At 39.9% G+C, this 288358-nt stretch overlaps 1 protein-coding gene and 1 pseudogene across 2 annotated transcripts; one reads left to right on the top strand and one right to left on the bottom strand.

Annotated features, from left to right (window-relative positions):
• Positions 1 to 55498: 55498 nt before the first annotated feature.
• LOC121399739 lies at positions 55499 to 179227 on the bottom strand (annotated as a pseudogene).
• A 28200-nt stretch (positions 179228 to 207427) lies between these two features.
• LOC121400059 lies at positions 207428 to 283363 on the top strand. 2 transcript variants are annotated; one of them, XM_041582687.1, is made up of 6 exons: positions 207428 to 207684; positions 260183 to 260343; positions 264114 to 264255; positions 271857 to 271908; positions 274278 to 274404; positions 276821 to 283363. In XM_041582687.1, the coding sequence occupies exons 1-6, from the start codon at positions 207563 to 207565 to the stop codon at positions 281404 to 281406; spliced, it is 5190 nt and encodes a 1729-aa protein (XP_041438621.1). In that variant the 5' UTR covers positions 207428 to 207562; the 3' UTR covers positions 281407 to 283363. The 2 variants fall into 2 exon arrangements, with proteins under 2 accessions (XP_041438621.1, XP_041438622.1); XM_041582688.1 differs by lacking the exon at positions 207428 to 207684 and adding an exon at positions 257400 to 257627.
• Positions 283364 to 288358: the final 4995 nt, after the last annotated feature.

The following is a 288358-nucleotide window of genomic DNA, read 5'->3' as shown; positions in this document are numbered from 1 at the left end:
TTTTTAAAAATGATTTCCTTTTTCTCTGTAATAATAAAACAGTAGCTTGTACTTGATCCCAACTAAGATATAATTAATCCTTATTGGCAGCAAAACCAGCCTATTGGGTTTATTTCATGTTTACGTGATTTTCTAGTAGACTTAACCCCATATGTAATAAAAGGCACTACTTTTGCCCAGGAGCAGCCACCCATAGATGTTTGCTTTCAAACAGGAGACCAGTAAATGCTACCTACTGATTGGTTGCTACAGGCTACTGCTTCTGGAAAAACTTAGTGCCTTTTATTAATCCCCATAATGTATGAGATCCAAATTATGGAAAGATCCCTTATTTGGAAAAAAACCCAGGTCCAGAGCATATATATATATATATATATATATATATAATATATATATATATATATATATATATATATATATATATAATCCAATAAATGAAAGCACTCACAGCTCTTTCCAATAATTCAATGTGAAAAAAGTTTATTCCACACTCACATCTACGCATTTCAACCCGCACGGGGTCGTCTTCAGGATACTTTTTCACGTTGAAATATTTGAAAGAGTGCTTTCATTTATTGGTTTGTACTATTTTTGGTTAGCACCCAGTCGTGATATTTGGAATGGAGAGTGTCGTTGGAACTGTATTTATATATATATAATGTAGGGATGTGAAAATCTTAGACACCCTTACACTTTACAGACAGGCACATCCCTAGTAATATGGACACCTCAGTGGGTCCTTATGGGGACCTTGTGCTTCTGTAACCCCTGCAGTTCACACAGTGTACACCAGATGGCACTGTGCCAGAGTATAAAAGGTTTAGGAACCATGTGCTCTGGGTCCATTGCTTTAGCCCAACCAAGCAGGCTGGAAGGAAATGGGTAGTGTAGACCCTAGGCGCCTTGGCCCTAGTAATTAAACAGCTATACTCGTTTATAGATCGCTCTAGGAGTGATAGAGAGGTTATTTAGTTGAGCAGCTCAAGGCTCCGCCAGGAGATTAGAGGGATTAAGATCCCAGTGTATTACTGACCCAGAGTAAGGAACCAAGTGTTGAGATAGGGATGTCAGGAGTTCCCCTAGTCTGCCACTGGAAGATATCCTGAAAACTGGGCAATACCCATCACATGCTGTCAACTTACTCTCTGCTGTATATTCCCTAGCCTGTGGGGATTCAGCCTATACGTGCTGTGAGTATATGCTTCCTTTATGCTGCTGTGTATATTCTATGCTCCATTGTGGATCAATGTGCTAAATGATCTATGTGCTATTGTTCAATAAACACAGTTCTTTGTTCAACCGTTAAAGAACTACTGGGGCCCATCATTGTGCTATCGCACCTGGTTACAGTTATACTACACCCTTGCCTCCACCCCGCTGCGAGGGCTTACCCCTGAGAAAGAGAGCTCATCTGTGGTCTTAGCCCATCAAGGAAAGTAGCTAAAACTGCCCTAGCACAAGTCAGTTTACTATAGCGCTACAATATATATATATATATATATATATATATATATATATATCCTTACCATCCTTCTCTTGTGTCTTTTAAAGTACCTGGGGAACTATTTATCAAGCTGTGTATAATGATTTACACGCAAAAAGTGGTGTAAAAAAATAACAAAAAATTAACCAAGGTGCCTTCTCCTTAGTCAAGATTTAACACTATCCATCGACATCTCTGAAATTAGCAGGCACCCACTGGAGAGGTCCGGGCCCACCGGGTTGCCTTATCGGGGGCCTGGGGCGGGTGAGTGCAGGCCCCTTATAAGGCAGCCCTGTGGGCCCGGACCCCTCCGGTTTGACAGTGGGTGCCTGCTAATTCTCCCCGCCAACTTCAGGGCCCCACTTCAGCAGCTGCCCGCAAACCGCCTCCACCCCAACCAAAGCGTACCTGCGATTTTCTTCGGTGGGGGGGGTTGTCAGGCAGATGGGAGCGGACTTGTGCTGGTAGGGGCCGTGATGGCCGGAGCCTACCGGGTTTTTCCCGGTGTCCCGACGATCCAGTCCGGCCCTGCAGGCATCCATTGCCAAGTTAAAAGTGGGGATATTTCTTAATAGATTAAACGGATGGGACAGATTCAGGGAAAGAAAAAATTTGACGGAAAATGAGAAAGAAGCCAGCTCTGTTGAGGAGAAGGGTGAAGACTTCTTAATAGTACAAAAATATAAATAACTGCCTTTAATTTTTATTAGCACCTGTCTCTGATGACACTACCTTATGGGCCTGTTGGCTGATGGCAGTCAAATGACAATTCAGAAGGCATTGTCCCCTGCTGTACATAACAGACAATTACAGTAGTCCTGAGGCTGTTTGCTATACTATACTATATAAATATGGCCATAACCATTTCATTATTTCAAACAAAACAGACAAAATCCGAGTTTGTGCATTTTTTTTCTTGGTCCACATTTTTCTTTTCACAAACTTGGATTTTGATAAATCTGCCCCTTAATGCAGAATATTTCATTGATTGTATTTAGAAAGTTTCTTATTTCAGTATGATGAATGTTATATCCCCTTTAAAGCTATGACCATGAAGCAAGCAAAATGTTGTATAAAAGTCAATTGGAATGTTCTCTAATGTTCTCAGTTTATTAAAACATTTGCGACTTTCAGCCTCATTGAAAATGAATATCCACATTTTTCTTTTCGCGAACTCGGATTTTTAATCTGCCCCTTAATGTGGGTTGAAAAAAGAACAAAATCCATGAAGTCCCACCCCTCCAAAGCAGCCCGATTGCACAAATATTTACATATGTCTACAGACCTAACTATACACTATATATATATAATATATATATATATATATATATATCTCCTTGATAAAGGCCCCTACAAGGGCCGAAACGTTGGATACATGAGTGATGTTACAATAAACTATTTAATGGGGGGGGGGAAATATATATATATATATATATATATATATATATATATATATATATATAAGCTATATTTAAACCAATACCAATACTATCTAACTGTAAATGACAATAACATCACCCAGCAGTGCATTCCACAACCTCACTGTCCTTATTGTGAAGAACCACCTGCGTTGCTTCAAATTAAATTTCTTTTCCTCTAGTCTGAAGGGGAGGCCTCTGGTACTTTGATCTTTTCTATGGGAAAAAAGATCCCCCCCCCATTTGTCTATAATGTCCTCTAATGTACTTGTACAGAGTAATAATGTCTCCTCACAAGCAACTTTTCTCAAGAGAAAACAACCCCAACCTTGATAACATTTCCTCATCAGATCATTTACATCCTTCTTAAGGACTGGAGTCCAAAACTGCAATGCATACTCCAGGTGAGGCCTTACCAGGGACCTATAAAGAGGCATTATTCCGTCCTTCCTATAAAGCAACTCCATTGAGATTCAATATATAGAAAATGCATCTCCTTAGTATGCAAGCAAGGAACAGAAAGGATTACATTCTAGCTGGGCATTTGCATCTCCCACAGAACTGTTAAACGACCCATCACTTTGCAGAGAATTCCAGATAATGGACCATCGATTATCTGTACATGCTTATCTATTGAGTGATTAAACACACAAGACTCGCATGAGAAGAGCAAGGCCAGATTTTCCCATTCAATTCATGCAATTTATTTTCCTTTTCCCACTGATCAGCTTTCTGGCCAGGTTTTGTAATTTTAGTCAGTCTGAAAGTCTCGAATGGATACTTATTCATTGGATATTAAGTGGCTCCACGCAGAGCAATATATAAACAGAGACGCAGAAGCCAGGGGCCGAATTCCCCACATGCTCATCATAATGCTAGCTGGCAATTACTTTAAGTAATCTATTCCGCTCAATCCACCTCTACTGCTTAAGGTCACAGCAGAGCTTCCAATGCAATAAAAAGATCCGGATTCACTCCGTGGAATTTTCACTAAAAAGAAAGGCTCTTACACCCAATGGTAATTGGAGCAGCACCATCATAATTTGCTTTGTTAAACAAAGCCCCAAGGCTAACGGCACATTGTGGTACCTTAAGTTCTGCTGTTTTTCCTGATTAAAGGAGAAGCGGCATAATAGGGAGAAGGGAGTCATTGTGACCTACGTAAATAAAGGTATGGGATCTGTTATCAGGAAATCCATTATCCAGAAAGCTTTGAATAACAAGAAGGCCATCTCCCATAGACTCCATTTTAATCAAATAATCCAATTTTTTAAAAATTATTTTCCTTTTTCTCTGTAATAAAAAAAAAAACAGTAGCTTGTACTTGATCCCAACTAAGATATGATTAAACCTTATTAGAAGCAAAACCAGCCTATTGGGTTTAATTAATGTTTGCATGTTTTTTTAGTAGATTTAAAGTAGGGAGATCCAAATTATGGAAAAAAACCCTGGTCCCAAGATTTTTGAATAACTGGCCCCATACCTTGTATAACCATAGGATCTTCATAATCAATCCCATATATACAATAAAAAGATAATTCCTTACCTTGTACATGAACATTGCATTTATTCAGGTAAGCAGGATATTCCATATGCAATGACACAATGGAATAACACACAACACCCCTAAAGTGGTTCAAACTTGGGTGCTTTGCAGTCCTCCTTCATCCATCCTAGCTCACCCTAAGTGCTGTCATTATTTATATACCCGTCATCAAAGAAGGATGGGACAGGCAGGCAAGAGCATATAAAAAAGCCATGGGTAGGTGGCCACTGGAGACATGTAAACATTGCGGGCAGGGTGGGCCATAGGCACAATTTGGCCGAGCCACCAGCTAAACATGTGCTCTTCTGGCTTTTACCCAAACCTGTACAGTGCGTGGGTAAACCCCCAGGTTTCTGCCCAGGTGACCCATCACAAGGGGCAGGGCAGTTGGGTAAGATGCAGCAGCCAAAACTACAAACTAATCTAACAGGCAGGTGAATTGGCTCCTGCTAAAACTGATTATAGTGTGTGAATGTGATCGGGATTTAAGAATATAAAAAAATAAAAAAGTAATACAGGTAGGGGACCCATTATCCATAAAGCTGGGGACCTGGGGTTTTCTTGATAAAGGACCTTTCCATATATTGTCTGCTAAAAGAATAATTTAAACATTAAAGGGGTTTAGTATGATGTAGAGAGTGATATTCTGAGATGATTTGCATTGGGTTTTCATTTTTTATTATTTGTGGTTGTCGAGTTATTTAGCTTTTTATTCAGCAGCTCTCCAGTTTGCAATATCAGCAATCTGGTTGCTAGAGTCCAAATTACCCTACCAACCCATACACTGAATTAAACAAGAGACTGGAATATGAATAGGAGAGGCCTAAATAGAAAGACAAATAATAAAAAGCAGCAATATCATTAGGGGGCCGATTCATTAACTTCGAGTGAAGGATTCGAAGTAAAAAAACGTCGAATTTCGAAGTGTTTTTTGGGCTACTTCGACCATCGAATGGGCTAGTTCGACCTTCGACTACGACTACGACTTCGAATCGAAGGATTCAAAGTAAAAATCGTTCAACTATTCGACCATTCGATAGTCGAAGTACTGTCTCTTTAAAAAAAACTTCGACCCCCTAGTTCGGCAGATAAAAGCTACCGAAGTCAATGTTAGCCTATGGGGAAGGTCCCCATAGGCTTGCCTAAGTTTTTTTGATCGAAGGATATTCCTTCGATCGTTGGATTCAAATCCTTCGAATCGTTCGATTCGAAGGATTTAATCATTCGATCGAAGGAATAATCCTTCGATCGTACGATCGCAGAATTTGCGCTAAATCCTTCGACTTCGATATTCGAAGTCGAAGGATTTCAATTCCTAGTCGAATATTGAGGGTTAATTAACCCTCGATATTCGACCCTTGATGAATCGGCCCCTAAATGTGTAGCCTTACACAGCATTTGTTTTTAGACAAATTTAAAAGCCGAAAAATTTAAAAGCCGGAAAATTTAAAAGCCGGAAAGAGTCAAAAGAAGAAGGCAAATAATTAAAAAAAACTTTAAAAAAAGTTGCTTAGAATTAGCCATTCTATAATATACACAGGGGCTGATTCACTATGGGTCGAATATCGAGGGTTAATTAACCCTCGATATTCGACTAGGAATTGAAATCCTTCGACTTCAAATATCGAAGTCGAAGGATTTAGCGCAAATGCTACGATCGTACGATCGAAGGATTATTCCTTCGAATCGAACGATTCGAAGGATTTAAATCCAACGATCGAAGGAATATCCTTCGATCAAAAAAACTTAGGCAAGCCTATGGGGACCTTCCCCATAGGCTAACATTGACTTCGGTAGCTTTTAGCTGCCAAAGTAGGGAAACAAAGTTTTTTTTAAAGAGACAGTACTTCGACTATCGAATGGTCGAATAGTCGAACGATTTTTAGTTCGAATCCTTCGATTCATAGTCGTAGTCGAAGGTCGAAGTAGCCCATTCGATGGTCGAAGTAGCCCAAAAAATACTTCGAAATTCTAAGTTTTTTTACTTCGAATCCTTCACTCGAATTTAGTGAATCGGCCCCTAAATGTTAACCTAAAGGTGAACTACCCCTTTAAATAAAACCAATACAACTGGTTGGCTTCCAATAAGGATTCATTATATCTTAGAATCAAGGACAAGCTGTTCTATTACTACAGGTATGGAACCTTTTATCCTGGGGATCTTTCCGTAATTTGGGTCTTCATACTTTAAGTCTACTCGAAAATCATGCAAACATTAAATAAACCCAATAGGCTGGTTTTGCTTCCAATAAAGATTAATTATATCTTAGTTGGGATCAAGTTTAAGCTACTGTTAATACTGCTATTATTACAGAGAGTATAAGGAAATCATTTTTAAAAATGTGGATTATTCGATCATAATGGAGTCTATGGGAGAAGGCTTTTCCATAATTCTTTATAATGGGTTTCCCGATAATAATAGTTTTAAATGAATATATGCAAATCAACAGATAGGAAATGTTCTATGCACTCACACTGTAGCCCATTTACCAATAAAAGATGTCTTATAAATAAATGATGGTCTATTTTTAATCGCTGGAATAAGCGGGTGAGGTTTTAGGGTTAACAGCGGGAGCTGTGGCTGTAGAGAGGAGCAGCTGCGCGGCATTTAGGGAAACTTAGCCGTTGTCTATATCTTCATTTCCGAAGCTGTTAAAATGAAAACATTTTCTGCCTAAATTCTATTATGTTGGAGGTGACTGATCTTTTCTTCCAACTCTGAACTCTAATTCAGACACACGGGGTTTTAATTAACAAGTGCTCTCCAATCTCTGTTCACTTGCTCCAGATGTCTCTTTATATGAAGCGCTTTGATTTCATTGCCATTGATCCCATCCATTGCCACGCAGAAGGATTAACTGGCTTTCATGCAAACTCTTCATGGCAAGGAGTCTTTTGGATAAAAAAGCATTTGCACCTAAAGGCGGCCATTTGTATGAAATTTCATCTCAAAAACACATTTGCAAATATGAAAGCGGCAATTACAGAAGCGCGGTTACATCTGAAAACAAGATATTCCTTAAAAGGGAGACGGCAATTACACACCCATATAAATGCTAATTATAATATCTACATCTTGCTATTAAAGACATACTGGCATGGTTTTCATAATAATGTGTATGCGCTGCCCAATATTACTCCTGCAAATAAGGATATAGGGGGATCATCATTTGCTGATTGGGTGTGCTTATGTTTCTCCCATCATTATACAGGTCATGGAACTCCAAGGTTCTAATATCCTTAATATTTTGCAACAGGGGGTACTTATTATAATATACACGTTTCAGTGAGTCATGTGACAGAAATGACATCACTAAGCTCCAATTATAACCGATGACATCACTAAGCACTGTTTATATAGTGGATAATGTACCCCCTGCTGTAATTAATAAAGATATTATGTCACCGAGGAGTTATGTGACCATATAAAAGCACAAGGCCGAAGGCTGAGTGCTTATATACAGGTCACATAACTCCGAGGTGTCTTCTAATATCTTTATAAAATTCTGTAGGGGGTACATTATGCATTATAATCTACATTTTGTGTGAAATGTTGGGAGGGGGGTCGGCGTCCCATTATGGTCGCAAGTGTCCAAATTGGGTGCGCCAGTGTCCAATTCGGGCTCGTCTGCGTTCAATTTGAACGTGGCGGCATCAAATTTGGACGCGATGCGCCAAATTCGGCGCATATAATATACAGTCTGGTCCCATAGGGAAATGCCCATACTGTAGATTATAAGGATATCATTTACAGGATAATCATGGCTTTTATGTATTATATAGTGAATAAAGTACCCCCTCTTGGAAAATATAAGGATATTATAAGTTACCGAGGAGTTTCATGACCATATAAAAACACAAGGCCGAGTGTTTTTATATAGGTCATGGAACTCCGAAGTAACTTCTAATATCCTCATATTTTGCAACTGGGGGTACTTTTTTTATTATAATACACAAATTTAAGTGAGTCATGTGACAGAAATGACATCAGAACTCACCGTTTATAACTGATGATATCAGAACTCACCATTTATAAGGATATAATTTACAGGATATTCATGGCTTTTGTGTATTGTAAAGAGGTATACGCAATTTAGTATCTGTGTATGTTTGTTTTATACATGATTATTTTATACCTACATAACAGGTATTTTAAGGGGTTGTTCTTAGTATGATTTAGAGAGTGATATTCTGAGACAATTTGCAATTGGTTTTCATTTTTTTTATCATTTGTGGTTTTTGAGTTATTTAGCTTTTTATTCAGCAGCAGTTTGCAATTTCAGCAATCTGGCTGCTAGGGTCCAAATTCCCCTATCAACCATGCATTGATTTGAATAAGAGACTGGAATATGAATAGGAGAGGCCTGAATAGAAAGATGAGTAATATAAATGAGCAATAACAAAGGTCAAATTATAGAGTTTTATATACCTCGAATGAACTCACAACTTGAATGGTTTCTAATTTAAGAAAACACTCAAATGGAACAAAACTTGAATCAGCGAGTTCAGAGTTAACAGCCCAGAAAAATCGAACTTGATTGATTTTAGTCGGGAAAAAAACTTGAATTGACTTTTGGGCAAAACCCTCCGAAAAAACTCAAACATCATGAAGGCTATTAACATCTTCATATGGTTCAAGGGGCCATTGACTTCTACATGACATCGACGGGTTTTAGATTCGATTTCGAATTCAAGCTATTTCCAGGGTCGGGTATAATACATTTTTAATCCGAAAAAACTCGAAAAAAAAAAACTAGAATTTTTTGTGGAAAACACAACTCAATAAATCTACATCTAAATGTGTAGCCTTACAGAGCATTTGTTTATAGATCGGGTCAGTGACCCCATTTGAAAGCTGGAAAGAATCAGAAGAAAAAGGCAATTATTTAATAACTATTTCATAATTATAAAAAAATAAATAATGAATACCAACTGAAAAGATGCTTAGAATTGTCCATTTGTTAACATAATAAAAGTTAATGGAAAGGAGGCACACCCCTTTAAAACATGTTGCATACCAGGAGGCATTTAAACAATCAATTTTACATTCAATATTTCAAAATTAAAAATAAGCCCACCATTTTGGGAGTATGTTATTTGGGACATAAATCAGGACAACTGGGGGGGGGGTGGTAGGAAATTGGTCTGTTGTCCATTAGAGACTGTCAGGTTCAAAACTGCCTGCCTGGGTCTAATACTATGTAATTATCCTACCGCACACCTGTAGTTCACCAATCCTGCAAGCTGGTGGTGCGTTCCTTCCGTTGACCCGGCCGGGTCCCTTAGCAACCAATGTGTAAAAGAAACGGATCCGCACACACACCGATTAGTGCAGTCGGGGATTATCCCCTTTTATTTAGCCACCAAACATCAACGTTTCGGGGGTGAACACCCACCCTTCATCAGGATGAAGGGTGGGTGTTCCCCCCCGAAACGTTGATGTTTGGTGGCTGAATAAAAGGGGATAATCTCCGACTGCACCAATCGGTGTGTGTGCGGATCCGTTTCTTTTACACATTGGGTCTAATACTAGACACAACCATTGTCAGACTTACGGAAAATTCTAAATAAAAAAAATGTTGAAACTTTGAAGTCATTTGCACTTACAAATAAGTAAATAAAAAACACAAAAATAAAAGGTTAAAGGGGTGACACAAGGATACCCCTCTTCCTAAATTGAAATGCAAATCAGCGGGAATAATGAATAGGCTTGTACTACAACATCTGTCAAACAGATTTTCAAGGAAATTAGAAAAAAAACATATGTTCCAAAAATGGGCATTTTGCTCATCTAGCATACTGTGTCCCAGTCTTATTTTCCTACGATAAATGTTTAATTCCGAGGGCAGTGGCAATGATCCTAATGAAGATTAATTACTGCGGTGTCTTTCATAAAGCTCTGTGCAGCTTCTCTCTCAGTTACTGTCAAAATGCTAATGAAAATATATTGTGTTATTAAATGCCATCCCCTCACCATTTGCTGGGAGCAACATTATCCAAAACTTAGATTAATGCAAAAAAAAAAAAATATTAAAAGATTACGGTTAGGTCAAAATTGTCAAATTTAACTTGCAAGCTAATTTATTTTGAAAAAAAAATAGAGGACCACCAGGTCACCAAGAAATTTGAGTGTAAAGTCCAGGGCTCTTTAAGCTCCAAGAAAGCAGAATGAGAAATGATATTAGGGATCCACAGAATCCATGATTCGTGTCGGGATTCAGGCCAGGATTTCGTTTTTTTCAGCAGGATTCGGATTGGGCCAAATCCTTCTGCCCAGCCAAACCGAATCTGAATCCTAATTTGCATTTTCAAATTAGGGGAGGGAAATCACGTGACTTTTCGTCACAAAACAAGGAAGTAAAAAAACGTTGTTCCCTTCCCTTCCCACACCTCATTTGCATATGCAAATTAGGATTCAGATCTGCTTCGATATGAATATTTCACGAAGGATTCGGGGGTTCGGCTGAATCCAAAATAGTGGATTCGGTGCATCCCTAAATTCCGACCTTAAGAAAGTCGGAAGACGAAACGCGTCGGCCAGTGACGTCATCCACAGGTGCCATGGGTCACAGGTGGCAGTCGAGACGCCGGCAATTACATCCATACCGATTGCTTGGGGAACCCGGAGTTTTATGTGAGTTTTAATAGTAACATTGTGTGTAATTTTAACTTTTCTAGCGATTAAAATGGTAACAGTTTTACACTATGTCAGTGCGTCTTTATAGAGCTGTTGAGTTTGGAGCTGCACGGGGAGGCTACTGCTAAACATTTCCTTATCGCTCATTCCATCTTAAACGTTTGTGAGTACCCCACCATATAATTCACTACACTGCATGGATCAAAGTAGTGTAATAACTGGCACACAAATGAAATAAGCAGAATCAAAAAAAAGGACACTTATTTAATAATATCTTAATCTCACTAAGTGGTGTACCAACACTATTGATAAATACTACACTATATTGGAATTATCTCTTTTGTTTCCTTATTTGTTTAACCTCGTGCTAGTGAGCGCTGGGTTTTTTTCAACACGAATTGGATTTTGCTACGGGTCTGAGGGAGAACAGACAATTTTTAACCGGCAGAGAAAGAGGACTACTGGAACCTTAAATATCCTTTTTTACTGGGTATATATTCTACTATTGTTTCAGCCAATGAAAACAAAGGCCTGTCAATTCTGTCAGATGTTTAGTTGCAAAATCCACATTATTTTTAGTTTTTATTCTACTAGGGTCTTGTCAGGGGCTGGGAGACTGGGTGAATCGGGAAGGTTAGAGAGCTGAAGGGGGGTTAGAAGAGGAGCAGGGCGAGCTGAGCGGTACCACTTGATTTTACAAATCTGTTACACTGGCCAAGCCCTGGCTGATATTTTACAGGCTAGTCTGGTGAAATACTATCCAGAAAGGCAACCATGACCTCTACTATTTGCATAACATTTTAATTTGCTAAATTCCGGGCCCGAGAACTGCAGGCAAAAATGTAAGCACTGCAAATAATATAAATCAATTATATTTTTATAAGCGTCATATTGCTGAATCTTCCAAAACTGGCATAGACGTAAATATTGTCCTTTGATATCTTTTAATTTGAGCCACAATTCTGTGAGGGTCTGTGTGCCTTTTACTGACCACCTGACAGGAAACAATGCATCTCTAGATGTAACAGGAAGTAGTGTGTGAGCCAGGCACATCTCTGTCTATACTTGGGTTGATATTTCCCAGCACGTGTCCCAGGTCTGTGTGTGAGCACAGTGGCACGGATAAGCTAGAGGGAGATAATAGATAGATAGATAGATAGATAGATAGGCAGACAAACAGAATGATAGATGATAGATAGATAGATAGATAGATAGATAGATAGATAGATAGATAGATAGATAGATAGATAGATAGATAGATATTAGATAGATAGATAGATAGATAGATAGATAGATAGATAGATAGATAGATAGATGATAGATAGATAGATAGATAGATAGATAGATAGATAGATAGATAGATAATGGATAGATAGATAGATAGAGAGAGAGAGAGAGAGAGAGAGAGAGAGAGAGAGAGAGAGAGAGATGGTAGATAGATAGATAGATAGATAGATAGATAGATAGATAGATAGATAATGGATAGATAGATAGATAGATAGATAGATAGATAGATAGATAGATAGATAGATAGATAGATAGATAATGGATAGATAGACAGGCAGACAAACAGAATGATAGATAGATAGATAGATAGATAGATAGATAGATAGATAGATAGATAGATAGATAGATAGATAAAGAGAGTGATAAATAGAGACATAGGGTGATAGATAGATAATCGATTGATATATATAAATATATATATATATAGAGATAGATAGATAAAGAAAGAGTGATAGATGATAGATTACATTAGATAGATGATAGATAGATGATAACTAGACATTAGATAGGTAGATAGATGATAGATAGATAGACAGACAGACAGACAGACAGACAGACAGATAGATAGATAGATTTTATATATATACAGTATATATAATATATATATATATATATATATATATATATATATATATAATAGATAGATAGATAGATAGATAGATAGATAGATATGACACAGTGTTTTAAATATGGGTTGTTTTTCTCTTGCAATGTCCAGGAGAATAGTTTACCTTCAATTTAAAGCTGAACTTCAATAACACCTAAATCTTCAGAATTTCTGTTGAACCTTACTTTGGAAAAAATACAGACTAAATAAAACTACATAAGCACTCAGATATGATACAGCATTATTAGGGAGTAGTGGTGCTCCAGCTTCAAGCTAGGATCAATAATCTGGATTCAAGGGTGAATAAGCGAATAAGCGAGAGAGTTCTTTGGTATGTTTCTGTCAGTCAGCAGCAGGATACCCAGAAGTGCCGTTATTGGTCTTTACTTAGTATTCTAGCACTTAGGCTGAGGCAAAGAGCACTTAGAGAATCTCACTTGCTTTATACTGACAGCGGACACGACTGCAAGCAGATATACAGAGAATAAATGGGATTAGACCAGTAAACAGTAAATGGTGGGCAGATGCTTTAGAAACACTTAGCCCTGGATTTGAGCAGCAGAGGTCAGCGTGGCCATGTGTGCTGCCATGGGATACAACCCTGCGCTGCGGCTCAGCTAAATGATATCTGATAGAGGAGTTTAGAATCAATTTAAAGAAGGGCTGTAGCCAGAAAATGCATTCGGGATTCAATTTCAGAAACTTCAATGTAGTAAACAACAGACCCTGAGGAGAAAAATATTCTGTTTATAAGACTTGTCTCTAGCTTTTTCCTTAAAAGTTCAGCTGGGGCAGAGGTTATTCTGATCCTCTTTCTGGATTTATAAATAAGGGGGAGACTTCATTCTACTTTCCCTTTTATTTATTTATTTTTACTTTATTTATTTTTTATATTTAAATAATGCAGGGTTAATATCTGCCCCATTTTGTACATACTGAATATTTTATTAATTCCGCTATTTTGCTTTTTCTCTACCTGTCAGGTTTCCTATCTTTCCTACTCAGGTAAACCAATAACAGTTGGAAATGTAAAGAAGGGTAATTGGACCTGCTATGTGAGGCCACGGGGCAAGTTTGGGTGCAATTCACCATTTCTTTTACCCAAAAATGTTTTTCTCTCACACAGCTCCACAGTAATTTCAGCCATGATGGGCTTTACGCTTGGCATTACTGCATCTGATAAATGAAAACTCCAGTGTCCCCCTGTGTCAGTAGGTACACTCCATCCATTTTTGCACCACCGAAGCTTGCTGTGGTAGTAAATGAGCCCTAATTTCTCTGATTCTGATTGAACATTTTGAATCACTGGTATTAACAAAAACATGATTTTTTTTTTTTTGCCTGAATTAAGTACCTACACCAGGAAATCCATTCCCACTAGGAAACTTCTTTAAAGGGGTGATTCGACTTTAAGTTAACCTTTATTATGTTAAAGAATGGCTAATTCTAAGTAACCCTTAAACCGGCCTTCATTTTTTAACAGCTTTTGAATTATTTGCCATCTTTTTCTGACTCTTTCCACTAGGGATGCACCAAATCCACTATTTTAGGATTTGGCCAAATCCTGAATCCTTTGTGGGAAAGTTGGCTGAATACAGAACTAACTCTGAACCCTAATTTGCATATGTAAATTAGGGGGAGAAGAGAACCACACACAGCTTGCGGTTTAGAAATTTTTGAATTCCTTCTTTGTGTGACCAAAAGTCGTGTGAATTTTTTGGATTCTGTTGGTCCAGGCATTTGGATTCCGCCAATCTGAATCCTGCTGAAAAAAACTGAATCACGCACAAAATCCTGGATTCGGTGCATCCCTACTTTCCCCCTTTCGAACTGGGGTCACTGACCCTATCTAAAAAACAAATGCCCAGTAAGGCTGGAACTACACAGTGCAAGTCCTTCCGATACGACGCAATGAGAGAAAGTGCAGGCGTCACATCGGATGTTCCAAATCTAATGTAAGTAATACAAATGTCCCATCTGCAAACTGATTGCATCCGACAGTCGTGTCGTATGCAATCAGTTTGCAGATGGGACATTTGTATTACTTACATTAGATTCGGCGCAATCAACGTGACGCCTGTGCTTCCTATCATCACGTAGGATAGGGCTCCAAAATTGTTATCCAAATTTACTTATTATTCCAGATGAATTTCAGAAAATTACACAAATCTTGAAATGGGAGGAAGATTTGGTTTAAACCTTTACAGTTGCACAATGGCATAAAGCCTTGAAAATGTGCTAATCACTTAGAAACAGATAGTAAGTTATTATATAGGTGGTGATTGGTACCGAATATATTGCATAAGTATTACTCTTCATCCTCCCCGCTATGTTGGAGAGGGTGTAACGTGAGAGGTGATTTTTTGGTCCTGTCCAGTTATAAAACCATTATAAATTAAGGTCAACTAATTTTACCTAAACCATATCTGGCACTTTGGAATTTGGATGCCATGCCAAGTAAAGCACACTAAACAAATATTCCCTTATTAATAGCAGTATTAACTGCCATAGCCCAGAATTGAAAGTGCCATAAGTCTACCACTAGGGATGTAGCGAACGTCGGAAAAAAAGTTCGCGAACATATTCGCGAACTTGCGCAAAAATGCGAGCGGTTCGCGAACGGTTCGCGAACCCCATAGACTTCAATGGGAAGGCGAACTTTAACATCTAGAAAAGACATTTCTGGCCAGAAAAATGATTTTAAAGTTGTTTAAAGGGTGCAACGACCTGGACAGTGGCATGCCAGAGGGGGATCAAGGGCAAAAATGTATCTGAAAAATCTGCCTGTGTGTGCTTGGAAGAGATAGTGTAGGGGGAGAGCTGTTAGTGATTTCAGGGACAGATGATAGTAAGCTTGCTGGCTAGTAATCTGCTTGATACTGCTCTGTATTGGAGGGACAGAAGTCTGCAGGGATTTGAGGGACATTTTAGCTTAGGTAGCTTTGCTGGCTAGTAATCTACTGTTCTCTTTAAACAACTGCCATACGTTGACCTTGTAGGCATTGTTTGCCCAGTTTTTTTGGACGCAGCCACTGAAGCACAGTTGCCAGAAAAAATATGCCATATAAATGCTGAAAATAGTAATTTTTCGCCATACGTTGACCTTGTAGACATTGTTTGCCCAGTTTTTTTGGTTGCAGCCACTGAAGCACAGTTGCCAGAAAAAATATGCCATATAAATGCTGAAAATAGTCATTTTTTGCCATACGTTGACCTTGTAGGCATTGTTTGCCCAGTTTTTTTGGTCGCAGCCACTGAAGCACAGTTGCCAGAAAAAATATGCCATATAAATGCTGAAAATAGTCATTCTTTGCCATATACGTTGAGTCAACGTATGGCAAAAAATGACTATTTTCAGCATTTATATGGCATATTTTTTCTGGCCTCTGTGCTTCAGTGGCTGCGGCCAAAAAAACTGGGCAAACAATGCCTACAAGGTCAACGTCGTTGACCTTGTAGGCATTGTTTGCCCAGTTTTTTTGGCCGCAGCCACTGAAGCACAGAGGCCAGAAAAAATATGCCATATAAATGCTGAAAATAGTCATTTTTTTGGTCGCAGCCACTGAAGCACAGTTGCCAGAAAAATTATGCCATATAAATGCTGAAAATATGCATTTTTTTGGTTGCAGCCACTGAAGCACAGAGGCCAGAAAAATTATGCCATATAAATGCTGAAAATATAAATTTTTTTGGTTGCAGCCACTGAAGCACAGAGGCCAGAAAAATTATGCCATATAAATGCAGAAAATATGCATTTTTTTGGTCGCAGCCACTGAAGCACAGTTGCCAGAAAAATTATGCCATATAAATGCTGAAAATATAAATTTTTTTGGTTGCAGCCACTGAAGCACAGAGGCCAGAAAAATTATGCCATATAAATGCTGAAAATATGCATTTTTTTGGTCGCAGCCACTGAAGCACAGTTGCCAGAAAAATTATGCCATATAAATGCTGAAAATATAAATTTTTTTGGTTGCAGCCACTGAAGCACAGAGGCCAGAAAAATTATGCCATATAAATGCTGAAAATATGCATTTTTTTGGTTGCAGCCACTGAAGCACAGAGGCCAGAAAAATTATGCCATATAAATGCAGAAAATATGCATTTTTTTGGACGCAGCCACTGAAGCACAGTTGCCAGAAAAAATATGCCATATAAATGCTGAAAATAGTCATTTTTTGCCATACGTTGACCTTGTAGACATTGTTTGCCCAGTTTTTTTGGTTGCAGCCACTGAAGCACAGAGGCCAGAAAAAATTAAACCAGTAGGGTTTGCACCCTAGTTTGTAACGGTGGCGGAGGGAGGAGGAGGACGCTAAAGGACAGCTGTGTGTGGAGTCATGAGGCTTGAAGAGAAGGACAGCTGCATAGAAGTCAGAACAAGTCTTCCGGCGTGCAGTAACCCTCCGAGATCCACCCCTCATTCATTTTAATAAAGGTCAGGTAATCGACACTTTTGTGACCTAGGCGAGTTCTCTTCTCAGTTACAATCCCTCCTGCTGCACTGAAGGTCCTTTCTGAGAGCACACTTGAGGCTGGGCAAGACAAGAGGTTCATGGCAAATTGTGACAGCTCTGGCCACAGATCAAGCCTGCGCACCCAGTAGTCCAGGGGTTCATCGCTCCTCAGAGTGTCGATATCTGCAGTTAATGCCAGGTAGTCCGCTACCTGCCGGTCGAGGCGTTCTTTGAGGGTGGATCCAGAAGGGTTGTGGCGCTGCCTTGGACAGAAAAACATTTGCATGTCTGACGTTACAGACTGGCCAAAGGGCTTTGTCCTTGCAGGTGTGCTCGTGGCAGGATTACTGGCACCTCTGCCCCTGGAATGTTGATGAGTTCCTGAAGTGACATCACCCTTAAAAGCATTGTACAACATGTTTTGCAGGCTGGTTTGTAAATGCCGCATCTTTTCGGACTTGTGGTATGTTGGTAACATTTCTGACACTTTATGCTTGTACCGAGGGTCTAGTAGCGTTGCGACCCAGTACAGGTCCTTCTCCTTAAGCCTCTTGATACGGGGGTCCTTCAACAGGCATGACAGCATGAAAGACCCCATTCTCACAAGGTTGGATGCAGAGCTATCCATCTCCGCTTCCTCATTATCAAGGACTGCATCATCCACGGTCTCCTCCCCCCAGCCACGTACAAGACCAGGGGTCCCCAAAAGGTCACCACTAGCCCCCTGGGAAGCCTGCTCCTGTTGGTCCTCCTCCTCCTCCTCCACAAAGCCACCTTCCTCCTCTGACTCCACTTCTGGCACCTCTCCCTGCGTTGCAGCAGGTGCCTGGGTTCGTTCTGGTGATTCCGACCAGAAATCGTGCGCTTCCAGCTCCTCGTCACGCTGGTCTACAGCCTCATCTGTCACTCGTCGCACGGCACGCTCCAGGAAGAAAGCGAAGGGTATTAGGTGTTTTTTCTGGAGACGGTAATATTATGGATATTTAGACAGAATGTGAACAAGGTCACACAGCTAGATGGCGGGTTGAAGAAAACAGTGTGCAAATAATGCCTACAAGGTCAACGTATACACTACTACAGCGGTGGATACGGATTACGTAAAATATATTATGGCTGCTTGAAAAAAGTCACTCCGGTGTTTTTTCTGGAGACGGTAATATTATGGATATTTAGACAGAATGTGAACAAGGTCACACAGCTAGATGGCGGGTTGAAGAAAACAGTGTGCAAATAATGCCTACAAGGTCAACGTATACACTACTACAGCGGTGGATACGGATTACGTAAAATATATGAATGCTGCTTGAAAAAAAGTAACTCAAGTGGTTTTTCTAGAGACGATAATATTATCAATATTTAGACAAAATGTGAACAAGCTCACACAGCTAGATGGCGGGTTGAAGAAAACACTGTGCAAATAATGCCTACAAGGTCAACGTATACACTACTACAGCGGTGGATACGGATTACGTAAAATATATTATGGCTGCTTGAAAAAAGTCACTCCGGTGTTTTTTCTGGAGACGGTAATATTATGGATATTTAGACAGAATGTGAACAAGGTCACACAGCTAGATGGCGGGTTGAAGAAAACAGTGTGCAAATAAAGCCTACAGGGCAAATAATGCCTAAAAGGTCAACTTATACACTACTACAGCGGTAGTAAAATAAAAAAAAGTAAAATTAAAAAAAAATGAATATAAAAAAAAAAAAAATTAAAGTTGGTGCTGCTGAACTACTAGGAGCAGCAGATTAGCACACCAGTCCCACTCCCCAACACTGCTAGACTAATAGCACTGGGCTCTTATAGTAGTAGTAGTAGTAGTAGTAAAACAACAAAAAAATAAATAAAAGCAGTCCTTACAAGGACTACTGTTATTGCAGCAGTCAGCAGATGAGATCAGAAGCAGGACAGCTGCCCACTGCAGCTACATACAGAGCACTGCAGTAGAAGGTAGATTACTAGCCAGCAAAGCTACCTAAGCTTAAATGTCCCTCAAACCCCTGCAGACTTCTGTCCCTCCAATAACAGAGCAGTATCAAAACGATTACTAGCCAGCAAACTTTCAACTGTCCCTGAAATCACTAACAGGCAGCAGCTCTCTCCCTACACTATCTCTTCAGCACACACAGGCAGAGTGAAAAAACGCTGCAGGGCTTCGGTTTTTATAGGGAAGGGGAGTGGTCCAGGGGAGAGCTTCCTGATTGGCTGCCATGTACCTGCTGGTCTGGGGTGAGAGGGCAAAAAAAAGCGCCAACAATGGCGAACCCAAAATGGCGAACGTCGCGCGACGTTCGCGAACTTCCGGCGAGCGCGAACACCCGATGTTCGCGCGAACAAGTTCGCCGGCGAACAGTTCGCGACATCTCTATCTACCACATATAAAAAATAATTGCATCAGTGTCTCAGAATTATTATTATGAGAAAGTACTGACATCAAGTAATATGACTATGTCTCTGTTTATTGAACAATGGCATCCATAGACGGAACTATTTCAAATGGTTAAGGAATATTTAAGTATACTTGTGTTTTGTAATTTCAATTATGTAAAAATAAAGGAAAAAAGGTTAATTTAAAATTGAACAACCACTTTAAATGAAAGATTATATATTATTCAGACTCATTTCTATGGAATTTATTTTGATCACAGAGTCCCTTAAATACTGATCACAGAGTCCTAACAGCAGCTGGAATTAAATTTAAACCAAGTAATGGAACATTCTCCTAAAACCAAAACCAAGGGTAGTCGACCTTTAGTACTACAGATGATGAACAGCTACAACTATTTATTAAAATATTTGTCAACTATTCATTAAAAAAGTATCGATTGGGTACTAATATTATACAGGTATGGGACCTGTTATCCAGAATGCTGTTGACGCAGGCTTTTCCAGATAAGTGCTCTTTCCATAATTTGGGATAATAGACCTTATAGGATAAGGAAAGACACTTTCTACTTGGGGGTGCCAAAAGTTAGGCACCCCCAAGTGATTGGATTGACTTACCCGACACCTGGGCCGGTGCTCCTATCAGCAGAAAACTGCAGCGGCCTGGGGTTATACCAGCGAGCACCACTGAGTGATCGGCTACCAGCTTCTTCTTTCTTCTGGTGGCTGTACATGCGCAGTAAAGTGAAAAGTCGAACTTTAATGAAAAATCTGACTATTTCATTCTACTGCGCATGCGTCTGCCCCGGAAAATTTGAAGAAAAAAGAAGCCGGAAGAGGATTGCACCGTGGTGCTCGTTGGAAGAACTCCGGGCTGGTGCAGTTTTATCCTGATAGGAGCACCGCCCAGGGTGTCAGGTAAATAAATACAATCACTTGAGGTGCCTTACTTTTGGCACCCCCAAGTAAAAACACCTTTCCTTCTCCTATAAGTCTGTTAAAATCCTTTTAAGATTAATTAAACCCAACAGGATTGTTTTGCCTCCAATAAGGATTAATTATATGTTAGTTTGGATTGAGTACAAGTTACTGGTTCTTATTAGGGATGGGCAAATTTGACCCGTTTCGTTTCGCCAAAAATTCGCCGCCGGCGAAACGTCGCAGACGCCCATTAAAGTCTATGGCCGTCAAAAAAAATTTGACGCGCGGCGAAATTGTTTTGACGTGCGTCTTTTTTTTTTTGACACACGCTGCCATACAAGTCTATGGGCGTCATTTTTTCGGCACAACGAGACATTCACACACATCCCTAGTTCTTATCACAGAGAAAAATTTTGATTTGGATGAAGTGGAGTCTTTAATGCAGAGCGCTTTTTGGATAACGAGTTTCTGGATAACGGATCCCATCCCTGATTATTCATATAAATAGGCAGTCCTATACTATCTGCTCTGCTAGGGGAAATTTAGATCTTATCTATAGTTTCAATGTATAAAGTATGGGCAAGCCATGGGGATTGTTCCAGGAAAAACTAAGCCATGTATATTCCATTACTGATTTCAGACCATGGGGAAGTGATCATACATTCCGTTTGTAATATTTCCACCTGAGAAATACAATAGGGATATAAGAACATATTTAGCTGCTTTAGTATCTCAGGTTAGCCAAGTAGAGATAGAGTAATTCATTATCAGAACTGATATAAACTGGCCTTTGAGAGCACAGAGATGAGGGAGAAAGCAGATAACCAGAGTGGGGTTTAGCCCAACATACAGGCAGATTTGGTTCCTATATAATAATTTGCATTTTACTCAATGTAGTGATTTAATTCCTCTTTGACGCTCCCTCTATCTCTAACAGTCCATTTCCCCTAATACAGCTTTGCCAGTTTAAGAGTGTAATAGGTAAAAGGAAATTCATTTGATTTCTGGGAGATAAGGGAGAATGTATTGCTGGTGCGAATCACAAACCAATTACATGGTTTCAGCCTCTGGGTTGAAAGGAATAGATGTATTATACTAATGCACATACAAGACCTTCCATTTATGCTACTACACATGTAATTTAGTTATGTTAATCCTTATTGCATAAGGGGCTGTGGGTTAGGTGTAAGTATGGTTCTCATGATTGGAATTTGGGAGTGGGGGGAGGAAAAATATAGGAAAATGTAGAATATATTAATCTATCACTATATTAAATGTGAAAAGATAAATGGGTTTCAGGAAAAGATACATTGGGTTTTAGAAACTGTTGGTCATAGATTTGAGCAGGAATTATTTAAAATTAGGTTTATATTTCATTTATTTCAACCTAAACCGTAAAGTATGAGTTTCGAGTTTATTGTTACGAAGATTTAAATGGGGGCTATTTTCTAACAATCAAATTCCTTTTTTTCCATCTAAAAATGTGAGGTTTTTCTATATTTCTTTAAAACTTCTGTTTATATTCCATTTATTTCAACCTAAACCGTTAAGTATGAGTTTCGAGTTTATTGTTACGAAGATTTAAATGGGGGCTATTTGCTAACAATCAAATTCCTTTTTTTCCATCTAAAAATGTGAGGTTTTTCTATATTTTTTTAAAACTTCTGTTTTCTGTAAAACCACAACACTGACTAAAACCACTCGCACTGACTTCCCATAGAAGCTGCTCAAATTTTTAGATGTTTTCATATTTTTTAGCACATAGTTCAGTGGGGGTTTTTTTTTCATCGTTCTTTTTATATTCGGATATTTTAAAAACTTGCTTGGCATTTGTGGTTTTAGAGAAAGTGAGTTTATTTGAGGTTTCAAAAACCTCTAAAACCACTTAAATGAGGCCGTAAATAGACCTCACTGTTTTAGTGTTGCCATAAACAGATACAGGTATGGGATCCGTTATCTGGAAACCTGTTATTCATAAAGCCCCTAATTACGGAAAGGCCATCTCCCATAGACTCCTTTTTATCCAAATACTCCAATTTTTTAAAAATGATTTCCTTTTTCCCTGTAATAATAAAACAGTAGCTTGTACTTGATCCCAACTAAGATATAATTAATCCTTATTGGAAGCAAAATCAGCCCATTGGGTTTATTTAATGTTTAAATGATTTTCTAGTAGACTTAAGGTATGAAGATCCAAATTACGGAAAGGTCTGTTATCCGGAAAACCCCAGGTCCCAAGCATTCTGTATAACAGGTCACATACATGTAACAGAATCGTTTTCACTTTAAATCGATCACCCCCTTCCAGTAACTCACTGCCACTAGTTACTACTGCCTAATTGCTATTTAGCGAATCTATTTACATAAAATATCCTATAAAAACAAGTGGTAAAGGGGATACTTACCCTTTATCTGAGCTTGGTGAAAATTCCCAACACAAGGCAATACCTTCTGCTAATTAACAATCTAATACAGAACGCAGGTGGATTGGCTGCTGCTGCACTGCTGCAGCCAATCACAATAAAGCAACAGGATATACAAATTCTGTTTTACTATAGGTTAATATAAGCTTCTTTAAATACCATATTTGTACTTATTATAAACATATATTATTTATTGGTAGGTTATAATAACAAGATAACTCCATACAGTGCATGTTTAGTTAAAAGGGACTGCCTCATCTTGAAACCATAGTTTCATGTCACGAAAATGACAGTTTCTTTTAATTACTATTAATATCCCAGTTCTAATCTTAGACTGTAACAAGATAATACGGCCATCAGTTTAATTAGCTCTATTCATGCTGGCTTTTAATAAATGCGTGGTGGTTTTCTCCATAATACGGTGATGAGTTGCATGGAATGAGATGACATCCTTCAGTCGTCTCTTCACGCAACCCGAGGAGACTTAAGTAAAATTACAGCAGGCGAAATTGCATGCAAATGACTAATGCTCCATTGTGTTCCTGGACTTGAAAAGGTTTCCAAATACAGTGATCTGTCGATTTTTGATTGCTCCTTAATAGCTGTTCATATTCCTCAGCTTGTCATAAAAAGAAGTGCTGCACGATGAAATGCCTTGATGTGCTTTCAAATAAGGTGCTCTTGTTCTTGTTCCACTTCTGAAATGTCATATCCCCCAATGCTAACATAACAGATAATCCCTTACTGTTCCTGGGCTAGACATGTGAAATTGCCAGCTGGCAAATACCTATAGGGGGATCACAGCATAGTACATATATAGTACAGTATATAGGGAATAATGTACCCCTACTTAGGGTTGCCACTTGTCCGGATTTCACCTGGACAGCCTGGGTTTTGGAAAGGCTGCCCGGGTGAAAAGTTCCAAATTAGGAAATACAGACAAAACATTGAAGTGAATAGAAGTCATAAATCCCATCCCTGACGCCAACTGTCCAACCCTCCATCACTGCCCTGCCCCACGACATCACCGTCCCCCTCTGTCCCCCCCAATGTCATGGCCCACCCCCGACTTCACCAACTCTCCCCCCTATGTCAACGGCCCACTCCCCTACGTCACCAACTCACTCCCTACATCACTGGCCCACCCCCCTACATCACCGGCCCACCCCCTACATCACTGGTCAACCCCCCTACGTCACCAGTCCACCTCCCTACCTCAGTGGCCCACCCTGGTGGCAACCCTACCCCTACTGTAAAATATAAGGATATTAGAAGTCACAGGGGACTTCTGTGACTATATACAGGCCATAGACCAAGTGTTTTCATACACGTAATGGAAACCAGGTACAGTATTTCTTAGAAAACACAATATTTCGTAAGTCATCTGATTGAATTGACATTACAAAGCAGTGATGAAAGCAGACACCACTAAGCATAGTTTCTAAGGAGAGACTTAACACAACTATAAATTAGGTTTACAAATATTAATAACAAGTTATTATGGAAGAACAGTTCATAGGGTGTATCGTCTGCCCTCCAGAAAAACATGATTTTTTTTTCATGATGTTAAAAATAAAATCCTGAAAATTTTCAGTATCTTTCATGCCCCGAATTCCCCTAAACCTTCTCTACTTTTGGAATGAACCCCTTAACCTTTCCAAAACACTACCTAAGACGAATAAAGGATATTTGGGATATATTTATTTCTTTTGTCAGGATAGACTTCCAAATATCTGACAGGAAGGGTCCTTAATTAGGAAGCACTACAATTTCAGGGCTAGTTTTCAAATGAGCATAGCAGGGTTCAAGGTGCACCTGAGAGGACATCTACTCTGGACCCTCAAATTGGCCTAAAAATGTAATCAGCAAGTGCAGATACATTACACTGTACAATAGTTGTTTGATATTCTTCAAACCAATGTCAGGGATGGTCAAAAACTGAAGGATGTTGGTGGGTGGTCACAAGTTGGCCATCCCTTATTGTTAGGCCCCACCTTCCTTCACTTACTAGCCACCCCCCTTTCTAGTGAGAACCTACAGAACTATTTTACTCCTGCACAGCTTGAGAGCATGTACTAGGCACCTAGCAGCATCACATAGTAGATACACCTTGGTGGCATTTTTATACACATTGGCACATTGGTTCCCCAATCACTATGAAACTCTGCACATTGCCAAACCATTTGGCTTTGGCGTTCCACATAAGAGGGAACAATTTTCACATTTCTCCTGCGAGGGAGTACCACGTATCTACCACGGCTATTTCATACAGAACTCACTGGGCAGGAACAGCTGAACTATTTATGCGTACAAAAGAGCTGGCAATCAAAATTAGGGGTGTGAAGATAAGTATCCCCAGTACAGGCCATGATTCAAGAAGCTGATGAATAACAATGAAATATACTTTAATATGCACCAGAGGACAGTGATCAAGCCCAGGGCTTTAGATGAGAAGTGGTGCAGTGATGTTAATCCTTCTAGCACTCAGGGCTCAAAAGGGGATCAGTATGAGTTTGGAAATGCAGCAATAGTTGTGAGTCCCTCCACTAACAGTCAAAGATTACTAAAAATACAAAAATATTTATTAGGACATAGTAAATGGGCATGGGCAGATGCATCATCACTTTCCTGCATGTCTTTGTATTTGTCAGGATCAGGGAGAGCACTGACGTCAAGTTCATCTTCGCTGCCATCATGATCAAGGTAAGCCACAGGTTCATCCTCTTCCTGCAAAAGACAAGAATTGCATTCAATAACAATTTTGCACCTATATGCCCCTTTTTTGAAAAAAAAAACCGATGTCCTAAAGATTGCTAGCATGCTGAGGAAGGCTTAGCACTGCAGTGATTACCCTGGGGCTTTCAATGGAAACTCGGAGCTTAGCCTGTAGGACCATATCTGGAGAAATATGCATCTAGATATAATTCAACAGTCAAAAGCGAGCAATAGAAACTGAGCAGACCAACTGTGCCAGATATTGTTACACTACCCCTACATTAACTGGAGGAACCAATGAAAACTACAAATCTTTATTAGTGCAATAAAGGTACATGGATGAACCCTATAACAGATGGCACACTTGCATAAAAACGGGTAACAATAGCAACAGGCTTACTTCTGAACTTGCTTAGCTGGTACAGTAAGTCGCTCCAGGTTCCCTGCTGGTTGCTTGCCTTTATAGCATTTCCCATATTTTTTTATCCATCACTTCTTGAGAGTTCACTAGAAGTGAAGACCACACCATACCCTAAAGATTTTTGTTCTTTAGCATCCACCAAACGGTAGAGCCCACCCTTTAGCTTACCTCTCCCACCTACTGATCTCATTAGTTAGCTCAGCTTTTGTCACCCACTGATCTCAATAATGAACCATACAAATTTTACCCAGACTGACCTACACATCCAAAGGGGCACACGTCTGGTGGTAGGGCGTGTGCCAAAGGGGCACACGTCTGGTGGTAGGGCCCTGTTTTTACATCTAGTGCATAATCCACTAAAGCAGGTTGAACTACTACATAGGAGCAGGCTGAAATAATAGATAGATGGATTGATTGATGATTGATAGAGATAGATCGATAGATAGATGATTGAAAGGTAGATTTATAGATAGATTTATAGATAGAAATATAGATAGATAGATGATTGATAGATATACAGATAGATAGACGAATAGATGATAGATAGATAGATAGATAGATAGATGTGTGTGTGTTTTTCAAGTACTCTGCAATACATGTGCACCCACCTCCAATTAGGCACATATATATAACTCATGCAACGGCACAAGTCATAATAAACAAACTCAAGTCATCAAGCAATAAACTACCCTGTAAGAGGATATTAATAAAGGCTTCAGAAATGGATATTCTTATACCATTTAAATGCTGCTGTTTCCATGGATATAACATGCATTTGCACAACTGGAAATTGGAATTACAGGCAGGTCTACAAAAGGTCTCCTGCACATATTCCTTCCTAACCAACTCATGTAAAACCTCATTGTAATTTAATTAAAAAAAAAAAAAAATATATATATATATATATACACACACACACACACACACACAATCTGGAGAGTATCCGCACTCAAAAGCCAGAGAAAGAGTCCAAGAAAGGTTCTCATTAGGATCTTTCTCAAGGATGATATATATATATTTATTTATCAGATTATCAGATTCTCTGTAACAATAGCCGAAGCAGAAAGCAAGCCATTCTATCCTGTAGATACTGACTATTGGTCCAGGGGACACAAAGTAAAATGGGCATCATACAGAATGAAATAGCAAAATATCAGCACAAGTACATTTCAAGCTTCTGCGATGACATAGAGATATTTACAATGGAGAGTTTAATAATAAACTACAAAATATATTAAGAATTTGAAACCAGAGAGGTCACTCTCTCATAGCGTAGCATGCATTTATTATAAAAGGAGTAAAACAGCATTAGCAATTTATTTCAGAATATATATAAATAAATATATATATCATGTAGTTATTAAACAATGTTTCACTGGGCAAAATATATATTTTTTTGAGGGCACTGGTTTCAGGGTGTGTGAATAATATCAGACATACCTAAGCTGATAACTACAGGCCTTCAAGATGTAGTTGGAAACTACAGTGCATTCTACTAATTCAATGGATGTTTTCAGCTAAAAGGGCATGTAAAGGCAAAAAAATAAAGTCCCATTTTTACTTTCTTTAATGAAAAAGAAACCCATCTTCAATATACTCTAATTAAAAAATGTGTACAATTTTTTATAAGAAACCTGACTGTATGCAGTAAAATTCAGACAGTCCCTAACTGCTCTGCAGGGAAACGATCATACTTTCAAACAGCAGGGGGGAGGGACTTCCCAGAACTCAAGCAGCTTTGTTTGTTTCCCTGTAAAGCAGCCGGCAACTGTGTACAGATTCGTATCCACAGACCCAGTACAGTCATTATATTCTAATTATTAATCAGTCTTGCTGTATCGGCTTTTATGACAGATATTATTTGACTTGTACTGTTTTGATAATTTATGACGATCCCTAAGCTTAACCTCTCAACTGAAGCCCAGACCACACCAAGCATGTGCGTAGTCTTGGTCTTGCAAAGATGTTTAACAAAGTTACAAGATGACAGCCCCCTGTGGCCTTTGAAAACATAAATCATTTGTTTAATTTTGGGATGCACCAAATCCACTATTTTGGATTCAGCCAAATATCCATCCGAATCATAATTTGCATATGCAAATTAGGGGTGGGAAGGGGAAAACATTTTACTTGCTTGTTTTGTGACAAAAAGTCATGTGATTTCGCTCCCCGTCCCTAATTTGCATATGTAAATTAGGATTCGGAATCCTAATCCTGCTGAAAAAGGCTGAATCCCGAATTGAATCCTGTATTGGGTGCATCCCTAGTTTAATTAGGCTTCTGGTGCAGTAAGTTCATGTTTACAGCATTTCTAGCACTATTCTTTTTTAGACTTTAGTTCCCTTTTAAGTTTGTTTGGAGGGCCAACCTTTTCTCAGGGCCTTTCTAGAACCTCTGATGATCCATTGCTTTAGGTGAAGGCTCAGGTCAGTGCATGTTAGACCCTTGTTTACACTGGTGAGTTTACCTCTACAGGTATAAGACCCGTTATCTGGAAATCAAGAGAGCTCCAAATTATGGAAAACGCCATCTCCCATAGACTCTATTATGAAGAAATATTTCACATTTTTAACAATGATTTCCTTTTTTTCTGCAATAATAAAACCGTAACTTGTACTTGATCCCAACTAATATATAATTAATCCTTATTGGAAGCAAAACCAGCCTCTTGGGTTAATTTAATGTTTACTGTATATAATTTTTCAATAGATAAGGAGATCCAAATTATGGAAAGACCCCTTTTCAGGAAAACCTTAGGTCTTGAGCATTCTGGATAACAGGTCCCATTCCTGTATAAGCACCTATCCCACACAATCCTTAAGTAGAGTCATTATAGATGCCCAAATGGGTTATTGAACAACCAAAACTGGCTATTTGGACCAATCAGTCAATGTAAACACACAGCGAACACTTCTACAACATGAATAAGAAACAATTCCCTCGTACCCCTGACTATTTACAGGAATAAAAACAGAGGAAAACTGTTCCCTAGGAACCGTGGAGATTTTTCCTTTAAAGCTCTTAAGATGCCGCGTGTTCTGTTTTCCATTTCTTTTCCAAACTGTTCTATCTGATCAGTGACAGACGTTGAGATTGTGAGGTTCATATTTTTGGCTTCTTGCTGAAAGCTGTGAAAACTGTAAGAAAAGAATGACAAGTGAAATTCCTCTGATTTCAGCCACATTTTATTCTCTCCTGAGGTCAGAGCTGTCAGCTCGCTGTTTAGGAAAAAAAAGTGATATCAATGCGAGCTTCTAAGCGCCTCGCTGGGCTCATCTTCCCCAGGCTTCTCTGCGGCTCCCATGGGGGATTAAACTTGCGCTGGGATTTTCTGTTCTTTATTTTGCTGAGAGGAGAAGATTCTGACATGGCACCTCTCTCAGCCAAAATTCTCTATTCTGGTATAATTAATAGAACACGTATATGGCACAGCTGGTATTCTATATGCAACGGAATCTCAGGGTCTGGTAGAGAGGGTATTAGTCTGGAGCTCAACTCAAGGAAATTGTAAATAAAATCACAATGTGCATTGCTAGATATTTTTATTGTTGCGGTTGCAAAAATTTCCCCACAGTTGGGGAACCCTGGATCTAACAATACCTCTGAGCCAGAACTTCCCATTGTGACCTGCATTAAAGGGTTCACCTTCAATTTCACTTTTAGTATGTTTTAGGATGGCCAGTTCTTAGCAACAATACAATTTGTCTTCATTTATTTTTTAAATAGTTTTTTTTAAAAATAATTTGCTTTCTTCTACCTTCCAAATGGGGGTCACTAAACCCATCTAAAAAACAAATGCTCTGTAAGGCTACAAATTTATGGTCATTGCTACTTTTTATTACTCATATTGCAATTAAGACCCTCCCCTATTCATATTCCAGTCGCTTATTGACATCAATGCATGGTTGCTAGCAACCAGGTTGCTGATACTGTAAACTGGAGAGCTGCTGAATAATAAGCTAAATAACTCAAAAACCACAAATAACAAAAAAAAAAGAAACTAATTGGAAATGTTATCAGAAAATAACTCTCTACATCATATTAAGCATTAAAGTAAAACTATACCCCCAAAATGAACACTTAAGCATCAGATAGTTCATATCATATTAAGTGGCATATTAAAGAATCTTACCAAACTGGAATATATATTTAAGTAAATATTGCCCTTTTATATCTCTTGCCTTGAGCCACCATTTCGTGATGGTCTGTGTGCTGCCTCAGAGATCACCTGACCAGAAATACTTCAACTCTAACTGTAACAGGAAGAAGTCTTGAAGCAAAAGACACAACTCTGTCTGTTAATTGGCTCATGTGACCTAACATGTATGGTTTGTTGGTATGTTTGTGAGTACAGTGAATCCTACGATCCCAGGGGGCGGCCCTTATTTTTAAAATGGCAATTTTCTATTTATGATTACCCAATGGCACATACTACTAGAAAAGTATATTATTATGAAAATGGTTTATTTACATGAAGCAGGGTTTTACATATGAGCTGTTTTATGCAATGTCTTTTTATAGAGACCTACATTGTTTGGGGGGTATAGTTTTCCTTTAACTCAAAGGTGAAAGACCCCTTTAATCTCCATGGCACAGTTGGACTAAAATAATATGGTGCAAGTGCTGGAAGTGAAGACAATTCGACTTGGAAAATTTTCAACACAACTGCATCCAATTCAAATCAAAGAGCAATTGAGCTAATTTTACAGCTTTCCCTGCAATTGCATTAGGTGCATTTTCCCTGGTGACTGCAATGACGCTGAAATCATGGGGAAAAAAACACTGTATTGTGGAGAAAGACATGATAATTGTGTGTGTGTGTGTGTATATATATATATATATATATATATATATCTATATCTATATCTATATATATATATATCATGTTCAAAGTGGACCATGTTGAAATAAACCTTTTTTTGATTGAAGATTTGGTGTGCTGGTCCACTTTGAACATTGTATGCTTTGACTGACCAAGCACCCACCTTTGGCTAATAAGGAAGGAGTGCAGGTACTTTGTGAACTTCTATATATATATATATATATATATATATATATATATATATATATATATATATATATATATATATATATATATATATATATATATATAGCTATAGATATAGATATAGATAAAGATATAGATATACACACACACAAAGTGTTTTCATTGTCAACACAGCATTATATCCAACGTTTCGTCGGATATAATGCTGTGTTGACGGAAAAAAAAAACTTTGTTCACTAGCCAAAAGAGAGTGCTGATCCTTTATTGATTTATGCTACACATATTGATCTTGCACCTCTGCAACATGAAGGTCTGAGTGTGGATACCCTCAACAATTTCTATACACACATATATATATATATATATATATATATATATATATATATATGATTCATGGGCAGAAAGGAAACCAAAAGCCAACAATCAGCTCATACAAAATGATGATTTGTCCAAGACATTAGATTTATCTGTGCTCAAAGACGCATACATCTGCAACTTTGGTGGTCACAATTTACAGTTTTGCAAGGGGGGTATAGGCTGTGATGTTCCTAGAAAAAACGACCAATGGCAGCACATCCCAGAATGCTATGCCCTACTGTCAAATAGCCAGAGTGTGGGTATATTGCATAACTATTACAGTAGAACCCCCATTTTATGTTTTTTAGGGGACCAGAAAAAAATGGTGCAAAATCCAACAATATGTAAAATCTGGGGAGATGTATTATGCATTTTATATTGGTGGAACCACAGAAAAACAGTTTAAAATTATAGAAAACTTAAATAGGGAATAGGTTTCACTGTAGAGGCATGGATCTGTTGGCCAAAATGCCAGGACTTTTTTTCCAGATAAGAGATCTTTCAGTAATTTGGATCTCCATACCTTATCAACTTAAAATTAGGGATGCACCAAATCCACTATATTGGATTCGGCCGAACCCCAGAATCCTTCACAAAAGATTCTGCCAAATACCGAACCAATCCTAATTCACATATGCAAATTGGAGGTGGGAAGGGGAAAAAATGTTTTACTTCCTTGTTTTGTGACAAAAATTCACACGATTTCCCTCACTGTACCTAATTTGCATATGTAAATTAGGATTCGACTGGGTTCTGTCGGGCATAAGAATTCGGGCAAATCTGAATCCTGCTGAAAAAGGCCAAATCCTGGCTATATCCCAAACCGAATCCTGGATTAGGTGCATCCCTACTTAAAATACATTAAAGCATGAATTAAACCCAATAGGATTGTCTAGCCTCTAATAAAGTTTAATTATATCTATAATTAGTACTGTTTCATTATTACAGAGCAAAACAAAAATCATTTTTAAAAATGTGAATTATTTTAATAAAATGGAGACTATGGGAGATGGGCTTCCCGTCATGGATAACAGGTTTTCCGGATAATAGGTCCAATGCCTGTATATTGTTTTTAAGTCTCTTTTACGTGCTCATTAGTGGAAGCTAAATAACTATATAAAATTCCCTTCTAAATACCCTACGATTTCCCTGTGCATATGCTTACCAGCAAGCTTGAGTAATTTGCCAACAATTTTGTTTAGTGGGTATTGAGTATTGCTCAGTGTGTCTGCTATCTGGTGGGACAGGCGAAGATGCATCTCCCATGCTAAGCTGGTCAGAGTGCCTGAAGGCTGTACATCCAATATTCCAAATTAGTTTGCTCCCTAAGCTCAGCAAAACTTACTGCAGAATGCAACAAGATATATAGGGAGACAGTAAATATGTCCTGAATCCCAGACAGAGAAGGAAGAGGTCTTTATATTCCATGCTCAAGGCAAGACAGAGGCAAGAACAGTACTTTGAATTATTTTAACCGCCTATTTACATTTACTGACAACAGTAAAATATACAGAGATCTATACACTTATGTATCGGACCTGTTATCCAGAATGTTCGGGGCCCGGGGTTTTCCGGATAACAGATCTTTCCGTAATTTGTATCTTCATACCTTAAGTCTGCTAGTAAACCATGTAAACATTAAATAAACCCAATAGGCTGGTTTTGCTTCCATTAAGGATTAATTATATCTCAGTTTGTATCCAGGAGCGGATTTCAGAATGACAAATACATGCACACAACAAATTATACTTCTATAAAAAAAAATAATGTAAGAGGAGATCTTCCAGCTTCTTCTTTCTTTAAATTTCAAAAATAGAACAAAATAGCGACTTTTTAGTTAAAGGGATACTGTCATGGGAAAAAAAATTTTTTCAAAACATATCAGTTAATAGTGCTGCTCCAGCAGAATTCTGCACTGAAATCCATTTCTCAAAAGAGCAAACAGATTTTTTTATATTCAATTTTGAAATCTGACATGGGGCTAGACATATTGTCAATTTCCCAGCTGCCCCAAGTCATGTGACTTGTGCTCTGATAAACTTCAATCACTCTTTACTGCTGTACTGCAAGTTGGAGTGATATCGACCCCCTCCCTTTTCCCCCCCAGCAGCCAAACAAAAGAACAATGGGAAGGTAACCAGATAACAGCTCCCTAACACAAGATAACAGCTGCCTGGTAGATCTAAGAACAACACTCAATAGTAAAAACCCATGTCTCACTGAGACACATTCAGTTACATTGAGAAGGAAAAACAGCAGCCTGCCAGAAAGCATTTCTCTCCTAAAGTGCAGGCACAAGTCACATGACCAGGGGCAGCTGGGAAATTGACAGTATGTCTAGCCCCATGTCAGATTTCAAAATTGAATATAAAAAAATCTGTTTGCTCTTTTGAGAAATGGATTTCAGTGCAGAATTCTGCTGGAGTAGCACTATTAACTGATACGTTTTGAAAAAAACATGTTTTCCGATGACAGGATCCCTTTAAAGTTCAGCTTTTCGATCTACTGCGCAAAGAGGAAAGAGGAAGCAGGAAGAAGATCTCTCCGTGGTACTTACTGGTATAACCCCAGGTCGGTGCAGTTTTCTGCTGATAGGAGCACCTGCCTGGGGTTTCAGGTAAGTCAATACAATCACTTGGGGGTGCCTAACAAGTGCAAATAGACTTTCCTTCTCCTTTAAGCTACAAACAAAATCTTCATTATCAACAATAACTAAAACATATTGAATGCAGAAAGTATAAAAAGTATGCTTGAATACAAATTATACTCAAATAAGTATTTATCCACCTCATAAATTGGGAATAGTCAGTGTTTCCATATGAACAAGGTCTGAGGGTGACCATGGCCGGCAATGTGGGGAATTTTGGATGCTTTGGAACCACATGAGCAAATAAAAATTTGAACCTTAGATTGCAACTGCCCATAAAATCTCACTAATGTTATCTCATTAAATAATGTCACCATAATGAACACTGGATAGGAGTCTTTATCTAGAACTCTCCATTGGGTCTATAGGTCACTGTGCACCTACACAGATGATACGTCCAGGCAAACAACAGGTTGATCTTGTTTATAGGTTCACAGTGGCACAGCCTTTATTTAGAGAACTAATGGAATTGGGTAGGGATTTATTAGGGCTGGAGTATAATTTACAATTGCAGGGAACAGTAATGGGATCGATGATCTTAGTTATGGAAGTTTGTTCATGTACCAATGTGAGATGGTTCCATCGCCTTTTTTATACTATGAATTGGTACAGAGGTGCAAATTGCTAAAACAATTACTGCACTCAAGGGGTTGGACATATTAAATGAAATGGAGGTTTTAGAAGACGGGATACAGCAAGAAAATCAGTGAGCATGGAGAAGACATACCACCATTATTCAGACGATTTTGGACAGTGGTAAGTGTCTATGTCATGACTGCGACATTTAATGCAGATTTTCCATTAGTGGGTTATGGTCCATTACTTGTTGGTTACAGATTTGGCAGAAGCCTATGTAATGACTGCGACATTAAATGCAGATGTTCCATTAGTAGGTTATGGTCCATTACTTGTTGGTTACAGATTTGGCAGAAGCCTATGTAATGACTGCAACATTTAATGCAGATTTACTTTTAGAGGGTTATGGTCCATCACTTGTTGGCAAAAGCCTATGGTGCAGGACAGGAGTAACAACTAAACGAAAAGTAAAAAAGATTGCAGGCGAACAAACAAGCATGGTTTGTTGGAGTTTGTTAGAGTGCAAGCCTTTTCTCTCATCTTTATGGGATTCCACTTTTCTTAGTTGAAGGTTTGGTGCTCAATACCCAAAGCCAATATATATGCCCTGGTGAGTCTTTGCTGCTTCATCTTTCTAAAATAACCCACTAATAGTGATGGGAAATTGGGGAGTAAACCAATGTGCTAACTGCAGACTATGTAGTGGGAGGCTAGGCAGTCAGGTTGATATTAAATAATCTACTGGAATTTGTAACAAGCTTCGTAGGCTTTCCTCACTGATGATATTATATACATGTAAATGAGATATCTTTCTTGTTTCTGAAAACATTACTAGGGGCAATCTATGGTATTTTAGACTTGTCTCTTTCCATGTATAGATATAGCATGCATCTCAGAGACATAGTCCATGGGCAATAAAAACAGGCAAGCTCCGTGGCAGCACTGGCATTATTTCAGAAAATCTAATGAGAACATTTATTCAAGCTCCAGAAAATACATTAGGCAGCGAGAGGTTATTTTCCGGCAAGCGCGCCGTATAGCTCCTCCGCAAAGGGCAGGTCAGTGTAACTTAACAGATATTGGATTGAATTCAGCTTCTCTCTCGGCTGCACCTAAAGTGGTTATAGAAAAAAATGACAGATAAATAAACAGATTTTTGATAGATGGTCATCTTTCCAGCAAAAGCAATCGAGTCGCAGCAAGGACCTTTCTATTTTTTTTTTCCAAGGGCCTTAATATAATAATGAAAAGCAAATATTTTGAATGGAGCCAATTCGGGTAAATGTTTATTGAGCAGCCAAGCAAACGGAACAATAGCTCATCAGGCAGAGAGTGTGGCGGCAGGAAATTGTGCAAACACACTTAAATGCAATCAGAATGGGTGAATGCACTTCTGTACACAACTCACTACTAGACATGCTGCATCACAGCCGGAAAAACAAACACATTTACAAGAGTACGGAACATGGCTAATGCATTCAGAATGGACACCTGAATTAATACTCATTCAGCTACAGGGCTCTCTGCTGTCCAAGCCTATTACATCATCAACAATAAGCATTCGGGCTGCTATAAACTACAGCATCCTCTGATTAAACAGCAGCTGATAAGAAACCTCTGTTGGATGTTTGAGAGTCCAAAATATTTAGTATAGATAAAAGTATGTCAGCTTAACCAGCATCTAATTTTTAAATCAAGAATACTGATATGATGTTGGTCCCCATGTTCCTGTTGTAACAGCCTCTACTCTTCTGGAAAGGCTTTCTATTAGATGTACGTTTCACTGGAGAACATTATTGATGGGATTTCTTTCCATTCAACCACAAAAGCATTAATGATGTTGGGCATTGATGTACATGTGCATTTCTCAGATCTCCAACCAGTCTACAAATGGCCTCTGACTGGCTGCAGAAGTTGTCTGATCTTCGGCTCAAGTCACACTTGAAGGTCCAACTTTTGGTCAGGGCCCAACATTTGACACCCCATGAATATCCAATTTTTGGCCAGGGTCCCTCTTGAAGGTTCAACTTTTGGTGACAGCCTCCCTTGAAGGTCCAACCTTTGTCCATGGCCCCTTTGAAGGTCCAACCTTTGTCCAAGGCCCCATTGAAGGTCCAACCTTTGTCCAGGGCTCCATTGAAGGTCCCACCTTTGTCCAGGGCTCCATTTAAGGTCCAAACTTTGTTCAGGGCCCCATTGAAGGCCCAACTTTGTTCTGGGCACCTCCTTGAAGGTCCAACCTTTGTTCAGCGCCCCTCACTGAAGGGCCATCTTTGTTCAAGGCCCTCCTTGAAGATCCAACCCTTGTTCTGGGCACCTCCTTGAAGGTACAACATTTTTCCAGCCTCGCCCCAGGTCATGAAATGAGTAGAGATGTAGGAAAATAATGCATGGTTCATTCCAAAGTCTGCTCGCTTTTAAAAAGGTTGCTATAGGTGATGAGAACTCTAGAAAATTATTGATTTCTATTGGATATTGTTGTGCCTTTATGGGGTGGCAGGTTTCTAGAATACCAAGGGCAGCAAACCCATATTTAGACCAAATGCACATTTTCATCAATTCTAACCATACATGGCATTCAGGCCCCCTGCCACTGCTTCAATCCCCCAATGTATAATGTAGCCAGTGACAATTTGCATTTTTATATAACAATTTCTAGTTTTTGCAATATTTGGATTCTTGTCCAGTTTGGGATAGGCAGTGGTTTGACAGTGGAAGATGAATAGGAGAAGGGTCTAGAAGCCATAAAAAAGTACCAGAAGCAATAAAATAGTGAGAGAAAGAGGTTTTATTGCTGGCGGGGTCAGTGACACATAGGAATTGGCCACTAATCATTCAAACCTCTCAGCAGCAGATTTTTATGGTATGACAGATGGTCAGATGCAATGGTCAGCATGGACCACCCTAGTAAAACTAACCCTTAGAATAAATGAACATTTGTTGGATAGGGCAACAATTAGTCTGACAGTTTACGGTGATTCTAATTTACAATAATTAACTCTTCCGAATAAACACGGCACGTAAATAATGAGCTGGAATAAGGATGCCAAAGCAACACGAAACACTGGCAGTTACCGTCACTGTCACCAACAAACACTCCAGTTCCTGGGATTGGATGAGAGCAGCCAATCATAGCCCAGAAGATTTGCATTTATCTGCTTAGGAACCTTGGAACGAGCAAGTGCGCTAAAGGGAGTTTAATTAAATTCTGTTTGTATATGTTTCCCAGAAGGAAAGCATAAAAATGCAGCAGCACTGAAAAACATGCATAATTTGAGCCAGGAGGAAAAATCCTTTTTAATAAAGAAATCAGTTATCGTGGGTTTTTCTCCTCAAAACAATTAAATAAAATGAGTGTATTGTAAAAAAAAAAAAAACATATCCTAGACAATGTATAAATAAGCATTTATATCTATTGATAATGAAGTACTCCCAGGGCTATAAAAAACATTTATTGTTACAAAATGCAAAGTATATGGTCCTTGAAGGGATTCTCCTGTTGAATGACAAAGGCAGCAGATGGAGGGCTAAACCAGAAAGCCGTGTGTCACAGGGGTTATCATTATTATTATTATTCATTTATAAAGCACAGATATATTATGCAGAGCTTTGCAGAGTTTCTATTATTGACAGTAGTCCCTATGCCAGTGTCTCCATCATATTCACACGCACTATCGTCCGTTTTATCAGGAGCCATATAACCTGCCTGTATGTCTTTGTTGGGAATAGAAGACGATATTTCCCATTACTCTTGTAGAAGTATCTCCTTTATTTCTATTTAACTGCAGCAATCACATCATCATTTATGGCTGAAACTTAAAAAATTTTAACAATGTTTAAACCCACTCTTGACATAGCGAAACATTTTTTATTTTGCAAAGCCTCTATATTTATCCAGTTATTATTTTTATACTGAACAATTCCTTTAAAAAAAAATGTTTTGGTGTTACTGTCCCTTTAAGAAAGTGGAATTTCCAGTTAAAAGACAAGTAAGAAAAGAAAGACATTCTCTTACCTTTCGCCCCTGGTAAAAAAAAAACTGCCTTACCTCATAGCGAAAGTGTCCCTTTCCCTTTTTAAAGCAAAACCTACCCAAAATTAGCTGAAAATGCTTAAATAGATTAAAAGATTTTTAATAGTGCTGGAGAACTGAGGGAGACCAGTGGGAGAGTCACCATACACTGGGGAAGCCATTGAGCACAACGTTCCAATCTGTTACTCGGTGGCTTATTATCAGCTAGAGACTTTAATAAGAACAATACTTGGTTCCGCCAATATGCCAGTGGGACATATGTTCCAAACTTAATCCAGTAGGACTGCAGAGCTCACAGCCTGGAATCTTCTCAGACAGTGGTGCCAAGGCCATAAAATAGCGATGTCAGCAGTTGCAAATACAGTAATTGACAAGCAATATGGTGGAGATTATAATTTAACTTGCCAACTGCGTTGGCTCTGCGCCAAGAAAGCTTTCAATATGTAATTAATGGAAAATTGCAACCAAAGGTAACTTGACAATTTCCATTAAAGGCGATTCGTTACAAACTCAAAAATAGCACAGAATATTTATTCATAACTGATACTGAATATCATACTTCCAGAACAATAGGGTTCATTTTAGTTTAGTTAATTATTGTAGCAATTAACACAATAGACAGAAAGAGCTATTCTTATCTAATAGACAACATCAATGATGGTCTTATAACACAGAATTACATTAGTGGAAAATGTATGGAGCATAGCTTGACTCCATTGTGATGTCAATTGAACATGTTACATCAGTTTACAGCAAGTAACTGAACAATAATGAGTGGCTTGTTAAACTCTAGGCATTAAAGGAACAGTAAAAATTTAAAGTGTTTTAAAGTGTAGCGCTATAGTAAATTGAGTGCACCTTACTCTACTATAAGCTTCACTTCCAGTACATATGCTCCGGATGAGACCTTGAAATCTTAGGGAGTGAAGCTTCACAGCGATGTGGAAGCAGGGTGTAGTGCAACTGTAACTGTATTCAGGGTGCAAATAATTGGGCGCCAGTGGTTCTTATAACTTAACCATAGAACAGATTTATAACTTAACCATAGATTTATTGAGCACAGTATACAATCCTCAGTGGAGTGTACATAAATCAGAACGTTGCAGGTTCATACAGTACATTGAATAGGCAGTACTCACAACACCTTTGGTCAGTATGATTCTCCTCAGAGATAGGAACAATACATGCAGCTTTGGGGAGGTACACCCAGTTTTCAGCCTTTTACCTAAGTGGAACCTGAGGGGAATCTATCAACCCTAGGTCTGTACACTTAGTCCCTACTTCTGGGCAATGAGTACCCTGGGATCTTAATCCCACTACAATCCTCGTAGGAGCCTCAAGCTGCTCACCTAAATAATACTGACTGTCTGTCACTCCTAGAGTGACCTATAAGGGTGAGTAGCCTATTCTTACTAGACCTGACCTGTCTAGGTTCCACTCGAGCTCTGCCTCCTGCTCAGGCTAGAGCCAGCACAAGATGGACACTGAAAGCATGGCTTAAGAGCCTTTTATACTCTAGCACAATGCCATCTACTGGTCACTGTGGCAAACAGCAAGGGCTTAGAGCTTAGAGCAGGAAGAGCAAAAAGTACCCCTCCCAAATGTATTTTAGGACCCAGTTAGGCGTCTATAACATGGAGGGACTGCCTGCATATAATACTAGGGGTGGCTATTTTACACATCCCTACAAAAGTTATAAAAATATTATGTAGTGTTATTCTGCACTGGTAAAACTGGGCCGTTTTCTTCAGAAACTCTACACTGTACAGCCATTCAAGCTGAAAAAAGGAGAAAAGGCACAGGTTACACAGTAGATATCAGATATTCTCTCCAGTAGACAATGGGATTCTTCAGGATCTATCTGTCATCTGCTGTGTATCCTGTGCTTGTATGGCTGCCCACAACAACTGGATCCCATTGTAGCTTAACCACAAGTGGCAGATCTTGCCTAGACAGTCAGGTTGGAAGGCTGCAAATAAAAATTGTTATGGTCTAACACTGATCCAGCTGTTTATGTTTTATAACTCACTCATACGTTATCCATCTGTTCGGCCCAGGAGTTGATTTGCCTGTGCATGGCCACCTTTAGGGGCAAATTTACTAAAGGGCGATTTACTAACGGGTGCTGGCGTAAATTCGTTGGCGAAGTGGACCTACTCTTGCGCTACTTCGCACCCTTACGCCAGGCGAAGTTGTGTTCTGGCGAAGAGACGTAACTACGCTAATTCACTAAGTTGGGGATTTTCGCGAACGTTACCCCTATCACCAGACTTTATTTCGCCACCTCAGACCAGGCGAAGTGCAATAGAGTAGATAGCGATTGGTCCAAAAAAAGTAGAATTTTTTTTTTTAGGGTACCCTCCTTCCCCCCTACATTTGATAACATATGGCACCTAAACTATACTATGGGCAGGGCCGCCATCAGGGGGGGACAGGGGGGACTGTTGTCGCGGGCCCGGATGTTTTGGGGTGTTCAGGGGGCCCGGCCGTGCTGCACTTTCTTGCACTTACTTGTAAGCCCTGCATCCGAGCTCCGTTGACTTCTTCTTGTGTTCTGATTCGCCAGTGAAATGTATGCGGATTGGTTGGGAGAAGTTTGAACCTCCCCTCTACTTTATCCAATCACCATGCGGCTTTACCGGGACTTACATTTCACTGGCGAATCAGAGCACAAGAAACTGAAGATACCGGCAGCTGAACTCCCTGGCTAAGGTACGTGCAGTTTTTTTTTTCTTTTAACTTGTGGGGGCCCTGACCAATTGGTTTTTTTAAATGTGTGGGGGCCCTGGCTAATAGTTTTTTTTTTTAAATGTGTGGAGGCTCTTTGCTAGTTTTTTTTAAATGTGTGGGGGCCCTGGCTAATTGTTTTTTTTAATGTGTGGGGGCCATGGCTAATTGTTTTTTTTTTTAAATGTGTGGGGGCCCTGGCACATTGTTTTTTTTTTTTAATGTGTGGGGGCCATGGATAATTGTTTGTTTTTTTTTTTTAAATGTGTGGGGGCCCTGGCTAATTGGTTTTTTTAAATGTGTGGGGCCCTGGGTACCAATGTTTTTTTTCTTTAACCACCACCTGACCACCAAAACTTGTAGGAGGGGTCTGGGCACCAAAGTTATTTTTTTAACTTGTAGGGGGGCACTTCATGTTTTAATGCCTGTGTTTTGTTTGGCCTTTATACTGAGGGAGGGGTGGCGAAGGGGGCCCAGAAAATTTTGTTGTGCGGGGCCCCGTGATTTCTGATGGCAGCCCTGACTGTGTGCACATGTGTAGGGCATTAGAATACATTTATTAAGGTTCCCTGGCGTTGTGCAGTATAACTTCGAACCGCTGATCATAATATCGATAGTGCAACTTTGCAAATGATCGGTAACTTGTGCGCAACTTTGGATCTTCGTGAATTTGCGCAGCCCTGGAGAATCTACGCCTGGGGAAGTGCGGCGAAGCCAATGCTGGTGCAACTTCGGAGGTAAGTAAATTTGGCCCTTTGTCTCTAGTGTACATAAAGTTGTAGTCAGAAAATAAAGAGACTGAAAAGGTATGTTGGGACCCCAACATGAGAAATAAAAAACTATGAAAATCAGGGATGTAAAGTCTATGACACCTTATCTGCAGTGGGATTAAACTGATCTGGAGGGACCCAAATGGCCCATCTTGTATAATAAAGCAATAATTATATATGTATTTTTTACAACATGGGTGAACTGTTCTGCTGAAGGGAGATAAAGCCGAGGCCGAACTGTTCCAGCCTATTCTGACTTCGAGCACTATGTGAGGTTTTCAGCAGAAACCAGAGCATTAGGATGCCACAGAAAATCCCAGATAAGTTATTAAATGAAAGAAAAGAGAAATGGTTAGTATGATTTGTTTTCCTTTCTTCCACTTTCAGAAAGTATTTGTCATCCAGAACACGGGCTAAAGGGGGGAATCGGGACGCCTATTACCGTAAGGGAATCTTTACATAAAGTAAACCGTATTTGGGCTAGCGTAAAGGCCACATTCAAAACCTCTTTAAACATATTTGTTTTGATAGAAAGTCATGTCATACGAAGTCAACATAAAAGCATTACTGTCGCGTTGTGACAACTAGAAGCACCTTTGGGGAGATGTAACCATCAGACAGAAAATCGACTGTCACACGCCCCCCCCCCCCCGTTCTTATTTATCGGCAGTTTCCTGGAGGAAAATGAACTGCACGTCATTTCACTGAACATGTCATTCCACTGAACATGTCATTCTAGCAGATGAAAGGATATGCTAAAAGCAATAATCATAGCGGAAGGACCCTAATGAGAAAATAACGTGTGTGTGGGTCTTCTAAGGCGGCAAATAGATTGCACATAAAAGAGACTAAATTAAAGGAAAACTATACCCCAAACAATGTAGATCTCTATAAAAAAGATATTGCATAAAACAGTTCATGTGTGAAACCCTGCTTCATGTAAATAAACCGTTTTCATAGTAATATACTTTTTTAGTAGTATGTGCCATTGGGTAATCATAAATAGAAAATTGCCATTTTAAAAAATAAGGGCCACCCTCCGGGATTGTACGATTCACTGTGAACACAAACAAACCAAACAAACTATACTTGTTAAGTCACATGAGCCAATTAAAACAGAGTTCTGTATTTTGCTTCCACACTTCTTCCTGTAACAGTTAGAGCTGCAGTATTTCTGGTCAGGTGATCTCTGAGGCAGCACACAGACCAACACAAAATGGTGGCTCAAGGCAAGAGATGTAAAAGGGCAATATTTACTTAAATATATAGACCAGTTTGGTAAGATTCTTTAATTTGCCATTTAATATTATGTAAACTATCTGTTGCTTAAGTGTTCATTTTGGGGGTATAGTTTTCCTTCAAGCTAAACAGGTGCTACATACAGTACTCGGTAAAAATGACCAAGCTTTTATGAATCACCCCAATATTATTTTTTAAGGAAGTACTGAAAGGCACAGTAAAACAAGCTCTTGCAGTATGGAAACAATTGTCCTGATAAGTGACGTGCAGGACTTTATTTTGTCGATCTACACCCAGCCCTAAGCTGCCCACTGCCAACCCACCCACCTTGGCAAGTCACCTTGCCAACACATGACCCACCCATTGAAGAGGATGGTATAGAACAGGCACATGGCTATAAATACAGGCTGCTGGAGGTGGAAGTGGCACATAAGCGAGCGGGGTGGACTGATGGAACCCTACAGCACAGGGCCATCATCAGGGGGCATGGGGGGAGACGTCTAGCGCCCGGTAAATTTAGAGTTTAAAGGGGGGCCAGTCTGTGTTAGCCAGGCCCCCTTGAGTGAATGTGATGTTTTTGAAGACCCAAAGCCACCGGAAGGAGCTGAAGTCACAAAAATAGCCTAAAGCTGCAGAAGAAGCTGCCATTGCCAAGCAGAATGAATAAGATTGCACACTAACTTAAGGTAAGTTCCCTGAACACCAATGTTTTTTTTTTTAAATGAAACCCCTGAGCACCAATGTTCTTTTTGTAATCTTCTATGGGCCCCTGATCACCAATGTTTGTTTTTTTTAAATCGTTTATGGGGCCCCTGACCACCAATTGTTCTTTTTTAACTTGAAGGGGGCTGACCACCAGTGTTTTTTTTTTTTTTACCTTGTAGGGGGGACCCTGGCCACTAATCGGTTTCTAGCATTTATTTTTTAGCAGCCCTGTCTTTTTTACTGTGGTGTGGGGGTCTGGGGTAGGGCCTGTGGTGGGGGATGGGGCCCAGAATTTTTTTTCATACGGGGTCCCGTTATTTCTGATGGTGGCCATTTGCCAGAAACCTACAGAGCATGTGAAGATGTCCAATTGAACCTGAACAACCTGCAGGTTTCAGGCCAACCTATACATCAGTAGTTCCAATCCTTTCCTTCGGGGAGTAAGGGTTCAGAGAAGTGATGAACAAGCACTCCATGGTGTTCAACTGCTTAAAACATATTCCTCCACAGAGACCCAGCAGTTGGATATTTAATAAATCAGCCCCAATTATCCATTTCTTGAAGCTTATTTCCTAGTGACCTGCTTTAATTATTAGGTTTTTTTTATAGGTTTTTTGGGATGATGGAATGGCATGGAGAAGGGTGTGCAGGTTCATCAGCTGATACGCACCAATCAGCAGTTAGTAGGGTTGCCACCTTTCTGGTGGTACCTCGTGGCCTACACAGGAGGGGAGCAGAGTGCTGACATCACTCTAGCAGGAACTAGACAGACCAGGGAGCTATGCATAGTGGTAGCTTAAAGGGGTTGTTCACCTTTAAGTTAACCTTTAGTATGCCATAGAATGCTCTATTCTTTACCTTTAAAATTGGTCTTCGTTGTTTACTGTTTTTGAATGATTTGTCTTTTGCTTCTGCCAACTGTCAGATGGGGTCACTGACCCCAGCAACCAGAACACTACTGCTCTGTGAGGCTACAATTTTCTTGTTAATGTTACTGTTTTTCTGTTGAGACCCTCTCCTATTCATCTTCCAGTCTCTCATTCAAACCACTGCCTGGGAGCTAGGGTAAACTGGTATATATGGAATTATGTACACCCTATTGTAAAATAAGGATATTTAAAGTCACAGAGGAATTTCAAGACAATTTAAAGGAACAAGGTGCTTTTATGCAGGTCATGAAACTCCAAGGTGACTTCAGTGAATCATGTGACTCCCTTCATCGCTGAGCACCAACTATAACGGATGGCATCACTAAGCACTGTTTATGATATGATAGGATATAATTTACGGGATATTCATGGCTCTTGTATTGTTTATAATAAATGGATTATATCCCAGAAGTAACAGACTGCTCATCTACACTATAGCATGTAGTAATATAAAATAACATGACGTTGGAATCCATGTTGATTTCCTGTAAATTTGAATAATAATACTAATGCTAATACTGCGAAAATATAAATAGATTTTGCTTTCCCATGGTTACTGGAAGCTATCAGTGGAACTCTGAACTCTGAATTTGAACGCGCTCACAAGGCTGCAGAGTCTACATCATATCAAACAGCTATGTAGTTGTGTGTTCTGAAAGCAAAAATTTGTCAAAAACAGGATAACCCTGATTATACCACCCAAATCCCTAAACAAGAGAGTTGTAGAGAGGACATTGTAGCAAGACTCATTTGTTAAGACTCCTGCAGTCACGGCACGCTGGATACACTATGACCTTCCCACGCCAACGCCAAGCTAAGAATAAAAATGGCCTGTGGAAGGGCGCGTCATGCAGGGTATTGCTTAACGAGGAATTAGTCATCAATTCTAAGTCCAAAAAAGATTACGATCCTGCAGAGTCCAATTCGCACTTTTTGAAACGTGGCATTTGAAAGTTTCCAAGGTTACAGCTGATAGCAAGGCAGTATCATTGAACCTGGACGCGTACAATTTATTTTATTTATGGCCTTTCCAGTGCATTCAACTTGTCACCATTGTATCCTTGGGGAGTGTAATAATGCCAGCAATACTATGCCTACTAATTCATGATGCATTTGCACATTGCAGTTAAACTGAATGGAAGATTTCTCACAATAGATGGAGTTGCTTTTAGAGGAGATACAAATTTCCAGACTTGCCATTACACCTATTATACCTGAATTCCTGCTTGTCTGGGAAGAGGCTTTTTAATAAAGTGTAGAAGTATTGTGATTGTAGCTCAGTCTTAGCTGGTGGCTGTCAATATCATTAGGTTAGCCTAGTTCAAGTGTACAATGCAGCCCCACATTATCTTCCCTCTGATTTATTAAGGCTCATTCTACTGTCATGTACAGCCAAACTGCCCATATTTTTACTGCCCTTGATTTGTGGCATGTTCTTGTATGCCGGAAGAGGTGAAAAGTAGAGGGCCTTTCCCATCGCCTCTGCAAATGGAATAGCTGCCACAACCCATACAAAGCCGAATACAATACTTTTGAACTTCCAGGCCTAGAATGCATCATGGAAACCTTGCGGTAGAGTCCTGCAGCGGGACGGGTATCCGCGGGGTACCTGCAAAAAAGCTAGCACCCTGAGGAATGAGGGGAGGATTTTCAGGTGCGGTATAGATGAGGGTCGCCTATATTTTACTCCCTTTAAAGTTTTACAAAACTTGTTTCTGCCCCCCCACTTTTGATGGTGGTTGGCAGGTTGCGGGTCGGGTTGTGGATAAGGCAGTTGTGGTTCCGGGTCTGGTAGCGGATCAAAGTGGGTAAATATGCTGGTTGCGGTCGGGTCACGGGCTCCGGGTCTTAGAAATTGGTTCCGCACAGGATTCTACCTTGCGGTACATATTTCTGTATACAAGGCTGGCGCAACCCAATATCCAAAGCACATAGGGCCTTACAGGAGAAGGAAAGGCAACAATCACTGTGGGGGTGACAAATGTTAGGTACCTGCAGTGATTGTTTTCAATTACCTTTGCGCACTCAACTCAATTGAGTGAAAAGCCAACAAAAATGAAAAGCTTTTTCACTCTCCTGCTTATATTTTGGCCAATGGATTTTGAAGAAAGGAGAAGCAGAAGAAGAGGATCGCTCCATTGAGATGAACCCTGGGACAGTTTTTTGATAACACAAGCACTGCCCTGGGGTATCGGGTGAGTAACTACAATCACTTGGGGACACCTAACCTTTGCCACCTCTCTCCTTATGATTTCACCTTACTTATCAAGTTCAGTACAGGCTTTCCTGTAATCTCTCTGCTCAGGGCTACCAGAAGTCCAGTTTGTAGCAAATACTACAAATTAAGATTTAGTTCAGGTCTGATACAAACCTTCTGCCAAGGGCCTGTTCATCTTCTCAATTTGAGCACATCACACAAAGCTGTCTGTGCCATCACCTGCACAAGCGCCACCATGAACAATGGTAAGTTCCCTTTAAGTGAAATATATATACTTACTAAAAATAACAGCACAGGGGACTGAGCTGTTCTAAATCCTGTTGAAGAGCTACTGCTGCCTCTTTGCTAACCTGTCAGGCTTCGTTCCCATGGTATCCCTTCCACAATCTCCATCCCAGTATAATTGACACATTTCTCACTTCTCGGCACTGGGCACCGAGACTGTTTAACATTTTCAGTCCCAAATTATTCCGTTTTCTATTATACAATGATTTTTCTGGAAATAATGCCAAAATTCAAAATGTAAATAATTAGGATGTCAGCACTTGTCAACACATATTTAACCCTAGAAGATTCAATGAAATCTACAGCATTGACTCCATGGTACGTCTACTGTATGTCAGTGCTGTCGATTTTATGATCAATGGACTTTAAGGGAGAACTAAACCCTTAAATTTAATACGGCTTAAAGTGCCATATTTTATATAATGATCTTACTGCACCAGCCTAAAGTTTCAGCTTGTCAATAGCAGCAATGATCCAGGACTTCAAACTTGTCACAGGGGGTCACCATCTTGGAAAGGGTCTGTGACACTCACATGCTCAGTGGGCTCTGAGCAGCTGTTGAGAAGCTAAGTTTAGGGCTCGTCACTAATTATCCAGCAGAAAATGAGGTTGGTCTGTAATATAAGCTGATGCTACAGGGCTGATTATTCAATTCTGATGCTAATTGCACTGGTTTCTGTGCTGCCATGTAGTAATTATGTGTATTAATTACTAATCTTCCTTATATTGTGACATTTCTATTCTATGTGTACTGTATATTGTGAGTGGGCCCCTAAGCTCAGTAAGTGACAGCAGCACAGAGCATGTGCAGTGAATCAGCAGAAAAGAAGATGGGGAGCTACTGGGGCATCTTTAAAGACACAGATCTTTACTGCTAAAGGGCTTTGGTTGCCTTGGGCTGGTACAGAAGCACAAAACAATGCATAACATTTCTAGCTACTTCTTTAGTGATATACAAATGATATGAAGCTCTTTGCTTCATATCATTTATTTGATATATATATATATATATATATATATATATATATATATATATATATATATATATATATATATATATATATATTTATAAATATTTTGTTGGCAAACTAATATTGAGATTGCTCATCAAATGGGGTCCCCACACTAATACACATGTAGTCAGGGCCGGATTTCTTCCCTGGCCGCCCCTAGGCGGCCGCACGGTCCTAGCGCCCGCCTTCCCAGTGCGCCGGCGAAAAAACGCCGGCGCAGCTGGTGTAGTTGAATGGGGACGCAAACGTCCCCATAATGCGGCTGGGCAGCATGCCGCCCCTATTTTTCACGCCCTAGGCCCGGGCCTATGCGGCATTGCCGCAAATCCGGGCCTGCATGTAGTTATCATTGGCATTCCCATTGGGATTAAAAAATTATGGTTTAATGGCTTTTCTTAGGGCACCTTTAGGGAAGGAAATTCTTAAGGCCTTGGAGGAAATCAGCAAATAAATATTGTCTATGGCTCTAAGACTTCTCTTATAACAATGGTCCAACTAGATAATGACAAAGACAAGAGGTCCTCTGCACTTACCCATTATCCATAGAATATACAACTGGATGTAGGGCATCGGAGATGTATTATTTGAACAAAAATCTTGTATTGTATTCGTCATAGTCACAATAAACGTTTAGTATTATCCGCCCACTTCCCTGAAAGCTTTGTGCATACAAGACATTCGGCTTAGCAATTAGTGTAATACATGATGTTTCCCCGTTGGAGGCAGAACGCCACCTCCCCCTCTGACCCGAAGCCCCTCTGGCATCGGTAAATAAATGGGGGTCATGCAAGGATCAGTAAGGTTCTTTCCTTTTAAATAGTCGAAAATGCTAGATTTAATAAGAAGCTTAATGAAGAGCGTTTTCATTTGCATAGATGAAGCCTCTAAATAAATTGTTTGGTATGCTGCAAGGATGACGTGAATCATTGCATCCAGTAGTAATTAGGCTCGTCTTAAAGAATATATTAAAAAAAGAAATGAAAGGTTTGTATATTTAACACTGATTTACATGGTCTTGTGACACAACCTTTTCTTGCTTAATGTTAACACAGCTCGTTAGCGCAGTTCCGTGGAAAGTCATTTCCATAAACTCTTAAGCAGATCAGCAGAGGTGTGAAATGCCTGTACTAAAGTGTGGGATTCGCTCTTCCGGAAGGAAGACAAATATCTTGCTTTTAATTGAGTGCAGAAATACATTGACTGCAGCTCAAAGCCTTTGGCAGGTTAATGGAAAATGAATAGGAAATAGAAGTCAGACCTGGAAACAGTTAAACATGGGCTGGTTGTTCACACTGGGAGAAAATATGACGACTACTGAGCATTTGATTGTTGTGGGAGGATTGGGGGAATAGGGTGAAGTAGGGGTGCACCGAATCCAGGATTCAGTTCAGGATTCGGTTCAGGATTCGGTTCAGGATTCGGTTCAGGATTCAGTTCAGGATTCAGTTCAGGATTCGGTTCAGGATTCAGTTCAGGATTCAGTTCAGGATTCAGTTCAGGATTCGGTTCAGGATTCGGGCCTTTTTCAGCAGGATTCAACATATGCAAATTATGGACAGGAAGGGAAATCATGAACTTTTTGTCACAAAACAAGGAACTAAAAAATGTAGGGATGCACCGAATACACTATTTTGGATTCGGCCGAACCCCCGAATCCTTTGCGAAAGATTCGGCCGAATACCGAACCGAATCTGGACCCTAATTTGCATATGCAAATCAGGGGTGGGAAGGGGAAAAAAATAAATACTTCCTTGTTTTCGAACAAAAATCACACGGTTTCCCTCCCCGCCCCTAATATGCATATGCAAATTAGGATTCGGATTTGGTTTGGCTGGGCAGAAGGATTCGAATCCGAATCCTGCTGAAAAAGGCCGAATCCCGAACCGAATCCTGGATTCGGTGCATCCCTAAAAAAATGTTTTTTCCACTTTTTCCCTGCCTGTTCCTATTTTCCAAATGCAAATTAGGATTCGGATTCAGTTCGGTATTCGGGTTAATCTAATTAGGATTAGGATTCGGATTCAGTTCGGTATTCGGGTTAATCTTACATGAAGGATTTGGGGATTTGGCTGAAACTCAAATAGTGGATTCGGTGCATCCCTAGGGTAATGGCAAGCTGATGGGGAGCTTTAGAGTGATTGACTGCTTGGGAATCCAGTCACAAGCAACCAATCACATGATTTGCCAGCAAAGGTATGTATGGAGAGAATGGAGGGTGCTTTTGGGTACAGTATAAAGCACTAAAAATTCACTAAATCGCTAAATCGTTACATTTTTTGTTTCTTATGACAGTCTGGGGTGGAGGGGGCTTAATATTGTGATCAACATAAATAGAATCTATGCTTAAAATACATGTTGCTGATTCTTGTAATTCACCTTTAGTATGTTATAGACTGGCTAAGCAACTTTTCAATGGGGCTTCATTTTATTTATTTATTTTTTAATAGTTTTGAATTATTTGCCTTCTTCTTCTGACTCTTTCCAGCTTTAAAATGGGGGTCACTGAATCAAAAAACAAATGCTCTGTAAGGCTACACATTTATTGTTATTGCTATTTTTTATTACTCATCCTTCTATTTAGGCCTCTCCTTTTATACATATTAATGCATGGTTGCTAGGGTAATTTGAACCCTAGTAACTAGATTGCTGAAATTACAAACTGGAGAAAAAAATAAAAAGCTAAATAACTCAAAAAACCACAAATAATAAAAAATGAAGGATGGTTTACCTTTATGATGTAGATATTCATATTCTAAGTCTATTTGCGAATTTGTTTTTTATGGTTTTTAAATTATTTAGCTTTTTGTTCGGCAGCTTTCCAGTGGCTGTCTGGTTGCTAGGGTGAATGGTACCCTAGCAACCAGACAGTGGATTGAATAAAAGACTGTAAGATGAAAAGGAAAGGGCCTGAAGAGAAAGAGAAGAAAAAGTAGGGATGAATCAAATCCACTATTTTGGATTTGGCCGAACCCCCGAATCCTTAGAGAAAGATTGGCCGAATCCCTAATCCTAATTTGCATTTGCAAATCAGGGGTAGGAAGGGGAAAACATTTTTTACTTCCTTGTTTTGTGACAAAAAGTCACGTGATTTTCCTTCCCACCCCTCATTTGCATATGCAAATTAGGATTCGGATTTGGTTCGGCCGGGCAGAAGGATTCCTGTCGAATTTGAATCCTGGCTGAATCCCAAACCAAATCCTGGATTCAGACAAATACAAATAATTAAAAAACTGCAAAACGTTATAAAAAATGAAGACCAATTGAAAAGTTGCTAAGAATAGGGCAATCTATAACACACTAAAATTAACTTAAAGAATTAGGATTCGGTTCGGCCGGACAGAAGGATTTGGCCGAATCCGAATCCTGCAGAAAAAGGTCGAATCCTGCCCGACTCCTGAACCGAATCCTGGATTCGGTGCATCCCTAGCAATAACCAATGGCAATCAATAAGACACTTGCATTTAAACAGATGACTAGTAAATTCTACCTGCTAATTGGTTGCTATGGGTTACTGCGCCTGGGCAAACTTGGTACCTTTTATTACATAACCCCCTTTGTTTGTTCCTCCAGTATTTGCATTTACTTCCAGTTCCTCCAGCAATATCTTCCCCAGTGGAAGAACAGACTTGTTCGACATCTTTATAATGTCAATCAATGAAAAGAGTATAAAACTGCCAAATTCATGTGGATTGTCAGGATTCATATACATCTGCAATTGCCAATCCTTGGGAAGGAGACAAAGTGCTCTTCAGCTTCTCAGGCTGGTACGACAGAGCAATCACGTCCCATTTAAGAAGTACTGTATAGATTATTACAGCAGTGATGTCTCAGGAACTAAATACAGATAGTGACTACCAAGTACAGGCTTTGTAAGGAGTGTCAGATCTCTAGACTTGCATTACACATAAATACAGCAAATATCCCTGCCACTGACAACCAGGAGACATTCAGTACAACTAGTAAATATTTCAAAACACTTGTTATACTCTAAGAAATGCAACCAGCGGAATAAGAAGGTTATAAAGGGAAACAATGGAAGTGTTTTATGGAGTGTACACTGGATTTCCCTTAGGGCTATTCCACACGGGAGATAGCGACGCGTTTGCGGTCGCGGCGACAAAGCGCCGCGACAGTCGCCGCGACCGGCGCAGGCGACAGTTTTGTATGGGCGCCTATGTAAAAACGCCTGTCCTAACCACACGAGGCGATGCGCTTTTCAACAGTCGCCTGAAAATGCCTCGCCAGGCTTTTTCAGGCGACTGTTGAAAAGCGCGTCGCCTCGTGTGGTTAGCACAGGCGTTTTTACATAGGCGCCCATACAAAACTGTCGCCTGCGCCGGTCGCGGCGACTGTCGCGGTGCTTTGTCGCCGCGACCGCAAACGCGTCGCTATCTCCCCGTGTGGACTAGCCCTTAAAGTCAACTTTTGCTGAATGGAGAGGTGAATGTTATTGGCCAAGGTGACTCCTATATAGGTTCCTCTTTGCAGTTTACATTATTTATTTCCACTCCAAGATTTTATGCTTTCTGGGTAGACTCAGATGCATAGATGTATGTAAATGATTGTATTATCCCTTGAAGCAAGGGATGCACTGAATCCACTATTTTAGGATTCCGCAAAATCCCGTATCCTTTATGAAAGATACGAAACTGAATGCAATGTAAATTAGGGAAATGAGGGGGAAAGAGAACCACGTGTGCAGCCTGCTGCCAAAAACTTTTTTATTTCACATAAAAAGTCATGTGATTTTTTTGCATTTGGAGGAATCTTGGCCAAATCCTGAATTCTGTGCATCTCTACTTGAAGAGTATTGAGAAGACATGGACAAAGGCTCAAGATAACCCTCAAGAGACAGAAGCCGAACACTGTAGTAACATTCCAACTCTAATACAGATTAAAACATTTTTATATTGCTAATATGAATGTGGAGCAAGATCGCCCTCTTCTGTTCTATCCAGATGGGGCTGCACACAATGGCTTAAAAAGCATAATTTCCTGATGAAGGAAGTATCTACAAATACTTCCCAGCTCAACTCTATGACTCAGTCAGGAGCAACAGAACCGAGCAGAAACGTGTAAGGAAACACCACCTGCATAAGTAACACACTTTCTGAAGTGCTTTTCTCTCCAAGGACAAAGTAAGAGAATAATTAATTTATGGTGCAGGTATGTGACCTGTTATCCAGAATACTCGGGATCTGGAGTTTTCCAGATAACAGATCTTTACATAATTTGGATCTTCATGCCTTGAGTCTACTAGAAAATCATGTAAACATTAAATAAACCCAATAAGGATCCATTATATCTTAGTTCGGCTCAATTATAAGGTATTATTTTATTATAACAGAGAAAAAAACATTGAATTATTTGGATAAAATGGAGTCTGTGGGAGATGGACTTTCAGTAATTCAGAGCTTTCTGAATAATGGGTTTCCAGATAATGGATCCCATGCCCGTATCAGCACCTTATTGCAGAAAAAGGCAAATGTCTACCTTTTTGGGGTAAACATGACTCCAAAAAAGTGTTTTTCTAGCTTCCTTCTGGATAAAAACAACCCTAAAATTGAAAAGGAATTCAATGTGGGAAAAACCTGCAGTCTTCTTTCTACCTCAGTAATTATGTTATCTTTATGTAATAAATATATTTTGATGCACAGACGTCAGTTGTGACCCTCTGGCTGCTTTGATCGAAAGCTCCCATCTGTTCTGCGGCACAGGTTGTTAGGAGCTGGGCTTTACAGCAGCTGTGAGCTTGACATCACATCTCTAAATACCAAGATGCTAACAACTTATGAAAAATGTATTGTGACGGAATTGCGGTTGAACAATTAGCCACACTCAAGCAAATCTTGAATCCTACGATTGCTACAAAAATGAGTCTCGTGCCTCAATCCAAGATCAGAGAAGAGAGATCCAACCAAATTCTTCATTTTCCGGAGTGAGAGAGACAGATGGGAGATGACAGCAATGTTCTATGGAACACTAAGATCCATGGCATGAGTCGTATTCTCCACTGGTGTTTTCAAGGGTCATTTATTGGAATAGGGTCCTCCAAACACTAACACTTACTGGCAGATTTTGACCAGAAAAGATACAGTATGTGCCTGATACAAGTGGACAGATAACTGTTTACATCAAGTAAATGATAGGCCAATGCTTTTCAGCCAGCTGGAGGACAATACATTCTGTGTATCATAGGCCTGCAAGACTCTATTATGTGTTATGAAGAAGAAACCCAAGATAATGAGCTGTGACCTTTTCTAATATCTAGAAAAAAAGCCCAGCTCTTTCCCAGATTAGAATGTGGAAAAATTAAATCCATTGACTGGAAGCACAGGTGTTCAACCTATGTTTCAGGGAACTATAAAATAATGTAGGAGGTCACACTACTCCTACTGCCAACAGGTGACCATAAACCAGCTTTAGACTGGATACCCCCTTGTCCTATTATGTTGTGACCTATACATCAATGGGTCATTCTCAAACAAATGAAAGTGCTGGTCTTTGTGAGGATCAAGCCATAAGCCTTTCAACTGACCAGTCATTCAGATATCCAACCCTCTGCTTTTTAGTAATGGCTGAACCACAACTTCATGAGTTGCAATGACTAAGAACAGTGAGAGAGCTGTATGTGGACTTTCATAAAGTGGCTTACATAGAGTATCTGTATGATAAGAATTATTTTTACCTCTTTCTAGTTTGCTGCTCTTCTAGCCTCCTTCTCTTTCAGCCTCTTCTCCTAAAAACAGGAGACAAATACATGTTAAAATCAAGCACAAGTTATCAATCACCTTATTAGTCATTAGATTAATCCCAAGCAGGCGCCACTGTTTTAACTGTAGAAGGGAAAACAATGCAGATATAGCGAAGAAGGGAAAATATTTTATTTGTACCATCATTCATTTGACCTCCACCCAAAGTTATATTTGGCAGAAAGAGAAATACAACAAAAAAGGCTGCACACGTGCTTGCCAAAAAGTATGATTAACTGCACGAAACTTCACCTTTTTTTTAAACAACCTATTTTTGTTTTTTACTCTTAATGATGTTGTATGATGAATTTAGAGAGGGAGGTGATAATCAGTAAGCACTTTGTTGTCTTTTCCCTTTTTTTCGCACACAGCCTCCAGCTTCACCCCCCCCCCCCCGCAAAAAAATTAGAGAAATATTAGCAAGGAACAAATTAGAGTAGCCGAAGCTGCACCAAGGATTCAGTAAGGCCTGTACTGGGAAATCCCTCCTGGCCAACAAGTTACTTCCAAGCCTCCTTTCCAACAGATCTGTGTGCTTTAGTAGTAATAACACAAATAATAAATGATAATCATGATAAAAAAAAAGTAATTCAGCCATATGACATTTCATAATATGTATGGGATTGGGAATATGATTAAGAAGCCACTAGCTCACAGAGAAATACAGAAGAAAGAAATAACTTAAAGGGATCCTGTCATCAGAAAATATGTTTTTTTCAAAACGCATCAGTTAATAGTGCTACTCCAGCTGAATTCTGCACTGAAATCCATTTCTCAAAAGAGCAAACTGATTTTTTTATATTCAATTTTGAAATCTGACATGGGGCTAGACATTTTGTCAATTTCCCAGCTGCCCCTGGTCATGTGACTTGTGCCTGCACTTTAGGAGAGAAATGCTTTCTGGCAGGCTGCTGATTTTCCTTTTCAATGTAACTGAATGTGTCTCAGTGGGACATGGGTTTTTACTATTGAGTGTTGTTCTTAGAGCTACCAGGCAGCTGTTATCTGGTTACCTTCCCATTGTTCTTTTGTTTGGCTGCTGGGGGGGAAAAGGAGGGGGTGATATCACTCCAACTTGCAGTACAGCAGTAAAGAGTCATTGAAGTTTATCAGAGCACAAGTCACATGACTTGGGGCAGCTGGGAAATTGACAATATGTCTAGCCCCATGTCAGATTTCAAAATTGAATATATAAAAATCTGTTTTCTCTTTTGAGAAATGGATTTCAGTGTAGAATTCTGCTGGAGCAGCACTATTAACTGATTCATTTTGAAAAAAAAATGTTTTCCCATGACAGTATCCCTTTAAGGCAAAGACCATTCAGACGTCACCATGTGACTGTGTTTTTAATTAAATGTCTTTGTTTCCTACCAAAGTGCATACTTTGGCGACGGATATAGCTAGGTCTGGTTAAAAGACTCTGCAGAGGTGAGCCACCATGGTAATGCTGACATTGTAGGAAAGATCATATCGGCTGGTGATACCATGTAGAGCAAACACCTGAGTGACTGGCGTAAAGTACTGGTGTTGCCCAATGAGTTTCAGCACAGGGTAGAAGGCCAATGTGCATGGCAGCAACACTTTCATCTGTCTCAATAGGATTCCTTGTGCAGGTTTAAGGTGTCTACATGACGAATAATTCCTGTTCTACTCAAGTCCATCCAAGAAAACCCTTGCAGATTAAAATCATCAGCCAGGGGAATACATTTAGTGCTTGTGCTCACTACTTCATTATTTACAACCAGTTAGCATTCCACAGATAGTTTAAAGGTGAGCATTTGTAGAAAACTTCGGCTAAAGCACCCATGGTGCTCCAACAATTGATCATAACATCCTTTTTAGGTGGCCATAAATGGGCATATCTGCTTGTTTGGAGAGGTCACCAAACGAGTGGATCTTACCCCGATATGCCCACCTTGAGTGGGGATTTCCGGGTGATCAGATTGTGGGCCCTAGGGTCCAATGATTGGATCACAACGCCAGGAATACAGGAGGTGGGAGAAAAAAGAAGTGCATCGACAAACAGAAATCTGGCCAGTTTTCTGTAAAGCCCAACAGAGGGCCCCATACACTGGCCAATAATCTGCCGACTTGGTCTGTCAGCAGCTTTTATCGGTTGGCATATAGCCAACTTTAAGTTATCTATGAAAACTTGGTCATAAGAGACCCTTACAATTCTCCAAAAACATTACAAACATGACATTTCAACCTTATCTTCAGACTGGGACCTACATCAAAGGCTGGCATCCTCGAACTGTTGAGGGTCAGTAAAACCCTAGATTGTGGGAACCTCTTGCTAATAAGATGTCCCAACTTTGAAACAAAAAGTGACTTCTGCTCCAGAGAGAAGGAGATTTTGCTGTAAGGAATTTGCTGTTTTGGCAACTGTACTACCCTCATGGTTGCTTCCACACATTTGTATACACACAAAAATTGAGAAAACCGCCCCTTACTACTGCGTTTGTGACAATGTAGGCCACAATCTCGTCCCTACAGTGAATATCAGTTTGTGTGTTAAAAGACGGCCTCCATTATTCCTAAATAAAGGAGGCTATGTGAGCGGCGAGGTTATATAACATTACCATACAAAGCAGGACTCCGCTGTGCTATACAAGGTGAGTGCAGAACAGCTGTGTATAGAGCCATCATCATTTTCACTTCTAAGTCATCTGCTTTTGGGATGATAAGGAAAAATCACCTGGTCGTGCAGTAAGAAAAGGCAATTTAAATTCCCCGACAGTGTGTGAGGGGGAATATAATAAGATAGGAGATGATTTATTTCTTTAATTTGCCGTAAGTATGAGAGAGGAAAAAAACTCGCTCTACAATTTTTGCAGCAATATCTGGTCTTGGCTAATGCAAATCTATTCCAGGTTCTTGGGCTCACGTAATTGTATTGCGAGCGACAGAGGGACAGAAAGCCTGCAGCACCCTCCTTTTAAAAATTCTCTCTCTCCCTGCCCTGCTTCCGCCGTCTTAATACTGCCAGACAATTCCTCCGGGATAGGAGAATAATTATGTCCCCCCTAACTGGAAATATTTAAGAGATGAAATATTTTGCAAGCCTCAGGATTACAAAGCTCATGTTAAATCTACTCAGAAAAAATTCAATTACTCGTCCAAAAAAATATATACGGTATGTAGGGGAAGTCTTTAAAATTTCTTATTTAAAAGGAGAACTATCCTAAAAAACTGCATTTTGATAGTTCTCCTATCCTGGGATAATACTCCGAAATGATTTAAATAAACACTTAGGTCAGGGGTACCCAACCATTTAATTGTAAAAGAGAGTTAGGGAGCAAGACTGAAAAAAAAAATCCCTGGAGGTGCCAAATAAGGTCTGTGATTGGCTGTTTGGTGGCCTCTATGTGGACTGGCAGCCTACAGGGTTCTGTTCTGTTTTTCAGCCATGCATATTGACACACCCATGATGCACTGCACGCGGTGACGCTCGTAATCACATTTCCCAAAAGTCCCCACGTTATGGTCGAACACAGACATTGTGTTCATGCCTGTAACTGGGTAATGGTGTTTTGCAAACCCAAACACAACAGTGATTCCCTTGTATAATAATACAGATTTTTATCCCTGGATTTACGCAGAGGTCTGACCTAAATCAATAGTAATTAAGTTGCAAATTAGAAAGAAGGAGAAAAAGTACCCCGCTTAATCGCTCAAATAACAGCAGTCACAGATTAGGCTACCCTGTAGCCTTATTCAATTACCTTATAAATAAAGATTTAAATTATAAAGTGCAGTGCTATAATTGCATTTAATCCAATTAATAAACAATTACTGAAGTTGATTCTTAATAAGTGCAGTGCAATATAGTTCATTCAGTGATTTGATTTTAAAAGGCAAAAACGGATGCTTATGTCCAAGCTTGAACCAATTATAAACCACCAGGTTCCCTTAGCCGGGATATAACCCACTAAAATATTATAAATAGCAACATTGCTTAAAAATATGGATAATTTTATTCCCCCATCAAATTAGGCTTCAGGAATTAATTCATTGGATTTAAAGTGCTTAGTAGTGCTGATAAATAAATATAGTAAAAGGTAATTATATTAATTAGAGTGACCACAATTAATGGGATAAAAATTATAATCAATACTGGAGTTCATGAAAAAAGAGAGAAATTGGAAGAAAAAGAAGGTGGAGTTGTCCCAAATCTACTAACTAATATTTTCTATCCCTGGTCACTTATTGTGGTCACTCTAATTAATTTAATTACCTTTTACTATATTTATTTATTCAGCACTACTAAGCACTCCAATGAATTAATTCCTCAAGACTAATTTGATGGGGGAATAGAATTATCCATATTTTTAAGCAACGTTGCTATTTATAATGTTTTAGTGGGTTATATCCCGGCTAACTTCAGAAAATTGTTTATTAATTGGATTAAATGCAATTATAGCACTGCACTTTATAATTTAATTCTTTATTTATAAGGTAATTGAATAAGGCTACAGGGTAGCCTAATCTGTGACTGCTGTTATTTGAGCGATTAAGTGGGGTACTTTTTCTCCTTCTTTCTAATGGTGTTTTGCGTCATTATGCAGAGACAATCAGGTGATTTATTTTAAAGGAACAGTTCAATGTAAAAATAAAAACTAGATAAATAAATAGGTTGTGCAAAATAAAAAATGTTTCTAAAATAGTTAGTTAGCCAAAAATGTAATGTATAAAGGCTGGAGTGACTGGATGTCTAACATAATAGCCAGAACACTACTTCCTGCTTTAGTTATTGACTAAAAGTGGGGTGCTGACTTGGCTCTTCCAGACCAAGTTAGGTTGTGAACTGGAAAATAGGGATGGGCGAATTTTTCCGCCTTGTTTCACTGCGGAATTGACGCCCATAGACTTTAATGGGCGTCGGCGACATTTTGCCTGTGGCAAATTTTTGGCAAAATGGGTCAAATTTGCCCATCCCTACTGGAAAAACCTATCAAGCAGGTTAGACCATCCGATTTGGTGAGGACCCAATAATGCAGCGATCCCCAACCAATGGCTTGTGAGCAACATGTTGCTCACCAACCCTTTGATGTTGCTCCAAGTGGCATTGAAGCAGGTGCTTAATTTTTTAATTCCAGGCTTTGAGGCAAGTTTCTGTTGCATAAAAATATGTGTACAAGCCCTCTTGTAGGCTGCCAGTCCACAGAGGGGCTACCAAAAAGCCAATCACAGCCCTTATTTGGCACCCCATGAACTTTTTTCATGCTTGTGTTGCTCCCAATCTTTTTTAAAATTTGAATGTGGCTCACAACAAAAGGTTGGGGACTTCGGATTAATGCACTCCTCTCCAAGCCTGCACAGATCACTACTATGATCTGAAATCTAAAATAAATCAGGTCAGCCTGATTTGGAATTAAAATTGTCATTACTGCTTTTTGTAGGGATGGCTCTTCAGGAAAGCAACATGGCATCTTTTTCCCATATCTGTAAAAGGCAATCACACAGAGAGAGAATAATCGGTAATGTTCAGATCAGTATCGGCCAGGCTTCCCCATGCCCAGTTCCTATCATACAGACTGGGATTAAATGGACTCTATCAGCAAAGAGCACATTAGGCTTTTATGGGTGGTGGAAGGATGCCAGTGTATGGGCACTGTAGAAGCACATAAGCATACTGAAACTATGGTTGCATTAAAAACTTGCTTTGCCAAGACCTTTGGAGCAGCACATCTTTATGCTATTTTATGGTCACTTTATGAGGCTTCCTAAAAATTAACTGTGTGAAGTAATGAAGGCATGCTGCTACCTGCCGGCTCTTTAGAACATATTAGTGATAGAGAGAAACAGTTTTTCTCAGCATATTAAGAAATAAGGTGACTATAAGGCTTATAAGCATTTCCTAGTGTAGCCTTTATATCGTAAGCTCTTCATAAGAGAGGCAAATAATCATAATGTTTATTCTCTAAATCTAATTTGCTAGGACACATGTACCTGCCAGTGTCAGGATTATCCAAGAGATGGAAATAGTTTGGTGCTTTAACCACCAGCAATTTAAAATGTTTTGTAAGTGCTCAGTTTCTTGTGATATTAATTTAATGGGCTTTGTGTCTGACTGGAGATGTATAAACATTGCTGGTATATAGGGAATAATGTACTCGTACTATAAAATATTAGGATATTAGAAGTCCCTGAGGAGTTTTATTACAGAATGCATATCCATAAAATAACAAAACTCCAGGTGACTTCTCATATCCTCACTAAATTACATTAAGGGGGTTATTTATCAAAGTCCGAATTTATCTCAATATTTTCTGCTACAAACTCCGATCAAATCCACGCCTATTTACGCCTATTTATTATTACATTTTCCCGAAAATTTGCTTTACGGGAAAAAACATACGATTTTCAGAATTTTCTCAGATATTTTCATCCAATTTTCACAAATTTTTTCGTAATTTTCACCCAAAAACTTTGGGGTATTGCAAAAAACAGCGCACATCAAAAAATCATTGGGACTTCTCCCATTGACTTATATGCAACCTTGACAGGTCTTAGATGCCAGATTTTCAGATTTGGACTTTTCCATCCTCCGCATTAATCAATTCAGAAAAATTGGTGATTTATAAAAGTCTGATTTTATATAAAAAAAACACACAAATTTTTCATGATTTTTGCATTGAGTTTAGTAAATAACCCCCTAAGAGTCACATGACCCTAATAACATCACTGAGCTCTGATTATAACCGATAACATCAATAAACACTATTTATAAGGATATAAGAATATTAAGGGTTCTTGTTTGCATTACTTAGGGAATAATGTACCCCCTATTGTAAAATATAATGATATTATAAGTCACTGAGACGTTCCATGACCATATAATGGCACAGGCCAAGAGCTTTTATACATATCATGGAACTCTGAGGTGGCTTCTAATATCCTCATATTTTACAACAGGGGGTATATTATGCAATAGAATACACAAGTTTCAAGTGAGTCATGTGACAAATTACACCACTGAGCACCGATTATAACCAATGAAATCACTGAGCATGGTTTATAAGGATTTAGTAAATATACAGCTACGGGACCTGTTATCCAGAATGCTCGGGGTTTTCCGGATAACAGGTCTTTCTGTAATTTAGATCTCTACATCAATCAAAAAAAATCAATGAAAAAACTGATCTTAGTTGGGATCGAGTACAAGGTAGTATTGTTATTATTACAGAATCTGTCCTTGGTCCTGTCTATTTTTTTTGTACAGGTATGGGATGTGTTATCCAGAGACCTGTTATCCAGAAAGCTCTGAATTACAGAAAGACTGTCTTCCATAGACTTCATTTTATACAAATAATCCAATTTTGTATAAATTAATTCTTTTTTCTCGGTAATAATAAAACAGTAGCTTGTACTTGATCTCCACTAAGATATAGGGGCCGATTCATCAAGGGTCGAATATCGAGGGTTAATTAACCCTCGATATTCGACTAGGAATTGAAATCCTTCGACTTCGAATATCGAAGTCGAAGGATTTAGCGCAAATGCTACGATCGAACGATTATTCCTTCGATCGAACGATTAAATCCTTCGAATCGAACGATTCGAAGGATTTTAATCCAACGATCGAAGGAATATCCTTCGATCAAAAAAACTTAGGCAAGCCTATGGGGACCTTCCCCATAGGCTAACATTGAGTTCGGTAGCTTTTATCTGCCGAACTAGGGGGTCGAAGTTTTTTATAAAGAGACAGTACTTCGACTATCGAATGGTCGAATAGTTGAACGATTTTTAGTTTGAATCCTTCGATTCGAAGTCGTAGTCGTAGTCGAAGGTCGAAGTAGCCCATTCGATGTTCGAAGTAGCCCAAAAAACACTTCGAAATTCGAAGTTTTTTTACTTCGAATCCTTCACTCGAGCTTGATGAATCAGCCCCATAATTAATCCTTATTTAATGTTTACATGATTCTCTTTAATACTTACATTATTTTCTAGTAGACTTAAGGTATGAAGATCCAAATTACGGAAATATCCATTATCCGGAAAACCCCAAGTGACGTCCCAAGCATTCTAGATAACAGGTCCCATACCTGTACTAGGTTTTGCTAGTGCATATGGTGTGCACCCTTTGGACTATTATATATATGTGTGTGTATATATATATATATATATATATATATATATATATATATATATATATATATATATATATATATATATATATATATATATATATATAGTCAAAATTTATTTTATCAGGCTCAATGTTACAAAGTAACCATTTCACTTTCTCTTTAAGTTTTGGACTGAAGGTATGTTACAGTGAGAGTATTCGTGATAAAGAAATGGAAGGGGATGAACTTTTCACGGCTGACAGTCGCTGCAAGCAAAGGTTACTAAATGAATCACAGATGAAACCGCAAAACTTCGGAATATATCATAGTGCTGGTCATCGGAAAAAAAACTTCAGAGCAGGAAAGTACACAGAATTGTCTGCTAAATTTCTGGTGCCTGTGGTTAAACTACATTTTAATGAATCTTTCGCTGGCAAATTTAGTAAAGCATTTTTTATCGAATCAAGTGGCCAGCTTGGTTGTTGTGAACAATTAGGATATTTATCATTTTTGGAACCGAGACATTGAATCCCATAGAAGGCTAATTCTTGATCTATCCTATCTATATATCTTCCAGGAAATTATACAAATATTTGATGTGGATTCTTGTAGATCAATTAACATTGGATTAATGCAGAATCATTTTTTATGAACGAGTTTAATGTGACGGAATTTGTTATTTTGAATGACAAATCCAGAATGGTTATGGGCAAATTTATCAAGGCTCGAAGTCAAAATTCTAAGTAAAAATAATTCTAATTTCCAGCTAATTTTTGTGTACTTCGACTAGTGGAAATTTGATTCAAAATTTATCATTTACTGTCTCTTTAAAAATTTGATTTCGACCATTTGCCATCTAAAAAACCTGCCGAATTGCTGTTTTAGCCTATGAGGGACCTCCTAGAACCTATTGGTGGACTTTGAAAATTAATAGGTTTTTTTTTTAAAAAAAACTCAGAATACAATGTTAATTCGATTCGAACGATTACGGCCTATTCACCTGCAGAAAAAAAAAATAATAATTTCAGTTGATCTTTTTTTATTAGAATTTCAAAATTATGGGCGTTCAAAAAAAACTCCAATTACTTCGAAATTCGACCCTTGATAAATCTGCCCCTTATTATGTTGTAGGGTGGCTAGTTCTAAGCAACTTTCAATTGGTCTTCATTATTTATTTTTAATAGTTTTTAATTATTTGCCTTCTTCTAAGTCCTTCTTCTACTTTTCCAGCTTTAAAATAGTGATTACTGACTCCATCTAAACAACAAATGCTCTGTAAGGCTACACATTTATTTTTATTGCTGCTTTTTATTACTCTTATCTAATCTTTCTAATAAGGCCTCTCCTATTCATATTCCAGTCTCTTATTCAAATTAATGCATGGTTGCTAGGGTCATTTGGACCCTGACAACAAGATGGCTGAAACTGCAAACTGGAGAGCTGCTGAATAAAAAGCTAAATAACTCAAAAACCACAAATAGCAATAAATGAAAACCAATTGCAAATTGTCTCAGAATATCACTCTCTACATCATACTAAAAGTTCATTTAAAGGTGAACAACCCCATTAAATCCCAGTGGCAGGCAAGGCAAAATGTAAAATCGCATAATCAGGCAGTAACCCATTCATAGAAACTAGGGGAGAAAAAGCGAAGTACCGATTATTAAAATATTCGACTGTTTATATTTCCATTGGACAAATACAGAGCCAATTGATAAAGGAAGGTATAGTGGCCCCTAGAACGCCTGGGGCTGCTGTATGTGTGTGATTATATATAGAATCTCTTTACGAAACTTAACACAAACATTCATTCCAGTAGATTAGTCCTTCTTTAGCACAGGACAGAAGGTTAATTGCCTTATAAAGAATGGTGCACATAACTGCTGGTTTATTTAGAACTCCATCAGGTAGCCCAGTAGTGCGAAAATATAAGTAATTGGTTTTACTCCACTACCCCATTGCTAATAGAGAATTTATAAGGCTCATATGGAATTTTCCATTAGGTTTAACAACATGCAATAAACCTGAATGGTCTCACTCCTGCAGCAACCACCAAACAATCCTTCCAAACCCCCAAAATATGTTTTAAAAAATCCAAAAGTACAGGTATCCAGGGGACCTGTGGTTTTCCGGTTAACGGATCTTTCCGTAATTTGGTTCTTCGTACCTTAAAGTGGACCTGTCACCTAGAAACAAAAAATCGTATAATAAAAGTCCTTTTCAAATCAAACACAGCATTCATAGCTGTTGTAAACACATTTAAAAATCTCAGCTGTCAATCAAATATTGTCTGCCCCTCCTCTATGCCCTGGGCATAGAGGCGGGGCAGACAATTACTTTCACTTTCCATTCAGCACTTCCTAGAAATCGCTGCTCTCCCCACATTCCCCCGTTCTCTTCACCATTTAATTGTGTAGCCAGGACATGGGGATGGACATCAGGTCCCCCATTCTGGTGCACAAACAAGATTCTGAGATGATACAAGACTTGTCTTTATAACAGTGTCCACAAAATGGCTCCTGCCTGCTTGTTATAATTATGAATTCCCAGACTGAAGGAAACAAGATTCAAATAATTTATATAGTGTAATTAAAGTTCATTTTGCTTGACTGATGTGATAAAATAGGATTATGAATAATTTTTTGGGTCACCTTTAAGTCTACTAGAAAATCATGTAAACATGAAATAAACCCAATAGGCTGGTTTTGCTTCCAATAAGGATTAATTATATCTTAGTTAAGATCAAGTACAAACGACTGTTTTATTATTACAGAGAAAAAGGAAATCATATTGTTAAAATTTAGATTGTTTGGATAAAATGGAGTCATCCTGTAATCTGGAGCTTTCTGGTAAACGGATCCCATACCTGTATAAGTTTCATATAGTTTTCGGCAATGTATTCAATTTATTATAGATTTATTAAATGGCAACTAAAAGTAATAAAAAAAATTTAATTTCAGAAAAAAATAATGGTATTAACAATTCTTCTCCATTAAATGTAAAGGCAAAAGTTCCCTTATATACCTTTTCATTACTTGTCCTCATTAGCTGCCATAATTACTAACTAATTACAGGATTCCGTATCCTTGAACAGCAGGCAGATGTCAGTATAACTATAGCAGGGGTGGGATTTATTCTTGGGAGCTACAGCAGTGTTATTCCTTGATTGGAATTGAAGTTACATAAAAAAGTGAGAGACGGTTACCTGTTTTATATAAATGTATACAGAAACTGGCATTCTGATTCAAATTAAATTTGAATGTGCTAATCAGGTTTCAGATTCAATTATGGATTCAGACAAGTCCAAAATTAGGTGCACGGTCTCCAGTCCTTAAAGGGGACCTGTCACCTTAAGAAATCATTACACGTTATTTTCCAGCATGTTAGTTGAGTAAAATAAACTTTACTTACACTATATTTATTATTTACATTTTGTTTCCTTCAGCCTTGGAATTACACAATCCCAGCACAGAGGCAGGAGCCATTTTGTGACAAGATAAGTTGTGTATCATCATAAAATCTTGTGTATGCACCTGAATGGGGGGACCTAATGCCCATGTGCAGTGCCCTACACAATTACAGAGTGTGAGGAGGGAAGGGGGAATGTGAGGATTGCAGTGACATCCAGGAATTGCTGAATGAACACCTTTATAACAGGTGTGGATGTTTTAATAAAAAAAAAATAATTTGTGTTCCATATTTACTTTGCATAGGACTTAAATTATATAACTTTTTATGTGTAGGTGACAGGTCCACTTTAAAGGAATTGTTCAGTGTAAAAATAAAAACTGGGTAAATAGATAGGCTGTGCAAAATAAAAAATGTTTCTAATATAGTTAGTTAGCCAAAAATGTAATATATAAAGGCTGGAGTGATTTGATGTATAACATGTCAGTCAGAACACTAGTTTTCAGCTCTCTTGGTTTACACTGACTGGTTACCCTGGTTACCATGCAGTAACCAATCAGAGACTTGGGGGGGGCACATGGGTCATTTCTGTTGCTTTTGAATCTGAGCTAAAAGCTGAGGGTCAATTAAAAACTCACTGAACAGAAAAGTACTATGTGGCCCCCCTTCAAGTCACTGACTAACTCAGAGTTATAGAGCTGAAAAGCAGGAAGTTGGATTCTGGCTGTTTTATTAGACATCCAGTCACGCCAGCCTTTATACATTACATTTTTGGCCAACTAACTATATTAGAAACATTTTTTATTTTGTACAGCCTATCTATTTACCCAGTTTTTATTTTTACACTGAACTATTCCTTTAAGAGGGATATAAATGAGCTGGAGAGAGTGCAGAGACTAAGTGCAACTAAATTGGTTAGAGGGATGGAAGACTTAAATTATGAGGGGAGACTGTCAAGGTTGGGGTTGTTTTCTTTGGAAAAAAGGCGCTTGCGAGGGGACATGATTACACTTTACAAGTACTACATTTCCTAACATATGGCACATAAACTATACACTGGGCTCATGTGTAGGGCAATATAACAACTTTATTTTATTTTATTAAGGTTCCCCGGGCTTGTGTAGTGTAATGTATTTGCTGCAACATATACGTCCATTAAATTTAACTTCCCACCGTATGCAAATTAGCCAACGCTATCACAACTTCGCTTTGCTAGACGAATTAACGCTCGCAAAACTTCACCATCGTTCGGTGCCCTGGACACATTTTAGTGAATTAGCGTTGTCCTAACGAATTTAAGCCTGGCGAAGTGTTGCGATGTCATCAGTTCTCCAGTTTGCAATTTCTGCAATCTGGTTGCTAGGATACAAATGATCCTAGCAACCATTTAAATAAGAGAGAGGAATATGAATAGGAAAGAGCCAGAATAGAACTAAAAGTAATAAAAAGTAGCAATAACAATAAATGTGTAGCCTTACAGAGCATTTGTTTTTAGATGGGGTCAGTGACCCCCATTTGAAAGCTGGAAACAGTCAGAAGAAGAAGGCAAATAATTAAAAACCTATAAAAAATAAATAATGAAGACCAACTGCAAAGTTGCTTAGAATTGGCATTTATAACATACTATAACATACTAAAAGTTTACCTAATTTGAACCTTCCCTTTCAAACATCCTTTGAGAAAGATTCAGGCGAATACCGAACCAAATCCTAATTTGTATATGCAAATTAGGGGTGGGAAGGGGAAAACATTTTTTACTTCCTTGTTTTGTGACGAAAAGTCACGCAATTTCCCTCCCTGCCCCTAATTTGCATATGTAAATTACGATTTGGTTCGGCCGGGCAGAACCGAATCCTTCTGAAAAAGGCTGAATCCTGGCCGAAACCTGAACCGAATCAGTGCATCCTAATTTTTTATTATTTGAGATATTTAGCTTTTTATTCAGCAGCTCTCCAGTTTGCGATTTCAGCTGTCTGGTTGCTAGGGTTCAATTTACCCTAGCAACCATGCATTGATTTGAATAAGAGACTGGACTATGAATAGGAGAGGCCTGAATAGAAAGATGAGTAATACAAATGAGCAATAAAAATACACATGTAGCTTTAGGAAGCATTTGTTTTAAGATCAGTGACTCCATTTCAAAAGCTGGAAAGAGTCAGAAGAAGAAGGCAGATAATTAAAAAACTATAAAAAATAATAATAATAATAATGAAGACCCATTTAAGCCATTTCCATGGTCAGGGTATAAAACATCTAGAAAAATTTGAGGTTTTTGTTACCTGAAAATTTGAGTGTTGACTGAAAAAATACCCTAGAAAACCAGGATAAAAATCGACTTGACTGTTAATAAATAACCCCTTTTATGCTAAAATAATGGGCATAACTACAGGTAATTGGTGCCTGTTGAGCTGTTTTAACCAGTATAAATAAAAAATGCTTATTAATTAAGGCCCCATTAGGCCCGCCAATCACCTAGGTCCCTTACAGCCACGTGGTCTGCTTTCCTATGTAGTTACACCCCATTTATAATGTTATTGAATAAAAAGTGCCCTTATGTGCATGGATAGATGACAGGCAGTGACTGCGTACAACCCTAAAAGCGCTTGAGACGGGACATTTTTTCATTCTTTAACAATTACAACGAGCGGAAAGTGGACTTGCAGGAACTGGAGGGGAAAAAACTGTCAGATTCGGTGAACCATTAACAAAAAAGACAAAGCAACTTGAGAAAAGTTCCCCTTTAACAGCTACTTTCTCAATTAAATTCACGCCCTCTTGAATGTTTCCCGGCTGCAATCATGCAGATTCGGACAGGTTAACGCAGCCAACAAGATGAAAGGTAATTGACACAGAAATATTTAACAGGTGCTTAATCCAACCACTTAAATAGATCGTTTCAACAAAAAAAGGGCTCCGTGAGTCACCGTAATAACCTGCTACTTTGTAAAAAATAATGGTCCGGGGCATAATAAATTAATGTTTTCAATTGAGCTTTGTTCATTATTCTTTTCCGGAGATTCAATATTTTTCTCATGGCTGAGCAGCTGTACTTATTAAAAAGATTACATAAATGCATTAATTATTTATTCATTAAAAAATGTGCCAAAATAACCTGAAGCCTGAGCTAAACTCTAGGGGGATGGAGGAGGCAACTAAATATTCACATAATTTATTTTCTTTTGTCCACAGACAATATATATATATATATATATATATATATATATATATATATATATATATATATATATATATATATATATATATATATATATATATATATACAGGTATGGGACCTGTTATCCAGAATGCTCGGGACCTGAGGCTTTCCAGATAATGGATCTTTCTGTAATTTGGATCTCCATACTTTGGGTAAGAGCACACACTAAGATTCTGGGACAAATCGCCTCTTCTTTGGACGACTAATCTCCTAGAAAAACCTTCCCGCCAGCTAGAATCTAAATCGCAGACAGGATGACACTTGGAGCGATTCGTTTTCCAAAGTCGCCCGAAAAGGCAACTCTCTTTAGATTCTAGCCAGCGGGAAGGCTTTTCTGGGAAATTAGTCGCACGAAGGAATGGGGGTTTGTCACTGGGCCCCGAAACTTAGCGTGTGCCCTTACCCTTTAAGCCTACTAGAAAATCATGTAAACATTTAATAAACCCAATAGGCTGGTTTTGCTTCCAATAAGGATTAATTATATCTTGGTTGGGATCAAGTACAATATTATAGAGAAATATTAAATAATTGTTTAAAATTGGCATCACTTGGATAAAACGGAGTCTATGGGAGGTGGAGCTGGAGAATGAGTTTCCTGATAACAAGCTAATGGCGAACATTAAAGAGACTGGACATAAAACTCAAACCAAAGACTATGTTTCCATAATGAAATAAAATGTAATTCTAAGCAACGTTCTTTTTTATATTTACAGGTATGTAAATGCTCAAAACCTAGGGGTTTCCATAAGGGATCTTTACAAAAACTTTAATAAAAAATTACAAATATACGGTTTTATTATTACAGAGAAAGATTAAATCATTTTCAAAAATGGCAATTATTTGATTATAATGCAGTCTATGGGAGATGGCCTTCCTGTAATTCAGAGCTTTCAGGATAACAGGTTCCCAGATAACATATCCCATACCTGTAAAGTATGGGACCTGTTATTCAGAATGCGCGGGACCCAGGGTTTTCCAGGTGGCTTTCCGTCTACTAAAAAAGAATTCAAACACTAATTAAGCCCAACAGATTTGTTTTCTGTCCTTAAAGGAGAAGGATAGCTCTGGAGGCAGTTTATTGCCAATAGATTTGCTGCAATAGTGCAAGCTATAACATTATATTTATTCTGCAGAATGCTTTACCGTACCTGAGTAAACTGCTATTTTCTTAGGATAGCAGCTGCCATATTAGCTTTATGTGACATCACTTCCTGCCCTGCTCACTCATAGCTCTGGGCTCAGATTACAGCAGGGAGGGGAGGAGGGAGAGAGGAGTAAACTGAGCATGCTCAAGCCCTAGCCCCAGAGGTTTAAGCTGAAGGCAGGAAGTCTGATACAGAAGCCCATGAGTACACAATAGAAGGAAAAAATCAGTGTTTCTTTTGACAGAGGAGTCAGAGCAGCATTACTTTGAGGGTTTACTGGTATCTTTAGATGGACCTTTCTGATTTACTTAGTTTTAACCTTTCCTTCTCCTTTCAGGATTCATTGAGGCAAATTTACTAAATAATTTCCGCCGTATGCAAATTAGCCAACGCTAGCAAAACTTCGCCATCTTTCGACGCCCTGGACGCAACTTCGCATTTCAATGAATTAGCGTTGTCCTGGCGAATTTTCACCTGGCAAAGTGTAGCGATGTGAGCGAAGCAGTCTCTGGCTAATTTCCGGAGGTTAGTGAATTGAAAAAAATTAAAAGAAATTGGGATGAAGTTTTAAAAGTTGGTATGGGATCCGTTATCCAGAAACCCTTTATCCAGAAAGGCTGTCTCTCATAGACTCCATTTCATCCAAATAATTCATATTTCTAAAAACTACTTTCTTTTTCTCTGTAATAATATAACATTAGCTTGTACATGATCTAAACTAAGATATAATTAATCCTTATTGGAGAGAAAACCAGCCTATGGGGTTTATTAAATGTTTACATGATTTTCTAGTAAACAAGGCATGATGGTATCCAAATTACTGAAAGATCCAACATCTGGAAAACCCCAGGTCCCAAGCATTCTGGATAACAGGTCCCATACCTGTATACATTTTTATTTGTATATATTTTATACATTTTCATTTTCTCTGTGTCTAAATTTTAACATATTTTGAAAATCCAAATCTAACTCCTAACATACATTTGGAAAAATGGGCCTCAGACGCTCTCCTCCATGTCATAGTTGCACCCTAGAAAAACCATATCACCAATCAAAGGGCACAGAGACACCGAAGTGTCCATACAATGCCTTAACCTTGTCCATGGTGGTCCAAATTGGGATGATTGATATTTGGCAGATTTTGAGAACGACATCTGTTGGGCAGGACAATAAGCCAATAAATTGCAGTTATATTTTGTTGCCCTCCAGACCAAATGTGCAGCTTTTATCAGTCCGTGTATGACCACCTTCAGACTTGTTAATATCAGACTGAGAAGGCAGGAAAGCAAGGGGAATAAATAACATTAAAAATCAAAAGCATGGGGTAGGGCTGGGGAAGTAGACAAATACAAGATTCCTCTGCACTCAACCCATTATCAATATATTTAAGACAGAGACATTTTGTGCATACTGCTACTGAAAAATGCCTTACCCTTTAAACAAAACAGGGATTGTTTGTCCATATATTGCAATATATTTAAGCTGGCCAACTACGTCAAAGTCATCCCATATCCCCGTAGGGCTGGGGAAGTAAACAAAAGAACACAGGCCACAGAGGCATAGCAAGAAAAACAAAGAGGAGAAGGCAATGAAAGAGCTTGAAATGAAAGACAGAGAAAATAGGAACATGATCTGAACGTTTCCAATATCCTTAGTAATTAGATTTGGCCTTGAGGATGGAAATGGTCAGGGGGAAGCACTGAACTGCTGCCAGGGAGAGAAAACGGATTATTTGGCTGCTTTATAGGGTACCTGTACCTTCAGTTTGGGTACAAAGAATGAACATTTTTCCAATTCACAAAAAACAGAGAAGTGGATGTTTTGGACAAGAAACCAGATGAACGGAGAGGTGAAAAGAAAGAAATGTCGGGTCTCACTGAAAACATCAAGTTATTTGACACTGGATGGGGAGTTCATACACCCATTATACTGAAGGCTTATGTCCCACTGAAACTGTATGAAACTGAACACAAACCTTCCTTAATTTGTATTACAGTAGACCAGGAAAAAAGTATGTAAAATCCGGGAAAATGTAAAATCAGGGAAATGTGATTAAGTACCTTTTTCTTCAAGTACTGAAAGTATATCAGCACAGGAATCAGTTTTACTTTGAGATACAATATTAATTGTGTTAATAACAAGGGTTTAGCATTGCAGTGTTAATGTTACACTATGGGGGGCAAGACTCTCAGTCAGTCACATACACAACCTAAAGCAATAAGTGATTGGTGCAGGGCTGGATAAGGGGCAGACTGATTGGAATTGACCATTTATAAGATTTATAAGATTACTTAAAATCAGGGAAATGCACCCATTGGAATGCATTATAAATTGGTGGGACCACAAATAAAATATGTAAAATGTGGGAAACCTTAAAATCAGGGGACTTAAAATCGAGGTTTCACTGTATTTCCAATAGTTCTACTGTACCAAAACATTTCTAGAAATGCCCATTCTGACAGCTCAATGTTACATACTGTATGTGACAGTTGCTTTGGAGTTTCTGGGAGGGTTATATAATAAAGTTAAGGATTCTTCTCTGCCTGGACGGAATAACATCACAGGTCTCCTACAGTGGTAGCTGTACATTTAATATTGTGTTTGCCGGTTTTTTAGCAGGAGAGACATGCAGTGTGAAAGCAGAGACTGGAAGTATCGGACCTGTAAAAGCTTCCTGCAAGGATAACTGTTAAATATTGATGGGTGAATCTCTCCCGTTTCGCTTTGCCAAAAAATTCGCAAAATTAGCGAAACTGCGAAAAATTTGCAAAAAATCATGGAAACGGAAAGTTCAATAAAAATTTGTGAAATTAGGACATTTTCAAGCAAAATCGAGAAATTCGAACCTTTTCACGAAAAAAATCAAGCATTTCGAACGTTTTCATGGAAAAATCGTGAAAATCGGAAATTGCCGCTGGTGAATTTTCGCGAGAGATTCGCAAATTTATTCACCAGCGGCAAAACACGGGAATTCGCCACGAATTTGTGCCTGCCGAATTTATTCACCCATCACTACTGTTAAAGCTATGTGGATTCTTTGGACTGGGAACTCCCTATCTGTTACTGTAGGAAAGCACGAACCAGCAGCATTTAGCCCTGCCAATTTATCCCTTCATTAATTCCTATTCATATCCTATTCCAGTCTCTTATTCAACTGAATACATGGTTGCTAAGGTGAGACCCGAGATTGCTAAAATTGCAAGCTGGAGAGCTGCTGAATAAAAAGTTAAAAAACTCAAAAACCATAAATAATAAAAAACGAAAACCAATTATCAACATCAAACTAAAAAAGTTCATTTAAAGATAAACAGCCAATTTGGGACAAATGGCTGGAATGGGTCGTAAATTCTTTGAACTTACCTGTACAGTTTGGTACTGGGATTTATTATGTATGTCTGAACAGTATGCTATGGCGTTTACCACTTCCATGTTAAAGAATGATAATTGTAATGGAAACCTTTCAGTATTGATTAATGGGACAAATTGCATGTAATTTAAATGATATTAAATAAACCATGCCTGAATTTCAAAAAAAAGATGAACAGTCCCTTTAAAAGTCTTTTGTAAACTAAAACAAAGTTCCAGGACTTAGAAATAAAGATGTCACAGACAACAAAATTCTAAGGGGCAAGATTCGAGTGGTGTTTTACACAAAAAATCTAAGCTTTCGAGGTTATTTTTCTGTCAAAAATCGATCTTTCAGGGAAAAAAATCTAGAATTTTTCAAGATTTATTATTATTGTCAAAGTCATGTAGAAGTCAATGGCAGAGATCCCTTGAACCATTTAAATATGTTAATAGCCTTTTTTTTTTGGTGCGTTTTGCTCGAAAACTTGATCAATTTGGGTGTCAGATATTCATTGACCAATAAAGCCAATGTATCATATAGGCTTCCTTTCCTAGCAGATGTATAAATAACTGATTCCAGTACAAACAAAATCTAACAAAATAACTGCCTTTTGCACAAATCCTGCATGTAGAGAGACATGATGTCTGGTGATTTTAATGCAGTGAGCTCTAATACATCTTCTAGGCAGAAGGAGCCCTCCTACAGTATATGATATATTGGATCATTCATCTGACACCCAACTGCTGCATAAAGAGAGAATAAAGAGAAACAGATGCTGAGAGAGGGATAGTGAGGATAAACTTGATTATTTCAGAAATGGTACAAAATTTTTAATGATTATATTTAGAAGCTTATATTACATATTCGCTATAGTTCCCTTTTAAACAATAAACCCAATAGGCTGGTTTTGCTTCCAATAAGGATTAATTATATCTTAATTTGGATCAAGTACAAGATACTGTTTTATTATTACAGAGAAAAAAATAAAACATTTTAAAAAATGTATACTATTTGGATAAAATGGAGTCTATGGGAGACAGCCATTCCATTATTCTGAGCTTTCTGGATAACGGGTTTCCAGTTAACGGATCCCATACCTGTACACAAGCTTCAGTGAGTCGTGTGCAGGGTCGGACGGGCCCGGCGGGACACCGGCAAAAAACCCTGTGGGCCCGACCCTTAATGGGCTGCCTGCCGGGCCAGACCCCTCTCCGGTTCGCATTCTAACAAAAAAGTTCTTTTAGGCGCAGCGCCATCTGTGCATGCACATGGCGCCATTTACACAGGCGCGCCGGCACCATCAAGCAGGAGCGACGAGAAGCGCCTTCACGCAGGCGCACCATGCGCGCTCAGCACATCACGATAGTCCGACCCTGGCCATGTGACAGAAGTTACATCACTAAGCTTTGATTATAATAATGACATCACTAAGCACTGTTTATAAGGATATAATTTACAGGATATTCAGGCTCTTGTGAATTATATAGTGAATAAAGTACCCCCTCTTGTAAATTATAAGGATATTATAAGTTACCGAAGAATTACCGGAGTCATGTGACAGAAATGACATCACTACTCACCGTTTATAACTGATGACATCAGTACTCACTGTTTATAAGGCTATAATTTACAAGATATTCATGGCTTTTGTGTATTATATGGTAATAAAAAATAGATTGTGATGAGCCAGCCTGAGAGAGTGAAGACATAAGCAAGAATTAATGTTACCCATACAGGAAGACGATTGGTCAAAGCAGTCGTTCTGCCCAAATATGAACATGAGATAATAATATGTAAATTATTCAGCAGGCAAGGTGTCATTGACAGTTAATTTAGTTAATCATTTTTAAAAAATCAAGCTTCAGAAACATGTGACGTAGGGTATAATTATCCATTCAATAGTTGTACATAAAGGATTCACATGCAGAAGGCTACCTGTTCAATTAACCAAGAGGTGTCTGTGAGCTTTTGACCACAAAAGTGTGATATACGTGGATAATTAATCACACCATAATTGCACTAATTCAATGGTATGGGGAAGAAATGAGTCATTCATCATGATTCACAGCAAAGGGGGGGGGGGTGGTTGACACAAATGAAAAATAATGAAGCTCATTAAAACACTAGTAATACCTTCATTATACATTCTGTAGGCATGTGAAAACGAATCAATGAATGACACTATCACTTCCTAGATATGCAGAGAAAAGACGGACCACACAGAATTGTTCTATGGACGTGAATTCCATGAAATCACTGAAATGTTAAAGGGGTGGTTCACCTTTAAATTAACTTTCAGGGGCAGATTTAAAACTTCGAAATTCAATAAAAAAAATTAATTAATTAAGTCGAAAGTTTTTTTTGGGTTGAATAGGTCCGTTTTCTATTGAATAGGTCCGTATTCGGCCGAATTCGAATAGTAAGTATCAAAGGAATAGCGCATTCAATCAAATTCGAATCAAAGTTTTCCCCAAAAAAAACTTAGGATTTTTCAAAGTCCACCAATTGACTCCATATAGGTTCTAGGAGGTCCCCCATAGGCTAAAACAGCAATTTGGCAGGTTTTAGATGGCGTATGGTCGAAGTCAATAGTGATTTTCCCTACTCATTAGCAGAACATTCCTTACATTGGAGGGTCAAATTCCATTTCTGATTACATTTAACGGAGACCTAAAGCTTAACTAAAGAAATAGGGCAAAAATGTTGTACATTATGTTCTCGGCTTCTGCACACAGCCATTAAATAATAAAGATCTGATGCCCCAGTAGCTCCCCATCTTCTTTTCTGCTGATTCACTGCACATGCTCTTTACTGCTGTCACTTACTGAACTTAGGGACCCACTCACAATATACATAGTTACATAGTTAAATTGGGTTGAAAAAAGGCAAAGTCCATCAAGTTCAACCCCTCCAAATGAAAACCCAGCATCCATACACACACCCCTCCATACTCTCACATAAATTCTATATACCCATACCTATATTAACTATAGAGCTTAGTATCACAATAGCCTTTGATATTATGTCTGTCCGAAAAACCATCCAAGCTATTCTTAAAGGCATTAACTGAATCAGCATCACAACATCACCCGGCAGTGCATTCCACAACCTCACTGTCCTGACTGTGAAGAACCCCCTACGTTGCTTCAAATGAAAGTTCTTTTCTTCTAGTCTAAAGGGGAGGCCTCTGGTACAGTGATCCACTTTATGGGTAAAAAGGTCCCCTGCTATTTGTCTATAATGTCCTTTAATGTACTTGTAAAGTGTAATCATGTCCCCTCGCAAGCGCCTTTTTTCCAGAGAAAACAACCCCAACCATGACAGTCTCCCCTCATAATTTAAGTCTTCCGTCCCTCTAACCAATTTCGTTGCACTTAGTCTCTGCACTCTCTCCAGCTTATTTATATCCCTCTTAAAGGGGAAGGAAACCTAGTTGGCGCAAAAACCCTCCCCCCCCTCCCCTGTGTTGCCCACCCTCCCTCCTCCCCCCTGGCCTACCCGTCCCGCTGGGCAAATGCCCCTAACTTGTTACTTACCCTTCTGCGCAGGTCCAGTCCAGGGAGTTCACAGATGACATCTTCTTCCTGCTTTGAATGGCGTTTTGGCTCATGCGCAGTAGGAGCATTTCGCCGGTACGGATCTACTGCGCATGCGCCAAAAGTCACAATGTACTTTTGGCGCATGTGCAGTAGATCGTACCGGCCAAATGCTCCTACTGCGCATGCGCCGTTCAAAGCAGGAAGAAGATCGCGTGGAAGAAGATGTCGTCTGTGAACTCCCTGGACTGGACCTGCGCAGAAGGGTAAGTAACAAGTTAGGGGCATTTGCCCAGCGGGACAGCTAGGCCAGGGGGGAGGAGGGAGGGTGGGCAACACACGGGAGGGGGGGAGGGTTTTTGCGCCAACTAGGTTTCCTTCCCCTTTAAGGACTGGAGTCCAAAACTGCACTGCATACTCCAGATGAGGCCTCACCAGGGACCTATAAAGAGGCATGATTATGTTTTCATCCCTTGAGTTAATGCCCTTTTTTATGCAAGACAGAACTTTATTTGCTTTAGTAGCCACAGAATGACACTGCCCAGAATTAGACAACTTGTTATCTACAAAAATCCCAGATCCTTCTCATTTAAGGAAACTCCCAACACACTGCCATTTAGTGTATAACTTGCATTTATTATTTTTGCCAAAGTGCATAACCTGCATTTATCAACATTGAACCTCATTTTCCAGTTTTCTGCCCAGTTTTCCAGTTTAGACAGATCACTTTGCAAAGTGGCAGCATCCTGCATGGAACCTATAGTTCTGCACAATTTAGTATCATCTGCAAAAATAGAAAAGGTACTTTCAATGCCCACCTCCAGGTCATTAATAAACAAGTTGAAAAGCAAGGGACCTAGTACAGAGCCCTGCGGTACTCCACTAACAACACTTGTCCAATTAGAAAATTTTCCATTTACCACCACTCTTTGTAGTCTATCTTTTAGCCAGTTCTCTATCCAGGTACAAATACTATGTTCCAGGCCAACGTTCCTTAATTTAACCAGTAACCTTCTGTGTGGCACTGTATCAAATGCTTTAGCAAAGTCTAAGTAAATCACATCCACTGCCATCCCAGAATCAAGGTCTCTACTTACCTTCTCTTTAAAAGAATTTAAGTTAGTCTGGCAAAATCTATTACGCATAAAACCATGCTGGCACAAACTCATAGTATTATGATTTGCTATGAAGTCCAGTACGCATAGAATAGAAATGTCACAATATAAGGCTGATTAGTAATGAATACAGATAATTACTACATGGCAGCACAGAAACCAGTGCAATTAGCATCAGAATTTAATAATCAACCCTGTAGCATCAGCTTATATTACAGGACAACCTAATTTTTTGCAGGATAATTTGTGACGACCCCTAAGCTTAGCTTCCCAACGGCTCCTTAAAGCACACTGAGCATGTGAGTGTCACTGACACTCCTAACACAATCCAAGATGGAAAATTCTTGTGACAACTTTAAAAGCCCTGGATCATTACTACTATAGAGAGGCTGAACCTGTAGGCTGGTTCAATATAAAAACAATGGCATTTATAGCCATGTGCATTTTAAGGGTTTGGTTCTCCTATAAACGGCTCTGTGGTTTGTTTGTTCCTTGTCTCATCAGTTCTAGTTATCTCAGTCGAACACCGAACTGAATCCTAATTTGCATAAATTAGGGGTAGGAAGGGAAAAACATTTGTTTTGTGACAAAAAGTCATGCAATTTCCCTCCCAGCCCCTAATTTGCTTATGCAAATTAGAATGCGGATTCGGTTTGTAGGTTTCGGCCAAATCCAAATCCTGCTCAAAAAGGCCGAATCCCGAACCGAATCCTGGATTCGGTGCATCCCTATTTGAAAGCTGTAAACAGTAAGAAGGCTGCAAATGATTCAAAAACTATAAATAAGAAAAAATGAAGGCCAATTGAAAAGTGGGATCATTGACCCCCCAATTGAAAAGCTGTGAATGGTAAGAAGGCGGCAAATATTTCAAAAACTATAAAGAAGAAAAAAATGAAGTCCAATTGAAAAGTTAACCATTCAATAACATACTAAAAGCTAACTTAAAGATGAACCACTTATTTTAGGGTCTGGCCAAACGGGCAGATTCGGGGAGATTAGTCCCCAGGCAACAAATCTCCTCTTCTTCTTTAGCCGGCGGATCTGCCGTCCGCCGGCTAAAATGTAAATCGCCTTGGGGCAGGCACACGAAACACTTTGTTTTACGAAGTCGCCCCGAAGTTTCCTCGTGAGACAATAGCCCACAGAACATACAAGCATGTACGTTTTCGTGTGACTGGACAAAGATACAAACACATGACAAGCCCATATACAAAAGCAAAAGCCGATCTTTCTCCCATAGCAAACATTGCTTTCCCTCCACCCATTCTTAGCAATATAATATTTATGCAAAGCGGAATATTCACTTTCATGTTTTTTAGGCTTTTAGAGAGAGTTGAGTAAAAATTAGGAATCAAAACTATTCTCCGGAGAGAAGATATTACTGTTCTGCAAAGCAAGTTGCATTAGCAAAGCCATCTGCCTGCCACACAGCAATAAAGGATTTTGGTTTGGGGCCAATTCTATTACGTTATTTATCTCTCTTGGCTTCTGAGCACACGGGGCCCAAGGCCCATTATTATAGTTTGTTATAAACACTTATTAGATTTTTCAGAAATATTAACGCCGCGAAGCAGAAATACATTGGTGGGAATGCTTTCTTTAAACAAGGCTCTGGCGGTGGAATAAACAGATGCAGGCCGTTGTAACAGCTTGCAGTCATTTCCAGACAAGCAATAAGAAGAGCCGGAGATGCATTATGGGAATAACGAATGGCCAACATGGAGCTTTACAGCAGTTGCTGAACTATAAAAGCGATTAGTTAGTGAGGGGTGCTGGGAGATATCAATCTGATGATTCGCAATTAATTTCTGTAAATATATAATTTGATTTTTAAATATAAATACGTAACAGTATATAAACAATGGAATGATTTAAAATTAGGGATGCGCCGACTCCACTTCTTGCTATTCGGCAGAATCCCCGAATCCTTTGTGAAAGATTCGGCCCAATACCGAACCGAATCCTGGTGGTTGATTATTTGATTCTCTGGATTGAATTTGTTGATTAATTCACAATAAGAGCACTGTATAACAACATCGGTATGATAATTAATTAGGTATGGCTATTAATTAATTGTAGGTTAATAAATTGAGTTTAAAGAATGAATTTATTAATAATACTGACAGTGGCGTAACTAGACCTCTAAGGGCCCTGGTACGTAAATTTACAACTGGGCCCCCCTACGCGACACTGACCCCCCCCCCCCATGCATTGGACTGGAACACAGTCTCCCATAGACTCCATTATAATCAAATAATTCAACTTTTTAAAAATGTTCTAGTAGACGTAAGGTATGAAGATCCAAATTATGGAAATATCCATTATCTGGAAACCCCCAGGTTCTGAGAATTCTGGATAACAGGTCCCATACCTGTACTAAAAGGATATAAGCACAGGAGTATGAAATACATTTTTACTCTGTTAATAACAAGGGTTAATCAGTGCAGCATTAAAGGGGTCCTTCACCTTTACATTAACCTTAATATGGTGCAGACAGGAATTTTCTGAGAAACTTTGCAGTTGGTTTTTTTCCATTTTTTTGTTTTTTTGCGGTTTGTGTTATTTCGATTTTTATTCAGCAGCTCTCCAGTTTGCAATTTCAGCAGTGTGGTTGCTAGTGACCAGCAACTATCAATTGATTTGAATGAAAGATTGGAATATGAATTGCAGATAGCCTGATTGAAAAAAAAAAAAGTACCAACAACAATAAATGTTAGACATATACTGTACATGGTTTCTGAGATTTAAAGTATTGTTAAGCCTTTCCTGTTTCTTCACTCTGTGCCCTTGCATTTGGTCCATTTCATCTTACAAAGATATCCAGCTATTCTCCGCTTTGTTTTTTCTTTTCCACCAATTGGCTTTTCTTTACCATATTTTTTCCTCGTCATTTTGAATTACTTATCTTCCTCTCCCCAACCCCCCAATGTTTTCCGTCAGGTAAAATAAACATTTCCTTCCTGAACAATAGGTTTTGAATAACTATACTTTTTGCTTTTTACTTGGGACCAGCAAACTTTTTCACCTGGTACAGTTTTATGGTGAAATTTACATTTTATCGAGCAGTGAAAATGTTTGCTTATCACCCTATAATTTCTCCATGTGAAAAAAATGCAGGTTTTGCAACACAAAAAAAAGACACATTAACCAAGCCCTTTGATCTATCATCTGCACCAACTCTAACCCACCCTAATCCAACCCATACCTGACCCAACCCACTGAAACTTGCTGATCTGTATAACAGCACTGTTGTCACCAGAGATGCAGGGTGGGTGCAAATATATAAATAACAAATGCAACGCATGTCTTCTGTCAGAAGTCATCACCAAGTCTGCACCCAGTGGAGTGCTCCAGCAGACCAGTCCCACCCTGCCTGCCAAAGCCGGGATGAAAATTGGCACCGCAAGTGTGCGCCGCCAGTGACGTCACACGCAACGCGCCGCCGGAGTGCGCTGTGGATAACGCGGCCCCATCTGGCTGAGCCCCAAAATCTGGCTGCGAGCTGCCGGGGGCCCTGAGGGGGTGCGGGCCCTGGCCCAATTGCACCCACTGCTCCCCCGGTAGTTCCGCCACTGAATAATGATAGCACTTTATACGATTTGGATATAAATGAAATATAAGTTTAACTTAAGTATAACTTTTCCTTTCTCCTTTTTTTAAAATTAAGTTTTCAACAGAACCCAATCATTTAATGAGATTTAAGCTAGTAAGGGAGTTAAAGGTATGGGACCTGTTATCCAGAATGCTTGGGACCTGGGGTTTTTCAAATAATGGATCTTTCCATAATTTGGATCTTCATACCTTAAGTCTACTAGAAAATCATGAAAACATTAAATAAACCCAATAGGATGGTTTTGCTTCCAATAAGGATTAACTATACCTTAGTTTGGATCAAGTAAAAGCTACTGTTTTATTATTACAGAGAAAAACAAAATCATTTTTAATGGAGTCTGTGGGGCAAATTCACTATGCGCCGAAGCGCCTAACGATAGCGTCAATTCGCTAGCATTGGGCATTTTCGTTACTTCGCAAATTCACTAACGGACGCTGGCGTAACTTCGCTAGTGTAACTTCGCACCCTTACGCCTGGCGAATTTGCGCAATGGACGTAACTACGCTAATTCACTAACGCGCGCATTGTTCTGAACGCTACCTTTTACGCTAGACTTCCTTCGCCACCTCAGACCAATAGAGTAGATAGGGATTTCTTCAAAAAAAGTTTACATTTTTTCTAAGTCCCAAAAAACGCTGGCGTTTTTTCTATATTATGGGTGATAGGCTGAAAAAGATCGAAAAATATTTTGGGGCTCCCCTCCTTCCCCACTACATTTCCTAACTCATGGCAACTTAACTATACAGTGGGCACATGTGTAGGGCAAAATAACAATTTTATTTGTTGTTTTGAAGGTTTCCCAGGCATTTGTAGTGCTGCTACATATTCCTCCATTGAAATTTGAATTTGGCGCCGTATGCAAATTAACCATCGCTTAGCGCAACTTCGCAACCTTACGATACCCCTGAGCGCAACTTCGGATTTAAGTGAATTTGCGGAGCGCTGGCAAAACTATGCCTGGCGAAGTTACGCCTGGCGCAACTACGAATCTTAGTGAATGTCCCACTATGAGAGGCGGCCTTTCCGTAATTCGTAGATTTCTGCATAATGAGTTTCCGGATAACGGATCCCATACTTGTACTTTCTGATTTTAAAAATCAAAATAACTCAAAAACCACAAATCATAAAAAATGAAAAGCAATAGCAAACTGTCTCAGAATCAAACTAAAAGTTAATTTTAAAGTGAACAACCCCATTAACCAGAAGGCTGTAGATGGAAGTTTGGCCCCCACTCCCCGTTACAGCAGGTAAGCCGCACATCACTATTTCACATTGTTACCGGAGATATTCTATATCACAGCAAGACATTAAGCAATCACTCCGGCAGCTTCTAGAAAGGCAATTATACGTTTTTTGGTCAGAACTTTTGAGATGCTGACAGACCTGTAGCACGGCGAACATTAAATCTGCTGACAAAAGAAGTGGCTGTGCTGTCAAAAAGCAATGAGCTCAGTAAAGCAGATCCGTACCCTCATCTCCCAGGTGACCCAAAAAAAACAGACCAAAGAAGAAATCGAGGTGATAGTAGAAGACAGAAATTTTCAGATAGAAATCAAATATTTGAAGGGAAAATAAGTAACCTTTACATTTTAAAAAAAATCTAGAAATCTTTAGTAAAAATGTTGTCAAATGCTATTCTGCTAAAACAGCCTTTTAACCTGAATACAGGTATGGGACCTGTTATCCAGAATTCTCGGGACCTGGATAATGGGTTTTCCATAATTTGGATCTTCATACATTAAGCGGGTTATTTATCAAAGGTCGAGTTTTAGAGGTTTTTTTTATACCTTCGATAAACTCAAACTCAAATGTTCTGATTTGATATAAACTCGAATGGAAAAATCTCAAATCAGCAAAAAGCCAAAAATCGAGTTTTCAAATTTATCGAGTTTTCGAGCGAAACCCACTACAAAAAAAAAAAACAGCCATCATGAAGGCTACAAACATCTTCAAATGGTAGAAAAAGGACCTCTGTCATTTACTTCTACATGACCGCGACAGGTTTTAGCTGGAGTATTTTAAGATTCAAGCTATTTCCAGCTTCAGGGTATAATAAATCTAGGTTTTTTTTAAAAAAAAAAAAAACATTTTTTAACTGAAATTTTGAGTTTTAACTGAAAAATACCCTCAAAAACTAGATTTTTTTTTAGTAAAACCAACCCGACCTTTGATAAATAACCCCCTAAGTCTACTAGAAAATCATTAACATTAACATTAAATAAACCCAATAGGCTGGTTTTGCTTTCAATAAGGATTAATTATATCTTAGTTGGGATCAAGTACTAAGTACTGTTTTATTATTACAGAGTAAAAGGAAGTAATTGTTAAAAATTTGGATTATTTGGATAAAATGGAGTCTATGGTAGATGGGCTTTCCGTAATCTGGAGCTTTCCAGATAACAGGTTTCCGGATAACCGATCCCATACCTGTATATGTCTTTATCTAAACAAGAGCAGCCCTGATTGTTCTTACAAGGTACCACTGAACCGCAAACATCAACAATAGTCAGGGAACCACCAAGTCTATTAGCTTCTATCAGTACAACATCAAACCAAGTAAGGCTATGGGATCCATTATCTGGAAACCCATTATGTGGAAACCCATTATTCAGAAAGCTCCAAATTACAGAAAGGTCATCTCTCATTGATTCTATTTTAATCCAATAATTAAAATGTATAAAAAATTACTTATTTTTTCTCTGTAGTAATAAGTTATTTAATAACATTAGTCAAAATTACCTGTGCGGTAACACATGGCAACCAATAAAATTGTTGTATTCATTGTTCTACCTGCAGCTGGCTGAAAAAACCCATTGACTGCTATGGTATTGATTGGCCTGTGTTGATAAATAAGCCCGAGTATCTTGTACTTGATCCCAACTAAGACATAAATAATCCTTATTGGAGGCAAAAAAGTCCTATTGAGTTTATTTAATGTTTAAATGTTTTTTATTAGCCTTAAATTAGGCAGATCCAAATTAAGGAAAGATTCCTTATCCAGAAAACCACAGTATTTTTTTCTTGGTGAGATTACCTATAGAATTTAGCCATTTTCTCAGGTAACAAGCACTGTCCTGATGGAAACACATTATTTTTTAATCAGACACCACTTCCTGGAGAAATCCTGATCCCAACAGTCTCTCTCATTATAGTACATGTAACTCCCCACAAAATAAATGAATCTGTAAACAGCCTCTTTAAAATCTTTAAATACCCGCTCCTGTTCCTGTTTTTCAAACAGTAAGGCTGCAGTATCCACTTAATCACTTACAATTCCTTCTCCTCATCTGACCCACTCAGCCACTGTCCTTGGGAATTTACTTTGGCTGTTGGCTACTGCACATGCTCAATTCTTCTCAACTCAGATTACTAAACACACCCTCCAGTCTAACAGCCAATGATGAGATGGCATTACTGGTTCCTATAGAAACTCTAGCAGACGTCTCCTATTTTTTCTCCTAACCTTCTCCCCTGAGCTCAGCTTAAACTTTACAATACTCAATCCAAGCAGAACTCTTTATTGAAATAGATTGTGCCTGTGTAACCCTGTATTCTGCATTTCATCAACTTTACTGCAAACATTTGCAGATGTAAATGTCACTGATGACGTGTCAGAAGGAAAATCGCCGCCAGGTTTTGTTAAGGAAAATGAATGCACTCACCTCTCCATTATCCACAAAGACAATTTTGGTGTTAACTTTAAATTTCTTCTTGAGCACTTTCTTAGCCTCCTTTGGTCTCGGTTTTCTTCAGCTTGGATTTTATCATCTCGTTATCCTGAGAAATAAAAACAAAGAGCAGATCAACATGGGAAACAATAAGGGCTCTTACTCATGAGCGTTTTTACCTGCGCTCCCCTGCGTTCCGTTTTTCGGCGTTCAGCCGCAGGGGAGCGCAGGAATAGACGCATTGCATTATTTCAAATGGGGCTGTACTCACACAGGCGCATGTAGGCGCCGAACGCAGGTTGAGACGCAACATGCTGCATTTTTCCTGCGTTCGGCGCCTACACGCGCCTGTGTGAGTACAGCCCCATTTGAAATAATGAAATGCGTCTATTCCTGCGCTCCCCTGCGGCTGAACGCCGAGAAACGGAACGCAGGGGAGCGCAGGTAAAAATGCTCATGAATAAGAGCCCTAAAACATCTGAAAAACGTTAAATAATTGAGCCAGCCTACAGTTTTAATGTTAAAAGGTACAGAAACCACTAAATGCTGTGTTGCTGTTACTGCCACAACAGGAAGGAACATGATAGAACCTACATAAGGAATGGGGAAACCATTAATTTTACTGGATGTATTAAAGTAGCTTCTTCTTCTTGATGAACAGATGATGGTGCAGAGCCGAAAACAATCCCTCTGCCTTGATCTTCATTAATATCAGATGCTTACAGTCTTAGATCCGTATCATGTACACACAGTTACAAACAGATGACCAGTAAATTAGACTCCTGTGCGGAACCAATTTCTAAGACCTGGACTCGACCCGAACCACAACCCGCATATTTGCACCACTACACAACCCGGCCTTGCAACTGCCTTAGCCGCAACCCAACATGCAACCCGCTGACCACCATCAAACTGTAAGTCATTTTGCAAACTGGAAGTGACATCATCAAAAGTGGGCGGGGACAGAAAAAAGTTTTGTAAAATTTTAAAAGGACTAAAACATAGACATTATAACATAAGATAAGAAATTTAGATGAGACCCGCAACCCGACCCGCATCTATACCTGAATCTATACCCACAGCTGAAAATTCTACCCTCATTATGCAGGTAACCAGCGGGTATCCGACCCACTGCAGGACTCTACAGTAAATATACCCTGCTGATTGGTTGCAATGGGTTGCTATACAAGTAGCTTTACCCCCATTGTTTTTCTGTTGACAATCCTACATCATTTAAAGGAAAACTATACCCCCCAAACAATGTAGATCTCTATAAAAAGATATTGCATAAAACAGCTCATATGTAAAATCCTGCTTTACGTAAATAAACCATTTTCATAATAATATACTTTTCTAGTAGTATGTGCCATTGCGTAATCATAAATTGAAAATTGCCATTTTAAAAAATAAGGGCCGCCCCCTGGGATCATACGATTCACTGTACTCACAAACACACCAATAAACCATACTTGTTAGGTCACATGAGCCAATTAACAGACAGAGTTGTGTCTTTTGCTTCCTCACTTCTTCCTGTTACAGTTAAAGTTGTAGTATTTCTGGTCAGGTGATCTCTGAGGCAATACACAGACCATCACAAAATGGTGGTTTAAGGCAAGATGTAAAAGGACAATATTTACTTAAATATATAGCAGTTTGGTAAGATTCTTTAATATGCCACTTAATTTGATATCAACTATCTGTTGCTTAAGTATTCATTTTGGGGGTATAGTTTTCCTTTAAATGATTGACTATTCTTGGCCGCCACCAACCCAATAATTTCTGATGACAATTACTGTCTTCAAGGCTACACATCCATCTGGATTATTGTAAAACAATTATAACACTACAGGAGGGTTTCAGACAGCCAGTCTGAGAACAACGGTGACTTTTAGAAAGTTGGAAATATTACAGATTCCTGAATACTTTAGGGTTCTGTGAATTCTTTGAAATAGGGTTGCCTATTTTTTTTGCATCATTACACTGCTATGGGATTTAAACTTGTGGCCATTAACATCTCTCTGGTTTATCAAAAGGACATTATTGGTGCTTAGTCCAGTTATGGAAGCTGTTACCCAGAATCCTCCGGAGCTGGGGATAACTGGATAATGGGTCTTTCCATAATTTGGATAGCCATACCTTAAGTCTACTTAAAAAATCATTTAAACATTAGTGAAACCCTATAGGATTGTTTTGACTTTAGTAAGGATTAATTTTATCTTAGTGGTGATCAAGTACCATTTTATTATTAGAAAGAAAAAGTAAAGAAAAATGTACTGTAAATTATTTGATTATAATGGAGTCTATGGGAGATGGCCTTCCTTTCCATAATTTAGAGCTTTCTGGATAATGGATCCTACACCTTTATGGATGGCATTAATCAGTTCCTACAGCAACGGATACAGCAGCGACCTTAAAAAAGAAACAAAATCAGAGAAGCTAAGGTGGAGACGCACAGCCTGTCATATGTATACAGAAAAGTCCCATCCAGCAGATAATGTCAGCACATTAATTCAGCAGTCCATTATATCAGTGGCACAGCGTTCAATTAGAGAGCGATGATGGAAGACTGCCTGAAGGGACAGAGCACTAACTTCTATATGGCAAAGGGGAAGAAAACAACGGGAAAGATCACCTCTGACTAATGTGTTCCATTTCTAATCAGAGCAACAGCCACAGCCTCCTCCAACAAACTCTTCGGCAAATCAAACATCGAGCAAGACATTTCCAACACTTTCTAATGAATGCTTTTCGACTTGACAATCCCAACTGATAGCTGTGTACCGTGGATATCTGTCAGTTTTATCCTTTGGACAGGTTTGAAAAGTTCACCAACTACTGCCCAACAAGGAGGAAAGATGAGCTAAAACTCCTCTTCAGTTCCTACGATTCAATTTTTCCAGTGATTGACCCAAACAAATGGAACAACAAGGTGGCAATGCTCAATTAAAGCATACCTATATAATTCCTCTTACTAATCTTGCTGATATCCGATGATATCTGTCAGCAACTCACAGCATGGTTATTTTTTGCAGCCAGGGGAAACAAAGTTAGTTTGAGGAACACAAATGAAAAATCATAAAATACTGGCACAATTCTTAGGGCAGACACAAACGACAAGTTTAGGGGAGATTTAGTCACCCGGCAAAGCACTCGAAGCATCACCCCACTGGCCTTTTAGATTCTAGCCAGCGTTTTCGGGGGATTAGTCGCCCGATGAAGAGGCAATTTGTCACACGGGCGACTAAATGTCCCCGAATCTTTGTGTGTCTCTGCCCTTTGGCAAAAATGGCAAAGCAGATAATAGGAGGGCAGCATCGTGACTCAGCAGCTGCAGAGTTGGGATCCTGAGTTTGATTCCAACCATGGCACTATGCTCATGGAGTTGGGATGTTCACCCTACAACAGTTTCCTTCCATATTCCTTCCATATTCCAAAAACATAAAGGCTGGTTAATTGGCCCCTGATAAAACTGAACCATGTGCTTGAAAGTGATAAGGTCCTTATAGTGCAGGGATTAATATGAATGATGAATAATTTATAAGGTTAGTTTTCCACTATGCCTCCTGCTATCAGTCAAGAGTAAAGACTAAAACCGGGATGGACGTAAATTACGCATAATCTCAGCAAACAAAAATAGGCAATGGTTAGGGCAAACAGCGGTCGGACAATATTGAGAATCAGACAGGGGATCAAAACCTGAACTGAACTGCGTCCTACAGCTTATGATTATACAAAGCAGGGTTTTACATATGTGCTGTTTAAATCAATACATTTTTTAGAGACCTGCAATGTTCAGGGGTATAGTTTCCCTTTAAATGCTCATATCGCATGGTGTACGGTGGGGATTCCCAAACTTTTTACCACATTCTTTGCCACGTTCCAATATAAAAAGAGTCAGGGAGCAACACAAGCATGAAAAAAATGTTCTAGGTATGAAAAATATTGCCTGTGATTGCCTATTGGTAGCCCGTATGGGGGACTGGCCGCCTACAGGAGGCTCTGTTTGGCAGTAAATCTGTTTTTTATGCAATCAAAACTTGCCTCCAAGCCAGGAATTGAAAAGTAAGCACCTGGTTTGAACATACCCATTCATACTGGGGTTCAACTGTTTCACTTGAAGAAACAAAGTTCCATTTCACATACTTTTTATGTAACCAAAACATGCTTCTAAGCACCTAGTTTGAGGCCACTGGGAGCAAAATCCAAGGGTTGGTGAGCAACATGTTACTCATGAGCCACTGGTTGGGGATAACTGGTGTATGGTGTCCTTTAGGCAAGACAAACAACTACAGTAAAGTTAGGAAAGCCAGGTACTACAAAATTCTTTGGGCAACTACAACAGGAAAACAAAAACTAAAGGTCCAATAGACATTTGAGGATTGGACTCTCCAAGAAAGCAGTGGTTACAATTTCGGCCAGGGCGGGGTCTCTACAAGGTCTTCATCAGGACACCAGCAAGGAACGGATTTACTAGAAATTTGAGGTCACTGGGAGCAACATCCACGGGGTTGCTACTGGTTGGGGATCACTGATGTAGAGTGTTTCAAGGTATATTTAAATACAAAAACTGAGATTTATTAAAGTTGAGTAGTGATGGGTGAATCTCTCGGCAAAAAACTTAGCGAAAAATAGTGAAATGGGAAAGTTTATGAAAAAATCGTGAAATTTGGATGTTGTCACGAAAAAAACGTGGCATTCGGATGGTTTCGTGAAAAATTTGAGAAATTCGAACGCTTTCACAAAAAATCCCGCAATTCCAACCTTTTCACCAAAATATCGAGAGATTCTAACTTTTTCACGAAAAAATCTTGAAAATCACAGGAGATTCGCAAATTTATTCGCTAGCGGTGAAAGGCGGGAATTCACCGCAAATTCGTGCCAGGTGAATTTATTTGCCCATCATTGAGCAATTATTACAGTGATATACACATTTAAGTCATAGAAACACACACAGCACTGTGTAGGATCCAGAGAAGAGCTACTACAAGTTATTATACTCAGGCCCGAGGAACTGCTAGAGGCAGTGAAAACGCAAACCATCAAAACGCTCGTACTTTTTTGATAACAGATAAATAATAAATCCTAATTACACGTGCTACATAGACATCTCTCCCAGCAGGACACAACTTTCTAAATATATACCAGCTCCACAGTGCAGGGAATATATTATAGGAAGACACATTTGAAAGCAGGTATGGAGTGCGCAACTCAAGGCCACAGAGGAAAGACTTTGAAGTGACATTTGACAGGTGACAGGACTTATTGAGCAGTGTCAGCTAAATGTTTAATAAGAAATTCACAGGTATCACTGTGGCTCATGGGAACAACCTTGGAACCCTTTATGGGGATTAACCATATCCTCTGTTCTTAACACCCAGGTTTCTTATACTGACCATACACATAAAGATAAAACCAGTCACTATCAATGTATCGTAGATGTTGGTCGGATCATTGACCACGTATGTTTCTTCGACATGGCAATCACGGCAGGACGATCCAAGAAAACACTGGCACTCAAAGGCAAGCAAATGCAGGGTTATACCCTTGCGTATTCTATTCTGCAAACGTGCAACGTTTGGGTCTGACCCCGAAACGTTGCACGTTTGCAGAATAAATATGCAAGGGTATAAACCTGCATTTGCTTGCCTTTGAGTGCCAGTGGTTTCTTGGATCGTTTGTTGAGGAGGGTGCCGATCCCTCCAACATCGTGCACCGGGCGCTGAACTTTCGAAGGCCAGGGTGTGCGAGCGGGCTACATTATTAGTCACAGCAAGACACTTGGCTGGTTTTGAACCAAAGTAACCACTTAATACAAGGGGCTGCCTGGTTCAAAATTGCCTGTCTGGGTTTGCTCGGGGGGTGCCTACACTGCAAAAATTAGCCACGCTCACTTTTAATGGGCATTATATAGTAAGAAGCAGACAAAAGAATGTAATACTATGAAGTACTACAGAAGTGGCACTGGGTGCCCACATCAAAATCACAAACACGGTGAAAGGCAGTGAATACCGAAAAACCAAATCACTTTATCTATAATAAGAGGCAGCTGAGACTGACAACCCAAGCACATTTTATACATGAGAAGCACATTAAATACAGGGATAGGCAGTAAGTAATGACATATCCAGTTCATAATACAGCTCAGTTGACACTGGCACCACAACCATAAAAGAACATTATACAGAGGTAGAGGGCACTAGCACCCAACTACTACTTCAAACCCAACCCAAGATGCAAGGTACTGCTGACCAGCTACTATCTAACACGTGCCATAGTGATTGCAGTGACTAGCTGGGAAACTCAAACTGCTGTGACTCAATGGCTCTTCATTCTACCAATTAAACGGCACAATGCTGTCAGATTATATTTAATCTTACGTTCTACTGCTGACAGTGGCATAACTAGATATTACTGGGCCCCACAGCAAATTATTTTTCAGCCCCCAAAATGTCTAGAGATTGACCTGTTTGACCAATATTTATTGAAATTGTATATGAATTTAGTCCTCATGGGGCCCCTATACTGCCTGGGCCCCCCTGCAACCGCTGGGTCTGCTTCCTCTGTAGTTACGCCCCTGACTGCTGAGAAACCTCTGCACCAGCTACAGAGAGATTGCCAGGCACTTGCCCACAATAAGTAAATAATATTAGATTTATATTCTCAAATCTCTTCTCTTCTTTCCTCAATTTGTCATTTATCTTTAAAGGAGAAGGAAAGGTTAAAACTAAGTAAGCTTTATCAGAAAGGTCTATATAAATACACCATTAAACCCTCAAAGTGATGCTGCTCTGAGTCCTCAGCATTTCTTTCCTTCTGTTGTGTACACATGAGCTTCTGTATTAGACTTTATGTTTTCAGCATAAACCTCCAGGACAGGACTTGAGCATGCTCAGTTTGCTTCTCTCCTCCTCCCTTTTCCCCTCCCTGCTGTTATCAGAACCCAGAGCTATGAGTGAGCAGGGGAGACTCAGGCAGGAAGTGATGTCACACCAAGCAAATATGGCAGCTGCTATCCTAAACAAACAGAGAGAACTTCTAGAGCTGTTTACTCAGGTATGGTAAAGCATTCTACAGAATAAATATAGTGTTATAGCTTGCACTATTGCGGCTAATCTATTGGCAATAAACTGCCTTGGCGCTATCCTCTTCCTTTAATATGCCATTTTTTGTTCTTTCCTATGCTTTTCTCACTTTTTCTTCAGATCCCAGATATCCTTTTCCTTTCTTATATTTTCTTTTTCCCATATTCCCTTTTCTTCTCCCATTACTCACCTTTCCTCAGTATGCCCCCTCATTTTCCGTGTATTCTCTAAAGTCATCTCTCCCATTATCTTCTGTTAATACTTTTCTCTACTAGTGATGGGTGAATTTATTCGCCAGGCGCGAATTTGCAGCAAATTTGCGCGATTCACCGCGATTCGGCGAAGCAAAACGGCGCAAATTCGTCCATCACTATTCTCTACCTTTTATGGTTATGCTTGTAACGGTTTCCTCCCTATTCACTCCTTTCCCCATCTGATCTTGCACTCCATTCCCTCTTCATATTTATCTTTATTTCATTCTCGTTTTCACTTTCATATTTTAATTCTGCTCTGTTTGTCCTCTTAACTTATGTAAATCAATGTTTTTACAATTTTATAATTACAGATTGTAAGCACATGTATATGTGTAATGCATATGACCCTGGCCAAATTCTATCAATAGGAGGTCTCTAAATAAGCCAACTGCGCCAGTATGTAATTGTCTAATTATATTACTATATAGCCCCTCCTAAACATAACCCCATCCCCTGACATTTCTACTCTGCCCCCCCTAACATTATTTGCCACCTTAACGTCACTGTCTGGTCCAATAGCAAGCAAAATAGGAGGAATAGCTCCTCACACTTCCTGCTACCCTTAACATTTGGGCTGTCAGTCCCGATGATCAAATAAAAAAAATGTGCTCATCTGGTGTATGGGCCCTCACACAGGACCCAACCCTTTGGGCTGAAAGGCCAGATACCATAAAGGATAAACTCATGTATGCCCACCTTTACTGAGCCCACTAATGCTCCTGGTTGTGGCTTTGGGCCCAAACACACCAACTACAAACTTATCCACAGGGGCCTTCCACTGCATTTTGTTCTCTTCCCACCACCCAAGGCTCTGGACACACCTCTACCTTGTTGGCTTTAGATGTACTAAAGGAGTGAACTCACCATCACCTAACTCCTGTACACAAAGCCATCTGGCACATCTATTAGGGCTTCCTTAGGTTTTCCCCCCAAGAAACCCCTATCTAGGAAACATAAGCCATATAGGAAGGTTCTTAGCCCTCTGCTCACTAGTTGCATTTATAGGATGTCTCTCTTACCACCGCCCTACACTAGGTTGTGTGTATTCTCCATTAAGCCTGCTCAGCAAGCAAGTACATGTCATTTAAATCAATGTTCTTATCTCTGTCCATAACAAGAACTTAACTAAACTCTTCTGACTCTGCCTCGGGACTGAGTGATGAAGCAGTTTCACAACTGCCTTTATACATATCCCAACCCACCCTTCTCCTATCTCTAGCAGATCTGTATTGGGATTCCTGAACGTGACCGTTCATGATTCTGCTGAACTATTAATTTTCAGCTCTTCAAAGCTCTGATCACTGCAGGTCTTAAATTGCTGATGTGCTGTTTCATCAAGCATGGCACCAGCTTCTAAAAGAGTCCCTAATGAGTGGGTTATGTACTGAATATTACACGATATTTGTGGCTGTGCTTTTTGCAGGCAGACTTTAGGGCTTTCATTAAGGAAGCTATTAAACATTTCCTAAACGTTTTCAAAATTGTTGAGACGTGGTATTAAACAGATCAAGCCCCGGCACGCTCTACAGCAGGACTGTCCTACTGCTGAATAAAAATGGCATATATATATTTTAAATAATGAAATATGGAGAAAAAGTTAAGAATATTTTCAATATTTGCGTTAAATCTGCCCCACGTGTGATATTTTTGTATCCAGGCAAAGACATGTAAGGGGAATAGATTGGATGCTGCTGCCCAATTAGGCTCAATCCAAATCCCTATCCCAATATCTGTTTAGCTGTCACCTCCCAAGGAAAGCTTAGGGTCACTTTTAAAAGGCCAGTATACTCCTTTTTAACATGAGAGCATTAACCAGATTTAATCTATGGTTTTTCTTCTTTCTTCATCTAAACAGGGAAAGCAGGGAAATGAATGCTCCTCAATGTTTGATCCTTGTGAGAAGATAATTTGATTCCCAGTGCAGAGATAAACAGAAGCCAATTATTCAGGAGGATTATCGATCATATATCTTCATCCTTGATAAACGCCCCAAGGGGGGCCGAAATGTAGGAAACTGTAATTAATGCAATAAAGGTGATATGATTCACTAGAAAACTTGGTGTGCGGCTCTATCTACAGGATTATACATTTTATATTTGATCCAGCACCCACAACAACATCGTTAATCCGGATCAGAGTGCAAGAAAAAGTTGTGCTCACCACTAATTTTTAAAACCATTAGGCGGGGGTGCAATGAGGCTGTGACCACGAAATACATATAGACAAATACAAAAGTCCTCTGCACTCAACCCAAATAAATCAATATATTTAAGACAGAGACATTTTTTGCATACTGCAACTGAAAAATGCCTTACCTTTAAACAAAACAGGGATTGTTTGCCCATATATTGCAATTTATTTAAAGGGCATGTAAAGTCTAAAATAGAATAAGGCTAGAAATACTGTATTTTGTATACTAAATATAAACATGAACTTACTGCACCACAAGCCTAATCAAACAAATAATTTATGCTTTCAAAGTTGGCTACAGGGGCTCACCATCTTGTAACTTTGTTAAACATCTTTGCAAGACTAAGACTGTGCACATGCTCAGTGTGGTCTGGGCTGCTTAGGGATCATCATAAACAAAGCTGCTTGAGTTCTGCATGGCTGGGAAGTAAGGCGGGGACAAAATTCATATAGACAAATAGTCTATAGTAAAACTCCCAAACTTGGCTGCCCTTTTATTAGCTACCAGTGGGATCACCTGGCTAGCACAACTCTTGTATTTGTTTATATGTATTTTGTGGTCACAGCCTCATTGCACCCCTGCCTAATGGTTTTAAAAATTAGTGGTGAGCACAACATTTTCTTGTTTGTTATAGTTATACAGGAGCAGTGACCAGCTCCATGTTGTAGCTCCCACCCTTCCCAGCTATAGTCAGGTGATCCCACTGGTGTCTAATAAAAGGGCAGCCAAGTTTGGGAGTTTTACTTTGAAAGCAGCAAGTAAGTTGCAGGTAAAACTTAGTCCCTTTGTAAAATGTATAATGAAGCAATAGAATTCTTAATGAATCAGATGAAAAATGAGCGTAGGACTGGCCAGATATGGTATGACTTTGACATAGTTGGCTGTTGGGATGTGAGTTCTTCCTGCATTCATTAAGGATCAGGAGCCGGCAGTTGTTGGAACGTTTTTCATTTCCAGAGCAAAATGAAACAAAAAAAAAAAGTATTTTTACTAACTTTTCACAGAAAGCACTGTTCCAAGTTCATATACAAAAATAAACAGGGCACTTTGCAACTACCTCTTTCCAGGCAGCCACCCTACACAGGGCCGGCCTTAGGTCTATTGGACCAATTGGGCCCAATAGGGCCCCGCACCTCTGGGGGCCCCGCACCACAGGGCAGCACAGATAATATTTCCCACAGCACATGATGCTGCCTGGCCTGCCCCCAACTTTGAGAGTCCAGACCATCCCCAAATCCATAGGTCCAGCCCACCCCCAACTCTGATAAGCCAGCCTATCCCCCAACTCCATAGGTCTAGCCTGCCCCCAACTCTCATAGGCCCAGCTTTCCTCCAACCTTGATAGGCCCTGCCTGCCCCCAATCCAACCAAGCCTGCTCCCAAGCTGAATCGGCCCAGCCTGCCCCAAACTAATTGGCCCAGTCCACTCTCCTATTTCCTCCCTCTCTCTCTTACCCTGTGTGCCCCTATTATGTGCCCCTATTTCATCCCTCTCACTTTCTTACCTTGTCTGCCCCTTTCCTTTCTATTTTGTGCCTGTCTGCCCTTATTTTCCTAAATACTTGATGTGTCAGTAGCCAGCAACACTTTGTCTAGGGGCCCCGCCAACATGGTCCCAATTGGGCCCCACATTTGATAGGATCAGCCCTGACCCTACACTCCGACTGCTTGCTCTGAGATCAGGAGTTCTTCAAAACAGCCTTTTGTATGTTCATTAAGTATGTAAGTCTGCCTTTCCCAGCAGCCCATGCTCTTAGAGGCACATTCAGCTACAACAAAGTTGAAATTATTAACAAAAAAAAAATACATTTATATAAATATAAATTTTGCTTTCTATCTCCCCATAAAATGAGCTTACAATCTGATTATTCACAAAACAAACACAGCCAAAACTACATTATTAACATATAATAAAAACACATTTTGTTTACATGTGACCTGCTGTAGCTTTTACCAATTGCTAATTAAGCTCAGTGCATGGATCCAAACAACAAGTGCTAAGGTTTTGCTCACATTATACCAAATGGGAACGGATACACTAGTTAAGTAATATTTTTAATTTTTGATGTTGGATAAAATGTGGAGAGCACAGTTTATTACTTTGTCTGCATAGGAAGAAAAATGGTAAGAAGAAGAGGTTTGCTGGCCAGCATTTACAGGCAGACAAAATGAATCACTGTGCACATCCTAACATTGGCCAGCTGAAATATATTGCAATATATGGACAAACAATGCCTGTTTTGTTTAAAGGGTAAGGCATTTTTCAGTAGCAGTATGCACAAAATGTCTCTGTCTTAAATATATTGATAATGGGTTGAATGCAGAGGACCTCTTGTATTTGTCTATATGTATATATATATATATATATATATATACACACACAAGTCCAAGGGTTACCAGCACTCTCGATAAAGTTGTAAAGTTTGCCTGGGTGCAGTGCCAATGAATTATCCAAAACCACTGCAAGAAGGTCCGCACTCTCAGGACTTAAAAGAATAATAGTATATTATTAAATATGACTTAACGTTTCGGCTAGATCCCTAGCCTTTCTCAAAGTAACAAACTGAACATTAAACCGCCTTAAATATACACAATGGCGGGAAAAGACAGCTGGTAAAAGTCACACGATCAGTAATTCAATCACTATTAGTACTCTCACATTAAATACTTACATTATCCAAAATCCACACTTAGGGCTCTTACTGACGAGCGGTTGAAGCTGCGCTCCCCTGTGTTCCGTTTTTCTGCGTTCAGCCGCAGGGGAGCGCAGGAATAGACGCATGAAGCTTTTTTCAATGTGGCTGTACTCACACAGGCGCGTGTAGGCGCCGCACGCAGGAAAAATGCAGCATGTTGCGTCTCAACCTGCGTTCAGCGCCTACACGCGCCTGTGTGAGTACAGCCCCATTGAAAAAAGCTAAATGCGTCTATTCCTGCGCTCCCCTGCGGCTGAATGCAGAAAAACTGAACGCAGGGGAGCGCAGCTACAACCACTCAACAGTAAGAGCCCTAAGACAAAAATTATATATATATATATATATATATATATATATATATATATATATATATATATATATATATATATATATATATATATATATATATATATATATATATATATGAATTTTTCTTCCCAGAGTGTTCAAGGGCCCTTTAAACAATTTACTGTAGGGCTTAGTTAATTCTTCTTACACCGCCATCCTATTTTAGGCTGAATTTGACCTTTAAGTGGAAGTATCCAAAGGGAGTGGTATTACAGTTTTCTTAAGTATGAATTCCATTTGTTGCCTATTTCATGTACAAAATAAAGATGCGGCTTTGCTTGCTTGTGTATGCATGCCTAGGAACGGCTGAATGTGATTAAAAATCAAGAAAGCATGTCTTCAGCTGCATCATGAATGATAATCAGACATATTACTTATGAGATGCAGTATGGGAGGGATAGTTTAAAGATACATGGGGTTCTGTTGCAAAAGAGACAAAAGAATCTAAATTGCGACCAACTTATATATCTGAAATCTGTACTGAATGCACCAACATTGCCAAGTCAGTGGGAGCCACAGAGAATTTCCAGGAGCACCTAAAGGCATGGGTGCTTCTATGCAGACTATCGACTTCTTTGTTTAATGAATCAGGTGACAGCAGTAAGCACCATTCATACACATTTTTGGTAATATGCCATGAAAGACACAAACGGAATATATCTAGGAATAAAAATTCACAATACAACAATGTGAATATTAGTTTTGCATTGCACATTTTAGTAACTGCTTGAACACGCTGTGGTTTTTATTTTGGTGCAAATAACTTGCTTTTTCAGTAAGACGTTCTGTTAAAGGGATTGTTCGCCTTCCAAACACTTTTTTCAGTTCAGTTGTTTTCAGCCTGAAAAAAAGACTGTTTTCAATTACTTTCCATTATTTATTTTTTACAATTTTTTTGAAAATCTAAGTTTAAAGTTGAATGTTCGTGTCTCTGGTGTTTGAGTCTGGCAGCTCTGTAATCCAGGTGCAGGTTCTGAACTGTTACAATTTTGCAACATTGAGTTGATAAATTTCTCAGCAGCATCTCTGGAGTATCAGCAACTATTGTATCAATTCTAACAGCTGCCTGTAATGAAACCCAGAGATTCTGCTCAGCAGGGACAAAGATAAGAAAAGTATTAACTAAATGTATCAATTTAGAACAGTTTACAGGGTCGGCGACCCACCCCTTTAGCTGCTTTAGAAGGTGAAAAATGACACTTCAATATTAGAAAACAGTCACACATAGAAAGTAATTGGAGGAAGTCGTTATTTCTGGTGATCTATCTGAAAACAACTAGTTGTTTGAAGGTGAACAACCCTTTTAAAGTCACTGGGCACCCGTGTAAATGACAGAATGGACAATCTTTTTCCTTTTTTTGTTGGCGATTGAGTTGCAACATGGTCACAAAGCATATTCCGAAACATTTTTTTTGCACTGTGCACAGTTTACCTCTAATGCCGTTTACTACCTTTCGAGGTCAGTCTATATCAGGGGACCCCAACCTTTCTTTTTTTACCCATGAGCCACATTTAAATATAAAAAAAAGTTGGACAAGAATTAAAAAGTCCCTGGGGGTGCCAAATGAGGGCTGTTATTGGCTATTTGGTAGCCCCTATGTGGACTGGTAGCCTAAATGAGGTTTTGTTTTGCAGAAAACCAATTAGTTATTCAAAAATAATCACCTGCTTTGCAGCCACTTGGAGCAACATCAAAGGGCTTGGTGGGGAACATGTTGCAGATGAGGTGCTGGCTGTGGATACTGGTGTATATAATGGTCTTTAAAATGGCGTTTTTACTTTTTAAAGTTTTTATTTACCTTTGTAAACCACAACAATACAAACATATAACACATACATTCACAGTCCAAAAAGAAGTAAGGATACACTCTAACAAAGAGGATCTTTGTGCAAATTATTAAGGATACATATTTACCCTTCTTAAACCTGTAGCCAACACTCTATGGATGTAGGAAGGTTAAGTTGCCTGGAGTTGCCTAGGTGAAGGCATGTCTTGGGGGATCCACAAATAATATATGTCAATTTTATGAGGGGTGCAGTTTTATTCACAAGTGCTATCCATTCAACCTGACACAGGCAGGGCTGGATTTACATAACGGGCACCCCTAGGCCTGCTGCTGTTGGTCACCCCTGTCCCCTCCCCTTCATTCATACACATACACAAATTTGCATCCCCAGGTCAGGAGCAGTGGGGATTGGCGTGGATGTGGTTGGGCAGCATGCCGCCCCCCCCCCCCCAAAATCCTGCCGTCCGGGCCTTGGTGGCCTTTCCACAAATCCGGGTCTGGACACGGGGAGGTAGGGCTCATCCACTTCATGATAATACGTAAGTACTAGCTCATCTACAATGACCAGGAATACTTCCAAAGTTTTAACTCTAGGTAAGGCCAGTTCATCTATGTAGCACATATTTTTAGACCAATAAATGGTGACATGAGTACAATCCCATACCATATGGGTGAAACTCGCATTCACCTCATGACATTTAGTGCACGCTTCAATGGTTGATCTCCCCATAACTTTAAGTCCAATTGGTGTGATGTTTACAGGTATGGGATCTAGAAGCCCGTTCTCCAGAAAGCACTGAATTACGGAAAGACCTTCTCCCAAAGGGGCAAATTCACTATGCGCCGAAGCGCCGAACGCTAGTGTCAATTCGCTAGCGTTGGGCATTTTCGTTACTTCGCAAATTTAATAACGGACGCTGGCTTAACTTCGCTAGTGTAACTTCGCACCCTTACGCCTGGTGAATTTGCGCAATGGACGTAACTACGCAAATTCACTATCGCGCGCATTGTTCTGAACGCTACCTGTTACGCTAGACTTCCTTCACCACCTTAGACCAGGCGAAGCACAATAGAGTAGATTTCTTCAAAAAAAGTTACATTTTTTTCTAAGTCCCAAAAAACGCTGGTGTTTTTTCTATATTATGGGTGATAGGCTGAAAAAGATCGAAAAAAATGTTGGGCCTCCCCTCCTTCCCCCCTACATTTCCTAACTCATGGCAACTTAACTATACAGTGGGCACATGTGTAGGGCAAAATAAACATTTTATTTGATGCTTAGAAGGTTTCCCAGCCATTTGTTGTTCTGCTACATATTCCTCCATTGAAATTTGAATTTGGCGCCATATGCAAATTAACCATCGCTAGTGTAACTTTGCTTCGATTAACGAATCAACGCTAGCGCAACTTCGCAACCTTACGCTACCCCTGAGCGCAACTTCGGATTTTAGTGAATTTGCAGAGCGCTTGCGAAACTACGCCTGGCGAAGTGCGGCAAAGTTACGCCTGGCGCAACTACGAATCTTAGTGAATATCCCACATAGACTCCATTTTACCCAAATAATCCACATTTTGAAAAATTATTTCCTATTTCTCTGTAATAATAAAACAGTAGCTTGTACTTGATCCCAACTAAGATATAATTAATCCTTATTGGCAGCAAAACCTGCCTATTGGGTTTATTTAATGTTTACATGATTTTCTCATAGACTTCGGGTATGAAGATCCAAATTATGGAAATATTTGTTATCTGGAAAACTCCAGGTCCCAAGCACTCTGGATAACAGCTCCCATAATTCATTTGGTTAGAGAATTTAAATCGTATGAATCAATCCCTTGTGGCAATAAGAAAATCATGTATGTGGTCAGTTCCTCTGTTCATCATTCAATAATGGGAGCTTGGCATTTTTAATTTAGAAATATTCTTACAATTGTGTATGCTATACCAGTTCCGGCCCACAGTACCACCATTGGTTACACTGTGTTGGTTTTCCATTAGTCAAACCTTTTTTAATACAGAATACCATCCAGAGCTTGATGGGGGGCTGATGATGCAAGGGCAGTGAAAATGGCTGGGATAATGCTTTTGGGCAGGCATTGGGGTGAGTTGGGAGGGTGTGAAATCAGGGGCAGAACAAGAGGATGTTACAAACATACTGGCGAGTGTATTGCCCATTGCCAGTAAATTTGTAATAATGGCCCCAGTCTTGGCCACTGGTAAACCAAGCCAATGAAACTCTGGCTGGGTGGCAACCCTAGTAACAGCCCCCTGCCACTTTATCCGACCCTAATGCCATGGGCATCATGTGACTGGGTGGTGAACTTCACAAGTGGTGCATGGCACAGTCTGTGCTCCAACAGAAGGACCAGAGAGCTTTCCTTTTATATTTTAGAGATTACAGAACAGGAGGTAGAGGAAGGGGATCATACTGTGCCGACACAATTTGGAGATGTAGAATAATAATGAATAATGGACCCCCTTCTAAAACTAAGAAAGATATTAGAAGCCACATCAGTATCACACAACCATATTAAAGCACAAGGCATGTGACAAGGCCTTGTGATTTCTAATATCTGCACGAATTACAGTAGAGGGGTGCATAAATGTATTTTACATGTTGTTTTTAAATCTTGTGTATTATATAAAGATTATATTGTGAAATTAGGGATTAGCCAACATTCTGACAGGCAAGAGAGAATGCACACAATTCATGCAGGAAACAAATTTACTGGATGAACAGAACAGTGATAAAGTGCTCCCCAAGGCACCCCTTTAAGAAGAAAAAATACAAATTATATGTTAATGCAAAGAAGCTATTTAGCATTCAGCCAGGGTTGTCTTATCCATGGCCCTTCTGACTAGAGGTCCTAATATTCCAATGTCAGATGTCAACTGGCAGCAATTTGCTCAGCCCAACAACAATCTGTAGGGGTTTTGCAGCTGGAAAGTAAATTATTTTGAGTATAATACCCCATAAATTAGAGATGCAGGCTGCCTGGTACATTTTGTGGGGCAGGAAAGCAATAAACAGAGCCCAAACCACAATTTTTGAGTGTAGCAGCTTATGCTATTAATTACCCATAACCAGCCATGTACCATTTTCCCAGATCATTTAGGAAGTTGCCACATTTAATAAGCAATGTCAGAGTGAGGCAGTAGGAAGCTTGGAAGAGATGTTCCCTGGTGGGTACCTTTCGGGATTCAGGTTTGGCCTACATTTGTTGGGTAATTAGGTTACTAAGCACAGTGAAATGCACAGTAAAATAGAATGTATTTGGATTATTTAGTGTGCAGGAAGAGGGAAGGGAAAGATCTTAACCTGTTATTTGCTTCAAGGCACTGTGCATGTCAAAAGCCAGACTCCCCACCAACAGCCTAGGAGTGATCTGGGGCAGTACAATGGGATGTATGGAGCCCAGACTCTGTTTTCCTACTCCATCACAGGGAATGACATGCTTGGAGACACAAATAGAGTCATGTAAACATGGGAAACTTAGTTTCCAACTAGTGATATGTGGGTCGAGTTTCCCTCGAACTGCACCCGACCCTAACCCGCCACCTCCCAACCTGAACCCGGCCCACTACGTCCCCTCTATTTATAGACCTGCCCTCCTATGATGTCACGAAAAGTGTAGGGTGGTGCTTGAGCGAGTCTATAAATTCAGGGAACGGAAGTCGACGACCTGAAGGATTTTTGCGGTTCCCGTACCCAAACATCACTATCTCAGACTACACCTTTTCCAGTAGAATGCTTTTTTTTTCAATTGTGCCAAAATAAAAACATTAGAGAGCAATGGCTGGATTCCCATGCTTTCAGTACAGCATGGGAGCTGGTCTGGTAAAATATACTGTATATATAAACCAGAAGCCAATGCTGCCTATGCTATGTTACTTAGTGACTTGCAATGAACCCCTTCCTACACATGGGACCAGCAATGGTTGGCCCAAATGAAAACAAAATGGGCCAACCACCCATCTCCCAGGGCCCCAATTACAGGTAGGCAGAAGAGGCCTGTGGCACAACAGAGATGGGGGTGCTAAGCGTGTTCCTCATCTACCTCCTTAACTCTTAATTCTCTAGTTCTGCCTTCTAAAATTTCAACTCCCTGGCCAGCTGAGGGAGTGGTGCAGGGGGGGGGCAGGGGCAGAATAGGGAGGGGCAGAAGAGCAAGGAACCAGGGCTTGAGGTTATGATGTCTGCAGAGCACCTCAGATTGGGGACGGCTAACCAGCATTGGGGCCAGGGGCCTAAACCTCCACACCCCAACCCCCAGTTGCAAAGTCCCTTCCTGCCGCAAACACATTTTTTTTCTCGTTACTGGGACCACAGGCCACTTTTTTTTCCTGGTGTCCCGTCGGCCCAGTTTGACCCTAGAGCTGACCTCAAAGCTTGCCTAAGATTAAACATGCCCATGACACCTTATAGCAATGCAATGTAACAGTTCAACTTTCTAACCAGGAAAATCAGCTCAATTTTACCATCTGAGAACAACCAAAATGATGTGCACTGTCCCGCCAATTCCAAAAATTGCTTCCCCTATGATGACACCTATAGCTAAGCTTTGCACATACAGTAATGCCTGGTGTGAATGTGACCAACAGCAGTTACTTTTATATAGTATAGTATTTTATATAGAGAGGTTCCTTAGACTAGGCAGAGCATGCAAGGGATCTGGGTTGAGGATGCACAGTATTTAAAGGAGATCTAAAGCCTAAAAATGAATAGGGCTAAAAATGCCATATTTTATATAATGAACTTATTGCACCGGCCTAAAGTTTCAGCTTGTCAATAGCAGCAATGATCCAGGACTTCAAACTTGTCACAGGGGGTCACCATCTTGGAAAGTGTCTGTGACACTCACATGCTCAGTGGGCTCTGAGCAGCTGTTGAGAAGCTAAGCTTAGGGCTCGTCACTAATTATCCAGCAGAAAATGAGGTTGGTCTGTAATATAAGCTGATGCTACAGGGCTGATTATTAAATTCTGATGCTAATTGCACTGGTTTCTGTGCTGCCATGTAGTAATTATCTGTATTAATTACTAATCAGCCTTATATTGTGACATTTCTATTCTATGTGTACTGTATATTGTGAGTGGGTCCCTAAGTTCAGTAAGTGACAGCAGCACAGAGCATGTGCAGTTAATCAGCAGAAAAGAAGACGGGGAGCTAATGGGTCATCTTTGGAGACACAGATCTTTACTGCTAAATGGCTGTGGTTGCCTTGGGCTGGTGCAGAAACCCAAAACATAATGTACAACATTCTTTAGTTAAGCTTTAGTTCTCCTTTAAACAACTCCAACCAATTGACAAATTTATTAGCAGATCATAGTATTCACCTGAAACCAGAGAATGCTGACCCTATGTTCGGGTGATGTAACAGCATGTTTGCTATCACTAAGGGCTCTTACAGACGAGCGTTTTTACCTGCGCTCCCCTGCGTTCCGTTTTTCTACGTTCAGCCGCAGGGGAGCGCAGGAATAGACGCATTACATTTTTTCCAATGGGGCTGTACTCACACAGGCGCGTGTAGGCGCCGAACGCAGGAAAAATGCAGCATGTTGCGTCTCAACCTGCGTTCGGCGCCTACACGTGCCTGTGTACAGCCCCATTGGGAAAAATGTAATGTGTCTATTCCTGCGCTCCCCTGCGGCTGAACGCAGAAAAACGGAACGCAGGGGAGCGCAGGTAAAAACGCTTGTCTGTAAGAGCCCTAAGCAATCTTCCCAAAGATCTTGGAGGGGATCATTTATTGCTCCTGCCTGATACAGACCTGCACGTAGACCGACTCTGCCTCGGCTTTATGTGCTCCGTGTTGTAACAAGAAATGCTGAGAGCAGATTAAATGAGGCAGCTGCAGTGGTTTGCCAAGTGGAACTGTATGCAGAGAGCAGGGAATATACAAGGATGGGACCTGTTATCCAGAATGCTCGAGGCCTGGGATATTTTCGGTAAGGGGTCTTTCTGTAATTTAGATCTCCATACCTTAAGTCTATTAAAAAATCATTAAAACATGAATTAATCCCAATAGGATTGTTCTGCCTCCAATAAGGAATAAATTTATCTTAGTAGGGATCAAGTACTATTTTATCATTCCAGAGAAAAAGGAAATATGTTCTGACTTATTTGATTCAAATGGACACTATGGAAGAAGACCTTCCCATAATTTAGAGTTTTCTGGGTAATGGGTTTCTGGATAACTGATCCCCGCCCCACCGAGATGTCCATACTGTCAGCCTCTAGCAGTTGTTGAATTACAGCTCTCAGCGTAGGCAGGGGCTGAAAATCCATAGGTCAGACATGTAGGATAATACCTGAAGCCAAGCATAATGCTGAATATTAAACAGACTAGGTTTATAACTATGCTTTGTGCATAATCTTTGGCTCCCAAAATCCTCGGTCAGTCTGCAGTAGTGATGGGCGAATTTATTCGCCAGGTGAGAATTTGCGGCGAATTTGCCGGCCGGTATCACGTTTCCGACGATAAACAATACATGGATGCCCATTGACTTTAAGGCGCACCGGCGTCAACTTTGACTCCGGCGCCCATTTTGCCCCCGGCGAATTGTCGCCGGCATCAAAATCACTGTTTCTCGAATTCCTTGGCCAGTGTTACCGCTATCAGTCATTCGCACTCTATCACCAGGCAAATTTTCGCTCTGGCGAATGGACGTTACTCAGCAAATTCACCAAAAACGCTGGCTTCTTCCTTTTTTCAGAGTGATAGCCTGCAAAAATCCTTAAAAATGTTTTTGGGTAACCGGGTTCCCCCATACATTTTCTAACATATGAAACATAAACTATACAGTGGACTCGTGTGTAGGGCAATATAATGACTCTATTGTCTTTATTAAGGTTCCCTGGCCTTGTGAAATGTATTTGCTGCAACATATACGTCCATTCAACTTTATATTTTCCCACCATATGCAAATTAGCCTGAGTGAAGACCTCTAACGAAGTAAAACTCTAACGAAGAAAATTGAACGCTAGCACATCTTCACTTTGATTGCCGAAGTAACGCTAGCGAAAATTCGCCAGCGTTCGGCACCCTGGATGCAATTTCGCATTTTAGTAAATTAGTGTTGTCTGAGCGAATTTTCATCTGGCGTATTTTATTACCCGTGAAAGTTTCGCGAATACATTGCTCACGTATCGGTGCAGAATAAGAGCAGCGGAGCTCATGGGCGCCATCTTCCGGTCTTCATCTGTAAGGGAGCGCCGTATTGTCACATGCACATTTGGAGTCTTCCAGTTTGTAACAACTGCGCATGCTCCAAAAGTGCCGTGAGTTGCTGAATGGAACAAAGAATACCAAAGATCCGGAAGATGGTGCCCATGAGCTCCGCTGCGTTTACTTTGCAACGATATGTGAGCAATGTATTCAGGACAATTCCAGGGGTAATGATCTACGTGGGGGGGGAAGCAGGGAGGGGGGCTATATAGGGTAGCAGGTGGGGGTTTTTCTTGTTGGGGGGGTTAGTTCTCCTTTAATAAATATCAGCTCCAGGGAGAGTTTTTAGGCCTGGTCTAAAGCAGCGTCTAATGCTTCCAGGAAAGACAGACCCTGCAGCACAACTATCTTCTTCCTAATGCAGATCCACAGAATCATACTAAATACAATAACGCCATCTAGTGAGTATACAGAGGATATCTAACTGGAGGAAAGCAGTATGGCACCTTCTATATCTGAAAAAGGGCAAGCATTTGAATGAAGCAAATGTCCACCACCTTTAAATGTACTAATATTCATTTGTTTTATATTCTGCAAACAGATAAATATGCTGGCTGATTGAACTAAGGGTTCTTTCAAATTTACTTTAAAAATTATTGTCGGTGCAGCTACCTATAGCGTTCACTAAACGGCAGCTTCCACAGTGATCTTCAGAGCTAACAATCCAACAGAAGTTCAGAAATGTAAAACGGAGCCGGCACTGCTGCATGAGATATTAAAAGTCCAGTGAAAAAAAGATGACAGAAGCAAAATGAAACGTCTCGATGGAGTCGCACCAAAACAAAACTTCAAAAGGTCTCGATCATTAATTAAAGAGCTGGCGCTCAGTTCTTTTCTTTTCCTTAATAAGTTTTTCCATCTTAATTAATCCCATCACACTGGCATAGAGGCAGTTTAAAGTGGGTGTTAAAATTATCTTTAATACAGAAGCAGAGAATGTATGACTTGAAAAGCAGTCTGCAGACTCATGGAAAACAGGACACATGTGCAGGCCACTGGGGAACCTGGGTTTTGCACGAAAACTCGAATAATTAGAGAGATTCGAGTTTTTCCCCCGCTAGAAAACTCGATTAAATCGAGTTTTCGAGTTTCACAACTCGAACTCGGAGGATCGGGTTTTTTCCATTTGAGTTTTTTCTTACGTTTCTTAAGTTCTCGAGTTGTGAGTTCATTTAAGGTATAAAAAAAAAAACATTCGACCTTTGATAAATAACCCCCTTAATGTAAAAAACTCTAGAAGGAGAAAACAGGTCAGTCCGGCAAATAACCTTACCACACAAAAAAGTGCGTTTTTAGGCCATATGCAGACTGACCACTGTTACGAGGCAGTTGCCGTTCACTTCAGTGGTAGGAGGCCTAATATTTGGCTCAACAGTTGGTATGACCCTACAAGCAGCTGTACATACAGCAATGCAGGTCAACCTCATGGTTTTGTGAAGGACACAGAGCAGGATGGTAGGGAGCACCAGTTGAGGAGCCATCACAACTCTCTACTGACCCAACAGAATCACTGCACTTGGAGACATGACCACCTGACATGATCATCTGCTACTACTGCAGTTGACAACAGCAACTTCTTAAAGAAGCAGAAACAATGGTTACTACCTGGCCCCCATCAGATATGACTAGTGTCAACCATAGGTAGAGTGTTCTTTGGAACCAGAAGTGAGCAGGTAATTAGGCGTTTCTTGACTGAGTGCTACAGACCATCAGCTTAAAGAAAAGCTGCATAAACTTCATGCATAAGAGCTAAAGTATACTGGGCAAAGTACGATGCCACCCACCATGGTGGACTTCATAACCCATCATGTTGGTGGCCACTAGAGCGAGACCAGCTGATTGGATCAGGATATACCATATGGTGGGTGCCATCCTACAGCACTTCAGAGCCCATGTTTGACCATGAACATTGCAAAGCTCTTCCTTAACAAGTATACAGGTCAGTGATTCCCAACCAGTGGCTCACAGTTAGAAAAGGTTGGTTTGTAGGAACCTTACTAATTAAAACAATTCACTTCCTGGATGGAGGGAGGTATGTATTACTTAGGCCCCATCGATCTAAAGCATAGAGAAAAGAAGTAAAAACCCCCCTACCTTCCACACCCCAAACCAATTCAGAATTAAATAAGTGCTTAGTGCAATACATAATTAGGTAGAATAATATAGTACTAGCAATTGCTTTTGTTATAAACAGTGTTATCTATGTGCTTAGTTCATTAATTGAATGCTTATAAAAACATTTAAAGTGCTATGTGCTAATTCATTCTATAAAGCAATGCTTAAATTACAATAGGTAAAACACCGATCGACCACCATCAAGTTAATACTGTAAAAGTGCTAGTACCAAAATCAAATTGCAATCTCAGATTGCCATTGTGCCGTGAAAAATCAAATCGGTTTTATCAAGGACAGTCGGTGCTGTCTAGTATTGGAAGTGAATTAATAACCCAAAACCAGCATTTGAGAAAGAAAAGTAGGAAAATTGAAAATAGTGAAGAGGTGGAGGAATCCAATTCAAACATTAAAGTGCTACTCTAGCACTTTAATATATGTATTGGATTCCTAATATTGCTTTTATAACTTTGACGATTTTAACCTAATTTTAACGCATTTGTACATCTTCAATCTCTTGTATTAGAAGGCTCTGGTGGATTTGTGGTTTTATAGGGAAGTTCAGCTCTCCTTCTAAGATATTAAGGTAGACTTGAGACCACAGTCCCCAGTGTTCTACTTTCTCCCCGAGTGGGGTCCCAGGGCCTAAAAAAACAACCAGGCAGCAGTTTCTTGGGACTTCTCCACCTTTTCACTATTTTCAATTTTCCTACTTTTCAGACAGTCACATCAACGCTCTATATGGGTGCCACTAAGACGATCAATAGAAACACATATATCAAAAATCATGAAAATGTCTGCTACTTCTTTTATAAAACTTCACTTTTTTTGTTAAAGTAAGATCTAAACCATAAATGAAATATAAAGTATTTGGCAGTACCGTAACCCAGTACCAATGACATCAAAAAGGCCCAGGTGTGACCAACCAACATACAGTACCTTACTACAGGTATGGGACCTGTTATCCAGAACACTCTGGACCTGGGATTTTTCAGATAGCAGATCTTTCCGTAATTTGGATCTTCATACCTTAAGTTTACTAGAAAATCATTTAACCATTAAATAAACCCAATAGGCTGGCTTTGCCTCCAATAAGGATTAATTATGTCTTAGTTTGGATAAAGTAAAAGCTACTGTTTTATTACTACAGTGAAAAAGGAAATAATTTTTAGAAATTAGAATCATTTGAGTAAAATGTAGTCTATGGGAGATAGCCTTTCCGTATTTCGGAGCTTTCTGGATAGGGGATTTCCAGATAATGGATCCCGTACCTGTATATCTATATTATAAATATTAGAATTAATATAACCGACATTTAAAATGCTTGAGAATTTTTACTTCTATTCCTAGAGTTTATGGAAACATTACTCTACTATACTCTCTATACTATATACAGGTATGGGAATCCGTTATCTGGAAACACGGTATCCAGAAAGCTCCAAACTACGGAATGTCTCCCATAGACTCCATTTTATCCAAATAATACACATTTTCAAAAATGATTTCCTTTTTCTCTGTAAAAATAAAACAGTAGCTTGTACTTGATCCCAACTAAGATATAATTAATCCTTATTGGAAGCAAAACCAGCCTATTGGGTTTATTTAATGTTTACATGATTTTCTAGTAGAATTTAGGTATGAAGTTCAAAATTACAGAAAGATTCGTTATCCAGAAAATCCCAAGTCCCAAGCATTCTGAATAACAGGTCCTATAAGTATATTTTACTCAGAGCATTTGCTCAATAGGAATTTTGTGTTTCTGTTACACTTTTTCAATCAGAATGTGAGAACCTTTCTTAAACTGAAGCGGTGATGTATTTTTGCACAGAGATGAATAAGAGCTGGCTTGTTATTGGGGTTGGTTTCCATACTGCTAATCATAAAGCAAGCTGCAAATGAGCGGAGAACGCCAGAGGCCAAGCCACTGCAGGTGTCAGCACTTTCAGCGCGCTGTCCTGGGAACGATAAAGCATCTGTCTCCACAGAGCACCGATAAAGGGCGTATATCCTCCAAAATAAAATATTGCTTTATGAAAGAAAAGGTTATTTTAAGCAACTTTCTAATATCGATTACAAGTTATCAATGCTGTTTAAAAAATGGAATTGCTATTGCAAACACGATTGTTCTGTCCCTTTCTGCATCTCTTGAAAACAGCCATGCGTGCTTCCTTATAGGTCAGCTTCTGCGACATTGATTCATAACGGCGGGGGGTCGGCATAGAAAATATACAGTTGTCAATGGCAGTATATATATATATATATATATATATATATATATAAAAGTCCACAGTGGTGCACTCTTGATCCTTATGTATAAATGCCTGGGTGCTGGTTATAGCATAGCATAACAATCACGAAGAAAAAACCGCACTCACAGGTCTTGTCAATGGTGAAAAAAGAAAAAAACTTTTATTTCAATGTTTCGGCGCCATGACTTGGGCCGTCTTCAGGAAGTGAAATCGGCCGCCCGCACTACCTCACGCAGGCGCAAGAGCGCCAGTGTGCAAGAGCCAGAGCACTGGGGAGCAGCGCGTCCCCAGTGCTTCCCATAGAGCGGCTGGGCGGCATGCCGCCCCAAAAATGTGCAGGAGCCCGGGCCTATGTGGCTTTGCCACAAATCCAGGCCTGACTAAAGGGCGACCAAAAACGGTTAGTGAAAATGAGTAGCTCGGTATCACTTTCTGTCCTCCAGGTTCCAGCCACCCCAATCTGCCTAACAAACAAGGCTTCTATATAGCTGTCTGTGAAGATGGTGATCTGAGTTACAGTATGGTTAAAGGTGTAGTTTAAACTAGGAATGCACTGAATCCAGGATTCGGTTCGGAATTTGGCCGAATCCTTTAGTGATGTGCGGGTCGGGTTTTTCCCAACCTGCACCTGCCTGCCACCCGCCCGAGCCTCATTCACAAAGCATTCTGGGATTCTGCCGAATCCCAAAAAGTGGATTTGATGCATCCCTACTTTAACCTAACATTTGCTGTGATGTAGACAGTGGTATTCTGAGGCAGTTTGCAATTGGTCTTCATTTTTTTATGGGTCTTCATTTATTTAACAGCTCTCCAGTTTGGTACTTCAGCAGCTTTCCGGTTGCAATAAGAGACTGGAGTAAGTATAGGAGGGAGAGGGAGTTGGAGGATGAGCAATAAAAAGTAACAATAACAATAAAACTGTAGCCTCACAGAGCAATAGCTTTTTGCCTGCTGGGGTCAGCGACCTCCATTTGAAATCTAAAAAGGAAGAAGGCGCATAATTGAAAAAAGAATAAATAATGAACACCAAAGTTGCTAGGAATGGGACATTCTATAACATACACAAAAGTTAATTAAAATGTGAACCACCCCTTTAAGAGGTTATTAGGCGAATATTGTAAACATTACAGAAATCACTGCTGTATAAAACACCAGGTTTTTGCTGCCAGGATACAGAATTAAGCACACAATTTAAAAGAACAACTTTAATTTACAGTACTAAGCGGCCTTTAATATCCGTCACCAATTTCTAAAGGGTCACATGGCCAATTGTATATCAATACTGTGGCCCCGCGTCATCTGCTTGACCTTAAACTTAACCACCAAATGTTTCCATTTAGCCAGCAATGATCTACAGGTATTGCAATGGATCCTGCCTTCTTCCTCCACGTATTGAGCAACACTCTAAATGAAAAGGCTGTTCCAGTCTGCTATTTGCACAGGAACGTTCTTGCATCTAGAAAGAAATATGTAACCTCAGCCTCTGAATTAGGAGTCTCAGAGACTTGGCAAAATGTCTAGTCCTTGGTTGGATAATATTTCATTGCATTTTTTTATGATTAAACCTGTGTTTCCAATATTAATGTCCCTGGATCAAACAGCACAACGTGCCAAGCATTCTAATCCACATATATCTATTAAACCAGCACTTCCCACTTACAGAGCTGATGGAGGAAAGATTTTCTACAGAGGTTCCTGGATATTTGGACAGACAGACAGAAGCACACGTGCGCTGTGAAACAAATTGGTTCTGCACAAGACTCTACCCCAAGCTCTTGTGGGCCCCGCTAGCCGAGATCCACACCCCTTCTTTTTCCTGCCATGACCTCCCTTCTTTGGGCCGGTGTTGGCAAAATCACAGTGTGCACTGGTGTGCCCCGGGCCCTCCAGTCTGACCCTGAAGACACCAGTTAAACCCTGCTAAGTTACTGATCCCAATTGGAATTTGGCAGCTCCTCCATTGACCGAAGATTGGATTAGGTTCCAAAATTCTTAACTTGACATATTTCAAAAGTGAGATGTCTAGGTCATGCCTTGGTGTACCTGTACCTACTTACTGGCCTTTTCTTTTCTGTACTCTTTTCTCTCTCTCTCTCTATGTGTGCTTAATAAAAAATTCAGAAAAACCCTAGTAAAGGGGGGTATAACCGGGCAGACAAGAGGAATGACTGATGGGACAGGGGTGGAAGCCAAAATAATATCACCCCCAGTGAAATATACTGGGTGGCAATACTTTGAAGGACCCAAGCTACTCTGTAGGCAAAGGGTGGCCCAACCCCTTCTTAACTACTTGATACTCAGATATTGTTTTGTATTTCTTATTTTGACTGTGTGTATTCTTTTATACAATTTATAGAAAAAGTTCACTGAACCAAAGTAATCCTTTTTCTTTTACTTTACATTTTCCATTTATTCCAAAAAAAAAAATCTAATATCTGGTACATGAAAGGTTTATTACTTTAGAGAGGTTTTACTGAAGCTGAAAACACGGCTAGCAATTAATATTTCACATCCAATAAAAGAAAATGAAATGTATTTTAAGGGGTTTCCAATGAGCCAGTCGGTATTACCGAAACCAACTGTACCTTGTTCTACAAGATCTTGGCCCCGGCGGCCTGCACCATCGGCTTATCGTAACATTACAATACTCGGAGTCGCAACTGCAATATATCTTTGCTATGTGCAAGTTAATACTTCTTGATGATAAATACTTTCTATCTACCTGTGAGAAAAGCAGCTCTGGTGCAGTCCCAGGATGGCCCTTTTCCTGTCTAAAGCCGACGTTTAATTGAGAATTGCGCTCCTCTAACTCAGACCCGAGAGAGTAGCTTATTGATCATCTCTTTTGCTTACTGTCATTAAAGTGCACTATTCCTGGATACTTTTTTATAAGAGCCAAGAAAATGTTAGCTGTGCTATTAATTGTGTTGTCTTGATTAAACTGGCAAGCATTTCTTTGTTCCATGAATTTCTTACTGGCAAAATAAATGCTATTAACACATTGGGCTTTTTTTTTTTTGATAAAAGAGTTTCAAACTTCAAATTCCTCTGACCAAATGGTAACGTTGTCAGCTCTGACCTGCAGGATGATGAATTTCCATTTGGCAAAGTCAGGGCAGTCATCAATATTTCAATAGCCTTCTAAAATCTGGACCAAGAAGCTGAAATCCATTGAAATAATGGGATTTTAATTACACTTTACTTTGACAACATTTTCATCATGACGTTGACATCCTTCTGGCAATTCTGGCATCAAGAGAAACCAGGGAAGTGCACTGAAAGAGTACACGGTGCCGCTCATTTCATAAACAGGTCCCCGGAGAGGAATGTACTAAAAGGTGGAAGCAAATGAGCTTTTTCTTTAGTTTTCTCTTTTTTGACACAAAATAGGAATGGTTCCAGTTTGTACTTACACTTGTGTTTTAGACTCTTCTATTGTCTGTAGTCTTTCCATATTTCTCAATAAATGAACCTGCAGCTGGAAGTCCGTTGTATTTGTTGTGTTGTCTGGTCAGTACATGAACAAGATCAGAAGATCTGGATAATGTTGATTGGTGGTGAAAACGTGTTTTCTGGACCACAGGTATAAATCAAGAGTATAAAATCCCTCTCAATCCCTCCAGTAATCTGTTGATGCGCTTGTTCAGTAGTTGGGGTGGATGGTTACAGAGGTTGGACAGTAGGGATATTGCTGGCAGCAGGGCACTGCCTTTTTTTAAAGGATAAGTAAACCTTTAAAAAAGTTAATGTAAAATGGACAAGGGTGCTATTCTCATAAATTTCGCAATATACATTCATTGTTTATTTTGTTTTTATTCCAAGATATTAAGGGATACTTGTACTGTTAATATGAATACATTTTGTTACAACAGCGCCACTTGCTGGTTATTTTCTGACCAGTGTGACCACCGTGTAGTCAAGGATGTCGTCAGGAAAAAGAAAGAAGCTGCTCTGATATTCTTCTATTTAGGAAAGATGTGAGAAAGGTTTCTGAATTTTTTCCTAAGCAGAAGAACATCAGAGCAGTCTTTTTCTTTCTCCTGACAACTTCCTTGACTACTTGGTGGTCAGACTGGTTGGAAACTGACCAGCAGGTGGTGCTGTTGTAACAAAATTCATTCATATTAACAGTACATGTATTCTTTAATATCTTGGAATAAAAACAAAATAAATAATGAATGTATATTGTACAATTTTACATCCATTTTACATTCACTTATTTTAAAGGTTTACTCATCCTTTAAATGCAGTTTAGAGAATGCCTGCATGATACATTGGATAACTGATGGATCTGTGCCAGCCAGTCAAGGTCGAGCCTGAAAGCTGAAAACATATAGAAACAATGGTTTCAGACGAATCCATTGCTTATTTCAATGCCCTCAGTGGAGTTATAGGAGTCTCAGGATCAGCTGCATAAGAGTGGCCCACCCTATTCCAGGTTGATCGATGACCCCATACATGTTCCATTGGGAGGGGTCAATGGCTATCCTGGTTTTACTCATTGTTAATTAATTTTGATGCTTGTTCAGAGACTTCACACACAAACCAATAGCTGACTGTGAAGCCAGTAGCAGTTATTTAGTTCCAGTAATTAGTTTTTTTGCAAACGTCTATGTTATCTCACACGGTGGATCAGTGGATAGCACTTCTGTCTTGAAGCTCTGAGGTCCTAGATTTGATTCAAGGTCACAATCTGCAAGGAGTCTTGTTCTCACGGTGTCTATGTGGATTTCCTCAGGGGGCTTCAGTTTTCTCACACACTCCAAAAACATACAGGGTTGTTAATTGGTTCCGTGTGTGTGCGAATATGATGTGGACCATAGATTGTAAGCTCTGCAGGGGTAGGGGCTGATGTGAATGATGTATAATCTCTGTAAAGTGATGTGTCATTGGTTAAATATACATACATTCAGATTTTGGACAATTCTAAAGCAAAAACCACTGGGAAAAAAGTTATTTCTCCTTCCGTAACATGAGAAAACATAAGCAATGATCAGTCTTCAGTCCATCGACACTGATACTACCCCCTCTCTTAATTATGGCCATTGGAATCTATAAACTCTTGCAAACTATTCAGCAAGGAGCTGTCAATCAAGGCTTTCTGATGAAATTCTGAGCTTGATAGTGAAAGCCTATTGAGCCCAACAAGTTTATTCAGGTTAGGGACACAGTTAGCAAATTAAAGGAGAAGAAAGGCTGCTTGTTACCAGTTACAGCATGGTACATATAAAAGCAGCAAACAGATCAGTTATTTGCTTATTTATGCTAATTAGATACAGTATGGTACATAAAAAGACTAAAGCGCAATGCTTCCCAGACCATAGATCTTACAGCTTTACATTTAATTCCTAAGGATTCATGAGAACCAATGATCAGGTGGATGTTGTATTATTTTATTATAACTAGTGGTATAACTGCTGGTCACTTGAGTTCTGGGTTGACCAATGACCCAACACACACAGGGAAATCTATCAACTTTGTTTTCCCTTGTATTGGTGGGGCCACCTGTAGCCCATTGCTTTATGTTGGGCACTAACCATGATCCAAACTGATAACTGGTTCTGAGCAGTTGGACAAACGACCTGTTCACTTAGCCTATAACATACACTGGCTGATGCCAACATGGAACTGCCAGGATGTCTAATTGAAATATGCTCAATATTAAGATGATTCTGACCAGAATGTTATATTTGGTCCACCTTTGGATGAATTGAAAATTGTTGAATCTGGTGTTCAATATTAGCCACTGTAGAGCCACCATTGATAGCATGCCCAAGGCCACAAAGAGTTGTCTCTCAATGTCAGAGTCCAGTAAAATAACTACTGAGCCATCCCCTCTCCAAGAGAGCAGAGTAAACCTGCAGGCTTCTACGTTTTACAACCGTTAGCCACACCCTAATTTGCATATTCAAATTTGAGTAAAATTTTTAAGAAAATGCAACAAATTATTACACACTTTGATGCCTTCTATTATCCAATACTTTAATGCCAGTTGATTCAGGGGTTTGGATTTTGTTCAGTTGTACATTGGTGATGTCCAACTCCAAATCCTGCAGAAAGACAAATCTGAAATTCAAAGCATCTCAATTGATTTTGAAGATGAGAAACATATGAACAGTATTCTAGGGACCACATGCAGGTATTTCATCTTGTGCATGTGAGGTTTCCAGTTTTTTCTTCTGCTGTAGTTATATGTATTAGTCCAGACAGCCCTAGACCTTCAAGTTGTGCACAATCCCTAGTCTAGATCTAAAGTTCCAATGATCTACAGTCTGCCTACAATATAATTAGTGGTTATAGAAAAGCACAGGATTTAGTTTGAGCCACCCTAAAATCTTAAAATATGCAAAAAAAAATTCCAAGCAGAAAAAAATGGACCCTAGGATGTGTTTATGCTGTTTGCTTGTTCTGTTTATTCCTTCCCAGGCCAAGATAAACAGTCTTAAAAGATGCAGGTCCAAGGCCGCACGGCCAGGATTAAGAATTTAGCAGCTTCAGGCAATCTGTGAACCAGCGGGATAACAACAGCATAACGTGCCCCCTCTGCGACCTTGTGTGTATTTATTTAGCATTACTATAGCTCATTTTGTGTTTTACAACATTTACTTGGAGTAGGTTCTTAAAGTGCCTGGGCTTCAGCACAAGAAAGACAAAAAGAAACTAATATCAAGCTTATGCTGGAACAGGCTTAAGGCAGGACAACAAATGCAACCTGTTCCCTGGTTTTGTTACTGGCAGATCAGAAATGGGCTTGATCTATGAAGCGGGAGACTAAGGGATAGGACATGCATGACTTTTAAAGCGCTCTCTCTCTCTTAAAAATATAGAAATGAGAATCTGCCTAGATGAGCTTTGACTACAGAGGTATGTTTTCATACATTGTTGTACTAGGGTCTGCAAATCTTTGCAAATAGTAAACTAATGTTGAGATTAAAGACAAATTAATATTCTCAGTATATGAATATTCTAATGCTCTAGTCTATCTAGGTGAGCATTCTCAGGTTCTGATCTATCTAGGCGATCACACTAATATTCTGGTCTATCTAGGTCAGTATTCTAACGCTCTGGTCTATCTAGATGAGCATTTTAATGCTTGGGTCTCCCAAGATGAGCATTCTGATGCTATGGTCTATCTAGATGAGCATTCTAACACTCTGGTCTACCTAGTTGAGCATTCTAACACTCTGGACTACCTAGGTTAGCATTCAAACACTCTGATATATCTAGGTGAGCATTCTAAGGCTCAGCTCTATTTAGGAGAGCATTCTAACACTCTGGTCTACCTAGGTGAGCATTATAACTCTCTGGTCTATCTAGGTGAGCATTCTAACTTTCAGGTCTATCTAGATGAGCATTCTAACACTCTTGTCTACTTAGTTGAACATTCTAACACTATGGACTACCTAGGTTAGCATTCAAACGCTCTGATCTATCTAGGTAAGCATTCTAAGGCTCGGCTCTATTTAGGATAGCATTCCAACCTTCTGGTCTATCTAGGTGAGCCGTAAATGAATCTGAAGCAGGCACTCAAATAAAGGCAATCTTCCATCAAATAGTTGAAATCAAGTAAAAAAAGATTTATTGTGTCCTCTGCTTTACGAGTTTCGTGTTACAAACACTTAATCATAGGCATATCTAGGTGAGCATTCTAACATTCTGGTCTACCTAGGTGAGTATTAGAACACTCTGGTCTAGCTAGGTGAGCATTCTAATGCTCTTATGTACCTAGGTGAGCATTAGAACGCTCTGGTCTATCTAGGTGAGCATTCTAATGCTCTGGTCTACCTAGGTGAGCATTCTAATGCTCTGGTCTATCTAGGTGAGCATTCTAACGCTCTGGTCTATCAAGTATGTTTTTGCATGGTCCATTAACAGATCTATAGATATAATAAATATTACAAAAAGCTACAGTGCTAGGAGATGGATGGTCAAACCACCTTATGTTCTCAGGGGCTGTAGGATGGTCTATCTTTCTGAACATTCTAACATTCTAAATTGTAATGGACAGTCTTTCTTTCTTATACCAGAAGAAAATCAATTTGACTTTCTGCACCCTTCGATGGAACTTGCTATAGAAAGTGATTGATAGCATGGGTTCACTCCATCATTGCAACTACTGAGAAAATTCATTATAGTAATTTCACTGCAGAACAAGAGCAACAATGGAAGTCTCAGCAAGGATGTATATCCCTCATTACAACTTGCTGACACTATTGGAGGAATTACAGCAAACATGCATTCTTAGCAGATTTATCTTGACATAACTTCCTCCAGTCTTCATATTGCAAATCTCTTTCCTTACAAGAGGCAACATTGTTGTTTGCTAGATACCAATACATTCCTTATATACAACAATGTTAAATTACTGGCACTGAGCTGCAATCCGTATTCTCACATACTATATCAACACTATAAAGTTCTCAAACATCTCCTCTAGTAAAAATACAAAAGGAAAAGTAAAGCACTGCAAACTATAATAAATAAATTACAATAAATAAATACAATAGTTTTGGAAGCATACCTCAGTAAATATGATAAAATGTGATGGGTACAACTGTAGCGAATGGTTTACTGTAACTTTTTCCACCCCATTCTCCTTGGCTTCTAACTAAATAAATGGAATATGTATTGTCATTAATTGTTCTGAATTTCTATATATGAACCAAGGTCGCCAAATAAGCAGATCTTAACCCGATACACCCACTACCGGCAGGGCGATATTGGGTGAATACGAACGTTCGGCCCTGGGGGCCGACTGGTTGCACTAGTCGGTGAGGTCCTGGATCGCAGAAAAAAATCTTGCTTGATCGATATCTGCCCGATTTTTGGCCTTATATCAATTGGGAGGACTGATTGATATTGTAATACAAATAGTATATATTCTTTATGTGAGTTTGTGGAGGGGTTGGTGTGAGTGTATGTAGGTATATGCACTGGGATTCATTTGGTGGGCTTGATGGTCTTTTTCAACCCAACTTAACAATGTAACTAAGAAAATTAGGGAGAGATCTGCAGTGAACACTTATTGGTGGCCCTCAAAATGCTTGGAACTATAGAAGGATCATGCATAGCTTTAGCATGCGCATATCAATGATATGTTGCCTCCAAGGGTGAGCTAGGTTTTCTCCTTCAGGGTGGTTACAGTGGGACTTGCTGACTTGCATTGTAAAATGTTATGTATAATGAAATAGTTGCATATTCAAAAAGCCTTTATGTATACCTACTGCAATTCAGCAAAAACATTAAAACCTATTTAAAAAGGCTCAATACTATTCTAAGTTATGTAGAGTGCACTGGCCAACACATGCACATGAAAATCCTACAATATATATATTTATTAAGCATATCTTTACACCCACGTTGGTTAATAAAGACAAAAACATGCAGTAATAGTTGAAACAACTAGTCTAAGCATTCAGCAGCAGCTTTCTTATAGCTGGAAGCTGAGGAGAAACATAATAACCTTCACCAAAACCTTCTCGGAAGCAACGTTTGATTGACATCTGTGCACTAAATCTCATTTTGTGTTACAGTCTCATTAACCGGAATCATGACTGGTTCCAGAATTCTGGAAAGGCGAATAACAGAGCTCCAGTACAAGCTCTGTAGGCTAGCACTAGTACGTCTTGTGCAAATGATTGCATCATAGTGCAGCTACGGGACAAGGCTGTGATTAATATGAGGGTTAGAGACAATACAGACTAGAAGAGCACATGCAAGAATGAACAGAAAATAGAAGGAGAAATCTGCCTAATAACTGCATATTCTACAGCAAGAACAAATCCTACAGATACCAAATGGCTCCATATATCTCCGACCCATGGAAGAGGAAGCCAGTCAGAAAGCTTAGTTTCCTTACAAGTGCCAGTCAATTAAAACGGTCCCATTCAGTTGACCAGAACTCTCAAAATCACATGACTTAAAAGTGACGATTTGCCAACAATAGCGATCAAGATTTTGCAAGGAACAGTGAAACATTGGAAGTGCAACCTGGGCAGGTTTTTAATCAAAATTTTGCTAGTTTTTTTTTTTTAACCAGTAAAAATGTCAAATTAAATTTATGATACCTACCGGTAAAATCTGTTGAGATACTATAGAAGAAAATGGAAAGTGTATTTCAGCTATGCAAGCAGATTATTGCTCTTTTTCTGTGATTTTGTATAAAAAATTGCCTAAAAACTATTAAAAAAATGTAATTAACTGCTTTTTCCGCATTTTGGCATGCAAGTAAACATGATCATGATTCATCCAATCAAATTGTTAATAACTATGCTCAAAATTGGGGTAAACAAAAAAAGTTATTGAGGAAAAAGTTGTGATTTCTTTTTACCATGATAGCGCTTATTTTTTTTACCATAATTTTTAAAAAAAATGTTCCTTTAAAAGAGAACTAACCCCCTAATAAGAAAAGCCCCTACCTACTACCCTAGATAGTCCCCCAATCTGCCCGCATTGTTCATCACCCCTGAAAATGTCCCGAATACATTGTTTGCGTTTCGGTGCAGAGTAAGCGCAGCGGAGCTCATTGGCACCATCTTCTGGATCTGCAGTCTTTTAAGTGAATGTCATATTGGTGAATGCGCAGTTGGACCCAGTGTCGGACTGGGGGTCCTGGGCCCACTGGGACTGTTACCTTGGGCCCCCAAACAGTGTGGGACTGGGACACCAAGGGCCCACCCAAAGACCTTAGACCAGGGGCCCACTCTCAGTACTATTATTCTTCCTCTCCTCACTCAACCTCTATTCTCCTAGTCTCTTTTCTTTACATATTGTAATCTATTAATCCATCTATTTATCCTCTTTGTTCTCATAGAAATTGGTAATGGCCATGAAATAGGCCAAATGTTTAGAAGCAGTAGGGCCCACTGACACCTTGGCCCACTGGGAGTTTTCCTGGTATCCTGGTGGGCCAGTCCGACACTGGTTGGCGCAGTCTTCCAGTTTGTAGCAACTGCCCATGCGTCAAAAGTGCTATGAATTGCCGAAGGCAAGGGAGAGGACCAGAAGTAGACTGAAGATCCGTAAGATGTCACCCATGAGCTCCGGGACACTTTCAGGGCAAATGAAGTATAAAGGGGGGCAGGTAGTATCTTTTCTTATTGGGGGGTTTAGTTCTCCTTTAAGTGTTCAGTCAAATCAGATCCAACCCTGAAAAAAAAATTAAAATCCTGCAAAATATTTCTAGGATTCAGCTGAATCATTTTTCAGATGGATTAAGTGCAACCATAATACATGCTACTTTTTGTATATTTTTGACATACATTCAAAATACAGGCATGGGACCTGTTATCAAGAATGTTCGGGCCTGGGGTTTTCCACACAAGGGGCCTTTCTGTAATTTGGATTTCCATATAAATCTATTAGAAAATCAATTAAACAACAAATAACCGAATAGGAATGTTTTGCCTCCAATAAGGATTAATTATATCTCAGTTGGGATCACATACAAGCTACTGTTTTATTATTACAGATAAAAAGGAAATTATTTTTGAAAAATGTAATTATTTGATCACAAAGGAGTCAAACAAAGGAGTTTGGGAGAATGTTATCCTGTAAATTGGAACATTCTCGATAAGGGGTTTGTGCATAAGGCATCCCATATCTGTATAAAGAGGTATAAATTGTGAAATGTGCATTGAACTCATAAAAATGCACTAACTTGAAAATATAAACATGACATATGGATTTTGACGCATTCCATGTTTAAAAACCTATATGGCGAAGAGTTGAGATTCATAAGACAAAATGGGCAAGAAGTTTTGAGCCTAAACTCCTATTAGTAATCACTAGAGGCCATAATGACCTTTTGCTATCCATTCAGTGACTTGGTGTAACAGAGTTGTGCTTTGGCTGCGTTCAGAGGAACTTACCATTTACCTAAGGTTTAATTTTGTGCAAGAACTTTGCCGCTGAACTTTGTGCAAGAACCGTTCAGATTGACAGATAAGGTTACAGTTCCTCACCAGGGGAAAACAGAAATGAATAAAAGATCATTTGGCAGAATGCGAACAATACGTGGAAGATAGATGCTCGTGTTCTCAGTCTGCCAGACTCCCTGCAAGGTGCTAAACAGTCTGTTGGTGTTAGGGGGTGCCACTCACTACAGCCTGAGGGTGCCAGGTACAGCATCCATGATTTTGGGGTGATACACAATTTCCCTTAATAACAGTGTCCACAAAATGGCTCTTGTCTGCTGGCTGTGATTTTATAATTCCAAGACAGAAGGAAACAAAATTTAAATAATAAATAAAGTGTAAGTAAAGTTTATTTTGCTCGACTAACATGATAGAAAAGAATTTGAAATTATTTCTTAGGGTGACAGGTCCCCTTTAATAGACCCACGCTGCCCTGCCACGCTGATGTAGTCACAAAAGGGGCGGGGCGAACAGGCGCAGCTTCTATAAAAGACGAACCCGGAAGTCAGCATTTGACAGTCAAGAAACACTGCATTTCTTTCCTTCTATTGTGTACACATGGGCTTCTGTATCAGACTTCCTGCCTTCAGCTTAAACCTCCTTGCCCCGGGCGGGAGCATGCTCAGTTTGCTCCTCTCCCCCTCCCTTCTCTACTTTAATCTGAGCCCAGAGCTATAAGTGAGAGAGACTCAGGCAGGAAGTGATGTCAGGCCAAGCTAATTCTGCAGCTCCTATCCTAAACAAACAGAGAGCTTCTAGAGCTTTTTATTCAGGTATGGTAAAACATTCTACAGCATAAATATAGCATTCAAGCTTGCACTATTGTAGCTAACCTATTGGCAATAAAATGCCTCCATAGCTTTCCTTCTCCTTTAAGGGAAGAAAATTATGGTAAGATCCGTTATCCGGAAAACACCAGGTCCCAAGCATTCTGGATAAAAGGTCCCATACCTGTACTTCTATAGAGATGCTAAACCTTTAAGCTGGTTCAAGAAGTTGAGTACGTAAATATGACATTTCTAGCCATATTCATTTTCAGGGTTTAATTCTCATTGAAGGATTTTGATTCAGTTTGGTTGAGCGTGAAGTACGCATTAATGTAAATCCCTAACTAAAAAAAAAAAAATCTCTGGGTAGGCCATACCACCCATCATCTATTCTCTTTCTACAATGTCCAAAAGCAATACATGCCAGGGTCTCGCCTTTTCCCTGGTCTTTTTTTGCCTCACTATGTACAAAGGGAATGGCTTCTTGATTTAAATATGCAAAATACAGGGAGTTATGCCCTATGTGCCGGGAACACAGCGTGATACATACAAATTCAGTGCCCCCGTCTCACACTCTGAAGGCTGTAACCAAGCTTTACTTTCATGCACGTTCTTAGAAGCCCTTTTATGTGTGCCCCCTGCAAAGCTCCGGAATACATTAGCATTTTATCATCCAGTGTGATTTATTAGTCATCGGAGAGCACTCTGACACTTTGCTTCTCCAGGATAGTCTTAAATGTTACTTACAGAAAGCAGCAATAAAATACCCATAACTGTGTTAATGCTGGAAACAACAGACCCTTATACTAGACTACAGTATAGGGAATAACTCACCAATAAATACTGCCCTGTGCAGCAATAACATAAGAGGGAAAAGCAAATGGCATTTAGTGTTATGATACATGGCGCATTTTGAAAATTAATTTCTTTCACTGGTTTTAGTAGTTATTTGGGTGCCATGGAACAGCCACACAGGTATGGGATCCGATATCCAGAAAGGCCAGCTCCCACAAACTCCAAATAATCCAAATCTTTAAAAATCACTCTTTTTCTCTGTAATAATAAAACAGTAGCTTGTACTTGATCCTAACTACGATAGAATGAATCCTTATTGGAGGCAAAACCAGCCTATTGGGTTTAATTAATGTTTACATGATTTTCTAGTAAAATGAAGGTATAAAGATCCAAATTACGGAAAGATCTCTTATCTGGAAAACCCCAGTTTTATATATGGGATGCGCCAAATCCAGGATTCAGTTCAGGCTTTGGTCAGACCCAATTCGAATCCTTAAAATCAAGGAAGTAAAACAGAATGATCCCTTTACTCTGTAATGTACTTGATCCCAACTAAAATATAATTAATCCTTATTGGAAGAAAAACCAGCCTATTGGGTTTATTTAATGTTTACATGATTTTGTATCCAAATTCCAAAATAAGTCCCAAACGTGTATATATATATATATATATATATATATACATTTTTTTGCAGCCTGTGGTCAGTTTTAGATACTTTCAGTGTGGGGTAACAACACAAATGAGGCCCTCTCTCTCTCAGGGGTAAGCCCTCACAAGGGGGTGGAGGCAGGGTGTAGTGCAACTGTAACCAGGTGCAATCGCACAATAAATGGGCGCCAGTAGTTCTTTAAAGCTTAACCAGAACTGTATTTATTCAACATAGCACATATCCACAAAGGAGTATTCCAAACAATCAGATAGCATAAAGGAAGCAAATAGTCACAGCACCATGCATTGGGCTGGATCCCTACAGCCAAGGGTTCATGTCAGCAGAGGTAGCAGTAATGTGAAAGGTACATCCAGTTTTCAGGATCTCTTTAGTTGGCATCTAGGGGAATTCCTACCATCCCTAGTCTCTACACTTTGTCCGTACTTCTGGGCTATTAGTACCCAGGATCTTAATCCCTCTAATGTCTCCTTGTCGGAGCTTTGAGCTGCTCAACTACCTAAGCTATCTATCACTCCTAGAGTGATCTATGACAGAGTACTGCTATCTATTTACTCCTAGGATCAAAATACCCATTCCCTTCCAGCCTGCTTGGTTGAGCTAAAGTAATGGACCCAGACCCCATGGTTCCCAAGACCTTTATACTACCGCACAGTGCCATCTGGTGTACACTGTGAGAACTACTGGGGTAACATAAGTACAAGGTCCCTATAAGGACCCACTTAGGCGTCCATATTACTAGGGATGTGCCTGTCAATAATGTGTAAGGGTGTCTAAATTTTCACATCCCTACATATATATATATATATATATATATATATATACATATATATATATATATATATATACATATATATATATATATATATATATATATATATATATATATATACACACACACACACACACACACACACACACACATACACACAGCCTGGTTAAATAATGGTTAATAAACCTTCAGCTGTGCCTCATCCTGAATATAGATCAGATCCGTCTGCACCATTTCATAAACAACACTTTATGAAGCTGGAAAGAGTCCAGGAAAGCAAGCAATAAAATAAATCAGGGGTGGTATATTAAGTAATTATGATTTATTTATAAAGTGCCAACATACTGTGCAAATACATGGCAATGTGTATAGGAACTGGGCCGGCGTACATTAGAGATATTAAAATGCAAGGAAGGTCAGTGCAAGGTTGTGTGCCAGGCAGCAATAAGGGGAGAAACATAAAATGTCCTCAAAACTATATGATCAGCTCACCATACCTCCCAAAAAAAATTTTTTACCGCACGAAGCGCAGCAATTTTTTGACCACACCCCCTTTCTGTAGCCACACCCCCTAATTACCATGTTTGTTTTACAAAATTTGTCAGGTTATGAAAGTTTGAAAATATTTCTCCTTATCTAAACTGTGTTTTTGTGTCTCAAAATTGTTACAAAGTATCTTATCTGCACCTGTTAGCTGTTCTGGGCTCTCTGCTAAAAGCCAATTAAGTGAGAAAAGTTGTTTTTGTGCACTTTCTCTATATACGAGTAGTGGTCTTTATACCGGTAAGGAACCTGTTATCCTGAATGGGGTTTTCTGGATAAGGGATCTTTCCGTAATTTGGATATTTACACCTCCAGTCTACTATAAAAATCATGTAAACATTAAACAGAATAGGCTGGTTCTGCTTCAATAAGGATGAATTATATCTTAGTTTGGATCAAGTACTTTAAGTTTATTATAACGAAAAAGAAATCCTTTTTAAAAATGTGAATCATTTCATTAAAATGGAGACTATGGGAGATGGGCTTCCTTTAATTTGGAGCTTTCTGGTGATAACGGATCCCATACCTGCACTTAAAGGAACAGTAAGTAACACCAGAAACACTACTATAGTTCATATAAACAAGCTGCTGTGTAGTAATGGTGGAAATTGAAAAAAGTCTATATGGCACAGGATAAATAGTGGATAACTGATAACACTATTATGTCCTACAGAGCTTATCTGTTATCTGCTGTGTAACCTGAGCCTTTTCTCCTTTGAAGGGCTGCCCCCATTGCTACACAGCAGCTTGTTTATATGAACTATAATAGTGTTTCAGAAGCAAACACATCAGTTTTACCAGTGCAGGGCAACACTGCATTATATTTTTATTACTTTTTTATGGTACTGTTCTTTTAAAAGAAAACGCAAAGCCGGCAGAATAGATTGAATAACTGTAGCATTAAAAATGTGTCATAAACAGATGGTTCTGTGCCCACAGCAGTCTACATCTCATGCATAACTAAGGCAGGTAATATGGAAGCATCTACTGTATTTCCTCGCTTAATTGTATTCAGGCTAACATACACAGTTTAGCTTGGGGAAATAAAGTAAAGGTAACCCTTACTTTTAATCACCACTGAATTTTTTAAGACTAACTGAAAGCTCGTAAATTGACTGTTTCATTTATTTATTTTCCTTAGCTAACCTGAAACTGAACCTCTCAAAAACAGAACTCATTATATTTCCTCCAAGATCTTCCCCTGTCCCTCAGATATCACTCACCGTAAACAACACCACCTTTCATTCCACCACACAGGCTGCTGCCTAGGAGTTATCTTAGACTCACATCTGTCTTTTTCACCACACATTCAAACACTTGCAAAATCTTGTCGTATTCAACTGCGCAACATTGCTCGAATACGACCATATCTCAGTTCAGAATCAACTAAAACACTGATTCAGTCTCTCATCATCTCCCGCCTTGATTACTGCAACTTAACTCCTCACAGGTATTCCAACAAGTCACCTTTCACAACTCCAATCTGTTCTAAACGCGGCCGCTAGACTCATTCATCTATCTGACCGCTCAACATCAGCTGCTCCCATATGTATGTCCCTTCACTGGCTCCCAATCTCCTCTAGAATCAAAGTCAAACTACTCACACTTACATTTAAGGCCCTTAATAATGAAGCCCCTCCCTATATTTCATCTCTGATCTCCAAATACACTCCTTCACGAAACCTTCGCTCTGCTTCTGACCATCGCCTCACTTCTCCTCTGATCACTTCTGCCCATTCTGGTCTACAAGACTTCTCTCGGGCTTCTGCTTTTCTCTGGAACTCTCTGCCACAAGCTGTCAGACTTTCTCCTTCTTTCCAAATTTTCACGTGCTCCTTAAAGACCCACCTGTTTAAATAAGCTTATTCAATGTACCTTAATTAATCAATCATTGCTGTATCACAAATCACAAAATTGTTTCTAAAATCCTAATGTCTCAATTATACCCTAACCTTTACTTTGTAAACTCTCACGTGTAGGGCTCTCTAATCTGATTGTACTCTGTAACTCATGTTTGTTATCCTCCATTTATTCCCATTTTGTTATAACTAAGGTAAAGCACTGAGTAACTTGTCAGCGCCATATAAATTATGATGATGGTGAGAACTGACTCTGGTGGCAGTTTGAGTAAATAAGAAGAACCCTAGTTTGCTCATATATACAAAGCAACAACAAACCATTAGGGATATTTTCACTATAAAGGTGTGGGACCTGCTATGAACAACGCTGGGGACCTGGGGTTTTCCAGATAACAGATCTTTCTGTAATTTGGATCTCCATACCTTACATTTACTAAAAAATTCTTTAAATATTAAATAAACCCAATAGGATTGTTTTGCCTCCAGTTCGCTGAGATCAAGTATAAAGTACGGTTTTATTATTACAGAGAAAAAGAGAATCATGTTTTAAAATGTTAATTATTTGGTCAAAATGGAGTCAATGGGAGAATGGCCTTTCTCTAATTCAGAGCTTTCTAGATAATGGGTTTCTGGATAATGGATCCCAAACTTGTATTAAGAACAAAGCAGCAGAGAAATTGTAGCGTGCATTGGCCTTTTAATATGTTTTTGGCAGAATACTAAACTTTTGCTTTGTCTAAAAAAAACTGCAATTAAGGTAAGTGCTACTATTGCGCACTAAGCATGGGAATGGCATGCTCTGCTAATGAAGGTTCCTTTAATTATATGTAAAGACTACACCTTGTCACAGCAATGCAATAAAGCATTTTTATTACCCGACAAAGAACTATGAATTGGTGGGAGGAAAAAGCCGCTTAGATACTTGGCATGCAAGAATGGGAAAAGCTGTACCTTTGCCAAAGAAGCCTTTAATAAAATATGTGACCCCTTTTAAATAGCTGGGATCTAAATTGAAATGTCGCAAAATATAGAACTTCATCAGAGAGAGAGGCAAAAGAGCTGGACACTTACAGAAAAAAGACTTATATTGGACAGGAGATGGAGCACTTGAACAAAGCTTCATAAATGGCTCCCAGAGAGGCTCTGCTGATTCCTGGCCCACAGCCCAACAAGCAAAAGGTCTCCTTTTAAATAGTATCCATGGTTCAAAGGATTTCACTACAGTGGGGTGCATTCATAATGAATTCTATTAAGATGTAGTGAGCTTGGAAAGGCAATAAGGACTTCTCGTAGACGGAAAGGAAAGATGCTCTACGGTCGGCAGATATTTTACAGAATATAATGATGGTGCCAGCTATTCTTCTTCAAAGAGTGAACTTCAAATAATATATATCTAATATTCTAATGAAGGGAACAACCTGGTGGCGTTTGAAGGAAAATCTGTTGAAGAGCTACAGAAGCAGTTTATTGCCAATAGATTAGTCACAATAGTGCAAACTATCACACTATATTTATTCTGCAGAATGTTTTACCATACCTGAGTAAACAACTCTAGAAGCTCTCTCTGTTTGTTAAGATTGCAGCTGCCATATAGCTTTGCGGTGACATCACTTCCTGCACAAGTCTCTGCCAGCTCACTCAAAGCTCTGGGCTCAGATTACTGCTGTGAAGGGAGGAGGGAGGGGGAGAGGAGCTAACTGAGCATGCTCAAGCCCAAGCCCTGAAGGTTTAAGCTGAAAGAAGGAAATGTAATACAGAATAGAAGAAAAGAAGTGTAGTGTTTCTTTTGACAGAGGACTCAGGGCAGCATTAGTTTGAGGGTTTACCGACTTATTTATATAGACCTTTCTGATTAAGCTTACTTAATTCTAACCTTTCCTTCTCCTTTAAGCAAACTTTTGGTTGAGGCCTTCTTCTTTGAGATCAGACAAGCAGGGTAAAAGAAGTCCACTTTATATCACTGTATAATATTTAGTTGGGGTTTCACTATTCATATGCTTTACATTCATACAGACGATGAGTCACTAAAACATCCCACAAGATGACAGAAAGCCCCAAAGCCAAATCCCACTAGCAGGAGTGATCAATATTCTTTATGTATGCGACGCAGAGCTAATATTTCCATGCAACCCCTAGGGATACAGCTACTTCTGAGTACCTAGGGATGGTGGGTGAAGACATGCAGATGTACATCATGTCGCCCTTGCCTCGGTTCATTTCTCATACATCCCAGAGGCATATACCTGCTGTTTTGGTCCCTGTGTATAATGAACAACCAGGGTGAGACAGCTGCTCTCATCCCCATGTGAATCATAAGCGCAACCATCCGCTCCAAAACGCTGCCAGGAGATGTCTGTGAGCCGTCATTAACTTGAAACGACCTACAAGCATGCAATGATAGCGATTCTTGAAACTCTGCAGAAGTTGAAGAAAAAGATTTGCATGGAAAAGCAACCCCAAATTTTTGGGGGTGAATGATTCTGCTTAGAACAAAGGGAAATGAAGTAACAGATAGGGAATTCTAAATTTGATGCTTCAATATTTGAAACTTCCATACTAGCTCGTCAATTTTGTCCTTCCTTTTAACTGTAGTGAGTATATGGTGTAAACTCCCAACGCGGCCCATGGACACTACTTTGTTGGAGGTCCAATCCATACCGTTGAGAGAGAATAAAATTCTGTACATGCAGATTCCCCCATAAGCCCCCTGGCTTGGATGGATTCTGTTCTCGAGTAGTGATGGGCGAATTTGCGGCGAATTTGCGCCATTCGGCGCCAGCGAATAAATTTGCGAAACGCCGGCAAAAATTCACTGCAAAAAATTCGCTGGCGTCAAAAACGGGCGCCGGCGTCAAAAACTAGACGCCAGCACCGTTTCGCAAATTTTTCGCCGTTTCATGAATTTCACGCGAAATTCGCAAATTTTTCGGCAAAGCGAAACGGCGCAAATTCGCCCATCACTATTCTCGAGTTAACCCTGGTCACTAGTACCCTGGCCTTGAGAGCACAGCCACCTGTTTGGCTATAAGAGCAGTTCTGTGTGCTGTGAAAGATATCTTTATGCTCTCCCACCGGTAACTCCCTTTTACTCCTCTATGTTCTCATGTCATATGTTCCCAAGTCTATAAAACATATTCCTTTGTCCGGGAAGAGACAATATCTGTCCGCGTGTGCTTACAGGACGAACGTAGCATCCAAGATGGCAGCACCCATAGCTACCACGTGGGTAACGGTGGCGCCGGTGCAATGATGTCACGTGTCTGGCGCGAAAATTTAAATATAATCCCTTCCAGGTCACAGGTTCAATGCGCGATTGTAGGTTTTGTTTGGAACATTCCTGGGTGCTTAATAATTCCTGTTATATTGATTCCTGGACTTTTCACCCTGCCTGAACCTCGACTTTGATATTATTCTGCCTGCCTTTTGGACTTTTGCCTGGACTTTGATGATGATCATGCCTGATCCTATTTGTACCGCGAACTTGGGATTTTAACCCCTAAAGCTTCCTGCTTGGTCCCGACTACTCCAGCTGGGAGCCGCTGGGAGCCCCCTGACAATATCTTAGCTCCAAAAAAGTATTTTCTGGGGCACTTTAAAACTCTTCATGCAAATTGAAGCATTACATCCCATAAAAACACTCTTAAGCACTTTAGAGATGGCTGTCAGGCTTTTATCTACGTGTTATACACATGACTCGCTGTGACAAGGGACCGCAACTTCTAAACACACTTGCAGTTCCAACCTGGAAATTAGCAGCTAAACCCTAAACCTACAGGAGCTTTCTCAGTCAACCACTATAGGAGAATGCAGTCAAATTGAAGCTGATCTTCTAGCAAACAACTCACGAGCATTATTCCTGCCATGAATGAACAAACTGTGCTTACCAGTGTGAAGGTGCCTTCCTCTATGCCAAAAACATCTCTCCGTTTCACCGTGAGAATGTTGAGATCTCGACAGTCATTGTCGTCCTTATCCTTATTTATAAACTTTAGACTTATTTGCTTTAGGTTGTCCGAGAGCTCTCGCTCATCATCTTCAGAGTCCTCTTCTGGATTACTCTCTTCCACTGAAGAATTGACTTTGTCGGTATCATCTTAGCTTCTTTATCAACAAGCTTTGACCTAAACGCTTCTATTTCTTGATCACCGTGGTCTTCTTTGCTCCCAGATGTTGACTGCTCATTCTGAGGAGGAACCTAACCGTGGAGCAACTGCAAGGCCTAAGGACCTAATAAACAAACAGGCTACTGTGTTAAATTTGCAATGACCAGTCCCACAATAGCGGATCTATTTTTATATTCGATTTAGGTAAGTTCATCAGGGTTATGTCAAAAACATAAAAAGGTACGTATTTTAGGGTCTCTATATAGAGACAAAGGAGAATGAAACCTTTAATAATAATTGGGCCCCCTGCAGAGCCTCTCTCAACGGCACTTCTTTGGACACCTTAAACCCATCCATATCCTCTACCTTGTTCTCTGAAGCAAAGTAGTGGATAGGGGTTGGTGGGTGCCATTTTGCACCACTGAAGGACCTCTTCTCTGTGATTGCGGACACTGAACATGCACAGTCTGAGCCAGGTCCACAATGGCTTCAACTGTTCATGCTCCTAGAAGATTGTCGTGAAGAAGATATGAATTGGCACAGGATGGAGCCAGCCAATCCCAATGTGCTACTCTATTGTTAGAACAAGGCTAGATTAAGTGGTGTAATTCAGGAAAGGGTGGGTTCTGCGGGGGGCACTGTTTTACCAAGAATTTCATTCTCCTTTAAAACTTTAAACTGGATTTGATGTTACCACTTGCTGTTATATCTAGTCATAGTCACATATATATTTCATTATTATAACAATTCTTGCTTTAAACATTACTAACAAGAACAACAATCTATACCCATGCACAAAACATTTCCTACCAACAATAAAAAACAAAAGAAAAAGGAATTCAATCTTAAGTAAGACATAAATAAGATTGTCAGAGTCTAATTACTGCCCCGGTAATGATATTCTTTATTCTACGCTCCGGCAAACAAGTCACTAATTGACGGCACATTCTGTAGCGTTTGCCAACTGTGGGAGCTGGGTACAAGGTACAATTAACGTATAGATCAAGGGAGATGTAATATAATGCCAGAATCCCAGGGTCTCCCACTGTCTGCTGGCACCGAGGATCAGCAAATGTAATTAAAAGAGAAGATACAAATGCAAATAATAATAAATAAATAAGACACTGTTCGCTTGGGACCACCACAGACCAAGCTGGAAAGAAATAAACTTCGAGAAATGCTTATTCGGTAATGATTGCTGATGGTAATGATTTGTTTTCTTCAAGTATCACAATGTACAAAAGTTAAAATAAGGTCTGCGTTGAGAAGCACCAAACAATAAACAAACTTTTAACCCCTCAATGTCAGGAACTCATTATCGAGAAAAAAAGTAGAATACAGTGGTTCCTATACTGTGGGGCTGGCCTGGGGCAGTGGCCGTTGAGTTAAAAGGACACCGACGCCAGTATTTAAACATTTTTGACATTTTTTAATACAGGTATGGGATCTGTTTTCTAGAGTGCTGGGGTTTTCCAGATAATGGATCTTTCTGTATTTTGGATCTTCATAAACATGAAATAAACCCAATAGTCTGGTTTTGCTTAAGGATTATCTTATCTTAGTTGGGATCAAGTACAAGCTACTGTTTTATTATTACAGAGATAAAGGAAATCATTTTGGAAACCTGGATTATTTGGATAAACTGGAGTCTATGGTAGACATAGGTTTTCATAAAAACATTTGCCTGATCCTTTTACACTACCCTATCTGATCCCCCATGTTGCTCTATAAGGGGGCTGCCATATTTGTGCAGCAGGAGTCCGTTAGCATTAGAAGTTATAACTGACAAGTCAAGAACAGTCAAGTTGGCAAAACAGTCAGTTTTAGGAACTTCACTCGTTATTAGGGTTGCCACCTTTTAAAATAAACTTTACCGGCAGGTGGAGGGGCGGTCTTAAAGGGGCGGGACCGTGACGATAACGGGGTGGGGCCGGGGCGCGCCATTGGTTGGCCGGATCGTGACGTCATAGGGCGGAGCCAAACGAATTTGGCAAGAAGCCCAGGAAAAAAGGTACGTCTGGAGCAGGCTGGGGGCAGGCCACGGGTTTTTTTTAAGTGTATTACAAATTTACCGGCAGCTACATTGCCGGTAAATTTGTAATACCGGCCCCGGCTAGGCCGGTAAAATACCGGCCGAGTGGCAACACTACTCGTTATTGAGTATCAATCAGTTGCTAGATACTCCTGAAGATTGAACGTCAAGGAATCTATGTTAACTTTTAGTATGTTATAGAACGGCCAAGTCTAAGCAACTCTTCAACTAGTCTTCCGTTTTTATTTTTTTACAGTTTTTTGGTTATTTGCCTTCTTCTTCTGACTCTTTCCAGCCTTCAAATGGGGGACACTGACCTCATCTAAGAAACAAATTCTCTGTAAGGCTACACATGTATTGTTATGGTTACTTTTTACTTTACTCACCTTTCTATTTCAGCCCTCTCCTATTCATATTCCAGTTTTTTATTCTGATCGATGCATGGTTGCTAGGGTAATTTGGACCCTAGAAACCAGATGGCTGAAATTGCAAACTGGAGAGCTGCTGAATAAAAAACAAAAAAACTCAAAAAACAGAAATAATAAAAAAAAAAAAGGAAAACGAATTGCAAATTGTCTCAGAATATCACTCCCTACATCCTACAAAAAGTTAACTCAAAGGGGAACAGCCCCTTTAAAGGAGAACTAAACCCTAAAATGAATGTGGCTAAAAATGCCATATTTTATATACTGAACTTATTGCACCAGCCTAAAGTTTCAGCTTGTCAATAGCCGCAATAATCCAGGACTTCAAACTTGTCACAGGGGGTCACCATCTTGGAAAGTGTCTGTGAAATTCACATGCTCAGTGGGCTCTGAGCAGCTGTTGAGAAGCTAAGCTTAGGGCTCGTCACTAATTATCCAGCAGAAAATGAGGTTGGCCTGTAATATAAGCTGATGCTACAGGGCTAATTATTAAATTCTGATGCTAATTGCACTGGTTTCTGTGCTGCCATGTAGTAATTATCTGTATTAATTACTAATCAGTCTTATATTGTGACATTTTTATTCTATGTGTACTGTATATTGTGAGTGGGTCCCTAAGCTCAGTAAGTGACAGCAGCACAGAGCATGTGCAGTGAATCAGCAGAAAAGAAGATGGGGAGCTACTGGGGCATCTTTGGAGACACAGATCTTTACTGCTAAAGGGCTGTGGGTGCCTTGAGCTGGAACCAAAAATATAATGTACAACATTTCTAGCTACTTCTTTATTTAAGCTTTAGTTCTCCTTTAAATTTATTATAGGTTCTCCTTTCTGTATCCACTGAATAAGACGGCATTCAATGACACAAAACAGCGTACATGTATGTGGCTTACTGGATAATACCAGAAAAAAATACATTCAATTTAGATTCTCATCAGACAAAATGCTTCCCTGCTGGTGGAGATGGGACACAGTGACAGTTCATAATTAGAGAATAAATTGCTGTAATGGAAAAGATGCATTTTGTTTCCCTAGCCAGATGGCCAGTGCTCGCGAGCTCTTTCTTGGTGACATTTAGGCCAGAGAGTGGTCCTTGTGAGTCAGGCTGCCGGCACACAGCTGGAATATTTAATCTCTTTCCTCGCTGTGCTTATGAAGGCAATTTAACCCCTTTACTGGGCAAGACAGCAGGATACACTTACAGATCATTTCCTTTCAGGTTTTAACTACTGATGACAAAGATAAGGGTAATGAGCTGCACAACTGAGCTGCTGTCTTGCTTTCGTAAGGGATATTCCGCCTGCTATACACCTCATGGCATTTATTTAAAGGAGAACTAAAGCCTATCTAGAAATGTTGTACATTATGTTTTGTGCTTCTGTGCCAGCTAGGGTGGAAACCTGGCCGGTATTTTACCGGCCTGGCCGGTAAAAATGACGGTTGATCCCAATTTTATTGATAAAGAAAAAAGATAAATATATAGGAAGGCCAGTATTTTTTTCCAGAGAAGGTGGCAACCCTAGTGCCAGCCCAAGGCAACCACAGCCCTTTAGCAGTGTCTCCAAAGATGCCCCAGTAGCTCCCCATCTTCTTTTCTGCTGAGTCACTGCACATGGTCTGTGCTGCTGTCACTTACTGAGCTTAACTGAGCTTAAAACATCATAATACAATAAATATTTGTCATTCTTATTATATGGATACCAGTGCATTCTGCACTGTAATAATTAGCCCTGTAGCATCAACTTCTATTATAGAAGCTTCTCAAGTGCTGCCCAGAGAACAATGAGCATGTGCACAGGCCAGCGCTGTGTAGTGCATAATTCCTTAAACTCTGACTCCTAAGTCAACTAAGTACTACTATAGTTTATATAAACAAGCTACAGTGTAGCCATGGGGGCAGCCATTCAAGCTAGAAAAAAGGAGAAAGGCACAGGTAACATAGCAGACAACAGAAAAGCCCTGTCCAATACAATGGTGTTTTATCTATTATCTCCTATGTAACCTGTGCTTTTTCTCCTTTTTCCAGCTTGAATGGCTGCCCCCATGGCTACACATCAGCTTGTTTATATAAACTATAGTAGTACTTATCTGTTATCTACTGTGTTTCCTGTGCTTGAATGGCTGCCCTCCATGGCTACACAGCAGCTTGTTTATATAAACTATAGTAGTACTTATCTGTTATCTACTGTGTATCCTGTGCTTGAATGGCTGCCCTCATGGCTACACAGCAGCTTGTTTATATAAACTATAGTAGTACTTATCTGTTATCTACTGTGTATCCTGTGCTTGAATGGCTGCCTTCATGGCTACACAGCAGCTTGTTTATATAAACTATAGTAGTACTTATCTGATATCTACTGTGTATCCTGTGCTTGAATGGCTGCCCCCATGGCTACACAGCAGCTTGTATATATAAACTATAGTAGTACTTATCTGTTATCTACTGTGTATCCTGTGCTTGAATGGCTGCCCCCATGGCTACACAGCAGCTTGTATATATAAACTATAGTAGTACTTATCTATTATCTACTGTGTATCCTGTGCTTGAATGGCTGCCCCCATGGCTACACAGCAGCTTGTTTATATAAACTATAGTAGTACTTATCTGTTATCTACTGTGTATCCTGTGCTTGAATGGCTGCCCCCATGGCTACACAGCAGCTTGTTTATATAAACTACAGTAGTCTTTCTGAAGCAAACATACAGGTTTAACCAGTGAATGCTAACAGTATATTATATGTTAATTACTTTAAAATGCCTTTTATTTTTTGGTTTTACTGTTCCTTTAATATACTAATGTATTTTTCATGTTGACTGAAAGAAGTATATATATATATATATATATATATCTTTGTGCCAGTGCTATTAATGATAAGTGATGCAGTGACCTCTGCATTTAGTTCTATATCAGAGTCTCTGCTCTCCCTGATCACACAATCTGTAACCTTATGATGTTCTAGCACAGTAATAGAAATATCGCTTGCTCTACAGCGGTGTAGGTACAGTACAGCGAGAGGCAATACACAGTCACATCATTGCACCCAACTTTCCTTATATAAAACCAAGCCTTAACAAGTTGGGGTTCAGGATGGATTAGTGTTAGAACTGGGTGTGACCAGATTTTATTAATGAAGGACACAAGTCTGCCAGAGATACAGCTTTATTTTAGAAGACCACAAATAGAAGGGGTTATGAATAAAAATCAGTGGAAGTAACAGAGGTAAAATTCTTATTACAAGACCCATAATCTTCTAATATCATAAATAGGGTTGCACCGAATCCAGAATTCTGTTTGGGATTCAACCTTTTTCAGCAGGATTCAGATTCGGCCGAATCCTTCTGCCTGGCCAAACCGAATCCAAATCCTAATTTACATATGCAAATTAGGGACAGGGAGGGAAATCTCATGACTTTTTGTCACAAAACAAGGAAGTAAAAAATGTTTTCCCCTTCACATCCCTAATTTGCATATGCAAATTAGGATTCAGATTCAGTATTCTGACTAATCTTTAGCAGAGGATTCAGGGGTTCGGCCAAATCCAAAATAGTGGATTCTGTGCATCCCTAATCATAAACCTTGGGGTGTCCTGACCAGCTGTTCAGCAATCTGGTTTCTAGGGTCCATATTATCCTAGCAACCATGTACAGGTATGGGACCTGTTATTCAGAATGCTTGGGACCTGGGATTTTCCGGATAATGGATCTTTCCCTAATTTGGATCTTCATACCTGAAGTCTACTAAAACATCATATAAACATTAAATAAAACCAATAGACTGGTTTTGCTTCCAATAAGATTTAATTATATCTTAGTTGGGATCAAGTACAAGCTACTGTTTTATTATTACAGAGAAAAAGGAAATCATTTTTAAAAATGTGGATTATTTTGATAAAATAGAGTCTATGTGAGACAGCCTTTCCATAATTTGGAGCTTTCTGTATACCGGGTTTCCGGATAACGGATCCCATACCTGAATTGATTTGAATAAAAGACTGGAATATGAATAGGAGAGACCTGAACAGAAAAAGGAGTAATAAAAAGTAACAATAACAATAAATATGTAGCCTTACAGAGCATTTATTTTTGGATGGGGAAAGAGTCAGAAGTTACTTAGAATCGGCCATTCTATAAAGTAAAGTATAAAGAGTAACTAAAAGGTGAGCCATCCCTTGTACAGGTATGGGACCTATTATCCAGAATGCTTGGGACAAGCAGATCTTTCTGTAATTTTGAATGTTGCACCTTAAGTCTGCTAAAAAATCATTTAATTGAATTTAAATAAACCCAAGAGGCTGGTTTTTCCACAAATAAGGGTTAATTATATCTTAGTTGGGACCAAATACAAGGTACTGTTTTATTATTACAGAGAAAAGTTAAACATGTTTTATAACTTTTAATTAACATGGAGCCTAGGGGTGACGACCTTCCCATAATTTGGAGCTGAATAACGGGTTTCCAGATAACCGATTCTATACCTGTGCAATGCGGAGAGCGATGGTAATGGTATTCAGAAGACACCAACAAAGGTTAAAGGGGCTGTTCACCTTTAAGTTAAAGTTTAGTATGATGTGGAGAGTGATATTCTGAGACAATTTGCAATTGGTTTTCATTTTTTATTACTTGCAGCTTTTGAGTTATTTAGCTTTTTATTCAGCAGCTGTCCAGTTGCATTTTCTGCAGTCTGGTTGCTAGTGTCCAAATTCCCCTAGCAACCAAGCATTGATTTGAATAAGAGACTGGAATATGAATAGGAGAGGCCTGAATAGAAAGCTGAGTAATAAAAAGTAACAATAACAATAAATGTGTAGTCTCAGTGTCGGACTGGCCTACCGAGATACCAAGAAAACTCCCGGTGGGCCAAGGTGTCAGTGGGCCCTCCTGCTTCTAAATATTTGGCTTATTTCATGGCCATTCCCTATTTCTATGAGAATAAAGAGGCTAAATAGATGGAATAATAGGTTATACTATGTAAAGAAAAGAGAATAGGAGAATAGAGGTTGAGTAAGTAAAGGAAGAAAATAATACTTTGAGTGGGCCCCTGGTCTAAAGGTTTTTGGGTGGGCCCCTGGTCTAAGGGTTTTTGGTGGGCCCCTGGTGTCCCAGTCCAACACTGTGTAGTCTTACAGAGCATTTGTTTTTAGATGGGGTCAGTGATCCCAATTTGAAAGCTGGAAAGAGTCAGAAGAAAAAGGCTAATAATTAAAAAACTATACCAAACGAATAATGAAGACCAGTTAAAAATTTGAATAGAATTGGCCATTCTATAACATACTTAAAGTTAACTTAAAGGTGAACCACCCCTTTAAGTATGAGCTGAAAATCAATAGAAATGATGATGATTAATAAGAGTGTACAGATAGGCCTGAGACTCTGTATACAGGGAAAGTAACTTTGTGTATTGAAACGTGTTTTCCGTTGCTTTTTAAGAGTTGAATGAGTATAAGAAAACTTAAGTTAAGTTCTACCCGCCAGCATGAGGGAGATTGGCTTGGGCTTGCAGAATTCATTTAAAAGAAACAAAGCCTAAATCAAAAAAAAGAGAAATGATATAAATAAGTAAAAAAGTTATTTGATGTTGTCGACCACAAACCACACAGCAACTGAATGAAGGTATTGTGCCTACAGCTACAATCCATATCCAAAACGCAGCAGCTCACATTTCCAAATTGAAAAATGTTCTCAGTAACATACATTACGAAAACGATCGGCCTTACAGTCTAAGGGTAAGTCCACACTGGGCGTTTTGGGGATATTTGGTCGCCTCGTTTTTGTGGCAACCAATATTCCCAAACACCTTTCCTCACTCTGCCCCGGCTAAAATGAAAAACGCCGGCGCTAATCACACACGGCGATTCGTTTTCCGAAGTCGCCCGAAGTTTCCTCGTGAGGCAACTTCGGAAAACGAACCGCCGCATGTGATTAGAGCCGGCTTTTTTTCATTTTAAGCCAGCTCAGAGTCAAGGAAGGCGTTTGGGGAGATTGGTCGCCGCAAAAACAAGGCGATTAGTCGCCAGGCGACCAAATCTCCCCAAAACACCCAGTGTGGACTTACCCTAAAGGACTAATGTGCAAGTGTCGGTTTGATCACTGCTACCTGTGTTGCTGATTGGGGAATTGCAGTGGGTCGCCCGGCACTTTGGAAGCATTATGTGCGTCATAGCCTTTGGAGTTACTTCTACTTATGTTCATATTTTATCCCAAAACATAATTTATATAATTTTTTCAACAATTTTGCCACTAGGTGGAGCATGCAGCAAATAATAACAGCAAAGAAAACACTCTGCTAAAATCCTTGCAAGACGTCATTGCTGCAAAAACAGCGAAATATGGGACCGGTTATCCAGAATGCTCGGGACCTGGGGTTTTCCGGATAACAGATCTTTCCGCAAGTTGGAGCTTTATACCTTAAGTCTACTAGAAAATCATGTAAACATTAAACAAACTCAATAGGCTGGTTTTGCTTCCAATAAGGATTAATTATCTCTTAGTTGGGATCAAGTACAAGGTATGGTTTTATAATTACAGAGAAAAAGTAAATAATTTTTAAAAATGTGGATTATTTGGATAAAATGGAGTCTATGGGAGACAAGCATTCTGTAATTCTGACCTTTCTCAATAACGGGTTTCCAGTTAACGGATCTCATACCTGTAATACAAATGCAGCACGAAAAAACTCAACAGCGGCCCTTTAAGTCATCTTCGGTTACTCGTACCTCTTTGTTCTTTACAGGAGAGATTAATCATATTTGGAAGGCTACTTTTGGTTCCTAAAGGGGATGCAGTTTATATCAGGGACATTAAATCGGCTGGACAAATCACTTCAGGTTGGAATTTATGAGCAATAAATTGTGAGCCAAGAAAAGAATTTCTGGAAAATAGTGCTACTTCAGCAAAAAAAGAAAAAACTGTCATTACAGTCTGGTTTTTCTCACATATTAGAATCTCTTATCAGGAACTATTTAACTATTTAAATTTTGAATATGAATTGGGTATGCTGACTCTCTCTAAGGGATCATCCCCAGAACAGGCTTAGGCTGCATATAATGAATGAAACCTTAATACAGGTATGGGACCTGTTATCCAAAATGCTTTGGGCCTTTTTAGATTTAATTTTGAAATCTGACATGGGGCTAGACATATTGTCAGTTTCCCAGCTGCCCCCAGTCATGTCACTTGTGCTCTGATAACTTCAGTCACTCTTTACTGCTGTACTGCAAGTTGGAATGATATCAACCCCCTCCCTTCCCTCCCCAGCAGCCTAGCAACAGAACAAAAGGAATGTAACCAGATAGCAGCTCCCTAACACAAGATAACAGCTGCCTGGTAGACTGGTAGCCTGCCAGCACTCAATAGTAAAATCCAGGTTCCACTGTGACACATTCAGTTACATTGAGTAGGAGAAACAACAGCCTGCCAGAAAGCACTTCCATCCTAAAGTGCTGCCTCTTTCTGAAAGCACATGACCAGGCAAAATGACCTGAGATGCACCTACAAACCAATATTACCACTAAATAAAAATACACTTGCTGGTTCAGGAATGACATTTTATATTGTAGAGTGAATTATTTGCAGTGTAAACAGTGTAATTTAGAAATAAAAACTACAGCATAAAAATCATGACAGAATTCCTTTAAACAGACTGCTCAGTTGGCCTGTAGATGTCACTGTGCATACTTTGTATACAGCTTGTGGTGTTAGAGTTGCTTACTGTTGTGTAATGGCTGCATGAGTCTGCTAATAAAGCAGTGTTATACTCTACTCATCCTCGGCTACCAAAACATAACAGTTCTGACCTCTATTATTGTCTCACAATGGATTCCAACAGCCCCCCCCCCCACAACGCTTTATGCAGAATTTATGCAGTCAGCTCCCTCCATCTCTTCCAATTCAGACCATGTTATTTTCTTTCCCTATTCTCCACTTTTCGGCTATGTTATCCACTCTCAGCCTATACACAGTCAGCTCACTCACACGGCACACCTTTCCTCACTTCATAGCAAAAATCAAAAAACACTAGATATTTCCTAAAAAACAAACGTAGCAGAGAATCGCCACTTACTGTGCGTACTGAGTGAGGGGCAACTTGAAAACATCGAAAACTTCCTTGTTCTTCATCAAATAGACGGAGCGCAAGTAGGAGACGAAGCACTGCAGCATTTCGGAAAAAGTAAATAAATTAGACGTTGGCAGAAACAAGGTCACACGCTTAAGACAGCAGCTGAGAAATGACACTTTTATGTTGGCAAATGAGTTCTAGCTATTCCATTATGATTGCATCGCAGTAAACCATATGGGTGAATATTCCTGTTGCAGTTTAACACGGCCAGCACTAAACAATGAAGCCTAGAGCAAGGGAGAAAAGAAATTGGAGGCAGCTAGCTATTGCAGAGCTTGGTAACTAGATGCTGATCCAGATCGAGAACAGTTAAGGTTTGGTTTAGTTGCCCAGGATGACTCTTTACTAATCTCCTGGTATGCCATTGCCTTGATATCTTTTGGGGTTTAGGGTGAAGATTTGTCGCCCGCGATTTTTTTAAAAGCGAGGCTCTGCCATAAGACGATTTCGAGCGACTTTTGTTCTGGATCGATTTATATCCCATACTCTGTTGCGCTTCTTTCCCCTCCCAAGCAGGGAGCGGAACTACTAAGCGTTGTCGACGTATTGTTGTCTCCACGTCTTCATTATGGCAAACGAGCTGGCAGTTTTATTTCCTGGCGTCCTTGCGTAACTGCGTCATTACACATGCGTAAGAATTTGCATACTATCGCGGCTACTAATCTGTATGTGTGTGTGCTTCTAGGAGATTTCAATACTTCTCTATGTACATGCTATTTTTGACAAATTGTTCCAAAAAGGGTCTCAGTGCGTTTTGGAGCTACTGGCAATTCCAAATCGCGCTGTGTGCATAATAATTGGCGACTTGCATGTAGTTACAAGTTGAGACAAAACGAACAACTTGTCGCCAAAACTCGCTCTTAAAAAACGCGGGCGACAAATCTCCCCATGTGTTTTAGCCCTTTAAGGGGTAGTTCGGCACAAAATAAACTTTTGCGATGGTGTAGAAAGCATACATAGAAGACCGCTCTCAATTTTTCATGGCGTTTGCTTTATATACATGTTCAGCTGTGTCGCTTCAAAGCTTGAAATTTAAACAGTTATCTGGTTGCCTGAGGATGTTTTGAAATCAAAACGGATGATAGAGAACTGGAAACAACAACAACTAAAAAAAATAACAACTAAAATGGAAGCCTCAAAATCAATGTGTTTGATTGCCAGGGGCAGTGAATCAGACAGAATTCGCAGCTACGGGCTGGAAAGAAGCCAGAATAAGAAGGCTAATCAGTCAGAAAACAAACTAAATAAATAAAGAAATGTTGCTTAGATTAGGCATATAAAAAGATACTTCAACTTAATGAAAAGGTGAACTTCCCCTTTAACATCATATGCACCCATGAGGCAGAGAGCAGGTCCCTCGTGGATAATACAATGTAGAGAAATATTTAGAGGTACAGGTATAAGATCTCAAAATGGCCGGGACCTGAGGTTTTCTGAATTAACGGATCTTTCCGTAATTTGGATCTTCAAATTACTACTCTATTCAGGCCTCTCCTATTCATATTCCAGTTTCTTATCCACATCAATGCATGGTTGCTAAATTGCAAAATGGGGAGCTGCTGAATAAAAAGCTAAATAACTCAGAAACCACAAATAATAAAAAAATGAAAACCAATTGCAAATTGTCTCAGAATAGCACTCTCTACATCATACTAGGAGTTAATTTAAAGGTGAGCAACTCCTTTAAATGTGGGTGGTATTGTGAAACATTAACAAGATTATTTCTTCTCACAGTAGGAAATTTTGTTTCAGGAAGATCAGGGAGTCGTATTTACAAAATCTAGGTCAAACACGCCCCATTTGACCAAATAGATCTGATTCGGCCCCCAGACTAACATTTGGCCCCCAGACTAACAATCACATCAAATTGCAGGCAAATGGAGACCTGTCAAGAGCATCAATTGTCCAATGCTGTCCTTACCCAACTGGATTTTCTAACGTGCCCAAACGATTTTCAGCCGGCCCGGCACCATACATGAGCCAGTAAAGACCTACCCGTTGTGACATCTCCAAGAAAGCTTCCAAACGGCCCTGCACATCCAACAGCTTTTCAGGGTTAATTCTGGGAAGAGAGGCAAATTATATGGATTACAGAAAATCTGGCAGAGTGCTGCAATTCAGCTGTTCAACATAATTTAGTTTTAATTTGTTTTTCAATTAGTGTATAATGCATAATCTGCTTTTAGCATTTCACAGAGTTTTAATTTTAATAATTAAAAAAACAAAACAACACATTGCTTTTCATTATAATGAATAACAGTTGTTAAGAAGTATCTGTAGTTTCTGTTGATGCCCTTCGTCGCAGGGTTGTTTTGGCTATTTAAAAGGGAAGTAAAGTCTAAAATTGAATAAGACTAGAAATGCTGTATTTTGTATACTAAACATAAAAATTTATTTATTGCACCACAAGCCTAATCAAACAAATGATTTATGCTTTCAAAGTTGGCTACAGGGGGTCACCATCTTTTAACTTTGTTAAACATCTTTGCAAGACCAAGACTGTGCACGTGCTCAGTGGGGTCTGGGCTGCTTAGGGATTATCATAAATTATCAAGACGGCACATGTCAAATTATATCTGCCAGAAGCCAATACAGCAAGACTGATTAATAATCAGAATATGCAGACTGCACTGGGTCTTGTGTTGTCATGTAATCTAATGTGGATATTATAGTTTTTGTAATGTTTAATACAAACTTTCTCCAACTCTGCAGAACCAGTGGCTGCAGCAAAATAATCCTCCGAACAGAATCCCAGTTTATCTGTTTAAATCTGGCTCCATGATCGTTGTCCCTGCAGCTGGATACAGTAAAGGGGATGAAAAGACAAAAATAAAAATCAATACAAATTTTGACACAGTCGCCGACTGCTCTACAGGGAAACAAACAAAGCTGCTTGAGTTCTGCATGGCTGGGAAGTAAGGCGGGGGCTCCCCCTGCTGTTCATAAGTATGATTGTTTCCCTGCTCAGCAGTTAGGGACCATCTGACAATTCCTATCCACAGCAGTAAATGAAGGGAGAATTTCACTGCATACAGTCAGGTTTCTTATAAAAACGGTACACATTTTTTATTAAAGTATATTGGATATAGGTTTCTTTTTCATTAAAGAAAGTAAAAATTGGATTTTATTTTTTTGCCTTTACATGCCCTTTAAGTAATAATATAATATGTAATATAAAATATTACTCCAGGATGGTGCAATTAGTTTTTTGTCTTCTCTGTGTTCTTCAGGCTGAGAATCATGAGATGCACGGCCGACAATTATACTTACTTAATTTCATTTATAGGAACTTTCTTCTCTTCTAGTTGTTTGACCATTCCTTTCACTTCAGAGGGAAGTAGAACAAGCAGGGCCTCTCCTCCTTCCTTGTATCTATGGAAGCGAAGCAAGGATACGTTATAAAATGGCATGAATCATTAAGGAACGAGTGTAGCACAGGTACAAGAGAAAATGAGGCAATTAATACCAGAAAACAGAGTGCTAGGTGAACAAAGGACTAAACTAATAGAGAAAGTAACCTGGATCCTATCTCAAATCCATTTTCTTTTTTTATTTCAAACTTTCCCTTGTCCACAGATATCACATAAATATTCATGTTTCTGTAAATGGCGTTAGAAGCATGGATTTTGATGAATTAGCATAATTAAAGGGTTGGTACACCTTTAAGTTAACCTTGAGTACATTATATTTCTAAGAAACGTTTCAATTGGTCTTCATTATTTATATTTAATTATTTGTCTTTTTGTCTGATTTGTTCCAGCTTTCAAATAGATCTGATCCCATCTAAAAAACAAATGCTCTGTAAAGCTACACATATATTGTTATTGCTACTTTTCATTATCCATCTTTCTATTTAGACCCTCTTCTATTCATATTCCAGTCTCTTATTCAAATCAGTGCATGGTTGCTCGGGTAATTTGGACCCTAGCAACCAAATTGCTGAAACTGCAAACCGGCAAGCTGCTGAATAAAAAGCTAAATAAGTCAAATAATAAAATATGAAAACCAATTGCAATTTGTCTCAGAATAGCACTCTCTACGCCATACTAAAAGTTAATACTAAAAGGTGGACAACTCCTTTAAGGTCAGCTGACTTGGTCTGCTTTGTGTAGGTGTAATTTTTTGGAATAGAAATGTTACATGGAAGTCTTGGAGAGGAAAGGGGTGTTAATGAAGGCAGCAACTTAACAGACTTCAAAAAAATTGAGAGCAATAAAATACTTTCCAAATTAAGGAGCTAACCGCCAAGGGTCCCCAAATCAAATTACTATCCTTTAAAGGAGAAGGAAACCCTGCAGAAAAAAACCCTGTACCCCCCACCCCACGTAAACCCCCCTTCCTACTCCCCCCAGGCTAACTGCCCCCTGAGAAATGCCCATATTTTATACTAACCCCTCGTCGCATTTGGAGCAATTTGCTGGCTCTCGACAGCTGCGCATGCGCCGAGATTGACGGAGATTGCCAATCTCCTGGAAGTTTACCGAGGACCCGGAAGGTGGATGCGTGGAACTCCGCTGCCAGAATCTGCGACGAGGGGTAAGTATAAAGTATGGGGCATTTCTCCGGGGGGCAGTTAGCCTGGGGGCAGGAGGGAGAGGAGTTTACGTGGGGTGGGGGGTAGGGGTTTTTTTTCTACAGGGTTTCCTTCTCCTTTAATTATACAACTGATCCTAACCCACCCTCTCCCAACCGGCACCAAACCCGTACTGGGAAGCCAATGTTATTTATATATGTGTGAATGAGCCCAGGGGCCGCAAGCCATGGTGGAATGATCCAGCTCTTAGGACAGAGACACACGGTCAGATTCGGGGAGATAAGTCGTCCGGTGACATATCTCCACTTCTTCGGGACAACTAATCTCCCCAAACTGCCTTCCCACCTACTAGAATGTAAATCGCCTGCGGGATGGCACTGGGAGCGCTTTGTTTTCTGAAGTCGCCCAAAGTTTCCTCGCGAGGTGACTTTGGTAAACGAATCGCGACTAGTGCCATCTTGCAGATGATTTACATTCTAGTAGGCGGGAAGGCAGTTCGGGGGGAATAGTCTTCCTGAAGAAGAAGAGATTTGTCAACCTAATCTCCCCGAATCTGAGCGTGTGTCTCTGAACTTGTAAGAGAGTGAATTGTGTTGTGGGTGGGTGAAAGAGTTAAAATGTTATTTGTGAACTATGTGATGTTAATGAGAGTTTGTATGTAAAACTGTGTAAATGGTTATTTAAAAAACCACTAGGTGGCAGTAGAGTGTTATAGTTAGAAGCAATTCTGTTTTTCTACCACTAGATGGAATTTCCCCAAATTGGGTATAAAAGGGCAGCCACACCCATAGTCAGAGGCTTTTGATGGGAGGAGGCGAAGTGATGCAAGAGTTTCGTTGAGAAGAAGAACACCAGCCCGGAATCAGGTAGTTCACTAGATAGGAAGATTCAGTAATAGCTGGCACTAGGTGTCAGAGATAGGGAGAAAGAAAGGGTAGTCTTTTGCCCCAACAAGGAGCATAGTCGGATTAGGATCCGGGGAATAATTCCCAAGATAGGGTGACAGTGGTGAGGTTGTTGGGCAAGAGAGGTTGGAAGTAGAAGACTTCAAGTCAAGGTGGCTGGTACCCGCCGGAGTGGTCAAGGGGCGCTGGTCGAGTGCCGGATGATCGAAGCGGGGGACTGGTGGAATGGTGAAGGGGTGTAGTGGTGCACCGGATCACCGAGCCAGACCGATGAGGACCAGCAGGTAGTGAGTAAAAAGAAAACCCTATTCTAATCGCTGAGTGGTAATGCACAGACTACTAAGTCGGAAAGCAATTGTAAAACTTTAAGTGGAAATGACTGTTGAAAGGTCTGTTGAGTTTTGTATCTGACTGCCAGTGATGTACAAGAAAATAAACAAAGTTTCATTTTTTTAAGAGCTGGTGTTCTCGACTTTCTTATGTTGGGGGCCTGTGTTGAGAAATTCCCCTTACAAACTTAAAAGGTACCTAGTAAATTTAAGAGCCAAATTTCTATATAATAAGCAAGAAATTTGGTTCTTCACAATGGCACTTACTGTAGTAGTGATGCAGCCCCCCCCCTGGACCCCCCTCTATCTTGAGATAAGTAGGTAATTTCGAGGTAGTAGGGGGTCTGATTAGGGGCCAGAACCGCCACAGCCCGAGTCACCCATCTCTGATCAGAAGGGGAGGGTAGGGTAAAGTGGGTATATACATAAGCAAACATCAGGCAGCCCTGGAGGAAATGAGGGACGCTAACATTGCAGGCAGGTGGGCTGTGGACAGAATTTGGTCCGACACCTATTAAAGATGTGCTTTGATGGCCAAAACCTAACCTGAGGGTCCTATGAGTTTCAGGCTGCCTACACATCACTAGCACCAACATATTCTGCAGCGCATTATAATTAATTCTGACTGTATTTATATTTTTTATTACTCGTTTTTCTTGTCAAATCCTCTTTTTTTAACTCAGTCACAAAGTTGTTTAGTTGATACAATGAGATCCAGGTAAGAGTTAAAAGGAGAACTAAACCACAAAAAAATGATATGGCTAGAAATGCCATCTATTATATACAGAACTTATTGAGCCAGCCCTAAAGGTTCATTATCTCTATAGAAGTAATGATTCAGGCATTCAAAGTTGTCACAGGAGTTTCGCCTCTTGGCTTTTGTTAGGAGTGTCAGTGACTTGCACATGCTCAGTGGGCTTGGAGCAGCTGTTGATAAGCTAAGCTTAGGGGTGGACACAAATCATCAAACATAAAATACACTTTTATACTACCCAAAAAACACAAGCAGAAGACAGGAGGGTAAGGACGCTGCCTCTGGTGGACATTCTGTATTATAGATATGGGATCCGGTAATCTGGAAACTGTTATCCAGAATGTTCCAAATTACGGAAAGGTCATCCAAATAATCCAAATTTTTAAAACTTTAAAATTTCCTTTTTCTCTGTAATAATAAAACAGTACCTTGTACTTGATCCCAACTAAGATATAATGAATCCTTATTGGATGCAAAACCAGCCTTTTGGGTTTATTTAATGTTTACATGACTTTCTAGAAGACAAGATATAAATTTCCAAATTACAGAAAGATCTGTTATCCGGAAAACCCCAGGACCCAAGCATTCTGGATAACAGGTACCTGTATATGATTACCCATGTCTCTTTAAGAAATGTATTTAGCATTTTCAGTAACTCCCTAACAGCCATTAAGATTCTGGCTGTGAAAACAAAACAACTTTTATGGAAATGTCAGTTTTGATCTTTTGGGGGGTCATAAAATTAGAAAGAGGTTTTTTTAACAAGCCACAATAAGACAAACAATCTAGACGGAGATTTACTTGAGAAGGTTGCAAACAAAAAAAAAGTCTTTTGAAGAGACACCCAGAAGATAGGGAATTAAAATGAGATGAGCGATATATTTCAGAACTGTTTGAGAAGGGAAAGGTCACAAACAACATATTTACTGCATCAAAGGCAGAATATGCTATCTGATCAGAGTAGCACCAGGGAAACTGCTTATTCTACAGCCCAGCATATTAATTACGGGGAAAATGATTTTTTCATTTCTAGAAGAAAATAATATATTTTTCTCTGTGCACTCGCCCTGGGCAAATGGATGTAAGGAATAGCTGTCATGTATATATGTGTGTATGTATATGTACTAGGGATGCACCGAATCCACTATTTTGGATTCGGTCGAAACCCCGAATCCTTCACGAATGATTCGGCTGAATACCGAACCAAATCCTAATATGCATATGCACATTAGGGTTAGGAAGGAGAAAAATTTTTGACTTTCCTCTTTAGTGACAAAAAGTCATGCGATTTCCCTCCCTGCTCCTAATTTGCATATGCAAATTATGCAAATTAGGACTCGGGTTCAGCTGGGCAGAAGCATTCAGCCGAATCCGAATAATTACTGAAAAAGGCAGAATCCTGGCTGAATCCCGAACCGAATCCTGGATTCGGTGCATCCCTAATATGTACATGTATACATCCTCTCCATGCATGTATGTATATATATATATATATATATATATATATATATATATATATATATATATATATATATATATATATATACATACACACAGGTACTTACTGAAAAAGGCAGAATCCTGCCCACATGGACTCATATATATTTACCTTTCAGTTAAACTTTAGTGAGTTACAGAATGGCCAATTCTGAGCAACTTTTCCATTGGCCTTCATTTTTTCTGTTTTTAAAAATGTTCCTACTTCTTCTGACTCTTTCCAGCTTTCAAATGGGGGTCACTGACCCCATCTAAAAAAACAAATGCTCTGTAAGGCTACAATGGTATCGTTATTGCTACTTTTTATTAATCATCTTTCTGTTCAGGCCTTTCCTATTCATATTCCATTCTCTCATTCAAATCAATTCATGGTTGCTAGGATAATTTGGACCCTAGCAACCAGATTGCTGAAATTGCAAACTGGAGAGCTGCTGAATAAAAAACCTAAATTAAATCAAGAACCACAAATAATAAAACATGAAAGCCAATTACAATCTGTCTACGGAGGTCAAGTCGGTAGGTTTGATCTTCCATTAGGATCAAGGTCTGCATCTGCTTGTTGATGGGGCCCTCAGTTCTATTGATGGCATAGCAGCAAGCATAATCCAATCATTGGCGCAAGGGCCAAAGAATCAGGTCTGTCCAATATTTCCCACCATTACGGCAAATGATCCGCTCGCTTGGCGACCTCGAACTGGAAGTGATAAATCTCCTTGTCTGCCATTGCCCTAACAGCAATATGGGTGCTAGGCTACGTGGGAACAAAAGATAAATCATTCAAAGGCTGTAAAAAATATCTGCCACTGCCAATGTGGATTCTGAGGGGAGAAAATGTTACTTTTTTGCTTACATTTAGCCTCTAATATTAACAGATGCCCCGTGGCCTGTATCTCTATGAGTCCCAGCATTTACAGAAGAACCAATCCTATTATATACCTGCGTTTGCTACTATAAAAAAAAGTCTGCAGTCGCTCTGCTTCAAGGCAATAAGGGGGAGAGTTAAGCCAAAATAAAGAAGTAACTACTGAATATATTTGCTTCATTTTCCTTTTAATTTCAAAAGGTTGTTTTGGTTTATTTCCTTGTTATTTTTTTAACAGGCACTTCAGTGTATTTTGAGTCTAAAAATTGCCTGTTTGTTTAGAATAAATACAGTGAATTACTTTGCCGACATTTAATGCAGAATACAACTACATTGTAGATCAAAGGGTTATCTCAAAACTGGCCGATGAGTCAGCGCGGGCAAATCTCAGCCCACAGTCAGTTCCGAGGACAATGCCATTTTTAAAACAGGTCATTAACGGAAGGGAAGGAACAGTGGGCACCGAGGAGATTAACTCCGACTCAGAACATAACTTTATGTTTTACTGCCCTCTTGTGATGCTATGAGACAGAAGTAAGTCAATTACATATAAAATCGACAGCCTTTTACTGTACCGGTAACACTGCAGAACTATACGTTCCATGCACAACGCTTGGCAGAATCAGAGAAATGGGCAAAATGGCAGATGAGGTTCAATGTTGATAAATGTAAGGTTATGCACTGTGGTAGAAATAACAAATGCAAGGTATACATTAAATGGTAAGGTGTTGGGGTTTCCTTAATTTAGAAGGATTTGGGGTGTTTGTGGATAACATTTTTGCAAATATATATATACAGTCCAGAAGTTCTTAACGCACACCGTAATACATTAATCTCGGTCGATGCTATCTTTACTGGCAGAATTATCCAAATAACGAAAAAGAAAAAGATGCACACCAGGATTTGTATACAAAAAATTTAAATTCCATACTTATTAATTTACATTAAAAATTCGGCCAAGAATTTTTAATGTAAATTAATAAATATGGAATATGTTATTAATATGTTATTAAGACAAGCCTTATATCATCTCAGAATCTTGTTTGTGCACGAGAATAGGGGACCTGATGTCCATCCCCATGTCCTGGCTACACAATTAAATGAGAACGGGGGAATATGTGGAGAGCAGTGACATCTAGGAAGTGCTGAATAGAAAGTGAAAGTAATTGTCTGCTCCGCCTAAGGCATAGAGGAGGGGCAGACAATATTTGATTGACAGCTGAGATTTTTAAATGAGCTTACAACAGCTATGAATGATTTAATAAAAAAATAGAAATTGGATTTCATGTTTAATTTGAAAAGAACTTTCATTATACAGATTTTTTTGTCTGGGTGACAGGTCCACTTTAAGGGAGTGGTAGTGAAGCCACATTTTTCAAACACAAGGCTGGCTTTCAGTGGATTCCACTCGCAGATATTAATGCAGAAATAACACACCACTAGGGGAGCCTTATATGTTATGGACTTTATAGACACTAAATCAAAGGATGGCTTTTATGATCTGCACTAGTGTCTAAAAGCGGAATCCATTGAGTGGCCACCTCATTACAAACATGGCTGCCCATAAGACAAGACACAAAATGTAGTGTCGGTACAAGAACAACAGAGATGACGAGGTTTCAGGCACGGCCAAGAACTTGGGTACTAAGGGAAAGCAAAAAGTTGCATGTTCCTCTAGATTTAATATACTTCTCTTTTTTTAACATGATGCTCTTCTTATAGTGAAAATGGTTCCCAATATCCCAATGCTATGGAAAGAAGACAAGTAATAGCTCTGGAGAAGCTTAAACCTTCATCAATACTTCCCAGAATGTCTCTTAATTATTAGTTGGCGTCTGCGTTACTCGCAGTGAATAACTTCCAGGTACTGTTCTGCTGGCGTTAAAGCAATATTTCATGAGAAAATCCAATTCTGCCAGTAGGAACAGTAAAAACATCCAGTTGTAAAGTAGCCAAGCTTTAAACACAAGAACCAAGACAGGAGACTCGGAATAATAATGAGTTATTTAGGGGTTTTAACCAGCGGGTGCAGCCCCTTGTTTAGAATTAACACTGCCAGAAATGCAAGAAATGATTTGGCTTATGGTATATAAGGCAGGATGCTAATTGGTGCTGATCATTAATTAAGCTTTGATATGGGACAATTAAATACTCCCGTGGTCCGTGAAACTTTCAGTGAATTCTTTGCAGGCTTCATTACTGCTGGCAATTAAAACGTAATTTGGCTGGAGAGCAATATGCTTACAATGGGACACAGAAGAAATGGAGCACAACACAGAACATACCAGCTCACACTCAGCTGCCTCCTATTAATCACATTCATTAGGATTCAATCAGTTTGGAACAGTAATCCCTACCCAACTCCACCAATCGGAGATAACCCAGAGTCTACCAGTCATCTGACACGCCAACCAAACCACCTGCCTAAACTGATCTTGTGCCTTTTTACACATTTTTATTACTAACGGACTGCACCTTCGTAAGTGTCAAAGCAACTGGAAGCCAATAAAAAGCCCTGTATAAGCACACAGGGCCAGAACTGCCAATAGATTAATAAGAAAGAAGAATAACAAGATATTGTCTAGGAATTCTAATGGATTTTGTGTACTGAGCTTTTTGTACCAGTCCAGAGGTGCTATACGGTGGTTTAGCTGATGATATCACTCCAACTTGCAGTACAGTGTGACTAAAGTTTATCAGAGCACAAGTCACATGACTGAGGGCAGCTGGGAAACTGACAATATGTCTAGCCCCATGTCAGATTTCAAAATTGAATATAAAAAAATCTGTTTGCTCTTTTGAAAAATGGATTTCAGTGCAGAATTCTGCTGGAGTAGCACTATTAACTGATGCGTTTTTAAAAAAAAAACATGTTTTCCCATGACAGTATCCCTTTAAAGATCTATCCTTTGGCCAGGGCCTTCATAAATTTCCAACTTTTGGCTTCTCTGAAATTGATATTACTGGTGTATTTGTCATAGTTTCAAAATTTCTGCAACAATAAATACATATTCTCCCCAGTTCATCTTTACTGAGTTTCAAGCTGGGATTTAGGTATTTTTCAAGATGAGCAAAGGACCGAAAAAGTTCCCAGTGGGTGACAGAAACGTTGGATTCAAAGTGCGATGCTGTGAAATAAAAACCTCCACAAAAAGTGCTGGTCCTTCGTGCTATAAATATACATTTGTGTGTGTATAGTATATATACTGTATAGTCAAATACAAGAGGTCCTCTGCACTCAACTCATTATCAATATATTTAAGACAGAGACATTTTGTGCATACTGCTACTGAAAAATGCCTTACCCTTTAAACAAAACAAGGATTGTTTGTCCATATATTGCAATATATTTAAGCTGGCCAACTACGTCAAAGCCATCCCATATATGGTCAGTCCTACGCTCAATTTTCATCTGATTCTTTAAGAATTATATTGCTTCATTATACATTTTACAAAAGGTAAAAAAAAAAAAGCTCCCACCCCCACCCTTCCTAACATATGGCACCTAAACTATACAGTGGGCACACGTATAGGGCAAAATAACAACTCTATTTTATTTTATGAAGGTTTCCCAGGCTTGTGTAGTGTAATGTATTTGCTGTTACATATACGTCCATTGTACTTTAACTTGGCGCCGTATGCAAATTAGGCATCGCTAGCGTAACTTCTCTTTGCTTGACGAATTAACGCTAGCGCAACTTCACTACCTTTTGCCTTCCTGAGCGCAACTTTGGATTTAAGTGAATTAGCGGCGCCCTGGCGAAGTGCGGCAAAGGCTGCGCTATACCCCCCAAAAAATTTAGGTCTCTATTAAAAGATATTGCATAAAACAGCTCATATGTAAAACCCTGCTTCATGTAAACAAACCATTTTCATAATAATATACTTTTTTAGTAGTATGTGCCATTGGATAATCATAAATAGAAAATTGCCATTTTACAAAAATAAGGGCCACCCCCTGGGATCGTACGATTCACCGTGCACACAAACATACCAACAAACCGTACTTGTTAGGTCACATGAGCCAATAAACAGACAGAGTTGTTGCGGGAAAAGCTCCGATTTTTTCGTGAATTTTCCCCGAAATCTCCGAATTTTTAGAAGTTTTCACACGAAAGCTACGAAAACATTGTGAAATTGGACGAAACCCCCGACACAATCAAAAATCAATGGGACTGTTCCCATTGACTTTTATGCAACCTCAACAGGTTTGAGATGCCTTGTTTTTATATTCGGGCTTTTTAGCCCTCGGGGTTTAATAAATCCCGAAAAATTCTTGATTTTTTCAAAAGTCCGATTTTATTAAAAAAAAACACGAATTTTCGGATATCGGGGAATTTCGGGTATTCGGAGCTTAGTAAATAACCCCCTTAGAGTTATAGTATTTCTGGTCAGGTGATCTCTGAGGCAGCACACAGACCATCACGAAGCGGTGGTTCAAGGCAAGAGATGAGGGCAAGATTTACTTAAATATATAGAACAGTTTGGTAAGATTCTTTAAAATGCCACTTATTAATATGATGTTAACTATCTGTTGCTTAAGTGTTCATTTTGGGGGTATAGTTTTCCTTTAACCCTGTCTCCAATCTATCCAAAACCAGATCCACAAGGTCTTGTCTACTGTGCAAATTGCACCCTACACCAGTGATGTTACCCATAGCAACCAATCAGCAATTAGATTTAACAGTCACCTACAAGTTAAAAAGCAAAGATCGCATTGGTTGCTACAGGCAACATTACCGGTGATGTTTGTCTCCAGTGTTAATAAATATTTATGTTGGTTTCCATGTCACGGCAGAAGGAAATTTAATATTTTTAGAAACCCACCGGGCTGTTCTTTTGACTCAGTGGCATCTTCAGGGCAGTCGAGCTGAAGCACCCAGTTCACTGCTGGAAAATCTGTGAAAAAATAACCAGCAAATAAGAAAAGGTTTGAGTCTATTCCTGTATAAAGCTGAAAGTCACTGTAAAATACACTAAAGACAAACAAAGAATGAGGCTAGAAACTTTAGGGGTCTATCTCAAAATGGTGCCATCTTTACAGATAACAACATCCTAAAAGTAAATCTGATACAGGTATCTAAAATGCTCGGGACCTGGGGTTTTCTGGATAACGGATGTTTCCGTAACTTCATACCTAAAAGAAAATCATATAAACATTAAATAAACCCAATAGGCTGGTTTTGCTTCCAATAAGGATTAATGATATCTTCGTTGGATCAAGTACAAGCTACTGTTTTATTATTACAGAGAAAAAGGAAATCATTTTTAAAAATTATAAAATGAAGTCTATGGGAGATGGCCTTCCTTGTAATCCCGAGGTCTCTGGATAACGGGCTTCCTGATAACAGATCTAATACCTGTATACATTTTTTCCTAAACAATCCATTTAATATACTGGTACTGGATCCCTTATCTAGAAAAACTCTGAATTATAGCCCATCTCCCCTACAGTCTATTGTAAGCAAATACTTGTTTTAAATTTCCCTTTTCTCTGTAATAATAAATCAGTACCTTGTACTTGATGGTAACTAAACTGCAAAAATCCATATTGGTGGCAGAACAATCCTACTGGGTTTAAGGAGATTCTTCACCTTTGAGTTAACTTTTAGTATGATGTAGAGAGTGATATTCTGAGATAATTTGCAATTGGTTTTCATTTTTTATTACTTGTGGTTTTTGATTTTTTTATTCCGCAGCTCACCAATCTGCAATGTTAGCAATCTGGTTGCTAGCGTCCTACCCTAGCAACCATGTATTGACTGGAATATGAATAGGAGAGGGTCTGAATAGAAAGACGAGTAATAAAAAGTAGCCATAACAATACATTTGTAGCCTTGCAGAGCATTTGTTTTTTTGGATGGGGTCAGTGACCCCCATTTGAAAGTCAGATGAAGAAGGCAAATAATTCAAAAAACATAAAACTAAATAAAGAAGACCAATTAAAATGTTGCTTAGGACTGGCCATTCTATAACATATTAAAAGTTAAAGGAACAGTAACACCAAAAAATGAAAGTGTTTTAAAGGAATGAAAATATAATTTACTGTTGCTCTGCCCTGGTACAACTCGTGTGTTTGCTTCAGAAAGACTACTATAGTTTATATAAACAAGCTGATGTGTAGCCATGGGGGCAGCCATTCAAGCACAGGATACACAGTAGATAACAGATAAGTACTACTATAGTTTATATAAACAAGCTGATGTGTAGCCATGGGGGCAGCCATTCAAGCACAAGATACACAGTAGATAACAGATAAGTACTACTATAGTTTATATAAACAAGCTGCTGTGTCGCCATGGGGGCAGCCATTCAAGCACAGGATACACAGTAGATAACAGATAAGACTACTATAGTTATATAAACAAGCTGATGTGTAGCCATGGGGCAGCCATTCAAGCACAAGATACACAGTAGATAACAGATAAGTACTACTATAGTTTATATAAACAAGCTGATGTGTAGCCATGGGGGCAGTCATTCAAGCACAAGATACACAGTAGATAACAGATAAGTACTACTATAGTTTATATAAACAAGCTGCTGTGTAGCCATGGGGGCAGCCATTCAATCACAGGATACACAGTAGATAACAGATAAGTACTACTATAGTTTATATAAACAAGCTGTGGTGTAGCCATGGGGGCAGCCATTCAAGCACAGGATACACAGTAGATAACAGATAAGTACTACTATAGTTTATATTAACAAGCTGCTGTGTAGCCATGGGGGCAGCCATTCACGCACAGGATACACAGTAGATAACAGATAAGTACTACTATAGTTTATATTAACAAGCTTATGTGTAGCCATGGGGGCAGCCATTCACGCACAGGATACACAGTAGATAACAAATAAGTTCTGAAAAATCCTATTGTATACAACAGAGCTTATCTGTTATCTGCTGTTTTTCTGTGCCTTTTCTCCTTTTTCAGCTTGAATGTCTGCCCCCATGGCTACACAGTGGCTTGTTTATATAAAGTAGTGTTTCTGTGGCAAACACAAAGTTTTACATGTGCCTGGCAACAGTACATTGTATTTTCATTACTCGTATTTTCATTACTCATTTTTTGGTGTTACTGTTCCTTTAACTTAAAGGTGAACCACCCCTTTAAATGATTTTTAGCAGACTATATGGAGATCCAAATTACAGAAAGATCCCCTATCAGGAATGCTAATAAGATCCTATCTTACAAATGTCTGTCTAGCACAGGCCAGCTGGAGGATATATTGTTCTTCTTCGTGGTTCTTGTGAATTATATGAACATTCTGTATGCACGGCTTCCTGATGAGTGATACAAATGATTTAGTATATTAACCCCTCTGAAAGTCTTGTACAAAAAAACTCAAGACATTATTTGAGACCTTCAACCGAATAGAGACTGCAGGGTTACATTAGGAAAGGAAAGGCGAGTCCTCGTAACTAATTTGTTGTATTGCATCAAGACCCTACCAGCAATACAATGACCTTCCTGGAAGGAGGATTATAGAATGGAACCCTATTAGCATAATTTGGAAACAATTCAGGCAATAAGAAAACAGCAGGGCTAAATCAGGACAGAATATGAAAATCACCCGACAGCCTGGCTAATAGCTAAGCTACTCCGTTGTGCTCGCACGTCTCCTCCTTAAATGGAACACTGATAAATAATGCAGGGAACAAGTCTGAATCTGTGCAGGTCTTCATTAGCCATGTTTGTGTCTCAATTTAAAAGGAAGGCAAGGGAAACTAGTGTTGCTAAGGTCAAGGATACACAAGCAAGCCGTGAATATGCCATAGTCCAATGTGTAGAGAAAAGGTGTTGTTGTTGCACTTGACATTCAAGGGCAAATGGCCCAAAGGGAAATTGTTTCCCAAACAAATTTGTGTTTTATTATTCTATTAGACAAGCCTGGTTGTTTCACAGAGTTCCTCTTGGGGGCACCACCTACATACCAGCGTCTGCTTTAATAGACTCCACTCCTCTGTAGTTTACGATTTACAAGCCTCTCGCACAAACTCAACACGAGCTACAATCTTGGTTTTGAGTCAACACAGACTCTCAACCATCAAAGATGCAAAATCACTTATAGCATAAGAATTTTTGGAGCCATTCGGCCAATGGCTAGTAAAATCTCTGCATAACAGGTCAGAACATGTACATATCCTATCACTTGCTGTGGACTATATAGGGGTTGTTCGACTTTAAATGAACTTTTAGTATGATGTAGACAGTGATATTCTGAGACAATTTGCAATTGTTTTTTATTATTCAACATTTGTGATTTTTTGAGACTTGAATAAGAGTCTGGAATATGAATAAGAGGCCTGAATAGAAGGGTGAGCAATAAAAAGTATAAATACATTTGTAGCATTCTAGAGCATTTGTACTTTAGATGGGGTCAGTGTCCTCCAGTTGAAAGTTGGAAAGAGTCAGAAAAAGAAGGAAAACTATTCAAAAACTATAAGAAAGAAAAAATAAAAGCCAACTGAAAAGTTGCTTAGAATTAGTTATTCTAGAACATACTAGGTAGACCACTCCTTTAAAGGAGTGGTCTACCTAAATTATGCATACACAAATTAGGATTGAGAGGTGGGTCAATATAAGGAGCAAATTCTTCAAAAAAAAAATACTTTGCATTCAGCCAGATCTGGAAAAAGTTGATTCAGCACATCCCGGCCTAGAAAGACCATTTCATAATCTGATATTGACCTCTGCACAAATTTTTAAACCAAGATGGGCTTAAGGGAAAAGTGAATGTCCAGTCCACAGGGGGTGCCAAATGTTAGGGCACCCCCCCAATAATTGTAATGACATCTCTGATACCAAGCAAAAAGTAAATGTAGATGCCAGGCACACTGGTAACTCACGTATAGATCAGACAGAAATTTGTAGATAAAATAGATATTTTATTTATACAATCATCTTATTGCCTGATGCGTTTTGTGTCACTAGGACACTTAATCATAGGCTTATGCCTGATACCAAGGCAGGTGCTCCTGTTGGCAGAAAACGGAAAGGTCCGGGGTACTTGTAAGGAAGTGATCCTTTTGTGTCCTTCTTTCTTCGGGCAGGCGCACATACGCAGTAAAGTTAAAGGAGAACTAAATCCCCTCAATATGAAAAACCCCTACCTATTACCCTAGATAGTCCTCCTCCCTACTCTCCCGGCAGTTGTTGATTACCCCTGAAAGTGTCCCGAATACATTGCTCACGTATCTGTGCAAAGTAAGCGCAGCGGAGCTCATGCTCCAACTGCGCATGCCCCAATACAGCACTCCTTACAGATGAAGACCAAAGATCCGGAAGATGGCGCCAATGAGCTCCACTGTGCTTACTCTGCACCGATATCTGAGCAATGTATTCCGCACACTTTCACGGGTAATGAACTATACGGTAGAGTTCTGCAGCGGGTCGGGTACCCGCGGTTTACCCGCAAAAACCTTTGGTACCCAGCGGGTTGAAGTTCCGGGTGCGGGTATAGATGTGGGTCGGCGATTGTGTGGGTCGGGCCACGGGTCTTCTCAAAAGCGATATTTACTCCTTTTTTTTACTCCACGTCTACTTATGAAGATGTCACTTCCGGTTTACAATGACAGCACTTCCTGATTCTTGATGGTCAACGGGTCGGGTTGTGGATAAGGTACTTGTCGGGTATCGGGTCCAAGTGAGTAAGAATGCGGGTTGCTGGTCCGGGTTGTGGATTGCAGGTACGGGTCGGGTTCCAAAAAATGGACCCGCGCAGGATTGTACTATACGGGGGGAAAGACAGAGGTGGGACTATCGAGGGTAGTAGGTACTGACTTTTCTTACTGGGGGGTTTTGTTCTCCTTTAAAAGCTGTATTTTAACAAAAACACAAGCTTTTTCACTCTACTGTGCATGCGCCCGCAGCTGGATTTTGAAGAAGGAAGGACAAGAATTGCTCACTCCCGTACCCTGGAACGGTGCAGTTTTCGGCTAATAGGAGCACAAGCCGGGGTTTAAGTTAAGTCATTACAATCCTTGGTGTTGCCCTAACATTTGGCACTCCACATGGATTGGACCATCTTCTTTAACCTGTAAGACAGCTCATTGCTGCAGGGATCAAGTGACACAAATGTGTCATTTCCAACTCTTACGCTGTAACAAAACAAGATCGGATGGGCACCCGCAATTCATACTTCCCTTGTATAGCCTCAAGCTTTTCTATAGCACATCATTTCACTAAGGAAAAACAGCTCAGGTTTTTAAATACATCCCTAGGCCTGCAGGGGGGGGGAAGCACTTGCGGGGTTAATAAAAAGAAACAAATTTTTCCCCCTTTACACAGTGGAGATTTAAGAGGATGAAATGAAAGTGCAGCAGCTGTGACACCTTCTCCATTTCTGTGTGACCAATACCTTTTTACTGCTGCAAAGCCGGGAAGGCTGTGATTAATCAGTGCCACCAGTGAATCTGCACAGCCTCTCGCTGCTTCTATTAACCAGACAGTCAGGGCAGCAAACTATTACACAAAAGGGCACTTTTAGATGATTTCTTAGTCAAGACACATTTGCACAACACAATGACAACACCGGCCATTTTTGCAGAAAGGGTTTTTGCATTTAATGGGGTGGTTCATCTTTAAATGAACTTTTAGTCTGATGAAGAAAGTGATATTCTGAGACAATTTGCAATTGGTTTTCATTTTTAAGTTATTTAGCTTTTTATTCAGCAGTTCTCCAGTTTGCTATTTCAGCAACCTGGTTGCTAGGGTCCTACCGTAGCAACCATGTGTTGATTTGAATAAGAGACTGGAATATGACTCGGAAAGGACCTGAATAGAAAGAGGAGTAAGGAAAATAGCCATAACAATAAATTGGTGGTCTTACAAAACATTTGTGTTTTAGATGGAGGTCGGTGACCCCCATTTGAAAGTTGGCAAGAGTCAGACGAAGAAGGCAAATAATTCAAGAACTACAAAGAAAGAATAAATGAAGACCATTTGAAACGTTGCTTAGGATTAGCCATTTTATAACATACTAAGGGGGTTATTTATTAAAGTCAGAGTGCCAAAAACTCAAGAAATTCAAGTTTTTTTACAATAAAATCCGGATTTTTAGTGGGGAAAAAAAAACTAGAATTTTTCAGGAATTATTATACCCCAAGAATGGAATCAGTCTGAATCTTAAAATCCAGCATCTCAGACCTGCCAAAGTTGCATATAAGTCAGTGGCAGAAGTCCCGAAGATATTCTGATCTGCGCTGGGTTTCGTGCAATATTCCAAAGAGTTGGTGATTTTCAGGAAAAAATTCTGGCGGAAAATCTGTATGATTTAAATTTTCGTACAATTTTCATGATTTTTTCGAGTTTTTTCCCTGGAATTTTTCAGTAAAATTTATTGATAAATAAGGGGAAATAACCTGTGCGGATTTGGTCGGAGTATAATTCAGAAAATTACTATGAATAATCCCTAAAAGTTCACTTAAAAGTGAAGCACTGCTTTAATGTTGTAAAAATGTTTTGCTTAAAAGAAACATTTGCCCAAGAACAAAGTACTCAGTAGTTATCTCAGGTACCGCAGATAGGGTTGCCACCTGGCCTGTATTTTACCGGCCTGGCCGGTAAAAATGATGGATGATCCCAATGTTATTAATAGGTAAAAAGCTAAATAAATAGGAAGGCCGGTATTTTTTTCCAGAAAAGGTGTCAACCCTAACCGCAGATGTACTCCTAAACATATAGGGGTTAATGTTATAAAAAAGTCTTGCCCATAGCCAGATGCTTGTCTTAAACAACTGACCGGTATGGCTGCCTGCTTATTGGTTGCTATACTAATCCCATGCTGTATTTAGGTCCGGTGTCACCCTAGGCACCCAATCGCAAACAGTGCTTGCGAGTTATGTCACTTATCATTGTGCATGACATCACTTCCACCCAGACACATTACCCTGGAGGCAACTGGGGAGATTTATTTATTTTTTCCCGTGAATACAATACCATTTACGATATAGGCATATATATATATATATATATATATATAGGCCCTATATATATATATAATTTAAATAAATAATGAAATGCAGCTCATCCCTTTCTTCACTGGGTGCAAGTGGTCAGGCTTCATATACAAACTACTGAATTAAAACTACAAAATTTACCCTATCACTCCAACTTGGGAAAACCAAGGGGGGAGACCAGTTTTTTCCTCTCTATCGAAAATACACAAGTCCCTATCACATCCCCCCGGTAGGCCTATTATATCAGCCAGGGGATCATTAACAGAGAACATAGCCAGATATGTGGACACACTGTTACAGCCCCTGATTAGAGAATTGGGATCCTTTTTTCAAGACACCACAGATTTTTTAAAGATGATCCGAAGTATAAACACGGACAATATGATTTTTTGTTCGTGACTATGGATGTCCGGAGCTTTTACACCTGCATCCCACACGGGACGGGCATCCAGGCTGTGAGGGAGTTTTTAAAGTGATAATCATACCTACACCGGCCCACCATCGGAATTTGTGATTTCACTTTTGGAATAATTGTATAACAATTACTTTAAATTTGAGACTGATTTCTTTTTACAACTTACTGGGACCGTGATGGGTTCAAATGTAGCGCCAACTTATGCTAATATTTTTATGCATGTATATGAAACCCTAAATATATACAATCATCCACTTTTTCGCAAAAATGGTGGATATTTTAGACGCTACACTGATGACCTGTTTTTCTTGTGGTATGGTTCTGAGGAGGAGCTGAATGTATTTGTCAATGATTTAAATAACATACCCGCACCCGTTAGATTCACAGTACATACCGACGCATGTAGCATTAACTTCCTGGATGTGACAATATATAAAGTTACATCAGTTACATACCAAGATCTACCAAAAACCAACGGATAGGAACTCTCTATTACACCATTCACGTAGTCACCCACTCCCTACCCAGGTCACAAATGGTGCGGGTAATAAGAGTGACCAGTAAAACAGAGGAGAGGGTGTTGGCATTGGAAACCATGGCCAATAGGTTTTCGGAGAGGGGATATCCGAGCAAACTGATTAAAGATACAATGAATGGGCCGGGTCACTCGATTGGGAGATGATTCTAAAGGGTTCTGTAAGGGCCCGAAGGCACAGTAGGAGTATGGACCAAGGAGGAGGCAGGTAGCTAACCAAAGTTCGTGGTATCAAAAGGTTGAGGCAAGAGAGTAGTCAAAGTCCAGGCAAAAGTTCAATCCAGGCAGCGAAGGGTCAATCCGAAATAACAGGCAAAGGTTGGTACACAGGAATCAATCAAAAATAATACACCCATGAATACACGAAGTTAGACCTATACTTGGGCAATGTTTACAGTGTCCAGGTTGCTTTAAATAGGCCAGTCTTGGCGCCAAACGTTTGGGCGCAATGACGTCATGACGCTGGCGTCCTGACGCCGGCGTCAATACGCAGACGCACGTTCTGACCCCGGCGACCATTCCGTCGCCGGCGACCAATCGGCAAGCGGGAAGACGCTAGCGTCATAGTGCTGCGACCAGCAGGATCCACATGGAGGGGCAAGGAGTCGCCATCTTGGACGCCGTCGCCATCTTGGATGTGAGTAGTGACTTCCATTTCCATTACAGGTTCTACACGGGTTGATGTGGATAAATCAAATGAGATTTATTATATGACAATATTTCATGCCCTTTAATTAAAAAATCTATTTTGCAGCAGTGGCCCATTGTGAAATCTGATATCGACTTGACAGCACTCAATCGCAAGACATAGGCGAAACAGGAACTTAAAGGAACTTCTTTCCCCCCACCGATCCGGTAAGCAAGTATGAAACACCTATAAGACTGGTGGATGGATTCAAGTGTGGCAATTGTACAATGTGTAATTCTCTAATTGTAGGTGACAAATTTTTCCATCCACATACTGGTAAATCGTACTCCATTAAACACAGACTTACTTGCACGTCCCAAAATGTGGTGTACATAATCAAATGCCCCTGTGGGCTACTGTATTGCGGCAAGACCTGTAGGCACCTGCGGGAACGAATCAGCATGCATCGCTCGACCATTAGAGCGGCACTTGATCCAAAACCAAGAAAGGAAACTAAACAGGATATCTCGAAACAACCAGTGGCACAATACTGGTTGATAGCTAAACATCCGGACTCCACTTTCAAATATTTGCCCATTGATTGCATTCAGGATCTAGCAAGAGGTGGTAACATTGACTGTATGTTACTTCAGAGGGAGGCTTTTTGGACATATGATTTAAACTGTGTAGCTCCCAAGGGTTTGAACAGCTCATTGGCTTTGAACTGCTTTTTGTGAAATAACCTGTCCTGGGACATAAATCTTATGGATAGATTGTTATGCTGATACACAAAAAAATATATTCATTTAATTTATTGGCCATGTGGAATTATATATAGAGTACCTATTTCTGATACCTTGTTACGGAATTCACTTTGTAGACAATACACTATAACTGGCTTGCTTTAACCTTGTTTTTACTATTGGTGTTAAATTGATAATTATATGGACCAATAGTTATACAACACTTGGGGCTTGTTATAACCAGAGGTGTATATTATAAATTAAGTAGTAACCCAAGTATTGACCAATTTATATGGTGACAAACTGGATATTTTGTACTGTAATTTTTTAGAATATTATTGAATAGATATTGTAACTTATACACTTTTTAACTAATTATTAACAGCACAGTAGTACTTTTTAACACAATTTTAACAATCAACCATTCAGAGCACTGTAGCATCTTATTAGGTTTATGATATAACTCACTTATACGCATTTTAAACAATCACAGATTTATTATGGCACTTATTGGCTTGTATAGCAGTTTTAGCACTAATTAATGTAATTATCTCTCTTATCACTTCCTGTTGTCGGGTATCAATGGGATTATGGGTATATAAACTTGTTTGGGGGTTTGACATTGTCGCCTTGAGAAAGGTCCCTGTGTGGACCGAAATGTCACGTCAGCTTAAAACGTGATCTGTTTAATACACTTTCAAATATTCACAAAATATCTCTGTATTGCTGGTCATTTCTCCATTATCTAATTCAATTACCTTGCACCCGAGTCAAAGTTAATTCTCAGCAGCCGCACTCTAATCCAGACTCTCTTGATTAGATGCGGGTGCAGGGTCAAAAGCATTACATATAAAATTTTTGAAAAGACCCGCACTCCATTTTGTGAAGAAAAGGATAGATGGACACAATAAAAAGAATTAATTTGATTTCTTCACAAAATGCAGAGTGCAGGTCTGGAAGCTGCCAGTGTTAGGTCACATGCGAGGAGAGCTGAAGGAATTGCTCAACCCAAACCTCCCTACGGCCCAAAGATTTGATGCAGCAGCCGGCCTAGCCTGCACATCACTACTTTGGCTATCCCATAGCTGTAATTGTTTAAAAGAAACAGCACAAACTCAGCCTTGTGAACAGAATACAGATTCAGCCACAAGAACTTGGATTGTGCTCTGTTGCACAATGACTCACCTAACCCCGTGGCTGCAATGTCTGTAGCAAATAGAACCGCAGATTTCTTTCTAGTCATTGTAAACTTCCATTCTCTTCATTTGCTGCTGCTTGCCATGCAGAACCAGTACCAGAATGCCAGGCCGCAGCTGCAGAATGCACGGAACAAGTACTGCACCTAACAGGGGAAAGCACAGGCATGGTCTGATTTTGTTATTATGGACTGATGCCCAAAAATGCTGGGAAAATATAAGAACAGGGTGGGACAAAAAGACAGTGGGGCTCATGTATGAACAGTAGAGATGAAACAAATGCAGGATTCAGTACGGGATTCTGCCAAGATTTGGCCTTTTTCAGCAGGATTCGGATTCAGCCGAACCAAGTACATGGCACAACCAAATCCAAAAAATCATGTGATATTTGCTCACCCAAAAAAAAGGAAGTCAACATTTTTTTAAGCATGCGTTGAACCTGTGGTTCTCTTTCCTCCTTTCCCCCCTAATTTACATATGTAAATTAGAGTTCGGTTCAGGATTCAGCCGAACCTTTCACAAAGGATTCGGGATTCAGCAGAATCCTAAAACAGTGGATTTGGTTTATCCCCAATGAACAATGGGCAAATTTGCCCATGGGCAGTAACCCATAGCAACCAATCAGTGCTTGGCTTTTTTCTAGGCAGCTGCAGGTAAAACAATGAATGCAATAATTTGATTGGTTGACATGGGTAACTGCCCACCTGCAAATTTGTCCAGTGTTGATAAAAGACCCCTTAGTATGTGGGTTATACTTTCATGTTAGATTGTCCCCCACAATTGGGATTAGGGGAAATAAAGCTGCCAGATACTCCACTGCACACACAGCCATAACAGGTCTGCACATTGTTGTGCATATACCACCAGTGTCCCTATTCTGCGCGGTTTCTGAACCTTTTGTCCACATATGTTGCTGAACTACACTCCCACCATGCTTTCACCTTTGATTATATGTTAAAGAATGTTAGGAGCTGTAGTCAAAGAATATCTGACGACCCAAGGGTAAGAAACAAGGTTCTGATGTTACACGAGTGCTGGGGCACTTGTGAGATTTGCACTTACATGGGTCCCATTATGGCCACACACATTGGGTGTGGCTGAGAAATGGCTTCAGGAAAAAAACAGCATGGCTGCAAAGCTATCAGGGATAGTAATGTTTCTAGGGACATACCCAAGCCACGTTTTCAGATTTGTCAGAATACCATATCTTCTACCAAGGATAAAGACAAATAATGAACCAAACCCCAATTTGCAAATGCAAATTAACCACATCTTGAGGACAAACAAATTGGCAATTTGCATAGTCACCTGGTGTAAAGCCACATGATATTAAAGGAGTAGCTAGAAATGTTGTACACTATGTTTTGTGCTTCTGTACCAGCCCAAGGCAACCACAGCCCTTTAGCAGTAAAGATCTGTGTCTCCAAAGATGCCCCAGTAGCTCCCCATCTTCTTTTCGGCTGATTCACTGCACATGCTCTCTGCTGCTGTCACTTACTGAGCTTAGGGACCCACTCACAATATACAGTACACATAGAATAGAAATGTCACAATATAAGGCTGATTAGTAATTAATACAGATAATTACTACATGGCAGCACAGAAACCAGTGCAATTAGCATCAGAATTTAATAATCAGCCCTGTAGCATCAGCTTACAGTATATTACAGACCAACCTCATTTTCTGCTGGATAATTAGTGACGAGCCCTAAGCTTAGCTTCTCAACAGCTGCTCAGAGCCCACTGAGCATGTGAGTGTCACAGACACTTTCCAAGATGGTGACCCCCTGTGACAAGTTTGAAGTCCTGGATCATTGCTGTTATTGACAAGCTGAAACTTTAGGCTGGTGCAATAAGTTCAGTATATAAAATATGATCTTTTTAGCAATATTTATTTTTAGGGTTTAGTTCTCCTTTAATGATTCAGATTTCGTTCAACTGGGCACAAAAAAAGACTTTGATGCAGCCAAATCCCAAACCAAATGGTGCATCCCTAATTGTAACCCTCGCCCTGATGGTGGGCTGTGAGCTTGCAGCTTCAGGAGAGGGTCAGATACAGATGTGGAAATATCTGGGTGCTGCTGGTGCTCACACAGGTGCTGGAATCCTAATCACAGAAGGCACAACTATAATTTTTGTCCAGGACGACTCTATTGCATGTACAGATGTTGTCATTTATGCAAGTGATCCTCAGGGAGAGAGATGCAGCTTGAGAAGAAAAAAATGCTCTTCCTATTCAGGTGGCTTTGTATAAAAGAATAGAGCAAGTTTATTTTTTGTCGTAGTTCGCAGACAACATAGTTCTGTTCCAGGGTGGCAGGGGTGCTGTAAGAAAGCAACAGAAACAACCCAGTCATCTAAAAGGGCAATTTATTGAAATTCAAAGCTGCTTTCAAATTTGATGCAAAACTGCCTTGATGTGAACATATAATTGGCCAAACATATAATATCGGCATCCAAATCTTGCCTGGGAAAAGAGCTGGCTTCTGCTATATTGAGTTAAAACCAGAAGTGGAGAAAAGGATAAAAACTACTGCTTTTATTGGCAAATTTACATCTACTTTAAAGAAATAATGCCTATTGGCAAGTTGCCTAATGAAGACCAACGTAATGGTTGTCAATATGGTCCATCTATTACATACAAATGGGATGATATAATAGTACAGGTATGGGATCCGATATCTGGAAACCCATTATCCAGAAAGCTCCAGATTACAGAAAGGCCGTCTCCCATAGACTCCATTTTATCCAAATAATACACATTTGTAAAAATTAGCTTTTTCTGTGTAATAATAAAACAGTAGCTTGTACTTGATCCCAACTAAGATATAATTTAGCCTTATTGGAAGTAAAATCAGCCTATTGGGTTCATTAAATGTTTACATGATTTTCTAGTAGATTTATGGTATAACGATCCAAATTATGGAAAGATCAGTTTGGATAACCAGTTCCATACCTGTAATAATTACTGAAAAAGGCAAAGACTGACCAAGTCTAGTAATCCATAGCTGATTGCTTTAGTACAGCTCACCAAAAAATGCAAGTTGCTGATTTGTTGCTTTGGGCTACTAGACCTGTGAATGCAACCTAGCAACCACCAATTATTCTGCTGGAAATCATGCAGAAAGTTGAGCTGGTCCTTTATACCCTACATCCTTCAGAGCCTTTAATGCATTCAGAAAGTTGTGCTGGCCCTTTACACCCTACATCCTTCAGCGCCTTTAATCCATGCAGAAGGTTGTGCTGGCCCTTTAGACCTTACATCCTTCAGCACCTTTAATCCATGCAGAAGGTTGTGCTGGCCCTTTAGATCTTACATCCTTCAGCGCCTTTAATCCATGCAGAAAGTTGTGCTGGCCCTTTAAATACTAAAGAAGTTGGTTCTTCCCCCAGAGCATGGTTCTATGTCAGTACCAGGATGCAAAATGCTGTGGTGTTTATACAAATGGCCTGTAGATGTCACTGTGCTCATACTTATACTGTGCATACTTCCTGGTAGCATAAAAGTGAAAGTTACTGTTGTGTAATGCCTGCATGACTCTGCTAATAAAGCACTGTTATACTCTACTCATCCTCGGCTACCCAAAACATAACAAATGCCTCTCGCTAGCAGAAATCAATCAGCACTATAATAATGAACATTGCCAGCGGTTTCAGCTCAATGCCTGGTAATTGCTAGTTGGAGGACATAACTGCAACGTTTAATTAATCACTACAGTATTTAATTTATTAGAAACCCTGCAAAGCACTTCAGTTCGGCCTGTCAAGTAAGTGCCAGCACATTGCGAACGGAGTATGTAAGACAAGATAAAGCCAGGAAAGGGGAGATGACAGACGGGCAAGTTTGACAGCTGCAGTTTCTTTTACAAGGTAAAATATTACAGTGTTAATGAAACCGCAGCATAATAAAAACCAAATAAATCATGCCAGCTTTGAATCACCCAAAAATGTCAATTTCATTCTCTGAGCAGTATTAACCAGTACAAGTCCTGGGAGAATGCACAGGGTTCAGCACTTACAAAAATGATCAACAATTAAGTTTATATGTTATGATGAGTCTGATTTAGTGTTAAACTGTACAAGCTCAGTTACCCATAGCAACCAATTAGATCTAATTCTCTAGCTTGCAGCAGACTGATCAAACCTGACCGCAAAAAATAATCAAAAAACGGATAGCACGCCCAATTAAAGAAAAATAAATTTATTACAAAAAGAAAAAATAACAAAAAACACAAGATAATACATAGTGAGCCAGGCTGGTTGCTGTTGGCAACTGCACTTTTGCATTTACTCTGCCCCTATAAGTAATATTTAGTTGTGCGTGCAACATATTCAGAAATGTTACAGATAAACATTAATCGGAGGTAGTGATGTTCAAACTTATAACAAAATACAGGGAAAGTTCAAAACTCCTATTACCAAGCATTTAGAGAAAGAAAACAATAACCCACCTTTAAAACTTTAAAATAAGTAAATATAAAATTGACAAGGGGACTATTCTAAGCTCTTTTGAAATGTACATTCATTATTTATTTTTTTAATTTCCAAGATATTAAGGAATACATGTACTGTAAATATGAATGAATTTTGTTACAACAGTGCCACCTGCTGGTCAGTTTCCCACCAGTCTGACCACCGAGTAGTCAAGGAAGTTGTCAGGAGAAAGAAAGAGGCTGCTCTGATGTTCTTCTGCTTATCAAAACAATTTGAAACCTTTCTCACATCTTTCCTAAGCAGAAGAACATCAGAGCAGCCTCTTTCTTTCTCCTGACAACTTCCTTGACTACTTGGTGGTCAGACTGGTGGGAAAATGACCAGTAGGTGGCACTGTTGTAACAAAATTCATTCATATTAACAGTACATGTATCCCTTAATATCTTGGAATAAAAATAAAATAAATAAGGAATGTACATTACAAAAGTGCTTAGAATAGCCCCCTCATCAATTTTACATTCACTTATTTTAAAGGTTTACTTATCCTTTAAGGAGGTCTCATTTACCTAAAACTTGAACCCACTTGGTTCACCTTTAAGTTAACTTTTAGTAAGTTATAGAATGGCCGATCTTAAGCAACTTTTCAATTGCTCCTCATTATTTATTCTTTATAGTTTTTAAAAGGTTTACGTTCTTCTTCAGACTCTTTCCAGCTTTCAAATGGGGGTGACTGACCCCCATCTAAAAACAAATTCCCTGTAAGGCTACAAATGTATTGTTATTGCTTCTTTTTATTACTCAACTTTCTATTCCTATTACAGTCTATTATTCAAATTATTGGACCTTCGCAACCAGATGAAATTGCAAACTGGAGAGCTGCTTAAATAAAAAGCTAAATATCTCAAAAAACACACAAAAAATTAAAACCAATTGCAAATGGTCTCAGAATATCATTCTTTATATCATACTTCAACAGTGGTCCCCAACCAGTAACTCGCGAGCAACATGTTACTCACCAACCCCTTGGATGTTGCTCCCAGTGGCCTCAAAGCAGGTGCTTGTTTTTGAATTCCAGGCTTGGAGGAAAGTTTTGGTTGTATAAAAACCAGATGTACTGCCAAACAGAACCTCCTGTAGGCTGCCAGTCCATCATAGAGGTTACCAAACAGCCAATCACAGCCCTTATTTGGCACCCCAGGAAATGTTTTCACGCTGTGTTGCTCTCCAAGTCTTTTTACATATATATGTGCCTCACAAGTAAAAAAGGTTTGGGACCCCTGTACTACAAGTTAACTCAAAGGTGAACAACCCCTTCAATATAAAATATCAAAGTTGATTCACAGTACAAAGACTGCAAATATATGCAACTGCAAGCAATAGTCTGATGGCTGTTCTGGTTGATAAAGACTAAAAGCATCTACCTGAATTTGGCTTTTTCATGTACCCACACATACTCAGGGTTCTTTAAGCTGAGACGCGCAAGATCCTTGACAGATTTTGTCTGTGTGGCAGAGAAGAGGAGAGTCTGATGTTTCTTAGGGAGGTTTTCTACGGTGGCGTTAATTGTGTCTGCAAATCCCATGTCCAGTATTCTGTCTGCTTCATCAAGCACTACAACAAAGACAGAAGAGCTTTCAGTCAATATAGGTTTATGGACATCTACATGGCTCTAATGACAGAAAACAATGCAGATACATTTTTTGTTTGAACAGGTTATAAAGCATAAAAGAAAAGCAAACATAAAAACACAAGCTGAGAGCTTCAATTAAAGACCTACAGCAAGAAGAGAAGAGAAAGAACTTCACTTGAAGACCAACAGTAAGGCCCCTTGGTCAGAAGAAAGAATTCATCCCAGAGGTATTAAAATGATTCTGTGCAGGCCAGTCAAGTTCTTCCTCTCTCCTAAATAATAAAGATAGGAACCTTGTAGGAACCTTGCTTTGTGGATTAGGGCAATATTGTACTAGAACAGGAAAGAGCCTCCGTCAAACTGTTGCCAAATAGCAGGAAGCCCACAAATATCAAGAATGTACTTGTACCCTGTAATGTTACAGTTTACTCTCAATAAAACCAGGGGGCTCAAGCCTAAACCATAAAAAAACAGCCCTAGATTAATCCACCTTCACCATCAGACACTGCAGTCAACATTACTTATTTTGACAAGTATCATTCTCTTGGCATATACCAAACACAGATTTATCCATCAGACTCCCAGATAATTATTTTTTTTCTCACTCCAGAGAATGCATTTCCACTGCTAAACATTTCGATAACATAACCTTTTTCATCACTTGAGTCGACGCTTATCCTTGTGTGTGGAACAGCTACTCACCCATAGAAAGCCAACTAATAGGTCTTTGGAGGTGATCTTTGGTTGTCTGTAACCATTCTCACAATCCTCAGCATATGCCACTCCTGTATTTTTCCTGGCCTGCCAGACCTGGGTTTTACAGCAACTGTGCCTGTGGCCTTCCATTTCCTGACTACATTCTGTACAGTTGAAACTGAAAGTTTAATCCTCCAGTTTTTCACATTTGATTTAATTTCATACAACTGAATACTGCTTCACTAAAAATCGTTGTTCAGAAAACACCCCAGTACTCAGATGTTCCTGGGAAATGAAAGACAAACCACTGTTATCTTTTTGTTGAAAGTGGAGTAAATTATTATGCAGGCTGTGAGGGGTTCCAAACTTTTTCATATGACTGTATTTAATGTTACTGTCATAGTAGTTTAAGAGATTCAAATATAAAGGATTTACAGGCAAAGGGACTATAAACATCTATATCCAATGAACCCGATGATAAATGGCTGATTGTATATAGAGATCTGGGATTAACCACTTGTAAGATTTCCTTTAAAAAAAACTGAAACAGTAATTCTACTACAGGGCCGTAACTTAAAGATACATCCAAAGGCTATTCCACTGCAATGAAGGGTTTAGGTAACTGCCCTGCTTCAAGTACCCAGACATATGGTGTGTCCCCATATGATGTACAGTAGATAAATAGTGATGGGCAAATTTATTCGGCAGGCGTGAATTCGCAGCGTATTCCTGTGATTCGTTGCCGGCGAATAAATTCGCAAAACTGCAGCGAAAATTCTCCAGCAAAATTTTGTTTTGGGCGAAACGCCCCAAATTTGCCCGTAACTAGAGATAAATGAAGTCCTTACTGGAAGAATAAAGGCCAGAGCCAGTTTTGGCTGCACGAAGAACATCCTTCCCCTGTAAGGCCAAGCCTATTGTCTGTTTCTGGATCTCTGTAGGTAAGCGGTACTGGGCTCCACCAAACCTTCAAAAAGTATCAAAAAATACAAACAGATTAAATTAATTGAAAGTGATGCGTCCTTTACTTTGCTTTAAAACACCCTTTCTCTCCTTCGTGACCAGATCTTGTACTTAAAGGGGTTGTTCATCTTTACATTAACTTTTAGTATGATGTAGAGAGTGATATTCTGAGACCATTATTTTTTCTTATTTGTGGTTTTTGAGTTATTTAGATTTTTATTCAGTAGCTCTCCAGTTTGCAGTTTCAGCAGTCTGGTTGCTAGGGTCCAAATTACCCTAGCAACCATGCATTGATTTGAATAAGAGACTGGAATATTAATAGGAAAAGGTCCAATTGAATTAGACATTCTTTAACATACTAAATGTTATACCCCTTAATTGCAGTTTGGCAGCGGTACACGATTTCTGCAATTTCAGTAGGAGGCAAATAGATGTTTTTTTATGTTGCAAAAAGGCAGGTCCTTATTTGACGGTTAAATCTTCTTTATGATTACTCCTTTAGGGTAATGGGAAATTCAGCAATTACTAAAGGGCATTTGACACTCAGGTGATTAACAGCTCCATGGACATTAAATAGAAAGATTGCAACCCCTGTTACTTAAACCACCAGGTCAAAGTAAAGGTCTGACCTGTGTCAGTACTGTTACAATTGTAGAAAGGAGAGAAGAAAGAACTACACTTGACCTTTTGTAAATTAGTACAATCACTCCACAAAATAATCACTCCACAAATAATGTCATTAGTCTGTTAATCGCTAATCAATTGTCAGATGTCACATAAATAAGTCAAACTCTTAGGTATATAAAGTACCAGTGCTTGAAATTAATAACTAGGGTGCAATACAAAATTATCAATAAATTAAATTAAAGACAAAATTAATAACCAATAATCACGTGATTCATTAAAGCGCCAATTCATTTAAGAATTCATCATTAGGCTATTAGTACCAACAGAAAATCTAAAGTGCTGTTCAATGCTTAAAGGGCATGTAAAGTCTAAAATAGAATAAGGCTAGAAATGCTGTATTTTGTATACTAAATATAAACATGAACTTACTGCACCACAAGCCTAATCAAACAAATAATTTATGCTTTCAAATTTGGCTACAGGGGGTCACCATCTTGTAACTTTGTTAAACATCTTTGCAAGACTAAGACTGTGCACATGCTCAGTGTGGTCTGGGCTGCTTAGGGATCGTCATAAACAAAGCTGCTTGAGTTCTTCATGGCTGGGAAGTAAGGTGGGGGCTCCCCCTGCTGTTCATAAGTATGATTGTTTCCCTGCTTAGCAGTTAGGGACGGTCTGACAATTCCTATCCACAGCAGTAAATGAAGGGAGAATTTCACTGCATACAGTCAGGTTTCTTATAAAAACGTTACACATTTTATAATTAAAGTATATTGGAGATAGGTTTCTTTTTCATTAAAGGAAGTAAAAATTGGATTTTAATTTTTTTGCCTTTACATGCCCTTTAAATCCAATTAGAACGCCAATTATTATAAAATTAATTAAATCATTTATATCACAGATATAAAGTGCTGTGCAATATTAAACATATTCCACCCCAGCACTAATTCATAAAGAATTCATCAATTGACTAATAAATTAATTAATACCAAGGAATCGAAAGTGCTGTGCAATGCTCAATAAATTGATTGGATTCCAATTAAAAGCAATATATAAATTGAAAAGGAGTTTACGATTAAAGAGAATAATAACGGCCACTTGCTCTCAAACCTACACGTAGCTCTCAAGGTCTTTTTGGACAAAAGGAAATCTGAAAATTTCACAATCTCACTGGTATTGATCTGAAACAAAGAAAAATAATATGAAGTCATAGTATATTGTTAGGATGATCTGAGACTAAAAATGATTTTACAGGACTGGGGGTTTCCAGATTTCCAGCAACACCAGACACCAGACAAGCCATATTAATGATAGGAGACAATGGCATTTAACAGGATGGTATTTGGCAAATTTAATAATTTGGGGCTGCCATAAATGTGCCAAATATTAGTTATCTTCATCTTTATCACAACTCCTTAGCCATTCGCTTTAGTCATATAGACCCATGAATTCCAGTACAACAGATGGATGTTGAGCTCCATATCACTACAGAAAATGGATGAACAGTGAATTAACCCTAGACAACCCAGTGAGAACACTGAGGAAAATGGTTGAGTAGTGAATTAACCCAAGACATACCAGTGAGATCACTGAGGGAAAGGGTTGAGTAGTGAATTATCCCCAGAGGAAAGTGGTTGAGCAGTAACCCCAGACATGCTAACAAGATCCATGGCAGAAATACAGAGCACTTCATTAACCCCAGACATGCCAGTGAGATCACTGTAGAAAACGATAGATGAGCACGTCTCCTTCTCCACCTCGGGCTTCTTGTTCTGCTTTCTGTGTGTCTTGCACGTCTCCTTCTTCTTCCACTTCTTGAAGTTCTTCCCGGGGTCATTCCTGCTGTTGATCAGCGGCTTTTTCTTGGCCTCTATCTGGCTTGGTTCCCCCATGATCAGATTCAGTCCCCAAAACAGCAAGATCTGTCTCTGCCTTCCTGGAACCCACGTTGACTGCACATGCGCTCGGTGATGACGTCACCAGGCCACTTTATTGCAATAGTAAACAACAGCACGTGGGCTGCGGTAGTCCCATCGATTATTCTTGCTGCTTTCACACGGGGCAAATTCACTAAGATTCGTAGTTGCGACAGCGTCCGCTTTGCCGCACTTTCGGCGACGCTACGCAAATTCACTAAAATCCGAAGTTGCGCTCAGGGGAAACGAAAGGTTGGGAAGTTGCACTAGCGTTAATTCGCCAGGCAAAGCAAAGTTACGCTAGCGATGCTTAATTTGCATACGGCGCCAAATTGAATTTACAATGGAAGTATACGTAGCAGCACTACACAAGCCTGGGAAACCTTCAAAACATCAAATTAAATTTTTATTTTGCCCTACACATGTGCCCACTGTATAGTTAAGGTGCCATGAGTTAGGAAATGTAGGGGGGAAGGAGGGGAGCCCCAAAAACAATTTCGATCTTTTTCAGCCTATCACCCATAAAAAAAGAAAAAATGCCAGCGTTTTATGGGACTTTGAAAAAATGTCAACTTTTTTTGAAGCAATCCCTATCTACTCTATTGCACTTCGCCTGGTCTGAGGTGACGAAGGAAGTCTAGCGTAAAAGGTAGCGTTCAGAAAAATGCGCGCGTCAGTGAATTTGCGTAGTTAAGTCCATTGCGCAAATTCGCCAGGCGTAAGGGTGCAAAGTAACACTAGCAAATTTACGCCAGTGTCCGTGAGTGAATCGCTGAATTAACGAAAATGCGCTACGCTAGAGAATCAACGCTATCGTTAGGCGCTTCGTACTTTAGTGGATTTGCCCTCTGTCTGTTTGTGGGTGAGGCTGCATTTTTATTGCAATTGTTACTTTGTATTACTTACATTTCTGTTCTTGGTTCACTGGCTGGTTGCTAGAGTAAATTGTACCCTAGCAACCAGATAGCTGCTGAAATCTCACACTGTAAAGCTGCTTTAAAAAGCTAAATAATTCTAAACAAAAAATTGCTTCAGAATATCACTGTCTACATCAGAGGTCCCCAACCTTCGGGCCGCCGAGCCTAGCCCACAATTAACGCTGGCGCGCAAATTGGTTGCGCAGTTGCCACTGACCATCGAGACTTTTGTTTATCTTAAATTGTTACAAATGTATTGAAGCTAGGATTGCCACCTGGCCGGTATTTTACCAGCCTGACCGGTAAAAATGATGGTTCATCCCAATATTATTAATAGGGAAAAAAGGCCGGTATTTTTTTACAGAAAAGGTGGCAACCCTAATTGAAGCGCACCTCCTAAGTATTCTAGGCTCTCTGCCAAAAGCCTTATTTAAAGCGATACCGACAGATTCCTATAAAAATCATAGGAACGTGACAGTATCAACTATGTGCTGCACCCACAATAGCCCCCAGCCCCACGTACCTTGGTGCAGCAGACCGGCTGACAGTACTAACAGATCTTCCGTATTGCTTCCATGACTCTGGGCTGGGGGCTGAGCGATCCTTCCATAGGCTGAAGTCCTATTTTCATTCTTAATGAGCCTATGGAAGGATTGCGCCGACCCCAGCCCAGCGTCACTGAAACTGCACTCTTTTAGCAGTGTCAGAGGGTCGGTTCATGCAGGTTCGCAGAGCTTTGAGGGGAGCTATTGCGGGTGCAGCAACTACTTGATACTGACACATTCCTATGTTTTTTATAAGAACGTGACGGTATCGTGAAACTGCCAGTTGATCCAGAGGAAGGCAAAAAAAAAACCATCTGGGAGAATACTCCAGCTTAGAGGGAAAATACTACAACTTCACAGCTCTCAATGTAAAAAATCCCTTCCTAATATTAAGATAGAACCTCCTTTCTTCTAATCGGAATGGGTGCACACATGTCTGCTGGAAGGACCTACTGGTAAATAAAGCATTAATCAATATAATAAGGGCTCTTACTGACAAGCGGTTGTAGCTGCGCTCCCCTGCGTTCCGTTTTTCTGCGTTCAGCTGCAGGGGAGCGCAGGAATAGACCCAATACGTTTTTTCCAATGGGGCTGTACTCACACAGGCGCGTGTAGGCGCCAAACGCAGGTTGAGACGCAACATGCTGCATTTTTCCTGTGTTCGGCACCTACACACGCTTGTGTGAGTACAGCCCCATTGGAAAAAACATAATGCGTCTATTCCTGCGCTCCCCTGCGGCTGAACGCATAAAAACGGAACGCAGGGGAGCGCAGCTAAAACCGCTCATCAGTAAGAGCCCTAAAGCAGATAGTTTTTTTTGTTTGGTCCCCTTATATATTTATACTTTATAATCATATCTCCTATTAGGCACAGTTTCTCCAGTGTACTCAACCCCACCTTGGTCAGTCTTTTTTCCTATTTGAGATTTTCCAAAGCCTTTACCAGCATAGTTGCTTTTCTTTGGACTCTCTCTAATGCAATGAAAGCCACTAAAGATTTAGTTACTTTTTATTCAGGCAATCCCCTAAAGTTTTAAACACCGAAGTGTGGCCCTAAGTATAGACCGGAATCTGTGTTAAAGAAGTGGTTCACCTATAAGTTAAATTTTAGTATGTTAGAGAATGGCCAATTCTAAGCAACTTTTCAACTGGTCTTCTTTATTTATTTTTTTATGTTTTTTTAACTATTTGCCTTTTACTTCTGACTATGCAGTTTTGCACTGGCCCCATCTAGAAAACAAATGCTCCGTAAGGCTACAAATTTATTGTTATTGCTACTATTGATTATTTATCTTTCTATTCAGGCCTCTCCTATTCATATTGTATAAAGTGGGTTCGCACACTCTAAATAATATACAGACAAGGTGGTAGAGTAAATTTCTTTTTATATATAGATATCAAATATGCATCAAATAGATTAATATCTAGTACAAGACAGTTTATACAAAGTAGTACTAAGAATCCCCCTTGACAAAGGTTTTGTGTGCCAAAACGTTGGGGTATTCTCATCTTTTGGCAAAGTGTACCCGTCCCTTGTGGTTTGTTTTTCTTCTTTTGCTTATGAAATTGGTGGTATGAATATACTTGTTAGTACTACTTTGTATAAACTGTCTTGTACTGGATATTGATCTATTTGATGCATATTTGATATCTATATATAAAAAGAAATTTACTCTACCACCTTTTGTCTGTATATTATTTAGAGTGTGCGAACCCACTATATGCAGTATTGAGTTTTGGGTTAATTGTTGGTGGTATCCCTGGGTTATCAGCACCTCTGACATTTGGTATATTATTGCTTTAAAAAGTTTTTTTCTAGTTGGAGTGCCGTCTTTTGATTTGTGTTTCTCTCATATTCCAGTCCCTTATTCAAACCAACGGACCCTAGCAACCAGATTACTGAAATTGCAAACCGGAGAGCTGCTGAATAAAAAACTAAATAATTCAAAACCCACAAATAATAAAAAATTAAAGAGTTACTAATTGTCTCAGAATATCACTCTATACATCATCATAAACTTTAAATTAACATCTTTAAAATATTTAAAATATTTTGCTGTCAGTACAGTAACTGGCCACTAGATGTCATTGTTTTATTCTATAAAAAGTGAACATGCTTGGTCTCTTTTGGTTCCCCACTTGCTAGAGGAGGGGAAATGTGCTTTGTAGGGCTGAGGAAGGTTCCAGTATAGAAAAGTAAGTGCAAGGATAGTTTTTGTAATTGTTGACTCGAGTGAAAGACAGGATCAGGGTAGTTAGTAGAGTGGTCAGAGGCTCCAACGAGGAGGCTAGTAAGGGTTAGTACCCTGCGGAGTTAATGCTGCCAGAATAGGGACTCAAGCAGTCAGGCTCATGAATAGATTCCTAGAGTAATACACCACTGTGAGTTTCACCAGCTGCTGGGGATTGTTCACCAAGACAGTCAATTGCAGGGGATTGTGTGAGTAACAATTCTCTGAGAAAGTAATTGAAGATTTTTTAACTACAATTTGCACCATCCCCCTGACATCCTTGTTTCACAGTTGAAGGGCAGCAAATTGGGCATCCCTGGTGTATAAATAGGCTATCTAACAACCATTAAATGTAATTACATTTTCACCAAGGGTCCCCTTCATGCTGTGGGGTAATGGGCAAATGCTCTTCCTGTTGTCTATCTAGTAGAAATAAATCTAAAGCAACTGGACTTTCTGAGTTTTCTTTAGACTTATTTCTTCTAGATACAGGATATCATGACAGGGATAAATAAAAATCTACATAGACATATTGTTTTTTCTGCCCTACCCTGTAAACTAAAATTGTTTTCGGATATCACTGCTTACCTCAGTTAATGCCCCCCTGCCAGGGGCCAAAATCGCGACCATTATCATTTGACCTTTATTTTAGCTCTTTTCCCTGATGATGAAAGAAAATATAATTCCAAACAACTTTCCAATATACAAATTACAACTTTTCAATGTTTTTTCAAGTTATTTTTAAATGTAATTAGTGTTGAAACCAGTCACTCTCTGCTATTCTCTACACTGAAACAATGTAGTAGTTTAGTATAGTTGATACCTGACTGACCAAAAAGGTGAGAAAAGCTGGGAAATGCTTATCATTCTAAACCCCATCAATCACCAGTGACAAAGCCTGATAACACCTGTCAATCATGTGTGGAAAGGGGGAACTTGCTGGCTGAGTGATTGTCTAACAACGTTGATGCTCATAGGTGTATGTGTCCCCCCTGGGTATTCAGTAAGTAGCTGTCAGCAGGGCATTATCTTTTGTGTGTATCTTGGTATCCAAAAAAATGATTAAGTGGCTCATTTTAAGTCTACAGTTGAGTCTGGGGACTAAGTTGTAAGTTTCGCCACTGCACAAAACTTTTCAAACCTGCTGCCTGCCACTACCAAGTTTCAGAACCAAGGAGGAAGGTTTTCAGTGTCGGACTGGGACACATTTAAACGATCGTTTCGAGATAATCGTGGTCTCACGATAACGATTGGATCTTTTAAAAGTCTTTACATCTATGGATAGCTTTAGTATTATTCAATTCTCCTATACTATACTCTTTTCTTTACATACTATAACGTGTTATTCCATATATTTAGCCTCTTTATTCTCATAGAAAAAGGCAATGACTATGAAATAGGCCAAATGTTTAGAAGCAGGAGGGCCCACCGACACCTGGGCCCACCGGGAGTTTTCCTGGTATCCCGGTGGGCCAGTCCGACAGTGAATGTTTTAGACAAAAGGGGGCTAAACAGAACAGGCCCGTTTGGGAGTGAACATGGTACTTTTTGGATAACTTAGCAAGTATAACTGAACTCCAGCAGGCTTCCGGCAACAGCACCTGCCAGTCCCTCTGGAGATTGGTCTCTAGGGCAATCACAACCCCTTGATTGTTACCAACTGGCTTGAGTATGTCCTCCTGGCAGCCTGTATTTTGGACTTCTAGCTATATCCAACCTGCTACATGAGCTTTCCCCAGCAGGTGGCTCATGAGTAACATGTTGCTCTCCACCCTTTGGATGTTTCTCACAGTTTAAAGTTGGGGCTTCTGTTTGAATTCTAGGTTTGGAGGCAGTGCCGGCCCAAGTCAGTCAGGCACCCTAGGCATGTTGCCCCTCCTTATGCATGCATGTTGCCCCTCCACGTTTGGATGCATGCATGCACCGAGGAAGCACGGAAGAACAAACAGCGATTCTGACAGCAGTTGGGGGAAACAAGGGTCCGAACTAGTGGAATGTGTCAGCAGAGGTACATGCCTGGCAAGTTTTTGTTGTATAAAAACCAGGGGGCAAATTTACTAACCTCCGAAAATGCGAAAGCGACGGCTTTGCTCTCATTGCAACACTTCGCCAGGCGAAGATTCGCTACAAAACACTAATTCATTAAATCCGAAGTTGTGTCCAGGGCGCCGAACGCTGGCTAAGTTGGGCTAACGTTACTGCGGCAAGCAAAGTGAAGTTGCGCTAGCGTTGCCTAATTTGCATACAGCAGCAAGTTAAAGTACAATGGACGTATATGTTGCAGCAAAGAAAAGAACATGACTACCCCACATCCATTTACTCCAGAAGCGCAAACTTTCAGTGTCATGAATAGTCAATGCCTTGACCATATTTAATCAGGGAATCACCAGAACTGATATAATTTCATTTGATTGTTAAAGAACTTTCTCACTAAGTGCGGATGGCAGCATAATGGTTGTTTATTTATTTATTAATTAAAATGCTTGCCCATCCTATATGTACTTTTCCACAATGTAAGAGTGTACAGAACTGTCTATCCTAGTAGCGGTACATAATTAAAGTTATACATACATATATTTAAAACTATTTACATTTTGTATAATACTTTGCATTTTTATTTTTTCTATAAGCCAAGGTCATGCACATTCCTTAGCCTACATTATCAGAGAGTCACCAGAGAACCTTTTATAATGTGATAATGAAGCCCATATACGCACTTTTATACTATCAGAATAGTTATGAAAGTTAATCATTGTCAATGTCATCTAATTCCTTGAACATTTAGAAAGCCTTTGCCAAATGTTTCTGCATACGTTATATTCAATACAGAAGAAGCTACTGCCATTGTTATTTGCATTATTTAAAAAGCCATTAGAGCACCTGATATATAATAACCCTGACAAAGGGAAACAGGAATGTACTAACAAGCTCCTAGGCAGCTGATATCCATCAAATCCTTTGAAAATCCCAAACTGAGACCAAACTGATCTCGGGTTTCAAAGTGGTTGTTTCCAAACTGGAAGGTATTTATAATCTGGGATCACTTGAATTGTATTTCCCTTTTAGCGGCAAAGCTTGCCTGGTGCCTAAGGGCAGAGACACACATGGAGATTCGGGGGGAGATTCGTCTCCCCGAACTGCCTTCCCGCCGTCTAGAATCGAAACTATTTGTTTTCCGAAGTCGCCCGAAGCTGCCTCACGAGGAAACTTCGGAAAGCCAAAATGATCAGAGTGCATTCCACTATCAATTTACATTCTAGCCGGCGGGAAGGCAGTTCGGGGAGATTAGTCGCCCGAAGAAGAAGCGATTTGACGCTGGGCGACTAATCTCCTGAAATAGCAGCGTGTGTCTCTGCTAAAAGGGCTGAAGTTTTTTCAGTCCAATGTTCTCCAAAGTTCTCCAAGGTGGACTGAGTGCAAATAGCAACTAGATCATACAATTAAAAAATCTCACATGGTAGAACTAAATGTCCAGTTTTAGGATTTGACCATATAAGGGTTGTCTAAATCCTTATCCAAAACAAAAACAGGGAATACATTTTAAAGTGGACCAGGAGGGCTAATGGGTGGGAAGTAGAGTACAGGTATAGGACCCAATAGGCTGGTTTTGCTTCCAATAAGGATTAATTAAGTTCACGCTACTGTTTTATTATTACAGTGAAAAAAGAAATAATTTTTAAAATTTGGATTATTTGATTATAATAGAGTCTATGAGAAATGGCCTCCTTTCCATAATGCAGAGTTTTCTGGCTAATGGGTTTCCGGATAACAGATCCCATACCTGTATAAGTGAGCAGAGCAGTGGGTGACTGGATTGCACCTTGGGCACTAATACTACTTGGCCCCCGCTCTGTGTGTAGTATAATTGATCTTTTCATGGGTAACGTAACCAAACTGTGTATTTCATTTACCTTTTGGGATCTAAATATTTGCACATATTGCACGTTTTATAAAGGAATGGGACCTGTTTTATGGAACTGGAGTTTTCCAGATAAGGGGTCTTTCTGTAACCCCATAATTTAAGTCTACTAAAAAATCACTTAAACATTAAATAAACTCAACATTAGTTGCTAGTGATGGGCGAATAAATTCCCCTTGCACAAATTACAGGCGAACTTCCGGGTTTTGCCGCAGGTGAATAAATCCGCAAATCTCCCGCGAAAATCCGCTAGTGTCTGTAAAGTCTATAGCGTCAAAATCAGTGTGCCTCATTCGGACGCCCATTGACTTTAACGCCAGCGTCAGCTTGGACGCTGGCGTCAATTTCCGAATTTCACGATTTTTCTTGAAAATGTTCGATTTTCACTATTTTTGTGAAAACGTTTGAATTTCACAATTTTTTTCACAAAACTTTCAGATTTCATGATTTGCCCGCAAATTTTACGCCGTTTTGCGAATTTCACGAAAACGGGAGAAATTCACCCATTACTATTAGTTGCTTAAAATAAGGATTAATTATATCTTAGTTGGGATCTAGTACAAGCTACTGTTTTATTATTAGTATTATGATGATTATTAAAAAAAAAAAAAAGGAAATAGGATTTAAAATGTTGAATTATTTGATTAAAATGGAGTCTACAGGAGATGGACTTCTCATAATTCAAAGCTTTTTTTTGGATAACAGGTTTCCAGATAACTGATCCCATGCCTGGTCACAAATAAATAAAACAATTGGGACAAGAAAAAGAAATACTGCTAATTAGACAGGTCTCACATTCAGTGAAAAACAGTATAACCTTTGTTATCCCAGACAGTCTGAAGGTGACGGCACTTACAAGAAGGTGGCGCAACATCTCACCCAGCACAATTCTATCAAGTCACAAGTAAAGAGACTTCGGAGTATTGTGCTTGGCTATAGTTAATGTTTTGGACATTGTCTGTGTTTGCCTTGCATTATAAAACATGCTGTTTATTCACAGGGTGGATATAAATAGACATAGCTGCAACTCTGAGAAAAGTCAATATAACATACTTCCCATGCGCACAGGCATTCCCACCAGTTTTACTGATTCAAAATAAAATGAAAAATAAATGTTAAAGGGATACATTTAAAGCCATGTGGATTTTGCAAATACATACCTCCCAACTGTCCCGTTTTGAGCGGAACAGTCCCGATTTGAGTGGAACAGTCCCGCTTTTGATAGCTCAACCAGCAGTCCCGGCTTGTTACTGATATGTCCAGACTTTCTCTTTGATCTCCTGTACTGAACAGCCAGAAAAAAGATACAAAGTACCTAACTTATTTGACCTTTGCCAGAGAGCCCAGAACAGCTACCAGGTGCACTTGGATACGTTTGTAACAATTTCAGATAAGCAAAGAAACAATGGTAACATTTAAGAAAAGCAGTTCTCTTGGTCAGTGTCGGACTGGGCCGGCGGGACACCGGGAAAAAACCCGGTGGGCCCCAGGCTCTTGTGGGCCCCGCCAGACCAGATCCACTACTTAGTTGGGCGGCGTGACCCTACTTTGTCAGGGTCATGGTAGAATATGAGATCTGCGCATGCGCATAAAGGTAGCGCTGCGCACAAGCTCGGCGTCGCGCACATGCGCACTAGCCAAATATAGCACGCCGGAGCGGCAGCGGGGGCCGGAGCGGGGCCCTGGGGCAGTAAAAAACCACAGAAATGTGTTCAAACTTTCATAACCTGCCAAATTTTGTAAAATGAATGTGGTAATTAGGGGGTGTGGCCACAAAAATGGGAGTGGTCAACAAATTCGCTATTCGCAGCAAATCTTTTTGTCCCTATTTCCAAAATGTTGGGAGGTATGCAAATACACTCTACGTTTGTTTACCTGGCCAAAAATATATTTTTCTTGCATTTTCCTGAAATCAGTTTTTTTTTTAAAGGGGTGGTTCCCTGTTAAGTTAACTTTTAGTATGTTATAAAGTCTAAGCAACTTTTCAATTGGTCTTCATTATTTATTTGTTATGATTTTTTAGTTATTTCCCTTTTTCTTCTGACACTTTCCAGCTTTTAAACAGGGGTCGCTGACCCCATCTAAAAACAAATGCTCGGTAAGGCTACTAATCTGTCGTTATTGATACTTTTTATTACTAATATTTATATTTAGGCCCCTCCTATTCGTATTCCAGTCTCTTATTTAAATCAATGCATGGTTGCTAGGGTCATTTGTATCCTAGCAGCCAGATTGCTGAAACAGCAAACTGGAGAGCTGCTGAATAAAAAGCTAAATAACTCTAAAACTACAGATAATAAAAAAATTAAATCCAATTGCAAATTGTCTCAGAATATCGCTCTCTACATCATACTAAAAGTTAACTCAAATTTGAAAAACCCCTTTAAATGTTTTATTTATTCAATTTTAACAACAAGACAAAAGGGACATTAGGAAAGAACCGTCACAAATAAACAGTGATGTACAGTGAGGGGCACATTTACTTAGCTCGAGTGAGGGATTAGAAGGAAAAATACTTTGAATTTCGAAGTATTTTTTTGGCTACTTCAACCATCGAATTGGCTACTTCGTCCTTCGACTACGACTTTGAATCGAACGATTCGAACTAAAATTCGTTCAACTATTCGACCATTCGATAGTCGAAGTACTGTCTTCGACCACCTACTTCTCAACCTAAAACCTACCGAGCACCAATGTTGGCCTATAGGGAAGGTCCCCATAGGCTTTCTAAGTAATTTCTGATCGAAGGAAAATCGGTAGATCGATGGATTAAAATCCTTCGAATTGTTCGATTCGAAGGATTTAATCGTTCGATCGACCGGTTTTTCCTTCGATCGTTCGATTGCGGTAAATACTACGATATTCGAAGTTGAAGGATTTAACTTTGATGGTCGAATATCGAGGGTTAATTAACCCTCGATATTCGACCCATAGTAAATGTGCCCCTGAGTGTTTAGAAATGTCATACAATATGGGGTAAAGTGGCAAATGAGTAAAACACACATTATATTACATAGCGGACTTTTACCTTGAGATAGTGTCACTAATAGAAGGTAGGGGAAAAGATATGGAAAAGGATTCAGGACCCACTGACTTGACTAGGAATCAGTTACATTAAAGGAGTGGTTCTCTTTTAAGTTATCTTTAAGTTCATTATAGAATTCTAATCAACTTTTCAACTGGCCTTCATTATTTATTTTTTTATAGCTTCTTTAATTTTCTGACTATTTCCTGCTTTTAAATAGGGCATTACTGTCCCCCATGTGCTCTGTAAGGCTACACATTAAGGGGGTTATTTACTAAGCCTCAAATTTATCTGGTCTGGCTTTTTGGGGGCAAGAACTAGAATTTTTCGTGGCAAAAAAAACCTCAAATTTTTCGAGCAAAAAGCCCGAAACCGAAAATCTCATACCTGTCAAGGTCATATATGTCAACGGGAAAGGCACCTATTCCAATTCAAAGATATCATGGTTTGCACTGGGTTTAGCCCGGTAATCTTAAAAATCTGGGATTTTAGGGCAAAAATCTGAAAAAAATTAGTGTTTTTTTCCCAATCCGATTAATTCAAGTTTTTTTTTATTAATAAATAAAGTCAAATCGGGGATGGGAGTTTGGGAGTATTATTAAAATAATGAGCTAAATTCTGATTTTAGTAAATAACCCCCTAATTGTTATTGCTACTTTTTATTACTCTTCTTCCTATTCAGTTCCTCTCCTATTCATATTACAGTCTCTTATTCTAATCAATGCATGGTTGCTAGGGTAATTTGGACCATAGCAACTGCATTGCTGAAATTGCAAACTGGAGTGCTGCTGAATAAAAACCTAAATAACTAAAAAAAACAAAATAAAAAAAAATTAAAACCATATTGCAAATTGTCTCTCTCTACATCATACTAAAAGTTAAAGGGATACTGTCATGGAAAAAAAAAATTCAAATTTTTCAAAACACATCAGTTAATAGTGCTGCTTCAGCAGAATTCTGCACTGAAACCCTGTTTTTCAAAAGAGAAAACAGATTTTTTTATATTTAATTTTGAAATCTGACATGGGGCTAGACATATTGTCAGTTTCCCAGCTGCCACCAGTCATGTGACTTGTATTCTGATTAACTTAAGTCACTCTTTACTACTGTACTGCAAGTTGGAGTGATATCACCCCTTCCCATCCCCCCCAGCAGCCTAAAAACAGAACAATGGGAAGGTAACCAGATAGCAGCTCCCTAACAAAAGATAACAACTGCCTGGTAGATAGAAGAACAACACACTCAGTAGTAAAATCCAGGTCCCACTGAGACACATTCAGTTACATTGAGTAGGAGAAACAACAGCCTGCCAGAAAGCAGTTCCATCCTAACGTGCTGGCTCTTTCTGAAAGCACATGACCAAGCAAAATGACCTGAGATGCGCCTACCCACCAATATTACAACTAAAAAATACACTTGCTGGTTCAGGAATGATATTTTATTTTGTAGAGTGAATTATTTGCAGTGTAAACAGAGTAATTCAGAAATTGAAACTACACCATAAAAATCATGACAGAATCCCTTTAACTCAAAGGTGAACAACCCCATTGTTTTTTGCCTGAAAACTGCAACTGTTTACACCACCACACATTGATCAGTACAGCAACCCCCTTGACTTTTCTGATTCCCAACCCCTCTTTCACTGTACATCTTCATAGTCATTTCTGTTTGGATTCTCATTGGATTTGGATACATTTTATAGTCCATGGCCCTGGTGTTCAATAGGATGTAAACTGCCATTTATAGGGGCAAATTCCCTAAGCGGCGCAAATTCGCTAGCAACCGCTTCGCCCACTTCACAACACTTCGCCAGGCGTAAATTCGCCAGGACAACGCTAATTCCCTAAAATGCGAAGTTGCATCCAGGGCGCCGAACGCTGGCGAAGTTGCGCTACTGTTACTACCCCAAGCAAAGCGAAGTTGCGCTAGTGTTGGCTAATTTGCATACGGCGGGAAGTGAAAGTTGAATGGACGTATACTGTATGTTGCGGCAAATACATTACATTACACAAGCCCAGGGAAACTTAATGAAAGAAAATAAAGTTGTTATATTGCCCTACACATGAGCCCAGTGTATAGTTTATGTGCCATATGTTAGGAAATGTAGGGGGGAACCTGGGTACCCAAAAAAAATTTACGGTCTTTTGCAGCCTATCACTCAGACTTTTTTTTCAACAAAAAATTTAGGAAGTCCTATGCACTCCATTGCACTTCGCCTGGTCTGAGGTGGCGAATAGAGTTGCCACCCGGCCGGTATTTTACCGGCCTAGCCGGTAAAACACCTGCCAAGGCCGGGGCCAGTATTACAAATTTACCGGCAATGCAGTTGCCGGTAATTTGTAATACCCTTTAAAAAAAGCTCCTGGCCTGCCCCCAATTTGCAAAGAACTTACCTTTTTCCAGCGCCGTGGACGTCTCTGTGATGTTGCTCTGCCCCTTTTGTGACACGTTGCGTAGCTCCGCCCCCTTTTATGTCACAGGCCGCCCCTTTTTGTGCCCGCCCCCCATTGGCCGGTAATCTTTTTGAGTAAAGGTGGCAACCCTAGTGGCGAAGGCAAGTCTGGCGAATGAGGTAACGTTCAGTAAAATCCGCATCATACTGAATTTGCGGAATTACGTCCGCTCGCCAGAGCGAAAGATCGCCTGCCATTAGAGTGCGAAGCAACCCTAGCGTCTATCTCCTTTGCTAGCGAAGTGACGCCTGCGCCTGTTAGGGAATCGGAGTAGTTACGAAATGATGTCACGCTTGCGAATTTTCGCTTCACCCTTTAGGGAATCTGCCCCATAGTGTTTATGGAAGTTTGAGACAATATCACAGCAATGCACAAACTCTAGTAACCCATGGCCAGCTATTAACTTTTCCAGGTCCAGGGCAAACGTCTGGCTCATATGGTCAATGGTAAATTTTGTCTGTGTTTCTAGAAAATCCATTCTGTGACATATTTATGTATTTATTTACCTTCCTGTCCTGAAATTCCTGTTTTCTTGGAAGTAAAAATATTTATTGTTCCTGTCAAGGTGACAATCAATGACAATATACACAGGGGTCAGATATAAAGGGATTTATAGGGGGTTGTTCAGCTTTAAATTAACTTTTGATATCTTGTAGACATTAATTTTCTGAGACAATTTGCAATTGATCTAAAGGTTTTATTATTTGTGTTATTTAGCTTTTCAGTTTGCAATTTAGGCAACGTGGTTGCTACGGCCCATGGTACCCCAGCAACCATGCATTGATTTGAATAAGAGACTGGAATATGAATAGGAGAGGCTTCAATAGAAACAAAACAATAACAATAAATGTGTAGCCTTTCAGAGCATTTGCTTTTTAGATGGGGTCAGTGACCCCCTTTTAAAAGCTGGAAAGAGTCTCAGAAGAAGAAGGGAAATAATTAAAAAATCATAAAAAAGAAAAAAGGGTGCTAGGGTCTTATTTAGCTTAGCAGGTTTGAGCAACAGATGTAAATATGAATAGCAGAGGATCTGCACAGAAAGGTTAGTAATAATAACAATAGAATTATAGCATCAATGTGTGTAGGCTTACTCCAATTTATAATGCTATTTATGACTGCTTACCTACCAACATGAGAAAAATGGAAAGAGGGACAAAAGGATCTTGTGCAAAATGTTTTGGCCGTGCCTATTTTGTGGCCTCACCCCCTAAATGCCATGTCAATTTTACAAAATTTGGCAAGTTATGGAAAGTTTAAACACATTTCTGGGGTTTAACGGCAATGCCAGACTTGGCGTTTTTGTGGCGTTTTTATGTTGCATTTTTCAAAAAGAACAGGCAGGTGTAAATACGCCACTGAAACCACATGCGACTGTCAAAATGCGTTTTTTCAGCACGAAGGATTCTTTTCTCAACATGCACTTCTCATTGTTCTCATTGAGAATTTGGACGTCATATTTAAAATACGCTGCGTAATTACGCTAAGTGTGGTTTCAAACATGCAGATCCCATAGAGTCTATTGACTTGGTAGTTTCTTGACGTATTGGCGTTTCTGCTAAAAAAACACCAATGCTGGCGTCCTGTGGCGGCTTTCAGCTTGCAAGCGCCCCTGAGTTTTCCATTCGTTTCAGTGGAAGTGCAGTTTATGCGTATTTACGCCTGGCTGTTCTTTTTTAAAAACGCAACATAAAAATGCTGCAAAAAAAGGCCACGTCTGGCCTTGCCATCGGGGTCATGTTTTATTTATTTATTACCATTTTGCTAATGAAGGTGAAATTGTTGCAAGTTAACTTAACAGTGAATCACCCCTTTAAAAAAACAGATTTCAGGAAAGTGCAAGAAAAATATATTATTGGCCAGGTTAAAAAATGTAGAGTGTATTTGCATACATTTTGGAAATAGAGGGACAAAACATTTTTAACCACTTCCACACCCCCTAATTACCATGTTCATTTCATAAAATTTGGCAAGTTATGAAAGTTTGAACACATTTCTGTGTTTTTTATGTGTTATTACAGTTTTTCTAATGAAAAGGAATTGCCCTTTAAGCTGCAAGTCACAGTTTCCCCAAGAGACCTGCTTATCTTAAATAGTTAAAAATATATCAAAGTGCAGGCGCTGAGTATTCTGGGATTTCTGTCAAAAGCCTATTTTTCAATTAAGTTTCAGAAACTTTGTATCTTTTTCTGTCATCAGTGCAGGAGATCAAACAGAAATGTAGGACATTTCAATATGGATCCAGGCAGGGCCGGATTTACATAGTGGGCACCCCTAGGCCCACTGCCGTTCGTCGCCCCTGTCCCCTCCAGAGGAACAGGAACAATGGGGATTGACGCACGGGAAATTTAAAAAATTATTGTATCTCCAGCACATTCCCAGTGTTTTTGAACCAATGTGGGTGTGGTTGGGCAGCATGCCCGCCCCCCTTAAATCCTGCCACCCTAGGCCTGGGCCTAGGTGGCCTTTCCACAAATCTGGGCCTGGATCCGGGACTGCGGGCTGAGCTGGTAAAATCACAACTGTCAGTTGGGAGGTTTGTGACTGTACTAGCATGTTTTATTCAATTTTATATGTATCTTTTTGGTGCCAATAATTATATTAATAAAATATAGCCTTGCAGAGCAATAGTTTTTGGCTGCAGAGGCAGAAGAGGAAGGAAATCAGTCAAAAACTATATAAAAAAACAATGAAAAAGTCGAACCAGCCCTTTAAGGAGTTAACTTTTACTATTTTATAGAATGGAAAATTCTAAGCAACTTTTTAATTGGCCTTCTTTTTTCCTTTTTTATCGTTTTTGAATTATTTGCCTTCATCTGACTCTTTCCAGCTTTCAGATGGGGGTCATTGACCCCGTCTAAAAACAAATGCTCTGTAAGGCTCCAAATGTATTGTTATTGCTACTTTGTATTACTCATCTTTCTTTATTTTCTGATTCTGGTCTTTCATTTAAATCAATGCATGGTTGCTAGGGTAATTTGGACCCTAGTAACCACATTTCTGAAATTGCAAACTAGAGAGCTGCTGTATCAAAAGCTAAATAACATATTATAATATTATAATAATAAAAAAATGAAAATCAATTGCAAACTGTCTCACAATATCACTCTCTCGCAAAGGCGTTAACTTTTAGTATGAGACGAAAGGGAAATCTGGATTAGAAGGACCAACATTTCTTTTGTGCAACTCAATTTACAGATTTTCTTTGCAGTGTAAATTCACCACCCACCGACTCTCACGCCATGCTGCCTGCCATTGGACTGAAGTCTCTGGCAATACAATTACTGACAACACTCGCTGACAAGCAATTTACTTACCTGCTAATTTCTGTGACAGTAGCAACTTCAGCCCATACACTCCTCTCTTCAAACAACTTGCCCTCCCAAACGGCTACAAGAATGTTCTGTATCTTTCACTTAAAAGATGAGTGTAATTGTCAATAACAATGGGGAATTTACTTGTATGAGCTGTAAATACGTAACCTTTATTTAACGGGTTTGTCCTCCCAACAAGCTACAGTATGCGGAACATTTCACAAGTGCCTACTTTGAGACAAGAGCTGAATTATCCCTTTCTAGTAAAAGGTTGCGCTCTTTGATTATAATTATTAGCATTGTTAATTATACTGTATGAGTCAGGCTCAAAAGGATTCCATAACCTGCATAATAGCTGGTGTTGTTAAAGGGACACATCCATTAAGTTCAGCCTTTTGAACACCTGGCTCAATTGCCTGTCAGCTTCAAGCTTGGTGGAACACTCCCCATGTATTCCATTCCAGGTCAGAGGCCGGTGCGGGTGACGGAGGGGGGTCGGAGGCCCATGCAGGTGACGGAGGGGGTCGTGGACCAAAGGGGTGCGGGCCCCAGATGTGGCAGCCCCTGGAAGGTCCACCCCTCCCCAGTCTGACATTGCACATGAGGCCCTAATTAATGAGCAATTTCAACATATACTGTTAAAACAGGAAACCTCTGTGGCCCTAAAATTAATTTGCTGTGGGGCCCAGTAACATCTACTTATCCCACTAAGTTTGACTTAATTGTGCCTGTTTACTACACTGTACTACACCCAGAAGGCAGAGGAGAAAGTTGTGAACAGGCCTGGAACTAGGGGTAGTCAGAAGAGGCACGTGCCTAGGGCCCAACGAAGTTGGGGCGCCAAGCACGTACCACTTCTTTCAGCCTACCCCTGGTCCGGACCCTTTCTCTCCCACCGGCACTCTCCAACGTGCTTCTATGCACTCTCTTTTCCCCCTCCAAGTATCGGACGTGAATGTGCACTCAAGGCTGTGCCGGCAAGGGAAGAAGCGGCTGCCCGGGTTGCCTTGGGTTTCGGGATGGTTTGGCCCAGGCCTGGTTGTAAAGAAAATAGATTTTGGCTAAAGGAAAAGGCAGATCTGTCCAATTTTATGGAGTGGGATGACTTCAATTACCAGCATGGTTGTGGGTTTATAAGAACAAATCTCTCTGCCAAGAGTAACCTTGAAGGAGAACCAAAGCTAAATTAGTAAGTAGGCTAGAAATGTTGTACATAATGTTTTGGGCACATGTACCAAGTCAGGAAGATTTGTGCCTTTAAAGATGCCCCAGTAGCTCCCTGTCTTCTTTTCTGCAGATAAATCAGAATATCACTCTCTACATTATACTAAAAGTTAATTTAAAGGTGAACGACCCTTTTAATTTCACTTTTTGTTATCCCAAGATTTGGGTGCCCATCCCTTTAAAGGGGTGGTTCACCTTTACGATAACTTTTAGTATGTTATAGAATGGCCAGTTCTAAGCAATTTTTCAATTTGGCCTTCATTTTTTTGATTTGATAGATTTTAAATGACTCTTTCCAGCTTTCATAGGGGTCACTGATCCCATCCAAAAAACAAATGCTCTGTATGGCTACAAATCTATTGTTATTATTACATTTTATTACTCATCTTTCTGTTCAGGCCACTCCTATTCATATTCCAGTCTCTTATTCAACACAATGCAGGATTGCTAGGGTAATTCAGACCCTAGTTACCAGATTACAAATTGGAGAGCTGCTGAATAAAAAGCTAAATAACTCAAAAATCACAAATAATAAAAAATGAAAATCAATTGCAAACTGTCTCAGAATATCACTTTCTACATCATACTAAAAGGCGTTTAAAGGTGTACAACCCCTTTAATTTGGCAGGTGCACATGACTACTGTATTTGCATTTGTTAATATATGTCAAGCAATAAAAGAATCCTGAATAGTTATTGATTGACTAGATGTGTGCTTTACAAGAGCGAGTCTGAAATACAATATCCGCATCGGTGAGGCACACCCACAGCTACAGGTGGGACACATTCCACCGCTCAGCAGCTATGTAAAATATGCTCCTTCTGAATTCATTACTAGGAGAGAGAAAAATAGAACCAAATTAGTTTTGTTGCTTGCACTGAAAAACAATTATTCCTTTAATTCTTTGGCAGAAGTCCCAACCTTTATTCTTAATATAGTCCAATAACCTGCCTGGAGCAAGTGACACCTAAATAACCTTTGCTCATGCTCCACATTCAGGCAAAACTAGCTATTCCCTGTTGTACTGTGGACAGAGACTGGGCGCTAATCCTCTTGCATTAGCATCATCCTAATGTAGGAATATACAATAGAATCACATGCACTAAAATAAGTCTTTATTATGTCATTCTTCATGTGGCTATTAAATTAATCCTCTGTGGTTTATAGGTAAATCTCTACATAATCCTTAATTAATCTTCATACCTATCATGGCAGGTAACATTGTACTTATCTTTTTGTGGCTTCAGAAATGTGCATAATTAGGTTAAAAACTATAATGATCGAAGGTGCCTCCTATTGGCCTATTTACGTGTACAGGGAGATACCAAGTGCTGCAGGGGTAAGTGCGACTGGATGTGTGTCCCTTGTGTGACTCCAGGGCTTATCATCGAACCCAATGCACACAATGTCTCATTTATCCAATGTGTTAGGAGGAACCTCCCATTTATTAAACAAAACGCTAGCACCAGATAGGAAGCATTGCCTCCTCACTAATAACACTTTTACTCCTGTAATAAGTTTCAGTGTGTGATATCAACACATTGGGGCAGATTTATCAAGAGTCATGGGAGTTATTTAAAACTCCCATAAACTCCGATGAACTCGAAATTCGACCATATGCATTAACATTTAGCAAACTCGGGTGAATAGGATCAATCTCGAATTGAATCAGAAAAAAACTTGAATGTCAGGAAGGCTGCAACCAGCTCCAAATTGATCCCAGGGCGTCTTCCATAGGCTAAAACAGTAATTCGGCAGGTGTAAGGTGGCGAATAGTCGAATTCGAGTTCTTAAAGGGCCAGTGTATGATAAATCTCTGTAAAAAAAACTTGAATCAAATTTTAACAATTCCTTAGTGGAATTTCACAGGTTTGGCCATAAAAACGTGAAAATTCTAATTTTCACTTCGACTCTTGATAAATCTGGCCCATTATGTATGGGAGACAGAGCTTTGCAAATATATAACTTTGATAATAATTGAGCAGCATAAGTGTCTTCTCTTTATATAAGGGTAGGACTCCATGAGCGATTTTGTCGCGATCCAACACGCTGCGACAAAACGCGTGCAAATTAATAATAACATCCGACTGTCAGATGCAGACGCTGCGCACTGCGTCTGCATCCGTCAGTTGTGTTGCGTCTGATCAACACTGTGAAACCATGAGACAATTCTATCTCTTACCTTCGTCGGATCGCGACAAAATCGCTCATGGAGTCCTACCCTTATATAAAGAGAAAACACTTATGCTGCTCAATTATTATCAAAATCGCTCGTGGAGTCCTACCCTAATGGGTATAATGTGCCCCAAAAATACTTGATGCTTCAGTATACCAAATATAGTCAATAAAGTACATCCCCCTGTGGCTATATTTCAAGCAACAGAGTGTTGATTTGCTTTAATCCATGTTTCAACAAACATGAATTATTGTAATGCTTGAGTCCATCAACAGCACTATTAAAGGGGATGTTCACCTTTGAGTTAACTTTTAGTATGATATAAAGAGTGATAATCTAAAATTGGTTTTAATTTTATATCATTTGTGTTTTTTGATTGATTTAGCTTTTTATTCAGCGGCTCTCCAGTTTGCAAGTTCAGCTACGTCATTGCTAGAGTCCAAATTACCCTAGCAACCATGCATTGCTTTGACTAAGAGTCTGGAATATGAATAGGAGAGGCCTGAATAGAAAGATGAGTAAAAAAAATAGCAATAACAATACATTTGTAGCCTTACAGAGCATTTGTTTTTTTTTACATGGGGTCAGTGACCCCATTTGAAAGCTGGAAAGAGTCAAAAGAAGAAGGCAAATAATTAAAAACAATAAAAAAAAATAATGAAGACCAATTGAAAAGTTGCTTATAATAGGTTACTCAATAGCATACTAAATGTTAACTTAAGGGTAAGGCCACACTAAGCGATAGCGCGGCGATTTGACTCGCCGCGACTATTCGCCGCGACTTTTAATCCTCAATCGCTGGCGAAACTTTGGCGCTGGCGTCTATGGGGAATCGCTGCGTAAAAACACACGCGGCGATCTTTTTTCTATTGTCGCTCGAAATCGCCTCGCTAGGCGATTTCGAGCGACAATAGAAAAAAGATCGCCGCGTGTGTTTTTACGCTGGCGATTTTGCGCGATTTCCCATAGACGCCAGCGCCAAAGTTTCGCCAGCGATTGAGGATTAAAAGTCGCGGCGAATAGTCGCGGCGAGTCAAATCGCCGCGCTATCGCTTAGTGTGGCCTTACCCTAAAGGTGAACCACACCTGTGACCCCTTAACCTACCAATGACTGGGAGAGCAAAAAGACATTATGCCATTGTATTAAACAAAAGTGGGATTGAATACTAAACTGCTGCTATTATTAAGTCAGTAATGACAAGGGGGCAGTCATGGGCTATACTTATATTCAGGGATAGGGGACAATCATTGATTTCGCTCATTATCAATTATGGTAGTCATAGGCATTGCTTACCTTTGAGTTAACATCTAGGGGCAGATTTATGAAGGGTCGAATTTCGAAGTGGAAAATACTTCGAAAATCGACCATCGAATTGAATACTATGAAATTTGAAGTCGAATTCGTAGGATTTTTTGCATCGTACGTAGGTCGAATAGTCGAATCATTTTGCTTCGAATCGAAGGTCGAAGTCGCAGTCATAGTAGCCTATTCGATGGTCGAAGTATCCAAAAATTACTTTGAATTTCGAATTTTTTAACTTCAAAAATTCCTTCGATTTCACTTCGATAAATCCCTTGATAAATCTGCCCCCTAGTATGATGTAGAGTGTTATTCTGAGACAATTTGCATTCGGTTTTCATTTTTTATTATTTGAGTTTTTTATTCAGCAGGTCTACAGTTTGCAATTTAAGCCATCTGGTTACTACCATCCAAATTCCCCTAGCAACCATGCATTGAATTGAAAAAGAGACTGGAATATGAATAGGAGAGGCCTGAATAAAAAGAGGAGTAATAAAAAGTAGCAATAACAATACATTTGTAGCCTTACAGCGCATTTGCTTTTAGATGAGGTCAGTGGCCCTTTTGAAAGCTGGAAAGAGTCAGAAGAAAAAGACATTCAATGAGTAAACTATAAAAAAATAAATAACGAAGACCAATTGATACACCATGCATCCCGACTTTGCCAGAACAAAACTGTCCTGAAATAGAACAGCATTCCCATTGGAGGACACTACCCAAAATCAACACTCATTATCAGATTATGACATTGTGCACCAGGTACATTGCAATAAACTGACAATCGAGCAATATACGATTATAGTTTAGGTGTGCAAGAGGTGAGGATACACTGACGTGTACCATTCTGTCTCCTGGTTTGTCTGGGGAGTAATCTGATGCAGGACGAGTGTACTGGGTATTTGCTTTGGCACTATGCACTGACCATTCAGTTTGTCTTTGGACTGAATTGTTTTCATCAATACATTTCCTTTAAATTGTTAATGACTTTGACCTTTGCAGTTAATTAATGTTGGCAGAGCATTGCCACATTAATTCAGCTAATTGTGCAGCACACACACCCAGCTTGTAGGAACAGACACTAAACACATCCGGTGACATTCTGGAGAAAATAATTAAGCCAGGAATAAGGAGCCGAAACGAGGAACTACTAGACTAACGCAAGGTAATAATACTGAGTGCCTGTCAGTGGGTATTCAGTACTCGATTTTTAAAGTTGGCCTCTTAGCATGACTGGCATTAAAGGTCATACATATGAACATCATTCCCAATCTCAGAACCAATTACAGCTAAATGAGTCATTTGTAATTTGTTCTGCTCTTCTGAATTAATGTTATATTTAATTGCAGCTTTTTTTATTACTTAAAACCTTGGTTCACCTTTAAGTTAAATTCTGTTCTAGAAAGGCCAATTCTAAGAAACTTTTCATTATTATATTTTTTTTATACAGTTTTTCAATTATTTGTCTTCTTCTTATGACTCTCAAATTTCAAATGTGGGGTCACTGGCCCCATCTAAATCACAAATGCTCTGCACATTTTTCTTATTGCTCCTTTTTATTACTCCTCTTTCTATTCAGGCCTCTCCTATTTCATATTCCAGTCTCTTATTCAGATCAATGCATGGTTGCTAGGGTCATTTGGACCCTAGCAAGCAAACTGCTGAAAATGCAAACTGAAGAGCTGCTGAATAAAAAAAGCTAAATAACTCAAAAACCACAAATAATAAAAAATGAAAACCAATTTCAAATTGTCTCAGAATGTCACTCTCTACATCATACTAAAAGTTAACGCAAAGGTGAAAAACCTAAAATGACATATGCCTCAGACATAAAAAGCAATATGGTAGCTCCCATCAGAGTCTTCAGCTGAAGGGGACTGGGGATGACATGAGGGTTAAGGAGCATAAATTCACTCAGTCCATCCCATGTGATAGGTGGATTAAAAACGTTTATGGGAGATCCAGGCCACCAAGGGTTTTAGAAACTTTTATGGGACACCCTGGCCACCAAGGTTTTAAAACTTTTATGGGAGACCCTGGCCACCAAGGGTTTTAGAAACTTTTATGGAAGACCCTGGCCACCATGATTTTTTAAAAAAAATTTATGGGGGACCATGGCGACCAATTTTTTTTTTTTACCTTTTGGGGGGGCCTGACCACCAATGTTTTTTATAACATTTAGAGGGGGCCCTGGCCACCAATGGCTTTTTATAACTTGTGGTACGGGGCACTGTCATTTCTGATGGCGGCTCTGGCTAGGTTGGAATTGCTAATGGTGTTAGGGTAGAACTGGGTATCATTCATTCTTTTCAAATTGTGTTTTTGATCTTTTTTATTCTCCTAAAACTAATAAAAATCAAGTTGTAAAAAAGAAGGAAAATTTGGTGTAACAACACAGGCTGCCTAGGACACCTTAAAAAGTAAATCTGACCACATCTGATTCATTTTCAGAATAATTCAGAGAGGGGGATCTGTAGATTCCTTTATCCCGCTGGCTAGTTTCTTAAGCCCATGATATTTAAGCTTCCCAAATGAATGTGGCTTACTTTTGTACTTAAATATTGAAGCTAGACATATAATATGTACATATTAAATTCATACATTGTCCAAGCACATTCCACAATGTCACATCTGACTGTGAGAGAGAATTGTAGGCTCATTCCATTAAGATGACCCTGTACAAGTCTTGTTTCTCAACAAATAATCACATATTTCTGCTCCTGAGCTGAAAAGGGTGGTTCAGCTTTAAGTTAACTTTTTTATGTATGAATGGCTAATTCTAAGCAGCTTTTCAAATGAATAAAAAGCTAAATAACACAAAAACAATGAATAATAAAAAATGAAAACCTATTGTAAATTGTCTCAGGATATCACTCGTATCATCATATTCCCCAGGCACTTAATCTTTTCCTGGGCTTGATGTACTGTCCAAAACATTAAAGTCATATAATGCTAGGAGCAGGGGTCATCTTCTTGAACCGGATGTTGAATGCTGTTTTTGTTACACAGCATTATTTGGGGGACCAGCCTGTATCAGGTTATTACCCAGGGTTTTCTTTACATACTGCTTAGTAGCAATAAGCTACATGTAAATAGGCACGTACATACAGAGGAAGCAGAACCTGCAGCTGCAGGGGGCCCATGATGCCTTAATTAATGAGCAATTTCTATATAAAATGGGACATCCTCTGGATATTTTGGGGACCCTAAAAACCTCTGGATATTTTGTTGACCCTAAAATGTATTTGCTGTGAGGCCCAGTAACATCTAGTTGCACCACTGTATGTAAATGCCAATACCCAACAGAAAAGTTTAAAAAACATGACATATTTGTAGTTAATTAGGAACTGGGCACTGGATAAATAATCAAAGGGTATATAGATAAATGATGCCCTGAATTTGTAAGACTACAAATATCCCAGTCACGTTGAAAATACACTATTTTCAACGTGCTTTTATTATTATTATTAGTGCTATTATTACACCGCTCTTGTTATAAGCAGGCTTTCTTATTCCTACAGAGGGCACAGGGGCTGCAGCGCAGTGCCAGTTCTGTTCAATGTAACCCCTTCCAAAATAATCCTCGCTACCTTCCTTTACCGAGTGGTCTGTTCAATGTTAAATTGTTTCTTTGGAACCTTGTCCAATAGTGGCCCTGATTATGGTAGTCAAACATATAAGCTTACAAGCAAGAAGTGGAAAATCCTTTTATATACCCAAATTGCACTTACAATCTAAAGTCCCTATTAGATTCATATGGATTGGTTTCATCAGAAGCCAACTGACCTGCCTAGATCATTTTTTTTTAATTTTGGAAAGTGGAGTAACCCCATTCAGACCCAGGGAGAATATAAAAATGTTTTGCCGAAATCTGAATCAAGATTTAGTAGATCAATGTAGTAGAAGTAGAAAAATGGAGTCCAGTATGAAATATGCCTTAGCTTCCATTAAACACATACTGTAGCAGCAATGTAATGTGTTGGTCCCCGTGGCAAAGAAAATTCCTTTGTTGTTTTTATAAATATATTGCTGTGCAACCCCAGACCACAGACAGGTGCATCTAGAAGTTCCTCCCCTAGAGAGGAATGTGCAGCTCATCTGCTGTTTTATCAACAAACCAGAATAAAGACCTGTCATGTTGTGTGGGTGCTGCCAGCTCATCTCATTCATCCAGAAAACCAATAGGATTATTTTTACAAGCAAAATACACAGTAGGTTATTGCTATAAAATACAGCGGCACAACCAGTCGGGTAATGTCAGAGTAAGTTATGATAACATATAGCCACAAATAGGCTGTGAGCCAAGCTCATCCATTGGAGGAAACAGAAGCAAAATAGAGAGGTGTGTCAGATTCAAAGCAATAATAAATATTTGGCACAAGCAGATTAAATACATCTGACAAAACCAAAATTAGTAGCTCCTCTTATAGATACAGCTGCCGTTATTCCAAAAGGAATTCAGGTTATTCTGGGCAACCTAACTACACCTAAGAATGCTATGTTACCAGAGGCTGTAACTACTGTATATACCACTGCAGGGAATATCTGGCTACGTCTATGTGGGGATACTAAAAGGCTTCTACAAATTATTATGAAAGGTGGGAGCAGGGCCAGAGCTAGGGGTAATCAGGGCAGGCAGGTGCCTAGGGCACAATTTGAAGGGGTAGTAAAAATGAGTTATGTAAAGAGATACTGACACCAGAAAGTATATCTTTTTTACATCTATCTTAATACTGCCATTCCATGCTACTAATAATTATGCCATAAAGTATTTGCCCAATGCTTTTACATTACCTATATGATTCCCCGTGTTTGTCTATGAGGGGGCTGCCATATTTTGCAGCAGGAGTCCGTTAGCATTAGAAACTCTAACTGACAGGCTGAGATGCAGGGTCAGACTGGGCTGGCGGGACACCGGGAAAAAACATGGTGGGCCCCTGGCTCTTGTGGGCCCCGCCGACCCAGATCCGCACCCACATCTGTGATAAGAAGCCTTGGTAATGCCAGAATAACATTGCGCGCCGACGTATGTGCACAAACTCAGAGCCCAAGCGCATGCACACAAACTCGCAACGCCGGCACAGCATGGGGCGTCAGAGGGGGGGCCCTGGGGCAGGAGCCCCAGTGGGCCCCAGGGCCCCCAGTCCGACGCTGCCGAGAAGGGACAGTCAGGTTGGGAAAACAGTCAGGTGTAGTAACAATTACTTACAAAAAGAAACCTCTCAGCAAGAAACGATTAACATGACCTATAGGTAACTTTTAATGTACATTCACATTTAAAAAGTAGTTTTTTCATGTCAGTATCACTTTAAATTAGTATTTGGTTCGGCCAGGCATGAGTATTTGGCCATATAAGAATCCCCGTGCCTGGCTGAACCTAATCCGAATTTGCATATGCCAAAATTTTGATCACAAAACAAGGAAGTAAGATATTTTTTCCACTTTTTCCCCTTCCCATGCCTAATTTACATATGCAAATCCGGATTCGGTTAGGTATTCAGCCGAATCTTTCAAACAAATCCCTAGCAGTAATCTAGCAATTTTTTTTCACAGTCCTTTCAACCAAAGCAACCAATCAGCTGTCAGATATTGCAGTGGTCTAGCACAGTCAGAATGTGTTTTGATATATAGAAACTGGTCTGTGCCTAGGGTGGCTGCTTTAGGGGAGAACAGCCCTTGGGTGACTATGTAGAAAAAAAATCCCAGCCTGCCACTGGATGTTTGTTAATAAATTCAGGACTGGAGCTCAGGTAGTAGTCGCTCCTCTTAGGGCAGAGACACACGGTCAAATTCAGGGAGATTAGTCGCCCAGCAACAAATCTCCTCTTCTTCGGGCGACTAACAGGCCCGTATTTGTGGAAAGGCCACCAAGGCCTGGGCGTAGGGCGGCAGGATTTTAGGGGGCGACATGCTGCCCAACTACACCCACATTTGTTCAAGAACACTAGGGATGTGCAGGAGATACAATCGTTTTTTAAATTTCCTGTGTGCCAATCCCCATTGCTCCGGTCCCAATGATGAAAATTTGCATGAATAAAGAGGGGTCAGGGGCAACGAACGGCAGTGGGCCTTGGGACGCCCGCTATGAAAATCTAGCCCTGGCGACTAATCTCCCTGAACTGCCTCCTGCTGGCTAGAATCAGAACTGCCGGTGGGATGGCAATCGGGGCTCTTCGTTTTCCAAAGTCGTCTGAAGTTGCCTCACGAGTGCCATCCCGCCGACTATTTACATTTTAGCCGGCTGGGAGGCAGTTCGGGGAGATTAGTCGCCCTGAAGAAGAGAAGATTTGTCACTAGACTAATCTCCCTGGATCTGAGTGTGTGTCTCTGCCCTTACACAGTAGAAAATTAAAGGGGAAATAAAGTGTCCATAGGCACTGATAAACTGTGTAACTTGAGCCCACTGTACAACAGCTAGCAGCACTCAAAAGTAAGATTATGAAAAATAGTGCCAGAGTGCCAGCATTTCGCCCTGCTACATGTTGTAACACAGTAAATGCCAAGGAGTACTGTTCCTTTAACAGTTGATAATTAAATTAAAAATAACGATGTATTTGATAGAAATGATCAGTGTCGGACTGGCCCACTGGGATACCAGGAAAACTTCTGGTGGGCCAAGGTATCAGTGGGCCCTCATGCTGCTAAATATTTGGCATATTTCATGACCATTCCCTTTTAAGAGGCTAAATAGATGGAATAATAGATTATAGTATGTACAGAAAACAGACTAGGAGAATAGAGGTTGATTGCGGAGATGAAGAATATTAGCACTGAGAGTGGCCCCTGGTCTAAGGTTTTTGGGAGGGCCCCTGGTGTCCTAGTCCGACACTGGAAATGATATATAAATGTATATTACTCTACACGCGCACATACACTATACATAGGGTTAGACAAGCATTTATTCCCAATCTGCGCTTGTTTTGGGACATACGCTATAACTTCGCGCATCAGTGGAGCTGTCAGTGAGGTGCGGAGCACGCCCTTCCCGCCATTGGTTGTTCTGACAACCGGGAGGGACTTGCTTTGTGCTCATTGGCTCAATCAGTCGGAGAGGAGGCGGTGCAGATTCGGAGCAACAGGTAATTCTTGACACGCTGAGGGAATGTTGCTCAAAGTAACGCGCGGGTACGGGACTCTCGCACCGGGTCTGGGGCTGACTAATGGCACCGCGTTAATAATTGCACCAGTAACTTAATTCCTTCCCTGAAGAAAAATGGCTGAATCTGAGGGGGAAAGCCTGGACCTCAGCTTCCTGGACAGCGAGGAAGTTGACAAGATCCTGCGAGTGCTGGAGAGGGACGAGCAAGTCCGTAAAACCGAGAAGCAACGAGTCCGGTAAGTACGTGAGAGTGAGCTGCTCCCGACAACGGGGAATACAACGAGTACAATGAGTACAACGAGTATATAGAGAAATAACACGTATCTGCCTCTGTGGGGGAGACTGGAGGTGAATAAGAGGCTGTGTCTGGGGAAGAGGCTGCAGGGGAAGAGGAGGCTGTGCCTTTTGGTGAGACTGGGACTCAGGGTGACTTGCAAACTTAATAGAATGGGTCCCTAGTAAAGAAAAATGGAGCCTAAATTCTACCCTAGTAATGCCACCAACCCAGCAAGCCACGGGCCATTATAGACAGTATCTGCCCTAGCCACACTCCTGTGCCCGACTGGACTCTGCCCCCTCTATCACTGGACCCCTGTAGGGAATGTGTAACCACAATGGGGACGGCGGAGTTGAGGCACAGATTGAAGAGAAGAGGGGCAGGAACATAAGAAAGAAAGAGATCAGACTACAGGGGAAATATTAAGGAATAGAAGGGGCTTAACCAGAACTGAAAGACACTGGGTCTCCAGTTCAGTTACCCATAGCAACCAATCCCATGTTCGCTTTCATTTTTTGACTTGTCGTGGACTGATGAAAAACAATTGCTGATGGGTTGCTATGGGTGACTGCACCGTCGCTGTTTTATTTAGTAAATTAGCCCCTGCGACCGAGATATTGAGACGATTTAGGAAGGAAACTGGAGCCACTGGGTTTTCCGGTGAGGACAAGTAGCCTTGAGAGAGTAGTAACTGGCAAGTAACTTTGGGGCCGTACTTAGGCTGACATTGGCAAGCATCTGACTGGACTGAGACAGGGCCACAGGATGGGGTGTCTATAAATGTCATAGTAGTTGTCTGGGACAAGGGCAGATTAGTTATTACAGGGTGATGGTTTAGTAGGGAGGGTGTTAATAGCAGTTAGGGGATTAGAGGGGTCTGTTAGGAGCATCAAGGGGTGGTTGGATGGAGCAGTGTGTGGGGTAATAGGGCAGGGACAACAAATGAAGCTTACACAGAGCAAAAAAAAGCAGCAGTAACCATGGCAACAGGAGAGAGGCAGCATGAGCAATGACAGGAGTAGTAGAGATAGGTACATGGAGCAGCAGAGTTTCAGTCAATAGTGAGGAGAAGTGGGGGAAAAAGTGATGCCATTTTCCTATTGTACATTGCAGTTGTGTCAGGACATTTTTTGCCTACTTTCTTTCCTCCCTGACCAACAACACCAAGCTCCTTCTTAGGGCAGAGACACGCGGGGAGATTAGTCGGCCGGTGACAAATCGCCTCTTCTTCGAGCGACTAATCTCCCTGAACTGCCTTCCTGCCAGCTAAATTGCCGGCGGGATGGCACTAGGAGCGATTCATTTTCCGAAGTTGCCTGAAGTTTCCTCGTGAGGCAACTGTCCTTACTCTACATGCAGCCATTACCCTGGGGCGGGAGTTTGGTGAGAAGAATTGATACACTCTGTAGAGATAAAATATGGCATACGCAGGCTGACATTAGCTTGGCGACTATGAACCAAGTTGCCAGTTTATTGGCCTGTGAATGAGGCAAAAACATCCGCTTGTCCAGCCGATATGTGCCTGGGGATTGCCTGGATATCTGTCAGGCAGGTTTTAAAATCCCATATTCTGGATCTCATTGTTGAACCAGGGGCCAAATGTTCAGATCATTGACCTTAAAGGAACAGTTCAGTGTAAAAATAAAAACTGGATAAATAAAAAATGTTTCTAATATAGTTAGTTAGGCAAAAACGCATAAAGGCTGGAGTGACTGGATGTGTAATATAATAGCCAGATCACTACTTCCTGCTTTTCAGCTCTCTAACTCTGAGTTAAGGTGGCCATACACGGATAGATCCGCTCGTTTGGCGATGTCGCCAAACGAGCGGATCTCCCTCCGATATGCCCACCTTGAGGTGGGCAATATCGGGCTGATCCGATCGTGGGCCCTAGGGCCCAACGATCGGATCCTAGCGTTCGCCAAACGGGCGGTCGGATCGCGGGACCGCATCAACGAACAGATGCGGCCGCGATCCGACGGGATTTTTAACCCCATCCGATCGAGATCTGGCCGACTTTCGGCCAGATCTCGATCGGGGAAGCCCGTCGGGGGCCCCCATACACGGGCCAATAAGCTGCCGACTTGGTCTGTCGGCAGCTTTTATCGGCCCGTGTATGGCCACCTTAAGTCAGCAATTTAAAAGGGGCCCACATGGGACATAACAGTTCAGTGAGTTTGCAATTGATCCTCAGCTTCAGCTCAGATTCAAAAGCAACAGTTATGGCCCAGGTGGCCCCCCTTAAACCGCTGATTGATTACTTCCTGGTCAGCAGGTTAACCAATCAATGGAAACCAAGAGAGCTGAAAAGCAGCAAATAGTGTTCTGTTCTCTTAGACATCCAGTCAATCCAGCCTTTATACATTAAGTTTTTGCCTAACTAAATATATTAGAAACATTTATTTGTCTATTTATCCAGTTTTTATTTTTATACTGAACAATTCCATTCCATACTATATATTGCCAGCCTTACTCCAGCCAATCAAAACCTTGCCTGTCCGTGCTGCTGACTGGTCCACAAACACACACAGCTCAGCAGGAGGCCAGAGTCCCTAACAGGGGCGTAACTGCAGAGGAAGCAGACTCTATGGCTGCAGAGGGGCCCAGGAGGTAAAAAGGCCCCATTAGACCCTATTTCATATACAATTTCAATAGATATAAGTAAAACAAGTCAACCTTTAGACATTTTCAGGGCCTGAAAAATATTTTGCTTTGGGGCCCAGTAATATCTAGTTAAGCTACTGGTCCCTAATGTATCGCTGTATTGGGGGATATCTCAGGGGACTTGCTATTATAATAAGAAAGCATACATGCAATAGAAAAGCATCACTTTAAAGACGGGAGTAGCTGGGGGAGCAGGCAAATAAATAGGAGCAGATAAGGCGGTGGTTATTGGGGAGGTAGAGAAGAAGGCAAGGCAGCCCCAGGCTGGTCAGACAACTAGGAACACAGAAAATGAATATATACTGTATCACCTGTGACTGACAGCATATGACTTCTAGGCAGAGAATGATGAATATGTATTGATTCTCTGTTCATGTACTTAATATACTCTTGCTGTGGCGGAAACTGCACAGATGTAGCTTTGTGTACCTTGTCTAATTGGTTTATTATATTACTGTTATTAATTGGACAGGTACGATGATCATCAGCAGACGAGAGCTCACTGGGCAAAGGCATAATTGTTCTCCCATATTCCAGTGTGGTGCCTGCGCTATTACAAGAGCTCTGACCTGCCCAAATGGCAAATAACAAATAGGGCAGGGGTTTCAAGTTCACTTTCCTCTGCTTCCTTCCCTTTTTTATTTAACCCATTCCTGGTAAGCAGCTACTAGGTAATTTCTTCTCACCCCAGGCAACCTTCTTCTCTGAAGATAGGCGCTTTTCTTATATTTAGGTGTTTAGTCAGTTAGCTTTGTTTGCTCCTCTTTTTGAACTTGTGGCTCTTACTCTTTTCTGGTTACTAGGATCAGTGGCCCTAGCAACCAGGTAGCAGTTAAAATGCCAGACTGCTGCGGTAGCAACCAGGAAGCAGTTAAAATGCCAGACTGCTGTGTTGCTGAAGCAAAAAAGAAAACCCCAAAAAACTAATTGTAGGGGAGGTACATAGCTAAGGACTGGTCATGCAAGTAGATCTTTAGATCAATGGCAGTACAGTAATGGAACCTGTTATGCAGAATGTCCATGGACCCGGAGCTTTCTGGATAATGGATCTTTCCATAATTTGGCTCTTCATACCTTAGGTCTACTAGAAAATCATGTAAACATTAAAAAAAAAAAAACCAATGGACTGGTTCTGTTTTCAATATGGATTAATTATAGCTTAGTTCGGATAAAGTGCAAGCTACTGTTTTATTATTACAAAGAAAAAATATATTTTTTTAAAATTTGGATTATTTGGATAAAATGCAGTATATGGGAGATGTCGTTCCGTAATTCAGATTTTTATGGATAACGGGTTTCCGGATAACGGATCCCATACCTGTACAGTATATAATTTGAAAGCTGAAGATCAGAGAGGCGCACTTTTAGCTTATGCTTAGGCAGGACTTCGGATAGGGACTAAAAATAAGGGGAAACGGTCTCTTTACGGATTGGTAGGGGACACGCTGTGGGTGAAGGGGTTGGAGATCTGATCCGAGTTTCAGTATCAGCGGTACGTTATATTACATGTGGTGCATTTACCTAACCACTTCATGGGAGGGATCTCCAAGTGGGTAAAGGGTTTGGCATCGGAATTGAATGGGTGATTTGCCGGTCTTTATATTTTATACCAGGGCATACTGAGTATGCAATAGAGTCTATAGGATAACCACATATCCAAATAACCAAAAGAACTAACTATATTGCCTCCTGTCGATTTGTCCTCCTGCTACTAACCGATTTTTTTAAACTTGTATCTACTGGACAATAGTTTTAGTAATTTATTAAAAGTTACGTTTTAATTATTACACATGAGTTTTCGGATGTTATGGATGGGGGGGTGCAGCTATATGGGTCAGTTTATTTTTATTGTTTTTGACAGTATATATATTGGCATCATCTATTCTTCTGTCTGGATGCTTGCCATTAATCAAAACAAAGTGACTTGGGGGTGAATCTTGTTAATATAAATACTGTATATAAATAATATATTTATAATAATATATATACTAATATAATAATGTATTCGTTTTTTCTTAGTATATTGTAATTTTGACCACTCTGTGTCATATAAATATATTATATATAGGGCGGATACCCTTGCGGAGGACCCCATTGTCTATGATGCAACCTTCAGATTCCCAGATATTATTTCACTACAATATCCCATCATTTTTGTAGGACTTGCTTTTTCATCAAGAGAGATCTGGTTGCTCAGTCTGATCTTCTCACCCAAGCACACTGCAGGCAGAATGTATGCACATATCATGTGCCAAACCCAGATCTTGTTAAACTACAATAACCAGCACATCCCAAGGGTTGCCACCTGCCTGGGATTTTACCCAATGCTAATAATAGGGAATATGCATACAAATATAGGAAGGGCGGTATTTTTTTCAAGAAAAGGTGGCAGCCCTAATCCATTCCCAAGTGCTATAGGATGCCCATCCCTATTTCTGATTGAAAAATGAGGATGTGCATATTGTGTTATACATAACCATGTCTGAGGAGCACTTCCGCATCATTAGCCTTTGCCCGTCTCTATACATCCATGCCCTTTGTAACATCCCTGTGTACGTGGGACATGCTGTAAAGTGCATCTCAAGTTCAACAATGTCATCTGTACAATGATTAGTTCATTGTGTCAATTGGAGCTTGCACCAGCCAGGGTGCCATTCATTGCTCATCTGTTTAAAGGAGAAGTAAAGCTTAACTAAAGAAGTATAGAAATGTTGTAAATTATGTTTTGTGCTTCTCTACCAGCCCAAGACAACCACAGCCCTTTAGCAGTAAAGATCTGTGTCTCTAAAGATGCCCCAGTAGCTCCCCATCTTCTTTTCTGCTGATTCACTGCACATGCTCTGTGCTGCTGTCACTTACTGAGCTTAGGGACCCACTCACAATATACAGTACACATAGAATAGAAATGTCACAATATAAGGCTGATTAGTAATTAATACAGATAATTACTACATGACAGCACAGAAACCAGTGCATAAGAATTTAAAAATCTGCCTTGTAACATCAGCTTATATTACAGACCAACCTAATTTTCTGGTATGTGACAACCCGTTTTGCCTTGATAAAGCATCTATGCAAAACGCGCGTGAGTGTTTTCATTGCCCAAATTGGTTTTATTTTTGTCACGCTTTGTAGAGGTTTTTAGCAGTAATTGTTTTGCATTTTGGTTACGAAGGTTTGGAGTGGTTCCAACCAACCTGTGCAATTCATAACCTATTCTCTTCTTCTTACTTTTCTATTTTACATGGGGCCGACGATTTGTGTTTTTTTAGAATAGGGCAATCTCTGAATCAAGGCTAGTAACAGTTAACTAATGAGACCACAGTCCCGGTAACCCTGCCTGCCTTTGATTTGTGGTGTCCCAGGGAAAGAAAACAATAGGCAGTCAGTTTTGGGACAGCTCCACCGTTCTTTTTTTCAGCTTTCTCATCTAAATTCTTATGAATTAAGCACATGGTTTCATTTATTTTTATATCCAAAGCCTATACTGGTCACATAAATCGGCTACTAGTTAACCCACTAATATTGAAGTCACGATTGGGATTTTAGTTTAATTATAGCACCTGCAATTTAAAATCATGAATTTTGGGATTTAAAATCCGATCGATAATTCATTTGCAATTAATGTATAAAGTGATTAATTTAATTGATTAAATTCTATTTATTAAATCACTATCACACTTTAAATCGAGAATCAGCAAATAATTGGTTGCACATAGAATCTGTTAGCATGTTATTAATGAATTTTAACTCTAAGCACTGAACTTTACTTTTGTAAAAAAAACTTTTTAAAATCATTTTGGACTAAGAAGGCATTTTTCAAGAGTGGTTATTAATGAATTCAATTTGGAATATTTTGTGATTTGTTATTGGTGGGGTGTGGATCGTCATATAATAGGGACACTGGGGGGCAGATTTACTAAGCTTGAGTGAAGAATTCAAATGAAAAAAAAATCGCCAGGCGACTAAATCTCCCCGAATCTGCCTGTGTGTCACAAACCTAAAACAAGACCCTAGAAAAGAAGGCTGCCTAATTCAAAACCAGACAGGGACCACTTTAGGTTAGGTTGTTAAAATATTGTCAGGTGACAATCATACCTGTGGATGATGTTGTTTTCACAGTGGAGCCAGTGCCAATGTTGTATTGTCTTCAACTCAAAAGGATTGGCTACACAGGCAGTATTTGCTGTTTCTAAATGACATTAAAGGGGGTTGTTCAATTTCAAACACTTTTTGTCAGTTCAGTTGGTTTCAGATTGTTCACCATAAACAAAGACAATTTTCGATTACTTTCTATTTATGACTGTTTTTCTTATATTGAAGTGTAAAGTTTCATTTTTCACCTGACTTTTTAACTGTTCTAAATTGATACATTTAGTTGATACATTTGTTATCATTGTCCCTGCTGAGCAGAATCCCTGAGTTTTATTAAAGGCAGCTGTTAGAATTGATACAATAGTTGCTGATATTCCACAGATGCTGCTGAGAAATGTATCAACTAAATGTAGCAAATTATAACCGTTCAGAATGCTCTTGGATCACTGAGCTGCCAGACTGAACCTCCAGACACAAACTTTAAACTTAAAGGGGTGGTTCACCTTTACGTTAACTTTTAGTGTGTTCTAGATTGGCTATTTCTAACCAACTTTCAATTTATTTTTTTAATAGTTTTTGAGTTATTGGCCTTCTGCTTCTGACTCTTTCCAGCTTTCAAATGGGGGGGGGGTCACGGACCCCATTACAAGACAAATGCTCTGTAAGGCTACACATTTATATATTTATAGCTATTTTTTATTACTCCTCTATCTATTCAGACCCACTCTGATTCATATTCCCGTCTGTTATTCGAATCAGTGAATGGTTGATTTGGACCCTAGCAACCACATTGCTGAAATTGCAAAATGGAGAGCTACTGAATAAAAACCTAAATAACTCAAAAACCGCAAATAATAAAAAAATAAAACCAATGGTCTCAGAATATCACTCTCTACATCATACTAAAAGTTAATTTAAAGGTGAGCAACCCCTTTAAATTTTGGGGAAACGGTAAGAAATAAAAGATAGAAAGAAATTGAAAAAAGTGTTTTTTTTTATGCTGAACAATCTGAAAACCAATTGACTGGAAAAAGTATTAGGAAGATGAACAACCCCTTTAAGCTAGCAACCTACTAGCCCAGTGATCCCCAACCAGTAGCTCATGAGCAACATGTTGCTCTCCAACCCCTTGGATGTTGCTTCCAGTGGCCTCAAAGCAGGAGCTTATTTTTGAATTCCAGGCTTGGAGGCAAGTCTTGGCTGCAAGTCTTGGCTGCATAAAAACCAGGTGTACTGCCAAACAGAGCCTCAATGTAGGCTGGCAATCCACATAGGGGCTACTAAATGGCCAATCACAGCACTTATTTGGCACTCCAGGAACATTTTTCATGCTAGTGTTGCTCCCCAACTCCTTTTAATTCTGAATGTTGCTCACAGGTTCTAAAGGTTGGGGATCCCTGTACTAGCCAGTCATTTTCAGCCACATCAAGTGTGCAAAGGTAAATGAAGAACAAGTTGGAAAATGTTTGTTTACTGTCTTGGGGGGGGGGCATGGAATTGCCATTTTTAGTACAAGTGAAGTCAGAATTCAGACATTCCAACCATTCCAGACAAAGGTCTGTCCTGAGGATGAAATACTTTTGAAATGGCTAGACAAGCTGGCCTGCATCAGTAGGTTGGAACCGGAGCTGCGCACAATTTCATTGACTGTGCTTAAGTCCTGGTTTTTTAAACAATGTTGCAAAAGTTTTGGTTCCCTACCATAGACAGTTCTGAGCCACCAGGGCAGAGAAATGGGATCGGACTGGGCCAGCGGGAAACTGGAAAAAAATACCTGGTAGGCCCCACCAACCTAGGCTCACTTCATGCCGAATACTGTATGTGGCCCCTATTCCTGACCCGGCAAGATGAGGCTAAAGGGAGGTTGGCTTTTGCTTTGATGCAACTGAGATCGAGAGCCGATGGGGTGGAGCCCTGAGGTGGCAGCCACAGTGGGCCCCACATAACTCAGTCCGACACTGCAGAGATATAAATGGATAGACAAACAATGCTTCCAATAACATTACATATACAAATAACTTAAAGGGATACTGTCATGGGAAAAAAAAATTTTTCAAAACGCAACAGTTAATAATGCTGCTCCAGCAGAATTATGCACTGAAATCCATTTTCTCAAAAGAGCAAACAGATTTTTTTTTAAATTTTAATTTTCAAATCTGACATGGGGCTAGACATATTGTCAGTTTCCCTGCTGCCCCCAGTCATGTGACTTGTGCTCTGATAACCTTCAATCACTCCTTACTGCTGTACTGCAAGTTGGAGTGATATAACCCGAGATAGCAGCTCCCTAACACAAGATAACTGCTGCCTGGTAGATATAAGAACAACACTAAATAGTAAAAATCCAGGTCCCAATGTGACACATTCAGTTACATTGAGTAGGAGAAACAAGAGCCTGCCAGAAAGCAGTTCCATCCTAAAGTGCTGGCTCTTTCTGAAAGCACATGACCAGGCAAAATGACCTGAGATGCACCTACACACCAATATTACAACTTACACTTGCTGGTTCAGGAATTAAATTTTTATATTGTAGAGTGAATGATTTAGATTGTAAACAGTGTAATTTGGAAATAAAAAGTACACCATAAAAATCACGACAGAATCCCTTTGAAAACCACAGAAAATGTGTAATGAATGCATCTTGCAAAGTTTCTTAGAATTGTCTTTTCTTATATTAGCCAAAATATATATTTTTTTGTGGCTTCACATTCGCTTTAACCAGCCGTGGAGTGTCTTTCAAAGGCAAATCTCCCCACATGAAATCAAATGAGGTTTGCCGTAGCCCCCCCCCCCGCCCGAAACGACACTTTTGTGTCACATACGGTGACTGTTTAACAAGTACTGATCTTTTGTGTGTGTGTCTCCTGTTTCTACATGAGTTTTTGTACATAGTGATGTATATACAGTAACACAGATAGTATATCGCACTGCTGAATAGTGTGGGAACTCGTTCTGTTTACTTCTGTGTCATTCTTACCCACCTTTTGCTTTAAGCTAGTCTGAAACTCACACTGTGCTCGATCATGGGAAAATGATGAGCAGTGATTTCGAGGTGTAAGGTTTGCTTTTTTATTTATTTTTTTGTTGTTCTAAAATGTACTTTAAGTTTTTTTCTATCTTTTGTGCAAATTTTGGGAATATCAGAATAATAACTGAACGATGGACTTTTTTACTGAAATGGTATGTTCAATATATAAACCAGGGATTCCCCAAACTTTTCTACCCATGATTTGCATTCAAATATAAAAGAGTTGGGGAGACCAGGAAAACTCCCGGTGGGCCCAGGTGTCAGTGGGCCTCTTTCTTATAACCATTTCTTCAGCCTGTTTCATGGTCATTCCCTAATTTGTAGGCTTAATAATGGAAGAATAGAGTATAATAAGTAGATATAAAAGACTAGGAGAATAAAGAGGTTAATTGAAGAGAGGAGAAATAATAGTTTAGAAAGTGGGCCCACAGTCTGTGGTTTTCTGGTGGGCCCCTAGCATCCCAGTCCGACACTGACAATGTGCACAACTCTCTCTGGCTAAAAATGCATTCCCGTCTTGCTTTATAGGAGGGATTCTATTTGTGCATGTGAAGTCATACATGGGGAGATCAATTCATTTGGCAAAATCTCCAAACGAGCAGATCTCACCCCGATTTGGCAACCTTGAGGTGGGCGATATCAGGCCTTAGGGCCCAACAGTCGGATGCAACAACACGAATACTGGCGGTTGAATTGAGGGTCACATCACCGAACCAATGTGGTCCTTGATCCAACTGGATTTTTAAACTCACCGGATCAACATCTAGCCAACCTTCGGCCAGATATTGATCAGGGAAGCCAATCCGAGGGCCCCATGCAATGGCCAATAAGATATCGACTTAATCTGTTGGCAGATTATATTGGCTCGTGTATACGGGGGGATTTGGGGGGTGATTTATCAAAGTCCGAATTTATCTCAATATTTTCTGCTACAAACTCTGATCAAATCCGCTCGGGTTCTTTATGCTTATTTATTATTACATTTTCGCGAAAATTTGCTTTGCAGGAAAAAAAATCAGATTTCCATGATTTTTTGATTCCGATTTTCACAATTTTTTCGGAATTTTCACACGAAAACTCTGAAAACTTCGGGGTATTGTACAAAACATCAAAAATTCATTGGGACTTCTCCCATTGACTTATATGCAAACTTAACAGGTGCCGGATTTTCAGATTCGGACTTTTCCATCCTCAGGGTTTAATAAATTCCAAAAAATTTGTGATTTTTTTTTTAAAAGTCCAATATTATAGAAAAAAAATCACAAATTTTTTGTGATTTTTGCATTCTGAGTTTAGTAAATAACCCCCTATGTGATGTGCAGATGGACAAAAAAAACGACACGCACCCGAGCCCTCCCAATCTGATCCCGGCATGGCAGCTTTATTTATAGACCTGCCCCCTCCCTGCCCATCTCCGATGTGACAAAAGGGGGTGGGGCAGGCACGCACCTATAATTAGAGACTGCGGAGTCAGCCCCAACCCACATAACCCACATTTTCATATTATTAATTTTTTACCATTTTGGTAATATTAAAGTTTAAAGATTCTCTTTTTTTACCTTCTCATGTCGCACTAGAGCAAATTTGAAGGGGATCAATGACTGTCAACTGTTCCAATTCTTTTCTGATCTCTGCGCATAACTCCTACATTTTATTGAAATGAGCTTCTGTTGTATCAATTGTAACAGCTAACAATCCACAGATGCTTTTGCAAGAAATGTATCAAAAAATGTGACAAATTGTAATAGTTCAGAGTCTGCACTGGTGTTAGTGCCAGGCTGAAACACCAGTGTCAGCAATATGAATGTAGAAATGAATGCAGAAAAACAGAAAAAATAAACAATAGAAAGAAAATGAAAAAATAAATCTTTATTTGTGGTGTATGTTAAAATGGTGGGAAAAAGTGTTTGGTAGTTGATAAGAAACCACAACTGCCTTATTTAAACAAAATATATCATTTGAAATGTAAAGCTTTGTACAGTGCCCTTATGGAAGCAAAGGGCAGGTTTGTGTCATGTGAATTGTTATCTTAGCTGATTAATAAATGACTCGGGCTGATTTGTGCTGCGGCTGCCTGTAACTTTTATATTCAGAAATAGTCTGCTTATCATTTAATCTGAAATAGGTAATGATGCTGTGAGAAGGTGGTGACCTTGATCTAAATGATAATGATCTAACAAACATGAATAGATTACTAGGGCAAATAAAAGCAAATTCAAGGAAATTCCTATGGAAACTGAATATGATTTTTTTTTAGATGCCATAAAATTGGTAGAGAAGCGGATATTTATGTGGATTATGTTGAGCACCCAAATTTTTTTTGTAATGGAGGGATTTTTTTAAGGAACAAAAAGACTTGTTACCATGTGGCACAGTGGGGCCCCCAGCCCAGAATTGGTGGGCCTAGTTTTGATTCCAGGTAGGGGTGCAAGTAGTTTATGGGGGTTATTAATCAAAGGTTGAATGTTAGTTTTTTTTATACCCCGAATGAACTCAAATGAACTCACAACTGGAATGGTTTCATTTTGTGTAAAAAATAAGAACGTACCAGTTCATTATACTCATTTAGATATAGAAGAATTGTGCTTAAAAAACTAGCATTTCAGGCTGATTTATTGAATATTTCTGCAAAAACCCTAATAATCCCTCCCTTCTCTTCCACTTCCTGCTCCGTGAATTCCCAGGCTGTGCAGGGGAGCCGGCAGCTGTCAGCTCACTGCACTGTAGGAGAGGAACCAATCAGCAGCTAGCAGGACCTGATAGGGAACTGAAGCCTGTCTGTGCTTGTGTGACTGCAGGGCTGTGATTGGCTGTCCCCCCTTCTACTATGCTTCTGGCAGGGACCGTTAGGACACGCCCAACCCTCATTTGAAACGCAGACAGGGATCAGAGAACATCTATAGGAAGCTCCAATAAAGGGGCTATTTTTAAAGATAATATAAATTTTTAGCACCATGTAAAAGCAACACCATATGTTACTCATAATTGCCTACAAAATTAGGTTTTTTTCATTTATCCTATATGTCTCCTTTAAGAAAAAACTTGAATGGAAAATCTCTATTCTGCGAGCTCACGTTGTGAAACCTAAAAACTCTAATTGATCTAGTTTTTGGCAAAAAAAAAAACAAACCTCGAATAGCTCAAATTGATCGAGTTTTCGGGCAAAACCCTCCAAAAAAATAAAAAAAACCTCTAACATTATGAAGGCTAGGTAACCTCTTCAAATGATTTAAGAGACCTCTGCCATTGACTTCTACATGACCTGGCCAGGTTTTAGATGGTTTATTTTCGGATTCTAACAGTGTCTGACCGGGGTGCCAGGGGCCCACCAGAAAACCTTAGACTGTGGGCCCACTTTCCAAATATTATTCCTCTTCTCCTAATATCTACTTACTATATTCCATTATTATGGATATTTTTCCCATAAAGAAATAGGGAATGGCCAGGAAATTGGCCATGTGGTTAGAAACAAAAGGGCCCGCTAACTCCTGGGCCCACCGGGAGTTTTCCTGGTATCCCGGTGGGCCAGTCCAACACTGGATTCTAACTATTTCCATTGTCAGAGTATAATAAATCTCGAAACATTTGAGGTTTTTTTTAACCTGTGTAAATGTGATTTTTGACCAAAAAAAAAATCAACTTGAAAACTCGAACCAACATGAGGAACACTTACTTTAAACTACTTAGTGATGATGTCTTTGGTTGTTTTACACATGGAAAGAAACAGTATCCAATATTTCTCTAAGGGGTGGCTTGTGTTTTGCTCTGACCCATATCACAAATATTTCTTGATTACATTGGCGTGTTCTAGTATAAACATATCTTAAAACCATATGTACAATTTATTTATAGAGAGGATTACTGGCTTTGAAAGATTCATTGAAAAACCTAGCTTAAAAAGGGGGTTCACCTTTAAGTTAACATTTACCAAGGTCGGAATTTCTAATATAAAAATCCGATCAACTTTGAAACTGCCCGAATGGACCATATTTATCATTTAAAAAAGTCTGAAACAATTGGGTCGGGCAGAAATCAGATTTTGGTCCAAAATCCCCGAAATTATTGGATATAAGGACAGCAGCGCAGACACTGGGACCTTCTGGGACCTTGAGAGTTTTTAGGTGCCTCGGAGTTGGACTTTTAAGACCATCAGGCTTTAATAAATTCTGAACAATTCGTAGTTTTTTTTTTTTAGTCTGAAAACCACAAATTATTCGAATTTCGGATATTCGGAGCATAATAAATAACCCCCTTAGTTTGTTACAGAATGGCCAATTCTAAGCAACCCTTTAATTGACCTTCGTTGTTTTTTATAGTTTTTGAATTATTTGCATTCTTATTCTGACTCTTTCCTGCTTTCAAATGGTGGTCACTGACCCCATCTAAAAAACAAATGCTCTGTAAGTCTACAAATGTATTGTTATTGCTACTTTTGATGACTCAACCTTTGTATTCAGGCTTCTCCTATTCATACCCCAGTCTCTTATTCAAATCAATGCATGGTTGCTAGGGTAATCTGTAATCTAGCAACCAGTTGCTGAAATTGCAAACTGGAGAGCTGCTGAATAAAAAAGCTAAATAACTGAAATAATAAAAACGTAAATTTTAAACTGTCTTTAAAGCTGATCTAGCCATTTAATTATAACTTCTAGTATGTTCTAGAATGGCCTATTCTTAGAAACTTTTCAATGGTGTTCATTTCTATGTTTTTATAGTTTCTGAATTTTGTCTTCCTCTTCTGACTTTTCCAGCTCTCAAGCAGGAGTCACGGACTCTAGCAGCCAAAAAACTATTGCTATTTGAGGCTTCAATTTTATTCTTATTTTTCCTTTTTCTACTTGTCTTTCTATTCATATTCCACCCTTTCATTTTAGCTGCTGCCTGGTTGCTACTGTAAACCTGTGCACCCTAGCAACCAGAAAACTAAATCTAAGTAATTTAAAAAAAAAACGTTAAATTAAAGGTAAACTACCCCTTTTAGCCACACTGCAACGGAAGCACCTCCACTTTGTCCCGGTGGCAAGGCAGAGTGATAAAGGGCAACATACACTTGTGTTCAACATGCGGCTAATAAATCAGGCTTACATTAGAAATATATGCTATGATTTTAATTTTACATCATTTATAGTTGTTATATGTTGGTAACAATTCACAACACTGCTAAAAATAATTTGTATAATACAATAATAAATAATGATAATAGTAATTTCATGTTACACCTCATCCCTCCTCTTGGGTTTGCCAGAGCATTTATTGAGGAGGAGAATGGATTTAATTTCTTCCTCCCAGTTTCATAACACTTTTATAGATAGTATATGTATGTGGGTCCGGCTCCCCTGCACTGGGGATGGGGTGCATGAACATGGGGTACCCAAGGTTAGAGGCCCATTTAATAATGATTGAATTTAAGTAGCATTAGAGCTTTTTGAAACCACGATTAAACTCTATTTCTCTAAAAACCACAAATGTAATGAAAGTTAAGATCCGAATAGAAAAACCATGCATTAAAAAAAGAGCTGTGCAATTTGGCAAAAATCTGTTTCAGATAATTTTCAGACAATTACTAGTAAAAAATAAAAAAAAATAAAAAAAAAACAACTGCTTTTACTTAGCAAAGTTTTGTATGTTTTTTGTAGTTTTTACATCTCAAACTTTTAGCGTTTTAGAGGCATTTTTTTTCAAAAAAAATTAGATTTCTTTTTTTTAGAGAAAAATGTGATTTGTGAAAAAAGGAAATCAAAATTTTGTAAATTTTAGTAAATAAGCCCCATAGTTTTGGGCATAAGGCTTATTTGTTCGCCTTGATACATCTGAAAGCTCATCTTAAGGGTCAGGACACACAGGCAGATTGGGGGAGATTAGTCGCCCAGCGACTAATCTCCCAGAACTGCCTTCCCGCCGGCTAAAATGTAAATCGCTGGTGGGATGGCACTCGAGCGATTTGTTTTCCGAAGTCGCCTGAAGTTTCCTCGTGAGGCAATCCGGGCTCCGGGCGAATCTGCTTGTATGCCCTGACACTAAAGGTCAGTTAGGGTGAGATTTGGGGTAAAACATTATTTGCTATCCTAGATGTTGTCAGGGGGCGTATCAGCCGGAACAAGGAGGAAGCTTCAGGTAAAAGTTCAAGTTTGCGGTAATCAACAAGCTATCAGGAGTAATTGTAGTCAATTCCAGGCAAACAATCAATAGGCAGGCATATGAGTAGCAATATCAAAGTCCAGGCAGGGTCAAAAGGTTCAGGAAACAGTCAGGAATAATTTTAGAAGCACCCAGGAAACACAAAAGGAAATCCTATAATCGGGCATTGAACCCGTGACCTCGGTGTCTTTTTATTTCAAATTTTCAGCCATGGGCACCGCCATCTTGGGAGCAGCGCCGACAGAGACGGGAGCGCCATCGGGCACTCCTGACAGATATTCTTGGAACTTTGGATGAACACTGCATTTTTCCCCCTATATCTGTAACGTTGTTTTGAGCATCTTAGAAGCAGCGCCGACGGAGACGGGAGCACCATCGGGCATTCCTGACAGGTGTTCTTGGAACTTTGGGTGAAAACAGCATTTTTCCCCCTATATCTGTAACGTTGTTTTGAGCTAAGGAGCCCGAACCCAAAGGATGGACCTCAAAGGAGGGAATTTACCCAACCATTATGATAATGTGAAATTCCATAAGATCTCTTGATGGTTTCTCATTGTTGATGCCTGAGGCAAGGTCAGCAACTAGTTGTCATTGGGCTAAAAGCTCTGTCCTAAAGGCTGACCACATTGCATGTAAGTGCAATAAACCTATTGGCCTTGCTTGTGGCTGTTTGTACTTACACTAAAGGTATAGTAGCTGTGACTGACATAGAGTACCTTTGTGCTTGAAGGTGTGGGCGGAAAGCATGAATCAGCCGCCGAGCAGGTGTACAGTATGAAGGTGACACGGTTTCCCTGTCACTCACCTGAATCGGAATGACTCATGTCTGTTCTTTCCCAAGCAAAGTACTCTTGAAGGAAAAGTTCAGTGTAAAATAAAAACTGGATAAATAGATAGCCTGTGCAAAATAAAAAGTTTTCTCATATAGTCATACCTCCCAACTGTCCCGTTTTTCGCAGGACAGTCCCGATTTTGACAGCTCAACCCGCAGTCCCGGGTTTGTTACTGAATTGTCCCGACTTTCTCTTTGATCTCCTGCACTAAACAGCCAGAAAAAAGATACAATGTTTCTAACTTAATTGGCTTTTGGCAGAGAGCCCAAAATAGATACTGAGATACTTTTGTAACAGTTTTAGATAAGAAGGTCTCTTGAGAGAACTTTAAAGGTCAATTCACATTCATTAGCAAAAATGTTATAACAATTAGGGGTGTGGCCACAAAAATGGGCACAGTTAAAAAATTTCGTCCCACTCCGCTCTTTCTATTTCCAAAATGTTGGTTCGTATGATATAGTTAGTTAGCCAGAAATGTAATCTATGAAGACTGAAGTGAGCGCATGTATAACAGAACACTACTTCCTGCTTTACAGCTCTCTAACTCTGAGTTAGTCAGAGAATTGAAGGGGGGCCATGGGGCATAACTGTTTAGTGAGTTTGTAATTGATCCTCAGCATTCAGCTCAGATTCAAAAGCAATGACCCATGTGCCCCCCCCTCAAGTCACATATTAGTTACTGCCTGGTAACCAATCAGTGGAAACCAAGTTTGAGCCAGTTTGAGTGGCCAAGAAATTGGGAGACACCATCTAGGACAGATGTCACTGCTTGAGATAAATCCCAGTTGTTCCATCTGGACATATCCCCAAGATAAGCCTCTAGAATAAAATGTTGATAGAACGGTAATCCTCTTTCCATTTTGTGTGCATATGCAGAATGGCCCTTGTGTGGACGTCATTGAAAAAAATATGTACAGGTGTGGGATCCTTTATCCAGAAATCCATTATCCAGAAAGCTCCGAATAATGGAAAGGCCGTCTTCCATAGACTCGATTATATCCAATCAATACAAATTTTTAAAAATTATCTCCTTTTTCTTTGTAATAATAAAACAGTAACTTGTACTTGATCCCAACTAAGATATACTTAATCCTTATTGGAAGCAAAACCAGCCTATTGGGTTTATTTAATGTTTATATGATTTTCTAGTAGACTGAGGCACATTCATCAAGGGTCGAATTTCGAATTCATGTGAGTTTTTCTATAACTCTAATGAATTACATTTTTCTCGAAATTCGATTTGGAGGTTATATATTAAAAAGATCGAATATCTAAAACTCGGACTAATTTTACCGACCCAAAAACTCGAAACAAATTTGATTCGAATTCAACCAAACTTGATTTTAGTTTTTTTTCTCCGAAAAAAAAAAACCTGGAATGTCAGGAAGGCTACAAACATCTCCAAACTGGTCAATAGACCTCTCCCGTTGACTTGACATGAATTTGGTGTTTTAGGTGGCAAATATTTGAATTTGAATTCTTAAAATCAAATCTCGAAAATCAATTTTTAAAAAAAACTCAAATTGAGTTTGGATAATTCCCTAGTCGAATTTTTAATCATAAAATTAGAAATTTCAATTCGACCCTTAATAAATCTGCCCCTTAAGTTATGAAAATCAAATTATGGAAAGATCTGTTATCTGGAAAACCCCAGGTCCCAAACATTCTGCCTAACAGGTCTCATACCTGTATATATGTAGTTGGAATTTATGCCACTCTTGTTTTGGTGCAGATGTACAAGGTTTTTTTTCCCTCTGCTCTACAATGTAAAAGTCTTGTTTTTGGAAGCAATTGAAACATAAAAGAGTATTAGCATAAAGGTAAACTGAGTACTAGAAGGCAATAGTTTGGGGACATTGAATTTAAATTTCGATTGGGATTTGTCCTCTGCATATATGAATACCTTATTGTTTACAAAATTAGAATTTAGGTTGAAAATAGTGTTTGATTAAGTAAATTACTGGTTACGTGGGGTAGAAACTGGTGGAACAAGCCTAGTTGAGAAGTTTGAAGTTTAGACATTTGGAAGAGGGCATTGGAAAGTCTGAGAGCAGACACATATCTTTTGTAGTTCACAAAGTAATTCCATAAAATAAGCTACTGCCCTAGGGAAATTCTGAAGGTGTACAGAGGTTATTAGTGAGGTGAAAGTTAACATTATTGGTGAATATATAAGTAGTTTAGGGATGCACCAAATCCAGGGTTGGGTTCTGGATTCTGCCAGGATTCAGCCTTTTTCAGCAGGATTCGGCCGAATCCTTCTGCCCGGCCAAACCAAATCCTATATGCAAATTAGGATTCGGTATTCGGCCGAATCCAAAATAGTGGATTCGGTGCATCCCTAAAGTAGTTTGTGTATGGAAGTTAGAGAGCCATCATGGTTTTGGTATAGTTTAGTATAGTGTGTGCAGACCACACCCAGAACCAAATTCAAGGCCCTTCAACATTAGACAATAAGAACTTGCTTCAGAGACTGAAACATCTGAAAATTCTGGTTTGTAAACCTCTGTTCTATTATTTTTTCTGCCATTAAGTAGATTGTCCTTATGGCCTAAACTTGGCACACAGTTATTCCTCCCATTTTTGTTAATGACTTAAATGGAAATCCTTTAAGATTTAGCCTTCACTTGGATTAAGACTAAAGGTGGCCATACACAGACCGAGTCAGCAGCTTATTGGCCCGTGTATGGGGCCCCCCGACGGGCTTCCCCAATCGAGATCTGGCCGAAAGTCGGATGGGACTAAAAATCCCGTCAGATCGTGGCTGCATCTGTTCGTTGATGCCGTCCCGCGATCCCTAGGGCCCACGATCCCTCGAGGTGGGCATATCAGGGAGAGATCTCCAAACCAGCGGATCTGTCCGTGTATGGCCACCTTAAGAAGTAACAAATGAGTGGATGAATTATTCTTAAAGAGCAATTTATGGGATAACAATATAGAAGTTGCAACTAAATTCTAGAGGTAGAGAGCCAAAGGAGATGAGATGAGAGATTCTGTCATGATTGTTATGATATAGTTTCTGTTTCTAAACTCCAACTTGCAGTAAAGAGTGACTGAAGTTTATCAGAGCAAAGTCACATGACTGGGGCAGCTGGGAAACTGACAGTATGTCTAGCCCCATGTCAGATTTCAAAATTAAATTTAAAAAAATCTGTTTCCTCTTTTGAGAAATGGATTTCAACGCAAAAGTCTGCTGGAGCAGCACTATTAACTGATGCATTTTGGGGAAAAAAAATATTTTTTCCCGAATGACTGTATCCCTTTAACCTCAAGGAGATGTTATCATAGTATCTGGTGCACATGGAGAAACCACTTTTATTGGAATTTCTGGCTGATCAGTGGAGAGAAAAGAGGGACTTTCCAGTACAAATGAGGGACTGCGGGTTGAGCTGTCAAACGAGGGACTGTCCCTCTGAAAAAGGGACAGTTGGGAGTTATGATGTTGGCTCCCACCCCCCAAGGAATAAATTGCTGTCAAAAAGATACATAGGTCAAGACAGATTACAATGAAGAGATATTCCTTGGACTTTGCTGGTTGTAAGTCAATGGGCTCTTCAGGCATACCGTTTAAATAGAAAATTGTAGGTGGGAACTAAATACTACCTTAAAATATCACTGATGCATGAAGATCTTTGGCTGTGTTGTTTCTGTCAAGGATGTTATAAGTCATGTATTTGTTGTATATTTTAGGCATGTAGGCTGCATCATTGCAGAGAAGTGAGGCATAGCTAATCTCATTAACTCGTACCTCAGTCACACGTCTGCTTTCTCTATACACTTGGACTCATTTACCAACATTTGGCAGCTTAAAGGAACACTAACACCAAAAAATTCAAGTGTTTTAAAGTAATGACAATATAATGTACTGTTGTGCTGCACAGGTACAACTGGTGTGTTTGCTTTGGAAAGACTACTATAGTTTATATAAACAAGTTGCTGTGTAGCCATGGGGGCAGCCATTCAAGCACAGGATACACAGTAGATAACAGATAAGTACTACTATAGTTTATATAAACAAGCTGCCGTGTAGCCATGGGGGCAGCCATTCAAGCACATGCTACACAGTAGATAATGCATAAGCTCTGCTGCTTACAATGCGATTCTTTAGAACTTATCTGTTATCTACTATGTGTCCTGTGCTTAAATGGCTGCTACACAGCTTGTTTATAGAAACTATAGTTGTTTTACACACCAGTTTTGCCAGTGCAGGGCACCAATACATTATAGTGTCTTTCCTTTAAAACATTTACATTTTTTGGTGTTACGGTTCCTTTAAAGGCAGGTACAAAGGCATTGTTGTAGGTTTTTTTTTACCGATAATTCTGCTGTTTTCCCCAGAATTCTAGCTGGTACCTGCTAAATAGCATTCACCACTACTATATTTGGTTAATTGCACACAAGTTGATTTTGCAGTGGGGATAATGTGTGATTTCTGGGTTGCCCTTGCATAAAGCATTAGCATGCAGTTCACTTTCCACAAGCCAGTTGCGGCTATTGACACCATATGCCAAGGGAACCATATGCCAAGGGAACCCTGAAATAACTGCCAGGTAGGCTGCTGGTATTTCCCTTCTGTTCGTGCACACAGAGAAGGATAGATGAGACATTAATGTGTAGGCTGCAAGAACCTTTGTGTTTTCATTTCCAGGTCAATAAAAAATTGTCATAGTTCAGCATTTTCCCCCAAAATTTAAGGCTAAGGGGAAGGAAAGGTTAAAACTAAGTAAGCTTTATCAGAAAGCTCTATATAAATACACCAGTTAACCCTCATAGTAACACTGATCTGAGTCTTCAGTCAAAAAACACACCACATTTCTTTCCTTCCATTGTGTACTCATGGGCTTCTGTATCAGACTTGCTGTATTCAGCTTAAACCTCCAGGGCACGGGCTTGAGCATGCTCAGTTTGTTCCTCTCTCCCTCCTCCCATCCCTGCTGTAATCTGAACCCAGAGCTATGAGTGAGCAGGGAGAGAACTGATGTCACACCAAGCTTATACTGCAGCTGCTATCCTAAACAGAGGGAGCGTGTAGAGCTGTTGACTCAGGTATGGTAAAGCATTCTACAGAATAAACATAGTGTTCTAACTTGCACCATTGTGGCTAATCTATTGGCAATAAACTGTCTATGTAGCTTTCCTTCTCCTTTAACCAACCACAAAATGCTGCATTATTGAGTAAATCACAAGTGCACTTAAGACAAATTGCAGGACATAAGGGATTCAGGCAAATCCGTGAATCCTTCATCAAAGATAGGCCGAATCCCGAACCAAATCCGAATCCTAATTTGAATATGCAAATTAGGGACTGAAAGGGGAAAAAGAAAACATGTTTTACTTCCTTTATTTGTGGCACAAAGTTACCTGATTTCCCTTCCCTCTCCTAATTTGCATATGCAAATTTTGATTCAGTTCGGCCAGGCCGAATCTGAACTCTGCTGAAAAAAGGACAAATCTCAAACCGAATCCTAGATTCAGTGTTTCACTAATATTTGCACGTTCCCCTTAATTTACATGATTTTTATAGTGGCCAATGGCAGCTGTAGATTATAGGGTTTACTCAACATTGTCACTAGGCACAAAAGAACGCACGTGACTGCAGGTACAGGTATGGGACCTGTTATCCAGAATGCTCCGGACCTGGGGTTTTCCGAATAATGGATCTTTCTGTAATTTGGTTCTTCATACCTTAAGTCTACCAGGAAATAATGTAAACATTATTTACAACCCAATAGTCTGGTTTTGCTTCCAATAAGGATTAATTATATCTTAGTTGGGATCAAGTACAAGCTACTGTTTTCTTATAACAGAGAAAAGGGAAATCTTTTTAAAAATTTGTATTATTTGGATAAAATAGAGTCCATTGGAGACGGCCTTTCCGTAATACGCAGCTTTCTGGATAACGGGTTTCCGGAAAACTGATCCTGTACCACTGCTCATTCAAGCAGGAGTGATGGAGCTGATCACCTTTATTAGGACCAGTTGTTCCCTTGTGCGTTATTATGAATTTGATTTATAATTTTTTTTGTGTATTATTAGGTGATTTGGGGACATTGATTTTATCAGCTTGGCTGCAACTCCAAACCCTTGGAAATTAACTTTATAAAATAATGGCTTACTGATATTGCTTATGTTTTGTATACAGGTCTGAATATATCACATGTTGAGCACAGGTACTGATGTAGGGCCTATTCATTTTTAACAGCAGTAAATGTATTTATATTGTTACTGCCTCATGCAGCGTAAGGGTCAGGGCACACAGGCAGATTCAGGCCCGGCGACAAATATCCTCTTCTTCGGGGTGACTAATCTCCCCAAACTGCCTCCCCTGCCTTCCTGCTGGCTAAAATGTAAATTGCCGGCGGGATGGCACTCGGAGCATTCGTTTTCTGAAGTCCGAGTGCCATCCCGCCGGTGATTTCGCCCCGAAGAAGAGATTTGTTGCGGGCGACCAATCTCCCCGAATCTTAGGGGTGAAAGAGAGACCATGATGCAGAAGGAGCAAGAAGGCAGACCACACGATTACCATCTAGTGAGAGCTCAGTAGCGACATTGTTTTGCTTTATGTTTGCTTCTTGCCTTCATAGACTCCGGCGATCTCCATTTGTCATACAGTGACAGTGTGTGACCTTCAAGCATTTTAAGAACGATTGCTACAGGATTAATGTGATTAATGCCCAACGTGGCCAGACTGCATTAATAGTTTCGCTGACATTTGTCCAGACGGGCATATTTTCCGTTTTTTTTTTAAATGTCCCACTGGTTTTCACAACTGCATAAAATACACAGCTCTAAAGTTAGTGTGTCATATGATGTATGGAAGATAAATTAACAAAATTCGTCAGTTTAGGGTATAGATAAGTAGCAATGTATTCCAATGATGTTTTCCAATAGGGATGCACCGAATCCTCCTTCCTGGCCAATCCAAATCCTAATTTGTATATGCAAATTAGGGATGGGAAGGGAAATCACATAATTTATTGTCATCCAGAATGCTTAGGACCTGGGGTTTTCCATTTAAGGGGTCTTTCCGTTATTTGGATCTCCATACCTTGAGCCTACTGGAAAATCATTTAAACATTAAATAAACCCATTAGGGTTGTTTTGTTTCCTATAAGGATTAATTATATCGTAGTGGGGATCAAGTACAAGGAAAAAATCTGAATTATTTGATTAAAATAGTCTATGGGAGACAGCCTTCCTGTAATTTGGAGCTTTCTGGATTAAGGGATCCCCAGATATGGGACCTGTACAGCTAAATTCTGGGTTCTGTTGAGGTCTCTAAGGCAGTATCTATCCATACCATAAGGCCACTGATGGTCTATTACAGGAAGATTATAGTTGGGCTGTAATGGGAAGATGTATAACCCAACCTAATAGTCCAGTAAGAGATGTAGGAACCCTGGTGTCAGTGGTTAGTGGCATACACCTGTTTATAGGAAAGCTGAATGTTTACTATAGACATGGTCACCCTCTACCTTCCCGCAGCACTCATATGGCAACTATTAGGTCTACCGTCTAAAACACATGTGGCATTTAAACAACCTTGGTTCTGGCAGGGAGAACCTCCACAATCAAAATGCCCATAATGGTCTGTAGAGAGTTCCCTTTAAAAAGAATGGGAAATGCTTGGAGTGGAAAGCAAATGCAATTGGGTGTAATTACTAAGTTCAATAGATTTGCTGCTGGGGCTTCAAACTGTCGTTTTTGGAATCTTGGGGAGAAGAAGTGCTTATATGGCCATATGGATTATGGCAAAGTATCTCAGAAGAACCTTTTTCTGGATATTGATCACTGTGGGTTCTCACGGTCATACTTTACTTTGCTTTTAAGCACTTTTTGGCTGATCATGGCAACATGTGTCTCTGCCGAGGAATTTACCCTAATAAAAATGATCGGGACTGGAGTTAGAGGAGAGGGGCCATGTGGAATGCAACTATCGTACTGAAGTAACAAACTTAAAATGTTTGCATTGTTTCTTAAATAATTAAGTTTATATACACTATCCCTCTCTCAGCATCTGTTTCTCTTCATGCAGGAGGGTGTCAGATAATCATTGACAGTTAGATCCAATATATTTTATAGGGGGCATTCCTTTACTAGCAGATGAATTAGAGCTCACTCAAAACTAATTCCAGTACAAACAAAACTGTCTTTTGCACAAATTCTGCATGTAGAGGGACATAATATCTGGTGATTTTAATAGAGTGAGCTCCAATACATCTTTTAGGTAAAAGGAGCCCCCCTATAAGATATATTGGATCGTTCATCTGACACCCAACTCCTGAATAAAGACAGAATGAGGAGAAACAGATGCTGAGAGAGGGATAGTGAAGATAAACGTGATTATTTCAGACACAGTACAGAATGTTTAATTGATTGTATTTAGAAAGTTTCTTATTTCAGTATGCAGAAGCTAATATTAAATTTTCATAGTTCCCCTTTAAGCTTCAGACACTTCCAACTGTGACCCTATGGTTATGGTAAGGGCTGCATTGGGCTGCCTGTGGCACTTACAGTACACTATTCAATTGGGTATTGGCAGTTACTAGTTGGCAGGTAGCTAGCAACGTTATATTAGGCCAAGGCTTTTGCTAGTCCTAATCCTGACCAATCAGAATTAATGGTTTTGTGATTGCTATAGGTTACCTATACAGAACTTAATTTAATTAAAAATATAGATTACCTTGCTGCACTGTAGTTAAAAGGATATCCAGAAGAGCAAATAATCTCTAACTTTAAATTTCACCTTACTTCACCTTAATTTCTATTCTGTCTTCTCCGCCACCCCCCGTCCCAAACCTGCCCACTGCTTTAATGTATTAAATTGCGGGATCAGTATGCAAAGAATTGTTTTTCTTATTGTCGTCATTTTCATTCCAAGCAAAGAGCAGGCGGAAGAATCACAAAATAATATATTCAGAAAAGAGTTAGAATGGAGCGACCTATTTAGCGTTGGCATTCAGTGACCCATTTCCTCTGCATTTTGTGATTAATCACTTCTCCAAGCTCTTTTAGCTCTTTCCAGTTACAGAAATAAACCGTGTGCGTTCGTCCAACGACTGCACCTTGTTCTGTATTCAACACTGCCCCCTTTTGTGTTAAATGGGAATGTTTCATTTCATTCCTAGCTGCTCAAACACATATTAGGGGCCATTCCCCCTTAATACAGGTATGGGACCTGTTATCCAGAATGCTTGGGAGCTGAAGTTTTCCGTAATTTGGATCTCCATACCTTGTCTGCTAAAAAATCAAACATTCAGTAAACCCAATAGGATCATTTTGCTTCCAATAGGGATTAATTAAAGTACAAGCTACTGTTTTATTATTACACAGAACAAGGACATCGTTATTTGAAGCAAAACCATCTTATTAGATTTATTTAATGTTTACATGATATTCTAGTAGACTTAAGCTATCAAGATCCAAATTAGGAACGATCTGTTAAACGGAAAAACCCAAGTCCTGAGCATTCTGGATAACAGGTCCTATACTTGTACTTGTATGACCTAAAGCACAAAGTCTGTCTAACATCTTGTCACTGCTGTAATAGAATTATTGTTCTGTGTTTCTTCCGGTTTTTGTGTGTTCTATGCCACACAAGAGTTGTCTCTCTGATGATAACATATAAAACAATATAATAAAGAAGTATCCAAACTGATCTTTATTTAACAGGCACCAGTGGAATTTATTTTTGTTATAAAAGCATTTTATAAAGCATTCCTATAACTGGAAGATTGCACCAGAGCTGGCATTTTGGACATGTCCGACTCCAAAGTACAAGCCGTGGCATATGCTGCTCTTTGGGTTGTGTCCAAATTCATCAAATCAGTTTATATGAATAGTAATATAGTAACTTAGGTTAAAAAAAACCTGCGTCCATTGAGCTCAACCTTTTAGAGCTTTATTAAACCTGCCTAACTGCTAGTTGATCCAGAGGAAGACAAAACCCCCATCTAAAGCCTTTCCAATTTGCCTCTGAGGGGGAAAATTCCTTCCTGTATCAAAGATGCCAATCTGAACAGCTAAAAGCTCATTTCAATAGCCATGTGTTCACTCTCTTGCTAAAAAGCCATCCAATCCCTTTAAGAAGCTTTCTTATGTATCAAATACAACCACTTCAGGTAGTGAATTCCACAACTTCACAGCTTTTACAGTACTTAAGATGGACCCTCCTTTTTTCTAAACTTGATGGGTGCCATTGTGTCTGCTGGAAGGGCCTAATGGTAAATAAAGCCTTAGAGCAGGAGTTCCCAACCATTTTTACCCTTGAGCCACATTCAAATATAAAAAAGAGTTGGGCAGCAACACAAACATGAAAAGGTTCCTGGGTGGAGCAAAATAAGTGCTGTGATTGGCTATTTAATAGCCTCTATGGGGACTAGGAACTTCAAACCAGAAATTCAAAAATAAGCATCTGCTTTGAGGTCGCTGGGTGTAACATCCAAGGGGTTGGTGAGCAACATGTTGCTCACAAACCACTGGTTGGGGATCACTACATTTGAGAGTGTATTTTATGATGATGAACAACCCCAACTTGTCTAGTATTTCTTCATAACAGACACTTTCCATACCCTTTGCTGGCTTAGGTGCCCTTCTTTTACCTTGGTAATATCCCGTTTGAGCACTGGAGTCCATAACTGCATGGCATATTCTTGATGATGGCCTTACTAGCACTTTAAAAGGGAAGACTGACCCTCTGCAAATCTATACCCCTTTAATAGTAATCAGTACTGAGATTAAATGGCCCCTGAATTGTTCACACCTTAGATGTAAGCTTCTGCATTATTCGTTTGTTCAACCCTCACTACTCTGCCTGCCTATGCTGCCTGTGTGTGCTATATATTGCCTGCCCTGCACTACCTGTGTGTGTCATACTCTGCCTGCCCTATGCTTCTCGCGTGTGCCATACTTTTCCTGTCCTATGCTCCCTGTGTGTGCCACACTCTGCCTGCCCTATGCTCCCTGTGTGTGTGCCACACTCTGCCTGCCCTATGCTCCCTGTGTGTGTCATACTTTTCCTGCCCTATGCTCCCTGTGTGTGTGCCATACTCTGCCTGCCCTATTCTCCCTGTGTGTGCCATAATTTGCCTGCCCTATGCTCCCTGTGTGTGCCATACTATGCGTGCCCTATGCTTCTTGTGTGTGCCATACTCTGCCTGGCTTATGTTCTTTTGTGTGCTATATTCTAATATGTGTATGTGTATGCCATACTCCATTTACCTATGTGTGCCATACTCTGATTACTTCTGTGCCATGCTCTGCCTGCCCTACACTGCCCGTGTGTGTCCTATGCTGCCTGATAGAGGTGAGCCTGGTGGGGGTTTGCTTTGGGGGTTTATTAGCATTTGGAAATAGTTGTTAGGGGGATCCCTGATGTGGTTTATTATGTTCTGTGGGTTACTGTGTTATCCACAGGGGAGGATAAGGCATATAGATTTAAGGGTGTGTCTTAATATGACTTAATTAACCTTTTTCACATTTGAGTGATGGGTGTAGTGAACAACAACCATTTGGTTTTTTGGTGTGCTACAACTATTTATGTGGTCATGGTCTTAAAAGTATGATAACATAGGTGTAGTTTAAAATGTGCATGGTTTAAAAACTGGGAGTGGTCAACATTGGCTTCCATTATCAGCCCTCTACCATGTAGCTCACAAATAATTCCAGCCCTCTGAACCACAGAACTTGGATAGCACTGATCTAAAAGAACCCAAAAGTCCTTCTCCATTATGGATTTGCCTAGTGCAGTCCCATTAAGGGTATAAGTGGCTTGCATATTTTTACATCCCAGGTGCATGACTTTACATTTATCAGTCTTATCTGCCACTTAGCTGCCAGTCTGCCAGTTTGTCGAGATCCTGTTGCAAGGATGCTGGATGGAATCCCCCTGCCCCTTACCCGTCATGAGAAAGCATGGCAGTGCAGCGGGTTTGCACAAAATGTGTAAAGATTTATTTTCGTTTGGATACGTTTTTGGAGCAAACCATATGTATCGCAATCCACTTAATGCTCGTACTTAAAGGAATGACACTATAATGTAATCTTACCCTGCAATGGTAAAACTGGTGTGTTTGCTTCACAAACACAATTATAGTTTATATAAACAAGCTGCTGTGTAGCCATGGGGGCAGCCATTCAAGCACAGGATACACAGTAGATAACAGATAAGTACTACTATAGTTTATATAAACAAGCTGCTGTGTAGCCATGGGGCAGCCATTCAAGCACAGGATACACAGTAGATAACAGATAAGTACTACTATAGTTTATATAAACAAGCTGCTGTGTAGACATGGGGACAGCCATTCAAGCACAGGATACACAGTAGATAACAGATAAGTACTACTATAGTTTATATAAACAAGCTGCTGTGTAGCCATGGGGGCAGCCATTCAAGCACAGGATAGACAGTAGATAACAGATAAGTATTACTTTAGTTTATATAAACAAGCTGCTGTTTAGCCATGGGGGCAGCCATTGAAGCACAGGATACACAGTAGATAACAGATAAGTACTACTATAGTTTATATAAACAAGCTGCTGTGTAGCCATGGGGACAGCCATTCAAGCACAGGATACACAGTAGATAACAGATAAGTACTACTATAGTTTATATAAACAAGCTGCTGTGTAGCCATGGGGGCAGCCATTCAAGCACAGGATACACAGTAGATAACAGATAAGTATTACTTTAGTTTATATAAACAAGCTGCTGTTTAGCCATGGGGGCAGCCATTGAAGCACAGGATACACAGTAGATAACAGATAAGTACTACTATAGTTTATATAAACAAGCTGCTGTGTAGCCATGGGGGCAGCCATTCAAGCACAGGATACACCGTAGATAACAGATAAGTACTACTATAGTTTATATAAACAAGCTGCTGTGTAGCCATGGGGGCAGCCATTCAAGCACAGGATACACAGTAGATAACAGATAAGTACTACTATAGTTTATATAAACAAGCTGCAGTGTAGCCATGGGGGCAGCCATTCAAGCACAGGATACATAGTAGGTAACAGATAAGTACAGAAGAATTCCATTGTGTACTACAGAGCTTATCTGTTGTCTCCTGTGTAACATGCCTTTTCTCCTTTTCAGCTTTGAATGGTTGCCCCCATGGCAGCAGTTTATATAAACTATAGTTGTCTTTCTGAAGCAAAAACACCAGTTGCACCAGTGCAGAACAATAGTACATTACATGTTCATTACTGTAAAACACTTTAATTTTTTGGTGTTGCTGTTCCTTTAACATATTCAGTTCCTAAAGGTGGCCATACACGGGCTTCCCCGATCGAGATCTGGCCCAAAAGTCGGCCAGATCTCGATCGGATGGGACAAAAAAATCCCGTCAGATCGCGGCCGCATCTGTTCGTTGATGCGGTCCAGTGATCCGACCCCCATTTCCATTCGTTAGGATCGGATCATTGGGCCCTAGGGCCCACGATCGGATCAGCCTGATATTGCTCACCTCAAGGTGGGCATATCGGAGAGAGATCCGCTTGTTTGGCGACATCACCAAACGAGCGGATCTCTTCATGTATGGCCACCTTAACACTAGTTCATTGCCAAATTTTTATAACCAACCACACTGCCCCCTACTGTCCATTCAGTTTTTGTCCCCATACCCAGTGTATGATTTCCTTCACCTTCCCGAGGTAACCTAATCCTTTATCCACAGTCACAGAACAACCCTGCATTTTCCTGATTCACTATATACACCTCATGATATTCACTCCATTTATATCTATACTGTTCGCAAGATTAAATTGATTGGACACGCCCATTACCTCATTCACCTTTCTGAATAATTTAAGTAACATTTTTGTGGGGCTGCTTATTATTTCATGTGTGGGGGTGTAACAGCTCTGCGGCCCAGATTGCTGCTTTTATCGTGTTTCTGTGTTTTGATAATTATTTTTTCCTTACATAGCTTGTCAGAAAACTGGAAAGACCAGCTCCTTGCATGTAGTTCTGTAGTGTCAGGTGTGAAATGCAGACGCCTGGGACCTGAAAGGAAAATAATCATTAAAAGTAGCTTTTTCTCTCTTTGCCTGCAAGGCGATTGCTTTGTACAAAGACCTTGGGGGCTTATTCTAATGAGTTTTTTTAAAACAATTCATTTAAAGGAATCGAACACACAAAAAGAAAGTAAAGAAAGAGTAAAGTAAGAGTAAAGTAAAGAAAGAGCAAGCCGAAAGCATTTTATGCTAATTATTGGTTATGAAGCAGAATTTATTCTAGTTCTCAAGGGTTCTAGACTGTGAGGCTGCCCCCTTCCTGTGGGGTATCATCCGGTGTACTAAACCCTGATCTACAAAGTACATTTATTTATTTATATATATATATATACATACATATATATACAAGAAAGAAAAACCGCACCAACAGGTCTTTATACAAAAATAGAAAAACTTTTATTACTCAACGTTTCGGCTCGACCACTGGAGCCGTCTTCGGGGACAAAATATATATATTATATATATATGCGCCACTAACAACTCCTCTGTTGACACCCTTTTTGCTGCCATTAAACTATAACAGTGCTTTATAAATAATCATGATTTTATGGCATTATTTGTGATGAATTTGAAATCTCTTGCATGATGATGAATTGCCCCTTTAATGTATTTGTTAGCTAGCTCTATTAACTCTGCTGGCTTTTTACTATACAGGTATGGGATCCATTATCCAGAAAGCTCCAAATTACAGGAAGGCCGTCTCCCATAGACTCCATTTTATCCAAATAATCCAAATTTTTAAAAATGATTTTTACAAAAGAAATGATTTATAAAAAATAAAAGTACCTTGTACTTGATCCCAACTAAGGTATATAAACGGTGGAGGCACTGTGATGTTATAATACATTTCTGTAACTTTGTAAAATGGAGTGCTGGTCCTTTTAATTATATATATGTTTGTGTGTGTGTGTGTGTGTGTGTGTGTGTGTATATATATATATATATATATATGTGTGTGTATATATATATATATATAATATGTATATATGTGTATATATATATAATTAAGGTATTGCACATAACATAGTTTCCACACTTGAATCAGCCGGTTTTTTGTTGGCACTGTACTGCTTACCGGATCAGAAGGGGATAACCGTTCCTTTAGGTTTTTTTAATCCAAACTGGATCCTCTTCTTATTAATTGCAGTGAGTTCTATATCTGTCTTAATAATAGGCCAATGCTGTAACACAAAATCTTTAATCAGTGGTGTACAGGTATCATTAGTTTAGTATAGATCATTGCATCATCCTATTTCTTAGACCGCCCTCTTAGTATGAGCATCACCATTAACAATAGAGCTCTGGTAGAGAGACATGGCTCACTGCTCAACCTCAATTTTTTGGGGTATCCCCTCTCTAGAAACTTAAGTGCCATTGAGTTTAAAGCCTAAATTCTTTCTAGTTCATCACTGGTAAATCCGTACCACGCACATCATCTGTGATTTCAGGAGTGAGTGCAACAAATGTTTGGGATGGCTCCTTGTATAGTGTAGTAGAGTGTTTCTATTGGTGGCTTTTTGATAAATCTTAGTTTTAAGCTTATTTTCTGCCTTATCTTTATATATGGTGACATTAAAAGAATTGTATACAATTCAAATCCTTGTGCATTGTAAACTGTATGTTCCAGGTTATTTTGTTTAAAACTATACACAAAATGTTTCAAATCCTCCTCAGGCCCAAACCTTAGGAAGAAAAAATTGTCTATGTAGCGCGCCCATACTGCCGAAAAAGGGGATGACGCAGTAAATAATTGGTTTCATACATAAACATGAAGGAATCTGCATATGAAGGTGCCACATTAGACCCCATTGCAGTCCCCAAGAGCTGCAATAATTTTTTTTTTCAAATTTAAAAATATTCTTGTATAGTATAAAGTCCAAGATATTACAAATTCAATCGGGGGACCCTTGTAAGAAATGTTTTCACCCATTAGTTTCCCGGCTGCTTCAATACCAGCCTTGTGTGGTATGCATGTATATAGACTGTGTACGTCCATAGTGACAAACCAGAAATGTTAATGATCAAAATCCACACTATCTATAACAAGTACAGGGAACCCACTGCAGATATATATATATATATTCGCAAAAAGGGGATCAGCACTACTCAGGTCTTAAAAATTAAATAGAATTTATTTAGTAAAATAGCAGCAGACTGACGTTTCGGCTGACTCCTCAGCCTTTCTCAAAGTGGCTATTTTACTAAATAAATTCTGTTTAATTTTTAAGACCTGAGAAGTGCTGATCCCCTTTTTGCGATTGTATGGGGATGTTTGTTGATCGTGCACCCAGGCAACTTATTGCATCTTATCGAGAGTGCCGGCTCCACATGGCTTTGTATATGTATATATATATATGTGTATGTGTATATATATATATATAAACATTCACAAAGTACCTGCACTCCTTCCTTGTTGGAGAGAGTGGGTGCTTGGTAAATCAGAGTATACAATGTTCAAAGTGGACCAGCACACCAAATCTTCAATCAAAAAAGGTTTATTTCAACATCACTCAAGTGTCCAACATTTCGGCCCACATTGGGGCCTTCGTTTCGGCCCACATTAGGGCCTTTATCAAGGATAAAGGCCCCAATGTGGGCCGAAACGTTGGACACTTGAGTGATGTTGAAATAAACCTTTTTTGATTGAAGATTTGGTGTGCTGGTCCACTTTGAACATTATATATATATATATATATACAGTAAGTTAGGTTGAAAAAACCTACCCATCCATCAAGTTCAACCTTTGAACTCTATCTTAACCTGCCTATCTGCCAGTTGATCCAGAGGAAGGCAGAAAACACCCATCTGAAGCCTCTCCAATTTGCCTCAGAGGGGGGAAAAATTCCTTCCTGACTCCAAAATGGCAATGGGACCAGTCCCTGGATCAACTTGTACTATGAGCTATCTCCCATAACCCTGTATTCCCTCACTTGCTAAACACCATCCAACCCCTTCTTAAAGCTATCTAATGTATCAGCCTGTACCACTGATTCAGGGAGAGAATTCCACATCTTCACAGCTCTCACTGTAAAAAAAAACCCTTCCCAATATTTAGTCGGAACCTCTTTTCTTCTAATTGGAATGGGTGCCCTTTTGTTAACATAAATGATGATGGTTACTAGTTTAACACTGGACAGCTGGTTTCTGCATCTCATACCTAGACTTCAGTGAAGCATCGCCCTCCTGTGGCCAGATTTCAAGGACATATTGTAGTGTAGCGCAGAAACCTCACTTTTGTATACTTTAATGCCCAGCAATGAAGCCAGATATGGGAGCACATTTTTTTTTTTAACACAAATGAGAAAGATACAGGTATAGGATCAGTTATCCAGAAACACGTTATCCGGAAAGCTTTGATTTACGGGAAGTTCGTCATTCATAGACTCAGTGTTAAATAATTCAAAATTTCTTTCTGTAATAACAAAACTGTACCTTGTACTTGAGCCCAACTAAGATATAATTTTAGGTATGAAGTTCCAAATTACATAAAGACCCCTTATTCAGAAAACCCCTGGTCCTGATCATTCTGGATAACCTGTACAGGGTTGGACTGGAGCATTGAGGCCCCACTGGGTTCCAAAGTTCTGGGGACCCCAGCATGCATTAGCATCATCGTTTTCTTCTGGGGGCCAGCCTATTGAGGGAGCCAATCTGGGCCGGGGCAGGCCCATGAGGGTCGGGGCCCACCGGGATTTTTTCTGTTGTCCCGAACCTGCACTTATGCTTTTCAGTAGTCAGAATGAACCAGTAAATTACCCCTAAAAAGAAGATAAGGGCCAACCATCTCATGGGACACATGATTACTATGGATGGTTAGAAAACTGGAAATACACATCTATCTTTAGACCCACTTACACAGCATGGGGATGGGGCAGATTGTGGGTCTCCATTACTAACAATGGGCAGATTTTCCCCAGAGAGAAGTTACCCTTGAATTAGGGTCTGATGGGCTGTAGCACTGACTCCTATCAGGACACATAGCAGTTAAAAGTGGTGTTATTGTCCATGGAAGCAGGAGGAAAGCATGTATTTGTTATCGTGCCAACACACATTCAAATCAGCCTTGTGAAGTGCTCAATAGGCCAGGCGCAGCTCCGTGCCAGAGTTGGCCGAACAAAGGCATATAAATCCACCTGTTCCAAGAGAAAAGATTAACAGCGCTGCCATCACAGGATAACCTGATAATAAACTCTATATAAACAAGACAGGTATAGAACCCACACGCTTATTACTTGCCAGTAAATCTCTGCAGGTGATACTGTGAATAGGAATGCTTTTATGCATTAGAGGGGTTGTTTACCTTTTTAGTACGATGTAGAGTGATATTCTGAGACAATTTGCATTTGGTTTTCATTTTGTATTATTTGTGGTTTTCGAGTTACTTAGCTTTATATTCAGCAGCTCTCTAGTTTGCAATTTCAGCAATCTGGTTGCTAGGATCCAAATTGCTCTAGCAACCATGCATTGATTTGAATAAGAGACTGGAATATGAATAGGAGAGGCCTAAATAGACAGATGAGTAATCAAAAGTAGCAATAACAATACATGTGTAGCCTTATAGAGCATTTGTTTTTTAGATGGGGTCAGTGACCCCTATTTGATAGCTGGAAAGAGTTGGAAGAAGAAGGCAAATAAAGAAAATTATAAAAAGAAATAATGAAGACCAAATGAAAAGTTCTTTAGAATGTTTAGTAACATACTAAAATTAACTTAAAGGTGAACAACCCCTTTAAAGCATACCTCCCAACATTTTGGACGGCCATTTTGTGGCCACACCCCCTTATTACCATGTTCATTTTACAAAATTTGGCAGGTTATGAAAGTTTGAACATATTTCTGTGGGGGGTTTTTTCAGTTATAATAGTTTTGCTAATGAAGGTGAATTGCCCTTTAAGCTGTTAGTCTAACTTTTCCCAAGGGACCTGTTATTTTATAGTGTTACAATTACTTATGGTATTTGATAAGTTAGAAACTTTGTTTCTTTTTCTGGCTGTTCAGTGCAGAGAAAAATGGGACTTTCCAGTACAAATGAGGGACTGCGGGTTGATCTGTCAAAAGCGGGACTGTCCCTATAAAAACGGGACAGTTGGGAGGTATGCTTTAAAGGACAATGTCAGAAGGTAACATGACATGGGAATAATTGATATTTTAATTTTTAGGTTAATGACGGTGGCCCGAGTGTGACCACCCCATTCCTGCCTGTTGCCTCTCTCTGTTCATATGAATGGGAAACAAGCTGCCTATAGCAGGCACTGGCAGAGTAAAGTGGAGATTGCTTGATAGAATGGCGATGAGTTGACTTGACATTTTTGAGGGGTCACAATGATTCAACTCACCCAGTCACCCACTGTCTGTATCTTGCACATGAATCTACATGAATCACATGAATCTACATTTATCCCCATCATTGAAATGCATTGAAGTGTCACCTGAATAATCAGAAGCAGTCGCGCTACGGCAATCTGTCGTGTGTCTGGCCTGGGGCATAATGGGGGTGTGGGTGTAGCCAAGAGGCATCGGATCTAACGGTATTCGTGTTTGTAGTCTGGTGGTCAAAGCAGGCCAGAGGCAAGTTGAGCATCTTGGTTCTTCCTGAGAGACGCATTGCCTTCAAACACCTTGTGTGGCCATTATCCTTAGGGGCAGGACTACACGTCCGATTCCGCCGCACTGCGCAAAATCGCAGGCGTCACGTCCGATGCGACGGAAATAAGGTAAGTAATAGAATTGTCGGATCGTGTCGCATTGTTGATGCGACACGACTTTCGGATGCAGACGCTGCACTTTGGCGTCTGCATCCGACAGTCGTGACGCATCAACAATCCGACACGATCTGACAATTGAATTACTTACCTTATTTCCGTCGCATCCGACGTTACGCCTGCGATTTTGCGAAGCGAATCAGATCGCGGTGGAATCGGCTGTGTAGTCCTGCCCTAGGGGGATTTCATTTTGAGTGACATTAAAGGAGAAGGAAAGGTTAAAACTAAGTAAGCCTTATCAGAAAGGCCCATCTAAATATACCAGTAAACCCCCAAAGTAATGTTGCTCTGAGTCCCCTGTCAAAAGAAATACTGTATTTCTTTCCTTCTATTGTGTACACATGGGCTTCTGTATTAGACTTCCTGCCTTCAGCTTAAACCTCATTGCCCTGGGCAAGAGCATGCTCAGTTTGCTCCTCTTCCCCCCGCCCCCTCCCTTCTCTGCTGTAATCTGAGCCCAGAGCAGGGAGAGACTCAGGCAGGAAGTGATGTCACACCACATTAATACTGCAGCTCCTATTCTAAACAAACAGAGAGTTTCTAGAGCTTTTTACTCAGGTATGGTAATACATTCTACAGAATAAATATAGCACTCTAGCTTGCACTATTGCAGCTAATCTATTGGCAATAAATGCCTCCATAGCTTTTCCTTCTCCTTTAAAGGAGAAGGAACCTAGTCGGCGCAAAAAACCCTCCCCCCCTCCCGTGTGTTGCCCACCCTCCCTCCCCCCCCCTGTCCTACCTGTCCCGCTGGGGAAAAATGCCCCTAACTTGTTACTTACCCTTCTCCGCAGGTCCAGTCCACGGAGTTCACAGGCACCATCTTCTTCCACGCGATCTTCTTCCTGCTTTGACTTGCGTTTTGGCGCATGCGCAGTAGGAGCATTTCGCCGGTACGGATCTGCTGCGCATGCTCCAAAAGTCACTACGTTTTCCAATTTCGTGACTTTTGGCGCATGCGCAGTAGATCGTACCGGCAAATGCTCCTACTGCGCATGCGCCGGTCAAAGCAGGAAGAAGATCGCCCATGTATGTATAACTTAATTTGTAATGCCCAAAGATACAACGCTTATAATGTACGTAGTACAACATACGGAAGACAAGTATTCTAATAAATTCAGTAAGTATACATACACAGAGATTAGAACATTCATAAAGTAGGAAGAAACACAGGCAGAAATCACTGCAAAGTGCGTTTATTCACACTGTTTCACAAGGATGACACGTTTTTGCAATTTCCCCTCCCTTTGGATGGACTGGTGGACTTTGGAGTATTTATGAACAGTGATCACAAACTACTTGAATAGGAGCTATATGCATATTTGCAATTAATTATACTAATTGTAAAAGAGGAATCTGAGGAGGGTCCAATGGTGATGTTTGGTTAATAAATCTCGCTCTCACTTTTAACACTTACACTTGATGAAGGGTTTGACACCCGAAACAAGTCGTGTGAATAAACGCACTTTAAATAATTTTTTAGTCTGAATAAATGCACTTTGCAGTGATTTCTGCCTGGGCTTCTTCCTGCTTAATGAATGTTCTAGTTGTACTAAACGTCTGGACGGGACGTGTAAGAAAAGCCGTGCTAGAAGGTTAGTCCGTGTATGGGTAAGCAGTTATACACATAGAATAATTGCCATCTGGTATAAACTAGGGATGCACCGAATCCACTATTTTAGGATTCAGCCGAATTCCGAATCCTTTGTGGAAGATTAGGCTGAATACCAAACTGAAATTAGGGGAGAAAAAATGTAAATTAGGGGAGAAAGAGAACCGCACGTGCAGCTCACGGTTAGAAATTTTTGAATTACTTGTTAGTTTTACAAAAAGTCGCATGGTTTTTTTCGGATTTGGTTGTGCCAGGCATTTGGATTTGGCTGAATCCTGCTGGCAAAAGGCAAATCCTGAACCAAATCCAGGATTCGGTGCTTCCCTAGTATAAACGCTGTAGGAAGGAGGTCCCTGTCACATAGAGCTTGCAATCTATGCCAATGTAAGAGCACGGTTTACATTACATGATGCCCCTGCCTGAAGACCTGCCAGCAAAAGCGGAGATTTGTGTAACCAGAACTGCGGAGGAAAGGATACAAATATTTAGTTTAAAAATCCATAAACATATAAAAGCTTACAACACATTTTACACCTATTGTATAGTGTAATAACTGTTGGCACATTTTTTTAACCATATAAATAAAATCATCAGTCCTTGCTCATTGGTAAGTAGTAGTAGTGCCCCTTGGCTGAACTTGGGTTGCATGTCAGACCCATTCCGTGAGTGAAACAGATAAAAGTAATTGGAGCCTTTTTTTTTTTTTTGTTTTGTTTTTTTTTTTCATGTCACCACTAGGGATTGCTAATGGGTTGGAAAGCAGCAGCTCACGAGTAAACACGGAAGAGATTGAATGTGAATAGTTAGTGGGGTGGGAGATTTACCTTTACCTTCATGGATTATCAACTCAGCTTTATCTAAAACTGCGTGGGAGTACGGGAGTAAACTGATTGGTGCCTACATACATCATAGGATTTGTGTGTGCGTTAATACAGTCAATATTCAATCATATGACTGTGTCTATCAATAGATAGGAGTGATACGGTCTATGGAAGAGACAAAATTTGGCAGGTTATGAAAGTTTGAACATATTTCTGTGGGGGGTTTTTTCAGTTATAATAGTTTTGCTAATGAAGGTGAATTGCCCTTTAAGCTGTTAGTCTAACTTTTCCCAAGGGACCTGTTATTTTATAGTGTTACAATTACTTATGGTATTTGATAAGTTAGAAACTTTGTTTCTTTTTCTGGCTGTTCAGTGGCAGAGAAAAATGGGACTTTCCAGTACAAATGAGGGACTGCGGGTTGATCTGTCAAAAGCGGGACTGTCCCTATAAAACGGGACAGTTGGGAGGTATGCTTTAAAGGACAATGTCAGAAGGTAACATGACATGGGAATAATTGATATTTTAATTTTTAGGTTAATGACGGTGGCCCGAGTGTGACCACCCCATTCCTGCCTGTTGCCTCTCTCTGTTCATATGAATGGGAAACAAGCTGCCTATAGCAGGCACTGGCAGAGTAAAGTGGAGATTGCTTGATAGAATGGCGATGAGTTGACTTGACATTTTTGAGGGGTCACAATGATTCAACTCACCCAGTCACCCACTGTCTGTATCTTGCACATGAATCTACATGAATCACATGAATCTACATTTATCCCCATCATTGAAATGCATTGAAGTGTCACCTGAATAATCAGAAGCAGTCGCGCTACGGCAATCTGTCGTGTGTCTGGCCTGGGCATAATGGGGGTGTGGGTGTAGCCAAGAGGCATCGGATCTAACGGTATTCGTGTTTGTAGTCTGGTGGTCAAAGCAGGCCAGAGGCAAGTTGAGCATCTTGGTTCTTCCTGAGAGACGCATTGCCTTCAAAACACCTTGTGTGCCATTATCCTTAGGGGCAGGACTACACGTCCGATTCCGCCGCACTGCGCAAAATCGCAGGCGTCACGTCCGATGCGACGGAAATAAGGTAAGTAATAGAATTGTCGGATCGTGTCGCATTGTTGATGCGACACGACTTTCGGATGCAGACGCTGCACTTTGCGTCTGCATCCGACAGTCGTGACGCATCAACAATCCGACACGATCTGACAATTGAATTACTTACCTTATTTCCGTCGCATCCGACGTTACGCCTGCGATTTTGCGAAGCGAATCAGATCGCGGTGGAATCGGCTGTGTAGTCCTGCCCTAGGGGGATTTCATTTTGAGTGACATTAAAGGAGAAGGAAAGGTTAAAACTAAGTAAGCCTTATCAGAAAGGCCCATCTAAATATACCAGTAAACCCCCAAAGTAATGTTGCTCTGAGTCCCCTGTCAAAAGAAATACTGTATTTCTTTCCTTCTATTGTGTACACATGGGCTTCTGTATTAGACTTCCTGCCTTCAGCTTAAACCTCATTGCCCTGGGCAAGAGCATGCTCAGTTTGCTCCTCTTCCCCCGCCCCCTCCCTTCTCTGCTGTAATCTGAGCCCAGAGCAGGGAGAGACTCAGGCAGGAAGTGATGTCACACCACATTAATACTGCAGCTCCTATTCTAAACAAACAGAGAGTTTCTAGAGCTTTTTACTCAGGTATGGTAATACATTCTACAGAATAAATATAGCACTCTAGCTTGCACTATTGCAGCTAATCTATTGGCAATAAAATGCCTCCATAGCTTTCCTTCTCCTTTAAAGGAGAAGGAAACCTAGTCGGCGCAAAAAACCCTCCCCCCTCCCGTGTGTTGCCCACCCTCCCTCCTCCCCCCTGTCCTACCTGTCCCGCTGGGAAAATGCCCCTAACTTGTTACTTACCCTTCTCCGCAGGTCCAGTCCACGGAGTTCACAGGCACCATCTTCTTCCACGCGATCTTCTTCCTGCTTTGACTTGCGTTTTGGCGCATGCGCAGTAGGAGCATTTCGCCGGTACGGATCTGCTGCGCATGCTCCAAAAGTCACTACGTTTTCCAATTTCGTGACTTTTGGCGCATGCGCAGTAGATCGTACCGGCAAAATGCTCCTACTGCGCATGCGCCGGTCAAAGCAGGAAGAAGATCGCCCATGTATGTATAACTTAATTTGTAATGCCCAAAGATACAACGCTTATAATGTACGTAGTACAACATACGGAAGACAAGTATTCTAATAAATTCAGTAAGTATACATACACAGAGATTAGAACATTCATAAAGTAGGAAGAAACACAGGCAGAAATCACTGCAAAGTGCGTTTATTCACACTGTTTCACAAGGATGACACGTTTTTGCAATTTCCCCTCCCTTTGGATGGACTGGTGGACTTTGGAGTATTTATGAACAGTGGATCACAAACTACTTGAATAGGAGCTATATGCATATTTGCAATTAATTATACTAATTGTAAAAGAGGAATCTGAGGAGGGTCCAATGGTGATGTTTGGTTAATAAATCTCGCTCTCACTTTTAACACTTACACTTGATGAAGGGTTTGACACCCGAAACAAGTCGTGTGAATAAACGCACTTTAAATAATTTTTTAGTCTGAATAAATGCACTTTGCAGTGATTTCTGCCTGGGCTTCTTCCTGCTTAATGAATGTTCTAGTTGTACTAAACGTCTGGACGGGACGTGTAAGAAAAAGCCGTGCTAGAAGGTTAGTCCGTGTATGGGTAAGCAGTTATACACATAGAATAATTGCCATCTGGTATAAACTAGGGATGCCACCGAATCCACTATTTTAGGATTCAGCCGAATTCCGAATCCTTTGTGGAAGATTAGGCTGAATACCAAACTGAAATTAGGGGAGAAAAAATGTAAATTAGGGGGAGAAAGAGAACCGCACGTGCAGCTCACGGTTAAGAAATTTTTGAATTACTTGTTAGTTTTACAAAAAGTCGCATGGTTTTTTTCGGATTTGGTTGTGCCAGGCATTTGGATTTGGCTGAATCCTGCTGGCAAAAGGCAAAATCCTGAACCAAATCCAGGATTCGGTGCTTCCCTAGTATAAACGCTGTAGGAAGGAGGTCCCTGTCACATAGAGCTTGCAATCTATGCCAATGTAAGAGCACGGTTTACATTACATGATGCCCCTGCCTGAAGACCTGCCAGCAAAAGCGGAGATTTGTGTAACCAGAACTGCGGAGGAAAGGATACAAATATTTAGTTTAAAAAATCCATAAACATATAAAAGCTTACAACACATTTTACACCTATTGTATAGTGTAATAACTGTTGGCACATTTTTTTAACCATATAAATAAAATCATCAGTCCTTGCTCATTGGTAAGTAGTAGTAGTGCCCCTTGGCTGAACTTGGGTTGCATGTCAGACCCATTCCGTGAGTGAAACAGATAAAAGTAATTGGAGCCTTTTTTTTTTTTTGTTTTGTTTTTTTTTTTCATGTCACCACTAGGGATTGCTAATGGGTTGGAAAGCAGCAGCTCACGAGTAAACACGGAAGAGATTGAATGTGAATAGTTAGTGGGGTGGGAGATTTACCTTTACCTTCATGGATTATCAACTCAGCTTTATCTAAAACTGCGTGGGAGTACGGGAGTAAACTGATTGGTGCCTACATACATCATAGGATTTGTGTGTGCGTTAATACAGTCAATATTCAATCATATGACTGTGTCTATCAATAGATAGGAGTGATACGGTCTATGGAAGAGACAAAATTTGGCAGGTTATGAAAGTTTGAACATATTTCTGTGGGGGGTTTTTTCAGTTATAATAGTTTTGCTAATGAAGGTGAATTGCCCTTTAAGCTGTTAGTCTAACTTTTCCCAAGGGACCTGTTATTTTATAGTGTTACAATTACTTATGGTATTTGATAAGTTAGAAACTTTGTTTCTTTTTCTGGCTGTTCAGTGCAGAGAAAAATGGGACTTTCCAGTACAAATGAGGGACTGCGGGTTGATCTGTCAAAAGCGGGACTGTCCCTATAAAAACGGGACAGTTGGGAGGTATGCTTTAAAGGACAATGTCAGAAGGTAACATGACATGGGAATAATTGATATTTTAATTTTTAGGTTAATGACGGTGGCCCGAGTGTGACCACCCCATTCCTGCCTGTTGCCTCTCTCTGTTCATATGAATGGGAAACAAGCTGCCTATAGCAGGCACTGGCAGAGTAAAGTGGAGATTGCTTGATAGAATGGCGATGAGTTGACTTGACATTTTTGAGGGGTCACAATGATTCAACTCACCCAGTCACCCACTGTCTGTATCTTGCACATGAATCTACATGAATCACATGAATCTACATTTATCCCCATCATTGAAATGCATTGAAGTGTCACCTGAATAATCAGAAGCAGTCGCGCTACGGCAATCTGTCGTGTGTCTGGCCTGGGCATAATGGGGGTGTGGGTGTAGCCAAGAGGCATCGGATCTAACGGTATTCGTGTTTGTAGTCTGGTGGTCAAAGCAGGCCAGAGGCAAGTTGAGCATCTTGGTTCTTCCTGAGAGACGCATTGCCTTCAAACACCTTGTGTGCCATTATCCTTAGGGGCAGGACTACACGTCCGATTCCGCCGCACTGCGCAAAATCGCAGGCGTCACGTCCGATGCGACGGAAATAAGGTAAGTAATAGAATTGTCGGATCGTGTCGCATTGTTGATGCGACACGACTTTCGGATGCAGACGCTGCACTTTGCGTCTGCATCCGACAGTCGTGACGCATCAACAATCCGACACGATCTGACAATTGAATTACTTACCTTATTTCCGTCGCATCCGACGTTACGCCTGCGATTTTGCGAAGCGAATCAGATCGCGGTGGAATCGGCTGTGTAGTCCTGCCCTAGGGGGATTTCATTTTGAGTGACATTAAAGGAGAAGGAAAGGTTAAAACTAAGTAGCCTTATCAGAAAGGCCCATCTAAATATACCAGTAAACCCCCAAAGTAATGTTGCTCTGAGTCCCCTGTCAAAAGAAATACTGTATTTCTTTCCTTCTATTGTGTACACATGGGCTTCTGTATTAGACTTCCTGCCTTCAGCTTAAACCTCATTGCCCTGGGCAAGAGCATGCTCAGTTTGCTCCTCTTCCCCCGCCCCCTCCCTTCTCTGCTGTAATCTGAGCCCAGAGCAGGGAGAGACTCAGGCAGGAAGTGATGTCACACCACATTAATACTGCAGCTCCTATTCTAAACAAACAGAGAGTTTCTAGAGCTTTTTACTCAGGTATGGTAATACATTCTACAGAATAAATATAGCACTCTAGCTTGCACTATTGCAGCTAATCTATTGGCAATAAAATGCCTCCATAGCTTTCCTTCTCCTTTAAAGGAGAAGGAAACCTAGTCGGCGCAAAAAACCCTCCCCCCCTCCCGTGTGTTGCCCACCCTCCCTCCCCCCCCTGTCCTACCTGTCCCGCTGGGAAAATGCCCCTAACTTGTTACTTACCCTTCTCCGCAGGTCCAGTCCACGGAGTTCACAGGCACCATCTTCTTCCACGCGATCTTCTTCCTGCTTTGACTTGCGTTTTGGCGCATGCGCAGTAGGAGCATTTCGCCGGTACGGATCTGCTGCGCATGCTCCAAAAGTCACTACGTTTTCCAATTTCGTGACTTTTGGCGCATGCGCAGTAGATCGTACCGGCAAAATGCTCCTACTGCGCATGCGCCGGTCAAAGCAGGAAGAAGATCGCCCATGTATGTATAACTTAATTTGTAATGCCCAAAGATACAACGCTTATAATGTACGTAGTACAACATACGGAAGACAAGTATTCTAATAAATTCAGTAAGTATACATACACAGAGATTAGAACATTCATAAAGTAGGAAGAAACACAGGCAGAAATCACTGCAAAGTGCGTTTATTCACACTGTTTCACAAGGATGACACGTTTTTGCAATTTCCCCTCCCTTTGGATGGACTGGTGGACTTTGGAGTATTTATGAACAGTGATCACAAACTACTTGAATAGGAGCTATATGCATATTTGCAATTAATTATACTAATTGTAAAAGAGGAATCTGAGGAGGGTCCAATGGTGATGTTTGGTTAATAAATCTCGCTCTCACTTTTAACACTTACACTTGATGAAGGGTTTGACACCCGAAACAAGTCGTGTGAATAAACGCACTTTAAATAATTTTTTAGTCTGAATAAATGCACTTTGCAGTGATTTCTGCCTGGGCTTCTTCCTGCTTAATGAATGTTCTAGTTGTACTAAACGTCTGGACGGGACGTGTAAGAAAAGCCGTGCTAGAAGGTTAGTCCGTGTATGGGTAAGCAGTTATACACATAGAATAATTGCCATCTGGTATAAACTAGGGATGCACCGAATCCACTATTTTAGGATTCAGCCGAATTCCGAATCCTTTGTGGAAGATTAGGCTGAATACCAAACTGAAATTAGGGGAGAAAAAATGTAAATTAGGGGAGAAAGAGAACCGCACGTGCAGCTCACGGTTAAGAAATTTTTGAATTACTTGTTAGTTTTACAAAAGTCGCATGGTTTTTTTTCGGATTTGGTTGTGCCAGGCATTTGGATTTGGCTGAATCCTGCTGGCAAAAGGCAAAATCCTGAACCAAATCCAGGATTCGGTGCTTCCCTAGTAATAAACGCTGTAGGAAGGAGGTCCCTGTCACATAGAGCTTGCAATCTATGCCAATGTAAGAGCACGGTTTACATTACATGATGCCCCTGCCTGAAGACCTGCCAGCAAAAGCGGAGATTTGTGTAACCAGAACTGCGGAGGAAAGGATACAAATATTTAGTTTAAAAATCCATAAACATATAAAAGCTTACAACACATTTTACACCTATTGTATAGTGTAATAACTGTTGGCACATTTTTTTAACCATATAAATAAAATCATCAGTCCTTGCTCATTGGTAAGTAGTAGTAGTGCCCCCTTGGCTGAACTTGGGTTGCATGTCAGACCCATTCCGTGAGTGAAACAGATAAAAGTAATTGGAGCCTTTTTTTTTTTTTGTTTTGTTTTTTTTTTTCATGTCACCACTAGGGATTGCTAATGGGTTGGAAAGCAGCAGCTCACGAGTAAACACGGAAGAGATTGAATGTGAATAGTTAGTGGGGTGGGAGATTTACCTTTACCTTCATGGATTATTCAACTCAGCTTTATCTAAACTGCGTGGGAGTACGGGAGTAAACTGATTGGTGCCTACATACATCATAGGATTTGTGTGTGCGTTAATACAGTCAATATTCAATCATATGACTGTGTCTATCAATAGATAGGAGTGATACGGTCTATGGAAGAGACAAAATTTGGCAGGTTATGAAAGTTTGAACATATTTCTGTGGGGGGTTTTTTCAGTTATAATAGTTTTGCTAATGAAGGTGAATTGCCCTTTAAGCTGTTAGTCTAACTTTTCCCAAGGGACCTGTTATTTTATAGTGTTACAATTACTTATGGTATTTGATAAGTTAGAAACTTTGTTTCTTTTTCTGGCTGTTCAGTGCAGAGAAAAATGGGACTTTCCAGTACAAATGAGGGACTGCGGGTTGATCTGTCAAAAGCGGGACTGTCCCTATAAAAACGGGACAGTTGGGAGGTATGCTTTAAAGGACAATGTCAGAAGGTAACATGACATGGGAATAATTGATATTTTAATTTTTAGGTTAATGACGGTGGCCCGAGTGTGACCACCCCATTCCTGCCTGTTGCCTCTCTCTGTTCATATGAATGGGAAACAAGCTGCCTATAGCAGGCACTGGCAGAGTAAAGTGGAGATTGCTTGATAGAATGGCGATGAGTTGACTTGACATTTTTTGAGGGGTCACAATGATTCAACTCACCCAGTCACCCACTGTCTGTATCTTGCACATGAATCTACATGAATCACATGAATCTACATTTATCCCCATCATTGAAATGCATTGAAGTGTCACCTGAATAATCAGAAGCAGTCGCGCTACGGCAATCTGTCGTGTGTCTGGCCTGGGCATAATGGGGGTGTGGGTGTAGCCAAGAGGCATCGGATCTAACGGTATTCGTGTTTGTAGTCTGGTGGTCAAAGCAGGCCAGAGGCAAGTTGAGCATCTTGGTTCTTTCCTGAGAGACGCATTGCCTTCAAAACACCTTGTGTGCCATTATCCTTAGGGGCAGGACTACACGTCCGATTCCGCCGCACTGCGCAAAAATCGGCAGGCGTCACGTCCGATGCGACGGAAATAAGGTAAGTAATAGAATTGTCGGATCGTGTCGCATTGTTGATGCGACACGACTTTCGGATGCAGACGCTGCACTTTGCGGTCTGCATCCGACAGTCGTGACGCATCAACAATCCGACACGATCTGACAATTGAATTACTTACCTTATTTCCGTCGCATCCGACGTTACGCCTGCGATTTTGCGAAAGCGAATCAGATCGCGGTGGAATCGGCTGTGTAGTCCTGCCCTAGGGGATTTCATTTTGAGTGACATTAAAGGAGAAGGAAAGGTTAAACTAAGTAAGCCTTATCAGAAAGGCCCATCTAAATATACCAGTAAACCCCAAAGTAATGTTGCTCTGAGTCCCCTGTCAAAAGAAATACTGTATTTCTTTCCTTCTATTGTGTACACATGCGGCTTCTGTATTAGACTTCCTGCCTTCAGCTTAAACCTCATTGCCCTGGGCAAGAGCATGCTCAGTTTGCTCCTCTTCCCCCGCCCCCTCCCTTCTCTGCTGTAATCTGAGCCAGAGCAGGGAGAGACTCAGGCAGGAAGTGATGTCACACCACATTAATACTGCAGCTCCTATTCTAAACAAACAGAGAGTTTCTAGAGCTTTTTACTCAGGTATGGTAATACATTCTACAGAATAAATATAGCACTCTAGCTTGCACTATTGCAGCTAATCTATTGGCAATAAAATGCCTCCATAGCTTTCCTTCTCCTTTAAAGGAGAAGGAAACCTAGTCGGCGCAAAAAACCCTCCCCCCCTCCCGTGTGTTGCCCACCCTCCCTCCTCCCCCCTGTCCTACCTGTCCCGCTGGGAAAATGCCCCTAACTTGTTACTTACCCTTCTCCGCAGGTCCAGTCCACGGAGTTCACAGGCACCATCTTCTTCCACGCGATCTTCTTCCTGCTTTGACTTGCGTTTTGGCGCATGCGCAGTAGGAGCATTTCGCCGGTACGGATCTGCTGCGCATGCTCCAAAAGTCACTACGTTTTCCAATTTCGTGACTTTTGGCGCATGCGCAGTAGATCGTACCGGCAAAATGCTCCTACTGCGCATGCGCCGGTCAAAGCAGGAAGAAGATCGCCCATGTATGTATAACTTAATTTGTAATGCCCAAGATACAACGCTTATAATGTACGTAGTACAACATACGGAAGACAAGTATTCTAATAAATTCAGTAAGTATACATACACAGAGATTAGAACATTCATAAAGTAGGAAGAAACACAGGCAGAAATCACTGCAAAGTGCGTTTATTCACACTATTTCACAAGGATGACACGTTTTTTGCAATTTCCCCTCCCTTTGGATGGACTGGTGGACTTTGGAGTATTTATGAACAGTGATCACAAACTACTTGAATAGGAGCTATATGCATATTTGCAATTAATTATACTAATTGTAAAAGAGGAATCTGAGGAGGGTCCAATGGTGATGTTTGGTTAATAAATCTCGCTCTCACTTTTAACACTTACACTTGATGAAGGGTTTGACACCCGAAACAAGTCGTGTGAATAAACGCACTTTAAATAATTTTTTAGTCTGAATAAATGCACTTTGCAGTGATTTCTGCCTGGGCTTCTTCCTGCTTAATGAATGTTCTAGTTGTACTAAACGTCTGGACGGGACGTGTAAGAAAAGCCGTGCTAGAAGGTTAGTCCGTGTATGGGTAAGCAGTTATACACATAGAATAATTGCCATCTGGTATAAACTAGGGATGCACCGAATCCACTATTTTAGGATTCAGCCGAATTCCGAATCCTTTGTGGAAGATTAGGCTGAATACCAAACTGAAATTAGGGGAGAAAAAATGTAAATTAGGGGAGAAAGAGAACCGCACGTGCAGCTCACGGTTAAGAAATTTTTGAATTACTTGTTAGTTTTACAAAAAGTCGCATGGTTTTTTTCGGATTTGGTTGTGCCAGGCATTTGGATTTGGCTGAATCCTGCTGGCAAAAGGCAAAATCCTGAACCAAATCCAGGATTCGGTGCTTCCCTAGTATAAACGCTGTAGGAAGGAGGTCCCTGTCACATAGAGCTTGCAATCTATGCCAATGTAAGAGCACGGTTTACATTACATGATGCCCCTGCCTGAAGACCTGCCAGCAAAAGCGGAGATTTGTGTAACCAGAACTGCGGAGGAAAGGATACAAATATTTAGTTTAAAAATCCATAAACATATAAAAGCTTACAACACATTTTACACCTATTGTATAGTGTAATAACTGTTGGCACATTTTTTTAACCATATAAATAAAATCATCAGTCCTTGCTCATTGGTAAGTAGTAGTAGTGCCCCTTGGCTGAACTTGGGTTGCATGTCAGACCCATTCCGTGAGTGAAACAGATAAAAGTAATTGGAGCCTTTTTTTTTTTTTGTTTTGTTTTTTTTTTTCATGTCACCACTAGGGATTGCTAATGGGTTGGAAAGCAGCAGCTCACGAGTAAACACGGAAGAGATTGAATGTGAATAGTTAGTGGGGTGGGAGATTTACCTTTACCTTCATGGATTATCAACTCAGCTTTATCTAAAACTGCGTGGGAGTACGGGAGTAAACTGATTGGTGCCTACATACATCATAGGATTTGTGTGTGCGTTAATACAGTCAATATTCAATCATATGACTGTGTCTATCAATAGATAGGAGTGATACGGTCTATGGAAGAGAAGGTTCTAATAGCAAATCCAGTGCGTTTCATATGGTAAGTAATCTGTCTGTCCAGCTGTCAAAGTAGGATTTTGGGAGTTGTAGTTGCAGAAAGTCGAGGAAGGCTGTGAATACTCCGAATCCTTGAAACCAATAGTTTTTGCACCCTTTTCTTACTGCTGTCTTTTAGAGCATACATTCCTTCAATAGGGCTTTCTCCCTGTTAGTATTAATAAAGGAAACCTCGGTATTTATTACTACAAAGTACATTGCAGCATGTCATATCTCGTTTAGATTGATATACAAGTGTTTGCAGGGCGGACTGGGGGGCCCGGGGCCCATCGGAGCTGCAATTCCTGGGCCCCCTCTGCCCCTGCTGTTTTGCTGCTTCATCGCACTGCGCCGCCACGCATGCGCATTCACTACATCTTTTGCCGCGACTGCCCAAAAAGCACAGGTTGTGGCTTGAAGAATCCATCAGAAGTGGGATCTGGGTTGGATCTGGGCCTGCGGGCCCCACAAAAGCCGGGTGCCCACCGGGTTTTTTCCCTGTGTCCCGCCAGCCCAGTCTGACCCTGTGTGTGTATGTATAAATAAATATATATATATATATATATATATATATATATATATATATATATATATATATATATATATATATATATATATATAATGCATACTAGCCATGAATATCCTATAAATTATATTCTTAGTGATGTCATTTCTGGCACATGACTCTCTGAAACTTTTGAAAATATAAACTTTTTTGAAAATATTAGGATATTAGAAATCACCTCGGAGTTCCATGAGCTGTATAAAACATTCAGCCTTCTGCCTCATGCTTTTATATGGTCTTGAAACTCCTCAGTAACTTATAATATCCTTATATTTTACAATAGGGGGTACTTTAATCACTATAACGGGAGATATTGATGTAGCAATAAATGATGTAGCAATATTTTGATGTGGAAATATCAGTACTGGCATGTTGAGGTATTCCCTTTATGGATCTACATGTTAACCAGTGTAGATGTAGCCATTCTTGGTTACTTTTAATTACGTTCAATTATATATCATTTTTCATATACTTCATACATATATATATATATATATATATATATATATATATATATATATACTTCTAATATATTTTTTAAGTATGTGGGTTGGATATTATGTTTTAAACACTTGCAGATGCACTGATTTATTATGCAAACATGTTCACATTATTTAATGAACACTGCTCACTATGTTTTTGTGAATTTATGTGATGATTTCTGTGTGCATCCTTTATCAAGGCCCTAATCTGGACCAAAACGTTGGATACACAATTATGAATAAAGAATAACGATTCACTTAGTTTGGAGTTCAGGTCCTTTGGAAAGATATATGGATTTCACTCAGCAGCCGGAGTAACTACAGACTGGCTCAGAGTGCAAATGTTTGGATGTACGGTAGAACCACCATTTTACATTTTTTTCAGGGACCTGAAAAAAATGGTGTGGGACCACAAAACAACAATGTAAAATGAGGGAACATTTTAAATAATTGGATGTAAAAATTAGGTTCTACTGTGTATATCCAGAAGTATCTGGACCCGAGGCAAGTAATATAGCGCAGTGTTGCCCCTAGGTTATATATATATATATATATATATATATATATATATATATATATATATATATATATATATATATATATATATATATATATATATATATTTATGCACAATGCTTGGGACCTGGGTTTTTCTGGATAAGGCATCTATCTGTAATTTGGATCTTCATAACTTAAGTCTACTAGAAAATCATGTAAACATTAAATAAACCCAATAGGCTGGTTTTGCTTCCAATAAGATTACAGACGCATGTAAGTGCTGAACGCAGGAAAAATGCAACATGCTGCTTCCTGCACTTACATGCATCTGTGTGAGTACAGCCGCATTGAACAGAATTCAGTGCATCTACTCCTGCGCTCCCCTGCGGCTAAACGCATTAAACCGGAATGCAGGGGAATGCAGCTTCAACCGCCCGTGAGTAAGGGCCCTTAAGGGGCTGTGGAGAATCCACCGGATATTGGGGATGGTGCTGTCTAATCCTTTAATGGTGCTGTTATAAACATTCACATGATAGGAAACCTGCAAAGATTTAAAATACATAATAAATAGTATCAATGGACCCCTGAAACCTTATAATTGTCCCATTGTTGCTCTATCCATCAGGATATTTGGCCAGTGGACTGGGGGGGTTGGTTCTGTAGGAGTTTAATGTAATTGTAATGTTAGTCTAAATTATGTTCATATTCTGTTGTAAAGTTTTCAATAAAAAACATAAAAACCCTTAAAATTTCCTGTTTCCTCTGGGGTTCAGTTGCCAAAATGCTTGTCCCAGTGTGTCTGTGTGTCTGTGTGTGTCTGTGTCTGTGTGTGCGCGACACATCTGCGCTTATCCACTGGCTCAGGTGTGTCATCACCAAGCCGAGTCTTGGCCGTGACAAAACATCTGGTCCAACAGGTTTCCCTTCCTCGTCTGTAGCATGCTTCATTACCATAGTAAACACGTAGCTTCCCAGACCATGGTGAGAAATCCTTTCTCTCTGGTTTAATTGCAGCAAGCTCCAGAGCAAGAAAAAAGACGGGAAATGGTTACACGCTGCGTCCGGGGAATGGTTTGAAGAAATCCAGAAAGAGAAATATAAGGACGAGCGGGATGTGAGGAGTCTGGTGAAGGATCCCCTTGCCTGTCGCCTGCAGGAGACAAGTCGTCTAATGGGTGAGTCAGTGTCTGCGCTGAGGTGGGTCTCTATCATTTCACTCATTCTCACTACAAACTGGTTCAGGGAGGCTGCAGACAGTGGGGATTTATAACGTTTGTGCAGGGCATATTTATTCACAAATGGTTTTTCCTGAACGCTAATATATTGCACTTTCTGTTTTTTGGGAATTCGCATTGTGAATACATTTTCGCAAATGAGAGGGGTTTTTGCATGAGTGCGCCCGCTGTGCTTGAAAATAGCATTGACGGTAACTTAAATTCACCATTTGCATAACTGTTTTGCAAATATTTTCTCCGCCACCGAAGCTGTGGCGGAATTCAAATGCCATTTGGGATTTTTGACATATTTAAAAAGCTCTTATAGACATTCGCAGTGCGCAAAAAAAATTCGCAATTCTGCTTGGGCAAATATATTCACTGTGTGGACCAATCTGCCCTGTGCGAAGTTTATAAATGAGCCCCAGCGAGATCTTATCTGCAAGTGACATGGGGCTGCATTTAGCAGAAAACACACAGGAAAGCAAATATTAGCAGAGATCATTCTTGCCCCCAGGGAGCTCAATCTGGACTTATTTATTTTTTTTAGGTTTTTTAAATGGTTACTTGGTGTGACCACTTTTTAGGGTGGTGGCACACAACCTGACAAATCTTCTTTACTGAGGGCAACTAATCTCCCCAAATGGCATACGAAGCGCTTTGGTTTTCAGAAATCGCACAAGGTTTCCTCGTTAAGCAACTTTCGGGGACTTCGGAAATGTATACCATCCTGCCTGCGATTCACATTCTTGCCGGCAGGAAGGCATTTGGGGAGATTAGTCACAGTAGAGAAGATTTGTAGTTGGGCGACTAATCTCTCTGTCTGCCACCACCTTTAAAAGTTAAAATAGGTGCTAACAACAGAATGACCTACTGGATGTTTTTCTTTGCCTTGTTAATATTTGTACCTGCAGTGATATTATTATAAATAATTGCCCTTGCTAGCTATAGTTCATCGAAAACTCTTATTGTGTGTTTGTTTTTACAATAAAGATGAGTAAAAGGGGGCTTGCAGTACGTTTGAGATTTCACAGCAGAGTCTGTTGAGGATAAACCTAGATCTGCAGAGGAAAGTACATAATAAGTTTAAACTGTGCCATGAACTGGCTCCTGCCTAATAAACGTTGCCATGAAAGGCTACTGCTTATTTATATACACTGTTCCTCTGTGTCTTGTAAGTGCAGAGAGGTACATTGCTGTTTATGTAGAGCTACCTGCTGAATACAGAATTGCAACGTAGTATTCATGTAGGGCTGCCCTGTAAATTTAGATATTCAGCACATTGCTGTTAAAAAGGTTATATATCTTTAAATTAACTTTTCGTATGATGTAGAGAATGGTATTCTGAGACAATTTGCAATAGGTTTTAATTTTTTATTATTTGTGGCTTTATTTGAGCTATTTAGCTTTTTATTTGGCTGCTCTCCGGCATGCAATTTCAGCAATTTGGTTGCTAGGCTCCAAAAGACCCTAGCAACCATGCAAAGGAGACTGGATTATGAATAGAAAGATGAGTAATTAAAAGTAACAATACATTTGTAGCCTTTTCTTAGCTGGGGTCAGTGACCCCTGTTTGAAAACTGGAAAGAGTCAGAACAACAAGGCAAATAATTTAAAAACTATAAAACAGAAAAAATGAAGACCAATTAAATTGAAAGCCATTCAATCTCATACATGTATGGGATCTGTTATCCAGAATGCTCGGGACCTGGGTTTTTTTGGATAACTTATGTTTCTGTATTTTATAAACATTAAATAAACCCAATAGGCTGGTTTTGCTTCCAATAAGGATTAATTATATCTTAGTTGGGATCAAGTACAATGCAAATACACTGCAATGTCTATGGGTCTATGGGAGACGGCCTTTTCGTAATTCGGAGCTTTCTGAATAATGGGTTTCCAGATAACTGATCCTATACCTGTACTAAAAGTTAACTTAAAGGTGATCCACCCCTTTAATCTTGGGGTGCCTTGTGAGTGCAACTTTCAGTATTTTGGTGATAACACTCGGTTGCCTTGTTGTGAATGCAAATCTGCAGCACTTTGCACTTGCTAGTTTGCAGGATATTGCTGTCTATACAGGGCTGCTTTGTCAGTGCAGATTTCAGCTCATTAGTTGAATGCAGAGTTACAGACTTTCAACTGTACAAAGCCCTCAGATTTCCTGGCCAATTGTAATGACAAGCTGCAACAGCCCTTTACTAGTGACTCACTTGTGCAAGCAGATTACTGAAACAGAAACCTTATCCACTGTATCTAACTACTGTACAAACTCAAAACTGCGTAAATGCAAGTGACCAAGAGTTTAGTTTAGTTTGGAATCTGATACATACCGACTCTATGGAATATTTACATAGGCTCTGGGTCTAGTAACCCATAGCAACCAATCAGATATTCACATTAAAACAGAAAATTAGAAGACAGGTAAATAATCCCTGCTGATTGGTGCTCTGGGCATTATAACTGGAGTACCTTGTGCATTTTTTTTAACTCCTTATTTAAAATAATCTCTCTCTCTCTCTCTCTCTCTCTCTCTCTCTCTCTCTCTCTCTCTCTCTCTCTCTCTCTTTATATAATACACATAATAATAATAGCGTGACAGAAATGACATCAGAACTCAACGTTTATAACTGATGACATCAGAACTCACCATTTCTAAGGATATAATTTTACAAGCTATTCATAGCTTTTGTGTATTATATATAAACTTCTAAAGGACCTGCACTCCAATATCAGTGAAATATTAGCTTTTATTCATTCTTATGCATCCAACTTTCGGCCCTTATTCAGGGGCTTTGTCCTTCATAAAGGGCCGACTAAGGGCCGAAACGTTGGATAGGTAGGCAACCAATCATATATTCACATTTAAACAGAAAATTAGAAGACAAGTATATAAGGGCCGAAACGTTGGATGCACTAGAATGAATAAAAGCTAATATTTCACTGATATTGGAGTGTGGTTCCTCTGGAAGTTTTTGTATGTGATATTTGACCCAGCACCCGAATGAATACCAAGACTGTGCAAGTGTTTATCTGTGTATATATATGCACTTATACATGTTCTACATGTAGCGCCTAATTATCACATACGTGTTTGTTTGTACTACATAGTGCTGACAGTGTAGAAGTAGAAATAGCATAACTTCACCTCTCGTTAATTTTGGGATCCCTTCCCAATATATTTAGGGTGAACCTATCATTATAGGTATGTTATCATTTATAAATTAATTACCCATTCATTTATGGGTTTTCATACTGCTTAATTAGCAGAGCCCTTCCCCCTAAGGAGCCCCAGTTATTAGTCCATTGACTGACTGTGGCTCTGGGTGGTATGCCCTGCCAAGTAACTAGAATGGGCCAACTAAATTCCATGGGGTATATTTATTAAAGAGTGAAGTTAGAGATCACCAGAGTCCATTAGTGATCTCTAACTTCTGCCACTTCCTATTCATTTCTTTGGGATTTTTAAGAGTATTTATCAATAGGTGAAAGTGAAAGTTCATCCTGTGATAAATATGCCTGTAAAAATCCCATAGAAATGAATGGACGGTGGCAGAATGTTACTCTAGTGGACTCTGGTGATCTCTAACTTCACTCTTTGATAAATATTCCCAGGGTCGGACTGGGCCCCAGCCCTCGTGGGCTCCCGCCGGCCCAGACCCCCTCTCCCGATCATGGCTCTTGTATATACATATTCTGTTCATAATGGCTTATTGTGATTGTTTTTCTAGACTTGGACGATTCAAAAATGTCAAGACTGGAAAACCTGCCGTCCTCCAAAAATGTTAACTCTGGGCCTTCATTTCTTGGCATCCGATCTCCATTCTCCTTCTTTGGGAAATTTGCAAAGCAAAATACAAAGCTTCAGGAGAGGTAATATCTGTCATGCCAACACCATAATTTTTGGTGCGTTTGCAATCTTCTACCTTCTGGCCACATACTTAATCTAGGGCCCGTTTGCAGTGCCACTCAGAATTGCTTAAAAGAACAGTAACACCAAATATTAAAGTGTTTTAAAGTAATGAAAATATAATGTAGTGTTGCCCTGCACTGGTAAAACTGGTGTATTTGCTTCAGAAAGACTACTATAGTTTATTGAAATAATCTGCTGTGTAGCCATGGGGGCAGCCATTCAAGCACAGGATACACAGTAGATAACAGATACATTCTGAAGAATCCTATTGTATACTACAGGACTTATCTGTTATCTGCTTTGTATCCTGTGCCTTTTCTCCTTTTTCAGCTTTAAATTGGTGCTCCCATGGCTAGACAGCAGCATGTTTATATAATACAAATTGTTGTGTTTCTGAAGCAAACATACCAGTTTTACCAGTACAGAGCAACAGAACATTATATTTTCATTACTTTTTAAGACGCTTTCATTTTTTGATGTTATTGTTCCTTTAATCAGGCACATGGAACATGGCCAGAGAATGCATCCAGTACCACAATCGCTGGTCAACTCACTGACTTGGTCAGGAAGGGAACAAAGATTTGTACTTTAGCCATTGGATTGCTACTGAGTTATAATAAATACTCTTTAAAGGAGAAGGAAAGCTAACAAAGCAGTTGATTGCCAATAGATTAGCCAAAACAGTGCAAGATTATATTTATTCTGCAGAATGCTTTACCATACCTAAGTAAACAGCTCTAGAAGCTCTCCCTGTTTGTTTAGGATAGCAGCTGCCATATTAGCTTGTTGTGACATCACTTCCTGCCTGAATCTCTCCTTTTTGCTCATAGCCCTGAGCTCATATTACAGCGGGGGGGGGGGTGAAAGGGAGGGGGAGCAAACTGAGCATGCTCAAGCCCTAGTCCTGGAGGTTTAAGCTGAAAACAGGAAGTCTGATACAGAAGCCCATGTGTACACAATAGAAGGAAAGAAATGTGATGTTTCTTTTGACAGAAGACTCAGAGCGGCATTACTAGGATTTACTGGTGTATTTATGTAGACTTTTCTGATAAAGCTTACTTAGTTTTAGTCTTTCCTTCTCCTTTATTAACTCTATAGGTAGAGTTAATAATAATACTGAGGATGGTCATCCTTTAATTGCCAGTTCCATTCACACCAGGAAGCATTTCTATAAAAAAGTGACACATTTAGAGCTGCAAATTCAACTGCGGCTGCACAGCGCTGAGTGCCACCGAGCCTGCTGAGGCTTGCACTTCCATGGAACATCCCGTACTCCTGCTAGTCACATAGAACTGCACTGCTAGTTGCATTGTGGGCCCTGCAATCAACCCCAGAACATCTGTGATGCCAGGCACCTCTCACTCACTGGGCAGCTCTACAGTAAGGGCCTTTATCCAGCACACGTTTATTGACCTGCAGCATTTTATTCAATTATAGTTCCAAACCCTGTTGTTCAGCTCACGCAACAGGTGTGTCCTCTGTCATTAACAAAATCTTGAAATAGTTTTATTACACACATCAGAATGGCTGTCCTTATTGGCCCTAAGGCCCTTAGGTGAAGTGTCATTTACCAGTTGTTATTGAACGACAATCCCATGCAGTTCTGGCTCAGTGGGTGACTGTATACACACATCATGTGCTTTGATTAGTTTTCTCTTTATTGCTCTCAGCATAGTCTTCACAGTGAATTGCTCAGTATGGGACCACTAGTCATATATAGTTCTGTCTGGAAATATTCTAAGGGGCAGATTTATCAAGGGTCGAATTGAGAATTCGAATTTTCGAGTCAAATTCGACTAGGGAACTATTCAAATTTGATTTGAGTTGTTCGCAGCCTTCCTGACATTCGAGTTTTCAGGTCGATCCCATTCACCCGAGTTTAACAAATTCGATTTTTTAAATAAATTTTGATTGGTCGAATTTCGAGTTTATGGGAGTTTTTAAAAACTCGCATGAATTCGAAATTTGACCTTTGATAAATGTGCCTCTAAGTGTATAAGAAGCACAGGTTTCCTCCCAACTTCTAATGACATACAGACAGGTTAGCTGACTCCTGATAAATATCTGATGCTTAAATCTATATTCATGGGATGTCATGGCGGCAGGGCTGCTATTAGAAATCACAGGGCCCCGTACAACAACATATTCAGGACTCCCTGGGCCCCCGCTCACTCCAACCCCCAGACCCCATCCCTGATCCAGCCCAAGCCACACCACAGTTAAAAGTCAGCACAGACATTAGCGCTAAAAACGATATGAAAGGCCATTGATGGTCAGGGTCCTATAAGTTAAAAAAAAAAATGTTTGCGCCAGGGCCTCCTTTACGAGTTAAAAAAAACATTGGGGCCCCAGAGAATATTTTAAAAAAAAATTGGTGGCAGGGGTCTGTAAAGTATTAAAATAATACATTGGTGGCTAGGGCTTTAAAAAAAAAAAAAATAAAACACATTGGTGTTCAGTAGAACTGAACTCGTGGCTTCAGGACTTCAAGTTTGGCTTTTTTTCGGCTCTTTTTGTGGCTTTGGGACGTCAAGTTCGGCTCTTCAAGAACAGGATACACAGTAGATAACAGATAAGTACTACTATAGTTTATATAAACAAGCTGCTGTGTAGCCATTGGGGCAGCCATTCAAGCACAGGATACACAGTAGATAACAGATAAGTACTACTATAGTTTATATAAACAAGCTGCTGTGTAGCCATGGGGGCAGCCATTCAAGCACAGGATACACAGTAGATAACAGATAAGTACTACTATAGTTTATATAAACAAGCTGCTGTGTAGCCATGGGGCAGCCATTCAAGCACAGGATACACAGTAGATAACAGATAAGTACTACTATAGTTTACATAAACAAGCTGCTGTGTAGCCATGGGGACAGCCATTCAAGCACAGAATATACAGCTGATAAATCACATTGTATACTACAGAGCTTATCTGCTGTGTATCCTGTGCTTGAATGGCTACCCCCATGGCTACACAGCAGCTTGATTATATAAAAACTATAGTAGTACTTATCTGTTATCTACTGTGTATCCTGTACTTGAATGGCTGCTCCCATGACTACACAGCACCTTGTTTATAAAAATTATTGTAGAGTTTCTGAAGCAAACACACCAGTTTTACCTTGGCAGGGCAATCATACATTATATTGTCATTCAATTAAAACACTTTCACTTTTTGGTGTTACTGTTCCTTTAATTATTCCATCATGCAATCTGCCAATGCCTCATGTTGGTTAGGTAGGAAGACGAGGAAGTGAAGCTGTTGTTATCGCTGTTCTGATTGTTTGGGCTGTTAGCCTGAAAGAATGGAACAATAGAAAGGTGACCATAAGGAAATGTGTCTGTTTGGACCTTGGCCTGATATCATGTGGGATCAGCCAGGGTATAAAGGGGTGCCCTCTTAATAGAACCCAGCAGAGGCAGAGCCAGTCTTTATTGGCAGACACATACCCTTTTATTGATGACAGATATAGCAAATCTCTGATGCTGATTGATGGAGCAATGTGCTACAGGGAGCTTCTCTTCTTTCTCTTGCTAGGACTGATCCAGTATGGATTTTAAAGGGATTGTTCACCTTTAAATTAACTTTTATTATAAAGTAGTGCAGCGAGTGATATTCAGAGGCAATTTACGATTAGTTTTCATTTTTTTATTATAATAAAATATTTTATTATTTTTATGCAGCAGCTCTCCAGTTTGCAGTTTCAGCAATCTGGTTGCTAGGGTCCAAATTATCCTAGCAACCATGCATTGGTTGGAATAAGAGACAGGCACATGAATGAGAGGTCCTGAATAGAAAGATGGGTTATTTAAAGTAGCCATAACACAAGATTTGTAGTCTTACAGGGCATTCGTTTTTTTAGATGGGGTCAGTGACCCCCATTTGAAAGCTGGAAAGAGTCAGAAGAAGAAGGCAAATGATTCAAAAACTATAAAACTGAAAAAATGAAGTCCAATTGAAAAGTTGTTAAGAATTATTCTATGACATACTAAAAGTTAACTCAAAGGTGAACCACCCCTTTAAGTACCCCACGGTGAACAGATTTTTTTTCTGATCTGCAAGAAACAAGTGTTCTGTTATTTGGACATGTACCTGAGACTGGGATCTGGTGCAGCATGTTTCAACTGGATCACTGGCACGGCTGAGAGGCTTTTCCCTTACACATTTACTCTCTGATGAAAGAGACTCCTGTGTGCTTAAAGGCAGGGAAAGAACAGTGAAGACTTTGTATTTTTCCCTCTGGCATTTGCCTCTACTTTCTGTAGAAGGTGGCTTAAAGGAGAACTTAACCCTAAAAATGAATGTGGCTAAAAATGCCATATTTTTAATACTGAACTTCTTGCACCAGCCTAAAGTTTCAGCTTGTCAATAGCAGCAATGATCCAGGACTTCAAACTTGTCACAGGGGGTCACCATCTTGGAAAGTGTCTGTGACACTCACATGCTCAGTGGGCTCTGAGCAGCTGTTGAGAAGCTAAGCTTAGGGCTCGTCACTAATTATCCAGCAGAAAATGAGGTTGGTCTGTAATATAAGCTGATGCTACAGGGCTGATTATTAAATTCTGATGCTAATTGCACTGGTTCCTGTGCTGCCATGTAGTAATTATCTGTAATAATTACTAATCAGCCTTATACTGTGACATTTCTATTCTATGTGTACTGTATATTGTGAGTGGGTCCCTAAGCTCAGTAAGTGACAGCAGCACAGAGCGTGTGCAGTGAATCAGCAGAAAAGAAGATGGGGAGCTACTGGGGCATCTTTGGAGACACAGATCTTTACTGCTAAAGGGTTGTGGTTGCCTTGGGCTGATACAGAAACACAAAACATAATGTAGAACATTTCTAGCTACTTTAGTTAAAGGGATACTGTCATGGTAAAACATGTTTTTTTCAAAATGCATCAGTTAATAGTATAGTTTTACAAACATTTTTCTTTTCTTCATTGCACGTTGACTTGGCCTGAGGAAATAGGTCATTTCTGAGAGAAACCAAAGGACAGAATTAATGGGATACTGTCATGGGAAAAAAAAAATCCAAAATGAAAATTTGAAATCTGACATGAGGCTAGACATATTGTCAGTTTCCCAGCTGCCCCCAGTCATGTGACTTGTGTGCTGATAAACTTCAGTCGCTCTTTACTGCTGTACTGCAAGTTGGAGTGATATCATTCCCCCCCGAGCAGCCTAACAACAGAAAAATGGGAAGGTAACAAGATAGCAGCTCCCTAACACAAGATAACAGCTCCCTGATAGTTATAACAAGTCCCACTGAGACTGATTCAGTTACATTAAGTAGGAGAAATAACAACCTGCCAGAAAGTAGTTCCATCCTAAAGTGCAGGCACAAATCACATGACTGGGGCAGCTGGGAAACTGACAATATGTCTAGCCCCATGTCCGATTTCAAAATTGAATTATAAAAAAAATCTGTTTGCTCTTTTGAGAAATGGATTTCATTGCAGAATGCTGGAGCAGCACTATTAACTGATGTGTTTTGATCACATTGCTGAAATTGCAAACTGGAGAGCTGCTGAATAAAAAGCTAAATAACTCAAAAACCACAAATAATAAAAAATAAAACGCAATTGCAAATTGTCTCAGAATATCACTCTCTACATCATACTAAAAGTTAATGCAAAAGTGAACAACCGCTTTAATGAAATGATGACAATTTAGAACTGCTGCATTGCTTTTGTTTGTTTGTGGTCTCTTTTGTGTATATGTATTATAGTGTTCTCAATAGTAAGCCTTGTTGGCTTCTTTACCATGTGACAGCTGGAATCATACCCAACCCTGAAATACAGTATTTTTCTTGAGTAAACATGGACATCCACAGACTGCCAGATCATCACTATAGTCAAACGGATGAATGAGAATATTCGGAGACTGCTCTGCTTCTGTACTTAATGTCAGTCCTGTGATAACAGGTCCCATACATGTACTAAGTTGTGCCATGTTTTGTATTTTCCATGACTAGTGATGGGCGAATTTATTCGCGGCGAATTTGCGCGATTCGCCGCCAGCGAATAAATTCGCGAAACGCCCACGAAAATTCGCCCGAAAAAAATCGGCAAAAATTCGTCAGCGTAGAAAAAAAAATGGCCACCGGTGTAAAAGACGGGCGCCGGCATCAAAAATGAGACGCCGGCACCGTTTCGCTAATTTTTCGCCGTTCCATTTGGCGGCCAAGCGAAACAGTGCAAATTCGCCCATCACTATCCATGACCACCTGCCCTGATACCTTTTGCCAACTTAGTTGAGGTTCTTCTCTTCAGTCCCTATTTGCATTCACAAAATGAAGGGCTCTACCAAAACCAGCCTAAATGCATGACTTCCAGTAAACAGCAGTGGAACACGTGTACAGGTCTGCTCACACATCCACTGTGATTTCCCAATAGGAAATAGCATAACACCAAGCTATTCAGTCTGGCTGGTTTGTATAGAACATGAATGGTTAATCAAATTGCCTATAGGTAACCGTCAGCATGACAGCTGCTGCAGAACTTCACCTCCTGGCATCTTAGCAACTCATCTGGCAGGGGAAATTGTAATTCTGCAGCAGCTGGAATGCTTTACTTTACTGGTTCTTTACTGGTTCTATAGTGGTAACATGTCCCCTTTAAATAAACCTTAAAAGGGATTCTGTCATGATTTTTGTGATGTAGTTTTTATTTCTAAATGACACTGTTTACACTGCAAATAATTCACTCTACAATATAAAATTTTCATTGCTGAACCAGCAAGCGTATTATTTAGTTGTAATATTGGTGTGTAGGTGCATCTCAGGTCATTTTGCCTGGTCATGTGATTTCAGAAAGAGCCAGCACTTTAGGATGGAACTGCTTTCTGGCAGGCTGTTGTTTCTCCTAAATAGTAGCAGGGTTTTGTGCTAATGCCACATAAAAGAAAATATAGACAGTACCACTCAAAAAATAATAAATCAATTAAAAAAATACAAGAATATTTGTTTGAAAGTACTTGCAGAGGAATTACTTACAGTTCACCCCAGTCCCGAGGTGCAAATTCAAAACGCTAAATCCAAAAAGGATGTGAGGACCTCCAGTAATAAAGAAACAATAATGTGTAAAAAATTAGAAAAAAATGTATTAGGACATAAAAACCTGTTGTTTCTCCTACTCATTGTAACTGAATGTGTCGCAGTGGGACCTGGATTTTACTATTGAGTGTTGTTCTTAGATCTACCAGGCAGCTGTTATCTTGTGTTTGGGAGCTGCTATCTGGTTACCTTCCCATTGTTCTGTTGTTAAGCTGCTGGGGGGGGTGATATCACTCCAACTTGCAGTACAGCAGTAAAGAGTGACTGAAGTTTATCAGCGCACAAGTCACATGACTGGGGGCAGCTGGGAAACTGACAATACGTCTACCCCCATGTCAGATTTCAAAATTAAATATTAAAAAAATCTGTTTGCTCTTTTGAGAAACTGATTTCAGTGCAGAAGTCTGCTGGAGCCCTAATATGAACTGATGCATTTTGAAAAAAAACATTTTTTCCCATGACATTATCCCATTAATTCTGTCCTTTGGTTTCTCTCAGAAATGACCTATTTCCTCAGGCCAAGTCAACGGGCAATGAAGAAAAGAAAAAGGTATGTAAAACTATATTTGGGTCAGTATATATGTTACAAAGTTACCAGACTTGCAGCAGAGTCTATGTTCCACACTTTTTCACCCTTCCCGATACTCCACAATGCCTTCACTTTGTTGTTTTGGAAACAAATGGTGGGAGCAGGTCAGACTGCGGAGAAATGTCACTGTTTGGGCAACGGTTTCAGATATGAGCAGGCAGTTGCATTATAGTGCAGAGGAGTCGCATGCAATCCAGCTAACAGCCACACATATAAATATACACAACAAGGAACAAGAACAAACTACAGGTATGGGAACGTTATCCAGAATGCTCGGGACCTGGGGCTTTCCAGATTATGTATTTTTCTGTCATTTGGATCTTCATACCTTAAGTCTACTAGAAAATCATATAAACATGAAATAAACCCAATAGGCTGTTTTTGCTTCCAATAAGGATTATTTAGATCTTAGTTGGGATCAATTACAAGCTACTGTTTTATTATTACAGAGAAAAAGGAAATCATTTTTAAAAACTTGGATGATTTGGATAAAATAGAGTTTATGGGAGGCGACCTTTCTGTAATTCATAACTTTCTGGATAGCTAGTTTCTGAATAACGGATCACATACCCGTATCTCTCCGCAACATAATAGACCTGGTTCTGACCTACCCAATAACTTATGTCCTCTCCAAACCCTTTCAAGTGTTTCTGGTAAAAAGATGGCTTTTACTGGCAGTTTTTTGGGTGGATGGGTGGGTCATAGGCAGGGTTGCCACCTTTTATAAAAAAATTTACCGGCCGGTGGGGGGGGCGGCCAGGCAGGAAATCACAAATTCACACACAGTGCCGAAAAGGGGGCGGAGCAACACGTGCGATGGACAGAAAACTGAAAAAGAAAGGTAAGTACTGAGTGAATTGGGGGCAGGCCAAGGGCTTTTTCTTAACGGTATTCAAAATTACCGGCAACTACATTGCTGGTAAATTTGTAATACCGGCCCCCGGCCTTGGCGGGTGTTTTACCGGCTAGGCTGGTAAAATACCGGCCGGGTGGCAACCCTAGTCATAGGCACCCCTGGTACATGAATAAAATGTAAATATATCATTATACAGGTATGGGACGTATTATCCAGAATTCTCTGGACCCGGGGTTTTCCCGATATAAGGGGTCTTTCCGTAATTTGGGTCTTCTACCTTCAGTGTACAGGTATAGGATCCCCGGATAGGATAGGATATCCAGAAAGCTCCGAATTACAGAATGGCTGTCTCCCATAGACTCCATTTTATCCAAATAATCCAAATTTTTCTCTGTAATAATAAAACAGTAGCTTGTACTTGATCCCAATTAAGATATTAATCCTTATTGGAAGCAAAACCAACCTATTGGGTTCATTTAAATGAATTTCTAGTAGACTTAAGGCATGAAGACCAAAGTTACGGAAAGATCCGTTATCTGAAAAACCCCAGGTCCCGAGCATTCTGGATAACAGGTCTCATGCCTGTACTAAAAAGTCATTTAAACAGTAACACAATAGGGTTGTTCTGTCTGCAATAAGATATAATTATATCTTAGATGGAATCAAGTACAAGCTACTGTTTTATTGTTACAGTGAAAAAGTAACAATTATTTGATTGAAATGGAGTCTATGGGAGATGGCCTTCCCATAATTGAGTGCTTTATGGATAACGGATCCCTGTACCTGTACACTTAAGTTTCCTATTGCAGTGTAAAAGGCAATGTATGTAGCCACTGGGGCAAGATTAGCATCATTGCTTAGAAACCAATGTAGCTAGTAAAATTGGGTTAGGTATGTACATTGTTTCTCAACTGTAATAATTACTCTGGTTTATATGTAGGTTAACAAGTTCCTTCCAAGTCCCGTACAGTTCATTGGACTCCCCCCCCCCCCCCCAAAGTCAACCGTAGTGTATCATTTTGGTGTAAACTCTGGTGTATACACTTTTACAGTGCACCCTTACTCCAAAGTGAACAAATGCCGCAGCTTTAGGAACTAGTATTTCATTTTTAGTTTTATTTTGCACTGCCTCTATATTTAGCCAGTTTTTATTTTTATACTGAACGATTCCTTTAAGTATAGTCTAAGACTCCGGTCATGGTCCGTTTCTCAACCGGTGTACTTAAGCCAGTGCAGAAACGCCCATTATCCTTCCCATGTCTCCTGTCATTGACCTTGAATGGAAGCCGTCTGTCAGGCACCCGTTGGAGAAACGCTAAATGTTAATTATTGAAGGTGTCACTTGAACATTCTGTATATGAGACAAAACCAGGTGCTAAACCTAAAAAACTTGCTGGGGGGGGGGGGGGAGTGTTCCTATAAATCTGCTCTTTTGCTTATTCAGTATCAAACTGCCTCTTGTATTGGATTCCAGGCTGAATTCTTCCATTCTACCAAGAGTGTGAGACAGACCATTAAATTCTTTGAATCCTTTGGAAAGAAAACCAGGGAACACAGAGTGCCGCCAACCAATGCTGAAATTGAGAAAGAGGCATTTGAAGGTATGTCATTTAGAGCAGATTGGGGAAAATATTGTAATATTAGGCTTTGCCATGGGAATAGGATCTGCTGGCCTCCCTATTTCATTACAAATGTCTATATAACTAGGCATGTTGGTGTTAAAAGGGGTAAGTGGGGTGACTGCCCCTGCAGAGCATCAGTTGCTGGTAGGTAAGTTGGATAGTACTGGGTATGGGGCTAATTAACAAATATAGGTGGCAAATTTCAGACGTGCAGTTGCCAGTAGCAACAAAACAAGCAATTAGTATATAGAACAATCTCCTGCAAAATAGAACATGAAAGCAAAGACCCAATTGTCGGCTACTGTGCAGGCTGGATATATAAAAGCAGAGCTTTCAGCTGATTGGTGAATTAGTCAGAAGGTTAAGCAACTGCTGTATAATTGCTGAACTATAAATAATTTGCCGTCGTAGCAAAATAAAATCATTAGTGTCAATAAGATGCAGAAAATAAGTAGATATAATTGACAGGGTTATACCCAGTTTGCTTGTAAATTGATTCCATGTGTGTGTGTTCATTAGGTATGTAATATCCAAGCCTCATTCACTTTAGTTTAATAACTGGTAAATATAGAGCAACAACAGCACTGTCAGAGTGAGTCACACATTCCTATGTATATAGATAACTTTAGGAGGGAACGTCCATGGAGGATTCAAGTCAAGAAGGCAGAAACAAATGAGGAAAATGCAATAAGTATAGAGCAATGTTTTTTTTTTAATATGATATTGTAGTTCTTGAATAGGACAATCCGTATAATAGGGGAACTGTCAGTCACATTGGCTGGCTCTGGGGGAATTTCCATCAGTAGGTGCCCTAACTTGATGTAGTCACCTCTCGGTGTATGTTTTGCCTTAGTCAGCAATTGATATTAACCTCACAACATCCAGGCAAATTTTATACACGGCACTCTACTTGTCCCAGTGTGAGAGAAAAATCAAGAAGGCCTCCGTTGTGAAAGGGATAATTATAGACTAAAAATGCACACACCTGGCTTTCCACAATGCTGTTTAGTCACACCTTTCCTTTCCCAATGGTATCAAATCATTTCTTGGTTCCCCGGTGCTTAGGAATCACTTCTGACTTCCCCAGTCCAGTGGAGTTTTCTCCAATTCAGTTCCATCACCCCTGGCAGGGACAATTCTCTATGAGAAGCTGCCTGAGGCTGCTCCTGTGATGCCACCTCCCTCCTCCCCCAGCGCTTACCTTTCCTGCACAGCAGGGGCCTGGGAGGGGGCCGCATTGCCAGTGCAGAGAGCGCAATTGCGATGTTTTGCACTAGAAGAGCCAAATTTATAGTTTAAAAACTTAAGCTCTTAAAGTTACCAGAAGCAGCATTTTGGCGCCCCTGGGAACTTCTATGGCACTGCCGCCTGAGGTGAGTATTTCAACTCGCCTCATCGGCTCAGCACCCTTCCCAAAAGCTGTAGGGTCACCTCCCTTCCCCAAAGCTGTAGGGTCACCCCCCCCTTCCCCAAAGCTGTTGGGTCACCTCCCTTCACCTCCCCTAAGCTGTAGGGTCACCTCCCCTTCCCCAAAGTTGTAGGGCCACCCCATAAACTGTAGGGTCACCCCCCTTTGCTTCCCCAAAGCTGTAGGGTCACCCCCCAGCATCCCCACAGCTGTAGGATCACCCCCCTGCTCCCCAAAGCTGTAGGGTCACTCCCTGCTCCCCAAAGCTGTAGGATCACCCCCAGCATCCCCACAGCTGTAGGGTCACCCCCCCCTGCTCCCCCAAAGCTGTAGGATTACCCCAGCATCCCCAAAACTGTAGGGTCATCCCCCTCCAGCATCCCCAAAGCTGTAGGGTCACCCCCCTGCTGCCCCAAAGCTGTAGGATTACCCCAGCATCCCCAAAACTGTAGGGTCACCCCCCTGTTCCCCCAAAGCTGTAGGGTCACCCCAGCATCCCCAAAGCTGTAGGGTCACCCCCCTGCTTCCCCAAAGCTGTAGGGTCACCCCCTGCTTCCCCAAAGCTGTAAGTCACACCCAGGCTTCCCTAGTGCTGTCACACTTGTGTTGTCTAGTCCCCAATACTGTATTCACACGTCACTTACCCAGTATAGTATAGTCACACCTGGCTTCTCCTCTGTTGTTAAGTGTTTCTAAATAGAAGATAGCAGCCTGGAACACATGGGAACAAAAACATTTTACTTAATTACTAACACAATACTCCTTTGTCAGAGTACACTTTTGATGAAGTATTATTGAGATGCTGTAAACAACAAATGTTAAATAAAATGTTCTTTCTGAAGCTCTAATGTGCCTCAGCCTGCCAACTGCTGTTTGGAATTTGCTGGGATTGGCAGTGCTTTTCCCTGTTATTGCCTGAACCCTTTTCTTCTTGATATTGTGGATGGGAGCATGTGCATCATGTTTTAAATATGTGTATCTTTTCAGTTTTAGGAGAGTTGGATAAGAAGCTAGCACAAGAGAAAGACCAACAAACTAAGAACAACACAAGTGCAACAAGCCACAGGCCAGACAATCCTCATAAGAATGCTGGTTCTCTTCACAACATTCCACAGCCCAGGACTGAATATAGTACTTTGTATTTCCAAGAAAAGCCTCGAACTGTATCAGTTGGTGAAGGACTTAGAACATGTGCCACTTACCAGCCTAAGAGGTTTGATGATATTTCTCTCAACAGAAACCATGCACCTCCAACGCATTGGCTTTCACAAAACAATAAATTAGAGAAGAGTCCTTCCCTATTTTCAGCTTGTTCAAGTAAAACTCCCAGTTCTGCTCCCAGTGCTGGTACATTTTCTGCAAAAAGCCTGCCACCTCCATTGATTGAGAAGAAGACACCTGAGATACAAAAGAATAGGCTTTATAAATCTAGGAGGCCACTGATCTCCTCTGTCAACTGGGATATGGTTCAAACACTTGATCACAGTGAGAAGCAGCACAGTGTCTTTAGGACACAGTCTGACATGGACCTTAGTAAACTTTCTCAGGCCTCTAACCCAAACCGAATTAATAAACTTTATGGAAACAGAAACTATCACTTAGAACCTGAATTTAATAATGCCAATGCAGCAAACATAAAACCACAAGTTTTCCACAATAACAATATTTCATCGGGGGTGCAAAACACAGATAATAGACTTTTCAGGGCTCAGTCTGACTTGGATCTTACCAGCCACGGTAACTCTTCTACACAAAACCGCATGTATGAACTTTACAAATTCAGAAATGATCTTAGAGGGCCCAGGTTCAATCACAATGACTTTAATGAGGTAAATTCTGTAAAAACTCACATTCTTAAAAATAATTCCCAAATGAGCCCCACCGGTGTGCGCAAAACAAACTCCAGTGTCCCAATTTCAGTAAAAAATATCCAGGAAGACGGCAAAAGTGTTTGGGAGGAGGAAAACAAAGCAAATGCTTGTAAATCAAATGGAATTGAGCCTAAATATTTTCCTGTTCCTTCTAGCAAGAAACATCACAGGGTTGTGAAACCCGTGGAAACTGAATGTGAGGATAAAGGTGCAGAGCATTCAACAACAACAAACAATGTGCAGAGCAGTTTGGCTCATAACATAGAGGCTGCACTGAACACCAATGGCTGCAAGAAACACAATATCTCATGTGGCATGCAAACTACCACAGCAAACATAATAAAAGAAGATACTACAGTGGATAGTGAGAAGAATAAAGCAAGACAAGAGTTACCACTGAATGTAAGAGACTCACGTGTCTCCCATCTTGCCCAAAACATACAAGAACAACTAAGTGATAAGTGTGACATCATGAGAGTGGATATACAGCATGATTTCATACAACTCAAACACCTTCCTTTGCCTGAGGTGTCCGGTGTTGTTCCCCAGTCACGCAAGCAAGACAATACCCTTCATTCTAATGCAATGGTTACAAAGAAAGAGGCAAACCCTTTCATAAATCAGAACATAGATACACATTCCACAGAGCCTGTTGGCAAAAACAATGCAATAGAGGTTCTTCGTAATTGTGCTGCCCAAGTTTACAGACAGGAAGACCAAATGAATGGGGAAAATGTCAATGGATGCCTTTCTAATGCCCTAAGAGCACAGAGCCGGAGCTCGTCTTCTCTTCCCGATTTGAGTGATTGGAGATCACTTAATGTACAAACCCATCTGAAGTCCAGTGACTTTAACCTTGGCGATACCCATTTCAGTGTTGATCCGGACACAGTTTCAATAAACAAATATCAAAAACTCAAAGAACATTTATCGAACACCAACATTTCTAGAAAGAACATTCAAGCTGAATCACATACATGTAGCAAACAAGAAAAATGGCCGCCTGCAACGTCACAAAGGTTAGCACAACCTGTTGTACGTTCTTGCAATGGCACGACCAAAAGCACAACAGAACAAATCGTTGGAATGAGAACTGTGCCGCACACAAGAGATCAATTACAAGAAGAAATGCATAGACCCATTCATCAAATCCGTTTCAGTAATACACTAGAGAAAGGTCAGGCTCATTTAGAATCTTCTGTCGAGGGAATAATTATAGATATCAGACAGAAGAAAGCCGATAATAATAATAACAGCCAATCGAGACTGATGGAATCCTCACATGAATTTATTAAGCAGGATAGAAGAGCAAATCACATTACAGGCAGCAGGCAGTTTCACATGCAGCCTGGGAAAGGTGTTTCGGAGCAAACACAACCACAGCTTCACAGTGCTCTAGTTTCAAACGATTACCAGATATTTAATAGCCAGGATAACAATGACATGAAGAAAGAAAGCCTTCACATCAATGGCATTGAGCAGAGCCAAAGAGTAACTCCTTCAGCAACTGGTGTGAGTTTTCAGACTATAACAAATGGACAAAGATTTGATACGGAAAATCCTGCAAAACAGGAAATGAACACAAAAAGTAACGTCAACCAGAACCTAATAAACGATGTCCGTAATAAAAATGCAATGACTGAGGATGTACGCCTAGCGAAGCTATCCGAATCCTCAGCCGTGTCTCCTTTTTCCAGCCAGAGTGACGATTTAGCAGATGATGTTTGTAACATGTCAATAAGTCCACCTTTTGTCCAGAACATTAACTTGGTAAAACATTGTTTGATTCCATCTCCAGAAACGGTGGAATTTAACTCTACTTTCAGAGAAAATATATCTCCGTCCGTTCCCTCTGAGAGTTCTGTGACCACTTGTGGCACAAACTATACACCTTTAAATGCTTGTACTGCGTTCTCCTTTTCGACAGTAGTAGAGAACACTAGGATTTACAGGAACAGGGATTATGTTCTGTCAGATATTGAAAAAACAGAGTACCGGGAACTGGTTTCAGTTTACAACAGCCTTCCCCATCGAGGTAAGCTAGGTTTCTTTCCTAAAGCTATAACAAACAAGGTTCAGGCATTGCAATTCGATAAAGCTTCCTCTGATCAGTTGGAAAATATTACAACTGGTTATGATGAATTTGATGGGAAAAGTTATTGTAAACAACATAACACACAGGAACCGTTGCCCCTCTACAACAAAGAACACATACCACACAAACAAGGACTCTTGTCATTTTCAGATGAAGAATCTCTGAGTTATGATGTTGGGGACAAACGAACTGATTTGTCCTTGTCTCAGGGACATTTACACCAAACAAGAGAGGAAAATTCTATCGACAGTACTCGTTTTCAACAATATAACACCAATGATTACTTCCATTCCGAGTCTCCAAGTAAGGAAAAGTGGGACTTCTATTATACATTGCCAAGCCGGAGAAGTCATCAAAGGGATTCTAGGAAGCTTCTTCAGGAACACCACCTGCATCGTGAAAGTGATATTTATTCATCTACAGAAAAGGCTGAAGCTCCAAAAAAAGCATCTCCGAATCATTCTTTTGAACCCAACTTCTGGAAGGATAACCTTGGTTATTCAGATATGTTTCTTGGCAGTTATGAGAAAGATAATATCAATAATCTTATAAACAGTGATAATCTGATTTGTAACCAGAACGTTTCTCATTATGAAGGCTTGCCTCAAGAGGAAAAGCTTTCTCCTCTCTACCACTCCAAAAATATGAAAGGTTTAAATTCACATAAACTCCAGTACACGAAGATATCCAGCTCCCCGAGCATTGAACCCCTCATGCAAAACCAGGCGAATTTCAGCAAAGTGAGCGAAACGTTACATCGAAACAAACCTCCATACTGTCCTGAATATCTCCAAAATGAAATGAAGGCTCTTACCGATACTAGGAGGTTTATTTATTCCTCTGACGACACCGAGCAACGGGAAAATGAATTTAGTAGTCTGCCGTACATGGAACATTTTGGAAGTAGCACTAGGATGAGCGATGGGACAAACTCGCCGTATGTGTTATGTTCCATGAATGACAAGTATCAGAGTCCATTGGACCCACAACTGCACAGATGGGGTGAACAAACAACCAACCAGCACTCAAACTTGCACCGATCAAAAAGTTTAAAAGGGTTGAATGTAGAAGAGGAACATGAACTGATGAATAGGAAAAGAAAGACTGAAGGTAAGTATTCATCAAAGAGCACTGGTGGAATGCTCAATAACGTACGGCCCTCTGTATTCAAAGACGTCAATGAAAGCAAGTACGACAGACAATTTTCACATGATATACTAAGGGACGAAAACGACAACTGTCCAACTACTAGGACAGGCTATACCCACAAACCTGTATATACCTCGAAGTGTCTTGACTACGGTATATTCGGGGAGGAGCAGCAAAAGGCTTTTTTGAACAATGTGAAGAGGGCGCTCACAGAGGGCAGGCTCTGGAGACCTTGTTTTCTGAAAAATCCCGGCTTTCTGAGAAGTGAAGCGCACCAGTACCGCAGCTCTCAAGGATCGCGATATCATTCTGACGGAGATGCACCCCATCTACTGTGTCCCCAAGGTTTCCTCAACATATATGAAGATGAGGTTATTAATCGATCCGACCCTGAAACAGATACGACTACAGACGATGAGTATTACCTGGATGACTTTGATAGAGAGACAGAACTCTAGGAGACCTAAGTGGATGCCCAAAGTCATTGTCCAAATGCTTCTAACATTATCTCCAGAGATTGCATCCAAAGGATGCCTTAACGTGTGTTTGTCTATATGTATATATGCTTGTTTATTCTATATGTGCAATACTGAAACTGAATATGACTTCCAGGTTTTTTTTGGAAAGTGGATATTATTGAGGTACAGCCGCTAATCTAGGGACCAAATGCAGTTTATACAGAGGAAAGGTATAACCTCCCTTATAATATAGCCACAGATGGTGGAGTTAAAAGTCCATGTAGCATGGATGCATACTATAGCCAAAGCACTTCTTAAAGGGTTCTTATTTCACGTGACCATATGGTATTAGATGTGAAGTTTCCATTAATCTATATTATTTGCCCATATATAGCCATTTTATCATTTCTCTTTGAGTCATGACATCTGTTGATGACTTCTTTCTCAACATTACCTAGCAGGCTAGGGGATGCTGGGATTTGTCCAAACACAGATGGAGAGCCATCTTGTAATACATCAGTGTCTTTCTCTCTCAATAGATCACTATGCATTCATGGTCCAACACTCTTGGAGCACTCATAAAACTCATTGAGGTATCAGTTTTGCACAGACACTTTACCAGGAATAGTGGAAACACATTTATAACCCATAAACAACCAAGGAAGAATGTTGTGAATGGAGTGAGGTAGCCCTTTGGACACCATGTTGGCCTGAAGATGGTTGGACATGGCTTGCTTCGTATTGTATTATGATTATTCATTTGTCTTTCATCAGTCTAGTCTGTAGGTGTTGTTATGGAAGTCAAGCTATTTTTACAGAAACATGACCTATATCATTGAAAGTATATGACATGGCAGCTTATCACTGTCCAAATTGATGGAGCAACCTCTCCCAAATTTTGTTGGGGGAAAAAAAAGGGAATAGCTGAAACAATTAGTATTTCTGCACATGGAGAATGGAGTACACAAGGCATTTGGTTATGTGAGTTCTGTTTCAACAAGTTGTTTTTGACAATTTCCCTACGGGTTTTGGCATGCAGATGCATTTGGTCTCTGATTATGGCATTAAATGTAAATCGACAAAACAAATTAATATAAACATTACTCAGAGTCCTTTTTACGAGTTACATTCATTATTTTTTTTCTACTTTTCAAGAAATTAGTCCTTTAGTTTTTTCTGCTAATCTCTTGGAAACTAGTGGGGGAAATTGCAATGTAAAAGATTTAAATCGCAAAAGTGAAATTTTACATTAATTTGTGTTGTGGGATTACATTGGATTCCATAATAACAGACCAAACGCCTGTATGTGCAAAATGCAGTAGGAACATTGCCACAAGCTACTTGTTAAAACACAACTCACGTAACTAAATCGCTTGTGTATTTCATGGTATATAACACACACACACATAAAGATGCAGCAGTTTTTTAGTGGGAGCTGATATAAAGTTTGTACAGAATGAAAAGATACTAGCTATTTCTATTCTGAAATATACAAAAGTCTATGACATCGGCTCATCCATAATCAACAAAATGGGCAAATATCTGAATTAAAAAAAAAAGGAATTGAATATTGGTGATTTTTCCTAACATTCCTTATTCCCAAAACTACAGTGGGTAGGGATTACCACTGTAACACCTGCTAGAAATGGTCACTTCCCGGAGAATCCTTATTGTTATTGGGACAACCCCCTAACTCGCCATCTGGCATTTTATATATATATATATATATATATATATATATATATATATATATATATATATATATATATATATATATATATATATGTATATGTATATATGTATGTATGTATATAACTATGTATATTGGTCTGTGTCCAATCACAAGCAGTTTTATTTATGTTGGATTTGTAGAATCTGAACTGTGCAATATGTTGAGAAAAAAAAGATATATATTTTTGTTGTTATTTTTGTTTAATAAATTAAATGAAGCACTTAATGTTTTATATGGTTATTATGTGTCTAATAAATTGCCCTTTGTAGAGGGCCCTCCAGCTTTGGTTGTATATATCTCAACAAATAGCAGAAAGAACTCAAATTGGGCAGCCCTATTACAATCGTTTCCTACTACCCAATGCATGCACAGTATAAAGGGACATTTGTAGGATATTATTGATCTTATTTGTGTGTCCTACAGACAGACCCCAATATGAGCAGGGTTGAAAGCCATTAGGCCCCAGTGTGTGCAGGGTTCAGGGGAGACGCCATTATTTGAACACCCCATAAAGCAGCTGTAGTGGTCCAAAGATTTCTTTCATACCCGAGCAACTTCTCGTTGATACCCCAGGAGGCAGGAATCTCCACCTGTAATCCTCCAGTCAAGTTATGAGACAAGACTGGAGAGCAATCTCCTTTATGTGCAGCATTTAGGGATACATCAAATGCCAGAATTGGTGCAGGATTCAGCCAAATCTGAGCCTTTTCCAGTAGGATTATGATTTACCCAAACCAAATGCAACCCCTTAAAATCACGTGATTCGCACGATCAAGGAAATCGTATAACATTTTCCTCCTTCCATATACAAATAAGGGTTGAATTCAGTTTGAGATTTTGCCAAGTTCTTCATGAGAGATTCAGCTGAATCCCAAAAAAGGTGGATATTGGGTGCAGCCCCAGCACCATTTACTCATCCCTACGGTTTGTATGTAGTCGGGTAAGTAAGACAAATGTATGAAAGTGTGGTGCTTATTGTGACAGTAATGGGATAACATTAGTGTCAGGGTATTGCGCAGAAATAAATAAATGGGTGGCTGATGTTTTTTTCAGCTTTTAGTATGTAAGTAGGTATGTATGTGGGTAGGTACTCCCCAAGGCCTGAAATAAAACCCTGGGAGAACGGGGGAAGCACAGGTCATTGAAGCAGATTAGGCCAATTTACTCACATAGGTGCTAAACTGCAGCAACAGGGCAGTGACCCATAGTAACCAATTACAGCAATCATTTGTGAATACCCAGATGGAAGTGCAAGAGCACTATGGGGTGCAAAATTGCGCAGCTTGGCTTTGTCAACATTCTTATAGGCAGACTCACACCTTCTTGATGTTTGGCTACAGACGTTTTTCTGCCAGCACTGTCCTTTTTCAAGTTGATTGATTCTCCTGCAATCACTCTTTTCTTTGTGTACAAACACACCCTGGTGTCAGACTCCTCTGGGACATGTGACATTCACCACTTGTAATGGAAAAAGAATGCACTCACATATATATCAGCCATCCATTAGAAACTATAGCCTTCCTACACAAAACCTTTGCATCAGACCCATAGGGAGGGACCAGCCGCACAATGTCACCTTCCTATTGGGCAATCTGCTCACAGACGCAAGGAATTTCTAAATTACACTGCAAATAATTCACTCTACAATATAAAATGTAATTCCTGAACCAGCAAGTGTATTTTTTAGTTGTAATATTGGTGTGTAGGTGCATCTCAGGTCATTTTGCCTGGTCATGTGCTTTCAGAAAGAGCCAGCACTTTAGGATGGAACTGCTTTCTGGCAGGCTGTTGTTTTTCCTTCTCAATGTAACTGAATGTGTCTCAGTGGGACATGGGTTTTTACCATTGAGTGTTGTTCTTATATCTACCAGGCAGCTGTTATCTTGTGTTATGGAGCTGTTATCTGTTTACCTTCCCATTGTTCTGTTGTTAGGCTGCTGGGGGGAAGGGAGGGGGTGATATCACTCCAACTTGCAGTACAGCAGTAAAAAAGTTTATCAGAGCACAAGTCACATGACTGAGGGCAGCTGGGAAATTGACAATATGTCTAGCCCCATGTCAGATTTCAAAATGAAATATAAAAAAATCTGTTTGCATTCTGCTGGAGCAGCACTATTAACTGATGCATTTTGGAGAAAAAAAAATATATTTTTTCCCGTGACAGTATCCCTTTAACAAGGAATGGGCCAGAATAAAAAGCAAAAGTTTGGAATTACAGCACTACAACAAGCTTATTACTAAATATGTAGGTTTTCTATCCTGAGTAAGCACTATCTACAATCTCTGTAGTACTTTGTGCCCCCTGGTGCTCCGTTCTTGTGCTTCCAAAATGTCATGCCAGTAGGAACTCTCATGCTCCAGTATGAAGCATAGCAAGTACTGCTTAAAGAGACAGGCACAAATGTTTGCCCACCATTGCAGGAGTCCAACAGCGTGTATAACTCCCAAGGAGGCAATGTGGGGAAAACTGGAATAGTGCCCCACCCCCATAATACATATAGCCCTATAGTGTGTTCCTACACGGTGCACTTAACAGGGAGCAGCTGACTAAGAAAGTTGGTACTTGTGGCCTTGTCAGGCTTTAGTTCTCCATAATCTCCACACACATTACCTGCTGCCTGTTACTTGCTCTTCATGTATAAATCCACAGGATATCTTTGATGATCTGAGGAAATATCCTGCTTCTTTATGGCCCTAGACTGGCCTTGTATTTGTATTTAACCATTATTAGGAATGTAACTGATCTAACGGGGTGGGGAAGAGAAGGATTGTGGTATTTAACTACATTATTAGCGTAATAATACATTATAGAGTGATTTACCATATCTTCAGACACAACTGCACACACCCCTTAAAGGAGAACTAAACCATAAAAATGAATGTGGCTAAAAATGCCATATTTTATATACTGAATTTATTGCACCAGCCTAAAGTTTCAGCTTGTCAATAGCAGCAATGATCCAGGACTTCAAACTTGTCACAGGGGGTCACCATCTTGGAAAGTGTCTGTGACACTCACATGCTCAGTGGGCTCTGATTGGCTGTTGAGAAGCTAAGCTTAGGGCTCGTCACTAATTATCCAGCAGAAAATGAGCTTCCCCTGTAATATAAGCTGATGCTACAGGTTTGCTGATTATTAAATTCTGATGCTAATTGCACTGGTTTCTGTGCTGCCATGTAGTAATTATCTTTATTAATTACTAATCAGCCTTATATTGTGACATTTCTATTCTATGTGTACTGTATATTGTGAGTGGGTCCCTAAGCTCAGTAAGTGACAGCAGCACAGAGCATGTGCAGTGAATCAGCAGAAAAGAAGATGGGGAGCTACTGGGGCATCTTTGGAGACACAGATCTTTACTGCTAAAGGGCTGTGGTTGCCTTGGGCTGGTACAGAAGCACAAAACATCACGTACAACATTTCTAGCTACTTCTTTAGTTAAGTTTTAGTTCTCCTTTAAGGTAGATGTTGGTGTCACATTTGCCCTAAGAAAAAATGATTTCCATTCAGATAAATGGGAAAAGGCTGCAGGTGTAGGACCATTGTGGTTCTACCTGACTTTGGAAGCAGGGCCGGATTTACATAGTTGGTGCCCACTGCCGTTCGTCGCCCCTGTCCCCTCTCTTATTCGTGCAGATTTTCATCATCTGGACTGGAGCAATGGGGATTGGCGCACAGGAAATTTAAAAAATTATTGTATCTCCTGAGCATCCCCAGTGTTTTTGAAGCAATGTGGGTGTGGTTGGACAGCATGCCGCCCCCTAAAATCCTTCCGCCCTAGGCCCGGGCCTTGGTGGCCTTTCCACAAATCCGGGCCTGTTGGGAAGTCAAAATGCCGTGTGTGCCAGAGGCATAAAGGTGAATTAAAGTCTGACATTATAGAATTGGGCTAGAAATGTGCTGCAATATGGGTCGGGGGGGGGGCAATGAACTGGAGAAACAAGCACTAATGGTGTGCCAGACCCCACGGGGCACTCAGGGTTGTATGGGGTTATATAGAGAGTGATGTTTTGAGACAATTTGCAATTTTTTTATTACTTGCAGTTTTTGAGTTACTTGCCTTTTTATTCAGCAGCTCCCCAGTTGCAGTTTCTGCAATCTGGTTGCTAGGGTCCAAATGACCCTAGCAACCATGCACTGATTTGAATAAGAGACTGGAATATGAATAGTAGAGGCCTGAATAGAAAGATGAGTAATAAAAAGTAACAATACCAATACATTTGTAGCCTTACAGAGCATTTGTTTTTTGATGGGGTCAGCGACCCTGATTTGAAAGCTGGAAAGCATCAGAAGAAAAAGGCAAATAATTAAAAAAAACTATACCAAATGAATGACAACTAAAAATTTGCATAGAATTGGCCATTCTATAACATACTAAAAGTTAACTTAAAGGTGAAAACCTCCTTTAAGCTGTAAGTAACAGTTCTCCCAAGAGACCTGCTTATCTTGAATAGTTACAATTGTATCCAGGACCGGATTTGTGGTGAGGCCACAAAGGTCCGGGCCTAGGGCACCAAAATTTTAGGGGCGGCATGCCGCCCAGCCGCATCCTGAAGTGTATGGGGAACGCAATGTTACCCAGCACTATGGCGCACACCTGCGCGGGGAGAGGGAATGGTGCGCGCCGATATCGGGCGATAGAACCCAGAGGCCTCGAGTCGCCCGGGAGAGAAATCTGGCACTGATTGTATCTTAGCTTATCTAAAATTGTTACAAATGTATCTAAGCGCAGCTGCCCAGTATTCTGGGCTCTTTGCCAAAAGCCTCTTACATTTCATACGCTTTGTTGAGAGGTATGTTGGATACTGTGAGTATAAGTGGTGCCAGGGTAACTACATCGCCCCCTCCTTGTGCATGTGTGAACATATTGGGAGTACATGTGCATGTAGGGTTGCCACCTGGCCGGTAAAAATGATGGTTGATCCCAATGTTATTAATAGGGATAAAAGATAAATATAAAGGAAGGCCGGTATTTTTTTCCAGAAAAGGTGGCAACCCTGTGTGCATGGAAAGTAACATTAGTAACACAGAAAACACTCGTCGCACCCACTTCTCAGCCCCAGTTTATTGTACGGAAGCAGCAAATCCACTATTTTGGGATTTGGCAGAATCCAGAATCTTTTGGTTGGAAAGATTTGGCTGAATAACGGACTGAATCTGAACCATCGGGGCAAGGAAGGGCTAAAGATAAAAAGGGTTTTTTGTACAGGATAGCAGTA

This window comes from Xenopus laevis, chromosome 2L (genome assembly GCF_017654675.1).
Source record: "Xenopus laevis strain J_2021 chromosome 2L, Xenopus_laevis_v10.1, whole genome shotgun sequence".
Taxonomy (NCBI): domain Eukaryota; kingdom Metazoa; phylum Chordata; class Amphibia; order Anura; family Pipidae; genus Xenopus; species Xenopus laevis.
The sequence above is the reverse complement of the archived record's forward strand: the minus strand, read 5'-3'. Positions and strand labels throughout refer to the sequence as shown.

Bases quoted from the DNA above. Each gene is read 5' to 3' on its own strand.
- LOC121400059 (XM_041582687.1), top strand. From the start codon at position 207,563: ATGGCTGAATCTGAGGGGGAAAGCCTGGACCTCAGCTTCCTGGACAGC. The intron at 260,344-264,113 runs GTGAGTCAGTGT...TTGTTTTTCTAG, and splicing joins GGAGACAAGTCGTCTAATGG to ACTTGGACGATTCAAAAATG. The intron at 271,909-274,277 runs GTATGTAAAACT...ATTGGATTCCAG, and splicing joins GCAATGAAGAAAAGAAAAAG to GCTGAATTCTTCCATTCTAC.